A 280,871-nucleotide genomic window follows, 5' to 3' on the forward strand; every position below is an offset into this window, starting at 1 on the left:
TCCTCAAGAAAAATCCCTCATACCACCATTTCAAATTCTTGTGCCATGTCGAGTTATGCGTTACATGATGAAGCGAGCAAATCTTAAATCATTAATCTTACACTCACATTCTACCAGAAGTCATACTTCTGCTATTTATTTTTATACCCCCCCCCCCCCAGTACACCTGTCCTGTCATACATGAGACAAACTCTCCATCCTCCGTTCCTCTCCACACATCTATTTTTGCCATCCTCAACAGTCTGTCACAACACACCACTTTCCTTTACTCTTATCTCGCTTCTCGTGTTTCACGTTGATTTGGACAATGTTTCATACATAAGTAACATAAAAGTTAGTTCAAGTCGCACTCGTGATAACAATATTTCATGTATATGGCGGTGCAAAAAGTGCAAAAGCAGAAACTACAATTACTGTGTACAATTCGAGTTCCCTGTGAATAAATCAAACTCTTTTTCTGAATAGGTATAATATATCTCAGGAACTTGTGTTCGCAAATCCAGTTGATTAGATCTGATTAGCTCTTCTTTCTTGTCCATTGTTGTTTAATGAAGTAAATTTTGGCAATCCAAAGGCAAATTTTGTATACACTGACTTAGATTATAGTTTTTTGGTTCAATAATTCCGTTTTACCCAATCCTGTCCACCAAAATACACATATTTATAGAAACACGAAAACACTGCGACATGATAATAAGTTCCAACTAAGCTAATATTGCACGTATAGTTCCTATATATCGGATCTAAATCCTTTCAAATCAAGCAAATAATCATAAGTATGCACAGTATTCACAAGGATTGTTTAGTTGATTGAACTCGTCTTTACCTTCATAGTTATAAAAATAAATGCAAAACTGTGTATCTATATGAAATATAATTTAGTAACGTGAACTGCAATTAATTACTATTTTAATTTGATTATCAGTGACATTTTTATGTAGCATTTGACTTTTGGGGACTCCACACTTATCATGTCGTTTTTTTAATTTTGGTCCCTATTTTTAAAGGGTACTGGGTATTTGGAAAGTTTTTGCCAAAACTTCAAGAAATGGTTAAACTGATTTGACCTAAAGGAAAGTGTTCTCTACTGTTAAATGTCTTCCACATTAGCTGCTTTATAACACACATCATACAAATATTTGCTCATCTATTATGGCATGAATTAAAAACAAGAACCAACTAGCGTATATATTTGATTCAATCTCATCTAGTCCTTTCTGTGAAAATTTACTAATCGAACTGAAGCTTTAATAAACGTAGCTAAATATAAACGTACCAAGGTAATTTTAAACGTCAAATTTTATTCCTACAGATATTAATTAACATTTCATTGACATACTTACTATATATAATGGTTTTATAGAGATAATTAAATTTATGACTCAATATTACGACTACTATAAGTATTGTTTTCAGTTACTTAAGGCAACTTAACGATCATTATCTATTGGATACAGGTAAAAATGCAAATAAGTCATGTTTCTGTTGAGGCTTCAAAGCTTCTTAACTCGGTATTTTAATAAGAGATACGACGAGGAGATGGTAAATTTTCAATATCACCGGCGATGTCCAAGGAGATTTATGTTCTGGCAAGCCCCTACTACAGGCCGTGCACGAGGCCTAGGCTCTAGTATATCACAACGAGAAGGACAACCCCGGAGGTCATCTAAAGGATATTTATGGCTAGTTCGTAGTTCAAAAGGTTTGTATTACTCTTATTGTCCATTATGGCTATAACAAATAAATCACGACTGAAAAATTATGAGAATGCTTCACTATATGCATACTGCGGTGTAATGAAAATGAAGTTCCGCATAACAGTTGAATTATATATTTGTACAAGTAATATAAAGAGGTTACAGGGATTAACCAGCCAAGTGAGCACAAAGGTTAAGCAAACCTTTGTGAATGTGTTTGTTAAATGCATAAGGTGTGCATTTGGTTTTCAAATATTCAAATATAGTATATTCAAATATTCCCGTCAATATCGAAATCCAAGACATCGCCTATGACCGTGTCTGTGTAGTGGATTAATAATTAGTTCATATCTTACTCGTCAGTTGATTGGTCTAGTTAAAAGCCTAAGAAACAGAGTCATACAAGTTTTGCTTAAGTTTTCATTAGTATTTCTAATCCCTCCTTCGACTTCCTTCAGCCTCAACCTCTGTGTATGTTCTTGCTTTCAATTGCCTGTTCAATATGTCTTCTTATATCCATGTTTAGTCTAAGTACAAACAGACTCACTGCCCCTCGATGGTTTTCTTGGCCCTAAAAAACTATGTACTTTGTGTCTGATGCTTTGCTTTATTATTCAAATTATTGTTACTGAACGAATGGTTAGGTGAGTCACGTTAGTGCCTAACGTTTTCATTCCTTCACCTGGTTAAAGTATGCCGTCCCACAATGTAAAAGTAAGCTAATTTCGCACCATAAATACACAATTTTGATTACTACGTTGAATGTTATTAACAATGAATTAAACAATATCCATAATAAATTAACAGGTTCGAATTACTATTGGTGTAATCGTAAAATGTGGATAATCTACTGTAATACTAAATGTAGCTACTTCGCGAAACGCAATTTCCCGTCTCCGGGTACTAATACTATAAACATGTTACAGCTAATTCATTTATAACAGCTGCTATTTATTCCTAAAATAAATAATCTAAGACACTGCCAACGTCTTGTCTCGATCAGCTGTATGTGATATAATAATCTCGATTACAAATGTCGCCATGTTTGTTGAAAATTTTCTTTAAATTACTTAAATATATATATATATATACGTTACTTATATATATATATATATATATATATGTATATATATATATATATATATATATCTAAGTAACGTACTTGCCTGAAGTTCTGAATACATATTTCCACTAGGTTTTTGCGATTGAGGATCAAACATCAAAATAACCTTCCCTAATGTTTTCTTTTGTAATATTAATAGGATGTATTTCAATATTACTTGAACAAGTATTGTAAAAGTGTAAGAAAGGATTTTTCCTTTTGACTTTTCTATTTGAAATTACTACGACTTACTACAATAATTTTGAAACTTATGATGGAACAGGTGAATGTGGTTTTTTAGTGTTAATTTTTGTGCCTGAAAAGTGTTTTTTGCACATCGTCTGTACTTTTTTGTCTACACTGTGGTATACAGTTAATTCATTACCCCTTGTATATATAAAATGTTCCAGAACTAATTTTAAAATAGTTTTTCTGGCTAAGATTTTATTGTCAGATCCTGCATGTTTCAAGTTTTCTGCTAGACGCTAGTAACAGACTTTTAACTTTTACTATCCATAAAATGCACAAAGCTTTTAAATAAAACAATCAAATGCATTAGGTTAAATTACATATATTTAGACTAGATTAATTATGATCATATTATATAACTGAGAGTTAATTGAAGATTAAGTCGTTGAATGATTTTCCTATTTAATTATTTATTCCAACAATTTAAACAATTCCATGTGATACTTTGTCATTCAATAAGTTAGTTTGTTATGTTGTAATTGGTTTGACGTTTAAGTATGTAAAGACTTGTACATCTGATATCCTCGGTCAATTTGCAAGGCTAAATACTTTTGCATGGATCAAAGATGCAAAGATTGCAAACTCTCTTGTCATTCATATTTCCTCAAAGGATCACGCACACCCTTAACGCCTTATTTATAATCTACTGTTAAATACATGCTTCTGTGGTGGATCGAGTAGCTGTAGTTAATATGCATGAGCTATTATTATTTAATCCTATTTCATCTTACCTAATCCTAAAACTTACACAAATGAGGTATGCCCGGTCTGCTGTAAATGATAAGGGTACTGCTTGCGATGTTCGTTGCTCGAGATGGTTTTGTCCAAAGATTATGAGTTAGAATAAACACGAATATGCAACATTTACCAATGATGTCAATAAAAGTGGAACTGTGACAGAGCTGATGACGTATCTGTCTCAGTGGGTTAAGATGCCATGTCCGTCACAAGTTATGCTGTGCTTCTAGATAAATTGTCAGTTCTTCCTACGAAAGAGGATCTGAAAACTGAAATTCATGATGAGGTGAAATTTTATTTAGAGGAGCTCTCTGATCTAATGACATCTTTTGAACCGAGGATTGCTAATGTGGAAGCGAAAATTAAATATCTAGAAGAACCTAAAGAAGGTGGCCTTATAACATAATCTAATATTGTCATAGAAGAGATTTAACGAAAGAGCAGAAAGGGTTAAAAAATTTCATTATTTTCAATATTCCTGAATCGTGCAACCCTGGAAAATAATATAAAAAAATCACGAGAGATCAAATAGATGTGATCTTTTCGGCATTGACAGTGTCGTCAATGAATGAACAACTTTCTTTCGCTTAGGGTAAGAGAATTTCCAACAAACCACGCTCCATCAATCTTATTTGTAAGAACACAGACCAAGGCCTTGCCTATTGAAAAATTCAGTTCAAAGAAATTGTATGCCACGGTTCTGTCAGGGGTAAAAAACCCCACAGGAATTGCTTACTTGAAGAGGTTACGAAGGTTCGCACGGAAGCGGGAGATTTGAACTAACTATGAAGTATTTAAATTTATATGTCAGCTATGATTGTAAGAATACGGTTCCCTTTAAGGTTCTCTTCATTTTTGAAAATAAAAGAAAGACACATTAAGAGAATATGACATCGTTACGGTTCTGTTTTAGGCCAACAATTCACGAACAAGAAATGAAGTGTGAGTAAGTGCGTTGTCATGGCGCCAAATCTATAAATTGTTATGCCATAAATCCGGGCAATTTTTTCGGATCGCTTCACACACACTTTGCTGCACTTGCAGATAGAACTCCTTATTGGCATTTTGACCTTGTGGCAAGAATTATTCATGATGCACTATGCCATTAAAATCGGAGAACACAGAGAGCATAGACTTCACGTTCGACTGCAAGTCGAGCCTTTTTCAGACTTGGCGATCCAGAGTGTTTCGTCACCTATTATATATAACACGTTTCAGTACTTCTCCATCATAGTTGACTTTATTAAGTGACTCCTGAGCAATTTCCATTCGCCGATGTTTTGGTTGCTGCCACACGTTTCATACCCAAAACGTTCTAAAAATGGTCTAAAAGATTTCAAGGTATGAACCAATTAATTGATATGCGAACATCATTAGCAACTTATTTCATACGGAGATCGCTCATGTCCATTTCTTCCACTTTTTACACGTTTTAATCGGTTGTTGATATTGCTGGTGCGTTCATCATCATTGTCTTCACGGTCACCTTTTAAACGTTTATACCACTCGTAAACCCTTTTTTACTCATAGCAGACTAGCCATTGTTAACATTTCACAGACTATGTTACACTTTATTTCATTTCTCACACAAAACCTTTAGTAGCTTTAGCAGCTTCCACCGAAAAAGTAAACAATGAATACAGATAGAAATGTCCATACTTAAGCAGCATGAGTTCCAACATAATACAAAAATCTTGACAATCTGACTCTCTTTGGAGTCCAAAACCTGCGAAAATTAAAAGTGAGTTGTATGAACCTAATATGCACTAAATGTCTTCTTGATAGGTCATGGCGGAAGAAGTACAAGTCCTTATTTGTCTGGTCCCAACAAAGGCTGTAGATCGAACAATATTCCAACGAAGTGTTGAAGTTCTGTGGTTTCCTCTTTTTTAAGCCATCAGCCAAACTCTTCAACATTTCATGGGTTCAGTACTATTCTGCATATTTACCAACGACATTGTGTCTTTAATCAAGACGTAATTGCGTCTTTAAATAGACGACAATAAGAAACTTTTAAACGTATTTGCAGCATTGATGACAGCAGAAATTTACAGGGCAGTTTGGTTGTTATTGAATCTTGCAACCTAAACAGGGCGTCGTTGCGCGTGGCAAAATGTACAAGCATAACCTGTTACAGAATAAATTGTTCGATAGTTTTTCAGTTCCATCTTCCTAGACAAGTATTGAATTTGTTCAACATCTGTTTGAGATTCGGTGTGATTTTGATTCAGTATTTAGATACTGCATTTAGATGCAGCTCAAAATTTTGACGCATTAGTCGTAAGGCATACATAGCTTCAGGCTTCCTGGGCAACCCTTATTTGGATTCTGAAGACTTTGTTTTGTGCTTTTGTGAGATCTTACCTTAATTATTGTTCAGCGTGGCATTGCAACATTTTTCACATTTATGGTTTGCAACATCTCTCGTCCTACTATCTAGACACCTCCCTCTTTTTAAATAATTTTTCTAATAGTAATAATATAGGTGGTTTTATATTTTAAATTATAATTCATTATTTCAATTTCTCACAATAAGTTCAGTATAAAAAACAAAACGTATTTAAAGAACCCAATCATGTTCAATAACTGCTAAAAATGCTGCTTCAAACTTTAAGCATAACATTCAAGCGGAGTTTTTGAAAGATTATTAAAAGAAGATAGTGTGCAGAAGTAAGGATGCAAATAATATAAACAGAGTCTAAATAACAAAAAAACTAGCGTATATCCTGTATGTTGTGAAGCAATTGACAGCAATTGGGTGTGTGTTCCCGCGCCACTTCACGCGAGCTTCCTCCTGCGAACCTCCCCACCCCACTAATCAGTTTTATTATGATACATCGGCAGAGGATGTAGCAATAGAGCGGATACATAAACCCGAACACACGGATAAATCACATGACTCTTACCTTCGGCACACCATCGGTCACTTATGTTACCCTCTCGGCAACACTTCGATTACAAATATAAGACATTTCACTACTATGCCGGATATGTTCATTACTGGCGCTACAAATGGTTTAAAATGGAATTTTGTAGTCAAATAATAGTTAATAGCACCAACAACCCAGGGAGTCTCTTTTCGGGTTCAAATAGTTCAGCTTAATGTATATAAAGAAAGGAAGTAAACATTAGTCTAAAATACATTCTGAAAGTTCCAATTAGCTATAATATAATACATTATATTATACATATATATATATATATATATATATATATATATATATATATATATATATATATATATATCATCTAATATTATTAAAGTTAATGTCAATTACAAAAATTGACGGCGTCAAGTGCAACGAAATGCCACACGCTAACAAGTGTCCACACATCTTCATCAAGCGACGCTAATAACGTTTCATTGGCATAGTAGTTGGACTGATAAACAGCAATTACTTCATTAGTATAATAAAGCAACTGCACCCTGACCTCCACAACAACCGGGCGTTTCAAAATGTTCCCATATTGTCCACTTACTGAAAACATTTAAATTAGGAATTGTTTTGCGGAAATAGAAGCCAATCGAAAAGCGTGAGATCGCTTTCATGAGTGTAAGAAAGTAATTTAGGTTATTTTATCCCGTGACATCAACTTTTAATTCAAAATTCTTATAAAATAATGATTAGAATTTTGTTAATTATTTGGGAACTCGTAATGTTTAGAAAAGCACTGTTAACTTTACGTCTAAATCATTCAAACAGGAAAAGATAAGATGTCCTAAATAACTACTGTGGTTCCATTCATAAATTCCAATATATTTTGATATAAGTCAATTAAAATCCAAAGCCCACTTTCTTGTGATAATCTACTTTGAGCCTTCAATATGGAATTCGATAGTCATTAGAGTTTTAGTTTAACTGTGGATAAGCTTACTAAAGACAAGGAATTCTTAATTTTTAGGACAATCTTTATTTTAGTAGTATTTGTGTTATTGCAATGGTGAAATAACTTCTCAAAGATGTGGAGGACTAACAAATGTAGTAGATTATGTTATTATCTAGCCACATAAGTATCTCATTATTAGATATATTAGAAGACAACAGGAATAGCCCGTAGTCAAAACGCAAAAAACCTCACAGTCGAGTAGATTATTTATACCTCCCTCTTTCTCTTTCTATCAATTTCCTCCTATTTGTAGCATAACTTGTTGTCATAGCCATCTCTGAAGAGCACAGACTATGATAACTGGATTATTTTATTGAACCTTGTTATTAATCAATAGAGATTAATAACATAATCATAATTGAAACTGGGTCTCAAAACTTGATATAATAGTCTCACCACGTATTTTAGACAATAAATAAATATAAAATTGTACGATATTCGAGATATATCTTCCTGGTGCATTTTTCTGTTTATACGTGCCTTCAAATATTAATTAAAGCACTAAAACTATAGACCCATATTAGTAAAACTTCCATTCAAACCATTGTTATACATACATAACAGACAACCAAAACGGTAACGGTAAATATTGTAAAAATAAACTGATATATGCTACATTTTTCAAATACTTTTCAGACTCTCTCCTTTTAAATGCCTATCCACTTTTAAACCAAAACAGGTGGAAGCGTATTGAAGATTCCGGGCATACATTTTCTCACAGTTTGCGCCAGTAAATGGGAATTGCGGTATGCCATGCCCTTATGTTTTTTGTTATTTCTTATCATTTTGAGTATCATAATTGCTTTAAAAGGGATGACATAAAAAGAGAAAAAGCACGGAAATGTATGAATTTTATGGTATGGTCATGATAATCCAAACACCTTTTCTTTGTTCTAGAAAAACATGTACGTGGAGATTCTCCTCGACTCGAAACACCTACAACAAACGATGTTAGTTTGATTTTAAACATTACTAAGTACAAAGTTAACCCAGCCAAGCTACATACGTGTGTCATAATTAGATATATTAGAAGACAACAGGAATAGCCCGTAGTCAAAACGCAAAAAACCTCACAGTCGAGTAGATTCTTTATACCTGCCTGTTTCTCTTCCTATCAATTTCCTATTTGAAGTATAACTTGTCATAGCCATCTATGAAGAGCACAGACTATGATAACTGGATTAATTTATTGATCCTCCAAAACCCACGAGAGTGTCTGGAAAGTGTCTCTGTAAAAAATGTGTGTAAAAAGGTTATCTAAAAAGTGTGTCTACTCTTCCATAAAATTAAATACTTCCATAAAAAGTATGGTATGAAAATTATCAAAGAACATAAGCATGTTTCTTATTTCAGAAGTGTTATTTGTATCGATTACCAAACCTAGTTTGGAAACATCACTGATGTAATGTCCAAGTGAATGTTTTGGCCTAAGAATATGAATACGAAGAATAAGAATAATTTATTCACACAATATGCAAAGGTGTTATGTGCAAGTCAACATCAGTTTCAAAAGTAATTATAAAAAAGCAACAGAACAGCATACAATTTAAAGGTAAAAAACAATAAATTCTTGTAACATTTTTAAGTTACTTCTACTGCAAAAAACTCGGTCTAATCAAGACATGGCTATCACGAGAGCCTCGTGGAGACTGTAGAAAGCCTTCCTGATCAAGTAAGTCTTATAATTTTTGAAACTGTTCAAATTTGTTTGAATTTTGATGCATTTGGTGGAGGTAAATTGTACAGTTTAGGACCAAAATAAAAATTGAGTTTTTGAAAAGGTTGAGTCTGAAACGGTCTTAAATTAGGTAATTTATGTGCCGTGTGTTATGATCATGATCTAAATGTGGAAAAAGATTTTTATTTTGATAAACAAACATTGTCGAATGAAAAATGAGAAGGAAGGCCAAGGTAAGGATCCCACTAGATCTGAAACGCTCTCTACAGCTCTCATCATCTGATCTTATTCCCCAGACGACCCTCAACGCTCTCTTATGAAGAGTGAATACTTAAAGAACTATGATCCTTGAGTATCATAGTTGACAGGGACATTCAAGTTGATGACACTAGAAAATCCCTAAAAATCGATGAGATTCGCGTGAATAAAGTGTTCTTAAAAAACTACTTTGATAAACACCAGATAGATGATCTGGATTACTCCGATTGGATTTTCAACATCCCGATGAGCTAAACTCACTATTAAAATAAACTTGGATGGAAGGTTCAGGGGTTTATGTGGGAGGAAATTAAGTGTGGACGGGTCAGCCACATGAACAATTAACATAAGAGTATTAAGAATTTTCATGACAATAAAACCACTGATGATAAAAGATAAAATTTACAATCGAGGCGAAAATTGAATATACGAATCAAATAGCTTAAACTGTTTAAAAAATCAGTCTTTAGAGCATTGTTACTGAAGTGTGTTACGCAAGAAGTTTTAATACCGCCTATACTAAGCTCCCCTCAAGGAAGGATTCCAACCATAAAACCCTGTGAGAGAAAGGTTATTCGTGGCCTTTTAGTCTTGAATAGTAAGATTGTTATCAATAAATGTCATAAACTCATCATTTATTGTACAAATAGAGAAAATGACTCGCTGTCAGATCACTACGATTTATAAACAGTTTCCAAAGTTTATTGAGATATAATCCGTCAAAGCATCGACCAAGCTTTGAAGATAGTAAAATTTCGTTTTGTGGGATTTTGGCAGATGATATCAAGACGGACATTGGTAGTCAGCCATAAACTGGTTCTTTACATAACAATTTATTTACTATGTTTATAGCCTGGGAGTCGAGAACCAACTTTTACTTTTTATATCTTTATTTGTTATCGAGATAAAAATCTATTACGTTGTGTGTAAAACTTATTGATGTGTATTATTTTAAATGAGATACTCCCATACTTCTGCAACCAATAAGGGCAATAGCAAATATATTCGATACTTTTCGTAGAATTGGAACTGCAAGTCGTTTGGTTAGGAGCTATTCGAAAAAAATTACCACGGTCCGAATTTGGTGTGCATTGAGTTTTTTATGGAGATTCCTTTAAACTCGGGACGAGTTTTAGTGGTATTATATAGATTGTATGGCATTTCTCGTAATGACCAAAAAATTGTATGCTCATATGCTACAAACACTGACAAAGGTGTAACTAAGAGGGGGAAGATACCTGCTAGCGCATTGAAAAGTTTGTTTTTGACTGAGATTGGATTATTGCGTCCAACAGTCTCTCTGTTATATGAGTTGATAAATACAATCGTATACAATCGGTTCTATACAGTGCCTATACAATCGTCGTTATTATAACACTTTTTAAACTGTAATATGTATACATATTAGTTTCGATTGGGACTTTTTGACGATCGGATCCCTATTAGCGTCATGCAATGGGCTTCAAATTCAGAGGCATGGGTGATGATTCTGCGATACAAATTGAGCATTGCAAATAAACAATGAATCTGATGAGCTGTTTTTTGTAACCTATCTCATCGTTAATTAATATTTTATGTGCAGCCGTTTATAGCCGAATGATACATAATATTTTTCAGGTAATCTTTCAATTCCAAGGAAATATCTGTTTAATATCTGGTGCACAAAAGGCAAGGAGAAAAAACCCGCAGTTATACTTTTAGTTCTTGAAAATCTATACATGTACAATACAGACCAAATACAATATAAATAATTGATACATCAAATGTAACAAAATTGAAGTCATTGTAAAAGTTTTCATTTCTAGGACTCAAGCAAAATGAACAAGTCTCTGAAGGGTCTTTAAGAGATTTTTATATAATGGATACAAATAGTTAAAAGAAAACTTACTGCGTCGCAAAAATAACATAATATCAAACATAACTGATAAAAACATTTATCTCTCTGAAAAGGATTTCAAGATAATATTAGTTTGAGCTAGAGTCACTCTATTACTGGATAACACATCTGTTTCTGTTGGTAGCAATCTTTACATGAATGGCTAAAGATATACCTCTTAAGTTGGTCATCAATATAATTTAATTCAATAACCGTTATAAATCTTCCCTTTCAGGTAATCTTTCAATTCCAAGGAAATATCTGTTTAATATCTGGTGCACAAAAGGCAAGGAGAAAAAACCCGCAGTTATACTTTTAGTTCTTGAAAATCTATACATGTACAATACAGACCAAATACAATATAAATAATTGATACATCAAATGTAACAAAATTGAAGTCATTGTAAAAGTTTTCATTTCTAGGACTCAAGCAAAATGAACAAGTCTCTGAAGGGTCTTTAAGGGATTTTTATATAATGGATACAACTAGTTAAAAGAAAACTTACTGCGTCGCAAAAATAACATAATATCAAACATAACTGATAAAAATATTTATCACTCTGAAAAGGATTTCAAGATAATATTAGTTTGAGCTAGAGTCACTCTATTACTGGATAACACATCTGTTTCTGTTGGTAGCAATCTTTACATGAATGGCTAAAGATATACCTCCTAAGTTGGTCATCAATATAATTTAATTCAATAACCGTTATAAAAGTGAAAATACTATAAAACGCCCAGTTCAGAATTCAGTAAATTCACACCAAAAAGATTTTTTGCACTGTTAATAAATGTTAATAAAAAAACGGCTGTTTTACAACACGTGCGTTCGACTTCATGGTGTTTAAAGCTGAAACTCGAGAATATATTCTTTTTATAAGGAAATAGATAAGATCAAGCAATATTACAGTCCTCACCAAGACAAAATAAGCATAAATTAAACGTCTGCATATGTTACCTTACAGGAGTTGGTGACTTAGTAATGAGAATCTAGACTTAAATCTAACATGTAAATGGGTGAACTCGAATACATCTTCACATATTCTGCATACAAACTAAGGTTCGTTGGGGAGTAATAGTATTTCGCATTTAAACATTGAGTAGTACAAGTTCTTTTGGATGATTGAAGGCTAAGAGAAAGTATGTACAAATACACACGTTTTCATAATATTTTTGAATTAAATGATACAGTTTAATAGTGCTTTGTTATTTGGCAGTTCAAATATTTATTGATTTTCAACTATATATATGCATATATATTTTTTCCATAACACTGCTTATATACAGGGTGTCCCAAACTTCTGTGAGTGATATTATTCATCATTTCAAGCAAAAAACGTATAAAATGTATATAAATGTAAAAAAACATAAGTCGAGAAATGTGTCGTTTAGCCGTTAGCCGCCATTACGTATTTCTTATAAAAAATATTATCTCTAGAAATATTTAAGCTAAAGAAACAGAATTTTGTACATAGGTTTGAATAGAAAAGAGGAAAATTAAACACGTGTTATTCTCTTTAATATTAACAAAATGATGTCTGTTAGAAATGTTCAAAGTCAAACAACAAAAGAAAAACCAGTATAGTTTTTCAAAAAGTTACTAGACATAAACCATTTTGGACAATTTTATTATAAATCCAACAGTACTTGTTTCAACGAAATCCATCAAAGCATAAACGAGCACGACCACTTTAAAGGTACGCTTGCTCAAGCTGGGAGCAACAAACATTTTGCCTTTTGATAAGTATCAGATATTTTACATAGGTTATAAAAAATTTACAAGATACCAACTATTTAGATGTTTGTATAGTGTATTCCAACAGTACTTTTTCAACAAAATTCCGTCTACACATGTACGACCACTTTAAAGGTACGCTTGCACAAGCTGTGAGCAGCAAACATGTCACAGTTGAGAGATATCAGTTGTTTGTTTATATATATGAAAGGATTAAACGTAAAAGAAAAACGTGACATCTTTTAACGGAACTTGAGCAATAGGAAATATCATATTTTTTATTTTATTGTATTTTAGAGGCAGAAAGTGCATATATGTAGATCTCATTTTGCAATTAAAACTTTTGCACAACTTGAATAAGTAGCAAGGAGATTAAAATGTGCATTCTCTCGTTTTTTTTTATTTTGTAGTAGATAAAACTCAAGAACTTATTCTTTTGAGGGTGGGAAGTAAGCAAGGAAAGAAGTTCTTTGAACACCACAAAGCACCGAGTAAATATCTTCCTTTGCAGAATTAAAGACTTCTTCTTTTTGTTGTAACAACTAAAGGCTTTGCTTAAATTGCACGCATGCAAAATCAAATGTTCATTTTTTTCTCGGGATGTCCTGCGGACAGACATACGGAAGATCAGCCCGAAGGGAAGGTTTTCCAGATGACGCTCAGCCAATTCTCTTGGATGGACATGCATCATCATCGAACTCAATGACATAATTTGTGTCTACGTAGAAATGAAATCTTTATGCAAAATTCAAAGCGCATAAATATAATTTTTATCAAGATATATTGCGTCGTTTGAGGCGAGTTACGAATTGATATTAATTATTTGCAGTTTTTGTATTTTCAGGGAGTTTATTTATTATATTGACGCCGACTTGTTGCGGTAAGTGCTGAGATACCGTCAGTCTATGGTTTTGGACTCGAAAATTCTAATTTCTAACTGCTCCGAACCAAATCGCACTCTGTATGACAGCATAGGATCACCTAAAACACATAGAGACAGGGCAAGGTCAACAGTCCGAACTGCCTAAAAGAATCTCTACACGACTTTCTGTGATTTAACCTTGCAATGATTCTTCCTGGCTCTTTTCAGCCCGAAAACGCCGTTTTACGGCTTATGGATTAAGTGCACCATTATTAATAATGTGAAGGAGCTGAACTTTTCTTTGTTTAAAGGTTATTTTTGACGATGGAAGGATTGTGAAGGAAACAGGATTTTTCCGGACATTTGCCATCGTTCAGTGAAACAAGAAAACAAGCTGAACTTTGCCAGACTTCACAAAGTTGTACATTCTCAGAAATGTAATGGGGCCAGTTTTCTCTAAAAGGACATCATCTGCAAGTACAGCAAGTAGTTCTGAAGACTTCTGAAATCTAAGACAAAACTGATGACATTTAATTTTTTTTTTCTACTTTGTTATCAAAAATTAACGTTACTAAAAAACTGAATGCATAAGTTCCATGTTACGAAGGGTGTGATTGCCAAGGTTTGCAGTGTTTCCCTTTGATGCAAAGAGTCATGGCATCGAAATACTGAATCATTTCTCTATTCTGGATCACCGAATTCAGTCTGTAGACGTAAACTAGAAACAAACTGGGTCCGAAGATAGGTCCCTGAGGGACACCATAGGTCATCTTGACTTTGTTCGAAATGACTTTCGAAATCTGTATCCATTGGTCTTGATCCTTGACATAAGAAGTAATCCACGAGTCCGGCAGACTCCGTACGCTACATTTTTGTAACTGGTGAAACAGTGGTTCATGGTGCACGCAGTCAAAGCTTTGGACAGGTCAAGAAACACAGGATATGAACATGCCCACCATCATACAAGACATTAAATATGTGAAAATGAAGTTACATGGAAAATGTCCAAAATATAGTTTAGTTCGTTTTGGAGATACTTTACGGTCAGATTAAAGCGGAAGTTTTTACAGCTCCGCTGAATGATATGTTTTGCTAACACACAACTATGTTCCCACACTGAACCTTAGCGTGTTCCTGCTTTGTATGTCTGTTTAACGTATATATGAGGTGTCTAAGTGCAAAAGCGGACATGTCCAGTTTGGAAAATGTTTTGTAAACAGGAAAAACCCCTCACATAGCGCTTTTAATTAATTTTAACGCTATTTTGTTTACATATAAACTTTATAGCACACTAGAATAAATAAATAAAATTCATTGGGCCTACAGTTTTGCACATAAAATTGGAAACGTTTATATTTGCATCTAACATGAAGGGAAGTGTCCACTTTTGCATCTGTAATTCTTTATAAAGAACTTTAAGTGAAAAATAAGCATTGCATTAAAAAAATGTAGTATAGTATGCTCAAAATTATTAACAAAACATTTTCTTTTACACTCTGAGATCAGGAACGATTTTTCGAATTTCACAGAGAGGGTCATCACCACGTTCTCTGGATGTTCAAATGTAGTGTTCAAAAACTGCATGCCAAATACATTTACCTGATTTAATGCCAAATCAGGTAAATTATTCTAGTCAGTATCATAATGCTTAATATGCAGCTCATTCGCATCATTAAGCTTTGTTTGATTAACCTTAACCCCCATTGGCATAACAGATGGGTTGATATCAGCCAATGGTTTTTTTGAAAACGGATAAATCACGTCCAATATCAGACATAAAAAACGTTTCACTTCATACGACGATCTAGTAGCCATTTTGATGGATATTTTTACGTTTGATTATGATCCGCGAAATTTGCCGATTTGGAAATGCTATGTTTTCAAAGTTTTCAAACAAGAAATTTTTTCAGTCTAGTACCTCACAGTCTGAAAGCTTCACCACAGAAGCATGTTGGCAAAAACTTCAAAATATTCTTGCGGTTGAACAATACTAGTTTTCTTACGCACAGCTTTCTCGATTTGACCAAATAATCGAGGGTCAGGGTAACTGTGCCCAGTTACTGGGGAAACAAGCTTTATAGTTGAGATATATTAAGGAGCATCATGTCCTAACCATTTCTGTGCTATTAGCAGCAGCTTTGAATTTGTATTTTTACCTCCACATCCATTTGCAACTAACCTTACTATTTGTACTTCTTCAGCAAAATGTGTACGTTTTAGTCTATGCTAAACTGCTGAACAGATTTTTCAAGAACCTTTTTTACGTTCAAGTTCCACGTATAGGTAAACACATTTTCTTTCGTAAGTTTGGATTTAGAAGTTCCGAGAACGATAGTAACATTATAAATATAAATCTGCATAATGTAAATATGAATCTTTTTGAGGTGGTATGTTCTTCTGGCAATCAAAACTAAATGTTGATACTGCTACGTTGTCATCTCTAAAGAATAATGTCTTAGAATCTCCACAGCTTTTTAATGTTTAACCAAGGACTAAGGTATATTCTTTTTGTAGAATACGACCGGCAGTCCAACAGAGATTGAATAAACTGTTAAACTTTCAGTCTATGATCAGCTTTTAAATGGAATACTCTATCTAAGTGTATAATATACTCTGTCTACCATAACCCTTTTGTCCCTATCATAACTATTATTAGATTATGATAGATTAGCATTATATTAGATTAGGTTAACTTAGGTTAGGTTATACTAGTCATAGGTTAGGGAAAGGTATGCTAGGTTACGTTTAGGTTGAGAATCACTTATGTTGAAAGCAGATATTGGCATGGGTTTTGTAAGTTAACATTGATTAATTCTTTAATTGAGTGTGTAAAACAGTTAAAAAACTACAGTTTAGAACATTACAAAATAGTCATAATTTAAAAAATAGTACATTACATTCGTTATGTCATGTAATATGAATCTGAATCTTACCTTGCAACCTTCTATCTTTCTCTTTCCCAGTTTTGGGGATCCCTTTTCTTTTGTCTAGACTCTCTGGGACTTGTAGTCTTTGGCAAACATTCTATTTTATCTATATTATTATTAATAATAACATTCTAAACACGATTATGAACCTTTCAGAAACACTCATTAGTAATAACAAAACTGCAAGCTTAAAACAGATAACATGACCTATTATGGTACTTTGATTGGCTAAGTACTACCGCGTTCTCTCATCTGATTGGGCTTAGGAGTTATCCGCTTTTGCTTTTCTGGCTGAGTGGAATTACCCACTTACCCCTAGTTTGCAAATAAACCCAATTTTTGTCATTAGATAAATAATTGAAATATTTGTTTTTGCTTCTTACGACCAATATCAGTGGATACAGTTGTACTCAAAGTATAATAATGAATTTCTAACTCAATTTTACCAAGAAGTGGAAAAGTCCGCTTTTGCTCTTAGACCTCTCTTACCGGCAAAGATTTATTTTTTTATTTTATAAAACATGTTTGTCAACTCATAAACTTCAAAAATCGTGCAGCCGATTTTACAAGTAATAAGAAGCTCAGTGAACTTTGTAAAGGCCGTACAGCTGGTATTGTGTTTAGGACAGAGGAGTTAAGTTCAGGGGCGCCAGGGAGGAACTTGTGTTGGGGAATATGCACAAATACCAAATATACTTCACCAGACAAACACAAATAAAAACAAAAAAGACAATAAACATCCACCAGAATCCTGTTTTAACAAATGTTATTAAAACATTTTGTCTGAATAAATTCGTATACGTAAAATACTACTCGATTTCTCTCTCTTTATTACTTCTTCACATACTATGCATTTCAGACTTCACCTGCTCTACTCTTAGTTACCAGAAACATATTTAGGTAGAATTATACTCAATATTTTACACTCACCTAGAATGCAATATCTGGCATACAGGATATCAAATATTCTAAAATTAAAAACTTACATTGACTGCAGCATAACTACATACTAACGTTATAAGGTAACTAACCTCGTACATTACGCTTGCAGTACCTACACAATATTATATTTACACGAAATATAGTATATACAAAGAGAGCTATAGTTTTGAGCTATTTTAAAATTTTCTACGTTTCTACATACATAATATCAGTCCAGTTATACGAGCCCAGTACAGCATTCCAGTGTTAGAACATCCACCTTATTCACTAGATCTTGCACCATGTGACTTCTACCTGTACCCTAAGGTGAAATCTGCATTAAAAGGGGAAAAAATGTTATTGGTATGTGGAAGCTGTAAAAGAGAAAGTGATACACGTTGTGAAGGAGCTGACAGAAGATGACTTCCAGCACTGTTTCCAACATTGGAAAATCCGTATGGAACGTTGTAAGAATAGAGAAGGAGTGTTTATTGAAGGTGACAATAAGTGATTGTGTATATAATAAAAATAAATTATTTTAAAACGTCAGTCATGTTATTTAATAGCCACACCTCGTATAATTCGAAACTAATCAACCATTCCTGGTTTGGCCTCGTGGGTGTCATGCGGTACAGGTTTTTTCACTTACCCCTAATTAGTGTTCCGTGTATACTGAACTTATCCTGAATAGCTTGCTTGAATTTCAATAAAAATAACTCAACAAACCTCTAAGAATACATATCTAAAATGGGAATACTATTTACACGTATGAACGCTTATGTCTTATATTAATAACATATAACAATTGTTATTACATCATGTCACAAGCCTGAGTGTTACAAACACATGCCAGGGTTTAACCCCATTTAACCTTGGATATTGAGCAAGCCAGTTAAACATTCCTTCTAACCAGGAACAATTATTACTAGTACAATAGAACTAAATAACCCAAAGGAACAGTAGCAAACTTGAAACAGCATTAAACATTAAACATTGAAACAGCATTCATACACCGTACCGGCAAGAAATGGGAAATAGGAAATTTGTTACATTGCTGGGCTAGTTACGCAGGATTAAATTTGGCAACTTAAGGTATGTAAACTTCTAAGTGTCAAAAAGACAAAGGTGACACTAATTGATTGTCATATAATTCGTTTGAAGCAAATCAACTTTGGGAATAGACAGCCCAAAACCTTTAAAGAATATAAATATGTCTGTTTAAATCACCCAATAGTCTTTGCTGCACTACATATTATAATTGGTTTAAAAGATTAAATTAATTATATCTAACGAATTTAGAATATCTTGCAGTATTACAAGACATCATATTGAAATATCTTCACAAAGTTGTTTAAGTAAAGCTCCACTGTCCCAGAACAATCAAGAGAACATAAGTTCAGAACATAACATAAGAACATAACATCAGCAAGACAGTTACTGCTATGTCAATCATAATTCCTTTACGAACAAATGATTGGCTTCGTGAATACACCACCTCACGGGATATCCTATGAATCACAAGCAGTCTCACAGAACTAAGTCATTGAAGTTATTTGTTCATAATTTATTATTAGTGTACTTGTCTCAGCGTGTTAGCATTCGGTTCCTCAGGTTTGGTATCTCGTGGTCTACACCCCGTTTCTCATTTGCCGCAGTCTTCTCTCTTGATTTCATGGCCTCTCATCTGCGCGAAGACCTCTGTCAGAGTAGCGGAATGACGACGACGATGAGTCGGAAAACTCCACCACGCCATCAGAAACATGAGGAATCTGTGTAAGTTTTAGAGATGGCAACTTAAATTTCCAGCCGCTATCATCTTAGCAGTTTTTAATTTTCTACCGATTTTAAGGTGGGAATTCATGTGTTAGATCACGTCAGGAGTTCTCCAACCATTCCTTAACCCCTGCAAATACTTCATCTGAGCTAAGTAATTATTTTTCCCCGTTTGAGATCTTGAGCGTTAAAAAAATACTATTTCTGTTTCAGCAACATAACCCCCTTCACTACCAAGGATATTATATCTAGGTTTCCGTCACTTGTAAAACGATTCAACATTGACCAGTCCTCCACAGAGGCATTTATCCGTTTTTCATCGGCTCTCAGGAATCATAATATAGGTACTATCTTCCTTGACACTTCCTTCCTAGAGGTTCTGCACCTGTCCATAGTGGAACAAGTCAACTGCACAGTTCAGTTGCTTACACACGCTTAAAATGACATTTATTAACTAAGAACAAACATTTCCATTTGATACTCCACTCGACCTCTAAAACAGGCATACTTATCTTATATGGTTAGATCTTAGTTATTATGAGGTATAATATCTGCCAGAGAGGTACCCAGGACAATTAGAGAAATATACTGATAGCCAGAGAGGTATACTAGACCACCAGAGGTATACTGTCAGCCACAGAGTTACACAAAACCATCAGAGAAGAATGCTGTTTAACCATAGAGGTTTACTAGACCACCATAGGATATACAGAACTACCTGAGAGGTATACCATAGAGCTATAGCCATAGAGGTATACAAAACTACCAGAGAGGTTCACTGTCAGCCAAAGAGGTGTATAGAACTACCAGTTTAGATCTAATCTCACAAGCAAACTTTCAAAGATGTTCTATTCCCGGGAATGGTTTCAACAGATTTCAATCAGTCTTTCTGAAGTAAATCCAGTTGGTTAGCAGTTTAGTTCATCAAACATTTACAAAATCAAGCTTTACATATTTGCTTCATTCATGCAGTTCAACTCAAAGCAGGTTACATTAAATCTCCTACAAGAATTTTTAAATAATGGTAAAATGTGTGAATAAATGTATGTATAAGTGTAAGTATAAGTATAAATGTAAGGTCGTACAATGCTTCTAGGTTTTGGGATAATACTTACAATACTTTAAATAATACATATAAACCGTTTATGTTTAAAACCATTTAAAAAGGGTAAAATTACACCTTATTATTACATCTTAGAATTATACCAATATTAAAATAAACTAAAAAAATATTTTTACCATAAAATGAAAAGAAAGAACTAAAACCTATCAATACTAAGATAAATTAGATCTGTAATGACTACGTATTCTAAACACAGATATTAATTTTGTACAAACTTCAATTATGCTAGTTATTGATTACATTTACGTTTTCCATAAAATTGGTGTTTTAACCTTTGGTGTCCGTACATTTATGTTTACAAGAGATATGTGGATGATAAATGTTTTGTTTGAGCTAGTTAAGCTACACATGTCAAGAGGGGGATCTTTAAAATTCTTAGTATTTGTTTTCTAAACGTAATTTATACTGTATGAATCTTTTATAACGAATCAAATGTATAAGTACTGTGAAAAATCTCTTTGCTAAAATGTGTAGAAAAATATAAACGTTGAAGAATTATATTTTCATTTTTAACCTTTTTATTAAATTTTAACTCTCAAAGCTAAATTAAGTACAGTGAAAGAGACCCCTGAAGTTCAAGTTCAAGTTCAAAAAGTCTTTATTCAATAATTGTATTACAATAATTTATACATTTCATGTGCTTCACAAAGCACGTCGAGATTTTATTATACTAATTATGGATAAAGAAAGTAACATAAAAGTAGTTGTAGTTACATCTGCAATACACTAAGTACAGCGATGATTTGACGATTTACTCTATTGTAACAGTTATATTTCTTGTGTTGTGAATTACCTCAGTTATAAGTAGAATTAGCGATAGAAAGAATTATTGATATGGATTATTAGAAAAAGATAATTGTTGTCCATTTATTTTAAGTCCCCTATCCAAACAACAAAGAATCCGATTTTGAAATTTGTATGTAAAGAACGTCAATATGGAATGAAGTGTTTCTATTGGAACTCAGAGGCTTCTACACAGACGAAGTCTTATATCCAATATAACACCCAACATGACCGTGGATAAGATTTCTTTGTTTGTGGTGGAACTCATAGAGTAGCAAGGTGCGAGGGAACTATAATTTCTCAAAACCGTACTTAGCAAATGCCTTAGTAGTAGTAGTAAAGGTGTAGATTATAAAATTACTTTAAATCGGTAGATAAAATTTACATTGATAACTAAAAATCATATAGGCGTATAAATTTGATTAGAAACCGTCTCCTAGTGTTGCCATACTCTTGTCATACGCTCACGATATAAGCTATCTTGAATTTCAGACTTCCTTGCTGTAAACACGGCTTTGTTCATTATCGAGATTCAACTTGTCAATGTTAGTCTTCAATGGCATTCGGTCTTCCAAATGTACAACAAATAATAACGTACAACCGATAAACAATTATAAAATGGCTGCCGGCTCATTTTCGGATCTCTTCAGACGAACTCAGATTCCAGGAGTCGAATCTGTAACTGCGTCGTATTTCAGACACAGCACTACGGGGAAGGTGAAGTGGAGCTAAATTCATCATTCACATTGAATCAACCCTTCCTACCATATCCATGTTATGTGAACATCATATCGTTTTATCCCCAACCCCCATTTAAGTGCGTATTATTCATGACAGTAGAACTTGTTAATGCTTTATTTGTGCGCTTTTGGTCAGCGAGCGATATCGAGACCGGGGTTAAACGTCTTACCGATACTCTCGTGACTGCCGCCTTTTGGCCACTAGCAGCACCAGTGCGGTCCCGAGAAAGGCCGAGGTTTCATTTGGGCCATGTGTGGGGATGGCCCAAATGCTATTTATACTTATATTTATGGGATTTATACTTGCTACCTCACACCGAAAGAGGCCATCCACCATTTCCGATAAAAGATGAACCGCTTGGAGGAGAGCGGACTCGGCACCAATGGGCACGTAATCGTCGGTGGCGACTTGAATACGAGAGCTGGCGAGTGTCCTTTATCAACTTATGGGAGAACTATAATTTTGGACCGTTGCCGGACTCGATGTCGTCAACGAGGGCAATGTGTCTACTTTCCGGCGCTCAGTGCAAAGCAGTACTATCCCGCTATGTCAACAACCCTTGCGTCGGACTTGCTTCTTTCGCGAATCTCTCACCGGAGCGTGCTAAAGGATTTCACGGCCAGTGATCACCATTATATCATTTTTATATATCCGACGGCCTGCGGATGACACCTATTCCTCGAAAAGTACCGCTCTGGAGGAATACCAGAAAGTTGGACGCGGGGAAATTTACAGCGGTAATACTAAGGGGAGTGCCAAGGAACCTTGTTGCTCGCGGCCAGCCTCGCGCCGAGGCATTGCTTACATCTGTGATGGGACTTATAACCTCGTCTTGCGACAAATGTATGCCCCGAAGGAAACTGCGGTGCAAAAGCAATGGTGGACCGGCGAGATAGCAAATATCCGCAGAGCCTGTATAAGAGCCCGTAGAGATGCTATAACCTGTTAGAGATCCCTCAGATCGATGTCGTAAGTCGGAAAGCCTATAGAGATACTCTGAAATCTCTCCACCAGGTCATCAACCGGAACAAGCATGACTTCTGGCGGAAGTTCAGGGAGGACATCTATTCCGATCCATAGGGTGTGGGTTACAAGATGAAAATAATAGCTTGGCACACGCTCACCTCCATCCATCATGGATGAAGCTACCATGCATGGGATCGTTCAAACCGTGTTCTCAAGTCATCGACAGAAGCAAGAAGTCCAATTGAAAGACAGAGAGCATTACAGCATTAAGAGCTGGAGACAGAAGTTATCTTCCTAAGCAACCACAAAGCTCCTGGTACGGATAGAATTCCGAACGAGGCCGGTAAAGAAGTTTTTAATACTAACCCAAGGATATTGTACTAAGTATATACAGGAGGAGTGTTTCCTTACCAATGGAAGAAAACCCTAGGTTTGTAAAAAAAAGGTGACTCTGTCCTATCATAGCTGTACAGGTTATTGTGCATGCTGGAAACGGCAGAGAAACTTTCCAAAAAATGATACGTTCCCGACTCTCATTTGCAATGGAAGCTACCAGGGTTCTTCCAACCGACAGTATAGCTTCAGAAAGGGGCGATCAACTGTCGAAGCCATCGAGGAGGTCTCGTGGGCCATTGAGATGGTCGAAACTTCAACCTACATCCCGTCGAGTAGTGCTTCTTGTTATGTTTGGTGTCAAGGACGCAATCTACTCGGCGAGACGGTTCGATACGGCGGACGCTCTGCGGAACACCTTTCGCATTGTAAAGTATCTGCTCCAACTTATTGAGATCTAGATTTGGGCCAAACTCCTGATTTATAATCTAAGAGAAAGAACGTAAACGACCGAAGTAACCTCCATCGTCACGCAGAGGTCGATCTTGGGTCCAGATCTCTGGATATGACAGTCTCCTCAGGTCTGAAATGCCGGATGAGTCGGTTTTGGTTGGTTACACCGCTAATTTCGCGGGTCTTATTGCTGCTCGCAGAGTCGACCTTGGATCCAGATCTCTGGATATGACAGTCTCCTCAGGTCTGAAATTCCGGATGAGTCGGTTTTGGTTGGTTACGCCGCTAATGTCGCGGGTCTTATTGCTGCTCGCATAGTCGAGCTTGCCCAGATGAAGCTAAATCAAGTTATGCGCGTCATTTAAACTTGCTTGGCTAATCATGGATTGTCGTTTGCTCTTGCTAAGACATAAATCGTTATCGTCACCAAGATGAGGATTGATACTGCCGTTCCGCTGCGCGTGGGTGATGAGGTTATCCAGTACACCCGTGTCGCCAAGTACTGGGGTTAAAGATAGATAGTAAGCTGCCCTAGATAGATACACACAGATATTTAGTACTGCGAATAAGGCCGCTAAGTGAATCCACTCTCTTAGCCGTCTAATGGCCAATTTCGGTGGTCCAATGTCTATCCGAATACGATTATAATTATCTGCCGTTCATTCTATTCTATTTACGAAGTTGAGATGTGGACATATTCTTTGAAGAAAGAAATATTAGTTGCAGCTCGCTAGATTGCAGTGGCAAGCAGCTATAAGAACCGCATCCGTCTACAGCACCTTTTACAAGCCTGTCGCCCAGGTGATCGCCGGTGTCATCCCGGTGAAACTCATGACCGGGAGAGAAAGACGATTTACCGGAGATAGTACGAGATCGGCGTGTATTGCGCCAAAACTAAAGAACGCGCCCGTGCTTATCGGCAATGGATGTGACCGCAAGTTCCTAAGAAGGTGGGGTTAGGACAACTGAACCTGTCGCAATTCTTCAGAGCATCCTCCGTAGAAGTGCGATCTAGACTGAAACATGGTTTACACCCATAAATCTGTTGATGGCGGGATAGGTGCGAGCCCTGAAGGCATAGGTCAAATTCAGCCCTATTATGAAGTAGTAATGTGATATACAGTGTCCAGGTTGGGAATTTGAAGTACAGAGGAGGTTTTTATTGGGTATGTCACGTTAGTGAGAGTCTCACACTACATAGTAGCCACCTATGTGGGTAAATGCATTTTCCTTCCTCTCCCTCAAAAAAATTATAACAATGATAATTCCAACAAGGAAGGGCCCGGAAGTAGATCTAAAGTATCTTCAATGTACTATACTTCAGAGTACAGTTCATGGTTTTTATTACCTTCTTGAAAGAAAGAATACATCTTATAATAAATGCTTAATGGTTTTATTTCACACGTCTGTATTCTGTCTGTCGCACATTGATATAATCGTCATGGGGTATACACGTACATTAAATTTTTGCTAGAAGTGTGTATTTGGTAGAGCTTTATCATTATCAGTTTATTTACACATGTATTTTGGAATATTATTATATTTAAAATAAAAAGCAAGTAATTAAATCTATTACCTAGTTAACTAATGTTCGAGACTCTTATTATAGCTTCTATACATTGTGATTCTAGGGTATCATGGGGTACCCATATTTGAATTAATTTGTAATAAGTTATTGAAGAATGTCTATTTGCTTCGTAGTTTTAGAGACTTTATGAAGCAATATTTTTTATCTGAAGCAATGATATTAGGTTTTCTTCCATAGTATACTGATATATGTTATTTGTACTGGGACAACGGTGTGGGTATAAATACAATTGTTGTGCCAAAAAGGGTGTTGTAAATCTAACTTCTACAAGTTACTTAGTAGGCCATTAGTTAAGGAAAAAGAATCCTCACTGCTATAAAACTATAACTATTTGTGTCATGTCAAATCTAATATAAACGAACTCAATCTATCTAGTAATGTTCGTATTTACTATACCAGATCAAATTATTATATCCACAAACCGTACCATAGACTTAGTAAGTGCCAGGTTCACAGATTTTGAGGCCCCATGCCAAGATTCTTGAGGTCAAAACATAATAAACAACCCTATTACTCTTAGCAATCTATATGTATAACGATGTATATGTATATTAATACATATGAACAAAACTCTTGGATCAAAAAGTATAGATACCCGAGTTTGAAAGTTAACCACAAACTAACGAGTAGAGGTTCAATAACGCGAATAACACTAAGATGTAGCATATTTATTTCTGCGTTTAGACGTATATGAGTGTATACAACTTACAAACAACAACTTCCAGTTTTGATGTCAATAACAACGAACATGGTTACGGTTTTTTGTACTTTTCAAAATTTCAAAATTAATAATAACTCGGAAACTTGTGATCCAATTAACATCAAATACTTACACCGTCAACTGTATGATTGTACAAGCGGGGAGTAAAAAGATTTTTATTAGTTCCACGGTATTAGCTGATATAAAATAATTTCAAGATGTTAACTATGTTTCAATTTTTATAACAATTTCAACGGTACTTTTCTCAACAAAATCCGCCAAAGGATAAGCGAGCGTGACCACTTTTAATGGTACCAGAACGCTTGCACAAGTCGAGAGCAACGAACGTCACAGTTGTGAGGTATCAGCTATTTGTTGCTGTACCTGTGCTTGACTAGTTCTAGAGATATACATTTTTTTATAAAAAATACAAAATGGCGGCTAGCGGCTAAACGAGGCATTTCTCGACCTATGTTTATGTTACATTTTTTGTTTAAAATGATGTGTACTATCACTCACAGAAGTATGTGACACCCTTTTGTGAACACTCTGTATATATCAAATTTGTCATCTCGAGCGGCACCTCTCAGACCCCGGCCCTAAGCCGAGGCCTTTTCGGAGGTCTAGGTTCTAGGGAACCCCCATTTACAGCGTCAAACGGTTTTAAATACTTTATTTGTTGAAGAAACTTTGAATTTATTGTATCTTCATGTTTATACTATTGCATTGTAGGCTTAATTATAATAAAGGAATCTGAAATGTTGGACACATTATTTTATTTTAGAAAGTAATGAGGGATGATTTAAGTCTACTTACATAAAATATTTTCATAACGTTAGTGGATATTTTTGATTAGGAAACAACAAACCCAAATTGAGCACGCGGCACGCGGCACGCGGTGGTGGGGCGCGACTCGGCGGGTGGGAGAAATGGAGCGGTGGGTTGATGATAGGGACGCTCGAAGTGAGCCTCTCTCAGTAGCGCAGTGAAGTGCCAGCGGGATACCGGGCTTGCCATGGACTGTTCTTCCACCTGACACCAGAGGATCATGGATATCTAGTGTAACGGTGAGTATTCTGTTGTGCAGTCGGAGTGTAGTGGAGTGGACGGCTGGACCCAGCACCGGTCTCCCTCAGTGAGTACCCCTCGACTCTTACTACTCTATGTTATACTTGTGTGAGTTCAATATTTTGGTGAGTCGTAGGAGTTGTTTGAATCTAAAATCTCAAAAATGACTCGCGTTTTTCTTACACGTTGCGTTTTTTACCTTGATGGTTAAGAATAGTCGGTAGAGACGATGAAGGGCACTAGAGCATAGAATCTATATCACTGATAAACTCAAATTTGGTAGCGGCCTGACACGAGGGAGGTGATCGTTGTTGTGCTGGACATGTGATACTGACCTCCTCACTACCTAGCTCATATCGAGTCTGAAGTGACAGTTGTAGAAAGGCAGTTTGGGTAAAACGTGCAAAATCCCTAACGACCCGTGTTAACATGCTCAATAAAAGTCTTTCTAATAAAACTGCATATCTAGTGAAATTTTCAAAATCTTCACGTACAAACCTCGTGGTCTTAAAGCACATACATAAGTTCACTTTGTAATAAATAATACACGAAGAGGCGTGTTTCTTCAACATATAATGTACTAAAAGTACTGGCTAACTTTGAATTGCTAACATGATGTTTACCATAAGCTTAAAATAACAAAGCTTTCCTTAATTAATATTGAAGAATTGAGGTGGAAATATAGTTTTTTATAAACTACTGAAAATGATAATTTACACCATCTTATATTTCTAAAATGTGTGCATTACTTTAAGATTCCTTTTAATGTCGAGATATTTCAAAGTTGAAAGTAATAATATTAACATTTTCATTAAAATTTATAATTGGTTCTAAAAATGCAACACAAACCTTGCTTAAGTGGTATTGAAACATGTCACTACTTGCTTGAAACAACAGTTTAGCGTAGAATTCAATTCCAAGCTTAATATAAGATAATACTGTATGCCGCTTTGATAGTTAAGGCTTTTATATTACCTTAAAAAGTTGTTCAATAACTTTAAAACAATTCCAAATTATCAACTGAAAAATGCGTTTGAATATTGAACCATGTAAAATTTTCGTTCGTTCTTCAACATCACGTATGTTAATTATAAAATATTTCGGTACAATTTATAATCTGTAATATATGTTTTATTCCTTTAAGATCAACATAATTTATTTATAGCTATGAAACCATTCCACATACGTTGTTAAGAATAATGTGTAAGGTAGAATCCTAAACTGTTGAAACTGTACACTTTGTCACAGACTATTTGGAGATTTTAGGATCAGTTTTTAGTTAATAATATATAAAAGACCATGACACTTTAATTAGGGTATATTTTGAAATGTCAGTACCTAAATAGTATTTAGTACATGTCTCACTATCAAGTCTGCTCTTAATAATTACCAAGTTAATAATTTCCAGACTTTATTTAGTCACCATCGGTGATCCAAATGTAATATGGATTACAAATCACCAACATACTAACAAATTGATGAACTGGAAGTGGACTTTCAGTTAGTAATTTTCATAATAAATATCAAAACCTGCGCACACACAGATGGTAGTAAATGATTAAATCAAATTGCCATATATTTGAAGTCTACGTATTGATCTCACACTGAAGTATTCCAAATTTGACATAATAATTCGCAGGCACATTTATGGAATATAAATCTTAACGTCCTTGCTCATTTCCTTCATAAATAAATTTTAAAAAACTCAAGAAATTTATTAAAATGTCATAACAATATTTTATTAAAAAATATAAGTTTATTTGTTCATCCTTGTAGGCTCCAGATAATAAATATTAAATTTTCATTAAAAACTATTTCAATACACCCTGAAGATAATAAATTTCGTAACTTGCATTTATTACATGTAAAACTTAAACAAAATTCGTTTTTAAACTGCTGACAAGATGAAAGATGTGAAAATAAAACTTGAGTATAGAGCCACGTGTTTATACATCGTTGAATGGTGCAATTGTAGAAATGACATTGCGAGATGATTTGACCTGGCTACAAGCAGCATTACTACCCTATAGGCGCCTGAAAAATTGTAGCTGAAATTTAAGTACTTTACATTTATTGCTGCCAACGCATATAAGGCGCCATTATAATTACAAATTAGTTTAAAAATTTTAAATTTAGCCTCAAATTTCAGAAATCAAACAATTCAAGTATAGATTATTTAGTTATTTTCATTACCCTCTCACATATACGTGAGTTTACTGTGAATCATTCTGAAAAAGTATCATCGGTTTCTATAATTTATCATTATTATTTAGCTCAGGACACCTTATCTGTAATCCATTTTTATAAAATATAATAATGTTAGCCCTAAGTCACGAAAACATCAATAAACTTTATATATATATATATATACAACCATATTAATGGTACAAAATACTCTACTGGAGGTATACATAGACACTCTTGTATAATATTTAGTTTGCATTTACATTTGGGAATGAAAATTTTCCGTTTTAGCATCAATTATGTTATCTTAGTTAATCGAGTATTCAGCAATGATACAACTAGCAAATTGCACTTAGAATATAACTATAAAAATATATAGCAAATTACCTGCTAACTACATTACATAGATATTTATGGGTATATATTTAATTGTATTAGTTGTGTATTACTTATAAAAGGTAATATTTACTTTTAGTTTAAGAGCTCAATTGGAATTGATGTCCTGCTTCTTCCAATTTGTAAAAAAGACTCGTAAACAAATAATATTAAAGGTTCAAGATGTAATATTTTAATTAATATTCCATAAACATAACATGTCTCAATAACATAAATAAAAAACGGCTCTCAATTTTCCCCGCGCTGGTACAAACAAGAATATAACGTATGGTGATCTTCCAGTGATATTTTCGAGTAATAACATTTTAGTGATCTTGAAGTGTCATCTTCGAATAACACTACAAAACCAATTGAGGTGTACTTAAACCTATATATATATATATATATATATATATATATATATATATATATATATATATATATTATTTGACGTTGTAATTTCACGTAACTTATTGAAAGTAACAAAATTACCACCTTTTTAAAACAAAGTTTTTAAACTTTCAGATCCATCTCACTTGCAGTTATATTTTTTTTTTATCTCGCGAGTCTCACAGGACGAATACTGTGTAACAAACGCTATATTGATATCGGTATAATTTAATACAATAGATAACAATACTTATATCAATAATAATGTAACTTTCGATTTCTATCCTTCTACTACTGCATTAGTATGATGAAACATGACTGAAGATGAATTACGGTATTTAGCTATGATATATTACATTTATATATATATATATATATATATATATATATATATATATATATATATATATGTGTGTGTGTGTGTGTGTATATGTAATAACAAATAATAGGTTAAAACTAAGGACAATAAAATTTTAAGCATTTATAACATCAATATGAGATTAACACGTTGCACAACTAAACTTGGTGTTTTAAGTACTTCTACATAAGCAACAAGTTTATTTATAACACTATAATGGTTCTAAGAAATATGTTGTTATAGTTCATTTAAGTAACGCGGCTAATACAAAGCTATTCATTAAGGGAATTAAATTTTACAATGACGTTAATCGTACAGCAATGAATTGAAATATTAACTTACAATGACTCTAAGTGTTCATTTTCCATCTTTAATCCAAAGGTTACACGAACACAATTATAATAAAATAAAATAATTCCAAACCTTTTAATTACTTTTATTTCTATTATTATTACGGTTTAAATTCAATACAACACTTAGAGGATTAGCAAACACCAACATTGTGCAGTTACAAAAAAATTAACCTGATTCCTACACTCATAATTCGAACTTATAATTTTATATTGCGGCACTCTTACATTTTATTCTTGTATTTCACTGCAAAACAATTTAAAGTTATTATAAAAGAGAATTGTAAAACAAGTGTACATTCAGAAACTTTATTTACAACATATATCATCTTTTAGCTTTCTTCGTCATTTCCTGAATCGGTTTTTCGTTGAACATAAACCACAAAATTAATATTATACGATATAATTCAGCAAACCCTAAAATATACAACAAATCAATCCTCTCTCCAATGAAACCTGCAAGAGTATTACTTATAAGCTTAATACATAAGGATTACAAGTAAAAGACCCAAAGAAAAATAATACTATACCTTAAAAATATTAAGCCATTAATAAATAGTAGAACTTTTTGTAAAATCGTCTAAGTATTAAATTATAGAATTGCAATCCTCTACATCCTGGAGTTTTTTTAGTTTTCACAATTTCTTATAATACGAATTAAAATGTATTTAAAGTTTAAACACTACAGTATACTTTTTATTTATTCTAAATGATATGTTAAAGTAATGACGTGTGTTTTAAATATACATAACGTACATATCAATTGTATGTATGTGGTATAGTGAAATGGTGCTTGTATCTGATACTACTGGAAAGGTAAGTATGAAATTATTTTTGTAAGTAGTTACATAATGTGTATACGTTTTGTGAATCTGACAGTGAAAAGAAATACTAGTTTGTGTTGAATGTTAACAATGTTGCATTTCGAAGATTCTATTTAACTGAAACACGTTTATAATTTTCTGAGAGCTGAGCATTTATACGTTTTTCATATTCAAATTTATTAATATTCACATGTTAAAAATATATAATAAACTACAATAAGTCTGAATTATGTAAGCAAAAAAACTTCATAACCTATGAATACACACAAGTATACTACACATTGTATTGCTATCTACACAATTCTAGTTTTAGTGTTAGTCCTATTTTTATTTTTGGATTACTAATTTCTAAGGATAAACTGCCACTAAAATATTTTATGCGAGTTTTTAGCACACCCATTGCACTATTTATATGTAACAACTAACATTAATGTGCAGCTTTAAGTTATCTATAAATATCAATAAATTAAAACTAAAGCAATACTTCACTTACTCTACCAAGCAATGTCGAGCCCTCTTTTCTTGCCTCCATTAAACAACGATTTACTGTTATTTTAAACTTTCTATTCATGGTTGTTTTACCGAAATTAATTACTCAATAAAAGTTTTGCACATCATGTTCTTATTGTATGTCTTACTGTATTCTTGTAAAGTCTCTGTACTGTTCGTCCCTTTCTCATATCCTTTTACAAGACGTTCTTGCCGAGGTCTGTACAACTCATCGCCATTTAATAAAAAAACAGATTTAAAATCTTTCAAATAGTGTTTTTGTTACGTTTACAAATGCAACACAACATTTACGATAAACGTATGTAAGACTATTCTGTAGCTATACAGGGTGTTTGAAAAGTATGGGTAATAAAACATAATAAATACCGATGTTTTTTAGTTTTATTTATTGTGTTATAAATTTATGACATAATTTTCTAATTAAAAAAATTCAGTGAAAACACATTGGTTAGTAGAGTGAAACGCCGCCTACCTCATCAGAATACGACGATCCAGTCAGAAATGGCAGCGCATAATGTACTTCACAATGTGTACCTAAAACAACCCGCCATTTCTGATTGGATAAACCTTTTGAGATGCGGTTTGCGGAATTCAACTCTACTAAGTGAGCTCTTTCAAATGAGGTATCACTCGACCCATGCTTCAATTTAAGATTTCCATGTTTTCCTCTGTGGGCCGTCCCCCCATGGTTGGCATGTCATGGTAATAGCAAGGGAAAATAGTTTACATAGCCATACGACACTGTGCAAAGTTTATAGATGTTATCTCCTATGGTTTTTAAAATATTAAGCCGTACCCATATTTTTCAAACACCCTGTATATGAAAGTGTGGCAAATCTTTGTTTTCTGCAGTAATCCGCCATAAAACAAGAGGGAGAACAAAACAGAAGCCGCATAACCTTTTTGTTTAATAAACTTCAATAAAATATTTACTGAAAATATATTAATCCTGACATGATTCTATGCTACAAATATGTATTCTAAATAGGTTATATAAAATCATATAGGTCATTTCTAATAAACCATTAACATTTCTTAATATTTCTTTAACATTTTATTTACAACATTAGTAGGCCCTACCTACTCTTGACAGAATTATTTTAACGGGTAAACCGAATTGTACTAAGATATTAAGATATATATGGTATCCAATCGGTCTATTACGGTCGCCAGTGCTAATACGCAACGTACGAGTATATGAGCATTTTTTAGAATATGATAGAGGCCTTCCAATTTCAGAGAACACCGTGAAATACATGGCAGGTAGTCATTATATTCTGAGATAGCATGGAGTGACATTGTCTGATCGAACTTGTAAATCCTGGTCTCTTGACACAGAACGTTTGCACAGAAACGTTTATGCATTCATAATGTTTTTTATTAAACTGTGGTCATTGGTTTAAGTGACTCCCAAATCACCCGTTCTTTTATACAGCATATTGTTTCATAATAAAAATGTAATAATTCATTGTAAAAGTGTAAATCTGTATCTGATTGGGCATTCAGAAATGTACATAATGATAGTAGTGATTGGACTATTCTGCGGAGATGTATGTTTAGTGTAGTGTGGAGATGTATGCGCTGTATGTTTAGTACCATTTAAGAAACCTGCTCCCAAACTACTCAGTAGGCATTCCCTTGTATACTTGTTCAGGTTGGATGAAATAATTCATGAATCGTGTTACGTCTTCAGTCGTAGGTGGGTAATGCGATGTGGCACGTTTTGCAAGCTTTGGCAAGTACCTAAATTTTTTTCTTGTAGTGATAGTGTGACGAGATCATGACCGTAAAGTCACCATTTCCATCCTGCTGCTGTCAGTACGCCCTTAACCGACTAATGATGTTGGGAAGGGCAAGACGAAAGTATAAATAAACATAACTCAGATAAAACCACATCACGAAATTGCATGCACTTTATGGTTGACATGAGATTTCCAATACATCTAACTTACATACTGAAATACATGTTTATGTATTGTATGTAAATCAAAACATAAATATGCATGTATTTTAAACTGATCACTGATACTCATAAGGTATTACAATGTCATATCACTTTAAAGGATGTACGTTTGTATGACGACTTAGTTTTAAAGGACAAAATCCAAAAATGCTGTTATTTCCTTGTCATTATCATAAATGTACATGAAAATGATATTGTAATTGTATGATTAACGTTTACTGGTTTTCCGAAAATGAAACTTCCATCGGAACAAACGAGCGAGATGTCGCCATTTGCCAGTGTGGACAGTAAAGGCCAAAACGATATCCGCAGTTCGCACTCCACCACACCCGGTGACAGGGTCCAGGGTCTTTGTTGACCAATTGCTATGATAGAGATCTCCGGTCGGCGAGCGTAGGCGCGGGCGCTGGGGGGGCCTACGCGAATTGTTCTGTGATATAACCATTACATGTAACGAGGGTACACACATGCACTCTTCACATTCTGTACACAAAACTGTGGAATTTACCGTGTAGTACCAATCATGTAAGGAAGGTGGGAAATAGAGTTACGTAAGTAATAATATTAGTAAACAATTTACAAAATTATATTGCGAATGAATTTTACTCAAATTATTATTTCAAAAATTAACGCTAACTTAATTAATTATAGACATAGTCAATTACACCAAGTTTCTGATAAATTCAAACGTGAAGTTAGATGAATTACATTTTGGAGAGAAAACCTAATTCATCAGACTGTTGGAGGCAAAGATCAGTGATAGGGTAGGCTGAGTCAGCGACGAACCAAAACAAGATTAACTCGCATATAGAAATTCTTCCAATAGTCAGCACGAATCTCTGTGACCCATGGCGTGATGTTGCAGGCTCTAGTGAACGACAATCGCCAGAATGGACACCAGGGAGACACCTCTGACGAACGACCACCTGTTGGGACTGGAGCTGAACCAATGCGGCGTCGCCAAGCCTTCCTCCACAGCAGCTTCCAAGGGGAAGGAAGACAACCTCCCAGAGCGAGGTAGCTGGGCCAACAAGCTCGACTTCATTCTCTCCGTGGTCGGCCTCGCGATCGGCCTCGGTAACGTCTGGCGGTTCCCATACCTCTGCTACAAGAATGGCGGCGGAGCCTTCCTCATTCCTTACTTCCTCACGCTTCTTCTAGCCGGCATCCCCATGTTCTTCCTGGAGTTAGCTCTGGGCCAGATGTTGACGATAGGAGGCCTCGGAGTCTTCCGGATCGCACCGATCTTTAAAGGTGAGAAATATCTTGGTAGTACACATGGGTTATGCTTTACTATTGTGGTATTTTGTTGGTATTTGTGGTCATTGGACACATGAGAAATTCTGAATCTAGTTTCTTAAATTCAACTATTGATATGATACAAAATGAAATTCTAAAGGCTAATATACTGTTGTGTATGCAGATTTCATTAAGTGTTGCGTAAGTTATACTATATCTATATCGATAACTAGTTGACGATATAGCTGTAATTTGTTGTCACTTTATTTAAATTATAGAATATAAATACACTATAATAATTATTAATTCAATTCAGTGTCATAATTAAATTATAAATCATAATCTACGATTTCTGATAATGAATAGTTAAGATTACAAATTATTAGTGCAGTAGTTTAATAAACCATACAACCAATGACGTTAATCGTATTGAGAATCGGCTATAGGACAAGCGTTGTCGTATTTTATAACGGAACAAATTAACTGTTCCTGGGTTTAAACAAATAACTCCGCTGTGCTGTAAGCGATAGCATTTTATATTGCCATTTATTTTTCAATATTCTGTTGACTCTCTACCTTAGTAAATTCTACAGATATTTCTTTCAGGGTTTCCTCAAGTTGAGTATCAGGATTATATCATCTGTTTTCTATTAAACAGAATTTAACTTTGTGAAATATGACATCGTACAGTAAATAATGAGAACGATGTCGTATTCACTTTGAACAAAGTTATTGTAACTCACATTATTTGCCATTATGTTTCCAAAGTAATAAATAACTTAAAGCTCATGGTCAGTCAGGCTAGTACGCGATATCTTGAAATTTAGCATGTTATTTTAAACATTCAGACTGTATTGACAGCTAAAATGACACGTTGGAGATAAAGGATGTCGTATGACGTGATTATATAAAGTACAAAATTATGAAAATTTAGCTCTTGGCACAGTATTTTTACTGTACAATGTTTGCTACCGAATTGAATTAAGTTGATGTAAAAGTAGATGTTGCTAAACTTTAGTAAACACACTATAAATAGTTCCATATGATGACTATGCACAAGGAATATTATAAAGAATTTAAACTTGCAATATTAACCATTGTCTGATTTTCTATATCGCTTAGTTTATCGACAATGATTGGTTAGAAACATATTTCTTTTTTTCGTTCTAATACACATTACCTACAACACTCTTCAAACAAATTGGTTCAGACTCACCTTGAAATACTCATGCCAATAAAAAAAAAATAAAAAAAAAACAACAACATAAAAGTCCATTTTTAACCCAGTATGCACTAAACTGTAATAAGAACATGTAACTTTTTATTTATTACAATTTAATAATAACCTTATTAAATCATGGAAATGAGTCAGAGCTAAGAACAAAATCTCTTCATGAATAACTACAAAACTTTGAGAATATGTTTTCAAATATTTCGTAATATTCTAAACTACCCAGTGACGATGACGTGGCGCAAATAAAGTTTTCCCCTTTTGCTATTACATGGCGCACCTCTTTTTATGCGTTTAAATGGTAGGGTTGATGTCTATGCTATTGCGTTCAAACCCAAAAACTCCTCGGAGGCTTATAATTTCAAATACAAGCAATGGAAAATATTTTCCTACTACAGCAAAACTAAGAAGCACCCGAGTTAAACATTTATTAAAATAATTTAAAATATGACGTAATTTTGTACCTGTGAAATTATTTGTTTGCACCATACTACCATTGCAACATCATTACTAGGGTAAACAGTGACGTACAAAAGGGGGATAGATTAGAAGAGTAGAACCCCCCCCAAATCTCTAGAAATAAAAAAACATATAAAAGCAACCCAACTTATATGAGATACAGAAGCTAAATGTTTACTCTGAAATTGGCCTATGTAATTAATTGAAATTTAGAGTTGTAATTTATAATTATTCCATACGTTCCGGTTTGGTCTGGTCTTCAATCTGATTCATGGACCCCCAAACGCAAGTCCTTGTTACGCTACTGACTGCAAATATGATTTTTATATTTAGCAAGTGGACAACAAAGTATTGCTTGTTACAGTAAACGATGTCTGATTTTGATATTTTTCAGTTTACTATGACATGTGAATACAATAATAATTTAATAAAATATACTTTTTATGTTTTATTCTGGGTCATACATAGTTATTTGAACAAGTATTCGTTACCAATTGAGTTCTTAACCCATTTTCTTTATTAAATAAAGTTAAACTTTAATTTGCAGACTACAATAGCTTCTAGATTAAGATCTGAACTTTTTTCGATTTATAATGCTTCTTTGTTAAACGGGTATTAAGTGTTGATGTTATTCTTTCCCATGATGGGTATAGTTCTGAAGAGTTTAGTTAATATAATATAAGGACTCATAGGAAAATATAATTTATAAATATGTATATTGGTAACTCTATTTCTGCTATTTTAGTTAAGATTTAGCAGTAAACATTGGGTATGTTCTGTTCTAGGCATCGGCTATGCCGCAGCCGTCATGTCGTGCTGGATGAATATTTATTACATTGTGATTCTTGCCTGGGCCATTTTCTATTTCTTCATGTCCCTTAGATACGGTAAAGTATAATAAATACAATTTAGAAAGTATATATATATATATATATATATATATATATATATATATATATATAACCTATTTTCTATTTAAAATAACAGTTTCATTCTCATTTTGGATACTAGTACTGTCTGTTTTTTCTATAAAATCGTCACATTATTCTGAAAAATAGTGACTTTACCTGTTATGATCAGTTTTTATTTGTAATAGACCATACAGTTTAAAATTCATCAGAGTTGGTTTTCTAGAACCACGACACAAACCCTGTACATAGTTTGACCAGATGTTACGTTACACATACAATTTAATATTATATCCTCTTTTAAATTTTTGAAAAATAATTAAGTATGAATATAATTTGGAAAGAAAACAACTTGGCACATAATCTTGGATGATAATTACTTTTAATTGAAACCGTGATAGCTCATATAAATACTCAATACAACTTTGACCAACAGTTTGATCAGAGGTTCGTGGGATATTGAGCACTACCAGACCAACTCTGTTTATAATTTAATAACTTTATCAAATTAAAATTAAACTTTATCAACCTACAGAACTAGATAAAACTTTATCAGTTGGCGTCATTATTAATCAGTTTTGATTACGCTTAACTGAAGATCTCTATGTAGGACATCTCAATTTAAAATATACAGCGGTTTTCCAGCTGATACCCATTGTCATTATAGTATACTCCTTAATTTCTCTTGAGTAAACAGTACACACTGGCATTGTATGTTTTCCAAATTGTACTCTAACACACTGTGCAGATGTGCCATGGAGAAGTTGTAACAACCCATGGAATACGAAGTTCTGTGTGAACGCGTACGAGCGCAACTCCTTGACGTGTTGGAAGAAGTTCTACAACAGCACAGCCTTCAGCACCTACTGTTCCATCAACCAGCAGAACATATCCACCAAAGAGTTGACCGACCCTGTGAAGGAATTCTGGGAGTAAGTACGATTGGGCAGGACTTAAAAAGCTACAGTATAAAGGAATTAAAACCGCAGTTTGTCACTAGGCGCCTGGTTTGGCCTGGAATAGTACGTTTCCTAATATGGATTAGCGTTGATAAGCAATTAAGAAAAGTACTGGAAATACCAGCCACGCTCTTCGAACAACTGAATTGTATGAATCTTGAATACAGTAAGGTCTTATCAAATCACAAATCTTGCCACAATACGCAAGAGCAAAGATTTTACATTATTTAAAGTCAATATCTCACTTTTAAAGTTATTTCACAGAAATAAATCTGTGGCTATTATATGGCATGTAATAATAATTTAATCGCATGTTTTTACCAAGGGAATTCATGTTCAATATATTTAAAAGATTTTATATTGAAACGTAGAAATAAAATTATAAACCGTTTCCCCTAAAACCCACAATTTATAATTTCACAACGATACTGTGACAGTGAACGGTATCGGTATATTATAGACCTCAATGTATGGCTGGTAAAATAATTTCAGTAGTAGTTGTTGGAGATGTAAGGCAATGGTTATTCTACTCTTGACATGTATCTGTCAAATCCTTCGCTATCCATTCATCCAAAAATCAAGTAACAAAGTTATCCATAGTTAATTTATAAAACACAATAAGACAATAAAGTCAGGTGCTAGAGATGATGTAGTTTTATCTGAAGCAGAATATACAATCATTTGATAAATGTATCGTCAGTTAAGGCTAAATATACATTTTGTGGTTGGTCTAGTATTACACCGTGTGTAATTAATTCTCAAACTTTACTTTTATATTGCGATCGGGGTATGATTATTAAATTATATATTTACGAAAGTGAGTCATTTGGGCCAAGAGATTCTTTGGCACTGACTGAATGCCTCCAAGATAGTCATAACTACTCATGTGGCGTTACTTCCTGGCCGTATATTAATACCAGCGCTACTTCTCGACCCTAGCGTCTTCCTTAATTAACAACCCTTTGAAGTTTTCATGATTTTCATGGTAATTAGGTTTTAAAGCTACATCCACACTGTCTATATATTCTGTATAAAAAAACTATGTGTATTTAAATTATAAACTAAAATTATTAATGTTGTTTATTTACAGAATTTGCTTAAAATAACTGTCCAAGAGTTTTAAATATTTGTCAACAACATATGTGTACTAAAGGGCTGATATATTTCAGACGGCGAGTGCTGCAGATCTCAGAGGGCGTACAGCATGTAGGCAGTATACGTTGGGAGTTGGCTGGTACACTTCTGTTGGTCTGGGTTATGTGTTACTTCTGTATCTGGAAAGGTGTCAAATGGACTGGAAAGGTCGGTAAAAATTTCCAAACTGTTTTACGTCCTTTACATTTTTAGTCCCAGTGTTATGTGAATTACCATTGTGTGTGTTTAATTGAAATGTTTTTGTTTTGTAAGAAAATTACAGAACGTATTAGAACAAATAGCTTTTAAAATAACTCAATTAATCGTGTTAATGTTCCATAAATGCTTACTTTCCTAGGTGGTTTATTTCACTGCGCTGTTCCCTTACTTTCTTCTGACCGTATTGCTGATAAGAGGTATCACACTACCGGGGGCTGCTGAGGGTATATACTTCTACATCAGTCCTAACCTCTCAAAGCTAACTGAGTCTGGGGTAAGTTGATAATTTGTATTAATCGGCAGTGAGCAATACAACAAAAGATTTTGTAACGTTACAGGCGTTATAAGAGAACTTGGTAACCAACACAGCACACAATATGTCTTACCAAACACGCCATATTTTGTTGCATATGTTTTAACGGTACCGAGGTCACCAAAATATAATATTAGTATCAAATGATGTAATGACAATTTAATATCTTCAGTAAATTTAATATAACTGGGCTTACATATTATACTATAATATACTATGTTTTGTTGCCCACGTTACACTCCTTAATGCCAAACGCACACATTTTAAATATTACATGTTTACATTAAAGAAGACATTTAAGAAAATAAGCTCCAAACATTAAATAAAATGATTGTTGTTTGGTTTTTAATCAAAATTGATTATTATTTTACATAAGAGTTTACTTTTTATGTAATTGTGCTAAAAAAGCTATTGAAGTGATGAAAACGACTTGTCTTGTAGGTGTGGATCGATGCCGTGACTCAGATTTTCTTCTCTTACGGCCTCGGTCTGGGCACACTGGTCGCTCTGGGCAGCTACAACAAATTCACCAACAACGTGTACAAGTAAGTTGCTCAGAAAACACAAAAGTTCAGCTAGTACCGTACTCGTATAAGCTTTATGTTCGAGTACTTCAAAGCCCAGATATGTTATATACCTACTATAACATTATAACAACTAATGTTATGACACGTGACAGATTAATCTATGTGTTATATAAAAATTGACTGTGTGTGTAACAACTTTAGAAAATTAGTCAAATATAAAGTTCAAAATGGAAAATAAACTAAACTGAGTATCATAAAATATACAGTTAAAATAACCCGTTTAGCATTAACATAATAATAAAGTTTAGCATTAACACATCACTGTTGGAAAGAAAGAGAAGCTGAATAGTTCTAGAAATACTTTACCACACTCAAAATACTTTACCACTCAATTATTGCTCAAAATAGTTTTTTTTTTTTTTTTTTTTTTTTTTTTTTTTTTGAAGAGTGGTTAAGTTTAATTGTAATCGGTCGGGTGAACTGGACTCGGTACACAACAACACAAATACAGCACTTAGTCCTTATAGTTTACGATTCGTATATATTTTGACTGATTTTGAACGTGTGTATTATGCAATTGTTCCACTGTGCTATGATACTATTCCACAGTAGAGTTCCATATGTAAGGCGGGCCAGGCGGTGTGTTATCTATTGAAAATTCGTCTATAAACTTTTAAGTGAGCGAAGGTCAGAAAGTCTGGGGAGTTTTATTTGAAATTGTTTCCAGTTATTCGATTATCGAAATGTGTTTTGTATATTTTAATGATTTGAATATCTTCATTTTTTAATCTCTATATTTTCAATCGTTTAATAATATTTTTAACATGCAGAAAACATTGAACTATTTTGTTGAGTTGTAAACAGAAAATACAGTGATTGAATATTTAAAATGTTTCTCAATGTTCCATACATACTGGTATAGTGCTTGTTTCATCGTATTGACTCTATACTCGTGGTTTAGGGATGCGCTGATAGTCTGCTGCGTCAACTCGGGTACCAGCATGTTCGCGGGATTCGTCATCTTCTCCGTAGTTGGTTTCATGGCGCACGAGCAGCAGAAGCCTATTGGGGAGGTGGCTGCATCAGGTAAGGATGAACCTTTATTCTATACGTGGTGTCGAATAACCGCCTTCAATAAGTGTTGTCAGCTATGGGGATTTATATAGGATATAAGAAAAAATACGCAATAACGCGTTACATTGTTCATTAATCATAACACTACCCGTGATGTCAGGTTATTGTATCAGAAGAGACTTTTAGAAAATCAAAGAATAGAACGTTGTAGAGTTCTCTATATTGTAATAATATTGTGCAACTTTCAAATTGTTATGTCAAAATTACATCTTCCTGTGAGGGAGCCATGAAGAGTGGGAAATCCTTAAGTTTGAACATAGGTTTTGAAATTATAGATTTTAAAAAATCTTATTGAAGAACATTTTAAAGATCTTATTGAGAAAGAAAAATGATAGGAGAAAACTAAACCTTAGAGTGTCATGAAACTAATGTACAAATTTAAGGAACATTGTTTATCAATAAGAAGTTTGGTAAATTATTTTATATGTACTGATTTTTAAATTACACGACAACATGATTGTTGGAAAAAACATTAATATGATTTAGAAAAACTCAAACCCGATGGATGGGGAATTCCAAAAACGTATTGTGTACACTTTACACTTCATTAGAATAAAAGTAACTTATCTTAGGATGTAACATTTTCCCGCATAGTACCCAATTAGATATCTAAATTTTTAGTTCTAATATCGATAAACTACAAGGTAATACGAGGTATTTAATATTTAACATAACAAATTCTAAGTGAGTGTATTTCGCACGATTTGTTCATTTAATACATACAACAATAATAGCTATAAACACAGCTTTAAAATAAAATAAAATTTATGATTTTGTGCTTTAAAGACTCCACCAGGTTTGTTATAGCATGTCTCGGAAAAGATGACCTTTTGTATGTATTTGTCGAATTAAACACAGAAAATGTAGAGATTAGTTTATTTTACAAGTTTAAACGTTAAAACAAAGTGGGATCCACCCAGGCAAACGGTTGTTCATTTTTTAAATATCTAATGCACTTACTATCTTTCTGGATATTTCAGGACCCGGACTGGCGTTCCTCGCCTATCCATCGGCCGTACTACAACTACCTGGGGCTCCCATTTGGTCCTGCCTCTTCTTCATAATGATCCTCTTCATAGGTTTGGACAGTCAGGTACTACACTTTATACTATACAAGAAGATTTACTAGGAAGAAGGTACATGATGTATATCAGGGTTTGAGTAAATATGAATTAAATTTAAATATGTTTTTTTTTTAGTCGTATTAAAGCTGTTTAAACTCTCCGCCAAGATCGCATGCAAAATATAAACAATACATTCACTTAGTATTATATAACATACTTAAAATTACACAAAACAAATTAAAAAAGACATATTAAACTAAGTCATATATTTATAAGTTAACATAAACTTATATATTGTAGTGAATTTTTTTAAATCCTCAAACTACAATTCCTATTAAATGACAAAAATATACGCAAACGCGTATGAACTAAGAAAAAAAAATAACTTGATGAATGCAGTGTATCTTTTAATGATTTTGAGAAAACTGTAATTGGTAGAACTACGTAACACAGAGTTAATATTAATTTATAAGTTACAATTTAAAACTTCTAGCAACTTTATGGTATTCCTGCTCAAGAAAGGAAGTAGACAATGATAATTTTAAATAGACTGTTTGGAGGACTAAGCAATGAGGGCCTTAGGAGTGTTTCATACATTATCTTCATGTTATAAGTATGCAATACAATGTTTGTAGTATTCAACTATACAAAACAATTTCTTACATTAAATAATAATACCATTTATAACGACAACGAGAAATACAGTAAGAATATAAGATGAGACTAAAGCTAGTATGAGAAAAAAAACAAAATGCGCTCTCATTTAGTACAAGTATATTACACGATAGTTGGTCAGGATTACTGTTCTAAGATCTATCGTATGAATAGAGATCAAATCAAATTTTCAAACCAGAATTGATAACCTGTTAAAACCCGGTAACCTCCAAATTGTAATGCATTGCTTTTGATAACCCATTGATTACTACGATTATCTAGTTATAACAAAATGTATAATGTATAAAATACCTTACAAAAATACCATACACAATTTCATTTCAGGATAATTTGTGAGGGAGATGGCAATTTACATTATATAATGCATCAAATATTTACACGAAAGTCAACTTTCTGAAATTTTATTTTGATACGGACTTTGACGATAGCCTCTAATAAACCTCTAATAAATAATTATGGCTATTTCCAGTTCTGCACAATGGAAGGCTTCATCACCGCCATGGTTGACGAGTGGCCTCAGCTTTTACGCAGAAGAAAAGAAATTTTCATCGGACTCGTCTGCCTCATCTCCTACTTTGTCGGCTTCTCTTGCATATCTCAGGTGAGATCTCCACGTTTACCCTAAAACTATGAATCACAGTTTGTTAAAAATTAATACATGGATTCGTAAATACGAGTAACACTTTAGGTCACCTTGATAATTTTAAAATTCAAGAACAAAAAGCTTTACTCCTTTTTTTATAGGGCTAAGAACATAACATGTTTGATCGATTTTGTTCTTAAATAGCTAGTATGCTAAATTGTTAAAGATTATTCTGAATTGTAAAATTTAGTAGGACTCATTTAGTATTTAGTAGTAGAGCTCATGAGAATCCTTTTACGGAACTTCTTATATTTTATTGTGTTTAATGCTTGATGTTTGTGCAGGGTGGTATGTACGTGTTCCAAATATTAGATTCCTACGCGGTGAGTGGCTTCTCTTTGCTGTTCCTCATTTTCTTCGAGTGCATCGCCGTATCCTGGGCGTTCGGAGTGAACCGCTTCTATGATGGCATCAAGGAGATGATTGGCTACTACCCCTGGGTGGTTTGGAAGTTCTGTTGGACATTCACCACCCCTGTCATCTGTGTGGTAAGATATGGCTTTTACTCTCACACTTTTAAACTAATCATTCAAATGGCATGATAATTCATAGTTATAATAGATAATTGTTTAATGATGGAAACACCATGAGTTTTATGGAATATCTGCACGGCAAGAACGACGTATCCTGACGTACGGCAACCGTCTTCGTGCTGAAAGTCCAAATACTGCTGTACTAATTTTCTGCTATAGTATTTGAGAGGTAGTAGATAGAGATGGATGAACAGAACATAATGTAGACCCGTGAGATCTAGGGAAACATAATCCACCATACAGTAGAGGTAGTTACGTTTGAAATACCCTCAGAGACTAATTTTTTTACCGCAGATGGAATTGTGTAATGCCCCTATCCCTTGGATACTTTGTAAATAGATGTGTTCTACATTCAAAAATAAGAACACTTCGGCTCAAACAACTCCTTTTCGACCCACTCGGAACGGAACATCTCTGAAATACCAGGATGGCGTCTTATATCAACGCAACCTATCAAGTATCAAACTAGGGATGGTGAAAGCCATATCGAAGTCGCTTCACTGTCTACACGATAGCGTGAAATTAAATGCAACATGTCTAAACGTGGATTAAACGCTTTATAAAAATAAAGTTACTCTAATCAAAACTCTGATAACGGTTGTTGGAGTTTCAAAAGAACCTTCGTATGTAATAAATTTACAAGTGAATGTTTACATCCAACTCTTTGGTACCGATTCAATCTTAAAGTCTATGTCAACGTAACTTTGAGCATCACAGAAATCTCCAGAAGCAGACATCTGGGGAATAAACGCACCTTCTCCCAAAGTAGAAGTTTAATTACTGTGAAAGGTTTAACTACCTTCTCAAATGTTGATTTGTATACAGGAATAAGAGACATTACGCTGCACTTGACCGGATCTAAGTAATTTCTGCTCGAACGCTGCCTGCTCCATTCTATACAGAGTTATCCTAAGTCCTACTGCGCAAATAACAGATCATTATCAAAACAAAAAAATGTAATCATGCAGGCTGAAAACGAAGCGTGCGGCACTCCCAACTCCGCAAATAGTAGAAATGAAAAGTTTATAATACCATCACTGATGGATGGTCGCAACGAGCGAAGGCTTTCAAAATCATCAGGCGACGAATATATAGTTGATATCATCAACCGCTGTGGCTCGCCACAATAACATCCTCAACAGACAAAGAAATAATTATGTTGGACATAATAAATCGCATTATGATAACGCCCACGAAAAATATTAATAATATGCTAATACAAAAATTTTACACAATCTCTGCGTTTAACTTATTCGAATATACTTCTTATCAATAAACACCCATCCTGGTCTTAGTAAAATAGCTCTATTACAGCTTAGTGTACAAATTAGTAGTTATTACAAAATGTATGGAAACTTTAAGCAACATGAATATGATGTTGTAAGAGTGAATTTTAGCAATTACACTCTCCACATGACTTCCTGTCTCTTTGGGACCTCAATACAATGTTATGTTGTAGTTCCATCATGAGGGTTTCTTAAGGATTGTAAATTCGATTCTGTAATATTGTTCTTCAGTTATCAGAAGGTAAAACAGTCTTTACTATGTTAAACTGTATAAGTAAAGTATAGAGGTTGGAGGATTTGATTGAAGCAGCTATTTTACCGAACATATGGGTGATAAATGATTTTGTGTAATTTTGACAGTAAAAAGTGTAATGCGTAATACCAACTTCTAACTCTTACAGGGAGTATTTTTCTTCAACCTGATCCAGTGGACACCCATCAAGTACCTAGATTACGAGTACCCGTGGTGGAGCCATGTGTTAGGTTGGTGCACAGCCCTCTCTTCCATGCTCTGCATTCCCGGCTACATGATCTATATCTGGATGAAGACGCCAGGAGACTTCAATACGGTAAACAACAATAAATTCATGATTTTATCTTACTTCTTAACTTATACTAGTAAACCCCAATGTCCCGTGTCTCTTCTCCCACGGTTCCATGTTACAATTAAGCACTTTACAATGTGATTACATCTCATTGCATGTGTTTAACTTCTTAGGAAAAATGAAAGAGAACTTGACATATCAATAAGTGCATAGTAAATCTTACTTCCTCGATTAGTCACATCAATCTCTTTGCGCAGGTGTTAACGTAGAGCCCTCAGTTACACAGATTTATACACGATTCCCTGTCGTGGCCTTGATATAAACTTGTATATGTTTTGGGTGTAATACCTTATTAAATTTCTTAACACGAAATCTACTAGATATTCGTACGTTAATTAACCTTGCCTTATATTCCATAACTCAAAGATAAAAAAAGGTAAAAGATGTCTTATTTTACTAGGCAAAGTAAAACCGTGCCACTGAAAATCATCTGATTTGTAACAGAAAATGCAGCTGTTGGTGCGGATAGAAGACGACATACCAGCACTGCGGCGCAGAATGACCAACTCGGCAGATCTGTAATCACCGTAGAGACAACCAAGCGCCAAGCGAATCACCACCGCCACCGCCAACGTTACCGTACCTACCTACGACTGCTATCCTGCCGGTTGCCAAGTGCACGCCAGCAGTCCACGAGCATCCAACGTACAACTTGTGTGCTGTGCCTTGTGTGTGCCGTCTTACAAAATATTAGAGCGCAAAATGAACACTCAACTCCCTCACATTTCCTGTATAATACACTCTCTAGTTTTAAGTAAACATAAGTTATGACATCATTCCTTTTCGAGACTAGGAGGTCTATCCTGATCACACCTTCATAATAAGGCGCCATGCACGTTCACTTCACGTCACCAGTTTACGTTTAACTGACCAGCATCTCTGAGATCTTACTTAAAGTGTTATAGGCGAACTCCATTCTCTGAATTATGTGTATATTGAGCTGTATACAATAAAGACATTTTGTGATGTGACACAGAAAGACTATGATTTTATCAAATACCTTCAATGCCTGCTTTCTATACAAAGATTGTACATAAAGAGTATGAGAGTAAATGAGAGGACAATATTAGCTTTCTGTTTAGGCCCAAGATGAAGAGCATTGCAAGTCACGTATTTTTTAAACGCTGTGATCAATTGTAAAACGTGGCATGGTGAATGGTAATTATTTGAAATAATTTTTAAAACCATAGGTTACACCAGGTCTACGACAATCTCTAAAAAACATACCTTAAATGAGATTTTCCCGAGTCTCAGTGTCTGAAGAGTGACGTTCCAAAGAGCACTTTAAGGTAGAGTCCCAATCAAAGACAGTTGGTTGGGAACATACAAATATGCCTTAAATGGATAACGAAGGCTCCTTTGAAAGTGCAGGACCAGTTTAATATTCTTTGCTCATATTCCTCCCCTTTTTTGTCGGTATCACAGGCACTTGACGAAGTAACGTTGGGAGGATGAGATTGCTTAATTAATCTGTATATGCTTTGGTCTGGCGTTTAAGGGCCTTTCTTAGGGTATGCGATCTCTTACCCTTATGTGATTCATCATCAGAACATATATTGTGAGACAAATTCTATATCCTTAGTCGTGACGATGAAGAGCAGTTTTCTACAAAGTGTGTGATGGAGAAATTGTGAGCATAGCATCCAAGGTAGCTATATCAATTGTAGGTGGAATAAGAAAACGCTGTAGGGGATACTATGGTCTATTTATTTACCCGAAATTGGGGAGTCGGATGAATGAGTGTATGTGTTACATTTATGTATATGCACGTGAGAGTGTGTACGACAGGATTGTCGAGGTCCCCAGACAATCGCCTAACAACAGAGTAAAGATGTCTTATTTTACCAGGCGAAGTTAGGGCTAAGAAGCCCTCTTTAACACTTAACCTGGGGACCAACGGCTCCCAATGGCCGGGCAGGCGGACTGCTTGCAAGGACAGGATCGCTCAGTGGTCACCCATCCAAGCAGCAGCCACGCTCGACGTTGCTTGATCCGGTTATCTTGCGATAACCGTTGTACCCGCTACACTACGCCATTCGTTGTGTTGTAAGAATCCATATTATTAGACAGCAGGGATAGTAGCAGTGTGGGTAATGTGTTAAACTATGATACATCTTTAGTATATATATAATGCCTTCACTGCAACACATGAGTGTTTTACATAATGACAATAAAACAGCGGGGATAGAAGCAGCGTCCACCGCAATCAATGTGGTGAACAAGTGAGGTATGAGATTTAAAATAAAAATTACGAAAATCCAAACCTAAGTTTAAATATGAAAACTGCATATAGAGGTGTTCGCAAACATTTGTAGTTGATAGTATTTATCATTTCAAAAAAGTCATATAGATACAGGTCGAGAAATGTCTCTTTTAGCCACTAGCCGCCTTTTGTATGTTTTATTAAAAACTTATTATCTCTAAAATTAGGCAAGCTAAGGAAACCAAATTTGGCATACAGTTTTAATAGATAAAATGAAAATTACAAAAATACTGTTATTTTCTTTTATATTAAAAAATGGCGTCTGTTAACATTTTTTTAAAGTGAAATAACAAAAAAACCCAGTATATTTCTAAAACATTTACTAGACACCAACTACTTGAACAATTTAATTTCAATTCCAATCGCACTTGTTTCAACAAAATCCGTCAAAGTGATCTCTTGTATGAGTCACATTCTCGAACAAATGCTGCCTTCAAGCTGCTATAGAAGTTAATGTGTAGGGTTTGTAGTCGATGTGACACATGAGGGGGTATCGGGAAAACCATAATGTGGTTTGCTTAACATTTATTGTAGGCAGCTACAGTAGTGTGCGTCGAGTGAAGGTCCATAACTAATAAAACAGGATTCTCTTTGGTTGGCGTTGAATGGGCGATAAAATGAATGATCCAACTAGATAATGAAAAGTTCTATGTTTATCCAGGTGTTCTTACTGCAGTGATAAATAGCATTCACTGGTCCATCATTTTGTAAAAGTGCACTCATTCTAAAGCTAGCTCTAGGGTATAGGAAGATCTGGGGGGTGTATGCACCAGCAGCACAGACAGTACAACATACAGTTATATTCTTCCTCCTCTACTAGCTAGTGGCAGCTGCAACCTGTTTTATCCCTTTTGGACATAGAATACGCCCAGGTTTCTGAACTGTAAAAATACCAGTTTCGTCAAAATTAAATATTTTTGATGGTTCAAAAGATTGTTTGTTCATTACAGATATCAAGTTTGAATAAAACAGTTCTACTTCAGTTTTATTGAAAGCAAAAATTCTGCCTTATAAATATTCAAATCAATAGTGAACAATATATTTTGGATGGCAAATATGTAGTTCTCTCTTTTAAGAAACGTGATTTAATATGGTTAGAGGAAATTTCTTACTTGACTAATCTTGTGGAGTATTTAATTTTCGATTTCTTTCCACATATCTATGTACATTAACAATTAAGACTTACAAGGGAAACACCCCTAAAGTATAAATCAAAGGAAATTACTTAACCAATAGTATGGGATCGAAACAAGTTTTCTGATCAGTTCACATGGGTCAAGACAGAAATTCCACTCAAGTTATTATACAGGGTGATTCATGAAGTTCTCCCCCCACTTCTACAGCACATTGTACTAGTAAAAATAATGAAAAAATGTTATATAAACATAGGTCCGAAAACGCTTCGTTAGCGAGTTACAGCTAGCGAAAGATTTCGCCTGAATTCCTGGGTAAAGAGTAAAATAAAGCCATACTGAACTTTTGGAAAGGTTAATGAAGTAAGAAATATCGTGGATTCTTATGTATTTTTACCTGATAAAGCAATAATAAGTAATAAAATAAAACAGAAATAAGTACCAAAAAATCGATTTTATTCAGTATAATACATTACTAGCTGTAAAGAAATACCGTACGGTATTTAGTTAAAATAAAACAAAAACAAAATGTTTGTTCCTTAATGATGAGATAAATTGAGAAAACAAGATTAACTGTTAAATAAATTTGTTTGTAAATAAAAATATCATGTTTTATTACGTTGTATTTGTTTTTTAATAAAAATTTACATCAAATGTTCGAAAATAAATGAAGCAAACATTTTCCCATTATTGTTTACTAATCATCGAAATGCAGTTTTTTGTTTTATTAATTTCTAAGTTGGTAACGCACGAATAACAGCTGATCAACAATGGTATTCTGTACTGTTACGTTAGAACTGTGTATTAGTGGTGTTTTGCAAGCTACAGCAGGAGATCGGGTTCTGTGAATCGTGTTATTAAATGCAATTTTTGTGTGAGTTATAATTCGATTGTTTATTCAGCGAAAAAATGCCTTACTTATTTACATCAGAGGAATACGCTGATATGGTTTTTATTTTGGGTTACTTTAATGGTAATGCTAGAGCTGCTGTAGAAGAATATGAACTGCGTTACCCTAATAGGAGGATTCCAGATACCAAAACAATTTCAGAAACTTTTCGTACTCTTCGGGAAACAGGATCACTACCAAGTAACAGAACCAATTATGAACGAGCTGTCCAACTTGATGATGATATTGTTATTAATGCTGTTCATCGCAGTCCAGGTGTAAGTACACGACGTATTTTTAGGCGGATAGGAGTTTCGCAGTCAACGGTGTGGAGGTCACTTAATCGAAACAAATTTTATCCGTTTCATAAACAAAAGGTTCAACATCTACAGCTAGGGGATGGTCCGCTTCGCTTGGAGTTTTGCAACTTTTTGAATATTAATAATCAACTCTACAAGCGTATTTTGTTTACGGATGAGGCACAATTCACTCGGGATGGTGTCAATAACTTGCACAATGAACACTCATGGGCAGAAGAAAATCCACATGAGGTAGTGGAACAGAACTTTCAACACCGATTTAGCGTCAATGTCTGGTGTGGCCTTTTGCACAATCGGCTGATTGGACCTTTCATATTACCTGGACGCCTAAATGCTGAGTTCTATTTGCATTTCCTTCAAGAAGAGTTGCCGCAGCTGTTAGAGAATGTTCCTTTACATCTCAGACAAAATTTGTACTTCCAGCATGACGGAGCACCTCCCCACTTTTCACGTGCCGTTTCTGCTTACTTAAATCATCAATTTCCTGGACACTGGATTGGTCGTGGAGGGCCTCACCCTTGGCCACCAAGATCACCAGATCTATCTCCATTGGATTATTACATCTGGGGATGGATGAAAGACATTGTATACAAGACAAAAGTGAATTCTCGTGATAAATTAATTGCCCGTATTATGGATTCGGCTGTGCAGATACAGGGAAGTCCTGAAAAATTAAGAAACGCAACAAAAGCAATACACAAACGTGCTGCAAAATGTATTGATAATGATGGCTTCATTTTCGAACATCTATTATAAAAAGGTGCGTACGGTTGGCCCAACCTGATTAATTTTGCTTAAAACTAGTAATGTATTATACTGAATAAAATCGATTTTTTGGTACTTATTTCTGTTTTATTTTAGACTTTGATTATATCAATTTTCTCAGAATTAAATTCTCTACAATTAATGTTTGTTGATTTTATGTATTTATTACCAATTTAACAAAGTTATTGTACATCAAACTTAAAAAAACATTGTTTCGTGCTCCAATTTTTTGCATTTAACCCTGAATCCCTCAAAAACTACTACAGGTACAGTTCTGAAACCTATTTTATTAGCTTTATCAGGTAAAAATACATAAGAATCCACGATATTTCTTACTTCATTAACCTTTCCAAAAGTTCAGTATGGCTTTATTTTACTCTTTACCCAGGAATTCAGGCGAAATCTTTCGCTAGCTGTAACTCGCTAACGAAGCGTTTTCGGACCTATGTTTATATAACATTTTTTCATTATTTTTACTAGTACAATGTGCTGTAGAAGTGGGGGGAAAACTTCATGAATCACCCTGTATGTGTAACCTCCTGAGTCTAGAGTGCCTAAATATAGGCACTAGGTCTCAACCTAGCCTTGAGTCCCAAATATTTATGGAGCAAATTGACCAAACGCCTAAGTGCATTTTTTAGGCAATCATTCCGACCGCCACTTGAGTCCCAGGGTAAAAAAGTGTTAATTCTTTACAATTAAGGTTAAATTATGTTTCTCATATCATTGTTGTTTGAGAAAAATCACATTATGTATTTTTTACGTTATTACAAATGGTGTTATAGATGTCCTAAAAATAGGCACTTAGGTCTTCAGAGGAAAAAAAATATTAACGCAGGACCTTAATTGAAAATGTTTTATTATTACATGTATAAAGTATAAAAAGAGTTGTTTAGAAGGCATTTTACATTTATTTGTAAAAGTTCATCTTGGAGTCACTGTGAAAAGTTCACTTCGAATGGAACTTTCGGAAACAATTCCGCCCACCTACCAAACAAAGATATACACATTACACTTTACACAATATACAGTAGATTTTTTCTTGCAATTCTGCATAGCACACCTTTTTTGAATTCCTTTTTGTAACCTCAGGTAGATGAGCTGCTTCTTCAATTCTTTTTTTCTGGAGTAGGGTCAGCCCGTACTTCGTCTGTCTCCAAATGGGTTATCCACCTTATCTTCTAGATCTTGTCATTCGAAGCAACAGCTTCATTGGCTGAGTTCATCTCAATTAGCAACTCCCCAAATTTAAGTTTAAAAGTCCGTGAATTGCGGAATTCTTTTGGCTGGAATTTGTATTTTTTGTTTGGTTTTCCCGCATCTGAAGCCAACTGTTACTAAGGCTCCAAATCAAAGAAATGAAGGATACATCTCAATGTCCATTTCTTTGTCCGGGCTCGTGAGGAGCAATAACGATAGTCATTCTATCAGCTAAGTCTACGCCTCCCATTTTTTGCATTATATGCATTGATAACTTTAGGTTGAGAAACATTGATAAACTGTTTGCTGGCCTTAGATACCACCTTTTTACTTCACACAAAGGCTCGATTGACTCAGCAGTAGATATCATACATACACAGTTGTTGTCTAACCACTTTGTTATAGCTACTTTTTTCCCTCTGTCTTTGTTCCATTTTTATCATTTTTCTTCTCTTACAGTGCAAAAACTGGTGCCCCTTTCATTTGCTTTCTAAACTCTTTGTCACTTGAAGGTCAGTAGTTTCGGGAATTCTGTCTTTCCTGATTGTTCCAGTTAATCTAAAACCTTTTTTCAGGAGTTCGTCAGCAAGCCTAACTGAAGTGAAAAATCTATCGGCATACAATGTGTGGCCGGAACTAAAGACCTAGTAAGCTGAAGGACAGCTGATTCACACTGCCAGAATTGCTCAAGTTCTGGGTTTTTCTACGTATGTGGCTGGTCCTTGATAAACAGTAAAAATCACAAACAATTCCGTTTGGATTAGCAAGAACATAAAACTTTCAAACCCGTATGGGTTGGGTTTTGTTGGGTATGTGTTGCTTGACTAGACACGTTCCAGAAAAAGGCACTATCATCTCGTCGATACTCAATTCCTGTGGTTTGATTCTGTTTCAAACAGCCCTCTAAGATTCGGTCAAGTAAAGGTCTTACCTTCCACAGCCTATCAGCTTTTCTTTCGTCTGCTGTAATTTCGTTATCAAAAACAAGTTTTATCCAGTTCCTAATAAGGAAAAAGCGATCTCTCGCCATGTTGTTTGCTACAAGTGGAATCCTCCACTTTTTTTTCCCAACACATTCTAATCAATGGTACTTGTAGAGCTGAAATCCACAAAGTATTTATGCCTAGCCAAATTTTTAACTCAGGTAGTCTTAGTTTTTAGGTCCTTTCCTGTTTTCAACAAGTAGTTCTGATTTGATTTCTCAACTATTTTTTTAAGAATATCATCTGTCGAAATACTGCTGTACATACTGTTCAGCTGTCCAGTCATCACTGTCGATAGGTAGGTATGCTGGTTGAGCAATCGTCAAAGGTGTCGGATTGAAATGGTCCTGTCCTCCATGGGGGTGAAAAATCCTTGTCCTGATTTTTTTCGTTTTTCTCGATTTCTTAGCCCCATCTCCCTTTTTCTTAGTGATGAGCGCCTTCTTCCTCTTTCCCTGGAACAAAACAATTCCATAATATTTTTTGCTACTTTCAAACAATTAAATAAAAAGATTGTTAAATAAAATAATCTTGAAATTACTAAACTTTTCTCTCAATGGTTCCAGAATTAAACAACCTGACATACATATTTTTTTACTTCCTTTAAATGTACTAAGCTTTGTTATAGCAACCTTATTATAAAATTACAAGGACTATAATACATATTTTAGTAATAATTTCAAATACATGAGATAATAAGTAATTTTGGAATTCAGGTAGTTATCTTACTTCTTTTCGCTGGATTGCTTCTGGTTGTGGATCCTCTTCTGACGTGTCTTCCTTACGATCCGGCTCATTGGGAGGCTCGTATGTGGGGTCTTCATCGTGTCATCACTCCCAATTTCCAATAACTTTTCATTCACATCAAAAAAGCGGGTCTCTGTGTCTCACAAGTCCCCTTCTTCATCATCATCATTTAACGCGCCCTCAATCTCAGAATCATCTAGATTGACTGGTTCGTAGTGAGGGTTTTTTTGATTGCCTTGACCTAAAAACACATAAATAATCAACTACATTATATATTTGTCAGCTTGTTATTATTTTTTTAAAGAAAAACATTTTAGCTAACACCTAAGTGACTAAAAAAAGGAACTATAAAAATATGGGTTTTATAGTCTATAGCGCCTAAGTGCCTATTTTTAGGAACTACAAAAATAAACCTGTTTATAGCTACTTTAAACAAAAGCCGATTGTCACAATTTTATCGTTTAAAAAATGCAGACATAGTTCTTAATCTAATGATATCAGTACGAGCTAAGGCTAAAATATATTAATAAAGTACTTACAAAGTGAACGATTTTGGCCGGTCACGTTTTTTCTGGAGGGTCAGTCATTTTTAGGTTTAAGAAGACTGGAGCATACCTAGAGCATTCAGGTGGCAAAACTTTGCACTACTATGGCCAAAAACTGTTTTATCTTTCTATCAAGTGCTGCGACCTGAATGGGAATAACACAACTAGGAGGGACTCTGTGAATTTTTTTTTGCGAGTGGCTAAAAATAGCCACTTAGGTCTTTGACCCACTTTAGAGGATGGTTGTCCAGGACTCAAGCACACACAGTCAGGCACTTGTACTAAATATAGCCACTTAGGATTTTGACACTTTAAAACACAGATTTACTCTGGGACTCAGGAGGGTAAAGTCAGACACCAACTGAACTATAGGATTGAGTTCAGAGTACTACTTGACATTAATCCGAATAGTTTGTATATCAAAACGAACTATTTTTAATTTTGTAGAGTAATCAGTTCAACCAATTCGGCTATAGTAATCAGAGTAGACCTATCATAGCGTATTATTTTAGTTTTGTTGAGCTTTTCTCCACCTTAAATAGTAATAGAGCTGTTTTTGTCTTAGTATGTAAATAGTGTAAGTAAATTGCTTATGAACTAATACATGATAAGGTAACAGTGAGTATCTGTTAGCTATAGACTTCTCCCTTTTGCCTTTGATAGGGTTCTATTCCGAATTTTCGAATAGTTGTATGAATATTAAATCAGCTCCACTTCGAGAAGCGAAGCGACACACTCCAAACGGCAGGGATCTATTTCAATCAAAATGATGTGACTATGTTACACATAGTTAAAGACTGAGCCTTGTGCCAATGTCTGCTTTATATTCCACCACTATTTTTGCATATTTTGATAATTGCTGAAACCCAGGGTAATCTAATCGACCCCTGGAACGATCACAGCTGTGAGCTATTCTTCCAAAAGGGTCAAACCAATCCCAAATTAGTACAGGTGCGAGAAAATCACCTTAAATTTTGGCACCCAAATAGGGACTCAATAATTTAGTTGCAGCTGAAGGAAGACACTTCTTAAGGAATGTAGGATTAAAATCTAGAAAGTTCTAAACACTTACTGGCGTCTAAATTAGTATTTTCAAAAAGTTCAGCTCTTTTTGAAGATATTGTACCCACAACTGTGTGTCGGCCACTTATGCAATTGCGATTTCTTCTGAATGTATGTTATGGATCCATCTGCTGTGAATCTGACTGCTAATCAACATCCGGTCACAATGCAGCTGCTGGAATTCCCAAAGCAACCGGTAATGATGGTACCTTGCCACAGAATACCCCGACTATTTTACCTAGCGACGAATAGTTGTATGAGAGACAACTGAGTGGTGCTTAAAAGTGACAGTTTTTTAGCTGGCCCAAAAGTTACTTATTCCTATGTTGTAAGTAGTTTATTCTGGCTTATACAATTTTCAATTGGCAGTCATTTTTTTACTGGGTTAAGATAGAGACCTCTAGTTTGCGTTGTTTGTTTTCTTTTATCAGGGGCTTGAAAATGACAGGTCACTTGATGGGGCTTTACATTTAAAATTTTTGAGCTGCCCCCAAAATCCCCCATTTTGGGTTTGTGAATGAAGCAGTAATTATGCCCAAAAAGTACCTCATAATATAACATAAATGTGTGGCAAGTTTAGTTTTTCTCGTGCGAGCCGTTACAATATTAGTCGGGGGTCTCCAGACTTTTTATTAACCCTGTATAAGATCATTAATTAAAACAAATAGTGACACAGAGCGGGTGGAGGTAGTTAGATAATAAAATAACTGTAACCCTATACTGGGTTTTCTGCTCTACATGTCTGAACCCAGATTCTGAACCGCTCTTCAGTCTAGAAAGCTACTTGGATGAACAGAACAAGGATCGGTTTGCTGTTGTAGTTTGTATTATAACAAAGAGAACCATAAACATCTTCATAAAAGTGGAAACTGGTGTAAAGTTGTTTTAAATTGCACTTTAACTTTGTAAGGCTTAACTTTAATTTTTAGTATCAATAAATTGTGTAGTGATGAAATAAAAAGGCCAATGTAACCATTATTCTGAAATTTTGAAATGAATACAATAGTTCTATTGCATTCCTAGTAACTCACATCATGGTACTTAAGCAGGGCTTTTGACGTAGTTGATAATAATATCGTACTACTGAAGCTTGAATAATATGGTATCAGAGGAGTAACCCTGGATTGGTTTAAATTTTATTTAAATCTTATCCAGTAGTGGAGACAGCTGTGGGACCTCAGTCAGTTCTAGGACCACTTTAGTTTTTAATTTATATCAATGATCTTAATTTTATTTATAACACAGTGAATAATGAAGCACTCTCCGTAACCCTCAATGCAGATGACAACAGTTTGATTTTCAATCATATTGATTACCAATACCTTGCCCAGAACATGGACTTAACATTGTCCCGTATTCTGGAGTGGTTCAACATGAATAAACTGTTTCTTAATAACTCAAAAGTTACTCTCAAAGAATATCACTCGCAAAAACCTGTAAAGCGTCCGAAACCACTTTACTTTGAACACACAATCCCTTCACTCTGCAATAAGTTTCTAGGGGTCCATTTAGACTTCAATCTAAATTGGGATTCCCATATAAAAATGTTGGCTAAACATCTCAACTCCGCAACATTTGCCCTGAGGTGCCTATCAACTTTTGCCTCTAGGAAGACGCTCACACTAGGTTACAATGGCTTGATCAAGTCAAAGATTAGTTACTTTATTGTTTTCTAGGGCTTCTGTAGTGCAAATTTCTTTAACAGAATTTTCTACATCAAGAAGAGGGCATTGAGATAACTCTTTGTCTTTTGCTCACATCTGTGATCACATTCATTGTAAGACAGGCAAGATATTTATTAACCTATCTTTAAGAAACCCAAACTCATATGATAATTTAGTGTTATTATTGTTATAATCTAAAAATGTTGATTATAACAATAAGATCATAGCACAGCATATAGTTCCCATGTTATGATTATTGCACTTAAATATATCTTGAATAAGTTTGCAAACTGTCAACGATCATTCAATTATAACTCCCACACTACGGCCTTATACATTAATTTTCCAATTGTTTTCCCTTTTATAATGTAAAATATAAATTACTCAGTACTTGTTTAGAATTATAGCTGTTCTAATTCATATACAATTATTTTAATTTTTGTTTCAATTACATAACTGTATAATCTTCATTAAATTAAATTAAATTAAAAATTACTGAATTAAGTGGAGAAGTTAGTATTATAAAGTCCTCACAATTAACCTTAATGTGTTAATAAGTTTTTAACTCTGTATTTATATGATCTTGGAAGGAGCTTTTAAAGTATGTTTAACATGAATTGATAATGGTTTAATTAATCAAAATTATTAAAATCTCTGTATAATGAGTATTCCTAATGATGATGATCTCTAAAATGTATCTTTTCTTAGCTGTGCCAGAAGTTACATTTTAATTCTTACTGCCTAAAATAATTACTTGGTAAGGTATTAAATACTTGTTTTAAATATCTTTCAGCGGCAATAAAAATTTTCCCAAAGAATTATTTTGTTTGTTTTTCGCTCTTTAATCACGATATAAGAGGAATCCAGATTTAAAAACTTTTACTGTAACCAATTATTGAACAGAAATGGGTTACAACATTACATTAGAGCACGTTCTCTCCCCAGCTTGAGTCGAGTCAACTCCTGCAGATGCACTCAAGACTGACTCCCTAGCTCTTTTTCTTTCATTGTTAGATTTCTTATTCTTTTGCTTCCTCCATTTACTCTTTAGAAGCCAAGAGCCATCAGCCATATTTTACTCTTTCACCATCTGCTTACAAAGTTTGAATGGAAACTCAAGGTAACCGTAGTCCAGTTCAATTAACTTAGACTCTGCATCCATGGACTCCCCTTCTACATTAGCACTACCAACTGTAATTTTTTTATGAACACTGGTTGTGGTGAACAGGCAGAGACATCCAATGCCAGACTGCCGGATGTAACTTCCTGCTGTTACAATTTCAGATCTAGATCTGATGGACTGTTTTAAAGACTCCATGAAAATCTCAAGAGTACCAGGGAAATACAGACCCACCTGGTGAGAGCTCAGCTTGACCAGATATATTCATACATGGGAAGTGCCCAACCTTTAATGCCTCCTAGTAATGGTCACAGCAGCAGCCTTAGTTGGATTTATGTTAAGGCCAACCTTATCACACCAGATCCAGAGTTCTATTTTGTGACTGTGATGTTAAACTTATCAGTAAAAAGAATGACAATATTGCATGTGTAATCTTAGCAAAGATACCAGTAGTGGCAGTAATCTTACAGGTCATCCATTACAATATTTCATATGAGGGGTGGGCACCACCCTGGGGACAGTGTCTGGTTGTCTTTGCTATGACCACTGTTTCAAGTAAGTAGGTGGTCACCAACCTTTCTGTAAGGAAAGCAATATTATAAGATTAACTATTGATGTTGTATCCCTTAACCATTAACTATCGGAGCCACATTTGACAGTCACACCATTCCCATAGAATATAAGCATATAAGGAGTGCACTACAAGAGCCCTTCCCATACTAAAATCGTAACCCATTTTTCCAATGTCTAAAAGACAAGATTTATGGAGGTATGACTGTCCAAACCCCCATAAATCTTTTTTTTAGATGGATCAAAACAGACGTTTCCTCTTTTGTAAAAACCACATAAAACAATAATCAGGATAAAGGAATACAGGGATACATCATGACTAGGGCTGGTTACAGATGCCCTGAACACCTCACACAAACTAGTAAATTTAATGGCCTGAACCCTTCTCCCCTAAGAAATTTATAAGTACTAAACAAACTGATTGGCCACTCATTCCTTCTCAAGATTTCCACCCAGTAAGCCATATTTCATTGCGAACGATTGGCATGCCACACAAACACCCTTACACAGCTAAGAGGTAGGTTTTTGTTAAAAAATCTGGAAAATGAGTACTTACCATCATCAAATTCACTACTCAATCAGGATATAGTGAACTTTATTATTTTCATACTGCATATTGTGATTTAGGAACTTTTGCTAATAGCTTTTGACCTTTTATTACCCTGCAGATATTGCAATATAACAGAATTTCTTTGAGGCTAGTCTCTTGGCAATATGAACCTGTTGGTTGTATAATGACATTAATTATGATTAGTCTACAAAGCACCCTACTTCTCCAAATAGTGCTCTACTGCTTTTGAGTGATTAAAGTTCGGAGTTTTACTAGCAGCTTATTTTGGATATTAACTTGTTGATAACATATAGTTTTTCTCAAAAGAGTTCACAATAGCTGATTTTCATTTCCCCACAAATAATTCAAATAGGACCAAATCGTTAATACAGTCTGAATTGCTTGGATTTCTGTACACTTTTTAGTTTCTGTTCCCTAATACTGAAATAATTGTGATCAGAGAGGGATGGTTATTCAGACAAAACTCCATATTTCGACATCAAACCACTCAGGAAAATAATTGTCAACACCCAAAAATACCTCAAAATGGCACTTTAGCAGTGGTAGGGGTGTTGTAGAAAGATTTTCATATGTTAAGCTATATCAAGCCATAACTTATTTTTAAGGATTACTGGTCATAAAAAAGTTGTTTATTTTGCTTTTTGTACACAGGGTGGTCAAGAATATCAAAGTTGTATGTTTTCCAAGTTTTTTTACCTGTCACCTCGTTAAACATTTTTACAACTAATTTAACTAATAATATGTTACAGTTGTCACTTTTTGGCATATTTCCAATTTTTTGAAGTAGCTCAAATTCGGGATATTTTAAAAAAGTAAAACCTAAGAGTAAATTACCAAGGTAAAATTTTCATTACACCTAAAAATAGCTCTCTTAAAAACTAAAGTAGTTTGCATTTAAAGTTTGGCTTTATCTTGGATGGTTGATAAATGGCACCAAAAATATTAATCTTTATGAAGTTTTGTTACATTACAGCTTTATAAACTCCTGTATTTGGTGCAGGGAATTCAAAAGCGTCTACCACTTTTCACTTTCCTTAATAAAAGGTACAGTATTCTGAAAGTGCCAATTCCTATCAAATTTAAACATTGATTACAATTTAAATATTAGTGACCTGAGAGGAATTTGTAGGAATAACAAACCAAATAGCAAAGCCAGCTATATTTTAAACTTGTTTTTAATTAATATAAACATGTGTTTGTATGTTCAAGTACTTTCTACTGGTATGGACAAGCTTATCTTCAACAACTACTGAACCTCTTGGAAGTTTGGGAGAAATGATAAGAGATGAAAATCATGTCTTATCAGATTTTATTTGCTTTAGTTAATCAGTCAGTTTTGTGTCGTGTCTATGATGATGTGAATTGTTGTCTGTCAAATATGCCATTGACCTGTAAGGAAGCTTTCTTGATGTTTATGGTGTTATGTGAATGTTTACAGAACTACACAGTTGCTGTTCTGTACACAAAATTACCCAGGCTGTGAGCATCATTTGCAAAAAGGTTTTCCAAAAACTAGCTAGTCATGTCCATGATACTGAAAATGTACAACAAAGGAAACACATTACCGCTAGTAACTTTTTTAATAAATCAAGGAAACACAGTACCAACAAAATACTTTTTACAAAATCTACAAAAAAATATGAATGACACTATTATATCAGTGAGTTTGTAACTTAGTGAGAAGGTTGGTACGGTTTGTGTTTTACAATGTTTTTTTTTAATATCTGGTTGTAATTGTGACAAAGCACATTGCAGTTAACTCGATATTTTGACTTTAGATAAACCATTGTTGAAAATCCATACTCAGGGAGGTATGTTGATGAAAATTACACTAACAACTTTGCAGCTTCCAAAGCACCTTGTGGATAAACAGAAAAATTATTCAACCAAAAAATCTTCAAGATCCATATTTTAAAATTCGAATGTAGCCAGGAAGTACATCTACATTCATTTAAAATTTATCTCTCATCAACTTGAATTTCTAGCTCTGTGTCCTAACAATTAGAAAATACTGTATAGTTTTATTTTTAAGTTATATCAAATGCTGAGATACAAGGTATTTATATTTGTTGGTTAATTGCAGTAGTAGATGTATCTTCAACAGTTTTTTTCGTTTTCCATTTGAAAACTTCCAGTAGAATACAGTTTAATAAGTCTAGGCCGCATGACGTCATTACTCAAACAACATTCCAAATTAATGCACTGAGGTAAATAACGACAGTTTTTACCAATGAAAATGAATCCATGTTTAGTATAATCATCGCTACACAGTCTTTTCTTTTCCAGTGATTTGGCCATTTTTAGGCTTTCAACAACTTGTCTGTCCCATTTTTTATGATTACTGATCCAAAGAAATGCAGTACACTACTAATAAACCATGCAAGAACAATATGATAGGCAAACTGACATGTTAGCATTATGATAATCGCTTGCAAGCTGTGTTCCCAACAATTTCCTGTAATTCTAATACACTGATGCCTCCCTTTAAAATCTTCTATGCCTCTCGAGGGGGGCATACCATCCAGGTGGAGAACCACTGCTTAAGACAATAAAATGTACCCATACTGGATTTCACTACATCAACTGCATGGAGATGGTGCCTTTTAAGAATGAGCTTTTATTTGTATACCCATTATAAAATGCACAAAGATGAATATTTTTTCATAAGGTTTTATGGTGTGAACAAAGGAACCCTCCGGAGCAATGGAGAAGTGAACTGTCACAAGATGAGGTTCTGGACTCTTGAGGAGAGTATCCACTGGATGCGAGAGGTAGACAACCAAAGGTATTGGACCCTCAATACTTGGTGCAGTATTATTTGTAACCAAATCTTTGGCCCATATTTTTTTAAAGGAGACTTGGACTTGGTATGAACAACTCCTCATTAATTACTTACCTAATTTAATGTTGAATATTCCTGAAAAAACTATCCAAGAAATATGGTTTATGCATGATGGGGTGCCAGCCCACTATTCTGAAGCGGTGTGTGACAAACTCTGTATGAGGAATAACCTCAAAAATGTATTGGGAGAGGTTGACCAGTCAACTACCCAACCAGATCCCCAGATTTAACGTGCATAGACTATTACTTGAGGGAAAGGTTAAAAGACTTGGCTATGCATCAAGGCTCACAACATGAGAGGACATGATGCAACGAATCAGAGCAGCTGTTCAAGAAATAAACGAAAAAATGTCTTAAGAGCTGTATAAAACTTCAGTTTCAAGGTAGAACTCCGTTTGAAAATAACAGATTATAGTTCTAACATCTGTAAATAAGGTTAGTTTTATTCACATAATTGTTGGACCGAAATGGACCTAGATAATTGTAGGAATAATAGTTACTTAGATTACAGCATTTAATGGGAAAAAGTGCTAATAAAGATTAAAAAAATAATTCACAATAAAACTATGACATTATAACAACCATTTCTCAACCATCCAAGATAAAGCCAAATTATACATAAAAAATATTTTAGTTTTTAAGAGAGCTATTGATAGGTTTAATGAAAGTCATACCTTGCTATTTGAGAGTTTACAAGTTTGAAATGTCCTGAATTTGAACCATTAATAAAAATTAGAAATTAACATATTTTTAGAAAAGTGCTTCTTGAGTAAACCTTGGATAAAAATTTAACAGTAAAAATAAACTTTGAAACCGTACTTTGACATTTTAGATCACCCTGTATATAAGAAGCAAAATAAATTAAAATATGGGGGTTTTTGTCTTCTTTTGAGTTCTAAACAATGGTTTATACAACGCCAGACAAATAGATATGGAAACTTCTCCATCAGTTGCTTCATGAGAACTTCTAACATGACAAAACCCCATCAGATATCCAATCAATTAAATTGTCTTAAAGTTATGGTTTGGAACTAGTGAATGGAACTGCTTTAAAAGTTCTTTTAAGATACCAGATTTTATTGTATCATTCAGCTCAAAAAGTGTCTTCTGGTTTTCTATTCCTTCAACATGTTTCTAATTACACAATCAAAAACATTTTAATTTGAAAGAGAAGTAGCTTCCCCTACAAGCAATGACAATTTTGAACTCTATTAAGTCTTTACCAAGTTGTTTCTTAGATCTTATTTTATCTATGATTGGATTCAGACAACATTTGAATAAAGTATTCCGACCATGTCCAAACCATTTTTTAAAAATTAATTTCAGAAGTAAGGTACATTAAAGCAACTGTGAACCGGCCACTGCTGCAACCACTATATGTATGTACAGAAATGCAGTCACTGTAGCATGAATTATATTTTTAAACTGTTATTTGTATTGTAACAAAGAAACTGTATTTATATTTAAGGTTTATATACTATAAATTAAACCAGATTTAAATAAAATGTGGAATAAGGTTTTTTATATATATACCTAAAAATGTAAATTTAATGAAAACTTCAAAAAAATTTATACTTATGTGAATATAGAATAACGAAATAGGAAGAGTGTTGTTTTAATATATAAAATAATTACCAACCATGCAGCCAACACTTGAAGTTTTGAATTGGAGAAAACTATTTTATAAAAAGTTCAATTTAAAACAGTTTTAATAATTTACAAAATTTACATGGAAGAGACAGACAAAGTTGAAACTGTTGCAAAAATAGGGCGTATGATCTACAGCTTAAGGAACTCAGAAAACAGGCTACATCACATTTCATTGAGCAATCTAGTAACAATCAAAAAATCAAAAAGCCCTATGGCAAGTGATAAATTATGAAAGATGCCGGGACAACAAGACTTCAGACTCACAGAACTAGAAATTGATGGGAAACTCCAATCAGACCCACTACTTGTTGCAAACCACCTTAATCTCTATTTTACAACAGTAGCTGACAAAACCTTAACACAAACAAGCAAACAACTCAATCAGCTACAGAATCATATACCTGATATATCGTTATTGCCTTGTACCCTGAAAGAAACAGAAGAAGCCATTTTTAACCTCAAACAAAAGCCTTCTGCTGGGGTGGATGACATCAATCCTTTTGAAAGGCTGTTTAGAGGAACTTGTACCACCTCTGACACTATTATCAACAAAACTTTCTCCCAAGGCATTTTCTCTAGAGCTCTAATGTTGGCAAAAGTGTTTCCAAAACTAAAAATAGGATCTCCAACTGACATCAACAACTACAGACCTATATCCCTTCTCTCTACAGTTTCAAAAGTGATTGAAAAAGTAATGTTAAACCGGCTTATAACACATTTGACCGACCACAATGTCCTAACCACCCAAAAACATGGGTTTCTGAAAGGAAGATCAACAATTTCAGTATTGATAGAACTCACTGAATTCATTATAGATCAGATGGAAGATGGAGCTGCTGTGACTGGCCTTTTTCTGGATTTTACTAAAGCATTCGACTGCCTGGACCATAATATCCTCCTTCAAAAGATGAATAATATGGGAGTCAGAGGAAATGCAGCCAATTGGTTTACAAGCTACCTGGAGGGAAGAACACAAATGGTAGAAATATCATATACCAAAAACAACACCTCATATCGTGTAACATCAACACCACTCCCTCTAATTAGAGGCGTTCCTCAAGGATCTGTCTTGGGGCCGGTACTTTTTATTCTGCTCACCAACGATCTCCCAAACTATCTCCAAGAGTTTAGCCAGGTACTCATGTATGCTGATGATACTGTCCTCTTTATAGCAAATAAACAAGTACAAGAACTAGAAATAGCATCATTTATCGCTCTAAGTACAGCAAAATAATATTGTAATCAGAATGACTTAGTATTAAATGACCATAAGACTCAACAACTAAATTTTGGAAGAAGAACAGTTGAATTGACAAGACTCCCAGAAGTTGACCTTGATAATAAAGCTAAATACTTGGGAGTAACTATTGATGACAAACTCAGCAGGACACCACATATTGATCAACTTTGTTCAAAACTTAACTCCAGCATCTATGTCCTTAAAAGACCAAAGGCTACCAATACTCAGGAAATAACTAGAATTGCCTATTTCGCACTTTTTGAGGCTCATCTCCGATATGGCATAACAGTCTAGGGCAACTCCTCAGCAAAAAAATGTGCAACGTATCCTGGTAATTCAAAAAAAAGTGATTAGGATCTTACCCAACCTCAATCCACTTGACTTCTGCAGAAGTACAATTAAAGAACTAAAGATACTCACATCAGTATCCCTCTACATCCAGGAAGTTATCCTTTACACTACTAATCAAAATCTAACAAGAACAGGACAGCTCCATTATTACAACACCAGACATGGAAACAATTTCATTTTGCCGAACCACCGTCTCAGCCTACATGAAGCCAAGCTACATGGGACCAAAATTGTTTAACTGCCTTCCTGACTACTTGAAGAAGATCTCCAGACAAAAACATAACTTCAAGAATGGCTCCTGGAGTGGTCCTTTTACTCGATTAAAGAATTGACTCACTTAAAACAACAACATCAAAATTTGTAAAATTAAAAACCACTTTTGTATATTTATATAAAATATGACTTTACTACCATGACGCCATTGTATTTCTCCATGAAATTACAAATAAAGAATTTTTCATTTGATTTGATTAATTTTTTTTAATGATGCATGTTCTTAGTAATCCCCAAAAGCTGTAATAATGTAATTAATAAGAATACTACTAGTATGATATTAACAATTTTATATTGATTATATTCAATTTATTGAATACTTGGAGATCAAGCACAGGCTTAGTGCCTCAACTTTTGAATTAGAATTAAAATTAAAGATTGGAAGGCAACAATAGGTTAGGTTGAAAAGTTACAGCTGGCTGTCACTATGATTAGGGAGAGGGTAGGTCCGCATAGCCGGCCCACCACATTGAACATCTCATAGCCGGGGGTACAATATTTATGACCAGCAGAACAGAAAACCAAGGCTTGCTTGAGACAAATTCCTCCCACTTTCAAACACCTCATCCCATCCCTAATATGCTATTATGATAAAGATGAAGAAAACATGATAGAGGGACATGGTCCCGTTCACTGAATCGTAACTGTGTTGGATTCAGGAATTTTCTAGGAAGAGAATAATACAATTTTTAAACTAGCTTAATAATTTGGAACATAGGTAAAAAAAAAAATACTCTCCATAAAGTACGAGTAATAAGTTCTATACAATCACATTCTCTGGGCAGACCAACAGCTATGTAATACTTGCAACAGCCTTGTCGTTTTTCATCATACTACCACAGAGAAACAAACCTGTAATAAACACATACTAAACCTGTAATCATTTTTCATACTCTATTAATTGTACTGCATGAAATATATCTATATTTCTCACCTATAACTGATTTTGCCATAGCTGCTGTATGGAAGTGAAATAATTATATCTGTGGCCTATGTGGGACAATGTTATATAATCTGCACTAATATCTAGCAGTAGGCTTCTGCTCACCCTTATATTGTATGGATATCTCTCCCATATTTAAAAAAAGGTCCTCAAATATGGCTTCAGTTCCTAGGAATGAGCAAAATTGTGCTGTATCTCGTAAATTTTAAATATGGTGATAGTTGCAAAATAACATGAAAGGCTATTTGATTGTTTTTATTTATTGTTACCTTTGTTGTGACTAGAAAAAGAGTAAAAATAAAAGTGTTTCATAAACCTTTCTCTTATATTAAATAATGATTATAGTTTAGATTTTTTTTCCTTAATCTATACAACTGCAGGGTATTAAAAGACTTCTACGATTTGATATTGTTATAGACAGTTTGAGAAGTGTTAAAAACTGTTCATACTAGAAAAATATTTTAATTAATTAAAATCAAGAAAAAACTTTTAGAAAGCCTAACTATATTGTCTCCATCTATCTTTTAAGTACTTGCATGTACCTTCCACTTTATTTAATTATTAAATAAAATTCCCAGATATTTATAGCAGTTGAGTCATAAATTATTAAAGTTACCGTTACTTATGTAATTGCCAAATTTTTAATTTGTCAAATATGTATAGTCATTAAGTAATTCTGAATTGAATACAATTAAATTTAATTGTAGCTATAAGTGTAGTTTTTTCTATATTTAAGGATAAAATATTTTGGTGAAACAGCATTTTAAAATCACTATATAACAAAGCGTATTCATAAGCTCTTCTTTACTTAAATATCTTACTCTTCGAAATTAGCTTGTCGTCCCTAAAGACAACAAATGTACTTGTTATACTTAATTTAGATGTATTTATATAATATATATATATATATATATATATATATATTTCAAGTATATTGTTCCATGGGTAGAATACACTGTTAATAATACATATTCTATTGATATTGATTCCACAAATCGATTTTATCTATCATTTACCGTAGACAAAAAACTGAAACTAAGAAATTGTCCTGAGGACCCACTAATGTTCTATAAGAGGATCTGAAATACTTTTCATTTCAACAAACACTTCTTATCTTATTTACTATTCTTCGATTAAATTATCTTTTCAAATAAGTATTTAACAAACTGTTCTTTTATTACTTTCTTTCTGTTTTGTTTTTATTCCCCAGAAACTATGCTCTCCATCGTTCGTATTAGAAAAATGTGTCGATATTTAATACATTAGGTTTCATATTACAAATACAGGTGTTATGAATAAATCCAGTTCTCATGGAATGTATAGGATTAATACTGGATTTAATATCTTTAAATTTACGTTAATATTCAATATTGTAATGCTTATGAACATAATAAATTGAGTAAAAGATACTAAAAATATTTCACGAGATGTTGGAACACTGTTCTGGCCGAAATTGAGCACTGTATTGTACAAACTAATAGTTTAACAACTTTCAATTAAAATATGCAATGCAATTAATTGTAGGGAATTTTCCTTCTATTGCGTATGTTGCTTGACATGTAATGAGTTACATGACATCTTATCTACCCCAAATAAATTCAGAACTTTTCTGTTGTTTTAATGAAAGAAGACAATACTGCTTGGTCCATAGGTTCAGGGCAGATTGTGAAAGTTTCTCCCTTGTTTGTCCTCCAGTCTTTCTAGCTTAATTTGAATATTCTTTATGCAACTGTTTCGACTTTTTGTATGTTTTTCATGTGCTAACCATTGTTTGAGAATATCTTCAGAAATACACTGATACACATGCCACATTCTCATAGAAATCAATATGTGATTCATATTTTAGAAATCACTATGTGTTCTAATAATTATAGTAAAATATAAATAAGTTTTTGAGATATCCATATTTATAGTATGATATACAAGGATTATATCTTTCTACATGTTGAGCATACTAATAGAATTGTTTTATTATTTTTCTTGTCAGATTTTTGCCATAATTTGTTTGTATAAAAGATACTACTGTATACTTTGCCAAGGAAGTGGCTTGGATTTGTATATTCTATTTCAGGTTCACATAAAATTGTGTTTAAATGTATTAATTTAAAAAATGTATTTCTTTTCAATCAGAGAAGGAGGGGAATGTAACTTAAAACTTTGTTATTTATCAAGGGAAATTCGTCATGGTCTTGTCCACAGAAGAGCGAACAGTGCAAACACCATAATTAAAAACCAATATCATTAATAGTTCAGCCAAGCCATTTAAGTCATAAATGAATGAGCAGATAAGCCAAATCCAATACAAAGTTTTTAAAATGTCAGCCTATTACCTTTCTTCAAAATTCATCTCTCAAGCATTATTAATTGAAGAACAATAGTAAAATGAGTTGTATATTGTACATAACAAAATGTAGAAATCTTATAATTGTGACAAGTATATATATAATGGAGAGTTTTAAGATCTACCCATACAAAATAAGTCTCTATTCATAAAACCAGAAAGTAAACCTAATTATTAAAATTACAAATATCAGATTACTGGTTTTTATATTAAATTAGACATGTTATTAATTCATCACTCAGAAACCTCAATAACAGCTAAATTTATATCGATTGAAAACCAATAATAAACCTTCCACTGTACATTAAGTTTTATTCATTGAAGAGCTGAAATAATAACTTAAAACAATTAGGGTTCAACAAGTCACATGTAATCTAACCAAGTTGTACACAATTAGCATGAAGGTAAGACGTATTAAAGTGACACTGAAGAGAAATTAACACAAATATATAATTTTATCATACAATAATAACATTTCATTGAAAAAAAAAACAGACAATTCGTAAGCATTTACAGTCTTTTAACAAACTTATGTGTTAATATTTCATAGTCATGTTTACTTAACTACATATCAATCCCGTGATGAATAGAAATGTATAGGCATTTACAGTTAAACTTTTTTAATTACACTTGTGTTGGAAAAACAATAAGTACTTAAAGATATAGACTTTGAAAAATACTAGCATATGTATTTTTAAATATACCATCTAATCTTTCAAACAATATTGGAATATTCAACTGTTTCTAAAGAAGTAAGTTGATTTATTATTTATATATTACTTCATAATATGTAAAAGTTAAAAAAAGTCAGTTTACTATGCATATGAAAAGTCAATATTTACTGAAGTGTCTACTTCTTTTGACAGGCTATGGATGGATGTTTTGCATGGGGGAAAACACTTTCGTTTCACGCCATGGAACGTCACGCGTGTTTGCTCTGTAGTCGCTAGGGGCAGGGATATCGTGGCTATTTTAATGTCAGGGCATTTCTCCGTTCAGTGGCTATCCAGGCGTGCTAGTGAGAGATTATTGTCGCTCCTTGTTGAAGTGACTACTTCTTTTGGGGAACTATGGATGCATGTTTTCGTCAACTTTCGTCACGCATGTTTATATTTTCCACATGCTTTCAAAGCAGAATGTCAGATTTACTGAAACGTAAACATACCATTATATAAACATCTGATCTGAACTAACAAAAGTTGATGTTGATGAAAATTTTAAAAGAAATTAAAAGGGAAATATAAACCATAATAACATAAAACATTATACATGACAATGAAAATAATCATCTCTAATCTAAAGGGTTTTTCATTTTGGGCGGGTAGATGTTGAGATGAAATAAAACAAGCTATGTATGACATATTATCGAAATGTATTTTTTATATGAAAGGCCCATGTATGCCATTATGTATGGAATATGACATCGATCAAATGTCCACCGTGGTTTCTCACAATGGTATGGATTCAAGTGGTCCAATTTTCAATTACTCTGCCGCATAAATCCGGTTGAATTTGAGCAATGGCCTGGGTTATGTTGATCTTAAGTTCATTGGTTGATTGAGGCATATTGGCATAGACCTGCGACTTCAGAAAACCCTATAAAAAAGTCTAGAGGCGTCAAATCCCACGATCTTGGTGGCCAATTCACGTCACCTCTGTGAGAGATAACCATACCCTCAAATCGTTCATGCAAAATTTCATGGTGTCGTTCGCTGTGTGGCACGTAGCACCATCGTGATGAAACCACATGTCGTTTACGTCCATATCATTCAATTTTGGCCAAAAGAAATCCGTTATCATCGTTCTGTAGCGTTCACTGTTGACAGTGATGGCCTCGCCAATGTTGTTTTCAAAAAAATACAGACCAATCACACCGCCAGCCCAAAATCCGCACCAAACAATAACTTTTTGTGGATGCATGCTAACTGGTGAACCTCATGTGGGTTGGCATTGTCCCATATATGACAATTATGCTTGTTAACATAGCCATTCATCCAGAAGTGTCCTTCGTCGCTGAAGATAATTTTTCGGCCGAAACTAGGGTCCTCTTCCAAACGCTCTAAAGCCCACTCGGCGAATTGACAACAAAACAACATGGCCACCACAGGCTGCCAACATCTACCCGCCCAAAATGAAAAACCCTTTAGTAGTGTTTTACAATGTTGGACAGTTTACTCATATCATTATGGACGTAAATGTCGTCCGAAATATCGCTTCGTCTGGATCTATCCCTGCTTCTGTAGACTTTCCTTGGTTATGGAATTTCTTCAGGTTAGGTTACTTGAGCTCCAACTTAAAAGCTGTCAAAATTTATAATATCAATTCATACTCTGTGCTATTAGTAGCTATGTTGACTTTAACACACTAAAAAACTTCCAACGCCAATCATTGCAAATAGAATAAAATATATGGTAAAATACTGGTTTGAATATATCCAGGCAAAACTAATTTCTCGTATTTATTAATGAATCCAATGTAAAACTGATTAACTTACTGCATCATATAATAGCAGTATTTAAAGCTCATCGGATTCAAAATTGAATTCAGCACAATTAATATTAATTCCTATTCCAGTTCATTACTAGAAGTTTCATCCTGATAAGATTTAAAAAAAGGATTAAAAATAAATTGATTAGATCTTTTCTAGCTAAAAAAGCCATAGTATAATTTAATTCTGGAAGAAAATTAGTCTTTCTGTTGATTATAATTATAACCTTTACTCAATTACATTGGGCCTTACCTTAAATTCACTTAAAAATAAATTACATAAAAACAGATTTTAATACAAATTTTGCTGAAGGAACGTCAAAACCATTAACTGACTTCTTAAAGGATAAATTCTATTTAACAATGTCAAACGATAAAAACATAAGTACAACGAGATATGGAACCACAATAGATGCTGTGTTTACAAGATAATTAGCAAGATTTTATTCCAGAATTTGTATTTTTTATTTCAGTTATTATAAACAATTTCATTTTTAGAATATAATGACTATGAAAATAAAGTAATTTTTTCGAAAATATAAGATTGCAGTGAAAATTATTCTGGCCAAATTATAGAAAACTAATATAAACAATAATAATGAAAATATATAAATATTTATTACTTTGATATTTAGAAGTCAGTGATCATTAAAATATATATGAAACGTAAAAGAAAATTAAACAAATATATATAAAATGTAAAGAAAACATAACTTTTTATGTTAAAGAATTGAGTGTCTCATATTATTTTAAAATATATAAAATAACAATTTAATATTCAGCAAATATACTATTTCAAGATATATATTCACAGCCCGTTACAAGAAGTCGGTCAGTCCCGCAACTGCCTTTATTTAAACTCACCAACACTATTTCAATTTCAATTTCCTATTAGATCCTACAGAAATACAACTTAAAATCGTGAAAAACATTTATGTCACCATGACTAAAAAACTTAAAACTATGTACACAATGTATTTCTCTCCAAGGTAATATTAATATAGTCAAGTATTTCAACATTTTTAACAATGAATCGAACAATCATTAAGTGATACTATACAGCTTTATAGGAATAACTTCTATGTGCTTACAATAAAACAGAACATAATTACTGTCTGAATTAGCTTGTGTACAGCTAACAGAATCAATAATGACAAAAGTAAGAATTCTTTGTTTAAATTTTGTTATTATTTCTTTACATTTACCTGCATTATATGGTAAGTCAGAATGTAGAATTTGAGGTATATGCTTGGTTTTTTTGTGTGCAACTTTTAATGTTGTCAAATTAAACAATGGTAAATTCATTACCAAACTTTGATTAATTAAAAATGTTGGTGTAAATACTTAACTTTGGCTTAAAATTTGTTGATACTTGAAGAAGAGGAGTGTTGAATATATTATAATAATTGTAAAAAAATGGCAAATGTCCGAAATGCTTTTATCCTCTCAAAAGCAATACATTAATCATTTTACAAAAGATTCATAAATGACAATAAAAAAATCTTTCTGATTTTAAAATTCTTCAATTACAATCATTTTAATCTCAAAAAATCAATACACTGATTATCAAGTGGAAAATGTCAATTCAAATTGGAAATTTTAAGTCCTAAACATTTCGGTCTTGAAGTTGATATTTTGTTAAATAAACAAATCAATTGCACTTTTGAACATTAGAATAAAATAAATTATATAAAGTTTAATGCTGCAACCTATTATAAATTTAACGAACATATTCTCAGTCTTTTGAGAATACATCAATCCACAAATGATGACAAAGAGAAATATTAACAAGAAGTACTAACAATTTTAAGATCTAAAATTCCATTACTGACAACCCATAACACTGAAAAGGAAGTAAAAATTACTGTTGCACAATACAATTTGAAGTTAAAATTAAATAGCAAAGACATTATCTAAACTTTGATAAAAATTCTTAATAACATACTATTTATGTAATTAGATATAAATAAATTTATTTATTAAGTACTAGGGTTATAAAATTAATTAATTATATCACATAAGCTTAATTTTGAATACTGAATAAATAAAATGTATTACTATAAATAATCGATACATAAAACTGTAATTAATTTTTAAAGTTTTTCCTGATTTTATCGTATGTGAATAAGTTTACCATTGTAATATGTTACTATTACGATCAGTCTTTCACACGTAAATTTTAAGTGTACATTATACAATTTAGCTGTCTCCATTTACACAATTAGTGATTTTCTGTCATGTTAACTTGTCTTAGTTTTGTAGTATATCTAGTTATGTACATAAGCAGTTAATACATAATGGTATTCAAGTCTTGAGCAATTAAGCAATTTTACAGCTGGCATGAAATGAAATACAAATTATTATAGTATATTGAGGCAATAACTTAATGTAGTCCACTCTCACATATCACCTCACATGTGCTTCCTTAATACAAGGAAAACTCTTGAAATCATTGACATTAAAAAAATGAACACCAAGTCAACATAAGAACAGTAAGCAACACTATACGTTCAGTAACTTATTTCCAGCAGCATCAGTCGTCTTAGTCTTGGTCACATTTGGTGCAGGATTGTAGCTGTAGAGGAAAACAGAAGCGATGACCATTGAGGCACCAGCAACAAACTGAAGGGTTATTAAAAAGTCAAATAAATAAACCGATACCATACATGATATTATGATTGCAAGTGAGGTTGCAAAACCTTTCAATATGTTGTCAGCGTACTTGACCACCATAGCAACCATCAGTCCACCTCCAGCTTGCAGAACAACTAGGTAGAATATGAACCAATCATATCCCTGGAAGAAGCCTTTCATTTGAATGGCTCTCCAGTCTTTCAAACATGTAATTAAACCAAAAGGTAGTGACATAAAGCTCAGCTGAACATTTCTCATCCAAACTGAAATATCTGAGCCTTTGAGTATCATCTCAAAGTAGATTCCTGCAAAACCGGAGAGAAGGCAGGCACCGATAGCTGCAGAGAAACCTATGAATCGGTTTTGTTCTGTTGATGTGGTGGCTGAATCAGTTGCTCCTGTGAGTTGCACCAAAGCGACACCAAGAGCCAACAGTAACAGGGCAGCCCACTGTGGTGCTATCAACGTTCGTTTCAGCATTGTCACTGCAAACATGGCTGTTGTCAGGATCTTGAGCTGGTATGTCACCTGCAACAGATTCCTCTGTCACTTTAAAGTTACAATACCAGAAGGTTTGCAGTTTGACCACATGTTAATAATAAATAAATCAATAACACTCTTGCTGCACCTTAGGTGAGGAGTCTCTTTCTTCTCAACTGATGAATAGCATGTTTTAGACTAGTTTTATCTGTCTCATGTATGATAGAATAACAGAGTAATTTCTGTGTCTTCAAGATTGAATAGTACTTACCAAGTTAACTTGCACTTTAAAAAACAAATAGTTAAAAATCTATTCAATGATCTAACATGATATTCAACCAATTATAACCAGTTACATTAACTTTAATCATCTTAATTTATTTATGTGGATACAAATCAAATCTTGATATGTGAGATTGGGTAGTTTTGTATAATTAGGGATCAGGTATGATGAAATTTGTATAATCAAACAATGTATTTTTGGTAAATATAACATACTGATTTTTTACAAGCTTTGAAATGTGTTCGTTAAACTGTCCACTCACAATTTCAAAATCAGGAAGGTAGATGAATTATAAAATGAAGACTTATTGCAAACAAATTTGAACATGTTTTTCATTCACCCAACTTCTTGGTCAACCCACTTTACCATATTTTTAGTCCAAGCCTTAGTTTTTTTTCTTTTTCCAATCTTTAGGTCCTTGGTCTGTTTGGTTTCTTAGCTACTTGCCATAGCTTCTTGGCTGTCTAATTTGTCAGGTTCTTTGTTTAATATAAATTATACTAAATTTTATATTGATTCAGAATTTTTACTGTTGTGAGGCAATTTAGATCAGTTGATAAATGACCTAAGAGCTGTTGATTGACATCAGAATTAGTTAGTTCTATATTTTGGTTTTGGTAGACTAGAGGATATCAAACTCTGGATGCTGATGTCAACCCCACAGTCAGGATTACACTCTGTATTTCGATGTATTGTTATGACTATGCATGTCTGAGACATGTGACATTAAAGGGTAAATTACTTCCTAATGTAAAGTATTTTAAATTCCACAGAACATAAATGGATAATCAAATGGAGTTTTGGAGCAATATAACCAAATTTGATTGCTTTAGATCTACAAGATTTAAGTCAGATGTTCAGTTAAATTCTTTATATTCAGTGTATACACCACTATATTATATCTTGATTATGATACAACACTAAATCAGTAGAAAAAGTTTTGCTGGATCATGTCAAGCACCAAGATTTAACAACCTTTTTTAATTCTTCAATTACCTAAAACTTTAATAATAAGTGTTTCAAATATAAATAATAATATTTTCATTTCAATGACCTTACAATGATAACCCCAATACAACACACATGGATAGAGAAAAAGTACAAAAATAATTCCATTCAATTCAATTCAAATTTTCTTTATTGCATTAGACAATGGTTTACAATTATTGCATATGCCAGGCATATAACTTTTATCAATGCAATTACACATATTTGAATTAAACTTTAAACATCCATTTTGACTCATGTTACATTTATAACTGTCAAACAAATATTTATTAAATCATTGTATATTGTACACTACAAAAATTGAACATTTTAATAAAAAATATATCATACTATATGTAAAAAGTTATTACAAAATAATTATACTAAAATAGTTTAACAAGTCAAAGTCAAAATTTTCTTTATTTATATACATCAAGTACAGAGATAGTGTCAAAAGGTAGTTAAATTAGTTGGCAACTAAATAATAATAGTCAATGGTTTAATAAATAATCAATTAGTATTTAACTTACATTGTTTTCCTGTAAAGTAATATCTGAATCCCAAGTTAAGTAACAACAAGATGGGACTAATGCCAGAAGAATGATAATATATATGATTCCTTCTCAACTGAGGGATACTCCAAAACTCCTAAACTTCCTAGGGGTAAGGCCCAAAATATATTTCTACATCTGCAACTGGTTGGCCTCCCTCCTCTCCCTAGCCAAATCTTAGGTTCGCTACTACTCACTTGCTGCTGCTGGTTAAGCAGCCAAGAGCAGGGTTTACTGGTTGAACTTACAAGGTATGGAAGTCGTGTTCATTATAACATCTTTTCAAGGTTAATTCAATAATAGTATCACAACAAATTTAGAAAATTAAGACATAAAAGAAAATAGTTACTTTGAAAATGATAGCACAAAGCAGGTACACAGTAAATTAATGAATTTGATTGGTTACCAAATTTTCAAAATGATTTTTTACCAATCCTATGCAATGTCTTTCAGACCAATACCATTGAAATGAGAAATAAAACTCGAAAATACTTTGGTTATTGGCATATCATGGGTTACTAATTAATGTTGATGGTAAGTATACAAAATGTAGAGCTTAACACCTTGCCTGCCACCATAAGAGATTCTCAAGATTCCTGGATTGCCAACTTGTGCAGTCGTGTTTTTGGTTGTGAAATTAGTTTTGGACTATTGATACTGGTTAATAAAATTGATTTTCACAAAACACATGTTAAGGGGATGGGGGGTTAACTCAGACCCGATCGGGTCGGCAACAATATTTATCAACGAAAATTGCCTTTAAAAAATTGTTGCCGACCCGATCGGACCGACGTTCAAATTTCAGTCAACCTTGATATTTTACTTTATACTACTGTGATGACAGAGTGTGCGCGCACTGGCTGACTAGCGCCAGCTATTACCAGACCCCAGCTGGTGCCAGACACAGTACTCACTCGTACTCGTCCCCCACTCCTTTTCCTTGCCGCTTACAGCTGTAACACGGGTTGTTTCGCACCTAAATCCTCATTGATACTTCACGTCTTTACATTCACGCTGTGTCTATCCGTGTGCGTTGGCATTTTAGTAATTGTGTTAAGAACTCTCCAAGATGGATTAAAACCTAGAGGACAATGACATACAGTTGTTTCTGGACGTTCTGATGAGCAGTGAACCTAACATACTCGGAGTCAGTGAAGGCGGAATCGGAATAAACATTGATTCTGATGTTTCTGATTCGGACAACATGGAGGACGACGAGGACTTCATCACTTACGACTCTATATTTGAAACTGATGACAAAAGTGCTGTGGCTGGGAATGAGAATGATGTTTATGAGGAAATGGAGGTACGCCTAGACATAAACTTAGATAATATTTCTGGAAATACTATAAATAATGTGAGTGAGAACGGCGGTATCGAAAATGCTAGTTTGAACTTGATCAATGTAGATAATGAGGGCCAGGAAGCTTTAGTTGTTGGGGATAACACTACTCTCGCTGAGAAGTATACAAATCTTAAGGGAAAATCATATAAGGTAAATATGAAAGTAGAGGAAGAGGGTAAATGGAAATTGTTTTATGGTAAACAAAAAGATATTGTTTTTGTTGGAAACGAAAAGTTTAATTTAAATCTACCAAACACAGCAAAATCAATTGATTATTTAAATCTTGATCCTTGTATCTAACTGATAATATTCTGGAGATCATGGTTGTCGAAACCAACAGTAATGCTGCACAAGTGTTAAATACAATGAGACTAAATCGCAGCAGTAGGCTTAAAAAATGGACAAGCACCAATATCGATGAAATGAAAAAGTTTTTAGAACTAGTTTTGTATATGGGCTTGGTCCGAATGCCTAAAATAAGTGACTACTGGTCATCAAAGATGCTATACAGAAATTTGGTAGCAGGTCGTGTAATGAGCCGGAACCGGTTTCAGTTGCTATTACGCTTCTGGCACTTCAATAACAACGAAAATATGGACCAAGAAGGCCGTTTGTCCAAGCTTTTGCCGCTTATTTCTCACCTCAATGAGTGTTTCAAAAGGAAAAAAAGTCCAGGTAAGGAGCTTGTGGTTGACGAGAGTATGGTCCCGTTCAGAGGTTGTCTGCTTTTTAAGCAGTACCTCCCTAACAAAACCCACAAATATGGGATCAAAATATTTAAGATCTGCGACACAACAGGCTACACTTATAAAATAAAAGTGTACATGGGGAAGGGGACCTGCAATGAGGATGGAGTGACAGTAGCGACATCAGCTGTCATGGAGCTAATGACTGACTATGTAGATAAGGGTCATATACTATTTGTGGACAATTTCTACACATCTGTGGATCTTGCCAACACTCTATTAGCAAGGGATACTCACTTAGTAGGTACGGTAACGAGCAACCATGCCTGGTTTCCCCACAAAATTACAATCCCTCCACAGCTGAAGATAGGGAAAGGTGAAGTGAGCTGTTTAGAGTACCCTTCTGGCATAGTATACACAAGGTGGGTGGACAAGAGAGAGGTAAGACTCATGTCCACAATTCATCCTCCAGGCTACGTTGACACTGGGGAAAAAAACCATACAGGGTGATCCTATAATGAAACCCTTAGTTGTGGTAGAATACAACCAGGCTAAAATGGGCATAGACCTGTCAGACCAGATGTCCTCCTACAACACGCCAGTGAGGAAGTCGATGCGCTGGTACCACAAAATCGCAGAGGAATTGCTCCTGGGAACAGCCATCGTGAATGCATGGCTTGCCTATAAGAACGATGCAGATGCTACCGGTACTGTCCAACGAGGAAGGAAAAATGTTTACTCGATGAAAACGTTCAGAGAAAAACTAGTGTTTAGCCTCCTGGGGTTAGAAGATGAAAAAAACAAACATAGATCAAGAAAAAACTGCAAGATTTGCTACCAAACAGCTATGCTACAAGGAGGTCGAATTGCAGCCAAGAATCTTAAAAAATTGACCAATTTTTGTGAATTATGTCCAGGGAAGCCTTATCTCTGCAAAGACTGCTTCAAGAATATTCACAAATAAATTTGAATACAACTATGTAATCCTCTATTTCACATATCTTTGTAGCCTATTCACAATAAACTTAAAACCTTGCTATCCTCAAACATATCTTTGTAACCATAGTAACTTTTGTTTTTCATAACAAATTGAATACGAAATTTAATTTACTACCCAATAACTCAAAACTAGCAGCTTCAAATATTTAATTTTAAAAACTTCCCCATACAATTTTGGTGAGGAAAGTACAATATTAAATTAAAACAATGTTTGTTTCAATTATTTTAAAATGTATAAAAGAAAAAAACCTGCCGACCCGATCGGGAGTCAAATGTTAACGATATTGCGTTGTGTTGTTAGCTAACCTATAAACAACAAAACGACTCCAGACAACGTTCTCTGATTAGTCTCATATCTGTTTAGAAAACTTAGTTCAGTCATTTGCCACTAGAGTCGAGCGTGACGCCCACAGCGGCAACAAAGAAAAACAATGGAAACGTCATTGTGCTGGCCGATCGGGTCGGCATTGCCGAGTTGTAGCAATTTCGTCGCCGACCGATCAGGTCGGCATGGCAGGCAAGGTGTTAAGTGTGGTTGTCAGTGGTTAGTCAACAAAGCATTTAACAGCATACTATCCCTGTTGAAACCACAATTGTGGAACCGTCACCAACAGTTAAGTCAATTATGACTGATAAAAGATTAATCCGGTGCAAAAACAAAAAAAGTATAGGAAAAACATTTAAATTACCTGGTTACTTTCAAACCTTTCTAGGCCTGAAGAATAAAAATGCCTAAGTAAATAAGCAGAATTGCTCACCTGGTAAGTAGCAGCATCCAGGTGTGAAGCGGACAAGTAGAGCAGATTGTTCTGAATGATGTACAGAAGTGAAGGTACACACACTTTCAGTGTGTCCATGGGTTGTCTGATGATATTGTTGTGAAGAACTGTGATCCATCGCTTGGCACTACCCTCCTCCTTGTACACCAGAAACAGACTGGCCGATAGTTTCACCAATTCCGCACAGAACACAGCTTGAAAATAAAACACATTTTCTGTAATGACAACAAATTGTAGGAAAGTGTATAGAACTACATATGCAAGACAACTTATAAACATTAAAACTCAATTTAAATTATATTAACAGAGTTGAATGATAAGATTTTCAGGAAAACCTGTACACAATTACATGAACAAATAATAAAAGACAATATAAAAGTTTCAAGACTAGCAATTTGATGTTACTTCCCCTTCCTCAGTCTCTACATTGCTCCATGCAAATTTTCCACTGAGCGTACCAATACTGCAGATCATTTTCTGTAACCTTGTTCATGATTTCCGTCGCTTTTTCTTTTACTGCTTTAACAGTCTCAAATCTTGCTCCTTTCAAAGCTTACTTGAATTTTGGCAATAAAAAATCACATGGGCCCAAATCAAGTGAGTAGGGTGAATGGCTTAAGACAGATATGTTGTGTTTGGTTAAAAACGTCTTAACTGACAAAGCATAGCGAGCTGGGGCATTGTCCTGGTAAAGGATCCATAACTTTTTCCCCACAAATCATTCTGTTCTCTCCATACATGCTCACGTAGGACAGTCAGAATAATAATTTAGTAAAGCTGATTCATTGTTTTCCCCTCTGGTACACAATCAATGTGCACAATCCCTTTGATAGACAATCCTTTCAAGACAATTATTATTATTGTCTTGAATATTGATTTTTTTCATGCTTTTCTTGCCATGGAGAACCAAAGGATTTCTAATGCATTGATCGATCTTTCGTTTCAGGATCATAAGTTCGTATTCACATGAACTTCAATTATCATTTCCACAGTGACTCGGTGGTTAGCACGAATTATGTCATCAGGTTATATAAGTATTTTTGAGGTTATAAAAACAACGTTGTTAGGGTGAATAGGGTGAATGGCTTAAGACAGATATGTTGTGTTTGGTTAAAAACGTCTTAACTGACAAAGCATAGCGAGCTGGGGCATTGTCCTTATAAAGGATCCATAACTTTTTCCCCACAAATCATTCTGTTCTCTCCATAAATGCTCACGTAGGACAGTCAGAATAATAATTTAGTAAAGCTGATTCATTGTTTTCCCCTCTGGTACATAATCAATGTGCACAATCCCTTTGATAGACAATCCTTTCAAGACAATTATTATTGTCTTGAATATTGATTTTTTTCATGCTTTTCTTGCCATGGAGAACCAAAGGATTTCTAATGCATTGATCGATCTTTCGTTTCAGGATCATAAGTAAAAATAACCACAATTTATCGTAAGTAATCATGTTTTTAAGAAGGTAGGATAATTTTTTATGTTTTGTAGGATGTCACAACAAGTGTAGTTTTTCAGCATTCCTTCTGTTCTGGTGTGTAATAAGATTATGCCTACCTGTCGATGACAGAAATCGGTCTCCAGGTCTTGTAGTAGCATAGCGCATGCTGAGGCCCAATACAGCATTCTGTAGTGTAAGTGTAACCAAGCTGACCACTTTAAGGAAGTGTCCACGACCTGTCAAAGAGAAAGACAATTATATAAACATCACACAAATCTATCTGACGACATCTGTGAACGAAGTTCACATGTTGTCTCCACTAAGTTGATTTGTTGCAGGCATGGTTACCTTTTACTCTAATTCCTGTGTAAAATAATTTGTATTAAATTCTTAATACAAGGATCATTTAATAATTAAAGAGACAAAATAATCCCCTTGAACATTAATGCACTTGTTCCAACGGACCAGAAGCTTTTTTAAACCAGCTGCAAAGAACTTATATCTTGGTGTTTGAGTCAATTTCCCACAAACTTCTTGACGTCCTCTTTATCCAGGAAACTTTTTCCACGCCTCCTTCAACGGACCAAACAAGTGGAAATCGCTTGATGCTAAATCACTGTTAAGGGGGATGAAGCAGTACTTCCCAGCCCATTTTGTTAATGGTTTCTAAGGTTAGTTGAGCAGTATGAGGACTCGCATTGTCTTGTTGGAGAATCACACCTCTACTCTGAGATCCATGACATTTCTCTCTCATGGCTGGCTTCACTTTGTTCAAAAGTATATCCGAGTAGTATTGACTGTTAATTATACGTTGCTCTTCAAGATAATCACCAAAAACCGGACCTTCAGCATCCCAAAAAACCGTCAACATGACTTTTCCTGTGGATGCTTAAATTTAGAATTTCTTCCTTAAGCTAGTGTACTTCCACTCCGTGCTTTGCCTTTTTTGATTCTGGTTGATAATAGTGAACCCAAGTTTCATCACATATTAAAATTTTGTTGAGGAAGTGCTCACCTTCACTTTCATATGTTCCTGTAGCTCTGTGCACACTTTCAACCTAGTTTCCTTGTGTAGCCTTGTCAACTCCTTTGGGACCCATCTTGCACATGTTTTGCGGTACTTCAACTTGTTTTTAATGTTATGAACTGTACCCATATTCACATGAACTTCAATTATCATTTCCACAGTGACTCGGTGGTTAGCACGAATTATGTCATCAGGTTATATAAGTATTTTTGAGATTATAAAAACAACGTTGTTATCAATCAGCTAATCAGGGCTTATCCCAGTGATGCCAACTTAAAGTATAAAAGTACCAGAATTACCCTACCAACAGTTTTCTCCCCAGATCTGTTTGTCTCTTTAATTATTGAATGATCCTTGTATATATTTGTAACACTTAAAACTAATAATCAGTGCATTTTTAACTGCCTCTCTACACACTGCAGAATTACAAGTCGTATTCGTATTCATATATAACTAAAAGTCTATAAAATCAGCACTACAATACTTTTAAAATGCAAGAGGTTTCACTCATGGCAGTTTGAAACACATTCTTGAATTTGTTAATATTTTGTGATTAACAATTTTAGCAGCTTTAGAGCTTATCTTATTTCTTCTCATGTATTTATTCACTGGAATTTTGATATCTGATAGTCTTTTGCCCACTTCGTTAAAAATATAATAATAATATCATTTAGTCATCTGCAGCCAGTTTGACAATATTCCTTAACACATAAATTTATATTATGAATATAAATACTCATTTACAAAGGTGACTGAATGTTTGCGGATATATGAAGTTTTTGGTCTAGACTTACCAAACTTTAGGTGTCTTTTAAAGTAATCCCCTTCAGTGTCAATTCACTTTTAAAGTCAGATTTTCTATTCATTGAAAGCACCCAGCCTCTCAATTTTTAGAACTGAATCAAAATATCAACGGATCTCATCATTAATTTCGGCTTCTGATGAAAAGCGACGATCGCACAAATGTTTCTTCAGATTGAAGAATAACCAGAAGTTACACATAGTGAGATCGAGTGAATAAGAGGGGTGCTCCATGGTTTTGATGTATGTTTTGTTAAAAACAACTAAAAAGTTTTAGCAGCAGTGTGAGAAGAGGCATTGTTGTGGTGCAAACCTTTAACGTTCAAGTTCTGAAGAACTGCTGGCAAATATTGTTCGGTATTCCAACTTCCTATGACAGTCCTTTGTCCCTCTAGCTTAATAGTCTTCATCAGTTCCATCCCTAAAGAAAACAGCGTAAATTACTTTCTTTACCGATCATTGTTTCTTGACCACTATGGGGGATAGCTTCAGACACCGATACGTGACCCTCTCCTTGAGTTGAAACGTCTTAAAATTGTATGTGTATATATATATATATATATATATATACACAATAATATTATATATATATATATATATATATATATAATATATATATAATATATATATATATACACATATCTCATCACCAGTGACCAGTTTGGAAATAATCCAATGACCACCATTATTAAGCACTTGGAGGGTCTTCTGGCGGATTTTCACACGCTCAACTTTTGCTCATCTGTCAAGTCATGAGGTACCCACAGAGAAATTATTATTCACACTGCTAGGGATCTAATCCATAGGGAAGCCTCAATCATTAAATCAGTGCAGTGTCTGTCCTCTTGGATCATAGCATGCACTCAATCAATGTTTTCTTGAGTGACAGCGGATTGCAGCCTTCCTGAACTTGAGTCGTCTAGAAGTGAATTACAACTCTTTCTAAATTCTGAATACCACCTAAAATAGTAGCAGAGAATGGTGCTTCAGAACCTTAGGCAATTTTTAGGCATTCAATGCACTCCTCTTGAGACAAACCGACTTCAAACGTATGGAAAATCATAGTCCGAAAATGCTCTCTAGATAACTTCACGACTTCACAAAATTGTGCTCTATGAAAAGAGGACACAAGTATATTGATAAACTCAAGTTGCTGTCAGGTACTGACATGCACTCAGACAATCAGATAAAAATGATTTGTGGGTCCATGGATCTGTCAATTACAACTGTACCAACCTACAATAATAGCATCTACCACACAAAGTAAAACTGTGACATATCACATCTGTTGATAGATACATACCTTATTCTTCTCTAAAAAGCAAACTTTATTTAATAACAAATCAATTATATTGAACTGTTAGTTATTTATTTGCAGTTTAAAAGAGTTGCAGAAATATTTAAGCATGTAAAATTAATTGAATGTATAATTTAGTTTTGTTTTATTGACATAAAACATATACACATTTTCTTGTGTCCTGGACAATATTGGTGGACAAAAATATGTATTTTTTATACGACAATTAAGGGCATATAGAAAATAGAAAGCATTACCAGTTGGATTTACACTTGATGATTTGACTGAGGTAGTCAACCTTTTTATTCAGTTGAAGGGATTTTGATGAAAGAATAAGAGGTATTACAGTTTATGAGTTTACACCAACATATAGAAAGTGTTGAGATCATACATCTGTAGTAACTATAACTGTATATTTTAATTTGTGTTATCTAGATTGTTGAGTATGTGTAGGATATTTTGTCCATGGACGTGTCAAAATACGGAAGGAACACAATGTCTAAGCTCCTAACCTTTTTACTACATGAAAATGAACATTTTACACCAAACTGGAACTGGTATTGAAACTGCTGTGAACTGTAGCCTATGGTTTAAAAAGTATTTAAATCATTTTTTATACCACTCTAAATTAATTTTAATTCATTTAAACTTAACTCCTGCTTTGATTACCATATCAGTTTCATTTTAAAACCTAATAGGAATATTAGGCTTAGATTTCTATTAAATCAATAATAAATCAGGATATTTTGACTATAACGAAAACAATTGTTCAAAATTTATTAAAAACATGTGGTAAGTAGTTAAACCTACAATTCTTATTAGGACAACAGATTTATTTCACTTTGTGACACCACTTTGGGATACGTGCAGTTAAAGTAGAAAAGTGTACTATCTGATTAAACTATGGTCATCCGTTTATTAGGCTTGGTTTGGATAGATTAGTGCACCATATTTAACTAATACGGAAATTAAGTTTTCATTATTCACATACAACCCAGATTAAAATTATTGCAGTTTTTAAACAAAAGCTAACAAAACACACACACATTTCTAAAAAAGTAACATTTCTAAGACATTTTGATACATTTCTCGAACTTTATTACTACCATTGTATTCTAAATTAAATTTTGAGTAGGTACGGAAAACTTTTAATGGGTCTCAATCTCTAGAAATATTAATTAAATCGACTTAAACTGGGAAGCTCTCATTTTTTGTACACAGGATGAGTGAGGCAGTTTTCAAAAACAAATGAGCAAATTAACTGATTCAATTACACCACACCATACATTTATCGAAAATTGAATGTGAAGGTTGCTTTTTGATTTTTAGTTGACCAACGGTGACTATTTTTCAAACTTAGAATTCCGATCATGTAAGCATCAGTTCGTCTTCGATTAAAAGACAAATTACATTATTTCGATTTTCTAACACTCATTGACAAAATTGTAATCTTATTGCTCTGTCACTTGGATGAAGATTCTGAACTCTTTGTAAATGATATGGATAAAAGTTGTTTTTTTTTTTTCAATGTTCTCCAGACTGTACTATGAGATATGTTTAATCTATTTGAAAGTCGGTGAGTGCTAAGTTGAGGACTGTGCTATATCATGTCAATGATATTATGTTGTTCGCGTACAGACTGTATTACAGGACGTTCTCTCAAACAATTAATGGTTGGAAAAGATCCATTTGTTCATCAATTTATTTAAAATGTCTATGTTTCGTGAGTAGGTGTTCTTCTATTCGGAAATCGTCTTTCATATTCAAACAAATGACTATGTAGTAGTAAAACATGCAGGTCACCTAGTTTACAGGACTAGTTTCCGAAAAGGCTGATGATTAACTTTAATTTTTTGGAATGATACTTGTATTTTCAGAAATGAAAGTTTTGTGTGCTGTTCACATGGTTGCAAAACTTAATCAACCCACTATTTATAACCACCAAAACTATAAATTTTCACTTGCTGATAACCTTATTAAATTACCATACATTTGTAATTAACTCACATTTAGAATTAGTGCATACTTTGTAGTCAATGTTTTATTTTACAGAGCTAATAACAAAATTTACCTTTATTTAACTAAAAAGTGTTCGAAGCGTACATTTTTCTGCCTAAAATGTTACCCAAGTAGGTTTTTACACATAGTGGAAGTAAAGATATACCTACTCCCTTTCGATTTCTTTAATTATGAAAAATAATGAACTTTTGAGATGTATTCCTAACAACTCAAAAACATAGAGTAATATATACTTCTTCTCAAAATGGAGGAGTAAGGAGAAACTCAAGATTTTCAATTTTCAAGCTGATATACATGTATTCACTACACGTCCGGTACATCTAAAACCACAATAAAGTTAATTTCCAAATATCATGAGGACTTATTTTATCATAAGTATTGTCAGTACTGACAAAATGTGAATTGGTCCGGGCAGGCTCTAAACTCATGGTATCTCTAACTGAGACTCAAAATGTGAGACACCCTAGACCTTGTGACCATCAGCTCGAGTGAAAAATTTAACCCTTAATTATGGAGAAGAGAATTTCCTGAGATGGCAATTTAACAGTGTCTAAACTAAACTAAAAACAAGAGATCTGTGAGTGATAACTGTAATGTTTATTTTCCAATCTCATATCTGAAGAACAGCTGTTGTTAAACAGTTTTATTTGGACAGCTGTTGATAATTACAGGTAATAATGCTACACCAACAACATTATTTTTACATTGCTGAGTTCCTTCTTTTCCACACAAGTTGTCATATGGTTATATAACAAATTAAAATAAGATGTTTACATAATCAAAATGAAGAGAAAAAACATTCTATACTAATTATTTTATTAAATACCAGCACTTACTGTGCCTTACCCGTACCCTTACTGCTAAACTAGTCACTCTCCTACAAATTCTTTAGTTTTTATAGGAGGTCAGATTTGGTCACAGTAGAATTTAAAGCCAATTATAAAAATGTTATGATGCTTGGTACTGTTTTCAACTTAAACTTAACCTGAAAAATTTCTCACACATTAAAAAGCCATTATAATAAATTTTTATATATATATATATATATATATATATATATATATATATATGTACATTTCATGTAAACAGTAGAATGAGTCATATATTTCTTACAATTTTCTCTCCATTCTCCATTATTATCTCTGAGTAGACGATAACTGAACAATCAATAACTGAACTAATTCTGTATTTCCAATTACAACTATCAGTTACAATAGAAGATTAAAAATTAATAAAATTACCAGCTCAGAGACAGTTTAAATGTAATTATTTGTACAGTACCAAAAGTATTTTTAATCTACACGTCTCGTAAAATTATTTATCACTCACTGAGCAAATACATACTACCCATTACTAATGAAACACACACATTAACTCATTGTAAAACAAACAAAAAAACCAAGCCTATGAAGCTCAATACTTGCATTGCAATTCTTCTTACGCTGTAGGTGTAAAATAAGGCTGGTATTAAACAGACGTATTTTTGTTGGTTTAAATATTCCTTTTTAACTTAAAACGGTTCTAAAATCTTCAATGATGCTTTCAACCTTTTACTGTTTTAAATTATAATACCTTAATGTCTCATCTTAAACTAACTGAAAATCTGCAATTGTAAATCTTTAGAAATGACACTGTTTACTGCAAAACAGTATTTATCCAATTTAGGTAACTTTTGGTGATTTCATTCATTTAATTAGATATTTTATCAGCTATTTATAGTACATATTTCAAAAATTAAAATACCCACAAAACTCAAGTTTTACAAGGTTTAGTTTTATGATTTAGATTTACACTGGCCAGCAACCCTGGTATACACTTCACTATAATTCAGCTACTTGCAGACAAGATAATTAAGAGTTCAAGGCTAGATTATGCCATTTTCCTGTATTCTATATGTCATTGTATTATATCTAGTCAAAAGTTGTAATAACAGAGAAGTCTGGTATGTCCAGTTTTAGAAAGGAAGATCGATTGGACCTCAGATAACTTGAGAACTTAAGAGTTGATTTTGACAATCAGTCCATTACCCAAGTGGTATTAATCCCATATTAAATTTGTAGGCACTTCTATTTTCCTAGTAACTGGACTATTAATTAATGATCCTTACACCTAAATGGTACGGTAGATCATTTTATATAGTGTAAAAAATTTCTAGTAAAAACAAACTACTTTAGTATTTACATAGTTTTGTTTTATCATAAACGGATTAAAAATAGTCAACAAAGAACTTATTTCTATATCAGATTAATATGTTTAATTTTCCTTGCTATTATTAGTAATTTTTATTTTTTCATAATTTAGACTTTAGTTATATTTAAAATTAACTAGTTCTTGAATTACAGTTGATTTAAAAACATCCACAGTACAAAATCTAAAGAAAATTAATTTAAACACTTAATTTATTTCATAGTTAACTTTGCAGCAAGGAATGTATCTCACCTTAAAACTGCTTACAATGTTCAAAAAATTTGTGATAAGACAAAACTTGTTTGTATCATAAATACTGGACTCGTGTCTTTCAAGAAAGTGATTCAATGGAAACTCTGTTTGAAACTGAATGGAGGATCATGGTATAGTAGACTGCTCTAAAGTCTGAAATTGGTAACAAAATGGTTCAAACATGAACCATTTTGTTACTACCAAGTAGTGAAGCTATCAACACTATTTGTATCTTATACTCAAAACATTTTTCTTATCTGAGGTAAACAAGTACAGTAATGTTCAGAAGATAATGATTTGCCTTATACTCGTAGCATTATACTCATAAAAGAAAATTTTAAACTATACTATAAACTGCATTATTCTATTTTTTTTAAGGAGAGGCCAATCCCTTTTTGACCTTATTTTGTGTGTCTTCATGGGTCACTGGTCTGTACAAGGATGTTATCAAACAGAATAATAGAGAGAGTCAGTACACTACAAGGTTGGCAGTATTGATCAAATGTGCTAGTTACAGATAGGAATTGAAAGTGTGCTATCTTTAACTCAGACCCAGAGTCCAGATGCTGATGCCCTAGATCGCTGGGCCACGACTCTCACAAATTACAAACTACACTCATGGATTAAAGTTTGTGCACCACCCCAATAATTAAAAATTACGACTGTGCAAGACCTATTATGATGGCTAGTACACTAACCAAAGAGCATCCTCTAAAGATAAGATAATCTACTTCTGATAACAAACTTCTTCCTAATCATATTTTCTGCTTCTTATCTAATATACAGTCCAAATTCCAAATAAATGACATTCTTGAAGTATTCCTCATATTTTATTTTTTATTCTTATGAACAAGCTTTAATTGTAAGGAGTTCTATTAGTGTTCACAATCAATAAGCTGTACTGATAGTACACTACAATGGATGTTCACTGTCATTTGACTACTGCTGAGGCACGTATGTAGAGCAAGAATTTTGTTCAACAGGGGCACAAAGAGAAGTGAGTAGAATATTTGGAGTGCACCATTCAACGGATGAGAGAGCCATAAGGTATATCTATAAACTGGACATGACAACAGAAGGTCAGTTCAGGGCAGAACAAGAGTCACAGACAACAGATGATCAATAATTGTCTACGCAGGAGTACTAGTACTCAGCTCCAGGACCTGATCAGGCAGGTACATAAAGTCCATATTTTAAGTCATACAATACATGGACGTATTAGAAAAGGTGATTTGAGCAGCAGAAGACCTGCTGCAAGTCCTCTCCTCACCACACGACATTGGGTAGTCAGACTTAGATTTGCTCAAAACCAAGTCTACTGGAACATGAACAATTGGATGAAGGTTCTCTTCTCAGATGAGACAAGAGTTAGTCTAGCTTCTCCAGATGGACGTCAGCTTGTCTGGAGAAGGCAGGGTGAAAGATATGCCCGTCTGCTTCTCTCCCAGGATATTCTTTTGAGGGGGTTCATTTATGTTTTGGGGCGATATTAGTTTTGAAGCATGCTCAGAGCTTGTAGCACCTAGACCAGCTTTAACTGTAATATGGCACGTGGAAAACATATTAGAAGAACATGTAGTTCCATTTGCTTCATTTGTTGGTTCTCACTTCAAACTGATGAATGACAATGCTCGCCTGCATAAGCAGTCCAAGACTATCTTATAGACTTATATCTATTAGATAGTCTATTATCTTATAGATATCTGTATAGACACTATTGAATGACAAACAAAGAATCCAGATCTCAATCCTATATCAACACTCTTCCTCAGTCACTGGTACTGAGTGGTCAAGCCTCTGATAAGAGCTTTGCTTATCACCAAATACCGGAGTGTGCCTTAAATAGTGAATTTAATTATGCAAGTGTTTTAAAGTTATTTTGTCTATAATGCTGGCTAATTGTGGCATGTGCGTAGTTGTAACTAACGATCTTAATGATATGTTAAAGTGTGCCGATCTGTGCAATACGATTCTGCATATGGACTAAAATCGGTTTCCAGACGCAGTGAAAACTTACTGGTCCAAAAGAAAGATTGGTTTTGTAAACTAAGCACAGCCTCAGGCAACAGCTGCAAATCAGGAGAACCATCGACAGCTTTCACTAAGGAGATAAAAAGCATATTGGACAGCTTTGAACATGAGGTTTTTACTGAACTTAAAAATCAATCTCTTAAGTTTGAAGAGTTTAAAACATAAATTGAGCTCTTTTCTTCTAAAATAGACGACGCTAGGAGGAACTAAGAAAACAAAATAAAGCGATCCTCCAAGAAAGCAGAAGCATTCGGTGAGAGAATTCGAAGTTAACCCAAAAGGTCAACAATCTGGAAACCCACCTACACAAGTTTAAATTAAAATAAGAAAGTATCAGGTCTGTTTATAGATTTCAAGAAGGTGTGTGATTTAGTACAACATGAAATCCTAATTTAAAAGCTGAAATTTGCTGGTATCCGTGGGGCAGCACTGAGCTGGATCAAATCCTTTATTAACCAACAGAACACAACAAGTTAAAATTTAACATGTCTTAAGTAGTGTAAAAACAATCAATCTCCGAGTTCCTCAGGGGTACTTTCTGCTGTTCTATTTTAAATTTGTATAAATGATCTCCTTTTGAAACCGTTTTATGGCGAAATCACTGCCTTTGCAGATGACGTAGCTTTAATATATTCTTCCAATAGTTGGTTTGAAATTGAAAACTATATCTTACATGATTTAATCTTACTTAATCAGTGGTGTTGCAAAAATTTAATGATCATTGACACTTCCAAAACAAAGAATATAAATTTTGATATTGTTGGCATTCAAAGCGACAATTTAAATATCATACTAACTGTAACAACTTCTATAATTTTAATATGAAGTAATCGTTGTCAATGAAATAAGGTATTTCGGCATCTATCTCAGTAGTAAATTAATTGGAAGATACAAATAAACAACTTACATGCTGAAGGTAGAAAAGCTGTCAGAACCTTTTATTTCTTATGAAATATTTGTGAAGAATGGTTTTTGTGGATATTTTTGTATTTCCGTTAACTTGTGGATGTATGAGGATTACTCTACAGTTTGCTTTTTACCATGTAGTTTTGGTGGGAGGAATGAATATTTTCAATTGCAAATGAAATAAATGGTTACATGATACCTCACTTATAATCTCCAGTACAAGAAAGAGAAGAAAATACACAGTAAACATCAAATTCTGACTATCAAAACTTATTTTAAACATTTTCTGGCTTTATAAACAGTTAACACATTTGATACTTTAATTACACCAGACTCAAAGATAGCAAGTTATATAATTCCAAATGCTCAAAATTTATGCCTACTCCCTGAGTTTCCAAACAATATTATAATTTTTCAAGATATTTTAGGTTTAAAAAATTAAAAATTATTTTTCTTATTATTAGTTTAGTTAAGTTTAGATGCATTCTGTTTTTATTTTCTCTATGCCACTCATCTTATTATATTTAAGATCTTTAAAGGTGTTAAAAGAAGGTAATTATGATTCAGGACGTTTAGCATCTGAATTAAAAAACCTATAGTCTAGGAAGTTTTGTAATCGAATATGGGAATCAGTGTTAAAAAAAAGAATGTTAGTAACATATGTAACTAGAGTAATGCAGGTCACAGTTTTTAACTAATCTATTACAAATTAAAACAATTACCGGTAGATGAAAACTTTTTTTATATTTTGATTAATACTGCTGTTTTATAAATCAAGTCAAATATAAATTTGAGGTAATACATTTCTTTTATAACATAATAAATTCTGGCTTAGGATTTTTTAGCGTATATGAATTCACACTTAAATAGTAAGCCGTCATTAAGCATTTGAGGAGTAATGATTTTCTAGAACTTCACTACTATATGTGTTCATCAGAGTAAGGATAAAAAACTAAATAATACCCAAAATAGTAATTTTTTTTATTTTCAGACAAAAAATATATAAAGAAAATATTTTAAATGGTTATTCTCACAAAACTAACTATTTTTAATATGGGAATCATACAGAGTATTACCAGTAAGTAACTCAATATAACTTCTGCATGGAGAATATTTGACACAAGTTTCTATTGATAATGTTTTATGTAGAAAAGAAACTCCTCAGTCGTTGAAGGTTATAATCAGCTGGCAGTTTACACAAGGGAAACCGTGCACATACATTGTAGATTTGGAGCAGCTAGCTTACTACACCATTTCGCAAAGTTCTAAGTGTTATCATTATCAATTGGAACTGATTATTTTAAATACTTAGAAAGTTATTATAAGCTATCTATCTAAAATTTAAAAAACTAAAATAGAATATCCTTACTTGAGTTTTCACTGGCTACGATATTTCAAAAATGTTTCAGGATAAAATCACTTTTCTGTATCTCTTTTATAATATTGTGCACTTATTTTATAAACACAAAAGGCACAAAAAACTACCTCTACAGTAAAACAACTAAAAAAATGGAATAAGCACAACACTAAAGTAAACCACAAAGATGACAGAATTACATTTCACATCCAATAACACGTGACTTTCAATTATTCACAATAATGGCATAATCAGCTGTAGGAAAAAAGAAATATGTCATTGAAATCACCAAATCTTTGTCAAAGCAGTGCTATATGGATTGTGTTAGTTGTCTTAAAAAGTGTACTATAACAAATGAAAGCGGGCGTCACTTTGCTAAAAATTTCGGGCGATGTAATTTCAAGTGATGGCACCACAGAAACAGCAACTTCATCCAAGTTCAGACAATTTCCACTTTAATGGTTAACAGAAAAATCCTAGTGACATTTCTAATTTTTTTTATACACTCTCCTAATTTATTCAAAATGCAGAGAGATATAGCTCTGTTCCCTGTAATTATGATCTTTATAAAATATATTTCAAGTAAACTACACCCATACTATTTAGTAGCAAATCTATCTACTTGTAAAAGGATTATGCAAACACTTAAAAAAAGAATAACCCACATCTCAAGTGTACAATACCACAGATAGGTCTGTGCTATTTCCTTTAGAAATTCCAATTAAGATTCATAAGAGGTTTAGCGTGCTTTTTATTCCTTATCTGACATAATGGAATTTCAGACATTGATTGACTAGTCTATTATCATAAATACAAATACTGAAAGTGTTTTAACTAGGGTTTGGCATTTACCATTTCATTTCCTCAATACTTTCTAAAATAAATTTCCATTTTTTTAACATAGCACAAATATACTAATTTTAGATACTTCCATAAATTTATATGATGAACATGTATTTTTATTGGTGAATGTGAAAAATACATTATTTAACTAAACAGTGAAATTCTATCAGGCTATTAGATGAACAACCAAGTAGCTTTATTAAGCTACTTTTAAAGTTTTGCCAAATGTTTCTTAGTAACATCCATTGAAGAATACAACAAATTGAAATGTGGGATGTTTGGCTAGTAGCATTGGTTGCTAATGTAAAGTAGTAATTCACATTTTAATAATTACGTTGCTGATTTCAGATTTTATTACGATCTATTTTTAGTTTTCTTGGTATTGTCATTTAAACTTTTTTCACCTAAATAATTTCCAAACTGTTTCCATTTTATCAGTTTCTAATCCAGACACTTTTTCAGCTTATCTGAATGAGACTTTCTCAATGGTTGATTCTATTCAGAGAGACAGTTAGATGATCTAGTACACTTGATGCATACTGCAACCATTGTAGAATAGGTTTTATTTTTAAAAAATTCTACTGAAAAATTGTAAAACAAATTAGTTGCCAATTAAAGAAATTACACTGTGGATAAAAATGACTATTTCTTTTGACATAATTAATAGTCACTCATAACAGATGGTTCTTCTCACTTTGCTAGAAATAATATATTAGTTATGATAAGAAGACAAATACAATTACAATCCACTACTTGTACAATAAGTTACTGCATACTGAGTTAGTTTGTTAAAGCATTTATCTATACAGAAGACCAAATTACTATATATTTCCCTCTATTCAACAAATGCATGCACAAGGTGAGAGGCGGCTTACGCTGTGTCAATCTAAGAGTCTTGGAGGCCATTTTGTCAACAGACAGAAGTCATCTAGGCCTGCACGAAAGGCCACCAACCTTTGGGCTCAATTATCTGTAAACTGTTAAATAATTTGTGAAGTACAGTTTGAAGACTACTCAATAAATAACATTTACAATAATAAAGTCCATAAGTAAATTACTAAAACAACACAATGATAACATAAATAGTTTTTCTTATGAATCAACTGAATGGGAGTAATCTGACAAGTTTTATTCATAATCAAGTTCAAGTCTAAAAGGTAAGTGTTCATTCCCTTTCGTAGTTAGAATTTCATGATTTACTTAAAATAAATTAATTGTATGTTTTCACAATTGTACTTTTCAATATCAACGACTTTAATACACAAATTAGATAGAACTTATATTCAACTTTCAAACACAAACCCTTTCAATGGAAATGAAATAAATTCTAAAAAAAAAGATTTTTACAAATTATAAATTTGGTCCGTAGTATATAAATACTATAACTTATTTATAAAATCTTGAATTTAACAAGTGACCGAATATTTTTACTGTGCTTAACCTTTTAACAGTGGCATATTAGTGCACCTGCCAGAGCCTAATCACAGGGATTTGTTTACCAATTCTGAGCAAGTTTAAATCAAGACTGGAAATGAATGTAAAAAGAATTAAAATAAACCAATTTATTACTATACCACTCACTAGAATAGGAAAGGTAATATTTCTTTGAATGTCTGTGAAAGTTATTGGTGGGTAATGTAAAAAGTAGTAAAGATTTGTAACCCACAACTGGATATAACATCTGCCAAGGTTCAGCACAGACTGACCATGTTCTTTTACTATCAAAACAAACACACAATATCCACTAGACCACTATAACTCCTTGACAGACCAACAACAAAGAACAGCTGAATGTCAAAACACGTCAACAAATTACTGACAGCTGAAACATTGTTAAGACGCTAACAGTGGTTACAGATTTTTAAACCGGGCTGATATAAGTACCTGAATGTGAAAGTTATATTAACAGCAAAGTCTACAATGAAGTAGTGTTCAGCAGCTGCAATCATGCTGTACACCTATAAAACACGACTGCTGGTGCTTTCATTTCCCAACTGTGATTAAGTTAGTGCAATAAATAAATCTAAACTTCTAACTCTTCATAAAGATAGTATATAATGCTTTAAAAACTATAATGCTTTTTAACAACTACAATTTACTAAGCAATGAGATTCATTATTTGGAGCCTATGTGCAAGGAGTCTTTTCCACAAATTATTTTGTATGCCTAATAACTTCTAAAAAAGGTTGAGATAAAAATATTTTTACTACCATACTAAATAAGTCCTAGCACAAAAAAAATTTATTTTGTTTTTATAAAATTTCTGATGTACATAATCGTTAAGATTAGAACATGATTAAATAATACAATTCTTTGAATAATACAAAAAATTAGGTTGTCAGTGAAGCCGTCAATTGATCAAATTCAGCCAGAGAGCAGAAAGGTTGCTCTTGTAGCCAGGTCTTTAGTTTTCTCTCAAGAAGCTGTCTGTCAGGGTTCTTCAGCTTCTTAGGGAGACCATACCATAATTTAGTATGTGTGCTGATTGTACTACTCCCAGTTGCAGTGAGATGGTGTACAGGAAGGCAGTTTTTTAAAGCATGTCTGGTGTTGTAGTGGTGTTATAACATGAATTGAATTTTAATGAATGAATTTTGAATTGAATGAAGTATCCATGACAAGAATGTAGAGATTTACCACAGTGAGAATGTTTAGTTCTTTGAAGGTTTCTCTGCAGGACTCTTCCAAGGATTTCCAAGGATTCTGATGGCTCTTTTTTGGTGTTTTGGAATTTGCAGTTGCTGAATCTCTTAAATTGGTCTTTCTTCAAATCATGTGCAGTACATTAACTCATTGGAATTTCATTATAAGAAGCTAAGCTCAGCAGGCATTAAATGTACAAATACATTCCAAAGAATTTACTTACCAAAAAAGACAGTTTATTTTTTAACACCTTCACAGTTTTTGATGTAGCATTAAGTTCATAGCAATTCCATAAAAGTATGCTACTAACGTAATATTACACATGCTATTTTAAATAATATTAAAGTTACTCGTATTTTATTCTGTTGTCTCCTGTAAGAAGCATGCGCAAGAAGCATTTCTGACAACCACACGTTTCATAAGTAATTCTGGCATTTTCTACGAGTTGTCGGCACTTCATTGTTCCTCTGTCGTGAGTGTTTGCACGTTGATGATTTCGCTGTAGTCACACAACGCAGAGAACTACTGTGTGTTGTTGTTTCATGTCACCTGCCCGGGAGTATATTACGGTTTTATTTCTAGTGTTTATTGTATCATGGAAACATCTGACACAAAAATATACGAATAACTTCATTTGAGTGATAATCTCAGATAGTGACGACTTAGTGAACAGTATATAAAAAAATAAAAATTTTAAACAATACACAAAAAAATAAATTTTGTGCATAAAAATTATACATTTAAACTCTACAAACCTATGCCTGTCAAAACAGCAAAGAAAATCAGCAAAACAACAATTTAAGGTAACTACAAAAACCTTTAAAGGGTTAACAATTTGACATATAAAGCTTTAGACACATTTAAGAAATTTATCATATAGAATAATTTAAAATAACACATGATTGATGCCATTCTTTGTTTGTATGATTCTAAAGGGTTTTTCATTTTGGGTGGGTAGATGTTGGCAGCCTGTTGCGGCCATGTTGTTTTGGTGTCAGCTGTTTCATTATTATTTAATTACAATTATTTAATCATGACAAGTTACACGATTGAGCAGCACGTTCAGATAATTAAACTTTATTATCAAAATGAGTGTTCACTAGTTAAAATGTTACGTGCATTGCAACCATTTTACGGCAGACACAGAGACCCTTCAATGTCAACTCTTCAACGTTTAGTAGCTAAATTTGAGAATACCGGTTTGGTAAACAACCAGCCTACACCCAGACGTCAAAGCAACAGCAGATCTATCGAGAACGTCACCACTGAGCAGAGGAACCCGAGGCAGTCAATTCCTCGCCGTGCACAAGAACTCAGCCTTTCGCAAACTTCAACTTGGCAAATTTTGCGTCTGGATTTAGGCCTGTATCCGTACAAAATCCAACTGACCCAGGAGCTCAAAGTTTATGACTATAGACAACGCTATTTGTTCGCCGATGGGCTTTGCAGCGTTTGTAAGGGGACCCTAATTTCGGCCGAAAAATTATCTTCAGCGACGAAGCACATTTCTGGATGAATGGCTATGTTAACAAGCATAATTGCTGTATATGGGACAATGCAAACCCACATAAGGTTCACCAGGTAGTGATGCACCCACAAAAAGTTACTGTTTGGTGCGGATTTTGGGCTGGCGGTGTGATTGGTCCATATTTTTTTTAAAACAATATTGGCAAGGCCATCACTGTCAACGGCGAACGCTACAGAACGATGGTAACGAATTTCTCTTGGCCCAAATTGAATGATATGGACGTAAACGACATGTGGTTTCAGCAGGACGGCGCTACATGCCACACAGCGAACGACACCATGAAAATTTTGTATGAACGATTTGAGGGTATGGTTATCTCTCAAAAAGGTGATGTGAATTGGCCACCAAGATCGTGCGATTTGATGCCACTAGAATTTTTTATGGGGTTTTCTGAAGTCACAGATCTATGCCAATATGTCTCAATCAACCGATGAACTTAAGAGGAACATAATCCAGGCCATTGCTCAAATTCAACCGGATTTATGCGGCAGAGTAATTGAAAATTGGACCACTTGAATCCGTACCATTGTGAGAAACCACGGTGGACATTTGAAAGATGTCATATTCCATACACAATGTTATACATGGGCCTTTAATATGAAAAATAAATTTCGATAATATATCATACATAGCTTGTTTTATTTTATCTCAACATCTACCCGCCCAAAATGAAAAACCCTTTAAATGTAGTTGTACAAATGTTATAATTAAGGTTGTTTTGAATTTGATTATTAATATTTTATGTCAGGTAATTGAAATTAGATTAGAAGTAAAACAATGTAAAGATTGCTTAATCAAACTGAGATCTGCATATAGTCAATTTTTCCTCCTTTAGTCATTTATTAACTAATATAAAAACATGTATTTAATATACAACTTAATACTAAAGATTGTGAAATATTATTATTGTTTTGTTGCACCTTCTTAGTTTATTCTTGTTATACATTATTAGTTTACACATAGTTATACCTACTTAGTCTATTATCGTTATGCTTATTTGGTATACTATTGTATGCCTACTTAGTCTTATAGTCTATATTATACTACCTATTTATTCTTTCATTGTTAAACAAAATATTGTATACTAATTTTTAATCCACTATGTCAAGCTGTTTCACTACTCTGATATTGTTGCATTAACATCTCATAAATTATCATAATACTGATTAATTTTTTCTCAAATCAATCCAATTGTAAAATTGTATATTTATTTTTCTCTAACTGTATGTTCTCTTCTTATACTTTGACTCTTCATCAGATTATCTCTTTAAAAAAAATTAAGCATGGTAAGTTGCGTTGCATGTATTTTATTTTAATGTATATACTATATTATTATTATTATTCCTATTTGACTCTGATATACAACTCAAGCAGTTATGAACACACATTGTAATTTATTGTAAAAAAAGTGTATTGTCATGTATATATAAAATAAATAAATAAAACATATCTAAACTGATTAGAAACACAAGGATTATCAACTTTTTGAGTTTTCTTAATTGCAAGGGCTATTTCCATAAAATAAATATTGTATTCGTGATTAGCTCACTTTTTTACATAGGAATCCGCTACTAAAACTGATTTACCATTACCAATGGTTACATAAATTCAATACTGTTTTCATTTTTGACTAAAAATAGATATCATCAGGTTTTTAGTTTAACACCTTAGGCCTACAGTATATTGAGCAGTAATGGTAAGATTCTAAATGGGATAAATGCAACAAATTTACAAATTTAATGGTATTCATATAATATGTTGTCACCTTAAAATCTCCTCATACTATATACTTATGACAGCATTGTAAATAACAGATAAGTGTAGTTTAATCCCTGGAAAGAAAAGAATAACTGAACATGAAAATTTAAATCATCTTAAAACCCTTCCTTCTTCAGGAGTGCTGCTGTCATCTGTTACTGAAATTATGTCAGCTACTTGAGGTCTCATGTTCCTGATATAAATGTGACCCATGGTCGGAAGTGCGTACTTACATTTATGTCAGACCTACTGCAATTTATATCCGTTAATATGATAAATACCAGTTTTCGTTCCTCGTCAGCAGAGCCTCCAGCAAGTATTGTACCATCATTAACCAATGATTCACTTGCATATAAAAATAGATCAACCAGCCAAACTAGGTGTGACCTTAACATTGCAGATAAGTACAAAATGTTCCTGTAACTACTATTCAGTAAACTGATTTCCAGCACAATATTTCTAATAAATCCTTCCTTTATTACACTATTGTGGATCTACTTGTTTGGCACAAATTAAGTTGTCCATTGGCAGCAGAACGGTAATGCCACACCATATCAAACCGCCCATTGTTTACACTCAACTTACCTGTAAATGAACTGGATTCTCATAAGAAAATTAGACATATTTGTATCCATATACTTATAATATATATATATATATATATATATATATATATATATATAATATATATATATATATATATATATATATATATATATATATATATAATTCCATGATAAATATTTTATTACATTCTTAGCACCCTTTACTGATCCAATTCGGACGATCATACATTTTCCACTTTGCAACACATAATAATAGGCCTAAACACAACCGATAGTGTAAAATAAAAAAACTAAATGCTTTTCTAAAAACAGTTGAGAAAAATATTCTAGTTCAGTAGTGATAGATAGGTAACAGTAAATTTGGCTGAATTTTCAACTGTTACATACAAGTGTTATCTATAGAATAATTTACACAATTGTTATCTGTAGGATGTGTGCGCAAGCGCGCGCACATGTGTGTGTGTGAAAACTAAAGCAAGATTGTTGTTAAAAAAACATTCTGGAGAATAGTAGGCCTAGTGATGTTTAGGCAGTCTACAAGACATTAGACTTATTAGGGGGTAAAATTAAAAGCAGATCTCTTTTGTAATCTGAGTTCGTCACTGTGCTAGGCCATGTACTGCTTGATTTTGTCATTGATCCACATTGGGTTAATTTATTAAATCTTGGTATTAAAGGATTTACAGTTGATGACAACGTTATTGTATGTGATTACCACTTTATGTTTGTTAGAAACTACTTATCAGCAAAAATCAATAATTATTTCCATTTAGCAATAATAATTATTTTGGACACATTACACATGGACTTGATATACCTTTAACCAATTTTTTAAATACGGTATTAGCCATAATAAACAGTACTGAAACTGACTGAATCAGCAGCTGTAGTTGCCTTCTCGATCAGCTGATTCAATTGTGGATTGTTGCCACGGCTTCGTGTTCATTACTTATTTCCTATTTGAGGTTAGTTTTTGCTAACATGGTGCTAACAACGGTAGAGAACGTTTTTATTGTAGAACATTATTTTCGCTCATACGGAATTGGACATGCGGGTGGACCAACCTTGTCATACACTGCATTTTAAGGCAACAATAGAGAAACTCTTACTGTAAATCAGTATCGATATAGGGCCATTCTTGATAGTTTTGTGAGACATCTCAGGAGATTTTGTAGTGCACGAAACCTGCCGTTAAATTCACAGTGGTTCCAGCAAGATGGCGCAACCAGTCACACTGCCGTTAACAACATCGCTTTCCTCCAACAAACCTTTGGGAACCGTCTCATCTTCCTTAGAACAAACTTTCCTTGCCCAGCCCACTCCCCTGATCCTACAACACCGGACACCTACGTCTGAGAAATGTTAAAAGAAAACATTTTCCACGAGAACCCAGCATCTACCATCATTCAACTCAAAGAAAAAAATAACCATATGTATTAGGAGAATGGAGCAACCCCTATTCATAAAAATGATGCAAAACCTACAAGAACGGTACAAGTGTTGCCTCAAACTGAACTGGGGTCATATTGAACAAGTTAATACCCAAGTTCAACCGATTTTGCTACCTTTGACTTGTATTTATTGGTAAAATCTATATGTAATGTTACTGTGTTTACCATAATAAAATATTACCATTTCAGTACTATTTATTTTGGCTAATACTGTACTTTAGCTTATTTTCATTTCAAGAAAGAATTAGGCACTAACAATCCATAATGCACAAATATTATTAACACATCTGAAATTTAGTTTATACACCAAATAAGATCTAGGAGACCAGGGGGAATTTGGGTACAGACATTGTTCTCTTCACTTTAATTGTAGACATTTTGTTCTAATAGTGAAAGTTTTATGTTGTGAGTGTACTTTAAAGTAGTCTGCTATTATTGTGTCATAATCTACAAAAAAGAGTTACTTTCTACTTAGTTCTTAATGGAATTTTAACTTCTTAGTATACACAATGTGTGGTAGCCTCTTACCAAGTAAAATAATATGGTTAGGTGAATTTATAGCCTAACAGTTTTAGCTTTCTCAAGCATTTGTAATCAGACACCCTAGAATTTTTATATTTTACTTAGGGATGTTTTTGTTCATGGCAATCAACACGGGGTAGCACCGAACATGTTGCCGCAGTTAATACTGATGGCCTGAGGCATTGTTGTCAGCATGTTCTACTAGTTTCTTTTACAAAGCTTTATTACTAATTTGTAAGCAATCCGAGATTTGATTTTTTTGTGTTCACTTTTAAACATTTTCCTTTAGAAAAAGAACAAATGGAAAATATAAATTTAATGGCCAGGGTAGCAATATACCAGTTTCATGTTATTAACCTTTAGCTATCGTCTTTCTGAACAAAATAATATAAAAGATGCATGGATCAATATTTCCTTGTTCTACAGTTGCATGGGGCTTCACGTTATCTGACCTATTGCTCATTTGTCGTGCCATCTTTGGATATGTAAAATAATAATAACAGGCTACTGAAATTTATTAAGGGAATCTGACCCAAATAAAAGATATTTTTGTTCATTTACACCTTCTGAGAATCCTATCTCATATGGAGTTGAAAAGAATGTGGAGGAGGGTGTGTTATCCCTTTGTAGAGGTTCTGATAAAGAATTCCTCCAGCCATTACTGCCAGCTGGAAAACACAACTAGAAAAAGCAAACAAATATTGTAAATTTACAAAACTATAACCTCCTGCTGTCTCGCAAGAAAATTAATTCCACTTTTAATGTTCTAACTACTTCATTATTTGTTCTTTTTTTCAAGACGATTGCAACAGATTAATAACATGAATTTCATCACCAGTGTGAGTAAAATTAAATTTGAAAATAATGCAAACAAATCTACACATAACATAACACTCGTGGGAAGGGTTCATTCACTGTGAATGTTGAGTTTAGCTCCAGTTCATTTTCCTCTTGGTCCAGCATCTGGAATCTGGCACAGTCACAGACTTGACTCCTGGAATCTGAAGTCATGTTCGTCTGAAGAAATCCAAAAACATTCATGTGTAGAAAACTGGGTTGCTCCACTGTGCTTAGATATTAAGTTTAAAACATGGAAGTGCACTTAATGAGACAATGAGAATACCTCTTCACCTAGAATACACTATATTTTGAGGTCTAGGTGTATATGATGTCAAAACGATGTAGTGTTTATTTGAGCTTTTTCAATGGCGACTTTTAGGATTTCTTCAGATGAACACAAACTCAGATTCCAAAAATCAAGTCTATGACAGTGTCAGATTCTAGACAATGCAATAAGAGAAAGATTAACTGGAGCTCAACTCAAAATTCACAAACCAGTCTAACCATAACTTTCTACAAAGATAATAAATACCAATAAAACCAAAAATAAACAAATTTTATAAATTAGCAGATCTAACCTAACAATAACCTCCTAATGTACATAACTTTCATATAAGATATACGTACCATCTACTAAAAGACCACCTGGTAGCTTCCGATCATATGAAAATATCAGTTTTCCGATTTAAAAATAACACACAATCACTAAAAGACTCATATTTTCATTCTGAAAATACGCGATGATCAATTAAAAAGTTAATAAACCTAAACTAATATTTGTCTGATATTTTAACTGCGTACAATCCAGACTCAAACACACTACATAATTTTCCAAACTAAATAACAATATTACAGTTGATAATTGAGAAATGGATGCCTTAGATATCCACGAAGCTGTTAAGTTACTACTTCATGCTAGTGTTACTAGTTGTGACATAGAGAGCACAGATAAGCTAATGGTACAAATAATGCTGAAAAATATAGACAAGTAAAGTACATCAATAGCTAAAACACCAAATGACATTTCATTTCTAATGTTAAAAAACGGTATTTATTTACATTAGCGTGACCATAGGAAATGGACATTTTTTCATGGGTTGGGCATTTATAGCCAAGTATTATCATCACAGGTGCATATGAACTGGAGGGAAAGTATATTATTGTATTATATTGATGCCTTTCGGACATTATTGCGTTAAGGAGCAGGGGCATCACGTGATCTGGGATTCGACTTTTGCAAGCTTGAGTTAATTTTTTTCTAAAAGAGCAAGCAGTGCGCAGCGGGCAGGCATCGTTGACAGGATTAACGTATTAGTCAGCATCAAAAGGTGTGCCATTAACCACAAAGGTGTGCCATTACCACTACTGAACTAGGAGGTTAAGAATAGACGCGGAGGAACAACAATAGTTCAAAATGGCGTCCCTTCTTTATTTGAGAAGGCGCGGAGTAATACCAAACTGTCAAATATGGATAGTGTTGCCAGAGGTACGATAATTATCGTATAGGTACGATAATTATCGTATAGGTATGATAATTTCATTGATTTTATGCGCCGGTAAGATACACGATGGGTAGTTATTATCGTACCATGAAAGATTTTTGACTAATTTATACAAGTAACAAACCAAAAGTTAATTATAACATAATTTATTATACGAACATAACATACTTTTTCATTAAATGTGTTTGGTACGATTATTTTATATGAAAGTACGATGATTTCTCGTTGTTGGTATGACAATCGGTTTTTTAAATCTGGCTATACTGAGTTTGAGCAGACGCGGAGTTATAGGAAACTGTCAAAAACGGAGTTTTCAGAGGATTTAAAAATATCGTAGGATTTTCGTTGCCGACAAATTATTTCTTCAATATTGTTTTCAGGAAAAATTGTAGTTTTCAGGAAAAAAAAAAATGAACATACCTTTCCATGGTCACGTTAATGTAAATTGATACCTAAAAAACATTGGTTATTTATAATTTCCAATCCCCAAAGCCATAGTTTAGATAGTTCAATATTAGAGCAGCATACAATTGATTGGCAACTCCGGCCATTATTTTCAATGACACCCAGAAAATAATGTGAGGCGGATAAAATAAACATTTGGCCTACCCTATTTTGAATGTAATACTTTCTTATTTCCACAGTCTTATAAGCCAAGCATAACTTGAAACTCTTTACTTTTAGAAGTATTAGCCTAGGCTATGTAAGTATGAAGTTTGATATACTTTGCAGATGTAATATTTATTATTAGGAACAATCTATCAGCTTAACTAGGTCTAAGTATAATTACCTGTATTTTCCATGATGGGTGGATACAAGTAACCTATTTCAATGACAAAAAACTATTTTGTGAATTTTTAAAACTCTAGTAACACTGAATGAAGACAGTCGAAATTGAATAAATGACGAACATTATATGAATGTTTCAAATATTTCACACTTAACACAGACCGACACAAAACACCTATGCGTTATCGCTAACACTACTCCAAATTATAATCCACTACCTCAAACCATAACATTGTTACTACACTAACGTTCAAGCAGCTAAGTTGCCTGGTTGTCAGTTGAGATGTAAATATGTCAATAGAGTGAACTTTTTCACATCAACTAGAACACAAGACGATGTTAAATTTTCTACTTCTAAAGGTTTTGGGTTATTCATGAAACCCTACTATCTATATATACATACAAATAATTTTATATATATATATATATATATATATATACTAAAATTACGTTATAATCTCGCAATTTTTATAAAATTTTTGTATACTTATCATTAATGTTGGTATGTTTTGTTTTCTGAAGGAGAACGCTATACAGATTACTAATATCCAATTCACTTGCATCAACTATATGAGGAATTAGCTTACTGTTCTGTTATAACACTGTTCAATTCCTTTTTAGTTCACTTGAAATGTGAAAACATTACCATAAGTTTCAATTAAACTCCCCACCTCATAAGCAAACAGTCCATTCTAATGTGTTTCCGAATATCTAAAGGACATATTGCCCATGTACTCCTACTTACTTCATAGATTATTTAAAAACTCATTATATTAATGTCTTTCGTGTGTGTATATACTTAAATTCATGTAATATTTGACACTTCGCTTGTTTATTTCATGTACTAATGAAACTTACTTGAAATTAATAAATAAATTAACAAATACATATTGCTTGCTATTTTCTTAACACTTTTGTTCATATATTATAATGACATCAAAATTTGCATGTATTGTAGCATGTTTTATAGTTTGCTGAATTGAAATGGTTTCTTGAGATGTTTTTATATATCAATGAACATAGGCTACGCTAAACTTTACTTTTTCTTTCGTATTGTATTTGCTCATATGTATATGTATTTCTTAGTAGTATAGTAAGTAACTCAATAATTTATACGCTACTTTAATTAAGTATTTTATGGATCCACCTGCATGTTGCACTTGTTTATGAACTATATTGCTGTTGTAATTTTTCTTTTTATTCACGATGTTGATGTTATTTGGCACTTGTTTTGCTTGTTTTTGCTTTTGTTTGCTTTAGCATGTATGCATGTAAACTATTTATGTAAGTTGTTTTTATCAAGCTTCTTGTATTTTCATAATACCTATATCAAATGTAAAATGGTGTATACCGTTTGTGAGTAAATAAATAAATAAATACAATACGTCCATTTATACAAACACTATAGTCTAAGAGGTCACAAACGTTTACTTACAGTAAAAGTAACCAGGCTAGTTCTTACATACAGAAAATGTGTTTGTAAACGATTAAAATAATCTTCAATAATATAAAACATTGTTCAATTAAAATGGCTTTTAGTTACTCTTTAAATTTTTATAGTTTATCTATATTTATAAACTATACGAAAAAGTTTATTCCGTACATATTCAGGATTTTTTTAAATATTTAATTTACTTTGAATTGAAAAATTATTACTTGTAGTGTTATGTTTATGGTTGTTAGGCGTTACAATGGTATTGCCAGAAAAACTCACACACAAAAGTCATTCACATACAGGATTGTAAAGGATGGAGCTGTGTAGATCTTCAGGTCTTTAATCATCCCACCACAACGAGTGTGAGCATGCATACCAGCAATTTCTATAAGTGAATTTGATGCATAAAATATGATTTCAAGTGGTTTTTATTTCGTCCATAGAATCATTGAATAAGCTATGTGTGTCTCAAAACACCATATATAATTTTATATAGATGTGAATTCGTGGATGTTTTAGTCTTAACATTCCATTTGCAGTGCATGTATTTAAATGTATCCAGTTATATGTGTGTTTGGTTGATCTGTTCTGAGAAAAGTAGAGTGATCATTGATTCGCATGTTGAATTACCGAATTTCAACTGCCTCGTATAATTAATTGTTCATTTTGTGACAATCTTTGCGTCCGTCGTTGGCAAACAGAACAAGATTATTCTTAGGGACAAAATCTGTAATGTTACTTATATAGACTAAAAAATAGGCCTAAATATGGCATCTTGAGGAGAGTAGTATATGACTTCAGTAAGATTAAATCGGAATGTTTTGATTATGGTTTTTGTTTGTAACAGATGTCTCTAATTGAATACTCATTGTTGGTGGTGGATCGAGTAGCTACCAGTCAGTGAGTATCCGCACACGTAGCGGTGCATTGAGCATCGCATCATGACTTCTACTTCTGAAACAACTTGCCCCATTTGTGTCAAGACTGTGTTAGATTCTGATGAGGGTATTGGCTGCGATGGCGTCTGCCAGCGCTGGTTCCATAGAGAATGTTTTGAGTATGCCCAGAGTGACTACAACCGAATCTGTGCTGATAATAAAGTTCAATGGCACTGCTCACGTACCGACTGCATACAATCTTCTGATCTGCTACAAATTTTGATACTTAAACAGCTTACCATTCTGACAACTAAGATTGCTGATCTGGCAGATAAGGTTGACTCGCTTACATCACTTCCTGCCAAGGTCGATAGCCTGGTCTGCAAGGTAGAGGGTTTAAATAAAAATCTCTCTCAATTAGAGTCTCGCCTTAGTGTAAATGAATCTAAAGTACTTGCACTTGAAGAGAAACTGAAAGATTCCGCACATCAAGATGTCAATAATACAGAATCGATTATTGCCGAGATGAGTGACCGAGCTCGTAGATCGAAGAATGTCATGCTCTTCAATGACATGAATCTCAGGACAAAAATGCGGAAGTTACGGTAAAACACGACAATGCCCTTGTATCACGTCTGCTTGACAAATTTCTTCCTAACGGAATTAGTGACTCGCTTAAAACAGCTCGAGTTGGCAAGAAGGTCCCTGACAAGATAAGGCCTCTTAAGGTTATATTAAGCAAGGAATCAGATGTGATAAGTTTTCTCTCAAGTTTCTCCCCTGAATCTGCTGCTCAGGTGGATCAGAGACTCGCCGAGTCAAAGCCTCCCGTGATCGCACCCCTAATGAAATGAAACTGTTTAAGTCCCTCAAGTCTGAGCTTGAAGAAAGGACCTCCCATGGTGAAACAGGCCTTAGCATTAAGTATAAGAATAATATCCCTTCTATTGTTAAAAATAAAAAAACGAGAAAGCCCCAACGGTACACCACATAAAATTAATTGTCTTTTTCAAAATGTTAATGGTCTTAAAAGTAAATTAAAGGAGTTATTGAATGCACTAGCAACCACTTATTATGATGTGATTGCCCTAGTTGAGACAAATCTTACGCCTGATATTCTTGATTCTTAACTGGGTTTCCATGGATTTTCTGTCTTTAGGTGTGATCGGTCAACTTTGAATAGTGTTAAATCCAGTGGCGGATGTTGTTTGGTTGCAGTTCATAACTCTATCTTCTCCAGTCAAATTTCTCCTGGTAATCAAAATACTGAAAGTGTATTTGTCAAAATGAACTTTGCACAGTCTAGCATGATACTTGGGTGTGTATATATTCCTCCGAATCTTCACCATTCAGTATATAGTGATGTTTGCCAAACAGCAGAAGAGGTTTGTGGCTTCAGCAACGACAAGTTACTACTGGTAGAGGATTTCAATTTGCCTAATACTGATTGGACGAAATCTCCTCGACCTACTGGCGAATCCTCACGCTGTGTCCTTGATCTGGCAAACTTGTATGATCTCAGGCAGTTCAATAAGGTCTTTAACTTCCGTGGTGTTTCACTGGATCTGGTGTTCTCGTCAATTCCTGACACTAAAGTTGTTCCGGTCCTTGACTCCTTTCTTCCTGAGGACCGACATCATCCTGCTTTAGAAATAACTTTTGCCGTTCCTGAACCAGCACATGCAAGTTGCATGAGGTTCGTTCCTGACTTCAGGAAATGTAACATGGGAGCAATATTCAATCGACTGCAGGCCCTCCCATTGCCTATCATTGATGATTTGGCGAATTGTGAGCAGTCTTTTAGCCTCTTCTGCAACCAGCTTTCCCTCATTATAAGCCAGAATACACCTATGAGAAGAGACTATACTTCAAGTTTCCCTAAATGGTTTACCAATGACTTAAAAAGTCTTGTGATCAAGAAGAAGACATCTCATATGAGATTTAAAGCTACTGGGTGCCCATTGGATCTGGATATTTTTCGAAGACTGAGAAGCCAATGCAAAGCTCTAGCTGCTGAATGTTATGATAATTATATTAGTAGGGTTGAGGACAGTATTCCTTACGGCATAAAATCCTTTTGGTCACATGTCTCGAGCCTCAGAGGTACAACTGGCTTTCCAATTACAATGACACTGAGTGGTAAGATGGCTCAAGACCCTGTCAACAAGTGCAATCTGTTTGCTGAACATTTTTCTTCGGTTTTTTGTGTTGGAGATATCCCGGTTCCACCCTTTGACTTTGCCCGAGGTGACTTTCACGGATTGTGGTCAAAAAGTGCTGGCCCGGATGGCATACCTCCAGTTGTGTTGAAACTCTGCTCCCCTGTCCTTGCTGCTCATTTAGCCATCTTCTTTAATGCACTGCTGCATGCTGGTATCTTTCCATCTGTCCTGAAGCAGGGCTTTGTCGTACCGATTTGAAGTCCGGTGACCGTGGTAGTATATTGAACTACAGGCCTATTGTAATTCAACCTGTATTAGCTAAGGTTTATGAATCCTTGGTTTTGGACTACCTTTATAACTACCTGAAGAAATGTATAACAAGTAATCAGCATTGTTTTCTTCAAGGCCGCTCTACTACGACGAATCTTCTATCATCTATCATTTTATGAATACGTAACTTTAGCTTTTTTCAACTCTAACCAAGTTGATTGCTGTTATTTGGATTTCTCGAGGGCCTTTGATAGGGTTCATCATGGCCTGTTAGTTGCAAAACTTGCAGGCTATGGTATCAGTGGCTACCTTGTCAAGTGGATGACCAGCTATTTGGAGAAACGTTTCTTGATTGTTAAGTGCGAAGGGGCCTTCTCATCACCATTTAAGGCTCTTTCTGGCGTCCCTCAAGGGTCACACCTTGGTCCCTTACTATTAATTAATGTCTTTATAAATGACATTACTGAAGTACTGACGGGTGATTGTCTGATGTTTGCCGACGATCTGAAGATATTCACCCGGGTCTCTTCATCTTCAGACCAGGAGAACCTTCAGCGATCCCTAACAAGTATCGAAACCTATTGTGTCGAGAATGCTAGGGTACTTAATATATCCAAATGCCATGTGGTCTCATTTACAAGACGTGCTGTTTGTTTTACTTTTAACTACAGTATTGGTGGTGAGACCTTGAAAAGAGAAGTTAGTGTCAAGGATCTGGGAGTAATCTTTACTTCTACTCTAAACCTTGCTGAACACATAAATCATGTTACCTCAAGAGCCAATTCAATCTTAGGCTTCATCCTTAGATCCTCGGGGGATTTCAGATCACCACAGTCACTACTGGTTCTCTACAAGATCCTTGTACGCCTTATCCTGGAATACGGATCAATCATCTGGTCGCCTTATCAGCTTGGCCTAATCGAATTGTTAAATAAAGTCCAGACTCGTTTTCTTCGAGTATTGGGTGTTCGTCTTGGATACGACTACAGAACCCCTCCATTTCTTGAGCTCCAGGTCTGTTTTTATGCCCAACCTCTCCACCTTAGACGTCAGTTTCTCGACCTAAGTTTCCTTTTTAAGTTGATTAAGGTGGAGTTGATTCTGATTACTTGCAGCTGCAGATCAACTTCCTTATACCAAGAGGAACCAGATCTTCACAAATGTTTGCACGCAAATATCAGCCAACGAACTATTCGCTCAATGGTGGTCTTGCCAGATTGCAGCGCCTTGGGAACGAAATTTACTCAAGAATAGATTTTTCAGCGAATCTTTGCTGTCCTTCAGGAAGAAATGATTTTATTTGATCTTTGAGCAACACTAAACTAATCTAGATGCTTAGTCTTAGGCAATATATTTGTTTTTCTGGTCAATCATAGTTGTACTGCCAATTGTTCCTGTTTGTCTTAGTTTATCCCTGTTATTGTTTTCTCTTAGTAAGCTCTCACCACTGTTGTTGTCTTTGCTGTTGTTTTGTTTGTTATTTATTGTTGTTACTGTTATTTATTATTATTGTATTGTTGAATTATTTAGCCTCTAGTAGAATATTGTATGTAGTATAGTATTTGCATCTTGAAAATGTTCATTTAATTTATATTATTATTGTAAATGGTGTATCCGCTGGAAGAATAAATAAGTAAATAAATAAATAAATTTGTGTTCTTTGAGTAAGGTATGATTTAATCAAATTCAACGCAGTATTTTGCAGTAATTTTCAAAAATTCTATATAATTACGTTATTTAAAAAATGTTCATAGCCCTTTAATAATATTTTAATTCAGTGAAGAAACTATTAAAAAGATAGTTTTATTTAATAATTTTATTATTATCATAAAAAACAGGGTTTTAGCCAAAAGGTATATTACACAGTTCAATATACCGTAAAACTTTAATTATTTCGGGACTTTACTATTCTACACTTATGATAAAATTTGGCAAATATTTTAGTGGAATTGACTGGTCAGCTGGATAGCAGACTGATTTTTTTTAAATCTGTGTACAATAATTAATAATTTTGTTAGGTCCATGCAACCAAAACCACACACACACAGATGGGGTTTGATTTTTCTGGAATGTATATATGTTACGTTTTAAGTAAATAATATAAATTTGCAAATTCTCAGCTAGATTAGTATGGAGAACATTATGAAATGCAGTGTTAGTTTTAGTTAGTTTTTAGGCAATACAAACGAACAATGTCTGATAGTAAACCTCGTTACGATGTTGAGATGAAAGGATGGTTGATGAAATGGACAAATTATATTAAAGGTTATCAAAGAAGATGGTTCGTTTTGTCCAATGGATTATTGTCGTATTACAGGTTAGTTATTTAAAATATACTGAGCTGGCCAAGGAAATATCCAGAACCCACTTCAATGATACAGCCTGCTGTAACGTTGAAGCTTATATTAAACAACTTGCATAATGCTAGTGAATTCAATTAACTCTCGTGACAAGTGAAATGTTTGTAGGATCACAAATAAAGTTGTAAAGCTTTTATATATGTGCTTTTTGTACTCTGCAAGGTCTATATTACAATCAGAATAATTTTATCAAATTGAAAGCCTATGGTTAGGTTTGGGCAAGGTTAATGGTTAGCCCAAAATCCAAACATACACTTAAAATATTCCTAATTACTAAAAACTATATATTTTTCATATTATTTAGGCTGTTTTCATGCTTGTGTGTGTGGCATCTTGTATGCGTATGTTTTCTTTCACCTCCACAGTAAAACATTTGTTTGTGCATTTTTATATTAAGTATGAGCAATTCAGGATATTAGTAATGCCTTTAAACTTGTCGTTTAAGATTTTTACAATTTTTAGCCTAGTAGATGCATACAAGAATAATATTAATGTCAAATGTCAGTGGTTTCCTAACAAGTAAGTTTGTTATTTGATTTAGGTCTATAGTTCTCAAATTATTAAAAAAATATAATATAATGATCAAAATCATTGCTAAAAACTACAATACTAGGTGCTAGGCTAAAACCTGTGGTTGGTGTCCCAGTTTTTTGCTTTTCTATTTGTTAGCCCATAGGCGACATAGTGTACTACCTTTAACTAAGCATACATAATCTATAATTGTATATAAGTTCAAATTAAACTTTCAAGCAAGTTGTCTATAATTCAGTTATTAATACAAGTTGGAGGAGTTATTTGTAAGCTTTTTCATCAATTCACTCATCTTTATGTCTCGCGTGTGCGTGCGTGTGTGTGTGTGTGTGTGTGTGTGTGTGTGTATGTGTGTATATATGTATGTATGTATGTATATATGCTCTGTTATTTGCGGACGATTTAAAACTTTTTTATCATATATCCTCAGTGAATGACACAGAAAAATTACAATCTGACCTAGATAAATGTTAATAACTGGAGCGTTCTTATTAAATTGAGAATTAATGTCTCTAAATGTCATGTGCTGTCATTTACCAGGTCAAAAAACTATAATACAAAATTATAACTTAAATGGTGAAGTAATTACAAGAGTTAATTCAATAAAAGATTTAGGTGTTGTAGTTAGTAGTGATTTATCATTTGCCACTCACATAGAAAATTGTGTCAATTCAGCTAGTTGTATGTTGGGGTTTATAATGAGACAGGGGGTCAATTTTAAAAATATCAGGTCTTTTATCACATTGTACACATCTTTGGTCAGATCAAGACTTTAGAACACCGTCATTGTGTGGAATCTGTTGCATTTAATATACAAAGAAATGATTGAACAATTTCAAAAACGATTTTTGAGATATTTATATTATAAATGCTTTAATGTATATACATATTTAGTGCCATACAATGAGTTGTTGGAAATGTTTGGGCTGGAGAGTCTGAGTCGGAGGAGACAGGTCCTGGTGCAAGTGTATATCTGGGGCCTGGTCCAGGGTCGGGTGGATGACGCTAACTGTTTGGGAGTCCTCTGTTATTGTGTGCCTAACTTCAACAGCAGGAACAAATATTTGTTTAATTTCCCCTATTCACGCACTGCGACACATGCATTCTTTCCTCTGTTAAGGATGATGAGGTCTTATAATACAGTACTCTTGGGTGGGTCCGACATTGACATTTACCATGACAGCTTGAATGTTTTCAAAAAAAAGATTAAGTCATTGTTATCATGATATCCTTAGGTCAACGTTCTCCAAAGGTTGCTCCCTGGGTTGTTTTGTTCTCTATTTGGGTTAGTGTTTATTTGTTTATTTATTACTATTATATTATATTTATTGAATTGTTAGTATATTATAATTATTACATTGTTATTATATTATATTTATGAATTTACACTCATTACTATTATATTATTTATTTATATATTTTGTATAAAAATTTATTCTTGATGACAAGTTTTCATAGGTTGTCTATTATTATTCGTGTACCAGAAGTGAAGACAGTGTGCTATGGACTTAAGCTATAACTCAAGCCACTGATGTATGTTATGGACTTTGTGTGAACTGCTGTAATATTATTATGGTAAATCCTGTTTTATAGCATGTAAATAAAATAAAATATGTCTTCCTGAATCCTCAACCTCACGATTAAAATTAACACGTGTTTACATTAAGACATAGAACATGATAAAAAAATAAAAACATGTAGAATAATTGAATGTAGAAGAACAAAACACGATCGAAGCGAGATATTGCCATTACGTCACCTCATACTGAGTGTGGCAACACCGCATAGTGAGGGGGGGAAGTGGAGTGTGGTAATTGCCCATAAGGCCAGTCTTGCAATGATGTGTCTTATACTATAGAGTAAAAATCATATAACTTCATCACTATTCCAATTTTAAAATCAATTTAAATTTACCCACCACTAGAGAAATAACTGGATGCAGTATAACCAGCAGCCACCACAACAACTGTATCATTTATCGATTAGAAATATCTAAACTATCGAATATAAAACAATTTTTCATATAGTTTTTCATATAATTATTAATTCATAATTAATAATTTGCAAGCTGTTTTTCTTATACAGAATAACAATATTGTTTAAAATTAAGTTAATTAAAATAAATTAAAATCACTTGCATGGTGAGTAATGACATCAGCAGAACAATGGCAATGAGTTGTGCATTTTGTATCAAAATGTATTTTTAAACATTGAACAATGTTTCCAATGGCTACAAGATATGATCTTGCTCCTTTAAATCCAAAGTAGCTTATCCAGTTTGTAGTGAGGAGATGCAAACTAGAATTAAAAGTGGAAATCAAATGGTGTTTTGTTGCAAAACAGTGAAAACAAACACGACGTTACAAAAAACGCACTAAACTTAGTTTTAAACTTTTTTAAACACTCTAAATTTGGTTTATATAACATATTAACAATCACCTACTGTTTTAGTTGAAACCAAGCCAACTTTGACTTTTTAATAAATGAGTGTAGTTTTGAAGGTATCAGTATTTGCAGAAATACCATTGCAGATTGACTATAGTATTGTAGAGAGGTTTTTTTGTATAGTTAGATAAAAAGTTTGAAAATGAATTGTTAGGTGGTGAAGGAGTTGTAATTGTGGTTGATGAATCAAAAATCGGAAAGAGAAAGTATTTAACCGTAAGAGAGAGGACACATAGGTGATAGGCATTATGGAAATAAACATAAATATATAGACATTTCCAAAAGAGAAAGAAGCTTGGTGGTATGTTTTATCCAGACAGAGATTTGTCCAGAAAATAAACATAATGCTGATTCACATATTCCATTAATCGTTAAACATGTCAAACCAGGAACAGTAATAGTCACAGATTTGTTAGAAGCCTATTTTACTTTAAATACAAAAGGATATGACCATTTAACTCTAAACCACAGTAAGTTGATTCATTAACTTCTGCAAACAACTAAATGGTGGAATCCATCTGGAGAGCTACAAAGTAATCATTAAAAATGGACTTAAAGAGTGACTGCATTGCTGATCATCTTGAAGAATATTTGTAAATACGAGAAGTAATGATTATTGGTGATGATCCATTTGAGGATTTTTTTGATGCTGTATGATATGTTTACCCTGTAAAGTAAATGTAAGTACTATGATGCTACACACTTGTAGATACAAAAACATAAGGTACAATTATTATCTTTAGTCTTAACTACCTAAATTTCTTTTACATATATATTTTCACTATAATACAATCTTATTTGCCTATAACATAATTTAGTTCAACATTATTGTTCCAAATTAATTAAAAACAAAGTGAAATATTGTGTATGGTTTTTGAGTAATGGCCGAAAGTACAGTGGCGAAGTACATGTGTTATTTGTATCACAAGGTGTCAGACATGTTTATATGTTTATTAAATTCAAAAACAACATTCAAACAAGGGATTCAAATTGAGTTGAATTTATTGAATTTAAGACAAAGGATCCTTCAAATACTTGTTCTTCCTTTAAATAAATTAAATCATCTTTGCTATTTATATACAGATTTTTGTGTAGTAGAATGCAAGATCAATCATGTTAGGGGTTGGTAAAAGTTCATTTATTAATCTAAAGTTTTGCAACTTGTTTGGATCTAAAAATATACAAATTATTATTATTATTTATTTCATTATATTTGTTTGTTTATATGCTGCTTATTAAAAGTAAGGTCAAAGATTCTAAAATTATATATAAGCGAGGATAAATATTAAAGTGTTTGAAAAATGATATATCACTTGAAATTATTGAATTTTCTGTCTTTGACAACCCTCCATCCGGCCATATAGTGACTTCTGTACTAGCAAGCACATTTTGGTTGATTTGCAAGGGTTTTTCTGAACTGCTATAAAATGTAGATGCTTTATGCAGATATATATATATATATATATATATATATATATATATATATATACAGGGTTTGTCCGGAAAGTAATAGGACTGATTTTCTTTCGCCGAGACTGTACTTCGGAGCGTGCGCGCAACGACTGGATTCGGTAGAGGGCGTTCTTAGCTAACGAACAAGCGGCTGGTCAGTTGTCTCCGAGCACCTGAAGAGTCAGAACAGGCATTTTCACGTGACGTGTTTCTGTGAGTGGTGCAAGCTGAAAATGCAGCGTTCGTTAGAGAAGAGGTACACGATTAGATTCAGTGTGAAATTCGGTAAATCTGCAACAGAGACATTTGATATAATCAAGCAGGCTTACCCACATGTTGCTTTAGCAAGAAGTGGCGTGTTTCGGTGGCACCAGGCCTTTTTGGAGGGCGGGAAGAGGTCGCTGATGAAGACCGTGCTGGAAGACCTTCGACTTCGACAAACACCGACAATGTGACTCGTGTGCGCAAAGTATTGAACTCAGACCGTCGACTAAGTATTCGTTTAATTGCCCAGATGTTACATTTACCGAAATTTGTCGTTCATAAAATCGTGACGGAGCATTTGAACATGCGCAAAGTGTGTGCGAAGATGGTCCCAAAAGTGCTCACTGGCGACCAGAAATTGCGGCTCACACCGCCTTTCTTGTGAACAGCTACCTGACCAAGGCCGGCATCCCAACTCTTCCACAGCCGCCCTACAGCCCAGTTGTGGCCCCCCCCAGACTTTTTTTGTTTTCTCGCCTGAAAAGGCAAGCATTTTGAGACGACAGAGGAGATCCAAGCAGCTTGTACCGCGGCTCTCAAGGCTATTCCGGAGAATGGCTTCTGTGACGCCTTCAATGCTTGGAAATCGCGCTGGCAGCGCTGCATCGACGCAGAAGAAGCCTATCTTTAAAGTGTTTAAAGAATTGTAAAGATTTGCTCAATACATTTTTTTTAATTGACTCAGTCCTATTACTTTCCGGACAAACCCTGTATATATGTATAAGAGAGAGAGCCAAAGTGCACAGAATGTGATTATTGAACTGAAGCAAATATTAGCACACATTCTGTAATATTGAGTTCTTTGATTGTTTACCAAAATATCCAAAAAGGCAGAATGTAAATACACAATAAGGAAATACGAAATACTGTGTAAAAATAAATAAGATGTTTATACAAGGGGGTACAAAAGAAATACGGGAATTTCAGTATAATTTCTTGATTTCTCGACATTTTTACATCAAATTTTGATCACCTTCAAAGTATTGATCATTGACCATAATGTACAGTTTGACCCGGTGGAACGAACTCCGAGTGCACAACACCTTTCCAATCGAAAAAAACAAATGAGCATTGTCTTGTTTTTTTATTTCACTTGGTGAGCTTTTTTGGGTCGAGGAGAGCCAGCTTTCTTTCACTGGCTTGATTGCTGCTTTGTTTCAGGATCGTATCCATAGCACCATGATTCATTACCAGTAATCACCCTGATAAAAAATTCTGGGTCCTCTTCGAGCTGATTTTGAAGCTCAAAACACGCCTGAAGTCGACGCTCCCTTTGCTTTTCTGTGACATGGCGAGGGATGAATTTGGCTGTAACACTTTTCATGTGAATCTTCAGATAAAATCCTCTGAATTGAACTTCATGACACTCCAGACATCTCACAAAGTTGATTAATGGTTCTGCGATGGTCTTCACGAACAAGAGCATTGATTATGTTGCCGTTTTCATCAGTTCTTGACAATAGACAAATTTCTTTATTTACATATTCTTCAAGAATAGTAATAAAGTCATATGCTTAAAACATAACAGTTAAATATATTAAAATTAATATTGTTGACAATCATTGTCAGGATGCATCTTGGAATCTCCATTCTTCCCTGCATGCTTCTAGGAATTCTTCGAGGCTGTAAAATGGCTGGTTTACAAGGAAGTTGTGGAGTTTCCTCTTGAGAGCTTCTCAATTTAGTCTTTTGTTAGTGCCTGGTAGAGTGTTCCATAGTTTTCGGCCGATGTAAGATGGCTTTTCTTCAAAAAGTGCTGTACGGTGTGGAGGCAGAACAAAGTCGGCTGCAAGACGGGTGTTATGTGAGTGGAGGTCTTTCCCTGTTTGGAGATTCAGCTGATGAGCATGCAAAATTATTCCTTGAATGTACAGCCCAGTAACAGTCATTATTCCTATTGATTGAAAAGCATGTCTGCAGCTTTGTTGGGGTTCAAGATCAGCAAGGGTTCTTATGGCTTTTTTCTGTAGTATGAGCACCCTGTTGAGATTTCCAGCAAGGATCGACCCCACACAATAAGCCCGTACCTCATATGGGTTTCCACTAGTGAATGGTAAGCTGTCATCACTACCTGAAAATTCGCAATCCATTTTATCCGCAGGACAACATATATGCCAGTGCTGATTTTTTTACAGAGACTGTCTACATACTCAGTCTAGGTGAGATTCCCATCCAAAGTGACACCAAGGAATCTTGCATGGTTTTCAGTTGTTACGTCAGATATGTTAGGAATGTGGTCCTTTCTTTTACTAAAATTTACTTGTGTTGTTTTTAATGGATTAACAGCCAGGTCATTTCCGTTGCAATACTTCAGAGCCTTATTGAGCGAGTTAGATGCAGCAACATACACACCTTGGGAACCAGATGTTGACTGTACCTCTGATACCTAAAGATGATAGTTTCCTTGAGATTAAATCATGTGCTAGGCAGTTGAAAGCTTTACTATAGTCAAGAAAAAAGTGCAGAGATATTTCTTTGTCAGTTTGGTTAATGATGTATTCAACAAGGCTAATAATAGCAGAAGCTGTAGGTTTTCTTTTCAAGAACCCATGTAGAGATTTGGTGGTTAGATTTAGTTGCTCTAGGTGTTTCATAAGTCTGTCAAGAACCACTTTTTCCATTATTTGTGAAAAAGTATAAAGTATGGGTTGATAATTTTGTACTTCAATTGTTGGTCCTTTTTTGTGTTTTGGATACACTTTGGCAGTTAGTGCAGTTCTCAGAGAATCGCTCAGAAGAAAAACCGCACGCTATTGGAGAAGACCTAATATTACCAGCAGCAGTTGATACGGTTTCAACTATGTTTGGAGAATCCATGGCTCAACAGTTGAAGGTCATACCAATGGCAAATAATACAGTATCAAGACTCATAAATGACATTTCAGAAGATCTTTACGTACAATTGATGGAAAAGGTGAAAAATTCTCATTTTGCCATACAAGTCGATGATGCTGCCTATCTTCATAGAGTTGCTTATTTAATATGTTATGTAAGATTTGTCGATGGTGATGCAATGTGGGAAGAGTTGCTTTGTTTGTGAAATGTGTTCAACCGATACCACTACCGATAGGACTACTGTCCTGCTAATAGTATGGCCAGTGTGTCTTTCATTAAAGGCCCCTTTAGTACAGTTATAAGTTCCCATTTGTTCTTAGCCTAAGATGATTTCTAAACGTTCTCAATTGTAAAAACCAAATTTTAATTGTCAGCTCAATTACTGAAAGTGCACATACTACTCAGAATAAAACTACAACTAAACTCACTAGGCACTAGGTATTTCGTAACTGAATAAGCTAGACCTTAACTGTTAGTAACTTTGGAAAACAGGTCATAAACTAATTAGATAAGAGCATTGCATGAGTTAAGAATAAAATAAACAACAATCTCTATATTGGTTTTTACCAAACTGAAATTGATTCATCTGTAGCATTGTGAATTTAATTTATCACATTTTTATGTAGAAAACAATTTAATCTGAGAAAGGTATCTGGATATAGTGTTACATATGAAAAAAAACATTGTCCACTTGACATGTTGAAGCCATATTTTTGCAAAGTCTCAAAAAATATCTTATAATAAAAACAATCTTAACAAACAACTATTAATAGAACTTATTTTTTTAGTTTTTATATACAGTTTTCTTTACATATATTTCACAAAAACAGCATAAAGAAAAAAAGGGTTTTCAAAACTTCTAAGACGTTGAGCACTGCCTTTTACAATACCTAAAGTGTCGAAATGTTGGCAATTTATAACTATCAGATGTAGTAAAAGAATGAGTGGGTGTCCAGTGGTCTAGGATAAATTTGAATCAGCGAAGAGCTATGTATTCAATTTCTAACCCCCGAGTATTTAAAATACAAGTACTAGTTAAAGAAACTTGTAGACATGTGTTCATGCATATTGTATATGTGTGTCATTGTAGTGTTTTAAGAAACTAGTAAGTATATATTTTCAATAATGTGTCACAATCTATCCTTTGAAGTAAAATAACCTTAGTTGTTTAATAGGATGTTATAAGATCGTCGATTACATTGGTCTAGCAGTGAATCAATTTGAAATTGAATTTATATAATGAAAAGATGTCATGTCCAGTTGGCCTGGTAACGCTGTTGGACGAGTCATTAGTGCCCTAGGAAAGGGTCATGGGGGGGGGGGGGTTTGGGTGTGTTAACTTTCTGTTAAAAACTCTGACGATGAGTAATAACTTTTTTTTATTAAAAAATCTTTGAGTTCACTCTTGAATTTGTTTACAGGAATTATGTTTCTAATGGAAAGTGGTAGTTTTTGATAAATTTTAAGACCTGAGTAGAGTGGTTTTGTTTCAAACATTTTTAGGTTATGCTGCTCAGAATACAAATGTTTGTTTCTAGTATTGTACCTATGGGTGTTATTAACAAGTTCAAGGTGGTTGAACTTAATGTAGTTTGCCATTTCATAAATGTAAAGACTAGGTATAGTACAGATTTCCAGCCTTTGAAAGTGTTGCTTGCAATGGGCTTGAGGGGGCAGTCTCAGCATTGCTCTGATTGCCTTTTTTTGAAGAATGAAAATTTTGCTCAAGGCTGACTCCTTTGCTCCCCACAGGGCGATTGAGTAGGAGATGTGCGATTCGACCAAGCAGTGGTAGACATTTTTCAGGAGTTTCAGATTTTTGAAAGCACTGAGGCTTCGAATGACAAAGATTCCTTTTGAAAGCTTGCTTTCTAATGCCACCAACTGCTCAGTCCAATACAAACCCTCGTCCAACATCACCCCCAACAGTTTTGCTGTTGAGGTCGTTTCCAACTCAACATCACTAATACAAATGACAGGGGCTCCTGAAAGCTCAGTTTTGGATTTTCTTTGCTGGGTCTGAATGACCATGCATTTTGTTTTTTCTGGGTTGAGTTTGAGAAAATTTTGTGAAAAGAATTGGGCAAGATTGTTGATTTTGGTGAAAGAGTCAATTTCGAGAGCCTCCCTACTTCTTTGTTTGGTGATAAGAGTGGTATCGTCTGCAAAAATGAAAAGATTTTTTTCGGGAACGACATCTGTGATGTCGTTTATATAAATCAAAAAAAGCAATGGTCCTAGAATTGATCCCTGAGGTACCCCAGGGTTTGAGCGATAATTTTGAATTTTGTTAAATTTTGACTCATGTGGATCTCTACCACCTGGAATCGGTTTCTCAGGTATGAGGAGAACCAACCCAACTCTGAATTTTGGATGCCCAAGGAATTCAATTTTTGGATGAGTGTGTCTGCATCGACACAGTCGAAGGCCTTCGAGAGATCGGCATAGCAACCATGAACGATCTCCCCTGCATCAACTGCATCGATACATTCGTTTATGAAATCAATGAGTGCCAATTTTGTCGATTTGTTTTTTCTAAAACCATACTGCCTGCCAACCAAGAGATTATTATCTTCTAGGTAGGCAGACAGTTGGTCACAAACTGCCCTTTCGATAAATTTGGAAAAGATTGGTAGGAGGGATATCGGATGATAGTTGCACACCTCCAACCCATCCCCACCCTTAAAAAGTGGTCTGACCTTGGCCACCTTGCAACTGTCCGGAAAAACGCCCCCCGAGAGTGAGGCATTTATCAGGCCGACGAGAGGTACCTTTAACTCGTCGTTGCAGAATTTTACTGCTTTCATACACACACCATCAAGTCCTGTTGATGTTTTAGGAGAAAAAGTTTTAAAAATTTTTTCAATTTTTTCTTTATTTACCAATTCAAATCTATTAAAAATCTTGTCGGTTTTTATGTTTGGATTTTTATGTTGTTTGTTGCAGTCAAGTTCCCGCCTGATGGTACTTGCAACATTTACAAAATAACTGCTAATTATATCACAGTTGTCTTTAGGATTTTTTAATACATTATTCCCTTGACATAAAATTAAATTTTTAGCATGAGTGGATGTAGAGGCTCTGTGCTGGTTTACAATTTTCCAAGATTCTTTTGGTTTGTTTGAGGCATTTTCAATTCTCTGGTTAAACCAGGCTGCTTTGGTATCAAGTATGCATTGTCTATATTTATTCAGTGAGCCTTTGTATATTTCTTTATTTTCAGTATTTCTAAATTGTAACCAGTGATTGTAATGTTCGACCATTTCAGCTTCAAGTGTCATCACCTCATCGTTTTTCCACTTAATTTTAATATTTTCTTTTAAAATAGTTTCTTTTCCCGGACATGAGATGTTAAAGTAATATAAAAAAAGTGTCAACAAATTTTTGATATTTTTTGTGTGGGTCATTTTCATTTAATACTTCCATCCAGTTTTCAGTTTTTAGTCTAAGTTTCAGTTCCTGCAAATTTTCATGTTTGAGGGATCTAATCTTTGATTTTTTATTTTTCAGTTCGTCTTTATGGTTTATGTTTACCGTAATTTCTATTGCTTGATGGTCAGATATTAGTGGTTCAATAATATTGCTGGTAGTGTGATCTAAATTAGTGAAAAAGTTATCTATACAAGTCGCAGTATTTTCAGTGATCCTTGTAGCTGAGTTTATTTTTGGTTTTAATCCATAACTTTTAAAAGCATTTTTTAAAAGTACGGCATTGTTGTCATTTTGAAGAATATTTATATTATAGTCTCCTCCAATTACTATTTTGTTTAAAGTCTTTGTCGATTTAATTTTTGAGAGGTACTGGTTTAGTTTTCCAATAAAAGTATTTATGCAACTGTCTGGACTTCTGTAGATACCAGCTATCAGGAATTTTTCTATTCCGGAGTCAATTTTTATTTCACAACATTCAAACACTTTATTTTCCGATAAATTCTTTCCTATGTTCGAACGGATTGTTTTTAGAATTGTTTGTTTATTTCTGTAAATAGCTACTCCACCCATTTTCATGTTATTTCTCTCATAGCTACTTTCCAAAACAAAATTTTGAAAATTTACCATATTGATTTGTTCAGAGTGTAGCCCATGTTCACTAACAATAAAAAAGTCAGGATTTTCTTCTTCTAGGAAGATTTCAATTTGACCCATTTTCATAAGAAGACTTCTTACATTTAGATGGATGATCTTTAAATTTGTAATTTGATTGATTTTGATATTTTTTGGTTTAGTGTGCCAATTTTTTAATCGTTTTCTATTTCTGTTGTGTTTAGTTTGTTTTTTTGATTTTGACAATTTTGATTTCCCATTAAACTTATGTAATTATTTATTAGGCTACACATGACATCTTTACCTGCCAGGTTCAAATGTAGGCCATGAGTGGTGTAACAGCTTCTATCAAGCATTGAGTTTAAGCTTAGATATGCCCATTTTCTTTTGGTACATTCATCTTTTATCTTTTCGTTTTGTTCTTGAATTAAAGGGTTTTTGGATACGTCATCAAACCTGAAAGGCGTCTCGACCCACAGGACGTCTCCCTTTCGGATGCCGGCCAACGAGTCAAATTTTTGCGTCAGACCCGAGATACTATCCTCTGAAACTTGGTTTGTCCCCCCCCATTACTACCAGTAAATCCGCAGGACTCACCCCCTTGGCCTCACCCCCTCGGCCTCGCCTGCATGATCGATCAAAAAAGAAAGAGGCTTTCCGGGAAAAACGCTGGCTCTCACTTCGGCGTCCATTTCACTCTTTATTCTGCCATAACAACGTCTGCCATGGCTGTCCCCTACAAGGTGAATTTTTTTCTTTCTACCCGACCCCCCCTTTTTGTGTTGACTTCCCCTCTGAGCTCCGTTCCTCTTATCTCCAAGAGGAGGGAATTCCACCATTGGTAAGTTTACCACCTCGGTAGCACTCAAAGTCTCAAAGTAGTTTGAGGTTCTGAGTGCCTGGTCCCCCGTCTCCGTAGTAAGCACCCTCCCCCCATTGACAACTCTCCGCCATCACTGTTCCCTGTTCATCCTTTGATTTTTTGTTTGTAAAAGAAACCCTAAGTTCATCGATCTCTCTTTCTTTTAAGATCAGCGCAGACTTGAGCGACTTGTTTTCTTCTATTAAAAAACTATTTTGATTGCTTAAATAGTTCCTTCTTATGGTTTTCAATGAGAAGGTCTGTGTCTATATTTTTGAAATTTAGGCTATGGTAATAGTTAATACACAGTGGGCAGGCCCATGGTCACCTTTCCTAATATTATTAAACAGAGTCTTTTTTAATTTACTACACTCTCTTTGCGAGTGAAACCACTTATCACAGATATCACAGGCTATTGAGCTGCATTCGCTGTCGTCAATCTGTAGTGAGCAGGCAGCGCATGTCATAACAGTCATCCTTGGTCCTAGCCTAAGTAACTTACTACTATTTGTTTGCTAGCATAAGATGTTAAAGCAGCAACTAATTTACTACTAAAGTGCAGTCAGTACAAAAACCAAGAGTGAAATAGCTCTGGGAAAAAAGAAAAACCCTGTTTTTGGTTGCTTTGTATAGGTAAAGTCGTGGGCATCGGCAGGATAGGCTATGGGTTAGAAGGGTGGGTATTGCGGTGTTATCTGGGTTACATGTGTAGGATGGCACTTTTCTTCAGAGGTGACTTCTTGTAGATAAATGTTGATGAGTTTAAGATGAAAATTGATTATATAAAGCACTGTATTTCACTGTAGACATAAAGACTGAAACACGTTGACTTTTAAGCTCAAAGTCGGCAACCGCCCTCTACGTGATTTTGGTGGAATAAAGTCGGAAAAAAGTCAAGATTTTTAGTTCAGAGTTCTTATTACTTTGTATATCATTGATTTAAACACAGAAAATAAAAACTTTTGAATAATTTAAAAGATTAGAGCTGATAAAAAGACGAGCTGAAAATAGAGCTGCCGACACTCCTAACCTCCTGAGGAATTAACCTCAGCAGTAAGATTCAGTTTACATTGACACAAGAATGCTTTTGTTTCAGGAACCAGGCTGAGATGGCCCACACTTGCCGAGGGACGATAAGTCTTCATGGGGCTCTAATCCATACAGTTGATTCGTGTACCTTTGTCATATCAAATGGCGGTACACAGACATTCCATATTAAGGCAGCGAATGAGGTGGAAAGGCAGAGATGGGTTACAGCACTGGAACTGGCTAAAGCCAAAGCTATTAGAGCCATGGAATCTGGTAAATAAGATGATATTAATTAAATTAATAGTCACTTATTATGCACATAACTTTTGTTGTGCTAAAAATGTTTATGTACAAAGTTATGTATAAATTAAAGAATGTCCAGTGTATCACTCTATAATTAGAATCAGTATACCTTAATAATGGTGGAGATATGCATACATGCCCCTTCGCTTACAATGTTACTTTTTCATTATGTTTAATTTTGGATTGAAATGCTACTACATATTTGAGTTTAGAAAGAAATTAAAACGAACCTCTTATATACAAATTTATCCCGCATTACTTACTTTCCAAGTGCAATTTGTTAGCATGAACGTGATTCAGTTTGTGTTTGCACAGCAAAATTAACTTTGGTGATATAGTTACATGTTTATTATATTTTAAAATCTTTTTCAAATTCTTGTTAAATTATAAAATCTCTCTCCTGAAACTCATATATATATAGTGAATTATCATGTTCATAACTGTAGATAGTTTATTAATTTACTGGTTTATTACTAATTCAATTGGCATACAATTTGAGCTCTACATAGTGAAACATAAAAGCTTTTTGAACTAAAAAAATAGACGTTTTATAACATAGAAGATTTTTTGGCCTCTACGTAGTTTTCAGCTGTTCAGCAACAATTGAACAATTGTCAGCTGGTCAACAATTGAGGCGGTAGCTGCTAGAAGGGCCTATCTCAAAAAACCATGTTTTGAGAAAACTGCATTTAAATGTTTACTATTGGATGAAAGCCATTTATTTTGATAATTTATTCACTTATTATATTTTTTATTTTACAAACAGATTTCTCTTTTATATTTCCACAGTGTAACTGAGTTTAATTACTTTTATTAACCCTACTACCAGCAGTAATAAAACCCTACATCGGCATGCTGTTTTGTAGCGTCACATAACGGTACAAAAGTTAAATAAAAAAATTAATTTTCTTACCTAATATTAGGGGCCTTTCTAGTTCAGACAAAATAAAACAAAGCAATAATTTACATCAACATAATTCTTTATTAACATGGTACAACCTAAACACATTTTAATGTTAAAATTAGTGTGTGAGAATAGCGTAATAAATACTGTTCACTTTTAGTTTTTACTTTGTCTATTAACTTAATCGGAAGGACATTTTTCTGCATTCTTCTCAAAATAATCTACATAAAACCATCGGTTTTCTTCACTTACTGCAGACATAAGGGAAAGAACATCATCTACTTTTCTTTTATTAATTTGTATGGAAGATGTACGTTGAAGATCAAGATCTGCGGAGAAAGTGCGCATGTGCTGAAACTGCTCATAAACTCCTGTAGAAAATGTTTTACAGCATGATATAGTTCCAGATGGATCATACATAATCACTGAATATTTTTGAATACTATACTTAGGTGTAGTTTCTGTATGAATTCTTTTCATTTCAATTGATTTTGGATTACGTAAAAAAAAGGGAGCAAGAGCTTTGTCCCAGTTTACGATTATTGATGCATCGTGAACCAGTATGAACGGAGATGGTTTATGGCGAGAAAGAACTATTCTCTCAAGGTAGTCTTTGGGATTTTCAATTATTTCATTCTGCTTGAGCTGTTTTTTTACCAATCCAAAGTTCCTATCGCATTGATTGAAAGAGTGTCCCCTAACTGGAAATATCTGTTTAACCTTTACATTATATTTCTTTGACAACCATGAACAAAACTGTGTCATTGTGGCATTTTTATTCTGGCCGCCACACGCGTCCGACAACAGCACAACTTCTTTTATATTTTGAAGTTTGTTGAAAACCTTTTCAAAACAATCAAAAACAAATGACGCAACAGAGTTAGCACCCTTTTTTGACTCACCTTCAATAAACGTATAGAAATAGGATGTATCGTCATTGTGAACATGAACATTAAATAAATACAGCCATAAAAGCCTTTTATAAAATTGGGAAGTGATATTTAACTTGGGTAAGGGAAGGTTCTGGGAGTAGTCGAACTCCAAAACTAAGACATCATTAGATTGTTTGCACTGTTTGATCAAATCTTGTTTTATTTGTTTAAACCTTTCAGCTCTTCTTTTATGAACATTATAGTCATTACGGCATGGATCGTTTTGGTTGATTTCAAGCTTTTTCTGACATTGAGTGCAATAGTCACACACATCCGTTTTTTGGACGTTTTAGAGCAAAGTTTGTCCTTCTAAAAAATTTAAAATAGGTTTTATATTTCATTGGCAGAGCATTTCCAGTTTTCTCCATGTAATACTCTGAAAACAACTTGTAAATGCCTATGATTGTGATAGTTGGGTCTTCAAAATACAGCCTATTTGACTTAGTATAATGACTAGGCCTATGTGGAATTTTCTTTAAATGTTCAGTAGCAAGTTGCCACACAGTTTCCCCGAGGCATTTCTTAGTATGTTTTCCTCTTCTCTCTTCAAAGGACTCCCCTGCCATCAACTTAGCCTGGATTATTCTAATCCTTTTTTGTGATACTTGAAATATTGACAAAATAAGATTTCGACATACCTGTAACTGTTTTCCATTAAAATTAATGTGATACTTCCAAACAGCAGATCGATCAATTTTCTTACTCTCACATTTAACCAAACACTCAGTTTTCTTATCCTGTATTGTCATGCAACTACTCAAGTATGAATCTTGACCACTTTTACCCAAACAGGGTGTCCAGCAGCCTTGAAAATCGGGAAGAGCGGGAATTATGCTTGAATTTTACATGCCTTGAATAGGGCGGGAATTATGCTTGTTTTTTGTAGAAAATCGGGAGTTTTGATTTTTTTAACGCCGCTGCCGTTACTAATGCTAGGCGCCCACTGCGACCGTCCCGGCCTTTTTGTCGAAATACACGCAATCAAATTGGACACCCGCCCACTGCGGGCGGCCCGGCCCGGCCTTTTTGTGAAGTCGAAATACACGCAATCAAATTGGACACCCGCCCACTGCGGGCGGCCCGGCCCGGCCTTTTTGTGAAGTCGAAATACACGCAATCAAATTGGACACCCGCCCACTGCGGCCGGCCTATCCGGCCTCGGTCGGCTCTTCGGGTGCCGTGTGGGCCGAGTCTTCCCGGGCTGTGCCGGGGCGGCCGCAATGGGCGGGTGTCCATTTGATTGCGTGTATTTCGACTTCACAAAAAGCCGGGCCGGGCCGCCCGCAGTTGGTGGGTGTCGATTTGATTGCGTGTATTTCGACTTCACAAAAAGGCCGGGCCGGGTTCACTCCGACCTAGCACCGCCCACTGCGGCCGGCCCGGCCTTTTTGTGAAGTCAAAATACACGCAATCAAATGGACACCCACCAACTGCGACCGGCCCGGTCCAGCCCAGCCTGGACGGGTCGCAGTGGGCGGGTTTTCATTTGATCGTATGCATTTTGACAGAGTATAAAAGTCCGGCCTGGGCTGGACTGAGCTGGTCGCAGTGGACGCCGTGCTTAACACGAATGAAGATATTGAAGCAACAGTTCGATTATGTTCACATCAATGTTAAATTGATAGAATACAAAGGAAATTTGGAAGCAACTTGCTCTCGTTGCAGTCGCCAAAAATGGCGTTGTAGTAGGTTTGAAGAGAGATGGCATTTATATATGCTTGATGTTAAAGTAATTTGAAGAGTGGCTAAATAGCCACGCGTAGGTACCCGACTATATATTGCATTTATAATATTCGCATGTTGAAGAGGTTGCCCAATTCTTTGAAACATAGTGATGAATATTAAATATTTCATTTTAAGGTAATCGAAAAACGTGATCATGTGATCAATTATGGTGTACAATTGGATGCCTATAGGATTTATTTTAAATTTATTTGAGATATATAATTAATACAACACTTTTTTAGTAACCTAGGTGTTTATTTACCCTTGCTACACTTATTAATGGTTGTTATCATTTAACGTATTGTCAATAGCCTTCTTATTTGTTTAAATTAACTTGTGCAATGAGTAAAGGTGCAATACATCGTTAGTAATTCAAATGTTAAAGTTTTATAACTTTCACACATGTTTTCTAAAGAGAGTAAAACTTTTTCTGTGACAAATTTATTTTTTAACACAAAATAAATTGTAAAAAGGGTTCAACATTTGAATAGCCCATGTTTTGGACTTTTTGAGTTTAATCCTTTTTTACAAAATGAATATTAATATATTTTTATTTATTTTAACAGTTATTTTGTTTTTATGAAACTTAATTCACCTAAAACTAACCTACCCTCGACTGGTTTAGAATTGTAATGGGTTTGATGTTGAAAGTGTAAGTAAAACTTCTTTAACTTAAAAGTAAAACTATTTCTTTACTATCCTGTGTTTTTGAGGGTTGTTTTCAGACTTCAAATAAAAAATCGAAATCATTTACCTATTTGGATATTAAAATGTATTTGCAACAAACTGTTACAATATAAACATTAAATTAGGCTTTGGTACTTTATCATAATTTTTATAATTATGATGAAGTTTTATAAATTTTTTGTTTATTTCTTTATGAGAAATCTTTATTGTTACGTGGAAAGTAAACACTATTTCGTGACTTGATTTTGGCTTGTAAAATTGTTAGTTACCGATAAAGAGCCAAAAGTAAACCGCGACTATAGCCTTGAATTTTATAATTTTGAGCCTTGAAAACCTTGAAATGTGCTTGAATTTTAGATTTGGTCATTACTGGACACCCTGCCAAAGGATTTCCGTAAAATTGGTTAAAAACGTTAAGTTGTTCATCAAATGAGAACTTTTTGTAACACTCATCCCTTTTGCAACATGATTTAACTGTATTATTAACTTTAGGCGGAACATCTTTTCCCAAAGTGGAAGTATAACCTAGGCCTGACTGCCGCTTTTGTTTCCGAACATTACGGCCCCACTGTTCAGTGCTAACTACTTTTCTCTTTACACCTTTTGAGTTAGACTTCAAAAGAAGTTCACCACTCATTTCTTCAGTATCTAACACCAATATAAATAAAACACTCAAATACTACTTGTAAGCTACACAATCACAATACAAAACAACAAGAAGTGAGGTTATATTGTACAGCAGAAAACACAAACACACAGCCAGCTGATGCCACCATTTGTCTATGCTAGAAGGGCCTCTCGACACATAAACGTTTAAATAGGTTTATCTTGACAACAAAGAGGAATATTTGAATGAGTGAGATGGAGGTTATACTTAAACATATGGAGAAAAAATATAAGCGATCTCCTCAAAAAGGGCCCATCTCGAGATAGGCCCTTCTAGCAGCTACCGCCTCAATTGGGAATTTGCCAGGATGACTAGGAAAAAACTGTGAAGTTTGTAGCGTAGTTAATACATCTGGCGGTGGTCCTGGAAACATATCTAAATATTGTAATAAATATAGAAGTATTGTTCTATATAGAAGTCCTTTGTGTTTGGAATGCGTAGTTTAGTCTGATTAGTAAATATGTCAATGTAAATGTGTCATGTTAAACCAAATGGCTCCTTTATATAGATATTTTCATGTTATGTGTCAAAACGAATTTTATGTATTCAAACTAAGTAACCAAAATGTATAAATTGGAACCATACATGTTTTCTTAAATTTACAACAGTTTAGATGCAATGTCGACTGTCAACTTTCATGTAACCTGTCCTTACTTCACTTCTATAAAAAGTAGAAAGTTCTAATTTGTTTTTATAAAATTAGGGATGGATTATTTTCTATACTCTATATCTTAATTCTTAGCTGTATCGAGGGATCAACAATTCTCGATATCACAGCCCTTTTTCAGTGGATTCCTATACTAATATCATCATAAGTATATTATTACAAAATAATTAATAAAATTAACAGAAGTGCTTAAAAAGTACTCGGTAAGTCATGTTTCACAATATCATGACTAGAGATGTGTCTAAGCTGAATCTCGAATCTACCATTCTGCAAATAAGTCTATTTGTGGACGACAGTTGATCAGCACACAAATAGCCAATCACTAAAAAGTGGTATAGTAGTACTTTGTCTATAATAATTATTATTGTATTTTAAAAATAATATTTTACTAACAGTTTGTATTTTATATGTTTATAATTGTGCATTGGCTTGAGTCTATTAAGTCTATTTGTGGGCAACAGCAGATCGGCAATACACAAATTACTGATCGCTAAAACGTGTTATAATTGCAGATATTTGTGTATGAAAAATGCAGATAGATAATCAAATTTACAATTACCAATGTTCTATAAATATTATTTGGCTTACAGTTTGTATTTTCTATGTCTATGTTCATGCATCACCGCGCATCTGCTGCGTCTTCTCAGTGGTAAACAAAGACATTTGCTAATTGTTGTTTATCTTGCAGTTTGAGTATCTTGTATTTTATCTTAATAATGCTAAAGTTAAAGGCACTAGATTTTTACTAATCGGTAATCGTTAAAAATAGTGATGAAATTGGATTAACATTAAATATTATTAATTATTAATCACTGTAATAAGATTTGAAGCTCTAAAATTACAATGAAAGTTACTGTCAGTAGCTTTCAGTAATTTTTAACGTTATAATGACTTAAATGGAAATTTTTGGCTACCTAGTCTTGTACATTGCTAACTTTACAAATAAAACCTACAATTTTTTAAGTGCTTCAACCAGCCTGCTGTAAAAAAGCTATTAATGCTTAATATTGAACAGATTAATCAAATAAAAAGTCGAGATGAAATAACATTGAAATTACCAATATCATGAGTGTTACCGACTTGTCACAAGGTTACCGATTTGTAAAGTAGTGGTAGTGTAATGCAGAACGAATTATAGTGATAAGGAATAAAAAATACACGTAGCAAGTGTTATACATGTTTTAATCTGTAACAAATACTCTGAATGTGTCAAAAAAGCTGATACCTCTTAACTTACAAATGTCTGTTGTTCTGGCTTGTGCAAGCATATCTTTAAAATGGTTGTGCTTGCTTTTGCATTTATGGATTGCGTTTAATAAAGTACTGTTGAATTTGTAATAAAAATGTAAAATAATGTGAAACTTGTATATTTTTTTATACCAACGCTGTATTTTTTGTTATTTGATTTTCAAAATTTTAAGCGGGCACCAATTTGTTAATGTTAAATCAGATCACACAATCATTTATTGTGTTTTCCTGAATTTTTATCACAACCTATGTAGAATGTTTGGTACCTGTAGCTTTACTAGTTCTGGAGATGATATTTAAAAAAATACAAATTATAGCTAGTGGCTAAATAAAACTTTTCTCAGCACCCTTTTTTGAACACCCTTGTACATAAATACATATCAGATCATTGTATTTAAGTGTTATTGTATTTATTCATTATTTATGTTTATTTTTTTTAGAATAAGGATATTTTAATTATATTGACGAGTCATCTTTTCATTGTAAATTATATTTATTACATTATGTAATGTTATCTATATGTACGAGGGTCATCCAAAGTGTAAGATCCATTTCGTGTTAAGTATTCGAGTGGTAAGTGAACAGTGTAATATGCACGTGTGCTGACCCCCAGCGTACCTTGCATACAAAATGACGCAATTTGCAGTGAAATCATTGTAGAATGTTGTTTATTGTGCGAATTCAAGACATTTAATCAACCCGCCATCTGCAAAATACAATCAGTTATCTGGTTTTTGACAGCAAGGAACATTCCAGCAGCGGATATTTATAGAAATATAAGTGAAGTGTACGGCTTTAATTTGACGAGTGACAGAAAATTGTAGAAGTGGGTGAGAGCTTTCATAGACGGACAGGAAAATGTCCATGATTTTATTGGCCATCAGTTAATTTGATCAATGTCATTGATGACAATATTCGTGAAGATCTGCAATTTACCATTTCGTCATTAGCATTGGAATTTCCGACAGTAAGTAAAACGACATTGCAAAAAATTGTCTCTGAAAATTTGAAATTTCGCAAATTGTGCTTACGTTGGGTTCCAGGCTGCGTACTGAGGAACACAAAATGAAAAGAATGGTTTGTGATCTTGTGTGTTTGTACGCTGTGCCTGATCGTTAGTTTATTGCATATATCAAAATTTTAAGAAAAATTTACTATCTAATTCTTACTCCAGATTTGAAGACTGTTGTAAAACACATCTCAGGTTTTTTACTGAAGTAGGCCTTATAGAAAAATTTAACTATGGCACCATCAATACCTTAGACCGTAATAAACTACAATGGCCATTAGTTATACACTTTTTTGACCGAAATAGGCTTCTCAGACTTTTGTATGTGTATATATTCTTGATCGGGACATCAATGCAAAATCAAGTTCCATTTCAACCCCACCCCCTCCTGCCCTAACTCTGCCTCTTTAGTAAAGACATTTTTCATTTCATTTTTTATTTAATTTCAAAATGACATAGAGCCCCATTGTTTTATAGGGCAATACATATTTTTTTTAACAATAAATTACAATGTGTGTTCTTCACAGCTTGAATAGTATATCAAAATCAAATTGTAATAATAATAGCCATAGCAATAATAATAATAATAATAATGTATGTATAATCAAATACATGCAATGCTACTAACCTTTGAAAGAGATAAATTGAAGAAGAGAAAATGTAGTTTGAGAAAAATAAATGTACAGTTTTACAACTGGATCGAGTTGAGACAAAATGAAACATCATTATGATAATTTATGAGACGTTAATGTAACAACATTAGAGTAGTGAAACAGCATTACATAGTGGATTGAAATTATTATAAAATGTTAGGTATAACAATGAAAGAATAAATAGGCATCATAATATAGACTATAAGACTAAGTAGGCATACAGTAGTATACCAAATAGGCATAACAATATTAGACTAAGTAGGTATAACAATATGTAAACTAATAATGTATAACAAGAATAAACTAAGAAGGTGCAACAAACAATAATAATATTTCACACTCCCAACAGTTAATTGACAAATAAAATTACAATAATGATAGACTATGTGTGGTGTTTACAGATCATGCAAGCAAAACATATCTACAGGTATAAATGTACAGCAATGATTTTTCTGGAGTCTCAGGGTTGGAAGTTGATAGATCTCACAGCCAGTGCAGCGCTCCTCCTGAATGTGTGTTTTATCATGCTGAATGAGAATATTAAGTTATGTGCTAAGTACTCTAAATTCTTTTTATGTTATTGAGTAAAAAAATAAAACATGTATTGACATTCTTTAGTATTAAGTTGTTACGAATTCACAGCTGATGCAGCGTTCCTCCTGTATGCCATAGTGCAGATAATTTGTTGAATGATGCTGGTTGGTGAACAGCTGAGAATGTCTTGCAGCGTGGGGGACGTGAAAGTCTATCATATGCAGTACAGGACAGTTGATGTTGTTATTAAACACTTAGAACAAGAATAGAAGATCTGCTATAGTTCTTCAAGTTGACAAATTAGGAAGGTTTAAGTACTGCTCTATCTCTTGTACGTTCACTTCCAAGTAGTTGAGACCCAACATAACACCAATCAACCTCATTAAACGTCTCTGTACTGCATCTAAGGATGAGCAATGTCCAACTTGATGAGGCTTATTATTAGGATCAGCATTAGTCATTACATCATTAGTGTGTTAATTGAAAAGCTATGAAAATTAGGATTCTTCCACTCTGGTTTAAAATAATTTAATTGTTACTGTAATCTTTATTGTGAAATATTGGATAGATATTCCAATTATGTACTTATAAAAACTGTTTCACTCTACAACTTATAGACTCCAAAACATTGCTCTTTAAACTTAAATATAAAATGGATCTAAAAAGATTAATTTGTCAGACTTTTCTTTGGTATAGATCTTTTGGCTGGCTGTGTATATTCAAAAGAAGTTCTAGAGATGGTTTTGATAACTTTGTTTGATGTGTAATGCACTAAATCTTTTAAATATTTTTGTAGTCTATACTTTGTTAATACTTGATTTTTGATCACTTGTGTTGGATTTTGTTATTTATTTTTGACTTGTTTTCTCACTTGTGGGGAGACTTTTTCATGTCTTAAATATTCAAATATTAGATGTACTTCTTTTCTTGGAGACGGATATGAGTCAGTTAAATGTCCCTTCTCTCTATGCACACGCTTTTTTTACTTGGCTAACTTCTTTCCTAGTTTTTTAAATTAATGCTATAGTTCTGTAAACCTTTATTTCATCTCTTAGGATTTGTTTGCGCTTTCTCCATTTTTTGCCCAGATTCCTCTCTTGCATCCTCTGATGGAAAACCTGGGGGAGTATCTGTAACTTCTTCTAATGCACTTCACAATTTCAAGGCATCTTAACATAATTTCTTCCTTTCCAATACTTTTTTTATTTTCTATGTTCGCTAGTAGTCATGACTGGTATTTCCTTTCTTTTGTTTTATACTTTCAAACGAGAAGACAATCTCCGTAATTTTTCTTTCTTCTATTCACTCAGTCTTTCTCTATACATTCACTGATGTTTCTTCATCAATGTTTTCTGTCTCTTGTACTTTCCTTTGCTGCCAGCTTAGAGGAACGTGCAATGATTCTTCACAACATAGAATCAAAAACAGAGAAAAGTGTTGGACAGAGTGTAAAAATGTATTTCTTAAATTTAAAAATGTATATAAGTGATTTGATTAATTTATGATTTTAGAGGTAATATTTTAACAAATTTGTGTTAATTTATAGTAAAATAATCCAAGTTTATTCTAATTTAACATGCTTCTGAAGATATGGAAACTGAAAGACTTAATCACTATTATGTACTGTTCACATTTCGTTGTAATAAGTAAAAATAATGTTGACATGCATTTTATCATCACTTTCTAGTATTGTGTAATTAAAATTATTTCAAAATGGTTATTGCAATCCACATAGTTTTTAAGTGTAGCTTTAACACTATACCTCATCCGTAACATCACCGATTTGTGATTGTCAGATGTAACTTAGTATGGCGGTGTTAAATGTAGAGAACATAACTTAAAATATTGTTTGCTAATAATAGCAGTAGTATAAGATAGTTTTCAGAAATGTTTTTAACTCTAATTTCTAAAGAATTATTGTTACCGATTTTATGAGTAAGTAAGGTACTGACAGTGTCTTACCTCCTAACTGATTATTATTTATCTGAAGCCTAAGATTCAAAGCAATTTTTACACAGATTGATGTGAACTCAGGTTTTACTAAGTCACTGCTTCAGTTGTATTATTGGTTAATAGTTTTTATTTTATGCATATATGATTTGTTTTGAAGTGAATTAACAGATAACAGTTCAAAGACAGAAGACGACATAAATTAATAAGTAATGTAAATTACTATTTTAAAATTAATAAACAGCTAAAGAAAAGTGTTTAGTTAAATAAAACAATACACTTTTACCGCAAATAATATATTTAGTTATGAATATATTTCCAAGGATTTAAATTACTACATTTTGTAAGATTGACACAAGTGCTGATTTGGAACTTAAGTTTTTGTATCAGTAAGCAATATATATCACTGATCGTAATTTTCCCGTAATGTGCTAAACGGGGTAACTTGCACTGTCTCATAACAGCTCATTATATTCATTTTAGTTCACCGAAATACCATCAGAATTCACAAGAGTGCTTGTTTGGTCTTCCATTGTTATGTTGATGGAGTGTGACGCATCAGAAAAGTTGTCACCAGTCACAACATTGAATTTTGTTGACTTTGGCCACCTGCACGCACATTTAGCCTGCTGTTTCTACACTCAAATTGGGTAAACTCCTTTGTAAAAGACAACAACTGAGCAAGTATTATTTATTTACTATCCTTTTATTAAGCGCAAAATGTGTTTTTATTAAATATTTGACAAATATATTCAATAAAATAATAAACTTTGAAACATAATTAATAAATTAAAGGAACTAAGGGTAAATGACAAGTCAAAAAAATATACTAATCTTTTATCTTAGTACACCATATAAAATAAGATATAACAGTGCATTGAACAAAATTGAAAAGCGTTAAATTGTATTTAAATGATTATTAAGTGGTTTTTACAAGTAACAAACATCTCCCACCTACATTAAAGAAGTTAGCCAGCATCTAAGGAGATGTTCCTGTAAAAAGTCAATGACAGAAGTCAATTAATAATTTGGTTAGTAAGTACTTAAATGTTCATTAAAAACTCAGATTTGACTTTTGGAGAAGTATTAAGGTACCAGACTGACTTGACTACAATAAAATTAATACTGAATCTCACTGAGACCAGGTTTAAGTAATATCCTACCCTTGGCCTGACTTTAAGCTGCTACCTTTTGTGCTAGGGATATTTCATCTTTCGATGGTACTAAATTGTTCCTTTACGTGTTATGTGACTACAAAACAAGTATACTATTGTCACGATTAATATAGTTTTAACGTTCTTTAAATAAATAATAAAATATTAGATTGTTTTTATTATCTCTAATGTGCAATGATCTAACACACAGTTACAATATAATATTCCTAGTTCTGTATTGATGACATGAGGGACGCTCGGCAGTGACAAACCAATCGTTAAAAGTTTTCTGGATGTGAAAATATTTCTCAAAAGTTTATTTGAATAATCCTCTATTTTGTCTAACAATATTGTGAGTACAAAGAATAATTTATAAAATTTACCATATAAGTAGAAACCTTTGTGAATGATCAACTTTTAGGTTTAACTTGGGTGGTGGATGCTTTTGCTATTCTTTTCTGTCTCACACAAAACATGTTTTACCATGGCATATAAAACTCGTAAATCAGTCAAAGGCATCTGATTGTTGAATGGTAATGGTAACTAACTACTTGTGAATCAGTAATCAGTATCTTATTTGCCATTACCTATCATATATAGGAGTAAGCTTCATCAATTATTAAAATTAAATACAGAAATATGCAAAAGACCACAAATACGTATTTCCCATGTCTAATACTAATACCTAATTTTGAATGTGCAGAAGACGAGGAAGATGTTGAGTTCGACCAAGCCCATAAGCGAGAGATGGAGTCCACGATTAAGTGTCTCAACAGTCGTCTAGAGGACCTGCAGACATATAACGAACTCATCAACAAACATGGCAGTGCGCTGCAGCGCTCTCTCTCAGATCTCGAGTCCCACGACAATGCCCAAGATGTGACCACTAAAATGAAAGCGATCAATGAACGTGCAACACTTTTCAGAATTTCATCAAATGCCATGATTAATGTAAGTGATGTATATAATAGAGGTTGTTATGTGTAATTTTGAGTTCATTTGTTATTTTATTAGTCTATCAGCTTTGAAATGTAGATTTTTGAAGCATTCACAAAATGAAAACGATGGTGGTAAAGTGAATTGTTATTAAATTCCCTAGTAAACTTGGTGACAGTGACTATATAACTATGAGAAAGGATCATGTGGTAAAATATGGCATATAAGTTTTTGTTGAAACTCTAAATTTATTTCATTTTCAACTGTTTTCGAAGTCCAAAAGACTTTCCAGTTTTTACCAAAATTGAAATTGTTTAGTGGGAAAATGTTAAACACAATCTTGACAATTGGACTCTCCAAACCAGTGAAACTTAAAAATTCCTGTTACTTTTTGAACACATTGTACAAAGCCTGTATTTTGTGTACATCTACAAGACCCATAAAAATGTTTAAGTTAGTTTTGAGTACGGGATGCACGAATTCAAAAAAATTGTAACAAAAAATATCTGTTTAATGACCGAACAAATTTAACCAGAAATAGTTATTGTATTATATTTATAGTTTACTTTTGATGTATATTTCTTACTTTGTGTTTTTGTTAATAATTTTGTAGTTTATTGTTATTGTTTTGTAGATATTCAGTTTATTTTGTAAAATACTAATGATTAGTTTTTTTGTGGAATATAGACAAATTTAATTGGTTGCTTCTTATTATTGTGTTGTTCAGTCAGTAAAACTCCTTTTTTATATATGTTTATATCTTGCAAATACAGGGTGTTCAGCAACAAACAACTGTGACATGTTTGGCACTCTGTGTGACATTGGTTTGTGTAAGCGTATCTTTAAAGTTTTTGTGTTCACTTATGCACTGATGGATTTCGTTGAAACAAGGACCATTGGAATTGCAATGAAATTGGTCAAATAGTTGGTGTCTAGTACATTTTTTATAACTATACTTTTTTTTTGTTATTTGTACTAGATATTTTCAATAGACCCCATTTTGTTAATATTAAAGAAAATAAGTAAATGATTTTTTTTATTTTACTCTTATCTATTTAAACCTATTTCCTAAATTTGGTTTCCCTACCTTAAATAGTTCTAGAAATATTAATTTTCTTATAAAAAATACAAAATGGCGCCCAGCGGCTAAACAACATATTTTTTGTATCTATATTTATGAGACATTTTTTACTTGAAATGAAGAATACTATTATCACCCACAGAAGTTTGTGACACCCTTTTATGAACACCCTGTATAATTAATTTTAGGTAGTCACTATCATTGTATGTACATTTGTTTGCTTGTTTCATATAGGCCGAATTTTTTTTTAGTTCTTTTTTAAATATTATTATTACTATCTAAATGTGTGTATATTGGCTTTACTCTAGAAAATATATATAATGAAAAAATAAATAAAGTTCTTGAAAATGTTCATTAATAATTCTATGCTGATAAGTTTTAGTATATTCTGTTTAACACAGTTGTACAAAACTCTTATTTTATATAAAATATTGAACCTATGTTTAAATTTTCCATTTCAGTCTTGGCTTGTGCTGTAATTGTGCTGAGCAAAGACTTGATAACCATTTCAACCTCGTGTGTTATGGTTATCATAATATGATACCACGTCTATCATTAATTCTATCATCTAAGTTTTCTGGTTCACACTGTGTCAAATAATTGCTAGCAAAGTTGAAATCTTGAAATATTTCAGCCCAGCTCTTAAGATAACTCTCCATAGCAAGGCTATATATTGGCCATATTAATGGTGTTAGACACTATTTTACATGATATGAACTGGAAACCCTAGAAAATAGTTATGTCACTAGCTTTGTGAGGCTGAGAATTAAAACAATTATTATGTACAAACTTGATGTAGAATTAATAAACATGTGGGAATTTGCCTAAAACTGAAAAATTGAGAACTTTTAATAGGATGAGTGGCAGAGTAAAATTAAATCAACAGGAGTCAAGTGTTTGTTAACATAAAGTTAATAATTGTTTCAATTTCAAACGTGTATGTTGATCTTAATATTGTCAGTGCTTTCAGTGCTATCAAATCAAAATCAGATGTATTATAAAAAATATAATTGTATATGTACAATAGTAAATTAAATGAAGAATAAAATATGAAGCATATAAATACAGAATAACTCAAAATATTTACGTGGTGATTCTGTACAGTCTAAGGACAAGAACTTGATAATTAACTGAAAACATCATATATTTGAAGAAAGTAATGCAAAGTTAAGGTTATAATTTAATTTCAAAAATAAATATTTATTTAAGTTTTAATTTGCTTTGTAAATATTATTAAGTGGTTTATTTTTGTATATTGAATGATGGTAAGTGCCTGGAAAAATGCGGCTATTTTCACAAAGCTATTGTACAAAAGTTTAAACAAAGAAATATTAAGTATTAAAATATTAAATGGACAAGTGTTTATATGGCTAATGGCCAGTGTATAGACCATTCACCACCATCAGAATATAGTTACTGGAAAATTTATGTTTTTTATCTTGAACTGTATGTTTTCATTTTTTGAATATTTGAGTTTGAAAATTAATTAAAATTAATAAAAAAAATCACTATTGAGTATAATTTAAAATTCTTAATAATTTAAGAACATTATAAATATTAAAAATAAGACAACATAATATACAAATCCCTTTAATGTTGTTAATTTGTTCATGCTATTATAATGTAATGGATGATCAACTCAAACTAATCCCACCATTGGGATCTCACAAGAGTATTAATTTTGTAACAAACTTTAAATTGAGAACATTATCTTATTTTTATGCTCAATACAATTATGTAGTTTAAGTTTAAAAATTCTGTAGCCATTTTCCAATATGACTGTCAACTTTCAAATTTCATTTGAAGACTCTATTTTTTCTGTCGGATTTAGGTTTATCATGAAATACTAAGACTGTTTTATTCTTGGTGTTATTTTGATATACTTAATTGTTTAGCTGCTAGAAGCACTGAAAGTTTCAAAACATTTTTTCAAGTTATTAAAGTGGTTTTACCATTTGAAAACAAAAAAATTCAACTCAGAGTGCAATATTTTTTTCAATGGAATGCTAGAAAGGTGTTACGATTTCACAAGTACTTATTAAAGGAAATTTTGTTGCCCATTATTGTTAATTTGCTGGTGAATGTGAGAATGCAACTTATGTTTCAACAAGACGAGCTCCGTTAACCAACACTCTCGCAGCTACCTACATTCGAGTAATAAGTTATGATAAATGTTATGCAAAATGCCCATAATTTTACTCTAATGTTTGTGCTATAACTCTATCAGGGAAATGATATTCAAAAAGTCGGCTTTTACATTAAAAATTGTATGCATAATTCTTCAAAAAAAAATCCACAAAGGTACGGTTGTGATAAGTTTTATAATTTTTCAAATTGTGGCTTTTGAAAACTTCCGGTCTGTGAGAAAAAAATGTTGGCTAAGTTTAAAAACACCCATTTTAAAACTTGTATATTATTTAATTTGATTGCTTTCTGTTTACCCTTAAGCTATAAGCATCTAAATTTTTGAGAACTTAAAGAATACATTTTTGCACATGTCATCTTTAATAAATGTTAAAATAAATGTAATAAATGGTATTATTTATAATAAAGCACTGTTTGTAATGTACAAAGCAAAATATTTGTTATTGAAGTGAAAATTAAGGAACATTGTAGTCATGTAGTTTTTATACATATTCAAATGTGGCACCAAATTGTATATATATATATATATATATATATATATATATATATAATGAACACCATCAGATACTATTTATACATCAAAGTAAAAATTAGTTTTCATCATTCAGTCCTAAAAATAATATTAGTATCTATAGATGTTTTGTAATAGATTGAATATTGACATTTTCTGTCATTAGATGTCTGTTTTTGTAAAACCTGTGACTAATATACAAATCTGACCTTGCCACCTATTGCACAAGAATGTTGATTTAGTTAGTTTCAATTAGACCTTGTGGTAAAATACCACATTTGACTTGAAACATTCAAAGCTTGCATTATTTCCTGGTATTGTCTGCAAAGAATTCAAGCTACGTTCAATTCCTTTAAGACATGAAATATTGGTACCATACTGAAATAGTTATGAGGTCTGATTCTGCTGATGTATCATTGCTCTGTGATATATTGGGAAGGGAAGGGCAACAAATCAGTATTTTGTGTTTTGCTACAATTTGAACAGAGAAAATAAGTATAATCAAAGATTCAGATTCAGATTCTTTATTGGCTATTAAGTAACACAAATTACAATAAGCTTTGTTAAGTTAATACAGCTAAGTCATAATATTACAACAATAAATTGTATGTTAAAAATTACAACAACATTCAAATTCTTAGATAATTAAAATCACAGTTAAAATATTCTTCAGTGGTATAAAAGCATTTTCTTCTTAACCAACTACATATCACACTTTTGTATTTATTACAGGATAATTACCTTACTGCTAATGGTAACTTGTTAAAAAAATATGTACTGTTGAAATTTAAAACTTTTATGAGTCTTGTTCAACCTAACATTTGGGGTCACTAAATTAAGGCATTGTCTGGTCTCATAATTATGATAAAAACTGTGGTTATTAAACATACCAAAATGTTCTTTAACATGTAGCAGATTACTGTATATATACATGCAACTCAATGTCATGATGTTGAGATCAGGAAAAGTTGCTCTACAAGAGTCATAAGCTGATAAACCAGTGATAGCTCTTATTGCCTTTTTTTGCCAAACAAAAGCTTTTTTGGCTGCACTTGAGTTACCCCAGGGTCTTACAACATAGTTGAGTTGCGAATGAAACAGACCAAAGTAGACCATTAACAAAGTTTCCAAGCTGACACATGATCTTAACTTTCTTAAGAGACAAGTTACTCTAGATAGTTTTTTGCAAAGATAGTTAACATGTGCATCCCAGCTCATTTTAGTGTCAAGATAAATACCCAACAGCTTGACAGGATAAAAATAAGGATCATACAAAATGTCTATATTATGTTTTAGTGAGAATAGTAATATGTTCAGTCTTACTTTCATTAATAATTAGGTTATTTACAGAGAACCAGATTTAGGCTTGTTCTAGAGAATCTGTAAGCTGGGTTTTAACATTAATAGGATCGGTATTATAATATAACAAGGTTGTATCATCTGCATATAGCATTGAAAAACATGGTACATTTATACTAAAATCATTAATAAATACTAAAAATAAAAAGGGTCCCAAAACAGAGCCTTGCAGTACCCCTGAAACTACACTTAAGAATTCTGAGGAACAGTTATTAACATAAACCTTTTGTTCTCTGTCTTTTAGATAGCTTTCAATTAATTGTAATTCCAAATTCCTTATTCCATAAAATTCAAGTTTTTTACATAAAATAGAGTGATTAACAGTGTCAAAAGCCTTGCTCAAATCGATCAGTGTAATTCCAGCCACCAGCTTATTTTCAAAACAATTCAAGACAACCTCAATAATTGCTTCAACACCCATTACAGTTGACTGATTTGGTTTAAAGCCAAATTGATAAGGATAGATCAAATTGTATGATGTAAAATACTGAAAAAGTTGTCTTATTAAACAGGATTCTATTATTTTACTAATTATCGGGACTATTGTAATAGGACGGTAGTTCTCTGGTAAATTCTTGTCTCCTTTCTTAAATATAGGGGTAACCTTAGAAAATTTTAAACAGCTAGGAAACTGACCTTCAACTAACATACAATTAATTATATAAGTAAGAGGTACAATTATTATATCTATAATATTTTTTAAAACAAAGTTGGACATTCCACATAAGTCTTCACTATGTGAACAACTCATTTTGGAAACAACAGAAATTACAGTATCACAGTCAATTATACTATATATTCCATTTGAAATCATGTTCAATAATATTAACAGGGCGAGGATAGTTCTCTAAGAGATCAAAATATGATATGTTGCTGGCATCGTCATTAACAATTGTATTTTACACTATTACAACTAGGGTTGACAAAAAACTTATTGAAGGCATCAGGTGTTACAGGTACAATATTATTACTGGGCCCATTCAGATTACTAGATTCATTTTTTACAACTCTCCATGCTGTTTTACATTTATTCTTTGCATTTGTAATCATAGTGTCATTAGCAATCTTTTTCGCCTTATTAATTTCTAGATTGTAATGTTTTTTGAAATTATTAAAAATAATCTTGTCTCTAGCATCTAAGCTTAGTTTCCATCTGTCATATAATACAAAAAGATAAGCTCTCATATCCTTAAGTTGAGGAGTATACCAGGTTTTAAGTTTACATTTAGGTTTTGCGGGTACAGTGATAAAAGGACAACAAATATTAAAATAATAACTTAACATCAACAAACAATGAAAACATAACATCAATAACTATATTATTACATAGACCTAAATTAAACCAGTCAACATTACTAAGGCAAGTTTTTAGTTCCCTAAGGTTATACTTTGATTAAGATTTCGCTTCTGACATACTTCATGTAGGCCTACAACATTAAACTTATCAACACATTATTGGTAAGTTTGATCAATTACAACATTTGTATCTTATTTTGAGACTAAAAAACTAACCCACACACCAGCATGATCAGAAATTATATTTTGTTCTAACAATGTACTGCTAAAAGACGTTTTATCAAGAGTACAATAAATGTTGTTCAGGCAAGACATACCCCTAGTTGGCTTTTCATTAGTGCAATACAAGTTTACAGATCTAAGTACATTTAAAAAGTGGTTTACATTGGTCTTATGTAACTCCAAAATATTTACATTGAGGTCTCCTACTAGGCTAAAGTATCTGTGGGGCTTGGTCATTAAATAAAATAAAATATTTTCAAGGCAATCTATACAATTATAAAAATCAGAATCAGGAGTTCTATATATATACATAAAACAATAAATCTAAATTCTATGAGTCTAACGGCAGAGGCTTCACATAAAAAGTCTACACAAAAATCACTTACGTCCACAGTTTCATATTGGATGCCATTCCTCACAAGAATTGATGAGTCTCTGTGAGTCTTTGGTGGTTTTCTGCAGTAGCTGGATCCAATGTTAAGTCCTTAGGTACATACATAGGCACCTCGTCTTCAGTCAGCCAATGCTCGTTGAGACACAGAATATCAGTCGAGTTATGCTCCAAAACTACTTCTAGTTGACCAAGTTTGCTTCGCAACGATCAAATGTTCAAACAGAAAATATAAACTTTAGTTTGCCTTGAGTCTCTCGGATTTAGGCCATCTTTTGACATTGCTATCGACCTAGCTAGGGATTCGCCGTTTGCAGTTGGCTGTGATGTAAAAAAGGGTTTTTTTCGCTCTTTGGGCCAGTAATGTTTAGGAGGACGATATTTCCCAATTACACAGCCTTCTGGCCACAGTTCAGAATCCAGAAAATATTTACTGTGTTCCTTTGGAACTCCAATTTTAAATGAATTATAATTACTATATTGTGTTTGCACCTTTTCACAGTGATAGTCACCCTCTTTACTTGTTTTTAAGAATTCAAGAATATTGTCATTGTCCACTGACATTTCTAATCCTGACAAAAATAACCAAAAACACTTCTTGGCAGGCTTTAAAAAGCTATTGCTCACCTTACTGGTACCATGCATAACTTGTTGCTTAGTATTTTTGGTAAGTTTATGTGTAGACTTATTATTGATTTTAACTGCAGCAGCATTACTATTCTCTGGTTGAGTACAAGGTATTTGATCACCCACATTAGGAAATTCACGTTGACAGACATACATTTTATGCAGTTCATATCTAATAGCTAGATTTGGTTGTAAAGTTTGAAAAATAATATTTATTAGTTCATAATTTTCTTCAAACTGCCTTGATAGTCATATGGAGTATCCAGTTTATATGGAGTATTCTCTAAACAAGAATGATTATCAGGAAAAAAACTTTTAATGTGAAAAAAGTAATGTTTGTTTTACTATACTTTTGAACATTTATCTTTATTTTTTTTTGTTGCAGTACATTCTCAGATGTACTTTACTTGTCTACATATGTGACTAACTTGTCCACTGACAGACATGACATAATAGTCGACAGATGTATGTCGTACCTGTCAAACAGACTATATACTTCCTCACAGAATTGACATATTTATCCACCTGACATAGACCTGACCTGACATAGTTTTCCAGAATTTTTACTTACTTTCCACAGAATAGACTTGTCCACAGATATGACTTACTTGTCCTTGAGGTGACATGTCTCCAAAGATGTGATTTTATTTGTGCCATATTTGAGGCATTTACAGTATTTTATAGTTTGGCTTATGTTTCTTCTAAAATGTGGAACAGTAGATAATAATCCTACTTTATCGGTTTGGTTTTTTATTTTGACAAACATTTTAATTATTATTCATACACAGGGTGTTTCCAAACTTTTATACCAATCTCTTGGAAAATTGTTCCTTGCAATTGGTTAAATCATCATATAATATAAGGTGTATGTTTATTCGTTAAGCATCTGTTGGTATGTATGCGATATTTAAATAAAATTAATAATTTTAATAAGGTTTTAATGAATTAAATCACATTGTAATGAAATGTTGTTTTTTTTAAAAAGCCTATTTGGTGTTTCTTTTAGAAAGTTTACTGTTTTTTTTTTTTTTAAGATATTTAATGTTAAAATATTAGAATGGCTGCCGTTTTAAAATGGAAGTAGTTTTTGGTTATTTTTTTACACAAATAGACCTAAATTATTTTATAAAAGTTTGGCTTGATTTTGTAATCTGTTTCATAACTATACATTTTATTTTAAATATCATATATAGACAGACAATTCACGAATTTAAATAGACCTGTGGTTATATTATGATAATTTATGGTTCTTATAACCCAAAGGATTGGTATAAGAGTTTAAAAACACCCTGTATAATGGAAGTATATAATTAGTGTAGCCTCTTGTGATGGTTGTGAATGTATATAGACATCTTAGAATCAAAAATGCATATAATTATGAGAAAACTTTTTCACAGTCACCTGTCATTAATTCACTATAATACACTCTGAATATTTGTTCTGGGCTCAAAATTAATAGTCACTAACAATGGAAAATTTCTAAAAATACAGTCAATGATATATTTTGTATTGATATTTTGATATTAAGAAGGATCGTAGGATTTGGGACATTTCCCATCGTTCCTTCAAATTATCCATCGTCAATAAAAACAGTAATTAAAGAGTTATTAGGAAATTATCTCTTGTGTATTGTATAGCAATAAGATGCACACAATATTTGCTGTCAACTGTGTTGATAAATTTATTTTGAAATAAATATAGAGGAATATACATAAAATAAAATCTAACAAAACTGAATTTTATTAAGTTAAATATTTCTCCATTTTGCAGGCATATGACCTTTTAAGCAAGCAAGGAATTTTAATTTATTGATAACTCAACAGTAATTGAGGGTATCAGATAATTGGTGCTATCTGACTGGCTAATTTACTGGAAATATAGGTAATGACATATGTAGAGTATGTAGAAGAAACCTTGGTTGTTAGATGATCATCTAACTGAGCTAATTTCATAAAGATCAATGAAATGTTGCTTATTTTATAGAGAAATCCAAGTTCGGATATGGTTGGAGGTCTGGTCATCAACTCCTGGATGATTTTTGTCTCTGTACTTATCATTAGTAAGATCTTTATGGTTTATATGAAGAATATAATATAATATTCTCACATTTTATTTTTCAAGTATTAACAATCGTTACTCACAAATCAGAAAATGAAATAAATTTTGCTTGTAATTTAATTTTACAAGTATTAAATAAATCACTATAACCACTTTAAGTCATTTCATGAAAAATACTAAAATTATTGTAAGCAACATGGAAGAAGTCCATTGGAGGTGAAGAAACTGGTGATATTTTCTTGAATCAGCACTTATTTCATCATGCAGTAGTGCCAAGTTGTTTTCTTGTTTTAAAGAATAGTCAATACCAAGTAGAGTGTCTGGGCATGGGTTTGAATTATAGGATGTTAAATTAGTCTTTATTAACCATTGATCATCATAATGAAATAGGTTTCATCCATAAATGTCAAAATTAAAATACATAAAAACTGTCTTAAAACTATATTAGACTAATTAAAATCAACAGTAATCTCACAGCCAAAGAATTCTTTTATAGAGTATAACGGAGTTTTAAGTAACCAGCTATACATTCTAGCCCTAAACATACTTATAGGCGCAGTTCTAGCAGATAGTGGTAATTTATTAAAAAGTGTATACCATACAGTTTGTTTTAATTGGCAGTCTTTGTTAATCTACTATGCATTGGGATGTCAATTTTGCTTCTCCCGCGTGTATTATGACTATGTATGTTTTCTCTGATAACAAGTTCAGGTAAGTTGTTTTTACATGTATCACTGTACTGAAAATATACAAGTTCACCACAGTTTACATTAGTTTAATGAACAAGGGGCAACAATGCTCTGCAGGGCCAGCCCAACACATTGTGCGAATTACTTTTTTTAACCAATAAAATGTTGCTGAATAAAGAAAAATGTCCCCACAAAAGCAAGCCATTGCTTAAATGTGACTCAAAACGCCCAAAATATGCTAGTCTAAGGTATTCAATTGAAACAATATCTCTTTCCATATAAGATAGCTCACCCTAGGAATTTTCCTGCAAACAACATCAATATGGGTTCCCAAATTCAATTTTAAATCAAAGTGAATGCCTAATAGTTTTACTGATCTATTTTCTAATTTGTTGATAAATCTATTAAAAGTGATTGAGTTTTTTCGTGGTTACAAAGAAGGTATTGGCTGAGAACCAATTTACTGCACTATCAAGAGCTGATTTCGAAATCGCCTGTAAAGTTGCAATATCTTGGTGTTTGGAAAGTAGTGTTGTGTCATTGGCATAAGAAACAACTGCATCAGCCATGTCATTGGATTGAAGATCATTGGCTGCCACAAAGAAGAAGAACTGTCCAAGAACTGAGCCCTGCGGCACACCCATCTTAACTCAACTTATTTCTGGATTATTTTATTGTTGATTACAACAAACTGTATTTTGTCAGATAAGATTCAATTATTTTCAAAAAATCTTCTTGTACTCCATAAAATTCTAATTTCATTAATAAAAAATCAAACGTGATACAGTCAAATGCTTTGCTTAGATCACACAAGGAAAGCAAAACTTTATCTTTATTTTCTAAAGCATCTAATGTTTTATTTATATTTTTAAGAACTGCAGAAGTTGTATTTTTGACCTTTGCGGAAGCCAAACTGATTGTTAGTTAAAATATTATGATGTTCAAAATAATAACTCAATTCGTTGTACATTAAAGATTAAAATATTTGTGAAAATATTGGGATGATAGAAATTGGCAATAATTTTGCAACAGGTATTTTCACTTTTTTGAGGATTGGAATTATTTTTGTAATGTCCATTCGGTCAGGAAAATAACCAGATTTTAAGCATTGGTTGTAAATTAAAGAAGAGGTTCACTAATTAAATGAATAGTCCTTTTAATTAAATAGTTAGACAGCGCATAGCAGTCCATACTTTTGAAGTTAGAAAATGTAGAAACAAGCAGAACAGTCTGACTCGATGTAATTTCATTCCAATGGAAGACAGTTTGCTTCACATGCTGCCCTTTAAGGAACTCTGCTGCTGACGAATTTATAGATTTTAATTTTTACTGAGGTGTTCAACAGAATTCAGAAAAAAAAACAGTTCAATTTATCAGGATCCAGTGTGATGTCTTGTGTGTGTGTGTTAGTGAGCTTTCTTGAAAGATAACATCCCATGCTGCTTTACATTTATTTGGAGCACCTTCAATGTAATTTTCACATGCTTTTTTTATGGCAGAAACCAATTCATTTCCGTACAGTTTTTTTACATTCAAGGTAAGTTTTATAGTCATTATTTGTAAGCTTAGAACCACGCCTATATAAATCCTTATAAGTGGTATGCAGCAAAAGCATTTTTCCCCTAATTACTGTAATTAAGCAGTATACCAATAAATTATCTTGCATTTTGCTTTGTTTGTTTTATATTTCTTATCCAATGGAGAACAATAGTACCATAAGTATAAGTAAGTGTATACATTGAAAAAGAAGTTGTAAAACTAAGTACAGATGTCAGAAGTGTCAGAAATAAAATTCCAATCAACCTGTTTCAAACTCTCAATAAATGCCTCTATGTATTCCTTTTTATGTTTCCTAATGTACGGTATACAAAATTGTTATTACATAAAGGTTCAGTTAGATTAGAACTGCCCTTCTTGGATGAATTTCGAAAATATTTAAAAAAATACTTAATTCTGTTTAGTTTTGGATTTTATGTGAAGGCAATGTCAGCTAATTTTATAAAAACAGCATTTAAAAAATCAGCCATTTTTAAGAGGCCAGTTATTTTTTCTCCACTTGCATCAAACGGTTCTTGAGGCTCTGTTGTACTTTCAGGTCTTCTCTCTTGGTTTATCAAAGCCCACACAGCTTTTGTTTCGCTTTCAGAACTGGGATGTTGTTGTTATTCTTATGGCAGAGTTTTCTGGTCATGTGGCTCAGTAACAACTCCTCAAATTTTCTTTGGTTGCGGCAAAGCCCTAGACAATTGATGTTGATGTCACCCATGAGAAAAGTAGGGCAACTTCAAGTTGGGGCTGTTTGTTAAGAGAGATAATTTCTAGAAACTGTTTCCATGAGATTTTTAGTGCCATGACATACACAGGCTGCTGGTTACTCTTGATTTTCACCATCACAACCTCACTTGTCAGCTCTCGACTAAGCTCTGTGATTTGTACTGGGTTAACCACAGATGTCAGAGAATCCTTACAAAAATATTGCCACTCCTATTCTGTGGTATATCCGGCTGAAGTCTGAGATTAATTCATAGCCAATCAGATTTGTATTGTGAAGTGGGTCTATCTTGAATCCATACTCTGTTATGATTAATATATTGGGGCTGATTTGTTCTAACAAGTGATTAATAATGTCAATTTTATTGATCTGTGTTTCAGATGAAACTCTTGTACTTTTTTATTACAGAGTGGTAGAAATCTGTTTGTTAAAAAAAACTGATCATAGGTCTGTTTGCGAGTCTTTTGGCACCCATTGGAGATCGGAGTATTTTTTGGCACATTATTGATAAGCTAACAGCCTCTTAAGAGTTTCTAGTTGCATTTTCGATTAGTATTTTGAGTATGGGCTTGACTGTGTCCCCCTGTTGAGTGGTTACTCAGTTTCTGTTTTGGGGTTTGGCTATTTCCTTGAGTTGTATCAACCCATGAAAAAAATGATGTTACCTGAGATTTGCATTTTTTCATCTGCATTGGCACACTAAAATGATTTTTCCAAAAATTTCTTGTTATGGCTGCAGTCTTAGAGAGGTATTATGTTTACACATGAACCTGTTCTGTGGATCTGGTATAGTACTTTGTTTTGGAGCATCTTGACTACTTTGCGACTTTAACTGACTTCTGATTTCAAACTGTTTACAGCTAATTCTAATTACTTTTATTTTAATTGGGCAATCTCCAGAAGAACCAATAAAGTTTCAGGAAAAATTATTTCACTTTGGTGGAGAAATGTTGACTTATAGTTTGGGTATGAGTGATTATATATGTTACTGAGTTTCTATTCAATATGGTTTGGCTTTTGAGATTAATTTTAAAAATTTTAACAGTATTTTGTAAATTACTAATTTTTTTAACATATTGATTGACTATTTTACTTTGATTTCTGTCATGTTTCTCAAAGATATGTTGCAACTTTACTTGTAGTTGTTTTTATTTCTCCAGTTGACTTTCCACGACAGATATTTGATGCAGTAACCCCTCTATTTTATTATTTTATGTAGATTTTTCTTTTTTAAGTTCCTCCTGCAATGCCTCCGCACTTGCCAGTTTCATTTCTAGTTCTTGTTTCTGTTTTTTCAGTTATTCATTTTCTTCCAGCTAAGCTGCTCCAACTCCTATTTTGTAAGCCATTGTTAGGTTTTCCTCCTCATTTCCTTCCCCCTCCAGGAGATTATTTTCGAGTATGTTGACTTCAAGATCTTTAGCAGCCAAGTTAAATGAGATGAAGCTGTTGCAACTAAGATGGATTTGTGCCTGCTCCGAAGTGTCCTCTTTACATTTCCAGTAGCTTGTTTCTATGGAAGTCATATTTTAAAAGATTTTTCACTAATGTTTTGGCAACCACATGGTGCCATCTCTCACTGATTGGTGCATTTTAGTTTTGAGTGTTTCACACCAGGTGAGCAGGAGCCACAGGGGTATTTTGTAGGCATTCTGCCCATTTTATTGGTTCAAATCAATTTTTGAGTAAAAATGTTGATAATCTTAAAAATGATAAGTTTTAAAATTACAGGTTTAAAAATGACAATATTTTTAGGTAAGCTTTGGCTTGGCTGGTTGCTGCTTTTACATAGTAAAATATTTCTTGAGGTCTTGATGTAAATTAATTTACTTGTTTAAAATGGTAACCAAGTACCATGTCAACTGGATATGATGTACAGCCTTACTCAGTCAGGTGCTACAGCTGCACTGTCAGCATCTGCTGGGTCACTGCTCCCATTTGTGACCTACACACACTGTGCTGTTTACAAACCGTACAGATGGTATACTAGACTATATAAGTTGGCTTAGTACTATTTTTCTTGAAATATAGTTGTTAAATTATAAAATTAAATGTCTTTTGTTACATTGAAGTTGTTATATGAATAACTGCTTGTTCTTGAGTGATTACTGGACTATAGGTTGACAGTGTCAGTTATATATATGTGATTCTTTGTAAAGTTGCAATTTTATGATAAAAATGTTATGTTAATTACTTATAATTGTTCCCAGGTAAGTTTTATGTGCAAAGCCATAATAATTTTTTGGGGTATTACCAATTAAAACATTACTTTCTTGGGAGACACTAACTAGAGACTGTACAGTCAGTCGGCCATTTTGTGAGACCAATATTTTGATTTGATTTTTATTGCTTACTCCATCAGTTGAGTTAACTTTTACAGAACAAAGCGTGATCAGCTCAGTATAAAACAACATTACTTATTTTTTTCTGTGTTGTGTTTTCTCATGACAAAGGTGGTTAATGTGGTATTAACAATTGTTTCTACATTTACACTTTATCTTTTTAATACTTTTATTTGAAATATTTTTAAAGGAGGCTTCGCCTTGACAATATTTTTGAAACTATTGTGTTACTTTCCTAACTTCCAGTATTTTACAAAAAATTAATTTTATTAATTAATTTGTGGTTTGCAGCAAAATTAGTATTTATAAGGTGGGTGGAGTTCAATTGGTACATGTCACATTCAGAATATCTGTACAGGCATGCTCAGAATTCTTGGAGCTGGCCCAATCACAGGGTCATAAGTGGCAGAAGATGTTGCAGCATGAACAAGACCAGAGGCAGCGGCTAGAGGAGATCATTGAACAATTGGCGAGGCAGCAGAACATCCTGGAACAGGCAGCCAAGACTCATCAACTGCAAGCCAGTGAGTCCTATAGTCGTATAAAAAAATCTATGTAGAGTTTTGTTAATCCAGACACCACCAATTTCTTACATTTGGTACATAATGTAGGACTTAGATACAGTACTGAAAACTTCATTACTGATTTATTTTCATTCATGGAGTCAATATGTCCAAGAAGCATACAGCTACATACTCGATATTTCTTCTAAGAGCTGATTTTAGTGCACTTCCACCTGGGAACTATCATGCTTCTCAGGATGAACTGAACTGACGCAGAAGAAGCTTTTTCTCACACAGCTAATTTCATCTTATGTCTAACTGTGAGGGAATTTGTCACCCAAAACTGTGCTCCTCCTATTCTGTACTTATCTTTTTATTTATTTTAAATTTTTTTAAGTGAAGGTGGAACATCATTTATGCTGGAGGCTGTAAGTTTGGAAGAGAACCTGATTGAGAATATACAAATTCTGGATTCCAGGTGGCCTCAAGTTTAATTTAGTCTTCAAGTAAAGAGGAACACTGTTTCAAGTGACTGTTTGAATCTCTGCTAGTCCTGGGAATTTAAATGAGCATAAAAAATAAAATATAGAAAACCAACTGTTGTATGCTTAATAAATTGAACCTAAGGTTACAAAAAATACTGTATAAAAATGTGCAAAGGGTAATCTTAATCTTATAAAGTATAAGTAATCAGAACAGGAGTCATAAGGACTTCCTAGTAGAAGTCCAAGTTCACCTGACTTACTCGAACAATATACAGTATAAAAATTTACTTTCCTATTACAGAGTTATTAACAAAGGATTTGGTGGCAGTGGATTACAGAGTTAATAACAAAGGATTTGGTGGCAGTGGAAGCAGAAGTTGTTTTACATCAAGGGCCTCGGCTTACTTCTCAGATCCATTAAAAAAAAAAAACATGTCCATCATTGAGTGGAAAGACTGTTGGACTATTGCAGAAGAAAAGGGTGGGGGGAAGGGTAGCAAAAAGGAAAGGTCTTGAGGGTTGACAACAACACTGGAGTGGATCCAATATGAACAATAGAAATACGAGAGTCCTTGAATTTTTTTAGATTTGATCTAGAACCAGCCAATATATAACCTAAGCCTACTTTTATTACAAGTGCTACAAAAATCTTTTAGGTGTTACCTTAGTCAAAGCCCTAAATTACATAAAATTAGTTAGGTGGCATGTTTGCATGAGGCTGTTGGGCCACAAATTTGTATATTTGATTTAGAGGCTACTGCAAAGAAGACCTATGATGTTCCTATATCAGCAAACTGGTTGGAAAACAGAGTCCCTGTAAAAGATTTGCTAGAGGTGGATCCCTACCAGAAAAATTAATATGAACTTGAGGGGTTGGCTAATATGTTAGAAAATGCAATAATAAAGACCTTTTAATACAATTGTCCTCTTAGAATCAATTGACTAAAGAATGATACACCTTGGTAAATGGATGGATCAGGAAAACTAAACATAAAATGATTAAACTTTTCAGGTGGACCAGACTAAAAGTCAAATGAGATCTGTAGTTAAGTGTATAAGAAAATTCAAGATGGCCAACAAGTAACATTCTAGTGTATGTAACCTCTTAAAAAAGTGCAGTAGTGTTGTAACCAACAAATATTCACAGCTATACTCGCAGCATTTCAACTAAGAACTGTCTCTTCCTTATTTAAAAATTTACTTACCAGAAACTTTATAAAAACATAGAAACCAGAAGTTTACATACAAATCAAGAAAACTGGTTAAAGATTATATCATGTTTGATAACTAAATATCCAAGCAACTATTCATCTTTAAGCACTTTAAGTCAATTTTCTCATAACACAAGCACTCAATTTTTATATAAATTATTACTTTTCAAGTTTTCTCAAATATGATAAGTAGTGATGTCATAGCTAACTCACAACTTATTAGTTCCAACATATCAGTTCCTGCAACTCACCAACAATAGTGAAGGTATACAGACTGCTGAATTACAGCTGAGTGTGAGTGACCTGATACCTGCTGTCACAACAGTCTTGACTTGTGTGCATCACCAGCTGAGTATGCAACATGTTGCCTACCATTAAGGGAACTGCAACCTACAATTTCTGATAATCTCTCTATACAAGAGCATATATCATTACAAATTTCGATGTAGAAGACAAACATTTCCTAAACCAGTAAAACCAGACTTAAAAAACTGTTTACATTTTTTATAAAATTCGACAATAGGAATCAGTGAAACCAAGCTCAAAAAACTGTTTACAATAGGAATCAGTGTCAGTAGTAGCAGGAATGCGACTTGAATTCTGTGTCAGCAGTACTAACACACCACAACTCTTCTTATTTGACTATAGCTCCACAGTATTCCAAGTCCTAACTCTGTTGTCAACCATTCCATATTGATAGTAAGTTAGTATTAATTGTCAATATATGTGTTTTCTACTGACACAAATCGTCTTACTTTACTGAATTAAGGACAGCTTGTGGAGACTGTGGAATTTAAAATGCCAATTTATCCTCGTGGAGTTTGTACAACTGTGTCAACCTATCAAGTAAGGAATTAAAGATTTCTCTAAAAGACTCAACAAACTGGATGTGTAAAACTGCAGCACTTTACAGATATGTGGTCCGAAAACGCAGCCCCATGTATAAACAGAAATAAATACCCCAACTCTTCAATCCAAGAACTTGAACGAAGTATTATGGAACTCAGCCCTGAAAATACTGACAACTTACTTGTTGCTGCTAGTTGGTTCTGCATTCTTGGATGAAAAACATATGACCTCCATGGAAATCTTCAAGAAGAAAAATGCTGAACTGGAATCACTAAGAGTCAGGGGAAAAGAAAGTATTCTCAAGGTGCTAAGTATTTTAAGACCATGACATAAAGCAAGCAGAACTACTCAATAATATGAATTAAAAATAAATGAACTTGACAGAGAAATTATACAGCTCAAAAGAAAACTCAAGTGGAAAAGATTTGAGTTACAAAGAGGAAAAGTTGACGAAAAACGCTGATACCCAAACAGAACATCTCAATAATTCAACAAATTCAACTCTTCCTCTTCTTTCCACAGAAATAGGACTTCTATGGAAAAATCAGAATTTATTTGAAGAAAAACTCAAAATTTAGGAAGCAGAGGTAAAAAATCTGACAGACAAGGAGGACAAAATATCTGTATAAAGCAATAAGAAAACAAGGAATCCTACACCCTGTCATACCCCTCTTAAAAAACCTCTCGGAAGAACAGCGCCAAGAAAACACAAAACAAATTTAGTGTTTCCCTACAAGTTCAAAAGATGAAAACCTCAAAACCCAACCCCACAATTGATACAGCCATCTTTGACACCAGTATATTCCTCAATTGACCCCTGAAAACAATCAGCAATCAATATGTCTGTGATCCCCAATAATGCTAATAAGGTAGACAAACTCCCCCCTATTTCTGCTAAACTCTGAAATACAAATGAAAGCATTGAAAAATTTTCAAATTAAAATTTAGACAATAAAATAATCACATCTAACCAAAATTAGTCGGGGGAAAACCAGTCAAGTTCCGATAAAACAATGGACCAACGCAACAACAGGGAGAATCAAACGAACTCCGTCAAAAAACTCTACAATCAAGCAGTAACATGGAGATTCAGCCAAACTCTGACTAAATTCTGTCCAGCACTATTGAATATGACAAATATGATAGTGACTCCTGCAATATTGCAGGATCATAATTTTTATCACCAAATGAACTTGTTAATGTCCACCCAAATTTTCCTTTTTTTAGATCAGAAAAGATACAAAATAAAAATATTTTGGAACAAGATATTAGTGTAGCGTAGCACAGAGACCTAGGATCATCACACATAAAAATATTTAAAAAATACTCTGTCAAATCTTATTCTGCATCAAAATAAACAAGAAATTTCAAATAAAATTAATACACTTCAACATATAGTTGTATAAGTTAAGCCAAACATACTCATTCTAACAGAGCATGGTCTTAAATGAGACGAAATAGAAAACACCATCTTAATCACAGAATACTGTCTTAAGGCCCACTTCTGCAGAGCAGAACATAGGAAGGGTGGGGTTGCTCTGTATGTTGACAAAAACCTTGAGAGACACATAGAAGAACTTAATATTGTCCAGTTCTGCAGGGAGTTAACACTTAAAACTGCTCTGATCAATGTCAGGCTTAAACAAGCAGTTATTCACATTCTAGGTACATACGGATCCCCAATGTAGATTTTGACTCAGCACCAGATATACTATCCAATATAATCACTGGCACAAAAGCAAAGAACTACCCTCTGGTCATAATGGGGGACATAAATTTTGACATTTGAAATCCTGACATAAGAAGTATTTTATTAAATTATACTCTAGCCTCTCATAACAGCAAGAGGGTGTAACTCCCAGTGACTAGAATTACCCCAACTGCAAAATCCTCTTTCGACTGGTTTTGATCTAATATGGATATTGAAAAGCTTGACACAGCTTAGATGAAATTTCTTCAAAAATTCTTAAATTTTGCTCTGAAGAACTTGTACTAACCCTCGTCGACATTTTCAATAAGTCTTTTAGGGATGGTAAATTTCCTTCAGCCCTAAAACTAGCAAAAGTGTATCCAAAATATACTTGGAAGCTGCTTTGATCCCAGTAATTATATACCTATTTCTCTTGTAACCACTGTCTTAAAACTGTGCAAAGGATCGTTCTCAGAAGATTACTGGACCATTGCGAAGGCATAATTTGCAGACAAACTGTCAACATGGCTTTACCAAAGGCAGGTCTACCACCACTGAAATAATCAAAATAGGAGTGTCTTATTATTGATAGTATTGAAGAAGGGATTTTAACAACTGGAATATTCCTAGACTTTAGTCAAGCTTTTGACTGTCTCAGCCATGATCTCATTATCCGGAAACTGGAAAACTTGGGAATAGCAGAATCAGCAAAACATTGGTTCCAAAGTTTCCTGGAAGGACGAAAACAACTGGTTGAGCTAAGACAAACGGAAAATGGAATATCTAATTATGTACAATCCACTTTCCTACCTGTAAGCTGAGGGGCTCCCAAGGAACTGTTCTTGGACCAGTACTCTTTATCCTCTTTACTAATGACTTGGCTCAATACATTGAAGATGCATGCTTAACCTTGATGTACGCTGACTACACAACCCTGGTACTTAGTTAAACATCAACTAAAAATCTGGCAATCACATCCTGCATATCCCTCAACATGGCCTACCAGTACTGTCGTAACAACGACTTAGCAGTAAACACCACAAAAACTGCCCAAATAGCTTTTTGTGCCGAATGTGTGCCATGTATACCAGAGGATGCAATGAATTATGAGGTCAAGTTTTTGGACACAACTCTTGATAAAAACCTATCCTAGACTTCACACGTACACATACTCTGTACAAAGTTGAGTTCCAGCCTCTTTGCAATCAAAAACATCAAAGCTTCTACTTATGAAACAACTACAAGAGCTACTTATATCGCTTTATTTGAGACTCACATGAGATATGATTTAGAAACATGGGGGAGGAACCTCAGCTGGTCAGATTCAAAGGGTTCTCAAAAAACAACTCACAGTCAGAACACTTGCAGGACTGCAACCACTCGACAGCTGTAGAGAAGGCTTTAAAACCCATAAGAGTGGTAAAGCTCAGTTTTACTCCTACTCAAGAAAAACTACAAAACTCAAACAAGAGTAGTGTAGGTTATATTTGACAATGTCATCTGTTTTATAGCTGTGCTATATTATTATGAAATGTTTGTGACAATAAATATTTATTATTATTATTAAACAATTTGGAAACCAGATACAGCTTTATTTTGTGAAACCATCTGCCTTCTATTTTTTTAATATGATGAAAATACACTTATTTCATTATTTACTATGCCATAAAAATGTAGCTCTTTTATATGCAGATCATGAGGAATACAATTAAACGCTTTACTTAAGTCAATTAAGGCAGTAGATGTCATTATTTTGTTTTCAAAATTCAGAATAACTTGTTCTGTTATTTTTAACAGTTTTTACTGTATTTAAACTTGGAAGAATACCAAATTGGTCAGGACAAAAAAATTATGTACAACAAAATGTTATACAATTTATTTGATACAAAACTCAAATATTTTACTAAGAACTGGAACTAACGTGATTAGTCAATAGCTAGAGGGGTTAGTCCTATCTCCTTTTTTTAAAATTGGCAATACTTTTGTTATTTTTAATGCTCGAGGAAATGTTCCTTGTTCTAGTATCTTATTAATTAAATAAGTAACTGGCTCTAATAATATGACTATGATATCTTTCATAATTGCATTGGAAAAACCATAATAATCCTCACTTTTTGAGATACTCAGCCGAGATCTATAAATAATAATTCATTTAAATTTTTTCCATTTAAAATAATTTTTATTACACCCTTATTTATTACTTAGTTCTCTATACATTCAAGAGCAAGGTCAGTGTTATTGTGCTGGTTGGAAGTATTTATTATATCAGAAGCTGAATGTGAAAGGAAGTTATTAAAAGTTCTAGAATCAATATAAGTTTCATGATATTTTCTTCAACCTTAGTTGAGTTAATTATTTTCCAAGCATCTTTACACTAATTTTTTTAATTCATAATATATTTCTCATTGAATAAAGTTTTGTCTTTTTTTAATTTTAGATCTATACAGACTCTTTGCTCTTGTGTACACATTTTTATATTGTAGTTCATGAACTGTACCCTTACTGTTCTTGAGCTTATTGTATAACACAACTACTAAGACAAAGACAAAGACAAAGAATTTATTCATACAATTGAACATAATGTTTTTTGTACAAGTCGATTACAAAAAAATGCATACGTGTGACTAGAAATTAATCTAATTTGAATTCAAATAATGTGAATGGACAACTGTAGCAGTAAATTAAAATTAAAATGAACTTGCTGGCCTCACAACCCTGTTGGGCCTATCACCTCCCCAAGGCTGTAGAAAGCTGTCTCATTCAAAATTCGTTTTAATTCCGATTTGAAGAATTTTAAATTTTCTGAGTTTTTAACCTGGTTTTCTATAGGCAACCAATTAAAAATCTTTGGACCGTAGTAAAAAATGGAATTTTTGAACAGACTAAGTTTGAATCTGTCGGATATTAATTTACCTTTGTGTCGGGTAAAGTGCTCATGTTGAGCTAGAGGGAAAAGATTGCGGTTTTTGAAAACAAAAATTGATGAGTGGTAAATCAAAAGATTGGTTAGCGTGAACATTTTCTTTGAAAGAAACAGCTCTCCACAGCCTTCGCCTGGTTTCAGTCCCCAAACAACTCTTAAAGCTCTCTTTTGTAAGATGAAAATCCTATTAAAATTTTGGAAGGTCGAGAACCCCCAGAAAATAAGACCATATCTTAGCCTTGATTCGACCAAGCCGAAGTAAGCCGTGGTTAGAGCTTCCTGAGAGGAAAATTTTGAAAGACACCTCAGAGCAAAGATTGATGAGTTGATCTGTTTAGACAAGGATTCTATATGAGTTTGCCATTTCATGAAGAAATCTATATGAACTCCTAGAAATTTATAACTCAAGCAATTACTGACATTTTGATTGTTTATTGAGTATATGTTCGGAAGATTTAAGCTTTTTTGAGATTGTAACTCCATAACCTGTGTTTTTGAAGTGTTAAGAAAAAGCTTATTTACTGTGAACCAGTGAGAGAGCGAGGATGACACTTCAGAGAACTGGTTGGAAAGGGAAACCGAATTTTTGTTGCTGAAAATCAGGCTAGTATCATCTGCAAAGAGAGATATTGTGGGACAGACATTGTTATTTTGATTTAGAAGGATTGTATCTGGAAGATCATTAATGAAAATCAAAAATAGAAGGGGACCAAGAATCGAGCCCTGAGGTACACCTGTTTTGACGATAGAAAATTCGGAAAAACACTGATTGCCGCTATCCTGGATTTGGACATATTGCATACGACCTTGCAAGTAACTTTGGAACCAATCCAAAGTAACACCTCGGAAACCGTATTTTTGCAATTTGGAAAGTAACATTTGATGATCAACTACATCAAAGGCCTTACTAAGGTCACAGAACAAGCCTAGAGCCTTCTCACCGGCGTCGAGAGATGAAAGGATCCTTTTAATCACTGCAGCAATGGCTACTTCAGTGTTCATCTGTGGTTGAAAGCCATATTGAAAAGGAGATAAAATTTTGTGTTTCTTTAGAAAGTTGAACATTCTATTGTGTACAATTTTTTCAAAAACTTTGGAGATAACTGGGGTGATGGCTATTGGTCGGAAAGAAGATACATCACAGGTATTTTTTGATTTGGGTATAGGAACAATTTTGGTTATCTTTAGATCGGTAGGGAATTTTCCTTCTGAAATTAATGAGTTAAAGAGATAGGTTAAAATCGGAGCCAAACCTACCGCGAAGTCTTTAAGAAAGGGGGCTGATAAGTTGAAAAAATCTTTTGATGTGCTGTTTTTCAAGGCTTTGATGGCTTTTAATGTTTCGGGTATGGTGATGTCGAAAAAGAAGAAAGTGTCTAAGATAGTGGGCAATGGTGCTGTTGGTGGATAAGGGCCAGAATTTTCGGTTACATTGACTTTGAGTTTTTCTGAAACATTAATAAAAGAATTATTAAGAACATTTGCAATTTCAACTGGATTTTTGAGAAGTTTACCTTCAGCCTCGAGTTCAAACTCCTTGTTAGCTGATTGTTTTTTCCCTGGTCGACAACTGTTGATGATGTCCCAGGTTGCCTTTCCTGGGTTTCGGCTTTGGGAAATATACTCTTGGGCATGTCTAGATTTGGATTCCCTCAGAAGTGCTTGATGTTCTTGCTTCAGGCGGTTGTAATGGGCTCGCAGCTCTGGTGGACCTCTCAGCTGCAGGAAGTAGGCATCCTGCAGTCTTCTTCTGCTTTCCAGAACTGTTTCGGTGATCCACTTCGGTCTTCTAGAAGCTGGCACGGTTTTCTTCTTAATAGGGAAAGAAAGATTGAAAAAATTGATGATAGTGTCTGAAAATTTTGAAAACATAGAATCAACTGAATTTTCTTGGTATACACTGCTCCAGTTTTCATTGCAAAGATACTGATGAAATGTATTCTTGTTATTCAAACTGAAGTTGCGAGTAAGAATAGTTTTATTTTGATGTTTCTTTTTATTTGGAAATGTTTTTGATATTTGAATGAAATTACCCTCGTGATCTGACAAACAAGTTGATGTTATGCCTGAAGAAAAATCTTTAGGAGGAAGGTTTGTGAAGATATTGTCCAAACACGACCCACCACTGGGAGAAAATCTGGTTATACCACGAACTGTTGGAAGAAGACTGTGACCGTGAAGAAGATCTAAGAAAAGTGCAGAGTCGTGGGACTGAACGAGAATGTCGACATTAAAGTCGCCAGCCAGGATAACACTATTTGTTTCGTTGTTTAGTTTTGTTAAAAAAACAGAAAGATGGTCGAAAAAAGAGCTAAGAGAGCTTGCTGGGGACCTGTAAATGCTGACCACTGTGATTTTGAGTTCTGGTAAAGTAATGGCTGAAATTTCTAAGGTGAGCTCGGTACTGTGCTGCATTAGATCCTCACGAGTTTTTATTTTCCAGGGAAAGTCATCACGCAAGAATATTGCAGATCCTCCCCGAAAAGATTCAGATCTGCTGAACGATGTTACGAGTTTGTACCCTTGTAGTGAGAGGTTTGATGCCTCGTCACTTGTTAGCCAGTGCTTGCTAGCACACAAAATGTCGACGTCTTCTGCATGCAACACAGTCTCGACCTCCGCACATTTGTTCCCTATGCCCCTTAAGTTTTGATGGAAAATTTTAATACATATTTTATTTGAATTATTGCTAATTTGTGGATTGTTTAAGACATTTGAACTTGTGCTGGGATCTGTTAATCTAAAAAACTATTGTTTGATAATGTACACAATTTTGGTGATGGAGCCGAACTGCAGCAGGGCAAAGGGTTTAAAGGTTTGGGTTCTGGAAGGAGTTCTTTTTGTGTAGGGGAAGTGGCGCGCAGGTCGGAAGGTTGGGGACTACAATTTGGGGTGTGAGAGTCGTGTGTAGGCATAACATCAGATATTGATACGTTTTCATTCCATTTAACCATTAAGTTTTTAATTTCTTTACAAATTTTAGCTTTTCCCTTCATATGAAAGTGAATACCTCTTTTATTAAATGAGCTCATGGTTTTAACTCCCAAATCAAGAATTTTTACATTTTTAAACCTAAATGGCAACTTTCTTATTTCTACATTTACTTTCCTTATGAACTCGTTTGCTTTAGCCAATGGACTCAAATCAAACCTAGGTGGGATTGTTGAAACTATTACTTTTAGGTTGTTAGCAGAGGCCAGCAAATCATTATAGGCTTGTATTATGCTGATATCATCATATTTGTCAACACTGTTCGTACCTCCAATTACAATCAAAAATTCATTATCCTTCAAGCCACCTGAGTCCATCTTAGCACCCTTCACCACTTCTTCCAATGGAGCTCCAGGTCTCACAAGTCCAGGTTTCACCAGGCAGGTTTTTTGTCCAAATTCCCTTGCCAAAATTCTTGATATATGACGTCCGTGACTGTCACTATGTATTGAAACTGCCATACTCTGGCTGAACTTCTTCTTCCCATGTCTCCTAGGTTGCCGGTGAGTTTTCCGGGTTGAAGAAACTGGAAGCGAAGGTGTTTGGTTTTCTTCAGATACGGGTGTCTTGTCAGCCAGTGATATGGAGGCAAAACGGTTTGAAATAAGCAGTATGTCAGGTACATAATTTCCATAGGTGTTATTTGGTGTTTCTCCAGACTTTTCTTGCAGCTGTGATATGTCAAGCATAAGTTTTTCATTAATGTTTCGGAGAGTTTCTACTTCAAGATTTAAAATATTAATATTGTCATTTAAGTGCAATGTTATTTCTTGGTGGGTTTTTAATTTCTCTTTTACCAATTTCAGTTCTTTTTCAAGGTCTGTCACAATTTTCTTATGGTCATTTACTGAGTTAAGGCTTTCATTTTCCATGTTGAAGCATTCATCCTGAACTTGCTTACGCAGCAACTTTTCCTTAGCCAAACAACTCTGTATGTCCTCATTCTCGTTACTTAGTGAGTCGTTGGTAACTTCTAGTTCTTTATTTTGCTGTGAAAGATGGTTCATATAATCAAGTACAGCTATACATACAGGCAAAAGTTGAATTATACTATCCTCTCCATAACGGTCTTTACATAAGCTTAGGGCAGCACGCAGCTCCACAGCATGGTCCACAACACCAGAGTCTAAGTTTTCAGTTAAAGAGCTGAGGTCACTATCAAGCCTTTTCTTTCTTTCAATCACAGATCTTCTAGTAAAAGCCATAATTTACTATGCTTTGATTATTATTATAAAACATATGGTGGTATAAAATAATGATGTTTTAATAGCGGCATATAGAAGCCCCTTCAAGTATTAATGCGCAACAAGACAGACCAGAAGTAAAGATGAAGCAGTCTGAGAATTGAAGGCAGTTTTATAATTGTGTCTGTGGGAATGTGAGGGAAACAGTAGGTAGAGACAGTAGGTTGGCGTCCTGCTTGTCACAGTGCGCGTGCGCAGGCCTGACTGTGCGTGACAGTCTGAGTTCAAGCAGCAAGCCCAGCTTGATAACAGATCCACTATCTAATCTACTGTCAAGAGACACTTGATAACGTCTTTGTAAAAGTAAAAGAACTTTACTTACAGATGAAGTGAAAGTTGTCACTGAAACTGGTTATGTTGTTATTACTTTTAGCTTGACCAATTTATAAATGTAGTCACTTAAATACGAAATAAAGTTTAAAGTTTAAGGAGCAAAAACTCCATCAGCTTTTAATGTAGGTCCAGGCCTACCAACCTCTACTAGGCCTACTAATTACCTAATATTTTCCAATTCTTTTGTATACCATTTACTACTTAACCTATTAGTATTGTCACTATTGCCTATCTTAATATCTTTTAAAGGGCAGCACACATTAAAAGTGCTTGCCAGAACAAAATTAAAATAATCAGATGCTGCATCTTTGTGAGTAAAACGTAGCTGTGACCAGTCTACATGAGTCAAATGTTCCCTAAAATTTTTAATAGCAAAGGTGTTATCCTTCTAATGGTTTTGGTTGAAATACCTTTGTTTATACCTGAGTTTGGAGCACCAATTGTTTGGAAATTTGTATAAACTGCTGCGTGATCCGATAAATGAGGATCAATAACATTACAAGTTATAGTACCTATTTTTACATTTGTAACTATGTTATTAAGGCATGACTCACCTCTCGTGTTTTCTAGATTTAAACAATACATGCTATGGGAGCATAGTAAATTGAAAAAAGAATCTATCTCCACACAATTTTTTTATATTGATCCTGATATGACAAATTTCACATTAGAATATTTTTATTTATATAACTAAGTAGTTCATCAAAAAGACTTAGAAAATCATTAATAAGAGAATTTGGTGTTCGATAAAGTGTTATAATGATAATTCAAACTAACTTAAAAAAATACCTGAAACCTCAAAAATGAAATCTACACATAAATGTTCTAATTCAATAGTTTTATATATTATATCTTTTTAACGTATATACTGCAACTCGCTCTTCTAAAGGGAGGCTTTTGGCAATAAACACTACCTACACAAAAACTTGCTGGCACATATAACAAAGACTCTTGTGGAACAAAGCCAGTGTTCATTTATAGTTGAAACATCTATATTTAGGTTATTTGACCATTTTTAGTTCTTCTAATTTATTTCTTATACATAGAATATTTAAGTGATAATCAACAACGAATGAGTCGTTAGATTCTTGTGAGCTTCTACTTTCTACTTTTGTGGATTGCATGCATTTTTTTCCAATTGGTAAGCAGTTCCTTGACACATCATCAGTACCTTTAGGAGGAGGTTGGTTCCTTAATTCGATGGGATTTTGGTTTCCATTATATGTCTTAGATATAGGGTTAGGTGTCTTTTTTTAATTTTCACAACCATTGAAAAACTCAGCTTTGTATTTTTAGGGCTCCATAAACTTTTTCAATCCAGTGTTATTATGGAATAGTGTAGAGTTCAAAGGAGGCAGACCATGATGTACACCTGAATTTACTTTCTTGATTGTAGAGATAATCAAATATTCTTTTTGGTTCAATTTAGCACATAATCTATTTACTTCTTCCAGCAGTATAATTGGTTCTTCTTTTTGATTACTGAAGTGTCCACTTGTATATTATGATTTGTAAGATTTATAATTTCTTTCCTTGCTTAGTCAATGTCATCGTTACGTGAATTAATAATTTAAAGTTAATTTTTTAGTTCTTGAGTTACATCTTGATTAATACATATTGTTTCTTTTTCATGCTCTAATTGGAAATCAACAGACATACATTTATTACAGAGTAATGTTCTTGGTAATTGGGCTATGCTTTTATATTACTCAAGAGTTAGAGAAGTACATTTTCTGTGGAACCATTTAGAACATGTTCCTGCACAAAGTATAGCGTGACAGTCTTTGCTTATATTTTTGGAACATTTACCAAATTGATACTGTAATTTTCCTATTCATTGGTATAAAAGTGTTATAAATTATTATTAGTATGTATTCAAGAAGAAAAAAACAGAAAATTTATTTGTATATACAGGGTGTTCTGAAAAAAGGTGCCCATAAGTCAGGGCGTGATTCCTCACATCAAAATAAGAAAAAAAGGTCTAATTAACATAGGTCCGAAAATGCTTAGTTACCAAGTTATACAGGGTGAAAGATTTCGTCTGAATTTCAGTTCCCCTGCTGCAACGAAGCCCTACGGGTATTTGTTGGCTGTTAGTTAAGATGTACAATTTAGCGTACTTTATGTAAAATGAACTGAAAAATTGAATAAAAACCGTTTCCAGACCTGTAGCTAAAGTAATTTTTAAGATATGTGACGAAATACGCGAAACTTGGTCCCGAAAAACAAGTTACATTTAGGTTTGAAGCAGATTTACTATGTTAAATGTACAATAAACACAAAATATCTTTTCACGGTACTTGTAGAAAATTTAATTTCGAAGAGAAAGATGTAAAATAAGTCTATAATAGACAAACGCAAACTTTAAAAAATAATCCTTAATTACATACAAAACGCATGAAAAATAGACAAAATCTGTTAAGCTCTCTACAAATGTAATATTGAAATTAAAACAGCTGTTTTATTAAAATATTTGATTTGAGAAACAAAATAATTTCTACTTAAAACATATGTTTTAACAATGTAACATTGTTTATAATAATTTAAATAAACATTACAAGCAGCTATTTTTCCATTGCTCATTAAGTGCGTGTGTTGATCTGTACTTTAATACAAGTTAGTGCGAGTGCCGTTGAAGTTAATTTTTGATAGCTAATAATATCTTATTCATCATGGCAGGTAATATGAATATTATGTACACTAATGGTGAAATGGCAGACATGCATTTAATGTACGGTCTTGCACATTGCAACACAGTCGTCAGGCTAGACGACTCTATCAGGAACATTTTCCTCATAGACATTTTGAACATCTACTGTGACGTGGTTAGTTTTTTAGGACAAGTGTAACTTTTTTGTTGAATGATAATTCAGATAACTTTTTTATGTATGATAATGTATGATTGTTAAAAATATTTACTTGATAAAAAATAATAGTAACTCATTAATTTGTTTTAATAAAACAGCTGTTTTAATTTCAATATTACATTTGTAGAGAGCTTAACAGATTTTGTCTATTTTTCATGCGTTTTGTATGTAATTAAGGATTACTTTTTAAAGTTTGCGTTTGTCTATTATAGACTTATTTTACATCTTTCTCTTCGAAATTAAATTTTCTACAAGTACCGTGAAAAAATATTTTGTGTTTATTGTACATTTAACATAGTAAATCTGCTTCAAACCTAAATGTAACTTGTTTTTCGGGACCAAGTTTCGCGTATTTCGTCACATATCTTAAAAATTACTTTAGCTACAGGTCTGGAAACGGTTTTATTCAATTTTTCAGTTCATTTTACATAAAGTACGCTAAATTGTACATCTTAATTAACAGCCAACAAATACCCGTAGGGCTTCGTTGCAGCAGGGGAACTGAAATTCAGACGAAATCTTTCACCCTGTATAACTTGGTAACTAAGCATTTTCGGACCTATGTTAATTAGACCTTTTTTTCTTATTTTGATGTGAGGAATCACGCCCTGACTTATGGGCACCTTTTTTCAGAACACCCTGTATAAAGAATGATTACTTAACCCTTTGAGTGCCAAGTATTTGTTGAGTGGGTGTACTGAAAAGTGCCAGATATTTTTCTAGGGGTGCACCTGAAAGTGTCAACCCTTTTGAAGGCTTTTTGCAAGGTTTCAGTAAAAAAATCACAGTTTAATTATTTAATAAGCTATCAACATACTTTTTTTGTAATTTTTCTTTGAAAACTCTGCCTAATTAACATAAAATAACAAAGTTACCATAAAATTAAATTTAGGAATATCAAAAATGGACTTACATCAAAAACTTTCAGAATTTATTTAAATTTGATTTTTCAACCTAATTATCATTACCAAAAAAATCATATTCTTTTCTTTTTCTATATCACTGGAAAGGGTATTCAACTGTCTATAAATCTTGAAAAATATATATATAATTATTTTTAATAATGAGTGAGTTATACAACATTTAAGAAACTAATGTCACATTGTTTCCGGTAGCCATGTCAACCAAAAGTGTTTATATGTGAGTTCTAGATTGATTTTCGTTAAAGTCAATTGATCGGAAGTGTACTATACAATTTATTTTGAAAAGAAGCATTCTTCAAAAACAATTTAATATAATATTAGTTTAAAAATATAAAGTTTTAGATTTTTATTGATTTTTTTCCCGAACGTCCGGTAAAATCGGACCTTGGCATTCAAAGGGTTAATAATAATAAATAGTCTAGAAGTTCACAACTATATCATTCAGCTACCAGATATAATACGCTGGTCAGTTACAGGTGCATAACGAAAATCGTTACAATGACATGTGAAATAAGAAGTTTGACAATAAACAATACAAAGGTCAGTTCTGATCACTGCAATTATCAGTTCCTCAGGCCTCATCTCTAGGCCCTTTTTATCTGCTTTTAAGAAAGCATACCAAATAGAAATATGAAAATAATTGTGTAAAAAATTTAAATTTTGCACCTTCTTGTGAAATTGTTTAAAAATACTATACACAAAATAATGTTGAAGAATACTTACTGATCACTTTATTACAAAATGTATACAATAATAAAATGAAAGCACTAATTATATTTACTGAAAATTATAGAGCATTTTACCTCCTAATAGTTCTAATAATATAAATTAATTCAGCCAACACATAAATTAATTCACACCCGCTGGATCACACACAGTCAAATAAATTGAACAACATTAAGTTGTATTTTACATTACCAGTGGTAGATGAGATATTTCTGGCCCGACTGCATGAAGGGCTAGACTTTCTATATAAACTGGTATTTATATTTAGGAGTAGCTTAGACTTGCTGGCTTCCAAAGAACTGGAAATAGGCTCTGTGCTTGTACTAAAGAGAGGTAAAGATTCATCTCAGCCTAAGTAATATTGGCCAGGCCAGTCAGTTTAACACTAACTACACTATAGAAAAATACTTCATGGTAAATACTGTAGAAAAATTTGTAGGCACATTAGGGTTGAAATCTTGGTTGTACCCTCGCTGAGCTCATTTGAATGTGCACCTGGTAGGAAATCCACTACTGCTCTCCATAGTCCAGAGGAGGAAGTAAAATGCGCCTTCAAGAAGAAGGAAGTTCTAGTAAGAGTATTTGTGAATATTGAAGAGGATTTTGATAGGATAGAATATAATTCCATGAAGACAGCAATGAAGAGGAAATGTGTTCTTCCAGATATTTTCAACAGGACATCACCCCTCTTATACATTTGTCAGAGCAAAAACTTTACAGAAAACTGCCACAGTTTAGACCCTGAAAGTATACACTGAAGGAGGGTATTGTCTTCCCCTTGTCGAGTTGTGGTAAAGGACCTTGACTAAAGCACAAGAAAGAGGCATAAAACAATAGTGCTATGATTTCGATTTAACATTAACAGTGTAGGAGAAGTATTTATCTATTTGCAGATAATATAAACTATTTTATATTGAGACAGAATAATACTAACATTGAAATCATTGCTAGTAAAGATTTACCTAAGGCAAATAAATTCCTAAGTGAAAAAACCTTCTTCTCAGTGCTAACAAAAGAAGTGCAATTACGTTTTGAGTGTGTGAATTATTTTGAAGTGAAAATGTGTTAGGTTTTACTTGTTTTTGCCAAGTTTTGTTGGATTATAGTTTAAATTTTTCAATGTGTCTAACGTTGTTATAGTGAATATTTGTTTGTTAAGTAATTATAGAAATATATGAAGAAAATGTTGCTGATGATGAGATTTTTTTATAAGCACAAGACAAAAGTGTATGTTCTTTTTTTGTTAACAGTAGGCCGAGTGATAGCGGTGGTGGTAGTAGTTTATTCAAGGTCTATGTTGTGATATCATATTGGTTATATCTCAGAAATGTGTATTGTATATAAATGTTATTGATAATTTTATAATCTCTTATGTTATAAAGGTATAATGAATCTAAAAAACAATACAGTTTACAAAACTCAGTTTAAAAAATGAAATTGTTTGTAATACAGGAATAATATTTTTGTTTTAGAAGTTGTTTTGTTTGTTAAAAAATTAATCACTGCTTATGTATTTTGTTTTATAAACTATATTCATTAAAGTGATTGAAAAGTAAACAAATTAATTGAATGGCTATTTTTCAATAAATATTTATTCAAATCTTTCCATTTTAAAGTAAAACTACTTTCAGTTACATTACTATATAGTATTTTATTTCACCACACACTCTCAACTTGTGCTTAAGAATATAATTTGTATTTAAATGCAAAGCCCACAAATTACAGGATATTCATGTTTTTGATTTTCCTTTTTTCTATTCTTATTAGTAGTAACTAAAAATATTTTTAGTTTTACTGTTAAAAGTTTTGAATAAGAAATAGAAAAGTTTTCAAACATACTTAATTATTATTATACTTCTCAATAACTCATACTTTAGTGATTATTTGCTGAAGAATAGTTTTAAATAATGTAAACTGTCGTTGCACTAACCACATGAAAGTGTATGCAAATTGTGTACACATTTGGTAAATCTAGAACACAAAGGTCCAAACAATAATTTACATCTTATTTTCAAGATCCAAAGAATAAAATTAAGAGATTTTGATAAAAAATAATTTAGTGAATAAACAGTTGTGACATGTGAAACATGCTATTATAAATATATAACTTTATTTTAAGGAATTTTTTGTTTTCAGTTGTACAGTTATAAGATAAGAAATTATGGATAGTTAGTCTTATAATAATGCACAGTTGTTTATTCTCCAGGAAGAATGACTCATATTACCTGCACAGTAGGCTGTAGTTTATCTTTAGTTGATACTCATGTTTTGACTTCTCAGTTGATAGTGATATTGCTGCCTTTGCAGACCAGATAGCCACTTAGCTCTTGTTCAGTGTGCTTACTCTGTCACGTGCATCCTTTACATTCAGTATTATTAATACATAAACAAAGTTTAGAGTGTTTTTAGTTTGTGTTCAATTAGTTTGTAAAAGTATATAGTTTTGTAGTGAGTGTTTTCCAGCCCAGGAAATTCCTGATTGGTGCTGAAGTCCCACTGAAGAAGCCAGGTTGTGTGAGTGTTCTTAAAGTATTTAACTAGGATTTTCTTCAGAGAATTGGAAATAGTTTTGAAGATAAAAGCTTCCATTTCTAATTTTTATATGAGTTGAGGTTATAATATGTTATTATTATAAGAAAAAAATATTTTCTCTTTATCTCCTTGTAATAAGGATGATTCCTAATATGTTACTGTTGTGACAGAGAACTGCCAATATTAGTATTTTAATATCTGTGAAGCTTCCATGCAAAAGTCTAGTAGCTGTCCTAAATATGTTGTATTTAGCGGCTTTATAAATTAATGCGTAATTTTAAATAATTATAGTACGTTTTAAACCTAATCCTGTGTAATACAATTTTTGGTAATCTAAACAGCAAAATAGAGATCTTTAATAACAGTGTATATTGTGTTGTAAGCAAGTCCCAGTTATTTCCTAATGTAATTTTTACAGTTCTGAATTGATCTTTTCTGTGATTTTTTAAACTATTACGCCTTGGAAGATCACCAGTTATGGCTCTAACTGATGTCTTGCAGAGCTCAATTGAAATCAAAGATAGCTGTTACCTCAACTCAGTTGGACACACATAGTGGCTAGCTGTATACAAAGTCTCCACTCTGTGATTACATAACTGTGTATGCCATTCCTTTCTATATGACCAGGATTTAAATGCAATTTTTGAACTCTTACAATGCTTACAATATTTAGGTTTAAATTGTTTTAGATTGGTTGGCTCCACGAAATGCACTAGTATTTAAATAAAATGATAGAATACACTACAGAAGCTACAGTGGAACCCACACTCAGATAAAAACAACTTTATATAATGTTTGCCACGGATGATATAATCCTTCAATCTGAAAAAGAGAACTGCTATTCACTCATAAGGGGGCATCAGTTCCAAACCTAAGCTAAAGGGGTTACTCACAGAAGCTGAAAACCGTGAGAAATGGTTAATAGATTAAACAACAATTCAATAAATATGGAAATTCAGTTAGCCCTCTCCCCGCTGAATCACTGCGGCGTGATTCTGGCATTACTGGGCTGAATTGATTTGGCTCTACTGCTTGAGAACGTTTTCACAGTATTATTATTTTAACAACTCTATTCAACAAAAACTGTTACTTATCATACATTGTGGTAAATATTAAATTCTTTATAGAATGGTTGGTTATATTTGAAAAATGATTAAGCCAATGAGGCACAAATTAAACCTGGAACTAGCAAAGTTGTTATTTATGATACATTTTTTCCCGCCGTAAACTGGCAGAGTCGTAATTTGTGGTCCATTAAACATCATATGCTAATTAAGTCATCTTTGAACAATCTTCATTTAAATCGTAATACATAATTATATCATTGTAATAAGTAGATTGTAAAGGTAAACATAATTGATATTTTTTTTATGGTAACATTTATTTTATTCTGAATAAAATTATGTAACACTTTGTTTTGATTTTGCATTTAATTTGTTGTTTAACTCAAGCGATCGCACATAACTTGCTCGAAGAACTGTAAAATGCATTGTGTAGTATGCATTCCTGCCACTAGGCTTGTTCTTTTCATGTGCAGTGATTGTCTTTGCTAGCGTTGTTTTGTTTAGTTTTTTCTGAAGACTTAATGTCCATATGTCAGTATCGCACACTCTAACTGCTAAGTTGCATGAGTATTACTGTTTCCTGTTTTCTACCGTTCCTGGGATAACGCAGCTCGCTGGCCCATTTCTCCTCCATTCCGAGTACTGGGAAATAGCTATATGTCTTCATCTCTCTCAGTCCTCCAGAACACTAGATTCTGGCTAAAATAGTAGAAAGGCACTAATATGCTTTGCAAGCGTTCTTTGAGGAACTCATAACAAATATTTTTTATACTCAATCCATCAAGTATTTGGTATTGCTGTCTTCATAACATTCTGACGTTTATTTATATATAAATAAATATACATGTCTTGTTATATATTCATTTTATGAGGTTGAACGTACAGCTGTAACAGTTCTAAATAAAAACTACCATTCCACAACTGTAGAACATTGTTTTGAACATTGATATTTCTTCTTGGGATGTGCATTGTTGCAATTTAAAATCACTGATTGAAACAGTTTTTCCCTATATAATTTTTTACACATTGTAACTAAAATCTAAATGCAACATCATAGCAAGACCATCACTACATCATTGCTCGACACGGCACTCACTGTGCTTTTACACTTGCCTGACAGATGATTCAGCGTTTCCTTGCATGTCATGCCAGTCACCACACGCCTGTCTGTACATGTTACCATTCCTACAGCACCACACTTCCTTTCTCCTACCATGGCAGACCACTTGGTCATTTTTTACAAATTTCCATATTTTGATTTATGATAGAAACGATGTTTCATTAAGTTTGATCTTTTCTGCCAAGTGTGTAAGTGAGAAAAACAGCTTATCCAAACAGAGTTGTTATCATTCACTGACACAAACTAAATTAAACAAACTGCTTTACAGTGTAGGATGTGGAAATTTTCCCAATGACCATCTTTTACCGATGGATATTAAGAAACACCTTATCATCCAAGTAAAGATATCTTATGACGACCCCTGCGGAAATTGCAACGGTTGGAGCTACTTAAGTCAAGGTGTACTATTCTATTTTAATTTATGGCTTTGTTATAATGTAAAATCTGTTTTCTAATAAGAACCAAATTAAAGGAAATCCTTTAAACCCAAGATTTGTTTGTCAAATAGTTTTGTTTGTTTTCATCTGTGTGCATGTGGACGCAATGTTTCCTCCACCATTTGTTAGAAAGCGCTAGTAGCAAAAATGGCGACTCGTGAACAGAAGGCTTTTTGTCTTCTACAGTTTTCAATGACCGAATCTGTAGTAACTGTGCAACGTGCGTTCCGAATAAAGTTCGGTTGTGATCCTCCAAGTGATAATAACATCCGTAAATGGTATCATCAATTTGAAGATACTGGCTGCCTTTATAAAAGGAAGAGTATGGGATGACCAACAGTTAGTAATGAGATGATGAGAGTGTTGAGCGAGTGAGAGAGACTTTCACGCATAAACCACAGAAATCAGTTTGGAAGGCATGACTAGAATTAGCAATTCCATTGACGACTGTTTGGAAAGTTTTACAAAAATGCTTACAACTATGTCCTTATCGTTTATAGTTGTTAGAGGCTCTAAAACTTGCAGACTATGGTTTACATATACACACAAATTTTGCAAACAAAATGTTGCACCAGAATAATGAATTTCTGGATCATGTAGTTTTTAGTGATGAATCAACATTTCACCTCAGTGGATATGTGAACACTCACAATGTGCATATTTGGGGCTCAGAAGACTCTCTTGAGATAGTAGAATTGCAGAGAGACTCCCACGAATGAAATGTTTTGTGTGCCATATCTAGGCGGAAAGTGTATGAGCCTTTCTTTTTTGAAAAAGGAAGTGTAACTGGTATTTATTACCTTGATGCTCTAGATCTTTGGCTATTTCCTGAATTGGAAGAAGATGAACCATGGAACTTCATTTGGCAGCATAATGGTGCACCGCCACACGGGCATAACTCAGCATGCGATCGGTTGAACGTCACTGTACTCGACTGCTGAATTGGTTGCAAGGGGCCTAATGACAGACAGAGCTTATTTTGCATGGCATCCATGTTCACCCGACCTGACGCCATGTGATTTCTACCTTGGGGATTCATAAAGGATTGTGTGTATGTGCCTCCGCTGCCAGTTGACCTACCCGACTTACAGAACAGGATTGAAGTAGCTGTTGCAACAATCACTCCAGGCAGGCTATCGACTTGATTTGTGCCATGTGATGAATGGAGCTTATATTGAACACTTGTAAGCTTGTAGGTACAATTATTTGAGTTGTTCTTTAATTTCATATATTAAGTACTATTTTAAGTTTTGAAATTCCCTGTTAAAACTCCGATATTTTAAAAAATTTATTTTTTTTATACAACAGCTACAGGCATATTATCCCAAAACAGCTGTATTCACAATACAAGTTAATAATAATAATTAACTATTAATAATAATAATAAATTGAAGTGGCTATGGCAACTTGGCATAAATAAAATACAAGTGTGTTCTCTGAACTGTAGGTTTATTCTTTCTGTCATTGGTGGAGGGGACACACAGGACACTCTTATCGCTGTGACCTTTAGACGTCTGTCCTTAAAAATAGACAGTAAACAACTTCTGGACCTACTAGATTAGATCAACTCTAAAACAACTATATTACATCTTCTTTCCTCATAAAAAATTAAGGGAGGTATAGTTTATTGAAAGTATAAAATTCGGCTACAGTATAATAAGGGGCCACCAACACAATCGATGATTATTGATTTTAAATATCAATACTACCAAATAGGACATTTGACTTACAGATATTTATAATTAAGCATCGTCAACTTTCTTTATTTCGACTAGTGACGTCATTACCAGCTGTTTATTTCGTTTATATAGGAGAAGGTTAGTGACAACATAAGAACAATGGCGATGAATTTGGAAATATTGGCTCAAAATGTTTTTTATACACAAAGAAATCTTTAAAAACTACTTTCAGAAGTGAGTGTATTGCTGATCATCTCGCAATATATATGTATCAACGAGAAATTATGATTATTAGTGGTGATCTATTCGAGCATTTTTTAAAATGCTTATCAAACATGTCTAGCCTGTGAAGTAATAGTTAGTACTACGTGGCACAAGACTACTTTCAATAAAATTTAGTTATTTTATACAATTTAAAAAACAAATTCATTCATTTTACATATAAAAATATGAGGAGCAAACATTCAAAAGGTGATTTCTCACTCTGATGCAATTTTACAGGAAACCAAAAAAACCTATAGAAACTCAGAAACACATGATTTAACCTTGATTTTTTTATTTATTAGTATAGATGGTCCGTAGATAATCAATAGACATGTGGCAGATGTTAGCCTCAAAGCAAACTAGTTAAATGCATTTTAATTTTGGATAAACCCCCTTTTGACCGAAACTCAAGGAGAAAACACGTGTTGATTGAATATCAATGGGATAAAACACTTTTTGAATGGTATTAATTGAAACTCAGACAAATGATACAAAATCAATGGTTTATTTGAAATTGATACATGAACAGGTTTAGGTCGATTGTAAAGTAAAATAGTAGCCTACATTGTTGTCTACAGTTTGTTCTGGAACCTGCATCATCAGATCCTTAGCCCAATATCATTGTCCAGACAGTCACACACTTCTTCCTCGTCGTCATTGCCGTCTGGTAAATCGTACAGGATTGTCTTGTACCATTTAAAAGCGTTTTCAGGTTCATTTTGCCAATCTTCCCCATACAAAAGTTTCAGCAGTTTCTCCACATCTTTTTTCTTTTCAGCTGAAATATGATGACTGAGGGGTAAAGGTTCCAAGACCGTTTTCTTGATATTAGAAAGTTTGACACCTTTTTTCAGAAGTTTAACCCCAAGTTGTTCACTTTCATCCTCAAACCTATAGTTTTTGAAGCCATTGACCTTGACACTTCCTTGGGATTTCTCAAAAGCAATCCGCTTCAATTCTGAAATGTATGGGAGATTTTTGAAGAGCACGCTAAGTGATTTTGTGTTTAAAAGTTCCCAATCAACAACCAAAACTTTCACATCCCCAATAATCTTGTATATTTCATAATATTGCTCCTTGGAGATTAATGTAACATTTTTTCTCAGGACTTTTTCAACCCTACCGAAAACACGGTCTGCTGGTAGAAAACTGTGTCCTCTCACTGGGAAGTAAAACTTAATCTCATTAACACTTGAATTAGACGTATACAAAAAATGCAAAAGCATGTGAAGGTTGATGTTATTTTTATTCTGGGAGATGCAGCCATCACAAAATAATCTCAAAGTTTTTATACCTTCTAAGTTCATTGTTTTGAGGTGGCTATAGAAAGCTGATGAAATTTCAGTACTACCTTTCCCTGCCTGTTCTTCAGACCAAGTGTAAAAAGTTGAATTTTTACCATCTAAGCTTGTTACACATAAGCTATAAAAGTTCAACTGCCTTAGATAATATGCATCTTGGATGTTTGTTTTTGGAAGTTGTTGGATTTGTTGCAAATCAAAACATAAATTCATAACTGATTCATCAGTGTTTTCTTTCATGAACGAATAAAATGAACGTTCGCCCTTAGCTTATGGATTCTTTTTTCAGTCATACGGTTTACACGTTCGGCAGATCCCATGGTAAACTTTTTATTTTCTGATCAAGTAGTGCACAAGTGCTACACACATCACTTGATGGAGATTTAAAGCCAATGTTGAATTCATTGACGAATAATCTCCTAAACATAGCAAAACTGACTTTGTACTGGTCATTGTTAACTACTTGGTCACTATACATTTGGTGCAACTTCTTTATACTTAATCTACAATTTAAGTACAGACGTTTAAACTTTTTTCTTCCATAGTGCCTTTCACATGCCCTCAAGTTAGAAATAAAATCTCTTACTTTATTTTTCTTTTCGATACTCCTGTTACTTTTCCTATCACCACCTCGCTTATCCTCAATAGGCTCTCCAGAATAAACTTTTGCGACTAAATTGGCTAGCCTTTTTCTCCCTACTTTGGTTATAGCAAGAAAATCTTTCTTGCAAACAGGAATTCTTTTTTCATTGCTTTGAATATAGTAATTAGCTGAAAAGGCATGCTGTGAGCCTGCTGAAAGAGACTTGTTTTGGTTCGGCGTGTTAGGCCTACATCGTTTAACGTTCTTTGTAACGACTAATGAAGAAAGTATAGAATCTTGGCGAAGTTTTTCTGGTACTTTATAAAGTTTGTCCCGCAGTTTCTTTACATCATTTGGTCTAATATCAGAGCATAATAAAATCTTAGTGGAGTGTTTGCATGGGATGTAAACATTACTACCTGATGGTGCAGAGTACCGCTTACGTTTGGCTTCTTTCCTTTTCCCACCACTTGCCTGTCTCTTGCGTGTCCAACTATTTCCAATGCTCACTAACACACCATCCACTACTTCTTCCATTATTTTCAAAATTATAATAAAACAACATTAACTTAATCCAAAAACTTATGAAAACAGTCTAACATGACTTTAAACATTCACTATAACCTCAAATATCTGCTGGAAATAATAACAGATGACAACTGGTCATGTGACACAAGTGAGCAGCTGTGATTGGTCCACTGGAGAAACCACTAATTGAATGAACATAGGCTTTGGATGAAACACTTTTTGATTGAGATGTCAGTTTTCTACATTTATTTTTAATAGGAGAAAGCATTTTTTGACTGAAACTAATTATTGAATCTTGTGAGATTCAACTTAGAGAATAGCAATCAGCCAAAAACTCACTTTTCAATTTTTTGTGAGAAATCACCTTTTGAATGTTTGCTCCTCATATAGCTTTCCTATATAAACATTTTTAAAGCCTAAAACTTAGTTCAATTGACATCATTGTTCAAAATTAGTTCTAAGTAAACACATGTTTGGAAATAAATTAAAATCATGTGTTTTGTTATTGAATAATGGCAGCAAGAACAGTGATATGCGTGTGTTCTTTGTTTCACAAGCAGCCATATTTATCCTTAAAAATTAATAAGGTAAGCAAATGTTACTGTTTTGTTGTAATTATATATTTATTGGTAAATCGTATTAATATTTATACATTAATTTTCAAAATTGAAAACTAGCCAAACCATATTGTTCTTTGAAATATTTAGTCCAACATATTGCTTTCTATCCTTTAGATGATAATGAATATCGATGATTCCATATCATTTGATAATCATCATCCGAGTGTGTTGGTGGCCGCTTATTATACTACAACCTAAAATTCAATGAACTTTTGAAGACTCAATAGGCTCTAAAATTTTAAAGTAAAAATAGTGTATATTTAACTAGGCTACATATAAAACATGATACTATGTATTTTAACAAAATATATATGTTAGGCTCTATGAAATTAAATGTAAAGGATAGACTTATTATAACAATTGAAAAGCAAATTGATAAGACTTTTTACATGTAAAATCTTTGTGGAGGCGTAACTACTCTACGACTCTTGTCTTATATGCCATAGTGTTCTTATACACGATCACATTTTTCCATCAAGGATTTCTTTACAAGACTTTTTATATTTTGAATCGCTCTCTCAACCATCTTGAGGAATAGTGAGGAGTAGCCATTACATATTAAACTCCCACTGTATACTAAATTCCTTAAAAGCGAGGGCTTGGCATACTATGTAAAGTTACATGTTCAACAAATTTTGAGAAATAATCTTCTATTAGCTAAAATGGTTTACTCTCATGGAAGAATATATCTATTCCTACCTTTTGCCATATTAGCTTTGTTATAGGATGTGACGACATTGGTTCCTTAATATTATTTCTAGATTTAACAGTACAAGTTTCACACTTACTGATAACATATTCAATTTGATCATTGATATTGGGCCAGTATATAAATAACATTTGTGTTCTTAGCTGAGTCTTTGCAGCACCTAAATGAGGACAATGCAATCTTCTAAACTTTTCACCTCTTACACCACTAGGAATTACAATAGCAGTTCCTTTAAAAATAAAATTATTAATAGGTTAATTCATCTTTAACACATCAGTATTGACTAATACAAAGGTAACTCTTTGTGACTAGGCTATACAGAGTGTCTCTCATTATTTAATTTCTATCATCAAAATGTGCAGTGTCTTTCTAACAAACATTCGCTGATTGAAAAAGTGGCCATTAACTTGAACCTAGATATACTATGTTTATCGGAACATTGGCTTTCCTCTGAGGAACTCAATGAATATTCAATGAATATTCATTCCCAACAATAAATTTTAAACTGATTTCATTTCATCATCTCTACTTACAAGATCCTTAGTTAGATGAACTTAGTTAAATTAACAAGACTAATGTTGAGGCTTTGCTGTATTAAGTTTACATGACTCTCTATTTGATCATGGTCTAGCTCTAGATCAGTTTTCTCATGTACATTATATGAATGAGATAGTGTGTCAGCAATAAAAAAAAAAAAAAATAAATAATAATAAAAAGTGTTTTGACTATTTAAATCATAGTAAGTTTTATTCTCATTCTCTGTATTCAAGATGAAAGTGATTCTAAATTTGTTTGAAAGATTTCCTATAGGGGCTTGAGGTCTCTACCGTAATACAGAAAACAGAAACTAACACATATATATTGTTGAAAGCGCTCATATGCAAAAACAATAGCCAAAAGCTCACGTTCTATTTGTGCACAAAATCTCTGAACTTAACTAAATGCTTTGCTCACATACGCTACCGGCTGACCATTAATATAATAGCCTTTTTAACATAAAAATATAGTAAAATTGGCCGTTAAAACTTTCACTGCCACCTCCTATTTTTGACAACTTTTTTACACTGCCGCTTGTTTTATGTTTTTTTTTAATAAATATAATTTTTTAACCAATTATGAAAAAACCATGGCACTTACATTGTTTTAAAGCTGAGTTCTTCCTCATACACAAATGCTCATGCATAAATATTTTCAAATAGAAAGTCTTGTTCTAAAACTGAAGAAAAACATAAGGATTTTGTACAAAATAAAAAGTTACCAAAAACCATTACCATGTACTAATCCATAATATAAACATATTTCTCATTATTATTTGCTGCATTCAGTACATAATGTTATTACTGTCACCATGGCTACATTTATTTTCAATCGAAATACACTTATTTTTAAATATTTTTGTAGTGTGGAAAGTCTTGAAAAATGGATGGTTCTTTGCAAATGGCAATTTTGCACTCGCTACACTGATAGGAATTATCTTTTCTTGCCTGAAAAAGTTTTATTACTATTTTACTTATATTTGTTATTTGAGAAAAACAACAGTGTCAACAAATTACTTGCATCTCCAAGAAGTCCATCGTTAATAAAATCACGATCATTATCTGTGTCAACTTGAAATAAATCACTTTCACTGTCACTTGAAAATCTGAATAACTATTCTAGCACTTGATTGTTTTTAACACTGTCACCATTCATTGCATTTAATCACAAGGCAATCATTGTAAACTAAAGTAAAAGCAAGCAAAGTAATAACAATGTAGATGACGAATTAGCAGAACGGCAACAAACGGCAGACGCGACGCCAAGTTCGTAAACAAACCACTTTTTCCCGATATTCTTGATGACTGCCAACAACATTTCATAAATCATAATGCATAGAGTAAAAAATAAAAACATGGAAATAGCGAATGCCTATCAATCCCGAAGTCCAAATACTTTAAAATGTACTTTTATTACTGTAACAGTCTGCGCCGTCAAAAGACTTGTAGGTAGTCGATAGAATTCCAAGCGCAATGTCAAATGACGTTCTCTGCAGTGAAAGTTTTAACATAAATCCTTAAATGCATTCTGTTACTCTTGTTGTCATGAAATTTGAATCTTTCCTCAAAATTGCTCTAATAGAAGCTGTGTGTTCAGAGACATTAGGCAAATTTTTCTTTACATAAGTAACTAAAACCCAAAAACCTCATTTTATCAAGTACACGTCTCAAGCGATGTTCAAGAAACACTTCAGATGTGGAACATATCCCATATGGTAGCCTAAGAAATTTAAATCTACTGAAGGTTGTATTAAAATTAGTAAGATATTAAGATTTGCTGTCTAGTTGTAAATACCTAAAGCCATTTTTATTGTCTAATGTGCTAAAATATTAGGCACCTGCCATCTTTCTTGAAATTTCTTCAAAAGAGGGTAATTTAAAAATATTTGTTATCAATTAATTATCAATAGATTACTTGGTATTGTGGTTGCATTATAAGTTAGCTGCATGTAATTCTTTGGGATCTAAAGACAAACATTGGTCACCATTTTGTTTGTGAACAATGACTAGTGATTATACCCATTCTGTAGGTTTCTGTACCCTTTTTGATTATGTTGTCTTTGTAGTGAATCAAGTTTACTTTTAAGTTCAGGCCTAATTTCTACAGGTACCTTCCTAGCTGCATGAACTACTGATACAGCATCCTTTTTCAAGATTAATTTGTGAAGGCCCTGAAGATAACCTATGGTAATTATTTACTTTAGTCACTTCACACTTTTTTTCAAAATTTCAACTTAAAATAAATGTATAGGATATTAGTACAATAGATATAAAAGTTAGGAATACATAAATAATAACAGTAATGCCCCTGGCCATCAGTGTGGGCTTTGGTGGTGCCACCCTGCACTTCTGGCAAAAAAAGAAAAACATCCTCGAGGTAGTACCTAAATTCGAGCTCAGAGTGCCTGGTTCCCCCTGGCCCATAATTCCTTAATCATGATCTGACATTATGAGAAAAGTTGCCTACCCCGGGGGCCAATCAGTCAACATAAGAATTAAAGTAATAAAATTTCAACATTATTAAAATAAAAAAATTACTAAAAATAATAAAAATTTACAAAATATTTTTATTATTTATATTTACAAAATAAATTTACAAATATTATAATATTTACAAAAAGGACACAATTTCCAAATTGTTCATTGTAAATGCAGTCAAACAACAACAGAATACCCTCTGCACTTGCTTATCTCTGGTTACTTGTTTGGTCACTTGTAGAAGGTTCATTATTCTAATTGAAGAACCACAAGAACCAAACTTTATTGAAAAAGATGCCAATACAAAATGGCGAAGACAAAACACAAAGTTTTTATTTTGGAATGTACAACGCAGATGTGTGACCAAATACGAAATTAGCAAAAAAATACAATTACTTAATAACGAGATGTGCAAGGTAGATGCGAATTAGTAGAAAATGTTGCAAAAATGTCTAGAAACAGGAACACATAGAGTGATAGAAACTGTTGCAAAAATCCTCGGGCCTCTAAAATTTCTTCTACTACTTTGTTGGCCTGTGTTGGTGTCGATTATAGGTTCCACCTCTTTCCTACACCTCCTTAGCTTGATTACCCACCCAGAAACCCGGATTCCCCTAGATTGTTGGACTATTTGAGATATAACCTAAAATTTCAAACATATTATCAGTTATTGTGCAATTAAGGATCGCAACCGCGTAAAAATTCTTTCTGGGTATGAAAACATACTACAGGGTGGTGCATATGTCAGTTTCTCCAGAAGAGAAATTTAAAGGCGTTGTATGTTAATTGAATAAAACACTTTTAGGCAAGAAAACAAATTCGTTATATGAAATTACTTATATATTACAATATAATGTTATAGCAGTTGTTCGAAATGTCCACCTTGATTTTTTATACACTTCATACAACGACTGAGAACAGAATTATTAGCATTAAAGGTTTATTGTTATTAACAAGTTCAAATGCATTTCTAATTAGGTTTCTGAGTTCGTCAAGATTTTGCGGTTTTGAAACATACACAGTCTCCTTTATATCTCACAGTGAAAAATCACATGGGATCAGGTCTGGCGAGCACATAGGCCAATCGATTGGGCAGATAATTATTGTCTCACAGAATTCCAATTGCCTATCAGAATCATTCTCGTGAAGCGCTTAAAGGGAGTAAAGATGGACGCTATGGCTTAAATTTGAATTGCTTTAACATTCTTTGCACGCTTCTTGTTGATACTTCAAGTTCAGCAGATGCCTTACGAGTCGATTTACTGGGACTGGCTACAAAAGCTTGAGCAACTGTCTGCAGGTTTTCTTCGTGGCAAATTGATTGTGGACGACCACACTTCGGGGCATTTAAAACGCTTCCTATGTTTTAAAATTTCACATATACTGTCGAGTGGGTATCTCGACACCTGGATATGTACTACTAAATTCTTCAATTATTATAGCAGTATTTTTATTATGCTTCCACCGCAACTGAAGGATGTACACTCGTTGGGCTGTAAACATTTTTAAAACACACGCAAACAAATAACAGATGCAAAGAGCGTCACTTTACACTAGCCACTGGAACAGACAACAATGAACTTATTCCGTGTTGCTGCAAACTTAACATTGTTACTAACCTATCAAAACAAAATATCTCAATTTATGGGGAAACTGACATGCGCCACCCTGTATTTTTTCGTTTAAGATCATTATAGCTGACTGAAGTTCAACTGAGTCTGAAATACCTAAACTGCATGGGGCTTTTCTGGCTTTAACCACATAAAATTCTAAACAATGATGAATAACATTTAAAGGAAATTTACCAGAAATACTTAACCTCTGTCCAGTATATGAGGTTAGCCTACATTAGTGGTGGCTTGTTTGACATCAGTACAGAAAACATAAAACAAATTTTGATGTAAAATTTTAATTTCAGCACCTGTATTAAAAGGAACGGGACACTTTTCAATTAACAATTCAATAAACCATAGTTTGATTTTTAATGGAACCACAATGAGTGTATTAGTAAACCCTAAAAATAAATCATCATCAATACTATTTACATATGGCATTGATTTGCAATGTGCTTTGAAATTTCACATTTGCGGCATCTTTTACCAAATGCCGGGTATTTTCCATTTAAACTGTGAACATAGCCACACTTATAGTACTTTTTGTTCGCATTATGATAATTGCCACAGCTACTTAAATCTTAGAGGAACCATTTCTATGATAATTGGAAGAACGGCCATAGTCTTTATGTTGAAATTTGCCATTGAAGTTGAAGATGACGTAAGCTTTGCAGGGGGACGATTGCGATCAGCCCAGCTGATTAAAAATCTCATGAAGAAATACCCTTGCTCCTGCGCTGACTGCCATGATGACGAATTGCACCTAACGTGATCGAGTTGCTGTTGTTGATTTGCTGATCATGTTTGTGATTATAGAAACCATAACTAGAAATGTAAATTTTATGTATGTCACCACTTGCATCTGTTGAAGAAATTTCATGCAACTGTTTGTTTGCGTTTTCAACCGCTCTGCAAACTTCTGAAGCTTAATCTAAGGTTAAGTCGTTGATTCCTAATAATCGATCTCTAAGTGTTCTATCCTTTATCCCTAATACTAATCTGGCCTTAATTAAACTATCAGTAAAAATTACTAAATTCACATGAACTGCTTAAATCAGTCACATAACTGTCAACATTTTCATCTGGCTTTTGAGAACTGCAATTTCATTTTTGTCCTCATTTCCGGGGTAAGAAAAGTTATTGTAATTCTTGAGAGCACCATCACCAATCACTGATAATGAAAATCTAATCTTATATTTGCTTGTGTCTTTATGACTTTTACTAGCAATCCTATGTCAACATAATACATGACTAGATCAACTCAGATGAAACCTTCATTGGCAGTGCCGGGAGCCGCATTTTTTACAACAATTGCGGCAGTAGTTTTTACATACTGATGGAAGACGAAAGGCCAACATTAAAGGGAATTTTAAGGTTAATGAAAGAAAGAATATAATATGAAGGGTGTGTTTTTAGTTTATTTTGCAACTCAGTTTGAAGAGAAAGAGGAAACTTCTAATAGAAAAATCAAATATTCAGAATGTAATTGAATTATTTAAGGAAAATTCAATAGTTTCGTGAAGCAGGTAATATTGTACATATGGAAGAAACATACTTTCACGGCTCTTCTGCGGTCCCTAAAACTTAATTAGAAAGCGAAACTAAGGGTTTAAAGAACCCAGTAAGTAAGGAGAAATGAGTGATTGTTCTCCACACTGGTGGTGAAGATGGGTTCGTGCCTAATGCCTTGGTCATGTTTGAATCTGGAAAGAAGATTCATATCATGTATATCACCAAGATATGAATTTTAAAAAGTATAAGAAATGGGTTGAAAAAATTTCGTCCCAAATCTGAAGAAGAATGGTGGTTTAGTCATTAATTAATTTGTGGAGATTAATGGTCGATCTCAGCGGTCATTAAACCTTTTTAAGCTTACTGAATAAAAAAATAGCCAAACCGATGTTACAAAAGTCCTCGAGCATGAACTTATTTCTAAACTGATAGATCACCTTTGTCCAGGTCTTGTGAATTATGTATTCATATTCTTCAGAGTTGGTAAGAACGTCAAAAGCAATGCTCGGTCAATCAAGATTGTTCTTAAAAGTATTTATGAGGTTAATCAAATATCGGGAAAATTTACAGGTCTTGACAAATCAGCTCTTGTCCAACGTCTTGTGGATGTCGTCCTAGCTAGAGATCGTACTCCCTATGAAATAAAATACCTCAGTAATCTACGAGATGAATTGTGGAAGAGTGAAAATGGTGAACAAATTTGACTATCAAATACTGCAACGGAATATCAACAATTGTTGAAAGAAACTAATATGTGTCTACAGTAAATATATTAAAACTTTCTATTACCAAAATGTAAGTGGGATTAGATCTAAGATACCCCAATTTAAGAAGTCTGCCAACACTAGTACATAATATTTTTGTATTTGTAGAGACTAATCTCACACCTGATATATACGATTCTGAATTAGTACTGCAAAATTTTTCCACATTCAGATGCGATAGAACCATTGTTAATAGCACCAATAACTACACCAATTTCTTAGAATTTGCCATACCGACAAACATATAAGTTTTTTGGTCCTACATAAAAAGTCCACACACTACCCTCACGTTTAAATTATAAAAAATGTTGAAGCTGAGGACCCCAGTCACTAATGTGAACTTTTTGATGAATATTTCTCATCAGTGTACTTTAATACAATGTTGCCTGTTTACTTGTTCGATATTGGTACCAACTTGAATGTAAATAGTTCAACTTTTACTGCCCAGCAAGATGAAAAGAAACTTAGTAACCTTGATCCAAACAAAGGCATGGAACCAGATTCTATACCAGCAGCAGTTGTGTGGTACTGTAGCTCAGTTTTAGCTCCACATCTCTCAACTTACTTTACCTTGTTACTTAAAAATGGGACCTTTCCTGCAAACTTGAAGGCCAGTTACATAGCTCCTATTCTCAAATTTGGCAGTAGGTTGGTCATAATAAACTACAGTCCTATTGCTATCCAATTTGTAACAGGAAAAGTATTTGAGAATTTGATAGGACCACATAACTCATGTCTGCAACAAAGCGAACTCTCTTTTGGGGTTTTTGTACAGAATTTCCGATCTCCATTGACCTTAATTTTCCTCTTTAAAACTCTAACTTGAATACTGTTCAGCTATTTGGAACCCTTACTAAGTGGTCATATTAATTTTCTAGAGCAAGTACAGATCAGGGTCATAAGGTTAAATGGGGTGCAACTTGGCTTCCAATACCTTGATTACCTGTTGGTTTCTCCGGATTTCACTGTGGCTACCCTTTCTTGAAAAAAGAAGAGAGATAGCTGATCTCATGCTGCTGCACAAGATTATAAATTGACTGCCTGGATCTTCTGTTTCTAATTGGTTTTCGAACTCCAAATGTTACGAGGTCCTAAGACATCTTCTGCAGTGTACTATGTCTTCCATTTACGCCCACTGCAGCTGTGTTCCAAGACTGACGAGGAAAGGGAACAAAGTGTCTGGCGGTGTTGAGATCTTTGGGTCCTCAAGCAAATAATTTTGAAGATCTCTGCAGGGATTTACTTAATGTACATGATAGGTTAATATAAATTGAACCGTTATTAAGTATATTGACGTATATATTACGATATAAGCTTTGGTTGTTATATAATGTTACCTATTATTTATAATTAAGTTATTTTGTTATTTATTTGGATGTAGGTGGTCAATTAAACTTCAGCTGTTATATAATATTTTTTCATATTATTTATAATTAATTTATTTTGATATTTATTTGGATGTAGGTGTTAATTCAATATATTATTTATATATAATATTGAACTTTGATTATTTTATAATATTGTCTACTATTATTTACAATTACCTAATAATAGTAAATAATTGTATTGTAGTTGTCAATATTTATTTGAATGTAAGTGTTAATTATATATTCTGTTTTCCTATTATTTATTTGAGTGATTTTGATATTTATTTGGATATTAGTATTAATTATTATGCATTGTTGCTTTTCTATTTATTAATTATTATAGCAACATAATAATTTAGTAATGTTGTATGTTATTTTGTTCTTAGTTTTTAATGTCTGGCATGCCATCTGTTACTTATAGATACATGATATGTACAAACTGGTTTACCGTTGACTCAATAAATAAATAAAATAAAATAGTACGACTGCATAACTGGGATTATTCCTTAAGTGGATGGTTAAGGTAGATTTGGAATATTCAACTTAAAAATAAACTATTCTTAGTAATATTTAATTTTCTTAACGGGCAATGTCTTGGAAACAAGTAATGTTAACGGAGTACAATGAAAGTCTAGGTGTGCATCAGCCCAATGTCTGCAATAGTGCTAGTAGCCTACCAGCTGCACCTGCCGTCGTGCTCCTCTTACCCACCCAACCCACTCTTCCCCTCAACTCCCTCACCCCTACATGCGCGATTAGTTTACTCTTTTCTTTATCTTCAATCCCCATTTTTCCATTACTTGATATACTTAAATGTCATGCACAAAATAACTTTCACTTTTCATTTTTAATTAATCAATTTTCGTACTGTGTTATGTTATATGGCAAGTTGGCGAAAAAAATACACTTGTTGTCTGAATGGTAGGTTTATTCTGTCTGTCTTCATTAGTGGATGGAATACACAGGACAGAACACTTTTATCGCTGTGACCTTTAGACGTCTGTCCTTACAAATATGTAGTAAACAATTTCTACACCTACTAGATAAGGTAAACTCTAAAACAATTATAATACATCTCCTTTCCTCATAAAAAATAAAGATAGCTATAGATTATTGAGAGTTTAAAAATAAATGTACTTTTGAAGACTCAAGAGGCCCTAATATTTTAAAGTAAAAGAAACCAAGGGTATCTTTGCACTAGGCTACTTGAAAAATATAAGAGTAGCCTATATTTGCACTACACTATAAAGGCATTTGTAAAAAGTGTGGGAAATCTTAACACACTTATGGTGAGTCTGCTATGAGTAAAACAAGAGTTGTCCAAACATAGCTGTGAAAACATTGAAAGATGGCAAACGCTCCACCGCATAACAACCGATGAAAACATGAAAAAGTAGAAGAAATGGTTATGAACAATCGCCATATTACGATCAGAGAAGTCACTGATGATGTTGATATATCAGTTGGTTCATGCCTTGAAATTTGTTCGAATGTTTTGGGTATAAATCGTGTGGCAGCAAAATTTGTTCCAAAATTGTTGAATTTTGAATAAAAACAGTGGTGAATGGAAGTTGTTCAGGAGTCACTAAATGGAATCAATGACAATACAGAATTACTGAAACGTGTTATAAAACGGGTTTACAGATATGATACTGTAACTAAGACTTAATCATCCCTGTGGAGGCATTCTGGATCTCCAAGACCGAAAAAGGCCCGATAAGTGCAGTCTAACGTGAAGGTTATGCTCATTCTGTTCTTTAATTTTTTTTGTATGAATGCATCATGTTTGTCACGAGGTCAAACAGTCTATAAGGAGTACTACCTGCAAGTTTAACACCATTTGTGTGAAGTAATCCGAAAAATGCCCAAATTTGAGGGAAAATTATTCATGGCTTTTGTTTCATGACAATGCACCTACTCACACTTCATTGCTTGTTCCTGAATTTTTGGTTAAAACAGTCCTGAAACTCTTTTTTTATGTCACTGGAAGCAACATTTCTGAGTCACACTATTTGTGTCTCTAGTGCATGTAAAACATCCTCCTCGTACTTTGAGACTAAAAAGATAAAAATGATGTTTAATATTATCCATGCTGTCAAAATGTCTGGTAATTTGAGCAATAGCTATATTTAAGCTCCTGTAAAATACATTTACTTTAAATTTTTGTAAAGGATCAGACAATTCAGCATTGTTGGCCAGTTTGTCAACTGCTAAGATTGAAAATAGCCTAATTTACGCCTAATGGCCTGTAATGGTATGAAATAGTAACAAACTCCTTAAGAATATCAAAAAAGCTAATAGAGTCTTCAACATTATATAAGTTTTATATAAGTCTTCAAATTTTTTTTATACACAATAAAAATTCAATGTTTTTGGTATGTCAGTGGTATAAATAACAAAATTAATGTTTCATAAATACCATTCTTAATTATTCTTGGGTGTTTCATGGAAATTGTAAAATGCCTTTACAACATATTGATTTTTCATAAACATGTATATGCTTTCTTTTATTCCTATATTTAAAGGCATAATTAACTAATTTAGAACCAACGATGAACCAAAGATTTTTTTCAAATTTATACTGCTCTATGTAGGTTTTTTTACAAAGAAGAGGCCCCAATCTCCTTTTAAGTCCTATTTTGCCTGTCCTCATGGGCCACTAGGCTATTCGAGGATCGTATCAAACACAATAAGGAGGAAAGTCGATACAGTACAAGGTCGATGGTACTGAAAATGTGCAATGGTCACAGACAGGAATTGAACGTGCGCTATCTGTAACTCAGACCCTAAGTCAAGTCTTAGACCACCTGGCCATCAGCACTCCGTAGTTGGTGTATTATTTTTTTCTAGTTTTGTAACTATTATTCCAAATTTTAATAAATTGTTGCTCAGAATTGATACACCAGATATTAATATTTCCAAACATAAAAAATATCCCAAATAAAATACAATAATATAGGGTACACACAAAATATGCTGCAAAACCAACAGAACAGTGACATTATGTCTAGAGTTAATGGAAAGGGTGGTTATTTCAAACTGCACCTCACTTATTTAAGCCTTTTTAAATTTATTTGAGCTTTTTACATTAATATTCAGAAATAGTAATTTTTTTAATGCATGTATAACAACTACACGGATGTAAAAATAATGAACACAGAGAAAATCTTTCAGAGGAAGTAATAGTACGGTACTTGTTGTAGTTAAAGTATGATGAAATAGTGGAAGCTACAAAAACATTTCTGCTAATATATTTATTCAACATCTTTATCATAGTAAGAATATGACAGAATTATTATTTACAATTTAATGAAACCACAGAAAAACAATGACCACTTTAAGTTTAATAGTTTTGAGGTTATTAATTGAATACAACTTGATACTTCAGTATTTTAAAAGTAAGACTGGGAATAAAGGATTTAGAGGGGGATACTCTGAATATGTTGCTGACACTGACTGGTGAGGCACACCTACCAATATCAAATAATAGTTGTACTTTTTTAATAAATAAAAAATTATTGAAGGTCTGTTAATACTCAGTACAGTTAAGGTTAAATCAAAATCTTATAGTTTTGTCCAATACATTCCATACTTTTCCATTTTATATGTTTTTCAGCCTTGTACTGTTTGTGGGCTTTCATAAACATGTGTTGTTTTCAAACCACTTATATGAGACAATTTTATCATTTATTAAATGAATCTCTCCTCTTTCAGTACTTGTTCAAATTTTAGTTGCATTTGAGTTGTATTTAATATATTTAAACCCTTTGTTGTCATGCGATTGTTTAGGTTTGTCAGCTTCTTCAGATGAAGATGATGATGAAGCAATAGAGTTTTATGACGCTGAAAGTGAACAGAAAAGTGGTCCACTCTCAACTGTAACATTATCCAAGGAAAAGAAGTGTGAAAAGACAACCAAATTAAAAGTTCAGGTCAGATATGCAATTGTATTTTAGATTTCTAAGAATAGGTTACACTCTTTGATTATTAGAAAAACATGTCTACATGGTTGGAATATAGTATAACGCATTTAAATGAAGTGTTTAAATTGCACAGATTTAGGAATATTGACACCTATTTGTATAGACAGTATTAGACACCTCTTGGTATACACAGTATTTTATGACAGTTGGCACAAATTCAGGATATGATAGTAGACCCAAAAGCAAGCAAAGAAGTTCATATGAACATTTGTCCTATCTCGCTTCCTTTAGCGTCTTATCTGTCCATATGTTTTTATTTTAAAAGTCATATTCCAAAACGTATTGGAGCGAATAACATAAAATTTGGCACATGTATTAAGCCAGTTAAAGAGATGATAAAAACAATTAAAATAAGTATTGTCACTTTCTATTTCAAAATGGGGCGGCATTTAAAAGTTGTAAAAATTAAATTTCTCAAAAACTATTAATCCCATGTTCATGTATTTCTTGGTATAGTTTTTGACAGTAAACTAACTGGAAAAAGCAAATTGTGTAAAGGAAAGATATCTGAAAAGACTAAATATCCTAAGATCAGTTACTAGTTGTCATTGGAGTATTAATCCTTTAAAATTAATTACCTTCCACAAATGTCTTACTCGCTCAGTACTGGACTTGGGTTTTTATCTATGAAAATATAAGCCAAGAGTGTTCATTAATGTTGTATAGGGTTCATTATAGTGTGTCAAGAATATGTCTAGATCTTATGAAATCAACATCCTTTGAAGCAATGGAGGTTGGGGCTTCTATCATAACATTACAATCAGGAGGCTATTTTAGTTGACAGATGATATTAAAACGCTTGGCTGACAGAACTTATCCAATTGATAAAATTCTTGAAAGATTGCATTTTACGTGTTAAAATAGTATGTATTGGGAAAATAAAGGTCTTGCTTTGTTATTACATGGTATAATATTAAGAATAGTGAATCCATTTGAAATTTTCTAATTTGACTTGCCTTCCAAGCTACTATCAGACTAAATTATAAAGATTCTCTTGTTCAGATTAAACCAGTTTTTCACTACAAATTAAGAATTGGACTATTCCAGCTTATTAACACAAAGTGGCCTACATATGTCCAAATTTATACAGATGCTTGAAAAACTAATGAGACATTGTTCACCATAATTGCTATTTTTTACTTTGAAATGAAATTACCTTAAGCTTTCAAAGTTGATTCCTTTTTAAATATTTTTCAGAAGAAGGCCGTTGCAATTTTTTTATGTGTAATAGAAACTTGTAAAGGAATACAATTTATTATATTATCGGATTCAAAAAGTGTATCAATGGCTTTGAAAACTGCTGATGTTGATTTAAACACACCACCAGTTATTCTCAAGATAAAGAAGAAATATGTTTATCTAGCTTCCATTGTATATTCTATTAAATTTGTTTAGATCCCAGGTCATATTGGAGTTATAGGCAATGAAAGGCAGATTTTGCAGCCAAACATGCTATTACCTTACATGTGAATTAATTACAAACCATCTTATTTTGACCTCCAAAGTTGTTTAATTGTTCAAATTAAAGAACTGCGGCAGAAAGAATGGAATTTTATACATTATATGAGAACATTATACCACATCGACACGATTCATTTACTCACCAGCAGTCATAACAGCTGATTGAAAACAGCCATCTGTTTCTGATTTATTTTCATCTGCAAAACACAAAGAGGAACAGCCAGTACTGATACTGTGGGCGGGAAGTGTACTCTAACAAATTTTAGATTGGAAAAGTTCAAAATAATTCCGCAAAACATCACTACTTGTCAGACTGTCACTGCTCGTGCCATATACGGCAAATAGCAGTAGAGAGAGAAAATCTTGTATTCCAGTAGGTCTGATCAGGAATGCCTCCAGCCATCAGTGAGGTGGCTGCACCTTACGTTATTTCACTGCTCTGCTGGTGACGTGCGAAAAAACATCTCTCAAGGTAGTACCTATAAGGTTACAGATCAAAATTCAGAGTTTAATCAAAAACGACTCCAGCCATCAGTGGGGTTTGTAGCAGTTCATGACGGCTAATAGAGTTTAACTTAGCTAAATAAAACTAAATATGTGGTAATATGAGCCACTGAGTAATTACTATAGAGGTCGCCGGTGACCACGCTGCACATAATGTGTTAATAAAATCTATTGTGTTTTCTCTGATTTGAATTTTGTCGAACACGAGTTTGTAAGTGTTGTCTTGCTTGTTTAATTCAAACAACTATAGAATTATTATTATTATTATTGGTACTAGTAATAGTAGTATGTTTTTACTAATCAGTCTGTAAATATTACTTTATTCTTTCCGTACATATTTAATAACTATGGTCCATTCTTGATAAACATCAGACGGATTAACTGAAACCTTTTTAACCGAATTTCCCTACTATCCAAATTTATTCTGAACAAAATGAATTTTTAATATTTAACTTATAAATGTAGTAAATAATTACTTACAATGAAATATAGTTGAAAACAAAGCTTAATTTATCTCCAATATAGTATTATGGTATACTTCATACCTACTAAATGCTTTGACTAGAAAAAGAACGATTAACACAATATCAAATTCAAGGGGCTATTTGATTTTAGGCAATCAGATTATCCTTGATTTTAACAAATTCAGAGGAAAAGACTCAAATGTAGTTTTGACGTTGAAAATATATTGAGCATAGACATATTTTATTTTAGTAAATTATTATAGAAATCTGTTGTAAGAAAATATGTTTATCAGTTACTTAGGCTCTTCTGATAAACTTTTTCTGTTACTGGGTAAGTCACAAATGAGAGAAAGAATACATCTACGAGAAAATGTTAATATCATATAGGTTTTACATACCAATATGAAATAAAATATGGTTTAAAATAGAAATGTATACAATCTACTATTACTTTGAAAATGTTGGTAGAAATTGTGTAATATTAAAACACACACACACACGTGCGTGTGCATAAGCAAACACACACACACATATTTGATATGTTAGTAAGTTACAATCGTCTATGTTTCTCTATGTTACCTACTCTACAACTACTAATTAGACTATAATCATTATTTACATGTAGTAAACATGAAAACTTGTTAATGGATTGAAAAACTGGTAGGTTTGACATTTTTGGCATAGAACAAAATAATTCATGATATAGGCAGTAGTTGTGTGTGAATGTAATCATTAGGTCTACTCGCAAATAAACAATTTACTAATGTAACATCCTAAAAAGTATAAATGACTATTTGTTAGTCAACTTCAAATTCAGTCAGCGAATTCAGTGGTCAGTTTTGTGTTGAGTACGAGAAGAGAATGAGTAGACTCTAGTAAAATACTACTTTGTTAATCCATCTACCTTCCATTAGAACTAAATTGGGAATGGCAAACAACGAAAGTTGGCACTTGAAAACATAATGGTTTTCAAGGAGTGACATGAAATTTAACTACTTATATAAACCATATATATAGTTTTCAAAAGCATTTAGTATATTTTAGATAGCATTTACCTTTTGTGATACAATTTTGTTTCTTGCATATATCTCTTCAAAAAACTGAATCCTAGAAACTTTTTTTATATTTTTCGTCTACATAGTAAAGGTACAGCTGTAACAATTGAAAATGGTATGCCAAATCTCTTTAGGGTATTTCAATTTATCTCCAAATAGAATTTATTACTTTGGGTTTACACTTTATCTAAAAAATGTACCATTTCTTCTGCCACTCCCATTCCTTTGAATGTATGAGCTTCACCCACCATCTATGTGGTACTGCCTACCTCTTTCCCAATAAGTATATACCGCCTTGGCTGGTATTTCTCCACTTAGTGGCTTTTAAAAAGTAATCAAAGTATACAGACAAGGCCTACACCTTAGCTAAAAATATTAAGTTTCAATTTTAGGTACAACCATAGCTAAAGTTGAAACTGTATTTTTAGAAATTAAATACACTTTTATTGTCCCATATCAGAGCCCATAACATTTGGCCGAAGAAATAAGGCCCTGGCTCCAAACAACCTTGGATATTTAAATAAACTCTTAGTTACATAATTTAATGATGGGCTTATGTGTAATTCATTTTACTAAAATTGGATTGCTCATTGGTATTAATCCATTTTGGATCGATTTCTCTGGCAGAATGAGTCCCAGCAGGCAAGAATTAATTTCGTCAGCAGAATAATTTCGTTAAACTGTGCTGCATTGAACCAGCTGGTGTTTGTACTCAACTCACTTGTACATTGAACTTTAACTTAAAAAAGATATACCGTACATTGTTTCATGAAGTATTGTAAGACTTCATATTAAACTCACTAGCCTTCTGTAAAAATACTGATCCAATTTGAATAATCGTTCATTTTTCATTTTTAATAGCATATAGTGATAAACATATTTACATTGTAAAATTACAACTATGAATGCGCAACTGGTCGCTGTTGTAAAAACAGCTGATGAAAACAATAAATCAGTTACACTACATATTGGGGAGTAAATTTAGCTGATTCTTCAACTTCTACGTACAACAATAATCTACAGTATTTATTAAATACATTTATTCAATATTAATTCATTATTTCAGGCCATGGAAGGATTGAATGAGGAAGCGTCCCCGTCCAGCAGTGATGTGGAAGAGGTGGGAGGTGATAAAAGTAACTCTCAGCAACCCCAGGTAGAAATTTGTTATTACCAACTTTTGGTTCTTGATTGTTAAGACTTAAAAGTTTCCATGTTTTGATTAGTAGGTGATATTTTTGGCTCCCTTTGTATATATAATGTTTAATACTTCCAAACCAATTTATAAAACAATATTCAATAGTAATTAACTTTTATTAATATTCAGTTTTTGCCAAAACAATCTCTGGCATGGTTTAGTGCGGTACACATATAAAGTGTGACAATTAGTGAAACAAAGTATAACTTCTAATTTTTAAGGTTTGAAAGAGGGAAATAATTGGGTTTAATTAACCCTTTGGACGCCAACGCCCAAGGCTGCCGCCCTACCCATCACGCTAGCGCCCGAATCAACTGTACTAGCCAAAACCGCCAGCCCTGTTTTGACGTTTTTGTAACCTATTACGCTTTGCTCTGTATTATCCTTAGTTTTTATGTTAATTGAATGTTTTTTTTTTATTTTGTAGGAAATTATATGCGCTATCGAATAGTGTTATTATAAATAGCATTTAGAATGGAACTACATTGTTTATGATGTGGTAATGCCTAACCAAAACATTTGTTTACATAAAAATTTCACTTCAGACCAAAATATTGGTACGAAAAAAAATATTTTTAGCTATCGGTGATATTTTTATTTGTTACAGATATTATTTCTAAGACTGCCCACAAAAATTCAGAACTGAAAGTTGAAAAATAGTTTCACAACAAATATTTTTAATTAGTGTTAATATTAGAAAAAATTTACTATAACTAGAATTAATTTTACAGTAGGAAATATGTTTGTACATACTTACATAGTATTAAAATGAGACCATCTTCTCACTACTATAAGTCTATATCATAGATTTTCTTCAAAAAAGTAAGAAAAATCTTTGTCAAAAAAATAAAAATAATTATTTACAAATATATATACATTTGTCCCCGTCACTTCTAACATGTGTGTTTAGGGAAACACAATGGGTGGACACTTTTTTTAAATTTTGTGTAAAAATATCTTGTTTTTCTTCTTTTTCCACCTTGAACTGTACTTAGTCTACTGCACATAGAACAATTTCGTTCCTTGGAATTGGGCAATTTGTCAAGTGGTTCATCACCCGCGCGCTGCACTTGAACTGGCGCTTGGTCACCAAGCCACTCGGCTGCAAGTCCTTCAACCAGTGCAATTGTAAAATCGAGCCTTGATACAGGATTGTCTGTGTTGTTTTTATATAAGATATATAAGTTTAAAATCATCCGTCCAAAAATGTGAAATGTCACCTTTAGCCAATATTTGAGTGTACGACGTTCGTTCAAATAACAGTATAGCATCTGGTCTGAAGTGTCTACACCACCCATAAAGGAGTTATATTCACGTATGATAGATGGCTTACTAGTAATAAACACTTTATTTCCTTTTTTCTTAGATTTTAATTCATTTTTGGCCTCAGCATTTGTTGACAAGAGCAGTACTTGTTTTTTTGAGACTTTTTCAATCGGCTGGCAACTAAAAGCATATTTCTTTTGCAACAGTATTTGGTTTCTCCTACATCAAATTTTTGTTTGAGGACAGGGGGTATTCTTTTTCTGTTTATTCGTAAAGTACCTGTCAGATGAGTCAGTTTTGAATACAAATCCTTGGCCAGAGGAAATGAGGTAAAAAAATTGTCTACGAATACGTGAAACCCTTTGTTCAAATAGTTTCCCATTTCTAATAATCTCATCACAACAGTGTAACCAAGTCCCTTGTTTATTCCTTTATTATTTCTATCAGTGTCCCTTTTACCTTTGTAGCAGAAAAAAGACAAACAATAATGTGTTACACTGTCGCATAGCAACCACAACTTCACCCCCCATTTATGGTGGTGCTTGTTGGGCATATACTGTAGCAGCTGCGTGTGATTTTTAGTACCCACTAAACTTTCGTCAATAGACAATTGTTTATTCGGCCTATAGTACCGTTTGAAAACATTGTTCACGTGGTCAATAAGAGGAGCAAATCTAGCACAAGGGTCATATCCGGGCTCTTTTGGTAAAGGTGTATGACCGGGTATCTACCATGTGGAAAAATAGATTCAAATCTATTTCTAGAAAACATTTTGGCGAACCAGGGAGAATGCTGGGAAGACTTCATATTCCAATACAACTCAATCGTAGGCTTTTTATTCAAACCCATGTTTATCATAACAGCTAGGAAAGCTTTTATCTCAACAAAGCTCACAGGCCTCCAAGATCGACTTCTACTGTGATTTCCTAGTTTATGGATGTTTTGCTGAATAAAATTTCTAGCATACATATTTGTGTAGGTCACTAATATGTTCAAAAAAGACATAGGGAAAAAAGATCAAAATAAGAAATGGGAGGAGAATTTCGAGGAGGACAGTGTCTACAGCCGGGAATTTCATTGAAAACAAAAGAATGATTATGACCAGGGTCATTGTTCTCTACTATATTTTCCCATTCACCATTATCACTATCAGACTCACTACTTGAAACATGTGCTGGGCGGCGGGCTCGGCCACGTTGCGGCGGCTTTGTCGTAGCTTGAGCTGGTGCAATTTGATCTTCATCCTCGGACAAAGAAATTACTGACCTATTTATAGACCTGTTTCTAGCTAAATTCCATCGACAGCTGGTGCTTGTGCTGGCAATAGGAATAAATGTGGGATCCAAATCAGTATCATCAGCTTCACTTTCACTTGCTTCAGATGACGAACTGTTACGCACATTATTTACCTCACTATCACTAAGAAACTCATCCTCTACAATAATGTTTTGGATTGTGTTGTCACTCAACGGTGAACGACTCATCTTGCACAACTAAAAAGTTTACGAATATCAGAGAACACCTAACCTCTCAAACAGAGGACAGAAGCGATCACAAAGAGACAGGCAGGTACACGTCAGAATGATAACGATAGACACTAGCACATTTCTCGGACGAAACAGACTACTATAAACAAACAGCTGTGTCAAGGTCATTAGTACTACCAACATTAAAATTGATTACAGATAGTCTTATTTACTTCTAAAATAGTCCTGAACAGTTTAAACAGACTTTGCTAGTTAAAAAATAACTTTTAAAAGATGTTTTTCTCGAACAGCTGATCGATCGGACGTTGGCACTTTTCGCCCGGACTTCGACGGTCCGATCAACCGGACGGTGGTGTCCAAAGGGTTAAACATATAGCGTATGATTTTATTGGAAACATTCAAACTACATTATTATGTCACTGCATATCACAAATTTGTCTACTATGCTGCAGTTAATGTCAGACATTGGGTTGAATATAGGATCAAAATAAAATTACTATTTGGTCTACTAAACAGGCACAAGTAGCTAAATTTCAAAAGTGGTTACATTTTTGTTGAAACAGATTATGGGATAAGATTCTGTTATATACAAACAAACTAAGAAAAACTTGTTTATCCTTGCCCTTAGATTAGTAGTTATTTGGTCCAGCTAGAGCTGACATCGGTTGCAGTGGTTACTACCACTAATTGGTTACTTAGTTACTATGTTATGCATCATGGTGGGCAGTCGATCTTTATGGTTGGCTTATTGGTTGTTTCTTTTAATTGCAACCTTAATTATTGCTTGATAACATTAATATTTATATTATCATTTAGGGTCCATGTTATTGATGATAAACCACAAAAACTTGCAAGCAAATTTTAACACTTGTATGAATACCAACCTTCAACATGTACACAACTGGTGTCAGGGAGAGGGACTGAAAGTAAATCCCTCTAAGACAGTAGTTGTACCATTCACTAGAAAAAAGAACCTAGAGTCTCTTTCTAGGCTGAAACTCGCATCCACTCAGCTGGAGTGGTCAAAGACAGTCAAATATTTAGGACTGACTCTAGACCATAAGCTTACGTGGAATGATCATCTTAATAATATCCTGCACAAAGCAAAGTGGGCGCTCATGACGTCCAGGAGGCTTGCAGGAATCTCATGGGGCGTAAAACCCCATATAGCACTATGGCTTTACAAAGCAGTTGTAAGGCCTCAAATCACTTATGGTTCATTAGTCTGGTGGACAAAGGTGAATCAGGTAACTGCCAAAGCCAAGCTTGAAAGCTTACAAAGGCTTGGCACAATCTTTGTAACCGGAGCATTCAGGAGCAGTCCCTCAGCGACCCTCGAGGTGGCTTTAGGACTTCTACCTCTTGATGTTCATATAAAAGCTGAAGCGCGTAAGTCAGCTTATCGGCTGATGGTTGCTGGCTTGTGGAGGAATGGCGCGTCTAACGCGAGCCATGGCGCCATCACTGAAGCTGTAAACCCAAGCGCTATTCTCGAAATGGTCTCCGACACAATGAGAACGGAGTTCGTATTCAATAAGCCATTCTCTGTTGACTTCTACTCCAGAGATGAGTGGAAATCGCAAGATAACATCCCAACAATAAGAAAGAGCTTTGTCTGGTACACGGATGGCTCGCTTATTAAGGGTAGAACTGGATATGGAGTGTTTAGTCAATCCCCTAGAACTGCCCTTAGCGGCAGTTTGGGTCGGAACTGCTCCATATTTCAAGCCGAAATCTATGGTATCCTAGCCTGTGCCAACCTAGGCCTCACCAGAAGGTACCAGGAAATGAACATCTGTATAATGTCAGACAGTCAGGCAGCTCTTAAAGCTCTTGACTCCAACAGCATTTCATCCAGGCTTGTGTGGGAGTGGAGTGCTTTAACACTCTCTGCAAGCTTGGATCACGCAACTATGTGCGTCTTGGTTGGGTACCGGGCCACACAGGCATAGGTGGCAACGAATGCGCCGACAGGCTTGCCAAAAGCGGAGCAAGCATGCCATACACCGGTCCAGAACCGAGTTGTGGTATAAGCAAGTCAGCCGCTTATCAAAGTATAAACAAATGGTCCAGGAAGACACACCGCTTGCGGTGGCAGAGTCACCAAGGACAAGCACTCGGCAAAAGACTGCTTGCCGATTCTAGCTCCGGATTCACCAGATGGCTGATGGGGCTGGGGAGGGATCGGGTTAAGCAAGTGATTGCCTTGATCACTGGACACGGCCACTTCAGGAAACACCTAAACACTCTAGGTTTACGAAATGAGGACTCGGAGTGTAGACTCTGCAATAAGTCTGAAGAGACTGCAAAACACATAATACTGGACTGTGAGAGACTGGGAGCAAGGAGAAGGGCTCTTTTCGGTGATAAACAACCAGGCGACGAACCAGATGCTAGTATCGGGGAAAAGCTTCTTAGCCTAATTAAGGGCACGAAGATAGGCTTACCCCTCTAACATCAAAGGGGCACACAATAAGCTCAGGTTGACGTGTGAGGATCTAGGAATCCACCCCAATATCCCAAAGGAAAAAAAAAAAAAAAAAAAAACACTTGTATTAACTTTTCTGATTAAAAAATGTGCCACCTTCTACAACGTGCTGCAGGGAACAACCGTTTGCCCCTCCTTATATCTTTATATCTGGTCCTGAGTAAAACCAGCCGTGTTTGACTGCAAACCCCAAAATGATACAAGTGAACATCTATGTGAACCTAATATTGGACTCTGGGCAATGGTACTCTAATTCAGACTTATGTTTGGTTCATAACAAAATTACAAATCAAATAGTAATATATTATTTGATGCGAATGTTTGTGAATTGTAAACAATTTTGTTTCAGAACAAAAAGAGAGGCCTCATAAGTAACTTCTATCACACTGGAAAAAATAAAGACAAGCGATCATCCCCTAAAGGGAAGAAAGCAGTGCCTTCAACACCGTTGGATTCTACGAAGTGTCAGAGCTCGAACGAGCCGCTACCAAGCTGCTCAGCAGCAGGAACTGAATCGCAGCCTCTCACCCCTACACAAGCCTTGTGTCACTCCATTGCACGGCCTGGCGTGAGGCGCACTAGAGTCCCAGACCGACCTAACTGTTCCCTCAACCTCTGGAGCATCATGAAAAACTGTATTGGAAAAGAACTTTCCAAAATACCGATGCCTGTAAGTTAACAATGTTTTTGAACCATTTACTGATTGTATAATGATAACGGCATATTAGTTTGACTGTGTTGCTGTTCTAAGTTATTGTAGTGCATGCAAATCATAAAAGTTAATAAAAGATTGTAGTTAGCCTACAAATTGTAGCAATGAAACTAAAAATGCAATGTATTTTTAACACCTTTACTCTGTTACAAGTAACCAGTTACTCATGCTTATACCTTACTTATACTCAAAGTTTAAAAAATCATAATTTTATTCAAATGAGCATTGTATTAGTTCTTGAATTTATTGTTTAATTTAAATAAATGTAACGTTTCTGAAAGTTGACATTAAGAACACAAGATATAACAGTGTACTTATTTAAATAGACAATTAAAACTGAATTCCAAAATGTATATAATTGCTACTGTGTTGTCATTGTCTGCTCTATGAGCTCCTATCTCCACACACACACACACACACACACACACACACACACACACACACACACACACACACACACACACACACACACACACACACACAGACTTGTAGTTGGTATAGAGTGTATTACTCTAAAAATTTGCTATATAGAGCCTTTTTTAAGCAATAGATTAAAAACTAAACTAATTAAAACATTACATGTTATTAACCTTCAACGTGTTACTTGTATTACCTCATTAACCCCCTCCAGCGTGACTTAATCTGGTAAATTTGGTTGGATTCTATATTGTGTACATATAATACATTAATTTTTGTTCATCTACATAACTATAAATTCTTGTTAACCATTGCAATCTTCAAAAATATACCATCATAATAGGTACTTACAGGCCTAGCTAGGCTGTTTCAATTTCTAGGAGTAGGTTCATCATATAGGCCTCTATTTATTGTATTCCCGCCTCCTACATAAATAGTCAATATCTTCTGAATTATTATAGTCTAAACTATCAATGTTACTGTCTCTGATATTATTTTTCTAGCTATAACAAAATAATATGTTTGGACAAACAAACATAAATAGATCCTGTGTAGACTGAACACTGAGTATAGATATGGTTCACAACTTACTTTCAAAAATCTTCATTACACATCTAAAACCAATCATATCATAATTACTATAGCTGTAATAACTCGAAGGGGTTTAAAACAAACTAAAATCAACGCAAATGTGATTTAAAAAAGTTCAATTCAATAATTGGTCAGTTGACTTGCGAGCAATGACGTCGGCAGTTCTCAGCTGCATCGTGACAGAGACCAATGAAATAAATTGATTTTTTCTTCATCAGTATCGTTTTGGTACTTAAAATTGATTGCTTGTTTAATTCTGTGTGGTGTAGTATGTGATTTGAATGATTAAAACCAGAAATTACTGAGAAAATGTACTTGTTTCTTTTGAATGTCACTGACCAAGTACATCAAAATGCATGCAACGTGGAAAGTGGCGGATATCCTATTTACATCAAACCTTATCAAAGGATTAATAATCAGTACAAATAAACTGTAATTTATAGAGAATTGTAGCAAGGACAAAGGGTTGTAGTGTTTAAAATTTCTTGAATCAGAACAAAATTGTATTTATGTGATATTTTGGCTAGATTTTAAATAAATGAATCCAACACTACAAAATTTGAAGTAATTTCATTCTTATTTCTATTAAAATAGTTCTAGAAATAGGAAAAAACATATTTAAAAGTGTAAGAATACATTAAACTAATGAAGAAACTAGAGTTATAGTATGACTAGTTTAAACAGATGACTAGCTCAATTAAAAAAAATTGTTCTCAATGAACATATAACTTTTTATTGGATTTTAAATTACTCTTATTATGTTTTTATACTAGGTCAACTTTTCCGAGCCATTGTCGATGCTGCAGCGACTCACTGAAGATTATGAATACGCAAGTGTTTTAGACCGTGCTGCAGAATGCGCAGACATGACAGAACAGCTGGCTTATGTGGCAGCTTTCACTGTCTCTAGCTACTCAAGCACAGTTAACCGAACAGGGAAACCATTCAACCCTCTACTGGGCGAGACGTATGAGTGCGATCGCCGTGATGATCTGGGTTGGAGGGCTATCTCAGAACAAGTAAGATAACAAAGAAAACTATTACATTTTATAATTTAACTACTAATTAATATAACTGGAAAACGGAAGAAATTTGAACTAAAAATCTATAACTAGCACCCATTTATAACGGTCCTATATTTACTAAACCATTGTTAGCATTTTAAAATTTTCTGTGTTATGAGTAACATCGAAAACCCATCATATAACATAATTGTAATTATTCATCTTTTTGCTATGGCTATCCATTTTGAAGTATTATACAGTAAGTAGAGGTTTTTGACAACTCAAAATTTTGAATAAAATATGAATAGTAATCTATTATTTTATTTGAGATAAAACTCGTTACTTTATAGTTTCTTATTATTTCAATGGGGCTGAATAGATTTAAACTGGGTTACTGGATAGAGATTGAGGAAGAATTGGAAACATTGAGTCTGTTTGGTCTGACTGCTGTAGTTGGTTTGTTCTTTTTTGTATCATTGACTTAGCAGTGATAAATAAATGACTGACAGTGTTTTGTTTTTCATCAGTATTTTAATAACGGTATAGTAATCTCATATATTTAGTCTGAATAAATATTTTTTATGAAGTGTAATTTCTAAAATGGGTTTTTCAGTATTGTAATGTATAAACTTTTATTTTGTAGTATAAGATGAACATCATGTTAACTATGTTTAGGTATCTCATCATCCTCCTATGGTGGCTCAGTATTGTGAGGGGAAGAAGTGGACCTGTTGGCAAGAGTTCACAATGACGTCAAAATTCCGTGGAAAATATCTGCAAGTGACACCCATGGGAACTGCGCATTGCCTTTTCCCAGAAACAGGTTGGTAAAAAGTTATCTGTAGGACCATTACTTTTAGCAGGTTAACTGCCAAACCAAATTTGATTAATTCTCATAATTGCAACAGTGGTTGAATGAGAGACTTACTACACTTAAATCTATGTACATGTGTTTTTTTTTCTGTACTATTCAGAAGGATACAGTGTATTTAAAAATATTGTTTCATTCAATAGATAGTTGTAAATTTTTCTCTCGAAGATGGAAGAACGATTTATTTCTCTCTGAATTCAGGAATTGAAATGATTGCGATTGCTTTCTGCTGTTTAATTTCTGAAGACTATGTTTATGTTTCTTCTTTAATTGAAAAAGGGAATAAATTAAAAACGTGTAAGCAGTATCCACAACTCAAGAAACACATGTATGAATTGTGCAGTATCAGCTATGTTTTAGGAAAGAGACTTGTAAGTTTCTGTTGCATCAACTTCAGGCATCGTTACTTGCCACATGATCATGTGCCCTTTTCAACATGAGAAGCTCAGCTGCTGCCCTATCTTCCAGCCACTAAACATAGACCTTCAATTAGTTCATCCAAGTGAGATGTTTCCTCTGCAGGACACATTTCTGCTGGCTGTTCAGTGTATCATCACTGTTTCTGGCATCTTTAGCCTAACAGTTTGCAATAACTTGCTCATCAGTAAGTGTGCTAAAACCTCAGTTATTGGCTACTTCCAACGAACTGTCAATTTCACTTATATCAACAGAATAACAGATCACTGGTATTGTGAATGGAATGGAATAATGAACTAAACTGTCTGTGATAGTTTTATCGATAATGGTACATGTGCATTGCATGTTACTTACTACACTGTGCTGATGTGGATCATTGAGTCACCATGTACAGTAGGGTTCAAAAAAACTTATCCGAATTATCTGAAGATAAGGGTCTGACTTAATGTGGTTCTGCTGTATTTAAAACATACTGAAGAATAATTACCAACAGTGAACTAAAATTATAGTATAATTTATATTTTATACTTGTTTACATTTAAAGTTGAGCCTTCATACAAAAGTTACACCAAGTTAAATGTTTGCTTTTGCTATGCTTGTTCTTGCTATGTCATGTACTATGTTGGTTTGTGTATTTGTTAATCCTACTAAAGTTTTGTTTCGCTGAGTTTGAGTTAAACTTCACTAATGATATTTTGGTGCTGTATGGTATCCATTCTTAATGTATCATATTGCAATGAGCTATATATATATATATATATATAAAAATGGTATTGAGGAATCATTTTTGCGTATCAGTTTTAAAAATAATCAGAATTGGAAATCTTCATTTTGATTGAATTATACTACTATTTTAATTTATGAAAAAAATAAACATCTGAAAATATTTCTTCTTGAAAAATTCTTTGTTTCTAAAACAATCCTGCTTGATTACTCATAAAATAATTTTTGTTCTTAACCTGTTTTTCAGGACTCATTTGTTTATGCTGTGGTAAACAAGTATTATAAACTGCTTGCACATAATTAGTTCTTCTTGTAATATCTGGCATAAGGCTTTTTTTATTAATTGTTACTTTCTCTGATGACAATGGAATTGATGATCTCCAACTAACACTCACACATGCAATTAATTTTCAAATGATTTCTGAAAGTTTATAACCTGCCTTCATAAACAATTTGATCATATTCTTTGTTTAATTTGGTTATGGTGTATACAAATTATAACACCTTCACTGTGCCTACTACTAAAATTAACATATACAAACTAGTTATCTTTCTACAACATTTTAATTTCTAACCCCCATCTTTGGGAATGCATTGCATGTGTTACTATTAAACCTGTAAAAAATAAACTCTTGTTATTAAATCGTCACATGTTGTACAATATATGAATATGATATATGAAGCTAGTACTGTTTGCACTCTAACCAACACAAAAATCTGGAATTTAGTGGTCATATTATATTAATTTCTGTATGAAATAATATTTATATCATGATACATACATATATCCTTTGTCTGTAATTCTTCTTGTGTAATGTTGTATTCAAAGAAGATAATATCGTAATTAGACATCCATAAATAATTTTGAATATCAGTAGAGCTAACTAACATACAGCAATGCTTTCCATTGTTTCAAACGATCTTTATGCTATCTGCAGTTGAATAAATAACACTTGGATAAGTTCACTATTACTTGTTAACCCCTTAACAACATATTAAAAATTACAAGAACAAACAAAAAAGTTTGACAAAGCTTATTTTTGACATTTTTATTCGTTGGTCAATTTAATTATGAAGAATATAGTATATATTTTTTTTAATCTTTAAGCCAACAATTTGCATAAACACCCTTTTATTTGTTTTTTGTTGTTAAATTTGACATAAGTCTTATATATGATTGAAATTCAAGGTACAGCACTTTTTCCCACATATACATATTTATATATAAATACAACAAAATACTCTCTGAAGTGACACAAGTTAACAAACACCTCTGCAATAAACTATAGTCACATTAGATACATGTTTATGAGGAAGACAAAGAGTACCATTTGTTTCTAATATTGCATAACAGTCTCAATGAAAGCATGCCCACACTATCTAGTGTACTACGTACTGTTATTTATTGTGCCGTTTCCTCTAAAGTCGAATAACCCCCTGTTACCGATTATAATAAAACGGGTCGTTGTTGGAAGATGGATTAACTCAAAAAGAGCTGTTAGGGATATATGAAGTCATGAATATGTATTTTCCAATCTGTGTAATTTTCTTCACAAAAACACAGAAAGATATTGTACTGATTGCTATGAAATGATGGACACAGGACACTCTATATTTCTGAAATCTGGAATGTAGTCCCATACACCCCTACCATTGTATTAACCTTTATTTCACCTCTCACTAGCCTTGATATTTATTTGCATAGTCTAATGGTTATAATATGTACCAAACAAAATACTGTTTGAATCAAACTATTTATTTGCAAGTGCCATTTTTCTCATTGTGCCAACTGAACCTCGTACCAACAAAAAAATTGTTCCAACTGAGGATACTTTGTCACATTATACCAGGCAAAATTTTAAGTTACTACGGTCATCAGTTTTCTTTTACGTTTGGATGTCAAGTGGAAGGAATAATGCAAGATTAAAAACTATGTTTGTGTCACAATTGCAATATATTGATTCATTCTATTTGAAGTCTATGTGTTGACTCTATTAATGTTCATGTGAAAAGTGGAAATATGTTGGATGTATATTTTAGTTTAAATAAATATACTAATTCAGTTTTTGAACATTTTAGTTGTTATCTTACAACTGTCCCAAATAAAATCATTTTTGGTTGGATTCTTGTTTGAGTAATACAACTGATTATCCATTTGATTCCACCCTTTCCCCCAAGTTAATGAATGAATGAATGAATGAATGAATGAATGAATGAATGAATATTAATTTATTTCCTCTCTCATAGTTACAAAGATCTCAACATACATGCAAAAACAGGAAATGATCTCCACATGGGCATAGCCTGTGTGTGGAGATCGAGACGCGATCAGCAGCATGAATATGTACTCATCAACATAAAAAGTAATGTAAATCTTCGTATGGAAAAACAACGTAATGACAACATGAAATGCATCTTTTGTATGCTCGTAATATAAGAAAAAACAAATACTTCATAGCTACAACAAAGCAAGTGTTTGACAATAAGATTACAACCAGATAACAACCGCAGAAATGATAATATGATAATGGATGATTCATAAATGATAACAAGAATATAAACTGAATTTATCCAAAATACGAGATATCGGTTAATTAGGAGGCTTGGAACCTCTCACACACTTAACACTCACGCCACACATAACCATCATAATCTCTCTCTCTCTCTCTCTCTCTCTCACTCTCTCTCTCTCTCCCTCCCCCCTCTCTATCCCCCCCTGCTCCCCTTTACTTTTATCTCCCCCTTCCTGTCCCTATATTTACCACGATCAAAAGACACTCTATCAACACTCAATCCTACACAGTTACAACACCAACCCACTGTCAATGCTAGCGATGAATGAACATAGGTTCAACAATTATGCTAATGTGCATACAAAGAAGTTATAAAATATTCTAACTCAACTTTATCTATGTTTAGTAGCCATGAGGTTACTTTCTTTTTATAAGTGACGGATTTGTAAACACTTGGTAACTTAAGACAATCTGGTAATTTAGGAAAAATTATATTTGCAATGTAGTGTGAATTTGTGCAATTGATGGACTTCTCTAATTTTGGGGCAATAATCCCAGAGGACACTGCCAATCTGGTCGAGTTACTTTATAATTAATTGTCATTGTACTCTTACCGTTCCATTTTTTTTCTTTCTTTCTAGTAATACTAGTAAATAAATGTAGTAATTTTTGCAGGCTCTTTAATACAAATTTCTTGTTTAGGTAACCACTACACTTGGAAGAAAGTGACAACCACTGTCCATAACATAATCGTTGGCAAGTTGTGGATAGACCAGCATGGAGACACAGAGATACTAAAGCATCCTGATAAGACCAAGTGCAAGTTGACATACATACCCTATAGTTACTTCACCAGGGATGTACAGCGGAAAGTGAGTAGTTGGTTACTGGTTACCTCTGCATTGTAAAAAATTAATAATTACCTCAGAACAGCATTGAAGAGATTTCTCACTATCTTAAAGATATAATAAACATTAGTTAATACAACTTTAGTTCTGGGTGATTAACCAGTGATCACTGAACAATCCTAAAAGGCCTGACAGTTTAAGAGTTTTAACCCTTTGAACGCAGCGTATTGTGGTATCTATTGGTTTTGTAGTTTGATTTTGTTAAGGTTAAATGTAAGAAAGGTCCATGTGGCCCTAATTTTTCCTCTGTATTCATGTACAAATAAAGAAATTATGACTATGGCTATTGTGCGGCTGGCCAAGCATGTAGTACTTAGTTTTTTCAGACCAACCAACTCACACACACACGTTTTATTTCCTTTTGGTAATGAAAAGTAACCATATACGTTGTATATAATTATTTTGCTGCATTTAGCAATGATTTTCTGCGTATTTTGATTTGACCTCTGTGTATTGAATCTTTGAAAGTGTATTGGCTTATTTTGATTAGGACATAAATAAGACAGTTTATTCCACAGTTGTTTTACTATAGGACTACAGTAATTTTACAAAAACAACAAAGATGTTTTAGTCATGCATACGTTTATTATAAAAGAGAAACTTCTACACAGTATTCTTTGTAGGAAATGATCCTGGAAGTTTTTTAGTTCATAGTGTTGTGCAAAACACGGCACTACACATAAAGCGACATTGCAGTTCTCATACATATAGCTGAATTAACGTCTTGTTTTTTCTCGTCTTGTGAACTCATGTGCCCAATCTCTCGGCATACAAGAGAACAAACAACAGACAACTGAATGCACCCACATGACTACGCCAGAATGTTGATGGCAAGGCACGAGAGAATACATGACAGTAGCGGTGATAGCAAGTGTTCTGCTTGTAATATACTCATCTACAGTGGTTAAAGGTTTAATTTTGATTTATGCCCATTAGAGCATAAAACATCAAAAGTGTAACCTGGAAAATAATTAATTTCTCATAGTAAAGATGATTCTTAAATTCTTGTGCAGTAAGTAATATTTTTAATGTTTAGGGATGAATCAAATAAAAATTGGATTATGGTTTCAGCAGCTAGTGTACTGAATGAAGTATGTAGCCGCACAAGACTACAGCAAGTAATATGTGAGGAGAGAGAAGGGGATTAAGAAATCATTAGGAATGTTTGTATATGACACCATTTTGGTCACCAGTGATCGTGGTAAAGTTTATGTGATAAATGGGTGATTTAAAAACACATTTTTAACAAGTTATGATGTTCAGGGTTTGTGAAGTTTCATATGAGAATATAGTAATGGATACGTATTCCTCCACAAGTCTTGAGTTTATAGAAATAGTAATCCCTCTTATTAGAATGGATTAAGGAGCCTATGACAAATATATTTTCTGTTCCACCTTTGTTAAACTACTGAATGCATTAGAACCGATTAGGCAAATACATAAATACTCTCCTTCCACACTACCATGAGAGTTACTTTCATTTGACTAGTAAATTCATAAATATCAAGGATATTTATTACAGGCAACCAGTATACTTACACAGCTCTGTTTAGTTTTTTCAATGTCTGCTGGAATGAGTTAGTAATATTTAACTCGTAATCTCATATTTTACATATACATTTTTGCTTGTTTCCTATTTGATAATTTGGTTTGTCCTAAAAGTTTATGTTGTACTGATATTCTGATGTTAACCTGACTGTAATTTAAATAGGTGACAGGGTGTGTTACGGACGGAGCTGGGGTGGCTCGTTGGGCAATCAAAGGTACTTGGGATGGACAAATCGACATCGCACCCATCACAGCTAATGATGGCACTCCTGAGAATCCAGTATACAAAACAGGGAGTTACATTACTGCCTGGAAAAGAACAGACCCACCGTGAGTTATCAATCAATTCTCTATAGTTCTCTGTTATTCTATTTATCTAGAATAATACATGTGTCAAAAATCTGTTATATATAACAGTAATATTTTATCTCTGGAGTAAATATTTATCAACTAGCCTTAGTATCTTGCAAATTCCATCATGGTTCAGCATTTCTTTCATACCATATTTTAATAAAATATCCATGTTTACAAGTAGTTACAAGTAGAATAATCACAGTTTTAGAGCTAGCAATTTGAGAACATTTGGGCATCCAGCTCTACTACAGAAGTTTATGAAAATCTAATAAAATATTGGTATTGAAATTTTTGTAAAAAGAGCTAAGATATCAAAATTATCGATTCCTCTATATTATTATGAATCACGCTATTCTGGTTTTAAAAAGACACAGAAAGACAAAAAAGGCTTTTTAAATTCTTAAAGAGGCTGAAAAACATTGAAAGTTTGTTTTTACTTTCATTTGGAAATAGAGTATTTTAATCTAAATCTTTAATGACAATACTGGCCATGTCACCTTTTGGTACCAACCTTGGCCAGTAAGGCTGGCCAGGCTGAGGTGAGAAGTTTGCAGATCGTGCTGTCCCATTTGGTTACATTCATTTTGAGATATGTAAAATGGCCGGGATGGATGGTTAGTAGTGTCTTGGTTGATCTTGCTATAATCTTGATTTACTTACTAGAGATAAAACTAGTCTTATCTCTATGTGTGTATTTCTTTAGAGAGGAAAACATTGAAGTACATATTATGTAACTCATGTCTCTCTTAACAAAGTGTTTGACTGTGGGTAAATCAATTTAAGTCTGGCATAACAAGTATTGAAGGTGCACCATATCCCGGAGCACGAAAGTAGTGACGCTGAAATGATCAGATAAACAAAGTCCTTGATTTGGTTTTAGCTGACAGAAAAGTGAAAATGCGCGAATTAGCTTGAGGCCAAGGGCATTTAGACTAAATGAGTCTATTTCATTTTGCATTATGAGTTACACACGAATAAGTCCTGCAAGATTGCTTAGTACAGCTTTACTTATTACAGAACAAAAGCGATCTGAGGACAGTTGAATATGCATCATTTTGTGACAATGGATGAAAATTGGATTCATCACTATATCGCAGAAATAAATCAACAGTGTAGGCAGAATTGTATGTAGAAATTGAATGTAGAATTTGACTTGAGTGTCATTGAAGCCTATCACTGACACAATTTCTTGTTTGTCTGCCGAGGGGGTGAAAAGTATATTTTCTGTATTACTGTCTGTCTGTCCGCAAGGCATATCAAGAATGGACAGAGCTATAGACTTAAAATTTTTACTACAACCTCGATGAAGTTTATTATGCGACAAGTGGTGTGGCGTACTCCTACCTTGTTTGCATACAGACAAAACACAGTTCGATGATGGTTTCAATATGTGATTCTCAAAATCAAAATTACCCAAGTTTATGCAAACATGGTAACTCGGATGATACAGAAATGATGAATATAATGCTAAATTTACTTAAAGTTTAAGTTTATGTATTTTTTTTAATGCTGAAATTATTAAATTAACTTAAACTTTATATAAAATACCATCTGACCTTTCTCAATTAGGAAAACGGGTAAAAAATGTGTCTTACACAGTACATAATAACAAAATTAATTGTCTCTGTCTACTGGAATAGTTTTTTTTTAAATTAAAGACTATCTTGTTGTTCTATACACTATCGTAAACTCTGATATACTTTTATGAGACACAATCCAATATAGGACTTTTAGTTCAGTAGCTAAATCGATATTATCCTTCTTTAAAGGATGTGCAAGTGTTACAAACCCACATATATTTACAAGATTTCTTTAATGAGATCAGATAGTTATTACGTATTTAACCTCTTGGCCCCCTGATAAAATTTAAAAAAATTATGCATAATAACTATGTTTGTTAAATTCTGTGTATACTACATTTTAAGATTTTTATAAGTTTGTTCAGTGAAAAAAAATTTGACACCTCAAATATGATGGTTATCATGCGATTACCATTTTCACAAGTGTCCACGAGGGAGTAAACCCACAAACCTTACCTAAACAAAAAATAATTAACATGGACAGAAAGTAACAAAGTAATATGGATTATTTATCAGTAAAAATGGACTTCCCAGCTTATTTGATCTCTGAACGTCATGCCCGGTCATTAAAAATGTTTATATATATATAACTATTCCAATAGACAGGATAAATATATATATATATGGCAAATATATTACTATCTACTACTGTTATAATGTATAATCGAACCAGGATCTCCCTTGCTATAATTACTTGGATTTTATCCTTACTAGAAACATCCTTAAAGAGAAACACCCTATGGGTATGACATATCTGCATTATGAGTACAACTTGTTTTAACCGATGTTTAATATAAATATAGCCGCTCACTGGCTCCAGACGCGACCACACTCCTATCTAACTCGCAGATCAATTCTAGCCGACACATTTGTGACGTACAGAAAGCGCGAGCCCGACCTAATGACCCGACCGGGGAAGGCGGCTCACATAGGACCCCTGGTGTGGCTCTCGCTGTCGTCTACATCCGCACCTTGCACCACACTCCACACTGACGCTCCTGTCCACTCGTTCTCCGCACTCCATCCCTCCTCTCGTGGCCCCGACGATGGGAGGGGGGTACCCATTGTCACACACCCCCACGTAGATCTCCTAGCCAGGGTTAATTTCGTCTCCAGCATCACAGGGCAGAGGGGGCATTAGAGACCTGGAACCTCAACCGTAGAGAACGCTGTCGCCAGGTCGCTGAATCACAAACATTAAGCTGTTAGGCCCTGGAGAGCTACACCTGTTGGCTCTACACCTTGGTAGACCGGTTTCACAGATCCATAAGTCAATGAGTCTTATCCTCGGGACAGGCCACTCCACATAGTCCATGATTCTCTTCTGGAGTCTAGAATGGGTTCCAGTACGGCGGAGAGTAGTACTGCGCTGTAGTTCATCTTCTGGGTCAAGCTCACCGCACTCCTTCGGACTGGCTTTCAATCGGACTTCCTAGCCCTAGCTGTTGTACACATTGGGACCAATTCGCGGATAAGAACTCTCTCAGCCGTTAACACAATAATCAATCATTCGAACTCACAAAATGTCCATTGTCCACGTGGCTGTGAGAGTAAATACATATTTATACCATGATAATTTCCACGAGCCTAATTTAAAACAAATAATTTTTTAATATGAGAGCCTAATCTACCCTACAGTTATCAACTGAGTGTGGTCGCCATTACGGTTTCTTAACAGCTAACCGAACACAGATGCACAGATGTCTTTCTGTATCAATACAAGTTGTGCAAAGGTATTTATGTAAAAACGATAACTATTAACCTACAAACCCTTATCCAATGCAATGTAATATAATTATATAATATATAAATAATAGTAACAAACGATATATCATTGATAAATAATAATACGATGATTAATCAATAAAACATGAGTATTCAAAAAATTAACATAAATGATTGGTTAGATTTATATAATTAGCCTTATTATAACATTTTGATGTAACTACAGATACATTGTTCAGCCCAGTTGCACGTTTATTTAGCTCTGTAATATTAGCATTATAATATGTTCAAAGTTTTAAAGCTGGAATTGAGCACAGTTCCCAGGCAGCCGCGCTACACACGTGGAAGAATGTGCGGACATCAGCTCAGCACATCCGCTCCCAGCGTGTGCGCTGCGCCACGAGGTGCCTGCGCTCAACTGTACTATGGCATTACGCTCATACTAGTTACATTTACAGTACTGACGTAATATTATTTTGATAAGTTCACAATGCTCAAAATCTAACTTCTATGACGTTAACCCTCTATACAGAATATATCTTAAACTCTCTATGACAATTGTTTTTCATTAATCCTAAACTAATGACATTTAGATACCTGTTGAGTCTATCCTTATAATTTTAACATGTGACATTTATGATTAACAATAAAATACATCCTCTCTTACATATAATAAACCATGGTATTTGTTTTATGTAATGCGAATCATATCTCAACAGCATGTTTAATATTACACTAGGACTACCTCCATTAAACACAATAAATTATTACACATTTACAATGACGATCCATTTTAGTGATAAATACGGCCCTTTTCTTAAATATGCTAGTGTATCGAATTGACATACAAACTCACTTCATTTCTTTGTGTAAATGGACAAATCTATACCGTTTATCAATACTATTGCATCTACCATTCCTTTCAGTACGGTTATTATTTTCGTTCCTCACATCAAATCGTTAAAGCTGTGAGCATTTGGATAGCTGGGCCCAGCAATCATGAAGCTATAATTCATCCTGGAACATAATATTACGCAACACAAGCAGAGTATAAGTCTACCCAGATCAGCTGGGAGTGGGGACCCGGCTCAGCATACAGCGCTCTGCTACTGCGGGGTCAACGGACGGGCTCCACAGGCTGGCGCTCCGATCAGCTGGCGCTCGCTTCGCCACTCGGTCAAGTTCACCAACACCCAGCCGTCTCACGTCAACGCACATGTACACTGTCCTATTACCTTTAATTGCATACATGAAATACATCTCTGGTTATAATAAAACATTTATTAATTAAAACATACAGGTATAATTAAATTATCTACACTTATCTTGGAATGGCCATTCCCCTATGATTACTTACTAACTAGACAATAATACAAGGTTGTTTCTAATAGTTAAATTACCCAACATTATTAACAGTTACTATTATTAAACGGGAAAGAATTTATAGCTAAAATGTCCTTTAGTGCATTTGGTAACATCAATGTGTTTTATTTTTGTTTCCGTATTAAAGTCACACCTGGGATTGCTCAGGTTACCCTAAGACTTTACCTTCATTTAATTCCCACCACTCGAGAGAAATCCGCAACTCTCTGTCTCCAATTTGTAGTAAAGGCAGGTCTCGGGGCAGCCCGTCACCCTCAGGGTTCTGCCGCTGTGCGGTCATCTCGACACCGGCGTCGCCTCGCCTCCTCCTCATATATCCTACGGTTTTCTTAATAACTCGCCAGCCCAAAACAGAACAGAAAATCATTACCAAATAAAGCATAAAATCCACAGTAATTCGATCGTATCGTTCGCCAAAACCTTCTATTTCGGCTCTTGCAAATTGCCCTACCATACCAAATCCTAATAAATGGGGATTTCTAATTACTATCACAGTTAATAAAAACACATACACAACATGTAATACCGATGAGACGACTGTATATATAGCTTTCTTCTCCCATGGGACTGTCAAGATCGGCGGCTGAATCACTTTAGGCACTGACACAGTCACATTCCAGTGGGGGACCGACACGGGCCAATTTTCATCGAAACACTCTGAAAAAGCATCAAAAGAACTCGTAGCCTGCAACTGTAAGGCTGCAATTTTTAACGTCTTCAGTTTAGACCACGCCGCTGGTATGGTATGAGTTAAAGTTGGTACAACTGACACTCTCGGACACGGATAAGCCTCTGAAACCAAAACTACAGATCCTGCGGTCAGTTTACAATCACACGGGACCTCAACCTCGAGTGCCCCCAGTCTCCTCGGTTCCGCTATGGTTAGAGTCCGGTTGGCGTTGAGCCTGCAAACTAAATCTAACGGTCCTGACTCTTGAGTTAGTACATACTTATAGTCATGTATTTTATTAACCAACGGTCTGTCTCCGGTAACACATTTAAAAACACAGGCTCATCGATGACTCAGGTCATCGATGGTGGCCCCTTCAAACATCCGACTCAGACACATAGAACCCGACACAGCACCATCTCCATACTTAGGTACAAAGCACAAAGAATTTCATATGGTTTACAGTCCCTTTGCATAGCACCTCTGATAGGTATTAATTGGTCGCGATCCACAGCTACCAATTCCGCCTCACTTTGAATTGAGCATACTCGATTTTCCCATGCAAACTGGAACAACTAGCAGCTTCTTATGCCCCAAGTGGCAACGTTCTTCTTATACAGCAACCCGTCTTCAATTTCGAAACTCCTTGCCAGCCGTCGGTCTGCACTTGCTGCTCCTTCCGGGTTCTTGACCGCCTCTAATATCCGTTTACATTCGGCATCCTCACTCTGTAGCTTAGTTAGGTCCTTCAATTCCAGGGCTAACATAGGGATATCGTTAGTCTTCTCCTCGTCCTCAGGGTTTTCGTTCCTCTCATGATTTCTTGACAAACAGTCGGGTAGAACGTGGAGTCTTCCCTGTTTATGTCTAATCTTGTAATCGAATTCCATCAGTTTAAGAGCCCAACGACCTAATCTACCTGATAAGTCCCTGTTCTTGTCTAGCCAACACAGGGCATGGTGGTCTACTACAATAGTAAACTTCTGACCCCACAAGAATTGCCTAAAATGTTGTGTCGCCCAGACTACTGCGATACACTCCTTCTCTGTTGTGGTATATTTTTGCTCAGTCTCAGATAACCTCCTGGAACCATAGGCTACGGATAGTACAGTTTTTCCGTCCTTCTGCATAAGTGCTGCACCAACTCCTTGATCACTTGCGTCCGTATGCAACTCAATAGGTAGCGCCGGGTCAAAATGCCTTAAAATTGGGGGTGACGTCAATCGCTTCTTCAACTCGCTAAAAGCCCATTCTTGCTCTGGTCCCCAATGAAACCGTTCATTCTTTTTCTTGAGATTAACCAAAGGTCCCACTATTTTTGAGAAGTCCGGGACAAAAGATCTGTAGTAGTTACACATTCCTAAAAACGATCTTAGAGCTCGCAGGCGTCTTGGAGGTTAAAAACTCCGTACTGATTGAATCTTGTCAGGATTTGGACTAATGCCCATAGCATTCACCGTGTGACCGAGAATCTTAACTTCTCTATATCCAAACGAGCATTTGGTTGGATTGAGAGTCATGGACGCTGACCTCAGCCTCCCGAACACCTTCCTCAATCGGTCCAGCATGACATCGTACTCAGGTGCCATGACTAGTACATCATCCAAATATACTAGGCAGCTTCCCCACTTCAAACCGGCTAATACTTGGTCCATACACCTTTGGAATACTGCTGGGCTCGTTTTAAGTCCGAAAGGGGTGCATTCCCATTCCCATAGGCCATCTGCCGTTATAAAAGCAGTTTTGTGTTTGTCTTCTTCCTTAATGGGGAATTGCCAGTAACCAGAATTCATGTCTAAGGTGCAGAACCATTGGCATCCATTTAAGTATGTAAGTATATCCCCGATCAAGGGCAAGGGGTACGCTATATCCTTTATTTGAAGATTCAAGCGGCGGTAGTCTACACAAAAACGCCAAGTATCAACTTTCTTTCTCACAAGGATAACAGGAGATGCATAGGCACTGTTACTTTCTCGAATAACTCCTTTGTTTAGCATTTCATTCACCTGTTCTCTGATAATTTCTCTCTCACGATGTGACACCCTGTAAGGAGATTGGTGGATTGGAGTCTTGTCTGTGAGTGGAATATCTAACTCACACACATTCGTCCGCCCTAACTGAGATTTATTCCAGGCAAAACGATCTCGAAACTCCCTAAGCAGCTTAAGCAAGGTTATTCGTTTGTCCTCAGATTACTGGGGATTAATATCAATGTTGTGCTCTTCAAACTCGTCTTCGTCTCGCTCTGTCCCATTGACTTCCATCGTCGGTTTTTCTCGTATTTCACAAACTTCATATACTTCAGCTAGTATCTCTCCTTTCTGTAGGCACTTTTTGTCATCCGCTAGGTTCATTGCAAGCACCTGATCAGGTGGTGTATCATGAGTATCAGGTCATATGGTACAAGTACCGACTTCTCTTTGAACACTTCTAACCTCGGCTCTATTACTCCTATACTAGGCAGAGACCCCTCGTACTTAATTCGCAAAAGCTTTTGACTTCGAGGCGGCAGTTCAGCTGAATCTTCACATACCACTTTGGCTTGTTTTTCTTGTCCATCTCCCAACTGGATATGATTCAGCCATGATGGGTCTGGAGGGGGACGCAAATACTTGGCATCTCTCTCTTCACTTCGGAAATCAGCCGAAATCCTTCTCCCGTTAGTTAGTGTGAAATATACCTTCTTTGTTGCAAAGTCAATCATTGTACTAAACTTCAGGTGGAAATCGTTGCCCATAATGCAGCAATCCCCTACTCCTCTAGCCACAAACACAGGGAACGCCATTACACAATGACTGATTTCCAAAAGAATTTCTACCCGGCCCACAATTTGTACTGGTTCGTCTGTTGCAGTCTTTACATTGACCCCCTGGACAGGCCTAATCTTCTCTCGTAATTGAGGTATCAAATTCTCGTCAACACAGCTTACACATGCACCAGTGTCTATTATTATCGACATGATCTTCTGATTTAGTTTTCCATTTATCTCTAACACTCCCACCGTTTTCACCGTGCTAGTCTCAGCTTGAGGAATTGATTTTGGTACAGGATGCCTTGTTGCATAGGCCTCATGAGCATACCTAGGCCTTGAAAATCGATTATATCATTTCCATGTCTCATGCCATTCTTGGCGCTCATGCTCCTGACAAAAGACAGTCTTCGATTGTTAAGCCTTCCTCTAATTGGTTGGGAGCCTCTTCTGACGGAATCACCCTCGATATTTAGCCTCTGGTTTAGCGATTCCCTTTCTCGTTTCCCTGATTCCCTGAACGGCAAGCCACAGCATAGTGACCTGGACGGTTACACTGATAGCAGATAACTCTTCCGTTGGCTGTCCTTCCTCTTCCGGGTTGGCGGTAACCACCTCTACCTCTTCCTTGGTTCCATCCATCCAGTGGCTCTCTCCTCAGCGCTGTCCCGGTTGACTGCTCTCTCCCTCTAGTCACGTGTCCGGTCTTCTCGTTCGCCCTCGACCGCTGTTGGTTCCCTCGCTGCTCCATTAGCTGCATGCCAAGCTTCGCAAATTCGGATGCAAGGTTCTCTATTTTGTTTTCCAGAGTTCTCACTGTAGTCCCTTCTCCATCGATATTGGTAACGGCTGGTCCTAAACTGTTGGCTCGTTGCGGTTCAGTCATTAAATGATCCACTCTCTGCCCGGCCATAAATCTAGCGGTCTCTATTTTTCTGATGTTGGTCATCAAATTTGCCAACGAGTCGTTTGTTATCACCATAACTTTCTCTAGCAAGGATGGCTTCAATCCGCGCAATACATATTTTATCTTGCTTCTTTCCAACATAGCGCTATCTACTTTATGGCACAGGTTTAGCACATCTTGCACATAGGCTTCGACCGGCTCCATCTTACCTTGCATTCTCATGCGTAGTCGATATTCTACCTGCTCCTCCCAGGCTATTCCTTGGAAAGTTTCTTTAAGGCCGTCCCTGATTTGTGCCCACGTTAGGCCGTCTCCCATCGTTCCCTCCATGTTCTCATACCATTTCAGTGCAGCAGCTTCTAGGTAACAAGGCAAGATAACCTTCTTCTTGTTCTCATCCCATCCATTGGCTTTGGCAACTCGATCAAATTGTGTCAGATACTCTTCAACGTTCTCTTCAATACCTCCTCTGAACCTCCCTGGAATGATGGTGAGTCCTCTTGCTTCTGCCATGGTGCCGTCGCTTTCTTCTTCTGCCTGAGCCTCCGATGCAAATTCAAATGATTTATTCAGCCGATCTACAAATTGTAATAGGCTACGTCTAGTGAAAACAACATTCAACTATAAAACGTGCAATAATTAGAGTCCATGCACCAATAAATGTCCATCAGGTCATGTACTAAAAATACATGCAGCCGAACCTGGTCTAATAGCAGCTTCTTCAATAAAGATATCTTCCGACGACTCCTCCTGAAGGGATGTCTCAGTTTCACTACCGGTCCTTGGTCTTTGCGCGCAGTCATACTCTGGGCTACTTTGTGGTGTCCAGCATTCCTCAACGATGGGCGGTTCTTCCTCTACCGTGTCTAAGCTCCGAAACTTCTCTTCAGGACGCGCCTCGTTTCTACTTTGGCTCCTCGTCTTGACCGTCAACCTCACAACAGAAAACATCCACGCACTCTTTACACTTCCAATATCAACACAGAAATTTTCAACAATTTCACTTGACAAATTTTAGGTCTTGTCGGGTTGAAATATTTTCTTTCTTTTATACACTCTTCCTTACCTCATTACTATAGTCTAACTCTTCTCCATCTGGCCTAAGCGTCCTTACTGATCCGATCTTACTAATTTAACCTAAGGTTGGTCTACAGAAAAGGAAAAACAAATATACGTACAGCACCTTTTACCACCCATGTCCTCGGTCCTTACGTGGGTCTAGCTTACCCGGCGCCTCCACCAAATTTGTGACGTAGACCGCCACAGGGGGGTGAAAGTTTGACTCACTTGGCTGGTGTGCTGAGGTCCACCTCAACACAGCGGGTGATGACCGAAGGGAGGAGGGGTGTTGTGGAAGGAACAAACACTTCAACTGTTGTATAACCGATGTTTAATACTAATATAGCCGCTCAATGGCTCCAGACGCGACCACACTCCTATCTAACTCGCAGATCAACCCTAACCGACACATTTGTGACGTACAGAAAGCGCGAGCCCGACCTAATGACCCGACCGGGGAAGGCGGCTCACATAGGACCCCTGGTTTGGCTCTCGCTGTCGTCTACATCTGCACCTCGCACCACACTCCACAATGACGCTCCTGTCCATTCGTTCTCCGCACTCCATCCCTCCTCTCATGGCCCCGACGATGGGAGGGGGTACCCATTGTCACAACATGATTAGTATCATTTATAGCCAATTCAAACCGAAGATATACAATGTTTGGGTAAGTTCTTTGGTTAGTCTCAACCAATAGAAAGTTTCATGATGGTGGCCATTCGCAATTGTACTAAGTTTCGGTCTGGGATATTTTACAACATAAATTAGGATTGAGACAACATTTTTAAGCAATTTAAACCTGCTGTTATTCTTAATATTTTGTTGTCTAAAAGTGGTCGTACAAAAGTTTTAGAAGTATAGAAGAAAATTCAATCTTTATAATAATTTATACTGTTAACATTTTTCATTGGGTTTTAATTGTGTTAATATTATGTGGGTGTTAATATTTTCTTTGTGTTTCTTGTTCGATTTGTGTTTTTGATTTTTCATTTACCATACGATGCTTTCATTGTTACTTTAAAAATAATTTCCTATGACCACTCTCTATTTATACAAGTTAGTACTCTTGTAAGTTTTTATGTCTATTACAATGTTCCTGTTAATTTTAAAATAAGTCTCTAGTTCTAAAATGATTATTTTTTAATTATTATTGCCCAATAGTTTGACAAAGTCTATTGTAACTTGTTATATTGCTTAATGACTAGTAAAGACATATTAAATCTTGAATCTTACAGCTTAAATTCGAGATAACAGCACATGTGAAATGTACATTTCTTCCAACTAAGCCAGAAGGGAAATTTTACCTTTTGACATAGTTTCAAAAATTATTTTATTATGGCTGTCGTTATAACAATTCTCAGTATATTGGTTTAATGTAGTAAAATAATTCATAGAAAGATACAAAGATTAAATTAAGCATATAAATTGTTTATTTCAAATTGATTATTGACAAGTCGATGGAAAGTTTAAAAGGATAACAAGATTTTGATGATTTTAAGTAGTCATTTGTCTAGATACTAATTTAAACTTAATTTTTTATAGAATGTATGTTTATATGATTGCATTTTGTCGTGATTTTGTACAATGTGGATAGTAAACATTTATAAACTTTCTATTGGTTGAGAAACTTTTTTTGGTAGTAGGAGAACTTATCTGAGTAATGTATTGTGATTTACCCATGTGTACTGTCTTAGTATAAATTTTAGTTTGAATTACAGAGAAATAATGACATTTTGCCACCATTTCCACAATAGTGTTGTATATTATTCAACACTGCACTGTTTACAGTTGTTAAAATCACATTAATATTACGTAATAATTGACAAGTTTTATTACACTTACAGTTGTTGACAACTCTTACACTTTAAAGTTGATGGCTGTTCACAATTTGGGAAAAGAATGGCTATATATAAGTTTTTATTCGTGTTTTATTTTTTAAGTTCTAAACACCAATTTTAGTAACATTTTCATATCTCACATTGTTTGGCCAAACTTAAAGTTTTTGTCTACAAATGTTACATTTGTACGTTCAACCTCATAAAATTAATATGTAAAAAGACAAGTGAATATTTATTGGTACATAAATAAACTTCAGAATTTTATGAAGACAGCAATACCAATTGCTTGATGTATTGAGTATACAAATTTTTGTTATGAATTTCTAAAGAATGCATACAAAAAATGAAATATTATCTTGCTACTTTAGAAACTGTCAGATCTAGGGATCACAGTTCAGGAGGATTGAGAGATGAGAATATGGGACAGAGAACTAATTCCCGGTACTTGGAGTGGGGGGGAGAATGGGCTAGCAGGCTGCGATATCTCAGGAATGGTATAAACAGGAAACAATGTTGCTCATGCGACCTAGAGGTCAGAGTTTGCAATTCTGATGCAAGCACAATCTTAATTGTACTTAAACTGATAAATGTTATTTACAGGGCTGACTACGACAAGTATTACAACTTCACTTTGTTGGCTTGCCAACTGAATGAGATGGAGGAGGGTATCGCTCCCACAGACTCTCGCCTGAGACCAGATCAGAGGCTAATGGAGGAGGGTAGGTGGCAGGATGCGAACCAGATCAAGCAAAAACTGGAGGAGAAGCAGAGAACAGTGCGCAGGCAGCGGGAGTCTAATGCCGAGATTGCAGCTTGTGATGGTAAGTTGAGTTGAGTGAGAAGCAGGTATAAAAAACTACACAAGTAATCTGTTCGTCTGTTCTGTGATATCTGTGAATAATAATTACCATCTCTGTTTGTTACGGATGAATTTTTGCAAAGTTTAATGAAGAAATAAAATAAAAGTCTAAAAAATGAGGTTCATCTTTAGAGAAATGGAGATGGGACTTTTAGGACACTTGGTTATGTTTTAACCATCTACAGTAGATGCACTCTAACTTTGCATCTGGCACATCTACCTTTTAGTGTGCAATTGGTATCGGTACCAATATAAAGCGATAGCGAATGCTCCCATCTCTATACGCCCATCCGTCTTGTTGGGGATTCACTGGTGCAAGTCCTAAGTAAGTTGTTTCAAAGTAGCAAACTGTAATTTCTTCTCTTACAACAATATTTAATGTTTATTAACATGGTGTTACTAACCTTGTTTTAATTATAATAAACATGTAAAAATAATAATTGTTTTTGCTAACATAAAATATAACATTAATTATACTACTTGTAACTGTGTAACTAATATTTTTAGATATTCATGATCATGAGAAAATCCTTTTTAACATCATTATTTTTTATGAGGATGTTAAAAAAAAATAACATCCATATAATATATTTTTTATGACCAGTCTACATTACAAGAAGTAAACCTGAAGTACCGAGCTATTTTTGTGGGATTTGCAAAGTTTTGGGGAAATTACTATATTTTAGGAATTATAAATTTGCCTATCAAAAGACATAATGCTTGCTGGTCCCTGCATGTACAAGCGTACCTTTAAAGTGGTCGCTTATGCATTGATGGATTTTGTTGAAGCAAGTACCTTTGGAATTGTAATAAAATTGATCAAATAGTTGGTCTCTTGTAAAGTTTTTATAATTGTACTGGTTTTTTTTGTTATTTGACTTTAAAAATGTCTAACAGACGCCATTTTGTTAATATTAAAGAAAATAACATAATTATTTCTTTCAAATTTTCGCTTATCTATTCAAACCTATGTGCTAAATTTGGTTTCTTTAGCTTAACTAGTTTTAGAGATAATAATATTTAAAAATAAACAAAATGGAGGCTAGCAGCTAATCGAGACATTTCTCAACCTATATTTATATGACATTATTTGTTTGAAACGATGAGTACTATCAGCCACAGAAGTTTGTGACACCCCACTTCCCCTTCCTCCTTGTGGTGTTGCCACATTGCCATATCAGTTGATTCTCAGTATGAGGCGATGTGATGTGACGTTTGTTTCGGTTGTTTACATCTGTTTTTTTTTTTTGTTCGGCATTCGATTATCTATATGCTTTTATTTCATTATATTATATTTTGCTCACATTCTGTGTCACAGTGTAAATACGTGTATTAATTTAAATTGTGAAGATGGGATTTAAGAAGATAGATGAGAAATAAAGATGAGCAGTAATGATCACTTGATTGTTGAATTCAATCTATTTATCCCATCACTAGTTATTCTTTGTTACAGCTGACATCACCACACCACAACCCAGCGTCTGCATTGATATATCTTATACTATAGTATTATTGTGGACATTGGGCTGATGCGCAACAGTTTTCTTTGGACTGACAACGAAAGATTGCTTTTTTTCATGCAAAGTACTAAACGTATGTTATAGTTAGATAATAGCTTATTCTTATCTACTTCAGAGACCACAGAATGGCAGTGAAAGTAAGTTTTATCCATATACCTGGTGTTATGACTTACTTCATGGAACTTTAATTTTCCTTAAATAATTTAATTTCATATTTCGAATATCTAATTTTTCCATTGGAAGTTCCTTATTATTTTCTGCCCTTTTCCACTTGAAACCGGGTTGCAAAATAATTTTTTGTAAACTAGATTCTTACCCTTCATATTGTATTTCTTTTTTCAGTACCCTTTAATATTAGCCTTTCCTTTTCTGTTAAGTGAAAGTTATTATTAATATATACGAGGGGGTACCCAAAAAAAACTGGAATTATTTAATAAAAATTATATATTATCAAATTTTTACAATACGACCTTATCTCCTTCAAAATAATCTCCATGACAACTAATACACTTGTCCCAACGGTATTTCTATTGATCAAAACATTTTTTGTAGTCATCTTTAGAAATGGCTGCAAGCTCGAGCTTTGTTTTTTCCTAACCTCTTCAACGCTGTCAAATCGTTGACCTTTCAAGCCTCTTTTCATGTGTGGAAATAAAAAAAAGTCGCATGGAGCGAGGTCAGGCGAGTAAGGTGCATAGGGCAGCGGAATCATGCCGTTTTTGGCTAAAAACTGCCTAACTGAGATGGCTGTGTGTGCCGGTGTGTTGTCGTGGTGGAAGAACCAGTCTCCAGTCTGCCACAAATCGGGTCTTTTCTGGCGAACTTTTCGCTGAACCGAGCTCCAAGTTAACCCACTACTCTCTGATAGTTCCTCAATTGTCTGTCGACGGTCGGTGAGCACAAGTTCACGAATTTTCTCAACATTTTCGTCCGTTCGAGAGGTTGATGGACGTCCAGAACGAGGTTTGTCTTCAATCGACATGTCGCCATTTTTAAATCGAGCGAACCACTCGTAGACCTGAGTTTTCCCCATAGCATCATCTTTGTAAGCTGTATTCAACATTAAAATAGTTTCTGCAGCATTTTTACCAAGTAAAAAACAAAATTTCACAGCTGCACGTTGTTCACTTAAACTTGCCATGACAAAAAACGAAACAAGAACAAAACAGGGTTAGCGAAAACAGTCACTACGAACGAACAGAATGCACTAGGACAACGGAACTGGGGTCACTGAGCTCGCAATGGGTTGCGCGACACACGCCTAGCGGCAGGAATGTGTACTACACGCTGCCGGCTGCCAGCAATACAATTCCGGTTACTTTTGGGTACCCCCTCGTACATTAAATATTTATTACAGCATTGAAATCACTCTTTGCCTTTTTTGTGTGAAGTAATGAATTTCTTTTCTCCTTTCTTTGAATTTTCACTTTCTTTCAAAACTCTGTATATGGTAGTTGCTAATTTCCCATAAGTATCTGCCACTTTGATTCTGAACTGTTTTTCAGACATTCTGGAATACACTTTTTCCATATGTTTGTAAACATTACATATTATTTTGCGTGCTTGATTATGAATAACTGTTTTGAAACTGGAGCACTGCGGTTTCAATTTTAAACACCAGTACATGTGTTTTTACCCACTGTAGTACACACTTTATTCTGAGCAGGAAGAACAACTGTAACAGGCTGCACTTGTAATCTATTCAGCGGGCTGCAAATGCGTGCAGCAACACTCATAAACTATGCAATTAAGATATTGCATTAGACTATGCCTGTTTCACGTATTGTCTGAATAATCTTGCAGTGACATAGCATTTTTCCCAAACACTTTCAAATTGACAAAAACTAGCATTTTATGTATTTAACTTTTAGAATGGCTATAGCACTCAAGGGGTTAAAAGAGTGACTATTTAGCCCATATGATCTTAGGATAAAATTTACTAACAGTTTAATTTGGGTCTAATAAAGATGTTTTGTTAGGATGGAGTTTTTTAAAGATGATTTAAGGGAAAGATTCATAAAATAAATGTTCTTTTCTATGGTGAAACATCTAAACTAGAAAAGCATCTCTTAAGAATTTATGTTAAGAGTTGATCCTCTACAGACTAGAAAAATATTGTATTATAAATAGATGATGATGCAAATGTTATTAGAAGAGTGTTTAAGGATTTTTGATTTGTTTATATACAAGTTTATTTACAATCCCCTTCATGTAGAATGTATAAAATATATTTTTACCTGATAGTTGTAAAGATTTTTAGTTGTGATTGTTAACTTTAAGGAATTAACATTTTTATTTGAACCGAGTGTAAATAGTAAAAACAAGGTAAAGCGGCATGAAATGAACATAGTAAAAGTGGAATTTCTCCAATGTTTTCTGAGAGTAAGATCATCAACAGAATATTTTACACTTTAAAGTAATGGTAGGACTGCACATAGCTCATGTTAGGATTACTTTATAATGCATTTCTATAAAATGTGTACAGTTTGAAATAGAATAATGCTAAAAAAATTTTAAATGGTGTAAACACAGTTATTATAAATTATGCCTTAAATGACTTATGTTGTTTTTATATAATCTGTTGACATTTGCATTGATAACAGTATTTACATTAATAATTTCAAAATTACTAAACTACAAACTAACAAAATAATAGTTATTTGGAAAGACATACATTGGAGCGTAGATTATCCGAAACAATTGGTGCAGGGGGGTTTTCCGGATAATCAATATTGTGGATAATCGGACATCACTGTAAAAAACGTCTAATATTTTGTTGAAGGTAGGGGAGTGGGTGGAACATAAAAAAAAACACGTTTTTGGATTAGAACACACAAAAGCGCCTTTTAATATGACACGAAAGTATAAAATAATATGTGAAGGTAACACATAAAGTAGAGATTACACATACAGTACATACAATTTTGGCTCAGTGACTTAAATATTGTAGAAACAGTACAAAATTTGCTTAAAATAAGATAAAATGGGGACAGTACAAAATCAACCCGAAATTGGATACATATGATAAAACAATACAAAATTAATCCTAGAGAAAAAGTTGATCATGATTGTTTGCTTAAGCTTTGACATCCATTTTTTTACCGCTGTCTTGTAGGCGTTTTAAAGACAGCAGCTGCACAGCATCACATTCATCTTGCTGTACCAACCTTTAGTGACAATCTCAAAGCACTGAAAGACTTCTTCATTGGGCGGACCTTTTTCAACCAAGACGTTGTCATCATCTTGATCATCGTCTTCATCAGTGTGATCTTTTGGCTCTAGTACATGTGCTATTACGTCATCATCTGTCAACAGTCTATAGCCAGGATCATCCTCATCATACTCTAGTCACTTATGAATGTTTTCTTGGTTACATTCTTCAAATCCTGAAGACTCAAAACAGCTCAACCACTTCTGAAACAACGGTACCATTTCTTGGTTCTTCTGGTATAGTCCTAGTTTCAGAGTCAAATGTTGGGTAAAACTTGTTCCATGCTTTTTTAGGGTAGTATCTTTGACATTAGCCCACGCTTCTGCAACCATATAAACAGCATACTTAAGTTAGTACCTTTATAGATTTCAAGGATTGTTTTATTTTCTTCTTGGTCAATTAGTACACTATGAAGCAATTCTTTTCTGTTGTAATGCTTGAAGGCCTCAATCACTCTTTGGTTCAAGGGTTGAAAGACTGACGTAGCATTTGGTAACAAAAAAATCACCTTAAACCTCCATCTTCTCTCTTAAGTGAAAGGTTTGAGGGATGACTTGGAGTGCCGCCAATTACCAAAAGCACAACATTTTAGTATCCCAAGTTTTCATCTATTTTTTTAACCTCTGGGATGAATACACTGTCATGAAGGTTATTTTTGATGATGGAAGGATTGTGAAGGAAAAACGATTTTTCCGCAATCGGTAGAATTGTACTTCCTGGATTGAAATATTCCACTAATAAATATAAAGACTGTGTATTTATTGCATTTTTTTAGTTTATAGACTTCATTATTTTTTCCAGGGACGCCATACATTCCCTATGAGCCAGTCTGGTTCAAGCAGGAGATGGATGAAGTCACCGGACAACCTGCACACTCCTACAAGGGTGGCTACTGGGAAGCTAAGGAGAGACAGGATTGGTCTATGTGCCCTGATATATTTTAAGATTTGTGATATTCCTTTTAAATGCTTGAGCACTATCTTTAATTTTTCACTATTTTGAAAGTATTATCGTAAAAATAATTTATTTTAAATAATAATACTGCAATACTTTTATAGCTTGTTGTTGTTGCAATATGTTGTGTTTGTTGTCAAACGAATGACATTTATCTAGTGCAATAATTTTATTTTGTGATAATCAAATGAGATTAATTATTTGTTTCTCTGCTTAGTACATTGGTGCTCGAGCTTGCAAATAAATGTACAGAGATTATATAGCATTGATTAAAGTTGATATCCAGTATTTGTTCCAATATCTGATTTTTATTTATTGACCAACCTGCAATCTTTGATAAACATGTGATCATATCATCAGCCTGCAATGTGGGTATTCTCTAGAGACGTCTTACAGTGAACACCATTTCAAGCTAAATCTATATAAACTAAATCAATGGAAAAATGGATAATTAGTTCTTAAACTCAACTATGATTGCCTAGTATCAATAAAATTTTAGTTCATTAAAATCTTTTTTCCTTTAATGTAAAAACTCAAGATTTTAATTTATTTTGCTATTATATTGAGATAAATAAAAAAGACAACTATATGTAATGTGTATTTATATGTAATGTTGGGGAATTAAATCCAATACTCCTATGGCCAATTGTGACATAGAAATACAATCACCATAAGATAAACTGAGATAGGCAGTGATATAGCAATTACTAAAAACGTCCAAGCTGACACAGAAAATGCATAGAGTAAAAGAATCCTAAATTGTATTTCAATTTTAGATCCAGTTTGTCTAATAGACAAACATAGTAGTTGGATCATTATGTTCATCAGACAATTCTTTAGTCTGGAATTACGAGGTGTGTTTTTTAAGTAAGGTCTGTTTTGTTGTAGACACTAGTAGTTTGCGCACATACTGTAACGAGCACTTACGTCGTGTACCGGCATGCCTCGTAAAAAACTGTGCTCATTTTCAGCTCTGTAGCTAACCTGTGCGGTTCTGCTCTGTGCTTCAGTATTGGTGTTTATTTTATTGATTTGAAGTTACATCTGGGTCCAGTGGTGTTTTCCTCAGGTATTCTTCCACTGAGTAGAAGGGATTTTTCAGCAGCCAGTTGATTAGGTCTTTCTTCAGCTTCTGGGGTGGGGTATTCTTCAGATCCTGTGGTTGCAAGTTGAAAAGTTTTGTTCCAATACAAGATGGTTTTTGCTGTTCTTGCTGAGTTGATAATAAATTAATAAATGAGAGTTCTAAGATAGTTTTAGTTTTTTATAGTTGTTAGCCAATTATTTTAATTTTGAAGATTTAAAAACTGTTACTCATACAAATTTATATCACCTGTCAATCAAGTTTTGTTGTAGGATAGATTTGATTACTGTAAAACTACACATATTAATACATTCTTGAAGCTCTTTTCTTATTGGAAATTATATATTAATTTAAACAAACTGTCCAATAATATAAGTTTTTATTTTTGTGAGGCCTTTCGTACTCATTACTTGTATTCAGTTGTGTGGGTCCGAAGATGTTCTCATTGAGTATGAAAGGCCTCACAAAAATAAAAACTTATATTATTGGAGAGTTTGTTTAAATTAATATACACATATTAATTAAAATAAATCCCAGATTTTTAGTAAAGATAGGAAGCTGTGTAAAAATTATGATTATATATATGAGGAAATGAATGCTAGTTGAACTGGTTTGTGAAGTGGAATTTAGATAATTCAAACCACAAGGGACTGGCAACAAAATTTGAATCATCTACAAATTCAAATTACGATGCATCTTTAACCCATTGAGGAAGTATTTATTGAAGCCTCTGCAGTACTGGTAGCAGCATTTAAATTGGGGGAAATGCAACACTTTGGTCAAAGCTTTCTAAAACTAAATCCATAAAATAAAGAGCATTAATTTTTTACCACATTATTTACAGTAAAATCTTCATTGAATATACTAAACATTTTTAATAAAGTTATTTTATCTCCACATAAGAAATAAAATGGAACAAAACCTGAATCCTCCATATTAATATTAAATGGCAAAGCAATTTTTTTAAATATGTTTGTGTCAAGTGTTTTGACTAAGTGGGAGTTTTTGAAGTTTGAGCAAAAAATGTATAGTACAGATAAAACTTTATGAAAAATTGCCAGTAAACATTGTCTATATCATAAATCCAATTATACAGTTGGTAAAATAATGACCCAGTGGTCCACCATGGTAGGAGACAGGAACTATGGTTCTGTATGACTGGTAATTAAAATTCAAAATTGAAGGGTTTTAGTTTTTAAGCTTTATATAACACTTTTTGTTGTTTTGATAAAGTGTTGAACAAACATAGATTGGAGCCCCTTCCCACACCTGGAATATGTTAAATGCTAATAATATTAAAAATTTATAAAACTATTTAAAGGTTTGACAGCAGTCTGAGAACATTACTATTATTCTTATTTTACGCTCTACAAGAACGGCTTTAACACAAACGTAAATGTACTCCTTTTGGAGACTGCCCAATAACAAACAAAAATTTCATGAAAATTACGCTGTATTAATAAAAATAAGAAGGGCTCGGAGAAATGGCTATATCTTTAAAACTAAAAGACACATCCTCCACATTTTACCTAGAATTTATATGTTGAAATATGGGCTTTAAAGATACATATATTTTACTTAAAAATATAGTCATGTATTTTTATTACTTAAATAATATGTATTTGACATTTAAATGCTTTTTAACTTCAAACCATGTTACCCCTAATAGAAAGTATTGGGATATAAATTAACATGCATTTTTATAAAAGATATATTTACTGTGTATACAACTTAACAAATTTTCGAGACATGAAATTATTAATTGTGTGTTATTTTACTGCGGCTGCGAGGTTGACGTCCACTACGTGCATTGCGCATAGACGGAACAAACTCTCTGAGATGAACAAATACAGACATACAAAATATGAACTTCAAGTTAAATATAATTTTTAAGACACGATATTTCGTTAATTTTGTTGTGTAAATTTGGGTTTTTATGTACTAAGTGTGACAGAAACACGTTATAGCAATCGGTTAGTAACTATAGTTATAATTTTAATGAATGTACACGAGTATAAATTGATGAAAGATAAATCTATTTTGTTTTTTTGTGATTTTAATGTCATAATACCAGTGATAACAACGACTATTGCTATATTAGACATTCTTTTGGGTTACACTTTCAGACAAACTATTACAGGTATCAACCTGAGATCTGACAGGGGAGGCACTGTATAGACAACATTTTTGTTAATCTTTCATATGAAAATTTGGCTTTTATTTAGCAGTTTCTTTGAAGCAAGTACGTTGAACATGAAAAAAATCAAACTAATAATATTTAGCAAGAAAATTATCAAAAACATTTCCACATGAAAATTGGAAGAAAGTATTCAATGAAGGAGATGTTGAAAGACAAATCATTAATTTTATAGCCAAAGTTTCTTAATCAGAAAATTAGATTTTAACAGAGGATAACTTTAAGATGCTCATCTTTTACATATCAATGGCCCACCAGGATTAATAGTAATTATAAATTAAAGAAGTTTGAACATAAAACTATTAGCTTGAATACAATTTGACCATGCCAGGGGCTTCATTGTTGCTGTTTGCAACCACAATATTTCTTTGCTTCGATTATGGACTTACACTTTTTGTAAACATTTGATTAAAATATGTTACAAAAAAAGTTAAATGGGTTATTTCATAACCTTAGATATATCAGAAGTTCACCACCAAAGGGTTGAAAATTCTTTATTTTCTTTTTAAAGTTAGAACTATAAAACACGTTTTGATAAGCATCTAACTTTGTATGTGTCTTACACAATTTGAATGAATGAATGAATGAACAATTTCTTTATTGTTGTCAGTTTTACATTTTTACATACAGTAGATCTTAAACTAAAATCAACAATAAAGCCCGAGGTAACAAAATACCAGTTCGGGAATTACACTAGTACACAGAAAGAAACAGCAACTTGAAAAAAAGGACTGCCCTACCAGATCCTTGTAATGATACACTCTGAAACAACTATAACTAGATTAACTTCTAAAAAAAAGTAACATAAAACGGAATATACGTGAAATGTTGATCAGATTTTTCAGGTAAATTATAATATAAAGTTACAATTTAAAAGTGTAATGATCATACTATAGTGTTGTAAAACCTGTCTACATCTTCTTCTAATAACAAAAAATGCCGAAGCATTTTAACAAACTTATTTTTGATTTTACATTTTTCTTAAATATTCTGGTAAACAATTAAAAAACTTTGGTCCTAAAAAAAGATAGAATTATTTTAAAACAAGGTTAGATGGGGTCTCGGAACTTGAACGTTTATTCTTCTCTGACTATAATGTGAATTTGCATTGTAAAACTGCTGCTTTGATTATAAAATGATTTTTAATACTTTTTATAGATATACAGATTTTTTATCGGTAACACATTTTAAATCTCTAAAAATTGGAGCTGAACTCTCCATTTTATTCTTAAATTTTATTATTCTTATGAAATGTCTTTGCAGAGTAATAATTGGTTTGAGGGTTTGTAATCTAAAGTTCCTCCCCAAATTTCTAAACCGTATTCAATTTTTAGAATTTATAAAGGCAAAATAAACTTGTGTTTAAGCAATCCTGTATAGCATACCGTTTCTAAGAGAATAAAAAAGTCTAACATACTTCACTAGTTTAGACTTAACTTCAGCTATATGAGATTCCAATTCAACTTTGAATCTACCATAATCCAAGATATTTAATACTATCAACCTGTTCTAAGTTTGAACAATTACACACTATATTATTATTAGAATGACAACTCAAAACATGGTAATTTAACAGGTGAAATAAAGGATACTTTTCTACATAAGTTTAAGATAAAGAATGTATTTGGTTTTAGGGCTCATTACCATGAAGTTATTAGAAAACCACCATCTTAAAGCATTTACATCATGTTGCATACTCAGTTGTACTTGTGCTAGTGAGTCTGCTTTATAAAATAAAGCAGTATCATCCGCAAATGCTACAATCTTGCCCTTGAAATTACCATTGCCCAAATTATTAATATAAATTAGAAAAAGAGGGCCAGACAAAACTGATCCTTGGGGTATCCCTATACCTAGTTTACCTACTTCACTAAAAGTTTTATTAGCTCTAGTTACTTGAGTTCTATCTGTCAAATAAGAACAAAACCTTTGCAAAGCAATTCCCCTGATGCCTGCGTCATGCATTCTATTTAAAAGTACTCGATGATCCCACTGTATCGAACGCCTTCATGACGTCGACAAATAGTCCAGCGCACACTTTATTCCTTCATTCATGCCTGTGTAGACCTGAGACATGAAGTCCAATAAGGCAGCACTTGTATTTAACTTACTTTGGAACCCATACTGTTTTTTACTATAAAAACTATGTTTTTGTAAGAAAATTCACTAGCCTCACCTTAACAATTCTTTCGAGTATTTTAGAAAATATTGAAAGTAACGCAATAGGTCGATAGTTTCCAGGATTTGATCTGTCATTTTTTTTGAAGAGTGGAGTGACTACCGCATGTTTTAAAATTTTTGGGAACTCTCCTGTCGACAAGCTAAGATTTATCAAATAAACTAGCACGTCTGTAATTGATTAGGATATTTCTTTGATGATAACAGGTGTAATATTATCAAAACCAGGAGCTTTGTTATTTTTTAAAGATTTTATTATATTGATTATTTTCTTTGTTATTAGTCGGATACAAAAACATCGAGTCTTTTATTGCTACAGTATGGAAGATATTTTGGTGACAACTATTCATACGAGTGGGATTAGTGTTTTCTGCTTCTCTATTGTTTGTCTCAGGTCTACTGCAATTGAACAAAAGAAATTATTCAAAATGTAGGACACCTCTTTCGGGTTTGAAGTTATAATATCATTGTGGTTTTTCACCAGAATTACACCTGAGTTTTTAAACTTTATCCCCTACTAATTCCTTTATAGTTTTTCCACTGTTTTGTTGTATTGGTTTTAATTTTGGTTGAAACAATACTGGGGAAGTGTATAACAGTAACAGCAAGTAAAATTTAATCTTTCTTAAAAATTATAATATTTTTAAATGGTAAAATAAGCAGTCCAGAGGTTTTGCACTTATATTTTAATTTTGTTAGTACTACCACTATCTGTATTCATTAATAACACAAGTCACTATTACACAACTAGCATCAACAACGAAAGCGATGAAAACAACGTTAAGATTGTAAGCTCACTGTCTCTCTCGCATGAAGCATGGGAAGTGAGGTCTGTATTATGTTTGTCAACCCCACGGGTCGCAGACGATGGACTCGTCATTCTGAAAACTTACGAAGCATAAGTATTGTGGTTTACTATATGTCAGCTGTTATAGTTAAAATATCAAACAAATCTAAACTAAACTATGTTACATTATTCAACTACAATTATACTTTCAGTTTACCGCAAGTTAAAATATATTTTGAATATTTGTATCAATGGGGGAGGGGGTTAAAACCTCAAACCAACCCCCCCTCTGGATATGCCTATGTTGCTATATATGACATAAATAAAATCCAGTCCGGTTCTGATAAAATTTGATAAGAGTAATTTGTGAATATATCCAGAACAGTGATATCATAGTGAATTTAGCAGCGTCAAAATGCATTAAATGTATGTGCAAGGTCGATACAGAATACCCCTCCCCCACATTAGTAAAGAATAAAAAATATCTGGGGCCCATTTTATCTAGCATACAAATCACAAATTTTCAGTCTTCACTATTATTACTTTTATTCTTTGTTGCAACTTAAATATTAAATCTTTATTATTCATACATACATATTTCAAACTTTCTCTTTGTAATATTCAATTGTCCATTTTGATTTGCTTATGATCGATTTAAGATATAATATTATGATTACAACTTTACTACTATATTTCTTAATCCAGAAATGCCCATAATTCAAAATGTTTTATTCTTTTATAATTATTATCTTTATACCTTGTGTTTTTTTGTGTATGACATAATGCAAATCTTACTAACAATGATGTTCATAAGTAAGGTTAAAATGTGTAATGCGTTACTAACTAAACAAATAAATTCAAGGACCTCTAACCTTTCTTATTAAAATGTCAGTAAATCCGGATAATTTTCTTTTTTTGAAAAACTACAGGATATAAACTTGAATGGAAGATACAGTTAACTTTTATAAAAAGCATGCTAAAGTAGTTTGCTTTTATTTTGGCTATTGGCTATAGTCGGATACCATTCAGAAAGCAGCACTTGTTTAACGTACCTCGTTTCTTATTAGCTGGTATTTTAAACTATTTATTTAAAAACATCAGATGTTATTACAACTATAACGCAAGTTTATGTATAAATTACTATAAACTTTAATTATTCACGATTTTAAACTGCTACAGGTGTGGTTTAGGAATATTAAAATCTATATTATTTATTAAAATTTACACTTAATGTACCAAGCATCGTTTGCTGTGTAAATGCTGTACCTCTCACACCATTATGTCTTTCATGTTAACTGTAAGAAATCGTAATGTAGTCCTAATTTCGCCTGGCAAAAGTAAAATTCATTCAGTCATCACGAACACAATTTATATTATATGGACATGAACTAAATTGAAATTTGAAACAATTTAAATGAAATATATGTGTATCAGCAGAGCAATTTATTTTTGCTGGTAGTTGAGTGGAGTCAAACTTGGGGAGGCTACCATCCAAGAGTGTGTGGTACAATAGTAATAGTTCTGGATCAATTTTTAATATAAAATTTCCACTCTATTTTATATAAAATTGTGTGGAAATTATTAAAAAACAAAATAATTACAACATTTCTTTTAAATTTTAAATAAAACAAAACCAAAAAACCTAAATAAAGATGAATGAAAACCTAAGGAGATAAATGCAATAATACTAATATATTTGTTAAATATTGAAAATTTCACTATTAGCAAACTATGAAAGAGTGGCTTACTTGTTAGTTCATAGGGCAAAAACCTTATGCTCAGCTAAAAATGGATTAAATGAGAGTTCAATCGGAACTTTAACTCAATTAATACCATCAGTCAGTAATAAAAAATACAAATTTAACAGATTAATCATTTGTGATGCAGCAAATCAAAATAGAGATACATTTTCTTTATGTCAATCCCTTATTAGCTGGGATTATCGGGGGAAATAGAACATTAGGAGAGTGTCAAAAACACAACACTCTTGAACACAGTCTCATGGAAACAACATCCAGAACGCATCCATGATTTGAAAAACTGTTTACAATGTAATATTTAGTCCAAGGTATACATAGGTGAGACAAAAAACTATTATACGTTAGAATGAAAGAAAAAACTCAAGAAATGGACTAGCAGAAAAGTATTTCATATCATTGTTGGTCCACAGATCATTGAAAATATTGTTGTAAAAACTAGAATGGAGCCAAATAATACATAGGGAACCTCATTTCTTTTAACGGAAATTAATCTCATGCATTGATAAGTGGACTAACCGTCGTTGGTAGCCAGTTAAAGTTAGGCCGCTTTGGTTGCTAATTCTGAAAAACAAACTAAAATGAAAACCTAGAGTCAAACAGAATATAGATTTATAGCCAATTCGGTATGGCTATGGTAAGTTAATCTACTGTAGAACGAACTAATAAAACATTTCAACTCCGTTTCCTAATTTGCCACCAAATCGAAGCAGAAACAGTTTTTCGGCACCATGGCACCGTTTACGCAGACAATTTCTATAATTCTTTTGATTTTTAGAATAAAAAGCCTCTCAAAAAACACTAGCTGATTTATGATATTTACACCATGATTGTTGGCTAAATCGATTATAAAACAAAGAAAAACAGTAAATAACACAACCAAAAATATTTTCAACAAAACAAAAGATTGAATGTGAAATCTGAGTCAAGGTTCGGTATTAAAACCTTGCCCAAAACGTAATGGATGCCACGCCTTTGATAAAGTTGTAGGTAACCTGTGAATGCCCTCTTCAGTAATCTCCTTTTGTTTTGTTAAATTTTGTCTAAGAAAAACTAGTTATAGATACGTTATAATACCCTAAGAATTATTTCCAAACTAAATTCTGAAGACAGCTGTGGTTAAAAGATAAACGATTAAATTTAACTAAGTTGTGAGCAGGTTCAGCTTGTAACTTAATGGACAGTAAACTTTGATGCTTTGAGAATAAATGCGTCCTCATACCGATAATGATATCGGTGGAACATAGGCTATAGCGAGATGGGATTGGGGCGATCTCATTACAGACTTGGGACTGGCAGATAGGCTGTTGCAAAGCTGGGTATTTACTAAGCTGTGAGCAGGTTCAGCCTGCACTCGTAACGTAATAGACAGTACCCTATGGTCCACTAAGAATAAATGCGTCCTCATACCGATATGCACTCGTAACTTAATAGACAGTACACTATGGTCCACTAAGAATAAATGCGTCCTCATACCGATATACACTCGTAACTTAATAGCCAGTACACTATGGTCCACTAAGAATAAATGCGTCCTCATACCGATATACACTCGTAACTTAATAGACAGTACACTATGGTCCACTAAGAATAAATGCGTCCTCATACCGATATACACTCGTAACTTAATAGACAGTACACTATGGTCCACTAAGAATAAATGCGAACATAGGCTAGCGAGATGGGATTGGGGCGATCTCATTACAGACTTGGGACTGGCAAATATGCTGTTGCTGTTCAAGTAAAGTTGCAAATTTTGTATAGATTATTTTATAATTATCTAGCCAGAATATTTTTCTTCGTCATGACACTCCGCTTTGGCGCCTGGACTCCTATAGAAGGTTGGTCTGTTGGTGCGAGTTTGGAGATTATTCTTGAGGAGAAAACAATTATCAGGATGAGGCTGAAAGAGCACGCTGAGGTTGGGTGGTATGGCTCGGTTGATAAGATCCTGTAATAGATAATCAAGTTTGTGATCGATTGAGCTAAAAATATATAGGTTTGATCTATTTTAGTTATAGTTAATCTTTACCATATTATTCATATTTTAACTTTGTGAAGTTTCTATACTGCTTGTAATATTAATTTCATTTTATGTACGAGTTCTATACTGTTTGATAATAACAATTACGTAGTTTAAAATAATAAGGAATATAAACATGGGTATTTAAAATATCACTCTGAAGTTGTCAATGTAGTGCCACTGGCAAAACCAATGTAATGTAGAGAGATAAGATAGCAAGTGAAGTATGTCCTCTACCCGCAATGAGACTGAAGGGATAGCACTCCAATACGCTCTCTAGAGCTTAGAACCACGTAAATCCTCTGTCTGTGTCGTATTGTCTTGCATGAAAGATGTGGTAAAATATTTTACCACATTCAAAAGCAAAAACAAATGTCGGTGCATCTTTTGTGAAGTTTATCCGTTAAACAATGTCTGATATTAAAAGATTTACATTATTCTATTTTTATACAATGCCAGGAACCTTTTATAAACAAAATCCAATAATCTCAGATTATTTATGTTAATGGTTAATATATGAAGAATTAAAGTATGATTTGAATGAAACGTTACCAGTCCAACTGATTCCAAAATGAACATGTGTAGGAGTAAAACGTCTTTGATAACAGCGTTTTAATTATCTTTTGATTTAAGATAGGTATTAAAAATTAAGCCTTAAAAAATAGCTTATTTTGTTTGATATAATATTATTTTTCTAGAAAATAGGAGAGGTCGACATCCTTTTAAGCCTTGTTCTATCCTCCTCATGGGCCACTGGCCTGTACGAGGATCTTATCAAATAGAATAAGGAGAATCGTCGCAGTATACAGTGTACTAGGTTGGTGGTACTGATAAAAAGGGCTACGGTCACAGACAAAATTTGCACATGCACTATCTCTATTCAATGGTGGGGGGGGGGGAGTGCCGATGGCCGAGTGGTCTAAGACGTTAGATTTTGGGTTTGAGTTTAGAGATAGCAAAGGTTCAAATTGGCAATAGCTTGTGATTGTGTCTGTGACCAAAGCACTTTTTATCAGTACCATCAACCTTGTACTGTGTCGATACTCCCCTTTATCCCATTTTATAAAATCCTCGCACAGACCAGTGGCCCTTAAGGACGTACAGAATAAGTCTTAAAAAGGGAATCGGCCTTTCCTTTTTTTTTAAAAAAATGAACGTGGTAGAGATTAAAACCCTCAAAATGTCATTTTCACGAGTCGGTCAAAATCAAAGCTAACAATGTTTTGCTATTTTATGCGACATTCTGTAAATATGAAGTAGCATGAAATAATTAAGAGAGTGGAAAAAACCTCCAAAAGTTTATATTTTTCTATTGTATGTGTCAATTAGGATGTAAAATATTAAATGTGTTATTTTCTTATGGGACATTTGCGTAAAAGTCCTAGTTCAAAAGTGGTATTGTTAAAATAATGCACATAGACTCCAGCAAAAACGTCACCTTGTAACACAACACTAACGAAATGTTTTCTAGCATCTGTGAGGTAAGTGTTTGCCTGGAAAGAAAACTTCATATTTGCGTATATTTTGCCTAAGAGTAGATCAGGTTCTTAAGGGTTCTTGTGGGTTTGTACACACTAACCTGAAACCCTAACATGCACTGTGAAATGTTTATTCGAATAGATACGAGAAATTTTGTTGGTTGAAAGAAATCTTCATCTGCAACCTATTTTGTTCCGTTAATGTACGTCATGTTACAAAGGTTTCCCAGAGAAAGTATGCCTGGGACTGTAATATTGAGTGAAATATTCTCCAGCATTTATTTCGTAAATTATAGAAATGCAAACTCTTGAACATACTGAACCGTGCATTCCGTGTATATTTTGTACTCACCCCAATATGCATCACCGAGACTCTAATATGAAAAGCAAGATTTTCTCTAGCATCAATAAGTTACATCGTGGACATTAGAAAAAATCCCGATCCATTCAAACAAATATTTCTGACTACTGCTTGAAGTTCCAGGATGTATTCTGAATGGACGCTACAAGGACGTCACCAGAAGCCATATTGAGAAGAATGAAAATTTTCCTAGCATCACTGAAGGAAGTGATGATAATTGGAGAAAACCTTATCTATTTTGTCCCGTTGCTTCAGGACAGGTTTAGAGCCTTTTGCTTCAATTTCCTTAATGAAATAAAACCATAGATACCAAGTTTTATCTTACAGAGCACCGTAAAGATAAGTGGAAGTGTGTTTTAACAAAAAGTGTATTTAAAAGTTACAAGCTCCAAAGTGTTAATGTTTGTCTTAGTTTTATTGTAAATGTGAACCAAAGAGTTAGTGTTCACTCTTTTACATAACACCCTGGTTTTTCATTCCATTTTAACAAAATAATATAGTTCGTAAATATAATTTTACGTAAGTATCTGTGCATATGACTTTTATTATATATATTATGTGACTAATATTCCAAATAAGCACTTGTGCTTTATGTTATAGCTTTGTATGTGTATTTATCTTTGACAGTCCTCAAACACACACACCCAAAGAAAAATCCTTACAGATCTTTATCGAGGATCCTCATCGCGGCGGTGGTCCAGGGTCCCCAATATCGATTATGTTACCAGAACAAAATTAGCCTTGTCTAGCCTTGGGACGCAAAAACTGTAGGATGACGGTTGGGGTTTCATTCGTCCCTACAAAAAGAGGGCTCGGAATGGACATCTGGAATACAGCTGCAGACGCCGACCGTACGCCTACAAATTATTTGATCTCCTTAATTATTTTGCCTCTTTATATTCTCGCTCTCGTCTTGCATGTCTCTGGATTTACCTCGCCATTTTTGTTTATCCGTTGTTTTCCAGCCAGGGCGTTGAATATCAGTGCAGCCCCATTCATGTTTATTTACTTGAACATGCTTCAACAATTATAAACAGTCTAGAAGAGAATTTGAAGTCAGTTAAATCATTCAATATATGTCCTATATTGACGCTAGCGGTCGCGGGTAGTATTTGTAGAAAATAGTTTCTTTTTAATAGTTTAGTAAAAAGAAAACATTACTGTCTGCTAGATCATTACTTTCCTCAAGATATCATTTACCACACATCTTACATAGCCAAGGTGTATTTTTAACCTTCTGTGATAATCAATACTTGTTTATCAAAACAAATTACTGTTTTCTATTATGTATATATAATTTAAACACGAGGAATAGAAGGACTGTCTAAATATATTATATCACAATAAAGGTATCAATATACAAGGTTTCATTGTTTTTATTTGTTTTTAGCTGGGCCAGATTCTATGAGATATAACATCCATGAACCTAAATAACAGTTTATTATTAATGTTACTTGTTTAGGGCCATTAATGCAATTTCAATTAATAGTCATAAAATATTACACGGGGAGTGACAGTTTTTCCGTGATTATACAAATCATTAGTAGTGTATTTACGAGTAATCTGCATATAGGGACGTACATTGTAAACGTAAATTGGATAAAAATAGCACTTGGAAATAGGAAGAATTGTTTTACATTGTTTCGGTTTTATTATTATGTGAATAGATACATATTGGAATGGATTTAACTTGTATTCATACTCACCCATGGACTATGAAGGGGTCAGATCTAAAAACCTCAAGGTTTCTTCCAAAGCAACAATACAACGATAATGGCCATGAAACAAGATTTGAACTCCGCGGTTTTAATAGTTTCCGTGCTTTTTAATTATTGCTATTTTAATAGTACTAATGTACAGTAGCGTGTCGACATTGATAAAGTCTGTTCCTACAGATTACGTGAAGTGACTGGTATCGTACATAATGTTTTGAATATCTATAATTTATATACATGTAGGATACACAGCATATGTACCTACGGGTCTTTATAAAAACCCACCCGACTGACAAAGCTGCCGAAATGTCTAAATTTGCCTAGAGCTTTTTTTGAAGTGGATTAGCGGCTAAAGTTGGTCCCTAAAAGGTTATTTAAAGTTTTTGAACTCCCAAGATTATTTCATTACTTTAGTGTTTTATCACTCTGGTAGCAAATTATCAATTGCCTGCTTACTTGGTTAGTTGGGGTACGAGAATGATGTTAAATTTAGTTACTCTGAGGTTAACATATGAGATTAATATAATAAGATTAAGATTCAAGCTCATCTTAAATACTATTAGAATAATGAACTTACAAGCACATCGTTATTTTAATGTGGAACAAACCGGAAAACCATTTTTTACAAAAAATCAAAATTAGAAGAATGAATGAATTAATTTAAGTTGGCAACCAATGTTAATCATTGTTTTACTACGTAAAGCAACAATGAACGGCCTTGGTGAAAACTGAATTTTCTAAAAATGGGGAAAGGTATTATAAAGATAGTCTGAAGTTCACTCTAAAGTGTAAATCTGTTGACGAACATACAGAATGCAATTGTATTGTGAATTTGAGATGTAGTATTATTTGATATGAATTTATTGTAAATATACATTACAGATAAAGTGCGCAGACCATTGGGTTAAACAAAGTTTTTTAAGGAGACATTCATATTTTTACCGTTCTTCTGCACGTACTCGTGGGTTACTGTCCTGCAAGAGAATTTTCTAATTTTCTCGTGTACTCGTAGAATAGAGGGAGAGAGTCTGTACAGTACAAGGCCAACAGTACTGATAAAAAACTACGGTCACAGATAAGAATTTTAAACCTGTGGTATGCGTCATACAACAAGACCTTAGAAGCCTTAGACCACAACCACATGTGCCACTTTATAGTTTGTTTTCAAGACTACTGAAAAGTAAAAATAGATGTAAAAGTAAGTCATTCATATTATACTATATGAGATATACAGTCAAATTACAAACAATTCTTTGAGACAAATATATATATATATATATATATATATATATATATATATATATATATTATACTACATAACTATAGGACAGTTGTAGGACCTACTGTTTAAGTGTTTTGGTCCGAAATAATAAACAGATAAGTTCGAAAGACAATATTAATGCTAGCATTTGATAACAACATGCAGCACTTGGTTGTGTATATTTTCAGTTTTTATCTGTACTGTAGGGTACAACCACGTGATTACACGAAATCCTCTTAGAAAAGCTGGACATGACAGACCACATCCAATATTTTTATTTCCAATCCAACAAAACTCGTTTACTAGATTGGACAAGAAATGGATTGTGTTGTGTGATTGTAGTCTTCACCTAGCGCAACTTCAATTACATATTTAGTCAATAAATGTTACATTTAACATAGACCAGTTAAGTAGTTAACAATACCATTACTTTAATCACTAAGTTTTTTGTCGTGTAACGATAAAAATTAACGACACGACGATTTATATAAACTAAAATGTTCCTTGTCTTGTTACTTTTACAGTTATACAAATTATAACGTACATATAAATTAGAAATAAAGAAAATATCCCTCAAAATCTTTAAATGGTGAAAATAATAATATGTATAGGACGTATTCATTAAAATGTTTTATCAAATATTATAGATGTTAGCCCCTTTACACAAGGTGTGGAGGTAGGAGTTGGGAAAATTACAACTTGTGCAGCCTCTAACTTGAAAACCATGAAATGAAATACAAAATCAGTATTCTTTGTTTGTTTACATATAGGGCGAAACTCAAGTAAACTTATGAAACGACAACAATGTTTATACTACATAACATCGATAGTCACTTATTTATTATATGAAACAAAGTATAAAACTATATTACTTAAAATATTAACTTACGATATCTGTGGGTGTGGAGAAAATTTATGGACATTACATAATTCTTTACGAAAGAATATGTAAAACAAACGTTATTAAAAAAAGAAAATCTTATACTTGAGAAATTCGGTTTGGTTTTTGTTAATTAAAAACTCAACTTTTATGGATTAAAATAACAAAAAATATTCGTGGTGTGTTTATTAGACAGTTTTCTTTGAGGTATTTGGTTATATCAATACTCTTCTCGAAATGGGGTGCTGGGCGAAAAATGTTTCCCACTTTAGACTCTTTAGATTAAAATAAAAATACTGTATACCACTTACAAAAGTGTTCATCTTTTCCAAATAAAAAAAAGGAGGATAGTATATTTGTATCCTGTAATTTTTAATAATAAAAATAAGGAGCTGTTATTTAGGTAAGAAGAATATTGATATTGTTTAACGGCCAATCTACTAACGTATCGATAGTTTCCAGAACATTGTAATTTATTATTTGAAAAGTGGTGATCATGAGGCCTCTGTCGTTTATTGAAAACCAAAATGTGACTCTCTAAATTTTTAAATGGCCGCCATTTAATATAAAAATAGCATCTCGTGTCTTTGAGTTTGATTTATTTGAGTTATTTTAGTTGGTGTTAATTACTTCCGACTCCCCAACGACTAAACACTAAAATAACTTTGTGTTCTTTGTTTAAATTGTATTACTGGCGATGGATGATTTGATAGTATAACAGAAAGTCGTACATGTGTCATAGTTGTTTGCATAATAAAATAAAACACTGCATTTTGGTGGTTGGGATCTATCCTCATCTTCAGGTGTTAACAAATTGTAAGACGTAATTTTAATCGATCACAAATTATTTACAGCGATAAACTCGCCAAAGTAACATTTGACAACATAACAAATACTGTGCAGGTATATACTTGCACAACAGTATTCAAGTATATACACGAGAGTTCAGAGCAATCAAAATAAGTACAAACCATATGATATTACAATAAAGTCGCACCACATAAAACATGCTGTACTCACCACAGAAAGTGGGCGATTGTCTCTTGTATTTTGTAACACTCAACGATGGCAAATGCTTCTAAGCTCTGTTATCTTTTCAAATTGTTAATCGTCAATAATAAACAATGACATGTTTTTTTGTTGTAAATTTTCCCACATACGCTTTCCATACGTTATTGGGATAAATATCCATGTTGGGATGCATTTAGTACAAATATTGATTACATTGCCACATGGCGATATTTGGTATAAACCTTAGAACATTTTGCTTCATGTTTGTAAGTTTGTCTTATTAAAATAGAAAACAATGTATAGATTCCAGTGATGGAAACTATAAATCAGTTACAAGACTTAATATTGTTGTACAGGACTTATTTTGTTATATAAACAGTAGGTTCTAGATTTATTATGTATGAATTCTATGTACAGTTTACTGGAGAAGCGCAGTTTGTTTGTAATGTAAACATTCTGCAAAGTCGAACAGATTCTGAAAACATACTGGAAGGTTACAGATAATCATAACACTTGATAACATTTTCGAGAATATACATCACACAAATATCGAAGCTGTAGCATTTTTCAAAAGCGTACATTTTGAACAGAATCTTTTTATACCTACCTAGATTTTATATCTATTTTTATATATTTAAATCTACCTACTATGTGTTACAAAGCATGAGCCCGATTTTCTGCAGAGCAATTGTATTATACTTTCATACGCCGGCACTCTAATTATCTCACGAGTTAGATTAAACAATAAGTATTTTAATTTCGTCATAAGTATTACCAATGACATTTACACTATTTTCTTTTAAAGTTTAAATAGTTGATGTAAAACGCAGATAAACAATATTAAAACAGTTAATACTGACTCTCCTGAACTCCTAAATTTATCCATTCCAAATATAGGATAGTAAACGTATTACGCTTAGACTACTATGTGCCTGAAATTAAATATACATACATAAATAATACCTGATATTGTACTTTTTTGATTTATCACTGAGCACGGCGTGTATGAGTTGTATAACGGATTTGTATTATTACGTAATATAGTACAGATACGTATATTGAATTTATTTATCATCCGTATTTTCAACTACGGTTCTATACAAAATCATTTCATGGCTTATTTGTTTCCATCTTCAGGAAATTGGAATGTTGAATTTAGCTCCAGTTCACCTTCCTTTCATTGCAGCGTCTTCGAGAAATTATCATTATTTATGTTAATAAATGCCACGTTTAAGAACATTCCCTACTTGTCACTATATGTCATATGGTTCTGTGTTATTATTTGTTGTAATAGTTTATAGTATTTTTACTTGGAAGGTTTTGACAGTGTGTCTTGGATCATGCACGTGTTAGATGAGACTAAATAATTATAAAACAACTTGTAAGTTTTAAAAACTTACGTCATACCATGTACATTTATGGGCGTCACAAAATGCAGTATTATACCTATTACCAGCTGGTCTCATTGATATGGTTGTAAACAGATAAAAATTACATTAACACAAACATTATGTGCATATCAGTAATCCCAAGATGGAAATGTTATGATCCAGGACTGGTTTGCATGTGAAACCTTCGGTTATAAATATTTAGAACTTACAACGTATCTTTCTTTTAAATATTTCGGCTAATATACAACAATAAATTATTTAAGTTCTAAATAAAGAGATACATACTTTAAAATTCATGTGAAAATCTTAAAACTTGAGTATGTCGTGAATACTTTGTAGTCTTTGATGCTTTAAGCTTTCAGCACAGTCCCTTATAAGGTGAATATAATAAAGTCACATGAGCCATTTTTCTGCAAAGCCACAACATTGAAAACTTTGCACATTTGCATATACCCAACACAGGCTGCAAATTTACTAGTGATAAGAACGTTCTGTAGTCAAAAATAATGTAAACATTGGGTAACAGCGCGTTCTTTACACATTTAGAATTTGCATATACTCACGTTACCCTACAAAGTCTCACATGATGAGAACTCTCTGTAGTCAACAATAATGTAAATATCGTAAACGCGTGAACTGTAAACATTTTGAATTTGCATAAATTCAAGATTTCCTGGAAAGTTACTGATAGTTAGAACTCAAGTAAACGAATGTACATATAGCGAAGCTTTATGTACTGTAAACATTTATAATTTGCATATAATCACAATTCCGCGCAAAGTCTCCGATGATTAGAAATCTTTGTAGTCCAGTAACAGTGTAAATATTGTAAATCCATGTGCACTGTAACCATTGGCTTATAGTCAGGATTTTCTGCAAACCAATGAAACGCCACAGATTATCCTGATTTGACCATCGAAAAGCGTATCAGATAAATCAAGGACAGGAAAATCGAAAGCAAGTATGAACTCCGACATTAAGAAGTATCAGTAAGTAGTCAACAACAATGCAAATATAGTAAAGCCGAGTGTACGATACTGTTAAAATTTAGTATTTGAATATAAGCAGGATTCTCAGGAAAATATTTAGTGGTTACAACTCTCTGTGCCTACAAAAGTGTAAATATGGAAGCCGAGTGTACTGTAAACAAATTTCGTGTCTGAATATAAGCAGGATTCTTAGGAAAATATCTAGTGATTATCAATAGACAATAACACTAAGAATTAAACAATAATAAAAAACCCTGTGTCAACAAATGTGTAAATATAATAAAGCCAAGTGCACTGTAAATACATTTCGTATTTGAATATAAGCAGGATTTTTAGAAAAATATCTAGTGATTATAACTCCCTGTGTCAACAAAAGTGTAAATATAGTGAATCCGAGTGTACTGTAACACATTTCGTATCTGAATATAAGCAGGATTCTTAGGAAAATATCTATTGATTATAACTCTCTATGTCAACAACAATGTAATCGTTGTAAAGTCATGTTTAATATAAGAATTCAACATTTTAATATATTAAATGTTACAAATGTTAGAACTGAGCACTGCTAGCTGTCAGAATGGTTAATTTCATCAGTTAGACTGACGACGCACGCGCACGCGCGCGTGTGCGTGTGCGTGTGTGATTGTGCAGATTTAACGCCTATGTTAACCAATTTTTATTATTTTTGAACAAATAATAAATGTAATTGTTGGTGCCAGTAATTGATGTTTGGACTTACCATACATGGAATGAAAACAACAACAAAAAAAGAAAATTCTTTAAATGAGATTAAAGTGATATAACACGTGACGAAGAAAAAGCGCAATTTCATTGTCATGGGGGACTTTAACATCGACATTTTAGATGATAACAGTCCAATGACTAGAAAACTCGCTGACTTGTTGGGGTCGTTTGGCCTTAACTGGTCGATCACCTCTCCCACGAGAGTTACGACTACTTCGGCGACTGCGATTGACAATGTCGTCACAAATTTGTCAGACACCGAGGCTTTAGGGGTCAACACAGCCATTTCAGATCACTATGGCCAACAGGTCACAATCAATGGTCATGAACCAGCAAGGGATCCAGTCAACAAAAAAACAATCAGAAACACAAGGCCCGCAAATATTAAGCTCTTAAATTTTTTTCTCGCTCAAGAAAATTGGAGCTTTCTAAATTTTGGAGATCCCCTTGAAACACAATTCAGTAGTTTTGAATCGACCTTTAACTACCACTTAAACGTGAGCTGTCCCCTGATAAAAATTCAACAAAAAACGAGGCAACAAAAGTGCACATGGATCACCAAAGGTATTCTAATTTCGAGAGAAAAATTATTGTTTATGTTGGTTCATCGGTAAGCCGCGGACAACTCGTCCAGTATGCCGATGACACGACTCTATGCTTCAAAGCGAATTCAAAAACAGAACTCGAAGAGATTACATTCATTGAACTCAACAATGCGATCCAGCATTTCAATGAACTCAACCTCAGAACAAACCCAACGAAATCAACATTCATTCAATTTTGCCTGAGACAAACGAACTCAGGCTCTAGTCCCACTGTCATGTTGAATGAGACTGAGATCGAAGAAGTCTACTCAACAAAATTCCTTGGAATACACCTCGATCAAGGGTTGACATGGGATTTTCATGTAGACAGCGTTTGTTCCAAGGTATCCTCAGGCATTTATGTTTTGAGGAGACTGTCCGAGTATTGCCCGACTCAGGTGCTGATGACGGCGTACTATGGACTAATCTACCCACACCTCTCCTATGGATTGGTTTTGTGGGGGGGTTGCTCAAAAACAAATGTTTCCAGAATCTTCATACTGCAAAAAAGAGCAGTCAGAATCATTGCCAAGCTACAAAGGAGAGAGTCGTGTAAGCCAGCATTCAAAAATCTGAAACTGTTGACACTACCCTGCCTCTACGTATTAGAGACATGCCTTTTCTTCATGTCAAAATGCGAAACCATAAGAGGTAGTAACATACACTCTTACGCAACAAAGGGCAGGGAGAACTACCGAACTGGGAGACACAGAACGGCAGTTCATGAACGTTTACCGTCACAGGCGGGAGTTCAATTCGTCAACAAATTGCCAAATTCAATCAAAAATGCCCCAATGCTCAAAGCATTTAAAACCCGTCTGAAAACTGCGTTGATTGCAAAAGCATTCTACAGCACAGACGAGTTCATGGCACACCATTGGGAGACCACCGAATTGGAAGACTGATTAGGTGAAAGAGTGGGACAATTCGAATGATTGGGAATGAATAAATGTTGACAATGTATGTCTAAAAGGGATTAAGATGTAAGAATGAGTGGAAAATTTTTAGTTTAAACAAATATAATGACGATTGCCATACAGTGTTATATTGTCTAACGCAATAAAACATTTATTTATTTTATTAACAGAATAGCATTATACTCGTATGATTAATACACATACCACATAAGCGCACGCACACAAATATAATCGTCTACATTGCATTGGAAGGGACTACTGAAAACTTTGGAAAGTATTAAGAAAGTTTGTCACATATGTTTAATTTTAAAAATTTGTGATTAAAAAGTGTTTCATTCCAAATTTCACAAATTTAGATTCCAAGGTATTCAAAGATAAAATAAATTTAAAATAATTTATTGCTAGACATTCCCCAGATTTTCACAGTCACATGGTCAGTGTGCTTGTTGTTTTAAGTAGTTAACACTGAATCCACTACCAAACTCACAATTTGGTCATTGGCAGTCAACAATCTCCCGTATATCGTTTTAACGGCATCTGTGCTCTACTTCCGTATAACCTTCATCGCTGTGGAAGTATTGAATAATGTTAAACAGCCAGAAATATATTCCAGCAGTAATTTTCTATAAACGGATTTGATAATTTATGAGCAAATAAAACAAATCTGTAAACAACCACAATCATTTATTGTAAATTTTACAATCATTTTGTGTGAATATTATATGTATACAGAATAGCGAGTTTAATTACTACAATAACGCAAGCTGCTGAGAGGATGGGTGGAGAAATATAAAACTGGAAATATCTTGTTCTCTGTAGTTGACAGTCACAATGTTCCCGTATGCCGGGCACGGTGAGCTGACTATCGACTACCGACAACCGATTGTGTTCGCTTACCCTTGCATAATCCATTCCTTACGGCCACGTTAAATTAACCCATTTACCGAAATATCACTGTATGCATTTAATTTTAAAACGTGTATACATTAATGTTTTATGTGAATATTTCACGTGTATCGAATAGTGAAGGTAAAAAGGATTTATTACTTTTACTAGGCAATGTTAGGGCTAAGAAGCCCTCTGTAACACCACCTGCAGACCAACAGCTTAAAAGGTAATAGTGAGTTGTGTAGTGCACTAAAATGTCCTGCATTTTCAACGTAAAGCATTCAGTTCATAACGGAACGTAAACTGTGTAGTTAATAAAGTAACTAGTGCAGTATATCTACTCGTATATATCTACGTGAGGCGCTTTCTTTAAACTGTATATAAAACATACACGATTCGTTTTTAATGCATATTACATTTCATTGGTCATATTTTGTACTAGTAATTTTAAGCTTTTTTGATGTATTGAGGCCCTGCGCCCTGTGATATTTGTGCCGATATGATTACTTTAATAAAGCGTTTTTAATTTAAAATTGAACCCATTTATAATAGTTATGTTTTAATATTTATGGTTGTGCCTTTCATGGGCCTGCACCATTGTCCCAGATTTCTTTAATTAATGTCAGACAGTTCAATAAAAAGGCTAATTATAGCCGCAGGGACATATTATGGATACATATTAAGGATGTATTAGTAACACACGGAAACCCTGTTGGTGACAGAAAGGGGGTGCATAATGTGTAACTGTTAGTAATGCAGTATCAATTAGTTTCCACGCCGAGAATCCCTAAACACTCAACCATTATTAGGTCTTGAATTATTGGTTCAGAACTGCAAATGGTCTATACATCCATAAATATTCTGCGTTTAATTGAAGAAGTTATCTTTACAGCTATCTCTTTCAGTTCACAATGGAATATAACAATGGCTAATAAATAACTATCTACTTCACTATATCAAACCGTAGAGAAAATTGATTGCATTTCCATTATACGAAGTTATTTCTACCGTTCCTTGAAGCCATAAAAGTTGATTTAATCTTTTTAGCAGAAAAAATTGTACTCGATTATATCATTCTGAGTAGTGGAATAACTCGAACGTTATGTAGAGTGCAACGTAATATAATAGAGCAATATAATGTAACAATGCACTGTATGTGCACTATCCGTAAGTTACTTATAAATGTATTTATTTCATCGGTGGTGTAGTTGAAAATTTTCCACTGTAGGAACGCTAGGTTCATTTAACAAATTATAAGGAAATTTGAATTTACATAATTTCCTAGAATGCCTGCATTAGCTACAACTATAAAATTGAATGCATTTAAGCTCACGGAATAACGCTGAACTTTCAAGAAGTTTACATTCACTTATATAGAAAATTATAGGACAAATAAATAAAATAAAGAAATAGTAATATAATTTTTATGCATTTAAATTATTCATTTCACAAAACATTATTAAACGTTATTTATAACTTTTATGAATGATCACCTAACTTTACTATCATAACTTCTTTCTTTAAATTAAAGACATATTCCAAAAATCCCAAGGAGATAAATAAAACAAAAATATAATTAATTGTTTGTGATTAGTACGCAAATACGTCCTTTTGCACTTCTTTTCTGCCTGGTTGAGCTCGGCGAGTCCTAGACTCGTCGGCTGGGCGGTGTTGTCGTAGCCATGTCCTGACGTAATCCTCCGGTTTCCATGTCAGGATGTTTGGTCATTCAGCGTGATACACATCAGTGATACATGTCTGATGGTAAGTCTCAATCTATATGGCGGTATGATTACGTTCATGTGACTAAAACCCTGCTCACACTCTGGTGAACTGCAAAGAAGGAGCTTGCTATTGATTAAGTAGGGGGTTTAGATCTTTTGAAATGGTGGTCGTGCTGTTTCCTAAATAATCTCTGAAGCTGTTTTTAATCTTGTTTGAATTCAGCCTTGCACAGAGCTGTTCTGTTTATTTTTCACCGAATCTAACGGATTTTTCAGGAGGCAGAACTTGCTTTTAAGAACTTGTAGTTCCGAAAGAAGTGAATTATACTCTCTTTTGTTTTTGTCGGCCCCTGTACATGGTTCGTTGCTGCTTCTAATGGTGAAATTCCTTCTATCAAGGTTCTTAAGTACACTTGATAATAACTGCTGGTCATAAAAATCAAATATTTTGCTATTACTTGTTAAGGGGACACCATCAGAGTTACCTTCGATTGCAGCTCTTTTGGTCTCAATGCATTTGGTACCAGGTTTCTCTTTAAGGCACTAAAAAAAAAAAAAAAAAAAAAAAAAAAAAAAAAAATTGCCCTTCGTTTGGTTTTTATGCATTGACTATGATTGTCAATGCATAATGTCCTTGTTTTAAAGACATTATGAAACCGTCAACAACTCTGCTTGCTAATTAATATGTCGTAATAATTGCACAATCTGACAGAAATGGAGTTGATGTTAGGCGTTTGATTAATCCTCTGCACAACTCTCATTCAGTCGTGGTTCTGTTCTTGTCTTCTTGAGCCTTCTTAAAATGGAAGTACAATGCTTGATAGCCATACCAATCGGCCGTTACTGTTTTTGAGGAACTGGATACCCACCTTGTGCCCAAAATACGACCATTTTTAAAAGTCTGTAAACCAAGGTGTTACTTAACATTATGAGTTATTAGAACTTGCAGTTGTTGCCGCACTTTCATCATCTGAAGGAACAGTAGTAGAAGTCCTCATTGAGGCATATGCTTTACATTTATCACTTATGTCTTTATCTTGTTTAGTGAAGAATGACATAAGTGTTTTTTATTTATCTCGGACGATTCCATAATATAATCAGTTGAATAGTTGTCAACAACGTAAAGCGTAATGACTAACTTAACGCAGAAAGACAATACAATGAAGAAAGACACACAGACACGTCAGTACATCTCACGAACGCTGGATGCGCGACAGACAGCCCTGGTGACGATCATTGGGGGTGGGGTGGGGGATTAGAGAAGCAATGAGGAAGGGGAGCAACCACCACCGGCCGGCGGCGATTACCCTCCTTGAGAACACCTGAATCGCGTGGTCTGTAATATTCTGTAAATAGGTAAAAGTTCAAGAGAGGTTAACTTTTGAATCATACAGTAATTCATATTATTGAATAAAGAAAGATTGATCAACGTCAATCTAGTTCTAGTTTACAAAGGCTTGTAAAATATTATTTTATTATTTACATAAATAATGTTATGCCAGATTAATATTCAGCAAAAAATAATTAATAATTAATATTTGGCAAAAAAACGACCAAAACCAGTGTGGGAACGCCGTTCCCACGCGTTCCCACTCCACTACACACGATTGTATTTCATCCGTTCCAGCATTTACAAGGTAAACACTCGCGGTAATTTTACAATAATAAAATAAGAAATTAGTAATGTCGGTTATGTTAATGTCAATTGGTATTGACAAAAAAATATTTGTTATATTGGTGATCTGATGCTGTTGCAGACAGACTTGACTTGTGAAGTCTGGAGTTATGTTCGTCTGAAGGGATAAAAAGCAGTCGGTGACGAAGAACGAAGAAGCTCAAAACGAACCCCATCCCTCCGCATCGTTTCGACATCAGAGACACCTAGACCACAAAAAGCAGTGCAATCCAGGTGAAATTCTTATTGTCTCAACAGAAGCATTTACAACTATTTATTAATAATTTATTATCGGCAATTATCGTTTAACAGGATGATAATAATATTATGGACATTAACCATCGTTAAGTGCATCGAAAGGTAACTTCACACCACGTTTCTTGAACTAGTTTCTCTTATCTCCTTCAGATTTTTATGCTTGAGATTCAAAGTAATCATAAAAATGAGCACGGAGCAATTATAGTTCCTGCAGGCGAGTCGTGGCTGAACACACACACACACACACACACACACACACACACACACACACACACACACACACACACACACACACACACACACACACACACACACACACACACACACACACACACACACACACACACACACACACACACACACACACACACACACACACACACACACACACACACACACACATACATATCTGCGTCCTCTAGTTGGTGGGGACAGGTAACGTTGATTCTCATCGGAGGTAGTTTTAACTTCATGATCGGAGGCAACGAAGTTGATTCGGCAAACTGATCATATTTTGTGAATGAATGCCTACACCGTCCCCTAAAGCTCTCTTTTTATTCTAGATCTCCAGAGTAATATATCACGTATACTAAAACGCACTGACATTTTAGAGGATATTTAAAAGTTAGGACGCATAAAGCTTAAAAATCACTCAGATATTTTTTTTAAATCTGGTGATTTAAAAAAATATGCGGCAAGAACGTAGCCAGGAAAAATGATTTGGGGGGGGGGGACGGGGGATTCCAGACAATGTTATTTTTCCATGGCGTGTAAGGCCCCATTTTGTTCAATTCAAAGTTGTTCACCCGTTTTTTTTTTACCATCTTACGATCTACTGAACGATCTTTCATTAGTACATGTCAGTAATACTGAATTATTTAAATAATAATAATAATCGTTTACTAAAAAAGTAATTGAAAAAATTAAACATTGAGGGGGCCGGACCCCTTGGACCCCCTCGCTGGCTATGTCCTTGATACGCGGTAGCCAAATCGGGCACAGCTTTTAATTCGATGTGATTTATAAAATAATAGGTTTAGAAAAGTATCGGTACACAAATAAATTGAAACATTTTCGTATACTTATATGTGGAAATACTTTATCCCTACGTGGGACAATATTGATTTGAAAGCATTTTTGGAACACCATTGACCATTTCCTTGATTTTATTTTTATAACTTATTTTGCTTCCTTTTTTTAACATTTCATATTACTTTTGAAATGCTATTATATTTGTGATATCTTAACTTTTCTACATTATATTTTGTTGCATTTTGTTACTTTTGATAATATTGTTGTCCTCAATTTTGTTACTTTGTTGGCAGAAAAAACTTGCAATTCTTAGGCTCATTCGGTGATTACTGTAAAAATGATCTTTCCTCAGCATGCGGGTATTCTTAGATTATATTTACAAAATCACTTCCGCATCGGTGTATATTTAACAGTTAACTTAGCTAAGTAAGATAACATTTTAGCATTTAAAATGTTTATTTTGTATAGTATTACATTTTAAAGTTAATTGAAGAGATTGGCCTTCCGATCACATGTTAGTGACATAATAGAGCCAAACACAAAATTATTGAAGGTGAAAAGTAAGGGCAATGTAGTGTGTGTAATGGTGACTCGCTCGCCCGGCAAGTGAGATATCCGGGTCTGTGTTCCGCAGCACAAACAATGAGCAATTATTACAATTAACGTGCTTGGGGTTCCTCATGGCATACTAAAGTACTGCCTTTCAATTTATATTTTTTTAGAATCATACTTAGTATAAGGTAGTGGCAAAAGCTCTTGTTCAGGTTACCACAGCATCATCGACAAGTGTAATAGATCAAGATTTATGGGTGTTGCGAGCTGGTGACAGCTATCAGACACTTGACCGCTGGTTGTTACTCATCGGCTGGTTTCACAGTTGGGCCTACTCAGTTGGGCCTCTCTGGTTTTAACTACTTGATACATATGCATGAGAAATTAATACTTAAGTTCTCCTCAATCTAGTCAGCAGTATTGTTTAACCCAAATCGAAGTCAAGGTTCCAAAATACTTACGTCATTTGGGCTATTTCAACTTAAGCATACTTTTTTTTCTCTTTTAACTCCTAACAACATTTTGATTAATATTATTATTCCTTTTTATTGGTTTTGTTAATGGAACAGTGTTTGAACAATGTTCTCGCCCAGGTAACACTATTCTCACAAGGTCTTGCAAAATTTTGACGAAGTTTACAGATGAGCAGAAAGAAAGTTTTAGGTAATTTTGATACAATTTACCTACAAGTATAATCGAAATCATGTTCCTAAGATGACACTTGAACATCGTCACAAAATCTAACCGTTTATATAAGGAAAAGTGTGTTACTGGTTTACATATGTAATTTTTACTAGTTACAAGTGTGATAAATGTAATGTGCTACAAGTTGCCACTAGTTTTATCTTTATTCGCCTGTGTCTGTTGTGTAACATATAAACGTAATAGACACAAATGCTTGAAAACCCCTGTAATATTTAAAATGATAAATTTTGGGACGGGAGGTTTCAAATGTAAAATTATGTATGGGTGAAATAGATTTTTTCGTCTAAGCTGTAATAAACAGTCATATGTCTCCTAAACCTTAAAATAGTGTTTACTGACCCATAAAATCAATACAGAACCGCTAATTGATAACATGTATATAAATATAAATTTTTGTACTCTTGGGGGTTGAAGATGAAAACTTAAAAACTACTGTAAAATATTTTAATGTTTCATTTTATGATTACAACATTGTAAATAAACATTTACACATTTGTTGCGAACATTATTTAAAAACCCACGCACCAATTGTCAATTTGGACATCAGAACAAGTTGAACATCAAAATATTCCGGACTCTGGTACATGTTTGGTATTTTGACCTACAACTTATTCTGGTGTCAAAATTGACTATTGATGAGTTATCGCCATATACTGATAAGGCTGGCTTTGCTTAACTTTATGTCTTAAGGTTTTTGACACCTGATGAAGAGGATAGATTCCAAACCTCGAAAAGAGTTTTATTTCTGAAATGTATAACGTTGGCAAATATTATAAATCTTTTTATCCTTTCAAATCATCTATCGTTAACCTTTAGACAAAGAAATATTTTTAGACAGATACATTGATACTATTAGTCATGAAAAACATTTTGCTCGTCACTACACTTCAGTAACAACATTTTACATTATCCATTGGTACTACATTGTTGAAAATATTCTAAATTTTAAAAATTATCAAAATAATCTGAACGAGGTTCAACATTTCCATAAATGTTACTTATTAACTGCAACTATTTTTAAAACAGAAGAGTACACATGCACTTGAAGTACTATACTACGCAAGTTATCTACGCTTTCGTCATATTAAACAACCTGTCTATGTATTCGTGATTTAATTGTAGTTCAAATAATTTAGTCATAAAAGTGTATTACTTCTAGTCAAACGGTTTGTATCTGTCTCAAGTTTTGCTATACTTTTAGTTGCAAAACTAACCCACAAATTAAAAAAAAATAACGTTTAATACAAGTGTAATTTGTTTGTACATGACTGCACATAGTGTAACATTGGATTCTGGGTTGAGCTATTAATTACTAAGTACAATTAAATTAATGGACTCATCAATTTTGCAAGCACGGTCAAGGACACACGTCCACAAAGTCAGGCAAACCTCTATAAATTTTCATTTTTATTACAACATCTTTTCTTTATTCGATTAGGTGTTCCCAGTTCCTCTGGGAGTGTAAATGTATCTGAGCAGTATATCAAAGTTAACAGTCCAGTGGTGACGTGATACCCTGGAGCGGACGTTTGTTAGTACCGGCACAAAGTAACAAAGAGCAAGTTAAGATAAATCAGTAATGGAGAGAGGCAAGGATGGAGCAGTAAAACACCATTTGGAGCCGTCAAGGCCCGTGATTGCCTTTCCGCAATAGTAGTACGATATGTAATCGTTACCTCTCGCAGTTATCGCTGCCAGCTACAAGCCCGCTATATTTGCTTCATGTACAGCCACAAGCATTGAGAATCATCAGAGTACAATTTAAATGTTTATTTCTTATATTTTTATTTTGTTTTATATCCGAGATAAAAACGTGTGTTACGTTAATTGCTTAATGCTGTTAGCGTTCATATTTTAGGTTAAAACACAGGAAATGAACAAATATAATAAAAGAAAGATTTTATATACCTATAAACGACGTACAATAAAACATATTGCATTTATAATGATTATGTTCAAGTTCAGTAATATTATTGTTATCACTAAATGCATTTATTTTCCTATCAACCAAAATATTTCTTACATGCCTGTTGTATAAAGGAACACATTAGAAGTTAATAAACTGGCTTACATTTCACTCAAACTTGATGATATGAGTTTAAAACCCTTGTGCAACTTGAAACTCGAGTACTCGTAGAGGATAAGCCAATGTGAAGGTTAGCGAACAGTAACATCTCTCTCGTAAGTTCCCCACCCCTCTCACCACCACCACCCCGCCTGCTCGACGCCAAGGTTCTATTTACACAACAAAATTACCTCTAACATGTAGAGACTTGGAAGTGTCAGTACCCTAGGGTCTTATAGCCGTTTCCACGTTTTATATCACATATTTCAAGATTTATCTTATAAAAATATATGTGTTCAAACAAATATTAAATATGTTAAGTCGCATTGAATATCTTGATCAAAACTTATAAAGAACCTTTTTTAATGCTTGATAAATTTAAAGCAGAGTTTACTGATGAAAACGATGACAAAACGCATCATCAATACTTTATTGGAAAAGGTGTTTAAATACAACACCTTAATACTACTATTTATATTAATAGAAATAAAACATATAACCGTTTAATTTTAATCGAATAATTACACTGAATATACTTTATTTATACACTATTACTGAAGGTGCTGCATACTCAGAAACTTATGAGATAAATACGTAAGTTAGCTTAAATAATTGACATAATTTCATGGAGACCTATTGGATTTGTTTTTCTGTAAACGTACAGTTCAGATAATTGTATCGTGCAATCCACAAGCCGAGAGGTAGTTTGCATTTTAAAAGCAACCAACCTAGTTTTTAGTGAAAACGATAAAGGAATTTCCTTTAAGACATTATTCGGTTGTTAGATGCTCTATTTTTGGTAGGTGTTGAAATGGAAAAATATTGAAGGATTGTAGTCCCATTAAAACTATCAGGCCGGGGATCGATTTTTTTCTGAAGGAAAAGTCCTCTTAGAGATATATGCTTCTACGATGCAAACAGGTTTGGTTAATTACCCAAACACAATAAAAAATAAAACGAATTCAATACTAGTATTTGTTCGAGAGTCACTAGAAAACCCCAGTTTCAGTCATTACTGCTGCCTATCGCTGTGGACGCATCGACCAAACTCGTATAAATTATCACGTCTGACTCATTCCTGTTACGGTTTTACCACCACGTAGATAGTGAGACAATTAAACCTACGCGCACCACAAAAAACAATGAACATTCTTTACGATTCAGAATCATTGTTAAGATAGAAGGTCAATACAATCGGTTGTTAAAATATCCTAAATAATGAGAATATTTAGTAAATTTATTATTTGTTACAAAATAAGTTTTCTACCTCAAAACTAAATTGGAGCGTTGTAAAAATGTAAATATTTGTTCGCAATATTGACATAAATAAGTATGATATATATATATATATATATATATATATATATATATATATATGAATTTATATATAAATACTATCTTTACGTCATAATAATAATAAATTAAGTAACAATTAATTAAATAAAGGAATAACTGTATTTATTTACGTATCTTTGTAAATTTTACTTTTTAATTACTGTATGAGTGCATTTTGTTGCTTTTATTCAATCGTTATTATGCTTTAAATCTGTATAGAAGTTTGAGAATATATTTTTCATTTTTCGGAAATATTTAACATATACTATAATTTTTGTAAAAAAAAAACGATTCGAAAATGTACTTTATGAGTAACATTTTAATGTTATTTAAACTTTTTAAAATAACATTCCATCTACCTAACTAAAAACAAAGTTTATAGTTCTAATATTTGCTACATGGTATTTTTTCCTTTATTTTACTGTAGAGGAATGATAACTATATTGAACAGTTATAGATATTATTTAGATTCCCCGAGACTGTGGAAATATACTGTTTAATTAGTGAGTCTGGGGGCATAAATTTATCTTAGGTTAATATTCTCTTAAAGACATAACGATATACATGTTTGCAAAAACCACAAAACATTCAAATTATATCTCTTTGGCTTCCACAATCCTGAAATCTTGAACTTTAGTTTAGAGGGTGATAAAAGAGATAATAATAGCAATAATAATGATTTATTGCAGTTTGTCAATTGTACATCGTATTGAAAAATCATACTTTAAATCAACTTCACCGAACAGTTCGTACTCACTCACAAACTTACAGCTTAAGTAACAACCATGATATTAGATCCAGAATTGGGCAGTCTTTAGCATCAATGCCAATTAGATTTCCTAGCCACTTTCCATAAACTCGTCAATCAAGTAAACCGCATTAGCTACTAGAATAACACTTTAATCGAATCCGAAGATGGTTTGGATTTTGTGTTTGTTTGATACATTCGGGAAGTCTATTAATTAGCTTGATATAAATTTGAGTCAGTAGATTGGCAAATGCTGCTGTCCTAAGTTGTTTGATTAGAAAGTTGTCTCGGCCTCTAGCCCCAGTGTAGTGAATCCAATGCTATTTCTTGGCTAACCAATGGTCACTTGTTAACAACATTTTTGTGGAAACTGTATACTTAATAGATCGTTATACTAAAATACCGACGGTTGTGTTTTCTATTTATGTTGACGAAGACAAATTTGTAATAAATGTGTTTTTTAATGGTTTGATTCAAGGCCCAGCCTAGAAAAGTACTGGATGGAAAACGACTTTAAGTACTTGAATCCAAAAAACTGTATTTCTTGGATTAATTTACCTTCAATACAGTGAGTCCTGTAGTCAGCGTACTGATCTACTACTCCATTACTCTTGTGATGGACCACAAACACCACTAGTCCCTAATCACTAGCAGCGATGTCATGTGATGCACACAGTCAAAAGCCTTAAAGAGGTTGAGAAAAACGCTAAGCACTTGTTCCTTCTGCTTCTCCAATCCATCGACAACCGCATCGAAAAGGTTTTTTAACGCATTAATTGTTAACTAATTCTTCATGAAACCAAATGTTTGAGTGCTAAGAATTGGAACACGTCATCTCCCTAGAAAGACATTTTCAATCATATTGCTCATGTAATTGAACGATAGTTGCTACGTAAGGATAGTATGTTTATACACTGGGATGATTGTTTTCAGCATTGGTGGAAAAATTCCTTTGTGGTAACGACCATTGATTAATGTTCTCAGTAGTGACAATATGTTCTAGGAGCAACGTTTTAGCAACCACACTGATATACCATTATATCAAAGATTTTTGTGACAACAGTCCCCTTATCACTCGTCAATAGATGTCAATGCAATGGATGATACGGAATTTCTACCAATACCTGGATAACTGTGGTTTACTTAACGGATGTGGAGCAACGGCAGAACAAATCCATTGAATTCCTGCGCCACCCCTATAGGGCCCTTAATCAAATTCTTCTGATTGTTAATTTTCATTTGACATACTTTTGCTGAAGAACATTTTTAATTTGTGGAGCTATTTATGATCATCCAGCTTCTTTGAATACTTTTTTCCCAGATATTACATATTTTATCGATAGCATTGATATCAGCACCTATAATTCTTTTAAATATAAAGTTATGATGAAAAATTGTTTAGCGTTTCTTACTAAATGTTATATAAATTCAATAACAGATTTTCTTTCCTACTTAGATGAAGATTACACTCATAATCTAGAATTGTTCTTTTATTAATGCTTTGCTTTTGTAAAAGGGCAAGAGGTTTCCCAATAAACCCTCAATCAACTGTCGAATGCCTAAAGCATTAATCCCAAACCTTTCAAAAAGCCAGATTCACGCCTTAATACATTATTCAAAATATCTAGAACATTTTGTGGTCGAATACCATTTTAAATGCTGAAGTAATGGATTGTTACGCACTTAGTGACCTTACGCACCTTCTGTGCGAAACGATTAGAGACGTTCAGTACAGAGATAGATATTTGTCAAATTAGTGATGACGTTGTTGTTGGCTGTACTCAACTTGCAGTCACTCGAGTTGATGCGTTCACATACCAAGTGAAGACATAAGAGTAAATACAAGTGTATAAATCGCGCAGTCGCTGGGTAAGGGGGCAGGTATAGTCCAGTAGATTAGTATTAGGATAGTCAGTTATAATTTTATACATTTTTATCCGAAAAATGTATAAGATAATCAAATTATTTCGAAAATAATGTTACTACATTCATTGAGTGATCTGGAAAGGCCAACGATTATGATTTTATCGTGCGAATTTGAGAACATTTTAATTTTGATAGCTTTAAAGTCCAGCTCGTTGTTGCAGCTAACCCCAGGAAGCTTGATTGATATCGAACCTCTTAAAATACCGTCTCACCCTATGTTGTTTTTGGATAAAGTAATAGGCCAATTCAGGATTCTCAATTTTTTTAAATCCCATGGGTCAGGATTAATACGATGTATGACGAGAACATCTAGATGAAGCTCGTCGCATATGAGAGCCAATTCAGGCTCCTTGTTAGAGGCTGACTATGTCTTTAGGCAAACAACCCCAATGCATCTGGCATGTAATTTTGAATTTTTAAAGAGTGTCTGATTTATTTCTCCAATTTTGAATGGATATTTCAGAATACAGATATGACGTCCCTAGGTCTTTTCCATATGCACTAGTGCACTAGGACACGTTTTTTTAAGTCTGTAAAAACCAAGTCTGTTGTTTTAAGTCTGTTGTTCCATTCGGAAAACCTGACAAGGGTGAAATCCTCTTGGCATCATCAAAGGTTCGTAAAGCAGGAGTTGAGTGAGGATAACTCGTTGATAAGGTCCACTGAAGCTCTCGGAAATTGTTTCACCGCCTCAGCGAAGTTTTCATAAGCCAGCGACAGCGGTCTTCTGTGTGATAGAACTGAAACGATGACGCTCGGCTACAGTTCCGGGTTAGATGGGAGTGGGTATGACTCAGGGGTGGGTATATTGCACATATCGGCTCGACGAAGGCTATCCAACAACAAACCCGCCAGAACCCACTTTCCACAGGGCCTGAGATACATGCCATGGCTGGTAAAGAACCGCCTCTTGATAGCAGCAAAATCGACGAAATGTATGTCTGGATGTCTCTCGCAGACTTCTTCGATGTAGGCGTTGACAAGCTGAATTCGCCGGTTGATCGGATGAGACGGGCGCAATCATGCCGATGCGGGAGTGAAGCCACGATGACCTTGGAAGAAGGATTCAAGAGGTTCTTAATGCGTTGCTCTAAAAAGATAAAGATCACTTCATCTCGTCCATTCGCTACATCATGAGTTCCTGCGATCAATATGGAGCATGACCCAGAAGGTGGGGGACTGACGGATCCCACAACCAGTAGACCAGCTCCCGGCCTGCATACACCGGTTACACGTGTTACTGGCCGTATTAAATTCCTTAGAATCCTCGCTAGGTGACGAACGTGGCTATCGCCTTCGATTTGGACTACAGGATAGCTGAGAGATTCCATCTCTTTCTCTTTTGCTGAAGAGGGGAGATCCTTACGTAAGTCAACATATAAGTTACTTTCACTTTTCTGTGAATTTCTCGGATTTGGTTGATCCGCCTCGAGGTTGTATGTCTTGTCATTCCCAGAGAAAACCGGTAACCGTCCAAATCTGTTATTAACACTGACAACGTGACCTCTACCAGTAACGGCAGTCCACGACTCCCCGATTCCTCCCGCTCTGCACTCGCACGCGTCGGTCCTCGTACGTAGACACTGTACCTCGGCCTCCAGAACCTCAATAGTGGACCTCAGTCTGGTGACAAGGTCGCGAGTCACTGAACAGCGTTCGTCGGTGCAAGCAGATGTATCTGGGAGATTACACTGTACGGCGCGATGTGTAGTGGGAGCGCACTCGGACACTTCAAGTCGCGGTTTCGGTGTAAATATCTCATCAGTGAATTGCATAAGGCGCGTGTCCGACTCGATGGAATGGTCCACTACGCGTTTTAATTCTTCTTCCAGACCAATTATCTTCTCCTTGAGCCTGATATTTTCATCCTCCAACGCTGGTAACAAGGTAAACAACGCGAGTGTCTGACAAATAGAGTTGAAACGCAAGTGGACGACGAGGAAGAGGTGGGAGACGAAGCTATCGGAGCAGTCTGAGTCGGTGAGGAAACAGCAGGCGCGGGCAACATGGAAGATACGTTCAGCGATGCAACTGGCGGGGGAGTACAGGCGGTAGTTGCGGCACGGGCAGGAACAATTGCGTGAACAGTACCACCATCAACTGTAGGCACCCGGGCAACTGGCGATGAGCGCTGTTAGGATGTACATGCCAATGTTCTCATGGTGACAGGGTGGTGTCCTTGGTGTTTGTGATTTGACAATATCACTTACGTTATTTCAGCGTTCGTCCTAAACGTCGCCCCACAAACTCTTCCCAAGCATTTCCATGTTATTTCACCATTCCTGAGAGTACGACTTTCTCTGTATTTGTGGTTTTTGTAAAGAATATGAGGTTTTCCACTCTTTGTTTTTTCGACAGTCAAAGAAATTTTAAAAACAGCAAATAAAATCTGATAATTCAAATTAATGAACAAATTAATAATATTAGGAATAGTGTACATAGTTAAAGAAACACAAACGTAATAAATTTAAAACTATGTAAACAATTTTAAATTGGAACACATAAACATTTAAAAAGATATAAACACTTTTTACACTCTAATATTATTTACACATTACATACACACAATGAAGTAGAACTATTAACAGGCTAAACAAGCTCATTAATAATATATGAATTCAATCATAATTATTGAATAGGTTCAATTTTGAACCGTAGCAAAATCTATAAACAATAGTAAAAACAAAAAGCATATTAACATGATGAACGATACACTGAACGATGCAAAAAGTTCATGTGGTGTGCACTGGTATAGAACTCAATCCATCTGGTATATCATCAGTTCAGTGCGCTGTCACTTGGCTGCTAGAGCTTGTTCTAGTGAGCGAAGCAAGTGCTACAAGTGGTGTATGTAACACTGCAGCAGCGAGCGTAGCGCAGCATGTGGCTCACAATTTATGACTTGCATGTTAGCTCGTAAATTGAGGTTAATAATAACTTTTGCACCAGCTTTACTTACGTTTGTGTTCCGAATAAAAACAAAACGGTCATATAATCAGTACTTATATACAATGTGTTCACAGTGCCATAAGTGTCTCTGATTCGAATTTTATCTATTGGTTTTCATGAAAAATCCAAGAGCTGGTATAATATTAATAAGTCACAATGGTTCATGCGCACAAACCTCCCGCGCGAGATAAGACTGGCTGCCCACTTACTGATAACATTGCATGTGGTGGTATATTCTGACCCAGCTGTACTTGTGACCAGCTCTTCTTACTCCCAGACAACTAGAGCACAAAGTTGTAATTTGGCCGGATATCCCTCCTACACGAATAGACGGCGAAGAAGTGTACTCGGGGCCATCTTACTCACAGGCAGGTGAAGCTGTCGTTATACAATAGATTTCTGCTTTACTCCCAGATTATTACTTTCTGTTTAAGAGATTTCAGTCAGCCACCTTAAATTTAAGTTTTCCTTTTATTACCTCAAACAAAGTTCAAGGGCAATCATTCAGAATGCTGGAATGCATTTGAGAAAGAAAAATATTTACAAAAGTAAATTTGTAGGTGATATTTTCCGATATATTATTGTCCCAGTGTTTTCATGATAACTTGGAGACAATAAGAATGCAAAGCTACCACTTCTATACTTCTACACTTGTATAACTCTCACACGAAGGAAATTCTCAGCCATTTTCACCCGCAAAGCTGGGGAATGTCCGTACTTCCCTTCATTATATATATTCAACTGGCAAAGTAGAACTTGTAACATAAACTTGATTTAGGATCGTTGTTAAGATTGTCAAAAAAGTACTATTCATGTCTAAGCATGTTGGACTGAACACTGACATAAGATAACACACAGAACGTATGTGGTAATCAGTTAGAGTCGGATTGTGCCAGTCAGCTAGGTGACACCTGTCAGTTATAAAGGTTTGGGAGTTCACAAATTCTAGAAAATGGCCTGATTACCTAAGCACACTATCGATAGTTTTTAGTGAAGAGGTTAGTGGCAATTTTACACTTAACACTTGATTTTATAATTTCTCTGTATATAATTTTCCAATTTTAAGCTCATAAAGTAATGCCATTTTGAGTTATAACTTAAATCAATGCTTGTGTTCAAAATTATAAGTTTTTTTTTATAATCTAGGCAAGTAATATTCAAAATTTTAGACGAACGATAGGCTACACTTAGATACACTTTAATCTGGAGATATTGAATCTTCTTTGTTAAGTATTTGCAATAACGTACTTTTATAGTATCACAGTCACTGTGATAGTTAAAGTTTGATTAGGTATTTATAGGAATAAGAAACATTCGACCGAGAAGACGCTTGTTTTATCTTAAAAGAAATTTGGAAATGTTAGGCTTGTTTTAGTAATGTAATACATTATCTCCAGATTTCGCGTGGTCTCGATGAGCTTATCGATTATTATATGAATATTTGAGCACTTTCCCGTATATCAAAACTGTAAGCTTTATATCAGTTCAAATTATTTTCAACTTGAAAAATTTACTGTTTGGAGTTGCCTACTTTCCTTAAAACTTATCATCTAAGCTATATCCGTGCACTACAAGTTACTTTCTTGTGCTTAATTGTACATTGTAGATACTTTCTAATCACGTTACACATGAGCGTTCTAGTACGTACCTCGATATTTGAAAGTACCTACTGTTTCCTGCTAGTCAGTCAGCCATTTACAGGCCTTGCTTTTATCGCGGAAGATAGGTGGCAGACGATGATGAGCGTAAATCCCTGTAATTAAGTAATAGTTTTAATTGAGGTATGTACGTGTAAACATGTAAACAGCACTTAGAGCTGTTCATCGCTTGGCCTCATTGTTTGTAAAAACACATATACTAAGAGGTCAATAAACTATCACATAACCATTGACTTTCAAATTTTTACCCTATAACTATATTTACAGGATAGATCGTGTCCTAACAATTTACGTGTTTTAAGGTCGGTTTCAAGTATATAAAATTGATAAAAACTGTAGATTTGAGTATTTAACCATTTTGATACACTCTCTTTTCAACCTCCATCAAAATTAGCGTGACCGAGATCGATTTCTTTTTTAGGAAAAGTTCCTTTACCGAGTTCTAGAAAACCAGGTTGTGTGTTTATACAGTGCTAGTTGGCTCTCGGCTCCTAGAATTGTAACAAAGTCAGAATTTTACAAAAGACAGGTATTTTTCACAGTAATTTTTATTTCATTATATTTAAAAATAAAATGATTAAAATATCATAGTCTAAATATACCGCTAATTTCCTTCTAAAAGTCATGGTATTAAAAATGACATGGTACAAGAATTTGCCTAACCCCCAAATAATAAATATGTTAAGAAGTTAAATAGTCAGCCGTAGGTAGTAAATGGTTATGGAGGAGTACGTCACAAAGGTAACTTATTTTAAACGAATTCGAGAAGGAAATGTTTTTAACGCTCGAATTGTGTAAATGACAGTTTTGAATGAGATAAGAATGAGAATGAGATATTTAGGTTCTTTAAATATTTATAGAATATTATACCTTCTATTTATCTAAACTATCTTTTAGGTAAACCTTGGTAAATATGGTGATATCGCATGGAAATTTGAAAATAAAACATAGTAGAATTTGAATTGAATAGTCTTATTTTCTTAAAGCGTAACGAAATCCAGGTTTTTTATAAATCCCAACTGTGTTTCGCCATTTTGAAATATAAATATTGAAAAGGATTTGGTCTAACTTGTTTTTTTAACAAGAGCTTCTAAACCAGTGTGAGATTAGAGTGTTTGGCCTGCGCTATAGGATCTATTTGAAATCAACTTCCTATCAGATGGGTTTGCATTTTTGTTATACCTCTCATCGGTATTTTGTTATATGTTTAGAACTTCTTATTGAATCCACAATGCAATGAGATTATTAACAGTTTTTAGTGATTACACACTGATGCAATTGTGCTAACAACATGAAGATCGGCAAGTATGAGTGTGCTAAGTTTGTAGTGGCGATCACTCCGGTGATCTTTTGGAGGATCTTGGTGTAGGAGGCCTGCTCGTGAGCAGTATAGCACAATCAAATAGTATTTTTTGTAGGCACATACAGTCATTACGCTACAAAAGGACTTGTAGTGAGTTGGTTACATCGTCCTTTCGTTTCAGTTCAGGGTTTATCTGCTTTTTGCCGGGAGGGAAAGACTTTGAAATATACCTGTGTGGTGATTATGAACGAGCAAGTCCTTGGGACAGCTTAAATGTCCATTCTGTAAAACAACACCCGAAAAATATACTTTTGTTGAATTTAGGCATATCAAATGCCGTTAGCTGTATATTTATTAGGAAATAAGTGTAAATGGAATTGAAAATACTGCTATAGAGTGTATCGTTCCAGAGATCTACCCCCAAGTACTTGGCCTTTGAGGTCGCGTATCTTGTTAAGAATATCGATATAGCTGACATCATATACAAGAATGTCCATTTGGATTATTAAAATGGAGTAGAGTGCAAACTGGTAACATTGTCATTGATTTGAATTCGCATCATGTGGCACGTTTTACTTTTGGTTACGGTTATCAACTGAGGGTTGGCTTCCATATTCAGTGTAGTACTTTGAAGGGTTTACACGTTGTGTGTGAGAGTTACAACACAAGTATTGTATTGAATATAATGTGATGGAATAATTTACCAACACCGTTTTCTAAAAAAATACTGTTTTATTAATTATTATTAATTTGAAAATACCATTCAATCTCAGGACATCATAGTACTATACCTTGCCTAATAGATACTGAAACTTACTTATTATTTGTCAGTAAAAGTTTGTTATAAATCGTTAGGGTTTGTTGTATATTCATACCAATTATTTTATTTGTAGTGTAGTAAAAGACGTCAAACATTCTACACAATTTTTTTATTTATTGCCAGAATAAAGTATGACAAAACATTCATCTTACGATGCATGAATAATGTGGTCCCTAAGATTTAATGTTTAATATTTTGAATTATTACAAGTTTACTATTTACTTGATCAAGTATCTGGCAAGATATACTACCACCATAGTCCATATACCTTCATTAACACAGAAGTTCCTGGAATTATGATCTACAGTTCCTTAGGGCGTTTAATCATCTAGTCTACTAATGTCTTTGAGAGTAAATATTAACTAAACAAATCAGTTTCCTTTATAAATTTTGAATATACGTATTATATTGTTTTTCTGGCTATGGACAGATTACAAAAAATGTCCAACATCCGTCACAACTTTAGATTTCCCAAAAGGAGATCACACAGGCTTCAGGTGACAGCTGTGCGAAACAGTAATTGGGAAACGCCGAGTCGAACTTTGAATGTTATTTTCACGGTCGACAACTACTCTGTCACATGGGAACAAGAGATCACAATAACATCCCCTTTCCCGATAACAACAAACTAGCATTATCTTAGTTTCAAAAAATCAAAGTAGGCTGACTGCTGAAATTATCAACAATAACAGACCTCTCTAATTTTAAAAATTATCAAATTATTTCAAACCACATCCTGAGATAGTGTTTATATAATAGCTTTGTAAACACGTGTCTATAACGATGACAACTACAAAACATTCATTATAAAAAAGTTTAATTTCAGATTATTTATTTCTCCTTTAGCGTTTAAAAATGCTGGGTGGAAAGCGTTGTGAAGCATTTATAAAAGCTATTTGGCTGCTCTGAGATTTGAACACCATTATTATTACATAACTAAATTTATGGGATTTTTATAAATAAATGTTAATTTGAGTACATAAAGTCAGATAGGACTCACACAAATCCAGTACAGGAATTTATGACAAAAATATTCAGCTTCGAGAACAGATGTGTTTACAAAGCTTTATAATATAGTATGTATTAGTTTCCGGCATAGGTTTAAAGTCTTGGAATTATAATCCTTAATTTGTGAACAAATACGGTTTTGTGTACGTGCAGTATTCTATAAACAAAATTCATAAACACACGGATTTCTTTCAAAACTCATCTCAGTATTTATAATTTATATTTGTATTTGACAAGGCAATTTCCGAGTAAAATTACGTGTCGGCCGAGCTGGAGGTTATGGCCTTGTTTCTTCGCCACCAAATAATGTCTCTTGTGCACCTGAGGATCGGATTTGTTCTACCTCACATGTTTATGTGATTCGATTAAAGAATCCAATCTTGTAAACGTTGCTAGGTCCTTAAATTGGGAGTTTATGACTTCCTACACATCTGTTTGTTTCTTGTTGGTTCTCGAGCTTAAAACCTATGCAGAAATCGTTATCTAAACAAAAATTTGTTTACCGATAAATAAAGCGATAACATGTATTTAGTATTGCTATAAATGTTTAAAACTATATTATTGAAGACATTCGCAATGCCTACCTCCAGTAGTGGTAATTATTGTACGGAATAGTGTAATTCTTTCAAATCATCTCATTATTATGTTATGCTCGCAAAACATCAATATATATATATATATATATATATATATATATATATTATATATATATATATATATATATAAGTAGATATGAATGTAAGGGTTCTAGCTCACTTTTGGGACAGTCAGAAAATCAACGTAAAATACTGTTTAAAGGACAATAAACTAATCTGTAACTCACGAATGAAAAATTAACCGAATCTATAGCTGTTTTACTGTTCATTGTAGGCTTCTAATTTCTTAAGCTGTTTTAATGAAAAAATCCAGAAATCTCAATGAAAAATCTATAAACGGAAATAATGAAATTTGCTAACATTCGCTCAACAGAAAATAAGACGATTTTTACTGAATTTCTTTAATATCGTTCTTAATCACATCATAGGCTAAAAATTTCTCAGAAACCACAACCACATAACAAATCGCGTTTGTAACAGCATTTTGAAAATCCATATTGATAATTATATCGTTCTTTGAACTAGAAATATTTGTCAAACTCTTTGTTGTATCAATGACATAAATGGGTCTATTTGCTATAAATTCTTTGGGGTTGTAATACATTTCCATATTTTTGTAGTAAACTTTCTTAAAATCTTGATACATCTGATACATGATTCTGAAAAGACCACCGGAAATGTTTAAATTTTGTAATTCATCTGGATAATAAGAACCGTTCAATTTTACTCTGATATTTTTTACATCCAAACTATCAAACTTTGAAGGATTTTTTTCTTGATTATTCTGTCTATCTGTTTGAAAACCTATAATAACGAACTTGGGATTGAAGATATTTCTATAAATATTTGTAATATCGAACGAATAAGTTGTTCCGGAAATACCTTTTTGCTCAATACATTGCCAATCTAGAAAATTAAACGTGATGTTTTGAGATTTTATAATTTCATCAATCAACTGAATTTTACTCGTGGTTTTGTAATCAATCATCGGAACTCTAATGAAAAACTCGTTAATTGTAATTTTGCCATCAACAGGCATAACATTTCCAGTTGCAGTCTTCAGAATCACATCATCGTCTTCAGCTCTTATGAAACTAATGTAAAATCCACCTTTATAGATTGGAAAATTTACATTTTCAAAGAATCCTAAGCCGAAATGTGCTAAATCACCGACCGCTTCAAATTGTCCAAATTTAAAAGTTGATTCAAAACTGTTTGAAAATACATCACTTTTGGAATAACAAATAGTTCCTTTAATTGTGCTTAATTGGCCACAGTTTTCGACTTCTTCTATCAATTTATTGTGTTTTCTTACTTCAATCTTAGAAAATAAAAACGGTATAAAATTATCGATTAATCTAACATTATCAGTTCCAAGATATGCTTGACCATCTTGTTTTGTTAAAGTTCCAGAAATATAAAACTGGAAGTTAGACGAGCAAAAGTTATCTCCAAAATCAATATTAAACTCAGTTCTTTTATTCGGTTCATTCAAATGTTGTTTACTAATTGGATAGAAATTTTTAAACTCCGCCCTTTCAATATCACTAGCATATTTTCTGTAGTCCGCCATTTAATAAGAGAAAATTTAGAAATTTTAAACATCATGTATCATTTTTTCATGGATCTAATGTACGTTTTTATAAGAAAAGATATAAATTTTAGTAAAATAATTAAAAAGATTAGAGTCATTTTTAATGATCTACTTCGTCATATTCAGGATTCTGTTCCTTAAATTTTGCGATCTCGGTCACATATTTCAATAAAATCTGCACAGGATAGTAACCGCTATCTATAATATTGTTCCAATCAACTGTATCTTTATTTTCATCCAAAAACTTTAGACTCAAGTGTTGATAGAGACAAAGAACAGACATATGATCTTTTAATTGATAATGTATATTTTCTTGAATGAACTCTGGGGACAGAGTTTGATATTTTGCAATGTTATACCAATTCAATTTGTTTACGTATAATCTCATCATATCTTCGGATAATTCATATTTTTGAGAAATGTCATCCCAATGTTCTTTTTTCAAATCTCTTTCGTGTTGCATTATAAAAAGATCGAAAGCACTGTAATGTCCCGCCATCTCTATTTATTAAGAAAAAATTTCAAAATCAAGTTTTTATAAATTGGCTCTTTTTTGCGTTACATTCAGCACATTTTCCAGAAATTCTCTTAACTCCATTGATGTTTGCATAGTATTTTATATCGTTTGTGGCAGTTTTCTCTTTACATCTCACACAATATATGAGCGCCATTTATATAAGGAAAATTAGTCATCGTAACCACCTACTCCATTAAATCTGTTGTCGATGTTTTCAAAAGTTTTATTAACATCTTCTTTAAATTTATTAAAGTTTTCTTCTAGTTTATTTACTTTATCGAGATATAAATCGTTGTATTCAACGAGTTTATGATCAATATTCTCAAAAGTTTTTGTGGCATCTAAACTAAACTTATCAAAAGACTGCTTATTTTTTATAACTTTTTCATTAATTTCGCCAAAGTTTTCTTCTAGTTTAATTAATTTATCATGAAGTAAAGATTGATTAGTAACTACTCTTTTAAAAACTTCACCATTTTTTCTATCGGTTTCATTAAAACCCTCTTGAAATTTAGCGAAATCTTCCAAAAAGTTTGTTATTTTTCCATAAAGATCGCCTTTATATAGATTGAAATTTTCCTCAAAATTTGTAAATTTTTCATCACAATTTTCTATAGATCTTTTACTTCTTTCTTCAAGTTTTTCATAGACTTCTGTTGTAAAATCTTTAACATGCTGTTTATGATTCTCATAATTTTGTTTTAGTTCATTAAACATTTTAATAGGATCTTCTAATTGAATCATTACAACAACATCAAATGGATTAATTCCTTTACTAACACCGCTAATTCTTTTTCCTTTAAAATCTAAGGCATTTTTAACATTCGGATCATGTAAATCAACAATATCGATGTTTTCTGATAATTTTAGAGGTTTTAAAATTTGTTCTTTAACAACAACATCATGTTTGTCAATACCAGGTCGAACACCGACAATTCTTTTTTTTATTAGCCAAACTAACATAATTCTTTTCAACTTTGATCGCTTCAGTAATTTCATCAGCTTTTTCGATGTGAGACATTAAATTGGTAAATAATTTTTTTACACCATCATCAACTTCTTTTTCCAATGTTTTTATTTTATCAGCAACTTCATTTGAACTCATGAAATTTGCAAGTTTGTTATCATATTCTGCTTTAAAATCTTCAATCTC

General features: G+C 33.8%; 4 protein-coding genes across 6 annotated transcripts; 3 read left to right on the top strand and 1 right to left on the bottom strand.

The window, feature by feature from the left end:
- The first annotated feature begins 27,332 nt into the window (after positions 1–27,332).
- On the top strand, positions 27,333–48,321 carry LOC124369700 (sodium- and chloride-dependent GABA transporter 1). Of its 2 annotated transcripts, none has more exons than XM_046827754.1 (13): positions 27,333–27,458; positions 35,279–35,667; positions 38,128–38,229; positions 38,999–39,182; positions 40,379–40,511; positions 40,702–40,836; positions 41,317–41,420; positions 42,364–42,488; positions 43,517–43,629; positions 44,745–44,876; positions 45,203–45,406; positions 47,139–47,306; positions 47,787–48,321. In XM_046827754.1, exons 2-13 carry the CDS (start codon positions 35,304–35,306, stop codon positions 47,862–47,864), a joined length of 1,842 nt encoding a protein of 613 aa, XP_046683710.1. In that variant the 5' UTR covers positions 27,333–27,458; positions 35,279–35,303; the 3' UTR covers positions 47,865–48,321. The 2 variants fall into 2 exon arrangements, with proteins under 2 accessions (XP_046683710.1, XP_046683709.1); XM_046827753.1 differs by having other exon boundaries at positions 27,375–27,526.
- A 25,790-nt stretch (positions 48,322–74,111) lies between these two features.
- On the bottom strand, positions 74,112–108,116 carry LOC124369713 (UDP-N-acetylglucosamine transporter). Of its 2 annotated transcripts, XM_046827767.1 has the most exons (5): positions 107,810–108,116; positions 97,085–97,186; positions 83,606–83,725; positions 82,025–82,239; positions 74,112–76,463 (listed from the first exon to the last, which is right to left on the bottom strand). In XM_046827767.1, the coding sequence occupies exons 2-5, from the start codon at positions 97,113–97,115 to the stop codon at positions 75,804–75,806; spliced, it is 1,026 nt and encodes a 341-aa protein (XP_046683723.1). In that variant the 5' UTR covers positions 97,116–97,186; positions 107,810–108,116; the 3' UTR covers positions 74,112–75,803. The 2 variants fall into 2 exon arrangements, with proteins under 2 accessions (XP_046683723.1, XP_046683724.1); XM_046827768.1 differs by lacking the exon at positions 97,085–97,186.
- A 3,291-nt stretch (positions 108,117–111,407) lies between these two features.
- LOC124369522 lies at positions 111,408–112,541 on the top strand. Its single transcript, XM_046827542.1, has one exon. The coding sequence runs from the start codon at positions 111,408–111,410 to the stop codon at positions 112,539–112,541; it is 1,134 nt and encodes a 377-aa protein (XP_046683498.1).
- A 2,025-nt stretch (positions 112,542–114,566) lies between these two features.
- LOC124369715 (oxysterol-binding protein 1) lies at positions 114,567–235,308 on the top strand. The gene is made up of 13 exons (XM_046827771.1): positions 114,567–114,870; positions 128,443–128,648; positions 141,512–141,759; positions 157,096–157,261; positions 196,379–196,521; positions 201,123–201,212; positions 206,845–207,165; positions 208,989–209,234; positions 209,895–210,042; positions 214,446–214,615; positions 216,363–216,529; positions 229,065–229,285; positions 234,856–235,308. Exons 1-13 carry the CDS (start codon positions 114,746–114,748, stop codon positions 234,996–234,998), a joined length of 2,394 nt encoding a protein of 797 aa, XP_046683727.1. The 5' UTR covers positions 114,567–114,745; the 3' UTR covers positions 234,999–235,308.
- The last annotated feature ends 45,563 nt before the right edge of the window (positions 235,309–280,871 follow it).

The sequence above is a fragment of the Homalodisca vitripennis genome, chromosome X (assembly GCF_021130785.1).
Source record: "Homalodisca vitripennis isolate AUS2020 chromosome X, UT_GWSS_2.1, whole genome shotgun sequence".
In the NCBI taxonomy this organism is placed as follows: Eukaryota; Metazoa; Arthropoda; class Insecta; order Hemiptera; family Cicadellidae; genus Homalodisca; species Homalodisca vitripennis.

Bases quoted from the DNA above. Each gene is read 5' to 3' on its own strand.
- LOC124369700 (XM_046827754.1), top strand. From the start codon at position 35,304: ATGGACACCAGGGAGACACCTCTGACGAACGACCACCTGTTGGGACTG. The intron at 40,512-40,701 runs GTCGGTAAAAAT...TTACTTTCCTAG, and splicing joins GTGTCAAATGGACTGGAAAG to GTGGTTTATTTCACTGCGCT. The intron at 43,630-44,744 runs GTACTACACTTT...GGCTATTTCCAG, and splicing joins TCATAGGTTTGGACAGTCAG to TTCTGCACAATGGAAGGCTT.
- LOC124369713 (XM_046827767.1), bottom strand. From the start codon at position 97,115: ATGGCCTCCAAGACTCTTAGATTGACACAGC. The intron at 82,240-83,605 runs GTAGGCATAATC...TTTATTTTCAAG, and splicing joins CCGATTTCTGTCATCGACAG to CTGTGTTCTGTGCGGAATTG. The intron at 76,464-82,024 runs GTGAGCAATTCT...AATCTGTTGCAG, and splicing joins TGGATGCTGCTACTTACCAG to GTGACATACCAGCTCAAGAT.
- LOC124369522 (XM_046827542.1), top strand. From the start codon at position 111,408: ATGAACTTTGCACAGTCTAGCATGATACTTGGGTGTGTATATATTCCT.
- LOC124369715 (XM_046827771.1), top strand. From the start codon at position 114,746: ATGTCTGATAGTAAACCTCGTTACGATGTTGAGATGAAAGGATGGTTG. The intron at 128,649-141,511 runs GTAAATAAGATG...TTGAATGTGCAG, and splicing joins TATTAGAGCCATGGAATCTG to AAGACGAGGAAGATGTTGAG. The intron at 207,166-208,988 runs GTAAGTTAACAA...TTTTTATACTAG, and splicing joins TTTCCAAAATACCGATGCCT to GTCAACTTTTCCGAGCCATT.